Genomic DNA, 279,595 nt, shown 5'->3' on the forward strand with positions numbered 1-279,595 from the left:
ATTTCTCGCGGATTGTGCAAAAAAACCCGTCTGAACTCTTGATATTAAGCTACTAAATTGTTCTATCTATATTTTTTCTGATTTTTAAATAAATGAGAACTCATTGAATTATACATTTAGAATATTATTAATTATCCATTATTTCAAATAATAATTTTTATTCATGAATTGATTGTTTGGAAAATTATTTAGAAATTAAGATTCACTCAAAATTATTCATTTTTTCAAATTAATTATATTGATTCAATTCTTAATTTGAAAAAATTATCGTTTATTAACTTTCAATTGGATTATCAAGTTAAAAATAAATTAAAGTTGTTATTAATAACAAAATTATACAGACAAACATTTGATGAATTTCAACCATCATTTTATGCGTAATCAACCACTTCTCATATTCAATGGTAACTGCTGGAAAAATTTAATGTGAAATACTTGCGCAAAGTTCCTCTGCTGCACTCAAGAAACCATTCCGCCCTCGCCTACGGTTCGTGCGTAAACATTTCTTTCGGTGCAGCAAACTGTCACTTTGCGCACTAGTCGCACAAATAAATATTCTCATACATTTTCAAATATATAACAATATTCAAGGTTTACAAAATGAAACCTCACTATATAATATATGTGTCGAGTTTAGGAGGATTATCATGTCATGTCAACAAATCAGATTATGTTGATCAAATCGATTAAATGTTCTAGCTAGATAAAATTTCTCGCTGATTGATTATGATTACACAGCTTTAAAATGATTGGGGAAGTACTAACAGGCACAGCCCAAAACTGTTTCTTTCCCGAATTTTTGATTTATACACTATAAATAGTCCAGAAAGTAGGTTTTGTTCCATACACTTGAATTCAGATTTAATTTTCTGTTCAAACATTTGAAAACAAAAAATGTATAATTTAGATTATATACAAACCAAATTGAATAACAAAATAACACTCACTAATCACTATCAACTTTGAAAATTATGATATACTCTAGTTCAGGAGGATTATCATGTCATGTCAACAAATCATATTATGTTGATCAAATCGATTAAATTGTCTAGCTAGATAAAATTTCTCGCTGATTGATTATGATTACACAGCTGGAGATAATTCTGTCTCTCTCCCACACAGGCAAACGCATCTTCTGTTATCGAGAGACGACGAAATTGTCAGCTGTTTCAACCAAGGATGAATTATCCTTTTAATGTCGTTCAGCGAGTTTTCCCAAGGATGAGACCTAGTGCAATCGAATTTTTATATCATAAACCTACTATGTTCCAAATTTCGTAAAAATCGTTAGAGCCGTTTTCGAGATCCGTTGAACATAGATAAATAACCATAAATATAAATAACTAAATATAAGAGAATAAATATAAATAACCAAATATAAAAATATAAACAGATATTGCTCGCTTAATATAATAGGATAGAAGAGTCAACATGTGCAAGTGAAACTGAAAAGTGATCCTGAGTGTCGGTTGCACAAAAGCCGGTTAAATTTTAATCGTGATCAATTTCACTAGAACCAATCAGAGAAGCTTTCTTTTTGAAAAAAACCTTCTCTTATTGGGTCTCGTGAAATTAATAACGTTTAAAATTTAACCAGCTGTTGTGTAATCGGGCCTGAGAGTAACAGTGCATGGGTATTGCTCAATTACAGCTGTGAAGGAGTGGTAAACCCTTCCAGTGTGAACTTCAACCTATTAATTTAAGCTAGTATTGAACTATTCATTTACTTAAGGGTTAGATTGCAGTCAAATCACATTGTAAAAATATATTGTCAACATCAAAAACTATTACATTTTCACTTCATACACTCTTTCATTCAAATCAATAACTATTAAAAAAAACAGCTGTTATAAAAAATACTTGGTTTCCCCTCCCCATGTTAAAAGTAATACCTCACGGACTATAGGTGTGTATTTTTCAAAGACAAAATAAAGTTTCATTTTCATTATTTCTAGATGAGATAAAAAGCGTGATCAACGTCCCTTATCAAGAAACTTCATTGAGTAAGAAAGACAATGTACCAAGGAAGCGAAATGATAATTGAGGCGGATCCAATTTAGAGAGGAAGTGTTTTTGTAGGAGAAACACCCTGTAGCAAAAACGAGTCACAGTGAGAAGCAATTACCCAGAAGACATTTCAACAATATCTGCCGCTTTGTTATTGGACATTGTGAGTTGGTCAACTGAGCCAATCATAGAACAGGATTGGAAGGACATAGAGAAAGGGTTACTTGAGTGGAAAAGAAGTGAGATGAAGGAGAGGAGGATGGAGAAGTGGATGATATCAGCTGATCCAATCATAGATTAAGACTAGAAGGAGAAATGTGTACTGAATTGAAATGGAAAAGAGATAAAGGACAGGATTATAGGGAAGTGGATGTTATCAGCTAAGAATCAATCATAGATTACGACTAAAAGGAGATTAGAATAGAAGTGGAAGAAGGAGAGGATGATATCAGCTGATCCAGTCATAGAATGAAATTAAAATGAGATAGAGAAATGGATAATGAATTGGAATAGAAAAGGGATAAAGGAGAGGATTATAGAAAAGTGGATGTTATCAGTTGATCCAATCATAGAACAGTATTGAAAGGAGATGAAGTGAGGGATACTGAAGTAGAACAGAAGTGGGAAAAGGATAGGAGAATAGAGAAGTGGATAAAAGAGGGGATATTAGAAAAATGTGGGAGGGAGAAATATGGAACGGGATGCTTGAATTTGAAAGAGACATAGAAGGAAACTGAAGTACATATGAGAGGGAAGAAGATAAGGATAGTATTAGAATACACTGATGGTGACAAATTAGTAATGGAATACCAGTAGTATTGAGGATACATGGGAAAATTAGATATAGAAATTTCTATCTGGAGTTTATTCTCCAAGTATTCGCACATTCTTTACACAGCTTATCATTAATATCGGGGTACCGAGCTTTGCTCGTTAGTTATTTATTGATAAACAGAACACAATTCTTCAAAATTATTGGGGAAGGACTAACAGACACAGCCCGAAACTGTTTTTTCCTCGAATTTTGATTTATACACTATAAATAGTCCAAAAAGTAGGTTATGTACCATTCACTTGAATTCAGGTCGAATTTTCAGTCCAAACATTCGAAAACAGAAAAGTTCTAATTTAGATTGTTTACAAACCAAATTGAATAACAAAATAACACTCACTAATCACTTAAAACTATAAAATAATGATTAAATTTGAAAATTGTTATATACTCCAATTCAGAATTATATACCATGTCATGTCAACAAATCATATTATTTTGATCAAGTCGATTAAAATAATTTCTAGATAATATTTCTCGTGAGATAAGCAGATTGATTACAGAGCTGAACATAATTCTGTCTCTCTCCCACACAGGTACACGCATCTTCTGTTATCGACACACGACAAAATTATCATCTGTTTTTCCAAGGATGAATAATTATTATCCTTTGCATGTCCTTCAGCGAGTTTTCCTAGGGATGAGACCTAGTGCAATCGAATTTTTATATCATAACCCTACTATGTCCAAAATTTCGTTAGAGGCGTTTTCGAGATCTGTTGGACTAAAATAACCAAATATAAAAATATGTACAGAAATTGCTTGCTCAATTTAATAGGATTGATCATTATCATTTATCATTATAATCAAATTTTCAAAGCTTTACTGATTTCTTCCGATTTGGTTGAAAGGTTAATATGGAGTACATCATTCTTGTTCTCCAGTAATGTTGAGCTGAATGATGAAGGAAGAGGGAAACTCATAGAATATAAACCAAACAGAATCGAGTGAACTTAAATATAAAGTTGTTTCATCAACTCTGACCTTCCATACTATTGGGAAATATAGAAGTAGCTATCTCAAGAGCTGGGCTACTTTCTCTTCTGTGATTGGTCGATTGGTTCACTTCAGCCGCCATTTTAAGAAAGGAGGAGCCTATAGAAACTGTACTTCGCTATTCGTTTGCGGTTGGTCGAGAATCAAGTCATCATAGAGTAAAGAAAACTGAATTATTTCTCAATAACAAGATTATTCCTTTCATCTTTGATGTCATTCATCATCTTCGAACTAAGATAAGGCAACAGATACATTTTTTGCTTCACTGTCGTTGTTGGAAATTTGTGTAATTGTGTAAATTTCCTCTTCTATGATTCAATTCTATTATCTAATTTAATACAATTTAATCATGGAAAGTATAATTCATTTATTCATTTTTTGTATAAAATACTATAATCATAATACAATTATGACATTGGAGGAAAAACTAGGCTGAGCCTGTACTATTTCTCTCCAAAAATTTTGATAAAATGTTAATGTTGTCCAAAAGATAAGGTTATGTAATCACACACTGCTTCGTCACTTGATTTTCGGTCCAGAATGATGCCAATTATGTTTTGACAGTGTAGAAATATAATTAATTAATGCAGAGAATCGGCATCGCTATTCTTCTATCTTTATCCACTGTCATTATAACGTGGACCTCACTATAGGCTACCATGTCATTCGTTCTGAGCTAAGTTTCTATACAAGACTCGTTCATAAGAAAAAATTGAAGCCCTAAACGTCAACAATAAATTCCTTGTGATTCAGAGATGATAAATGGTGAAAGATATTGACTTTTTGTTGATAAGGTAATTTGGCATTTGTTATCAACTGTATCAAGATTTTGATGACGGTTAACTGGCAAATCTTCCCTGTTCACAATATAGACAACTAGCTTACCCGGCGAACTTTGTACCGCCAAAAAGTCAGTATATCTCATGTCACTCTTGACTTTATTTGGTGAATCATGAAATTTATCTGACAATCAATATTTTCATTCACATCTCAATACGGACTTCCTATGTGCTTACAACTACCGTTTTAATACCAGTAAACAATTTTATCACAGAGTGACGTGTTTATTACAACTGGTAAGTTTAGATGCTAAATCATATTATCACATGATCTTTAATCATGATGATCTTCCCGTTCTACGTTAGCCACTCGGCCGACAATTTCAAAAACATAGGTATGTAAAATGGATCAATATAAATTATCATTAGCCCCCCTATTGAAATTCTGGTCAGAATCCATCCCCAATATTTACACAATATATTCCCAAAGTTTCATTCCGTTCCGTCAAGTAGTTTTCGAGTCTATAGAGAACAAACGAACTAACACACAAACAGACATTCATTTCTATATAATTATAGAGATGATGGCAACTGAGAAATTGGTAGCTGTCAGATACAATTTCGCTGTTGGATACAGAATAGACAATAGATGAACTCAAATAGAGTTTTGTGTTTTTAATCTATTAATTCAAATTAAAAACATTTCAAAATAAGGGTTTTATACTGCTATTTTATAAATAAAATAGGTAGCCCTGGGTAAGTACATTTTAAGAACTCTGATAGATGGATAGTTGAATGAACTTCCACTTTCTTACTGGCCTCTTCTTCACTTCTTCTGAATTCGCTTCTAAATCCAGGACAGAATCGATCAAGTCTGGAAAACATTCAAACTCAGTTTTCGCGCCTACCCTTGAACTCTCCTAGAACTAAAAAAATTAGCGTTCTAGTTCTTCAGGAGTAAGATTCACTTCGAATTGTCAGTACTTCTTATGAATAAAACTAGCCGTCAGGCTCGCTTCGCTCGCCATATCCATCTAGCCAGGGGGCTCCGCCCCCTGGACCCCCGACTGCATCGTCCTAAAATGAGATCAGCAGGCTCACTTCGCTCGCCTGCATTTTTCATTTGAGCATTTTTATCATATGTTAGAACAATCCAGTCGGGCGTCCAGACTAAACGTCTGGCTAAACGGATATGGCGAACGAAGCGAGCCTGACGGCTAGTAATATAGTATTCCCAGGATTGAAGTAGCAGTGCCCAATCAATTTTTCCGCGATAAATGCATTCAAATCTTCAACTTGGTGCCAACCTAACAAAGTCAACTCAACTTAATGCCAACCTGACAAAATTATTAATTTAGTTGCCAGTTAACAACTGTTTCGAAGAGGTGCTCTATCTAGATTATAGTTCTATAGTAACATATGATATGGAAATTTCAATTATAATCAAGAGATTGGGAGAAGAAGAATATATATCCTAAAAGACGAATTTTAAACCCTTAGAGTTAAAATATTGCCAAAAGATTTCTTAGTGCGCCTCTAGAGGGCCAACTGAACATACCTACCAAATTTGAACGTTTTTGGTCTGGTAGATTTTTAGTTCTGCGAGTGAGTGAGTGAGTGAGTGAGTGAGTGAGTGAGTGAGTCAGTCAGTCAGTGAGTGAGTGCCATTTCGCTTTTATATATATAGATAACAACGCTTCTCATTGAATCAATGCTGAGAGTTCTATGAGAATTCCACTATAAAAAGCATGAAAATCGAGAGTGAACCAAAATATAGATTGAGCTGTCAGCACTTATTATTCATCATAACAACGGTTCCCATCTAATCAATGCCGACAGTTCTATGAGAATTTCACTATAGAAAAAGGCATGAAAATCGAAAGTGAACCAGAATCAATACTAAAAGTTTAAAGAGAATCTCATATTGAAGGAAAAGGCAACACAAAAATCGAGAGTGAAACAGAAATAAACTCGGGAAAAGTGCTGGTATTTATCTCGGACTGAACCTGACTTCTATATAACAGTGTCAGTAGGTCTGACTTTGCGTGTTACAGCAGCGTAACAATTGGTGAGGTCAAGATCGGTCATTGTATTTAGTAGTGAGTGATTGAGTGGGAAGAAGAAGAAGAAGAAGACGAGATGAGGGATGAGAAGCAGGAAAGGGACGACGAGGTGAATGTGAAGGAGGGGTATGGGAAGGAGGACGAGGAGGAGGAGGAATAGGAGGAGGAGGAGAAGGATGAGGAGAAGTAGGAGAATGAGGCGGAGGAGAAGGAGGAAGAGGTGTAGGGTAAAGGAGGAGAGGAAGTGAAGGAAGAGGAGGAGAAGGAATAGACGTGGGAGAAGAAGGATGTGTTGGACGGATACGAGATGATGAATGAGAACCGTAATGATGAAGAAGAAGAAAAAGAAATAAGACTCAGGAGCTGAAGAAAGAAGGTAGAATAAAATATCAAAGAAAGAGATATGCAAAGAAATAAGATTAAAGAGCTGATGACAAGAAAGAGAGCAAGAAGAGAGACAAAGAATAGAGACAATTCCAATCAGAAGAAGGTTGAGTGGTGGAGATGGAAAGAGAGAATAAGGAGAATGTGGAGATGGAAAAGGAGAAAGAACTGGTGTGCGAAGAGGAACAGATATACCGTACGTGAGAGAGACGCATAGAATGGAAAAAATAATGAAATAGAGGAAGAGATTTCAAACCCCAGCACCCATATCCCCAAAAAATAGATAACCAAATGACACATACAAAGAGACCCCTAAAATTTGCGGTAGCGATTCCTCCCAAAATCCTATTAGCGTACAGGGTTTAATGAAAAAACCCACCAAAAATTGGATCAAACGTGAAAAACCCACGCCAGAAAAACCATTGAGTTTCCCGAGTGACGTAAGAAGTTTTCGTCCCACAGCTGGGTTGACAGCGTAAATAATGTATAAGGATTTTCCACCCGCGGAAAATACTTCTCGCTAAAGAAAAGCTCTACGACATTTTTCAAATTGTATATAGTAGGTGAGGATTGTGCCGAAAAAAGAAAATGATTGCAGAGAGGAAAGTTTTCCCATGATTTCCCTGTTATCCTTGAACGGCAAGTTTGTTTTTGCTGGAAAACTTTACTTGTGAATAAAGATGCAATTTTCCGAAAGGTTTTTACTCCAGTGGTTTTAGGTTTTCATACTTTCAACCTATAATCACAACTTTGAACTTAGTAATGCGATGAACTCTGTTTCATAGAATAATATAAATATTATTCCAGGTGATAAAAAGATTAATGTATTCATTCAACAAGTTTTGATTAATTGCAAATATAGCGAACGCATTTATGTGATTCAATCATGATTCCCAAGTCAACTTTCTTCTGTGACCCTGAGAGCTGGCTCTATTTTATCCGAGAGTTGATAATATTTTCTAAGATTAGAGATGGCTTTAGTGAAGGTATGTACTGGCCATATAGCATATAGGACTGCTTTATAAGCAAAAGTGATCTGAGATTTAGTTAGCCAAGGGGAAATTTGTTACTTGTGTGCCAGTATAAATATCATTCGACATAGCCAGTGGTACTATCCTTTTCTAGGTCCACAACGATGCCAATTATGTTTTTGACAGTGTAGAAATATAATTAATTAATGCAGAGAATCGGCATCGCTATTCTTCTATCTTTATCCACTGTCATTATAACGTGGACCTCACTATAGGCTACCATGTCATTCGTTCTGAGCTAAGTTTCTATACAAGACTCGTTCATAAGAAAAAATTGAAGCCCTAAACGTCAACAATAAATTCCTTGTGATTCAGAGATGATAAATGGTGAAAGATATTGACTTTTTGTTGATAAGGTAATTTGGCATTTGTTATCAACTGTATCAAGATTTTGATGACGGTTAACTGGCAAATCTTCCCTGTTCACAATATAGACAACTAGCTTACCCGGCGAACTTTGTACCGCCAAAAAGTCAGTATATCTCATGTCACACTCGACTTTATTTGGTGAATCATGAAATTTATCTGACAATCAATATTTTCATTCACATCTCAATACGGACTTCCTATGTGCTTACAACTACCGTTTTAATACCAGTAAACAATTTTATCACAGAGTGACGTGTTTATTACAACTGGTAAGTTTAGATGCTAAATCATATTATCACATGATCTTTAATCATGATGATCTTCCCGTTCTACGTTAGCCACTCGGCCGACAATTTCAAAAACATAGGTATGTAAAATGGATCAATATATAATTATCATTAGCCCCCCTATTGAAATTTCTGGTCAGAATCCATCCCCAATATTTACACAATATATTCCCAAAGTTTCATTCCGTTCCGTCAAGTAGTTTTCGAGTCTATAGAGAACAAACGAACTAACACACAAACAGACATTCATTTCTATATAATTATAGAGATGATGACAACTGAGAAATTGGTAGCTGTCAGATACAATTTCGCTGTTGGATACAAAATATACAATAGATGAACTCAAATAGAGTTTTGTGTTTTTAATCTATTAATTCAAATTAAAAACTTTTCAAAATAAGGGTTTTATACTGCTATTTTATAAATAAAATAGGTAGCCCTGGGTAAGTACATTTTAAGAACTCTGATAGATGCATAGTTGAATGAACTTCCACTTTCTTACTGGCCTCTTCTTCACTTCTTCTGAATTCGCTTCTAAATCCAGGACAGAATCGATCAAGTCTGGAAAACATTCAAACTCAGTTTTCGCGCCTACCCTTGAACTCTCCTAGAACTAAAAAAATTAGCGTTCTAGTTCTTCAGGAGTAAGATTCACTTCGAATTGTCAGTACTTCTTATGAATAAAACTAGCCGTCAGGCTCGCTTCGCTCGCCATATCCGTCTAGCCAGGGGGCTCCGCCCCCTGGACCCCCGACTGCATCGTCCAAAAATGAGATCAGCAGGCTCGCTTCGCTCGCCTGCATTTTTCATTTGAGCATTTTTATCATATGTTAGAACAATCCAGTCGGGCGTCCAGACTAAACGTCTGGCTAAACGGATATGGCGAACGAAGCGAGCCTGACGGCTAGTAATATAGTATTCCCAGGATTGAAGTAGCAGTGCCCAATCAATTTTTCCGCGATAAATGCATTCAAATCTTCAACTTGGTGCCAACCTAACAAAGTCAACTCAACTTAATGCCAACCTGACAAAATTATTAATTTAGTTGCCAGTTAACAACTGTTTCGAAGAGGTGCTCTATCTAGATTATAGTTCTATAGTAACATATGATATGGAAATTTCAATTATAATCAAGAGATTGGGAGAAGAAGAATATATATCCTAAAAGACGAACTTTAAACCCTTAAAAACAACCCTTAGAGTTAAAATATTGCCAAAAGATTTCTTAGTGCGCCTCTAAAGGGCCAACTGAACATACCTACCAAATTTGAACGTTTTTGGTCTGGTAGATTTTTAGTTCTGCGAGTGAGTGAGTGAGTGAGTGAGTGAGTGAGTGAGTGAGTCAGTCAGTCAGTGAGTGAGTGCCATTTCGCTTTTATATATATAGATAACAACGCTTCTCATTGAATCAATGCTGAGAGTTCTATGAGAATTCCACTATAAAAAGCATGAAAATCGAGAGTGAACCAAAATATAGATTGAGCTGTCAGCACTTATTATTCATCATAACAACGGTTCCCATCTAATCAATGCCGACAGTTCTATGAGAATTTCACTATAGAAAAAGGCATGAAAATCGAAAGTGAACCAGAATCAATACTAAAAGTTTAAAGAGAATCTCATATTGAAGGAAAAGGCAACACAAAAATCGAGAGTGAAACAGAAATAAACTCGGGAAAAGTCCTGGTATTTATCTCGGACTGAACCTGACTTCTATATAACAGTGTCAGTAGGTCTGACTTTGCGTGTTACAGCAGCGTAACAATTGGTGAGGTCAAGATCGGTCATTGTATTTAGTAGTGAGTGATTGAGTGGGGAGAAGAAGAAGAAGAAGAAGAAGAAGAAGAAGAAGAAGAAGAAGAAGAAGAAGAAGAAGAAGAAGAAAAGTGGAGCCACGAGCTGAATTGGAGCACCATATGCATGCCAGTAATTGGTTATCCGATAGAGGAACAGAGGACACAATATATCGATTGTTAAATATATGTATGCTAGTTCCTAAGACCTCTTCATAAGAGACCTGAGACCTGATTACATATACGGAAAGAGGGATGATTTAAAAACCGCACAATTTGAAATGTGCATGCAAATGCAATTTTAACCGTGATTAATTCCACGAGAACCAATCAGAAAAGCCGTCTTTTCAACAACGCCATCTCTGATTGGTTCTCGTGAAATCAACCAGGCTTAAAATTTAACCGGCTGTTGGGCAACCGGGCCTAAATCTTTAATCTGTAGTTGATAGGCATTTTTACAAACTAGAATATAATCGATAAATTAAACATTACCAAAAAACAAAAGAATTTAATTCACGAGAAAAGGAATAAAACGACAAAAATGAATAGAGCAGAACAGAAAAATTAGGATTAAATCGATAACCAAGCTCTCTAACAGAAAAATTCTGATAAATCAGCAGAAAAATTCCAGAACAAAAACAAAACATTCCAACAACATTATTTTCATGAAGTCGCATTCCCAAATATCAGTAGGCCTATTAGTAGAGTACTGTATTTAGTAGAGTAAGTAACATACTGTACTTCAATAATAAATATTGAGGCACCGAGCTTCGCTCGATCTATTTATTGATGAAAGAACACAATTCTTCGAAATGATTGGGGAAGGACTAACAGGCACAGCCTAAAACTGTCTTCCCGAATTTTAATTTATAAACTATAAATAGTCCAAAAAGTAGGTTATGTTCCATACACTTGAATTCAGGTCCAATTTTCAGTCCAAACATTTGAAAAACAGAAAAGTTCAAATTTAGATTGTTTACCAATCAAATTGAATGACAAAATAACACTCACTAATCACTTACTGTAAAATAATGATTCACTTTGTAAATTATGATATACTCTGATTCAGAATGATATACCATGTCATGTCAACAAATCACATTATTTTGATCAAGTCGATTAAAATTTCTGGATAATATTTCTGGTGAAATAAGCTGATTGATTACACAGCTGAACATAATTCTGTCTTTCTCCCACACAGGCACACGCATCGTCTGTTATCGACATACGACGAAATTATCATCTGTTTTTCAAGGATGAATAATTATTATCTTTTCATGTCCTTCAGCAAGTTTTCCCAGGGATGAGACCTAGTGCAATCGAATTTTTATATCATAAACCTGCTATGTTCCAAATTTCGTGAAAATCGTTAGAGCCGTTTTCGAGATCCGTTGGACATAAATAACCAAATATAAAAATGTATGAAGACATTGGTCGCTTAATATAATAGGATGAATGTGCTTTATACACATGGAATATTATCCCAATAAGTTCTATTGGGGATTATCCATAACCACAGCTTGGTTGGCCGGGATGAGTGAGAACGGTCCAATCAGAACTCATGGGGATTATATTTTGTCTGTGCCGGTCACTTCCACTGATATGTGAGAATCCAGCGAACAAATTCTGGAACAAAATCAAAAATAACTTACACCCACTAGGCACTTGTATTAAACCCTAGTAAATCCAATCCAATTTCGCAACGAACCGTTCCCTTATTGTGCGAAACTGGCTTTCCCTCGCTGTTAAATTGCCATTTCACAGAGCAGAATCCTCCCAGTTTGTAAAGAGACGGAAAATCTCCGCCTCTGTGTGAATGCTCCCGGCCACATCAATGCTTTTAATTTCCGCGAGCGACATTTTTTGCCGCATTTTTTCTCCCAGCAACCGTCAGTTAGCGACTAATCCAGACACAGGATATTAAGAGTTATCCGTGCAATTTCACCGCCATTTAAAATCTGAAATCTGTCTCTCGCACACTCTGTGGTGTGGGAGGGATACTTTTGTCATGTTTTCCTCTTGTTTTACCTCTCTCTTAGTCGTATTACTTCTCTCACACTCGTATTACTTCTCTCTAAATAGTTTCACACTCCAATCATTCATCTGTCTGGATAGTTTAGTCTCTAAATAAAGTCACTACCAAAGTCTAGAGTATTACTTCTCTCTAAATAGTTTCGGACTCCAATTATTTATCTGTCTGAATAGTTTGGTCTCTGAATAAGGTCGCATTACTTCTCTCTTAATAGTTTCCTCCTCAGATATTGACCCATATGAATAAAACCAGAGCAAATGCTCATGAGCAAGAGCATGGAGCATAAGGTTTTGCTCATGAGCAAAAGGTAGCAAAAGCATGTGCTCATTTTCATAAGAATAAGATTAAACCTTATACTCTTACCTTAAGCTCCTGAACTTAATCAGGTAATCAGCTGTGCTGAATAGTGGGTTGTGCTTTTTCTGGCTCTAAATTTTGTAAAATAACTCCAATTTTCCAATTAATGATGATTTGAGTGTGATATTTTTGTTTTTTCTGTTTTCAACCGTCAAAATTTAAAAATCTTAGTTTTCGTTGTTTTTGAGTGAAAATGGACTAAATTTTAGTAAAGTGAAATCATAAACCTATTTTGGACTTTAAGAGTGTTATCTAAATTTGGAAAAGAAATAGTACAAGGAGTATCCTTAGTTTTTCTTTCCCAATCAGTGGCTTCTTTGTAAAAAATATAAATAAATAAATGAAATAAAATAAATGAACTCTGGAGCAAATGCTCACATATTTTAAATATTTTTGTATCAGCTGATTCGCTTTTGTAGCCTTACTCTGTTTTTATAGCTCACGGAAGCGCTAAATATGCAAGTAGGTGGCACCGCTTGTGTTTGCATCGTCTGCTCTGTTTTCTATTTATGAATGGTTTTAGGTTAGTTGAGTTTAGAATTTTGAAATAATAGCGTGAAAAAATGCCATCTCTATAATAATCTTCAGCATACTCTTATAATATTAATAGCCTTCTTATAATCGTCTACACTCTCATCTTCTTAAATGCCTATTTCCTATTTTGTGATGGCTATCATTATAACAGGTTCTTTACCTATCTTTTGTGTTTATTATTTTGTAGGAATAATAGTGATATATATCATGGTATATATATAACAGGATCTTTACCTATCTTTTGTGTTTATTATTTTGTAGGAATAATAGTGATATATATCATGGTTGAATCTGAAAAGAGTTTTATAGTTCTCAACTATTGGTTGTGATCGTATCTGGTATAGTTTCCTCTTCCTCATAAGAATTGGTTGAGCCATTTTACTATGAGCAAAAGGTGATAAGCTGCTCTAGACTAGACTCACCTTTTTTGAAGCATTTGCTTCAAACGTTGAGCAAATGCTCTAGTTTATTCATACAATTTTGAGTATAACTATTTTTTTATGAGCATGAGCAAAAGGTTTTGCTCACATTTATTCATAGAAAATGAAGCAAATGCTCCATATTTTAGAACTGTAAGCAAATGCTCAACTTTATTCATATGACCCATTATTCTGTCTAAGAGTAAGTGGAGCTCTGAATAGATGTGTCTGTGAAAAAAGAGCTGTCTCAATAGAGCTGCCTTGTATGTGCTGCCTTCTACCGGCTGAATTTGGAAATAGATTCTCAACCAATCACTATGTAGGAGTCTAGGAAGTAGGAGGAGCTCTGAACCGTATAGAATCACTACTACCTCCGTAAACAAAGCCGTAGTGCATTCTGGTGACGTCAGCACAGGTAGGGCTCCTACACCAATGGAAATTCGTTGATTTCAGCTGATCTATATCAGCTATAGTGAGGTCCACGTTATAATGACAGTGAAGAAAGATAGGAGAAAAACGTTGCCAAGTCTCTCCATTTTGCCACTGTGTGTACACAGCTGTTACTCAATTCATCCCATTAAATTTGATCTAATAATAATTATCATTTCCTCGATAAAATGATCAATTTGATGTCAAATTAATCAAGAAAATATATTTTTTCATAATTTGATTAGAAAATTTGCTTTCATAACTGAGGTGAGATTTTTATTTTTATACAAACCTGAAATGGCGGCTAATTTAAAAATCTGTGATACAACAATCTGAATTTCAAAACAACAGAAATTAAGTTACTTGATAGATATTCTATTCCAATTTCTTTTTAAAATAATAGAAAAATAGAAATCCTATTCAAAAAATAAGTAATTTAAATGGAAATAATTCTGAAATAGCCTTTCAATGATTATTATTTATAGGTACGAGTAGGTCTAACCTATACGTGTAGGCTAACTGAAGCATGGATGAAGTCTAGGATGGTTAGTTACCAACTTTTAAAATGTCATTTCAGGTATTTTAATTTGTGTTTCTCATACCGTAATGTCTAAAATTTATTTCACTGTTTCAAAAATACATTTTAAATCAATTATACGACTTGTGTACTCAAATATTTTGATAGAATGGAGGAAAAAATGGCGGCTGATAATTGTTTGTTTACTTTTGTACAGTCACTATCAAAAGTAAAAATATAAAATATTCTGGCAAACTGACCACATTGCAAAGCGAGAGAGAGAGAGATAGCGCTATCTGTTTTGTTGTATGATAGAAAAGGACAGCAACAGTATTGTCAATCGTACACTGCCATTATAACGTGGACCTCACTATAGTGTTTTTATTGGTGTAGGAGGCCTCCTACCTGTACTGACGTCACACGAATGCACTATGGCTTTGTTTACGGAGGTAGTGATAGAATCAACATCCAGTAGCTACTGATAACATAAAGCATATTAGCTATGTTTAGCTATCTTATCCTATATTTTTTCTATGCTGCTACCTATTTGTAGATTACAAAAAGTTGGCTACAGATACAGTAGTTAGGAAGTGGAATAAATAAGAATTATGAAAATAATTTTATAGAATTTTTTGTTTTGTTCATTATGAAAGATTATTTTTATTACCTACCCATTCGTTGAATCTTACTCAAATTTCTCCTCACCCTTTTCCTTCTTCCTTCCTAACAATCCTTTCTTCATTTTCTCTCTCAGCTACAATGCAAGTAAGAACTTTAATATTGAATTGGAAACCAGGCAGACGTTTATAAATAGGCCGATATTACAAAATTTCAATCTCAGATATGAAAATCTTTCTCCTCCAGAGCTTCCTTCTTCACCGATAGGCAAAAATATAAATTGATTCTCATCTCTAGAATATATTATTCTCATGTCCATGACAATCTTCTGCAGTAGTTATTATTAAAACAGTTCTGTATAGAAGTTAATACTAGCTGACGTAGTTTATTATTAATTCTGACTACTGCAGTAGTTAATCAATACTGACTAATGCGATCCATCCAGTAATGGCCTGGAATCGAGAGATTGGATATTGAAAAATTTGAAGAACAATAATGTGAAGTTCAATTGTCCTAAAAAAGATTAAGACTTTAGTGTGATATCAAACTTTTCAGATAGGCTTTCTTGGAAAACAAATGAGAAAATACTGCTGTAAACTATATCGATGTAAAAACCACAACATCCTATGATTAATTTTCATCCATTGTTGAGAACAAACTTCAAATAATGAATCTATTGTTCCGTTACAAACTATCAAAGATTGGGGCGGCTCAGAAAATAAGAGTATGCAATTCCTTGATATAGAACTTTCAAATAATCTCTTCAAAATGAAGATAGCTTCAGTGGATACTTGATGCTCAACTTAATGAGAACTTCTAGATTTAGGAAGTTCATTTGACTACCTCAGGCTGCTAGATTGGATGAATCTGAATTAATAATAATTATATCTTTATTTGTACAAATAGACAAGTAGGACACATCTAATTAATTTGGTATTACCAAGGAATAATAGAAGAATTTCCTAAATTTGGAATCACTACAGGAAATAAGAGATATGTTCAAAATATGTTCGAGATACTTTCACTACGCCAAATATGTTCAAACGTTCTGGGTTTATGAATGATAACCATAGAGTTCGAATTCTCAAAAGGAATTCAGAAGAGGTAAAAACAATTTAATAGAAATACAAACTATAAAAATCATCAAGTGTTCAAAAATAGATTTGAGGATAATCAAATAAAATCAAGTTCTATTTGTCACATCGGTGAATACACATTAAATAAACATAGTAGGCTACATTGAAAAGCAGCAAAGTACAAAATCAAAATATTCCAGAAAAATGTATAACATACTTAAATTTAGTATAGTTATTATTCAACAGCAATGAACTAACAGTAGTTATTAATCTACAATAAAACTTAAATACAATGGGCCATAAGAATAAAGTTGAGCATTTGCTTATACTTCTAAAATATGGAGCATTTGCTTCATTTTCTATGAATAAACGTGAGCAAAACCTTTTGCTCATGCTCATCGAGAAAATAGTTTGAGCTTTTGCTCAAAAGTAAAAGCTTTTGCTCAAAATTGTATGAATAAACTAGAACATTTGCTCAACGTTTGAAGCAAATGCTTCAAAAAAGGGGAGTCTACTCTAGAGCAGCTTATCACCTTCTGCTCATAGTAAAATGGCTCAACTAATTCGTATGAGGAAGAGGAAACTATACCAGATACGATCACAACCAATAGTTGAGAACTATAAAACTCTTCTTAGATTTAACCATGAAATAATTATATCACCATTATCCCTACAAAATAATAAATACAAAAGATAGCAAAAGAAAGAATAATTATATCACCATTATCCCTACAAAATAATAAATACAAAAGATAGCTACCTGTTATAACGATAGCCAACACAAAATAGGAAATAGGCATTCAAGAAGATGAGAGTGTAGACGATTATATGGAGGCTATTGATATTATAAGAATATGCTGAAGATTATTATAGAGATGACATGCTATTATTTCAAAATTCTAAACTCAACTAACCTAAAACTCTATTCATAATCATAAATAGAAAACAGAACAGACGACGCAAACACAAGCGGTGCACCCTACTTGCATATTATTTAGCGCTTCTGTAAGCTATAAAAACAAATTAAGGCTACAAAAGCGAATCAGCTGATGAAAAACCTTTAAAATACGTGAACATTTGCTCCAGAGTTCAGGAGCATAAGGTAAGAGTATAAGGTAAAGCTTATTCATATGAAAATGAGCAAATGCTTTTGCTTCTACCTTTTGCTCATGAGCAAAACCTTATGCTCCATGCTCTTGCTCATTAGCATTTGCTCTGGTTCTATTCATATGGGCCAATATTTACTGAAATATGAAGAAGAAATAAAACTTTTCAAAATAATGTTACTTGACCTCAAAACCTGTTACAACTGCATAAATGTCCTTTTTAGATAATTTAATACAGTGCAAATTAAGTTCAACGAACTTTAGCTCCAGTGAAATAGACATCAAGTGTAAGCATTGCTTATGAATAGCATCAACCTAACCAAAGCTGACAATTTATAGTGAATTTCACTACAGAAGTTCTCCAGGTGGTCTCGTATTGCATAAATTAAGCATCATGCAATTGCATTACTATTGCTACTACCTTTGAAAGCAGCAGTGGATTCAGGCCAAAGTTGTGATTACAAGTTGCCTTAAACGGTTGGTAGTCGATCACAGAGCTAATCATTCTACTTTATATTCCAAGCACAACATGCACGCCAGTCCAAATAACAGAATAACGACGGGTGACGTTTTTGAAACGCATACTAATGAGTTGTGCCTCTTCCTCGCTTCAATTTGCGTGGGATCTGAGTTAGGATTTTGAAACGTATAGCAATGAATTGGGTCTTTTCTTCGCTTCAACTTTAGCAGGATCTGAGTTTGCTAGGGTGACGTTCTTGAAATACACATGCTGCTGAATTAAAGGACATACACAACTAGCGCCCAGTGGCCAAATGGGAGTGATACATGGCTCCTATACACACGTACACTGTTTACGTCATGACGTCATCACTGCCAGTCACATTATTTGTCTGTCTCTCTCTCACGCACTTTCTCTGGAAGTGATAACGGTATATGAACTTTCCGACAACCATCTGCCTTATAACGACCATTCCTTCCTATTCGACTCCAAAAGTGTTCCATTGATTTATCTCGACTTGTGACGAATTTTGAAATCATTAATACATCGAATTTCCAGCTGTTACAGTATGTTGAAGAGGTTGACGACCGGGAATCCCCCTGGTTTGTCAAAACCACACCACCCCATCAACTTTTCGATAATTAGCACATATTGATTCTTTCAGGCTGTCACCATAAGTGAGAAAATGAACAGTGTTGATATGTTTGCTACGCTGCATGACGGAGGTTCAAAGTTTTTAGGTAGTGTTTGAAGGTTTTAAGTATTCACAAAATATAATTATCTTCACCTATCACCTATTTTGGTAGAGAGTTAGTGGGGAGGATATTTTTAATATTCTTTCCGAAGAATGGACATTGATATGTCCAAAGCTCCGCCAATTTATGTAGATGCATAACAATATAATTGTTATCTATAGTTATTATATTACAAATTGCTTTTTCATATCATATACGGTTCAATAATTATTTTCTTAGTCTCTATTATGTAAATTCATCTATAATGTTGCTGTATTGTAAGCTATTGTATATAAGTGTATAAGCCAGTATATATTGTAATCTACATAAATAAAGTACTCAATCAATCAACCAATCAAACATTGTCTTTCTCATTAAAACAAAATTCAGAAATGAGAAGTCAAAACATTAGAATGAATGATTGAGACGATGTGTTTGCTAGAACCAATTTGACAGAGATTATTCATTCAATACGACTGTATCTTAATGAATAGCCCAATCTTTCAATATTAATTGGAATGGAATTATAGGATAGAAATCTGTATCTCATTAACTTGGCTAATATGTTGTCATAATACAGTAGTGTTTTGCTTGAAGCTTCCTTAGGAAACTGTAGTGAATTTGAATTTCGCTCCTTCAGTCGGGGAACGTAATGTCGGCTACTAGTAAAATGGAGCGAAATGGCATCACTCGTGATGACGTCACGGACGTTCACTTACGTTCAATCTGTGAGTGGCCAAACACATTTTGACCGCTGGGCGCAAGTTGCAGATTCCCGAATTAAACCTTATCCTCCCTAAGTGAGAGGTCACCTCTTCCTATATCTTATCCTTTTGAAATATTGGTAGAGAGTTAGTGGGAAGGATATTTTGAATATTCTTTCCGAAGAATGGACATTGATATGTCCAAAGATTCCCCAATTTATGTAGATGCATAACAATATAATTATTATCTATAGTTATTATATTACAAATTGCTTTATCATATCATATACAGTTCAATAATTATTTTCTTAGTCTATATTATGTAAATTCATCTATAATTTTGCTGTATTGTAAGCTATTTTATATAAGTGTATAGGCAAGTATATATTGTAATCTACATAAATAAAGTACTCAATCAATCAATCAATCAATCAATCAATCAATCAATCAATTCTTAACGCGAGTCATCGCCAGGGCGCGGAATCGGGAACATTGTAGAGATATTAATTTTATAAAGTTCTTCGCATTCTATCTCTATATTCATTATATATATTGCAATGCCCACTATTTCTGAAAGCGAGTCCGGAGAAAATGGAGTTGAGAAATGTAATTCATTCTTATAATACAAGATCCAATCAGACGCTCAATGTAACACGAAGCAGACTGCATAAGACTGATCAAAGTCCCTCAAATGTTGCAATTAAATTGATGAATAGGCTTCCTATTGAGGTGAGGCAACTTAATCACACGAGGTTCTAACAGATTTTAGAAATATTTTTCTTGGAAAACCCCTTTCACTAAGTTAAAGAGTTTATCGACATGAGCACACATCAATGAGTTGTATTTCGTCCCTGCTTCAATTTGCGCTAGATCTTAGTTAGCTCGGTTGACTTAAGAATCATATACTAATAAATTTCACCTCATCCTCGCTACTATTTGCGCAGGATCCCAGTTAAGGCGTGACGTCATCACTAAAAGGTCACATGACCTCCAGCAGTGACAGGTAGTATAAAAGGATAGTAATCCTCGTTTTATCTGTCCGAACTTTATTGTCTTCTTTCCTTCTTCTCCTATCTCATTTGTCACTCACTCTCGATTTATTTTTCTATAACTTTCTCTATTTATTTCTATTCGACTCTCTTTATTTCTTACTGTCTAATATCTTTCTCTCTTGGGTTGAGTGGGGGAGAGGAGGTTCCTATTGCCTCAACTATGCCCACAAAACTTGTAATAAGTAATAATATCGAGTGACCTGGCTGGCTCAGGTCTGGTTTCAGAGTTTTCAGGTCGCAACTGATCAATTTCAGGGCCTCTGACATGACCTAACGACTGCTTTTTAGGCAGCCGGGACCGACGGCTATTAAACCTATGATATTAAAACTTGTAATATTTCAAAGTATGACAAATAAAGGCAATTATCTATCTAAATATCCTGCGTTCTCATTCCTATCTTATTTTACTAAGTTACTTCCTTTGTTTAATTCTTACTTTCCCTCTTCATTTATTTCTCACTTTCTCCATTCATCTCTTCTTTTCTATCACTATCATACTTCATTTCCTATTCGAATCTGGTTAAGTAGCCAAATTTATTCATTATTATGGAAAATAACCTTGAAACGTTGACATCTTATGAATTATGTATGCCTTCAAATTATGTAAAATTATGAGTTATCCAAGACTGAACAATTAAAAATTGAACGAAAGTATATAATAATAGAAACGCTGAACAGGAAACAGTAGAGAAAAAACGTGGAAAAATACTGGAAATGAAAAAAACGTTTGACCGATGACATCTTGCGAATTATGTATGCGTTTTAATCATGTATGCTTTTGTAAAACCATAGATAAACAATAGCATAAGTAGCTATTAGCTTATTGACCGAGCGAAGTGAGATCTAAGATTCAAGTCGACGGTTTGGAATTTTTCTTAATGTTTAAATTTTTATATGTTGCGGATTTACGGCGAAACGCAGTAATAGATTTTCATGAAATTTGACAGGTATGTTCCTTTTTTAATTGCGCGTCGACGTATATACAAGGTTTTTTTTGGAAATTTTGCATTTCAAGGATAATATAAAATAAAAGGAAAAAGGAGCCTCCTTCATACGCCAATATCAGAGTAAAAATCAGACTATAAAATTATTCATCATAAATGAGCTGACAAGTGATTACACAGATGTGTGGAGAAGCCAGTCTATTGCTGTATTTCCATAAGGTCTATAGTTTGAATCAGGTACTTGCGGATGAGAGTACTGCGTGAGGTCTACTGTTCACAGAACTACTAGCTAACATAGATTTATGCTATTGTTTCTCTATTGTACAACTAAGGGCCGTTTTCCGAACTCAGGAATTAGGTAAGTTCTATACTAGTTCTAGACAGCTGGAGTCAGAAAATTGGCTTTCCAAAACGGGGCGTAGTCGCAGTAAATAGTTGCTGCAAAATAAATCTTTATTTTCTCATTTCTATAATTGGAAAAGTTTTTCCTTCACGAAATGAAACATTTCTAAATAATTCAAAATAGCTGAAACTTTACACTATTTTCTATTTATTTTATTTTGTGTTCAATTTTCTAGTTTTTCGAAATTTAATTTAAACGTGACTTTGACTATGACTGCGACTACGCCCCGTTTGGAAAGCCAGTTTTCTGACTCCAGCTGTTTAAAGTCTAGAGCTTAGCTAAATCCCAGGCTCGGAAACTGGCCCTATGAGTTATTCAAGACTGACTAATGAAAAGGCAACGAAAATAGACAATAATAGAAATGCCAATTATAAAACAGAAGAGAGGAGACGTGAGGAAAATATTGGAAATAAATAATAAATACTTTACTCACATCAAATTTTATTCAGAGATACAAGTAGCAACCACTGCTAGTCCTGAATTGAGCAGAACTCAATTTATGCAACTCATTCAATGCTCTTCACCCTCTCACTCTCTCTCTCCTCTCTCTCTCTCTCTCACTCTCTCCTCTCTCTCTCTCTCTCTCTCTCTCTCTCTCTCTCACTCTCTCTCTCTCATTCACTTTAACTTTTCCTCTCTTTCGTTCTCTCCGTCTCTCGTTTTCCCTCTCTCTGTTCCTCACTCACTCACTCTTCATCTCTCTCTCCCTCTTCCACTCATTTTCTCTCGCTATATTCTCACTCTCTCTCACTCTCTTTTCATCTCTCTCCCTCATTGACTCATTCTCTATTGCTATCTCTCCCTCATTGACTCATTCTCTCTTGCTATCTCACTTGTTACTTGTCCAAGCAACCTACTTGTCATTTATGTGGGCTGACAGTTCTCTTAACTCGAGAATCAAGATAAAAAGCGAATAAGAAGCACACATTTCAGAAGAAGAATTATTACGAAACTAGATCACAAAGCAAAAGAATAAATTAATGAACTTACAATGACAAAGAGGGCTGACATCCTCCAGGCTGACTCTTTTCAATGTGGACTTTCTCCTCGCACTTTATTCCTGATACAATATTCAATTAAAGCGATGCACTGTTATTTATAGTCACTGATACACAATGATCACCATTTGATACGCAGGAACAAATGTATCTTCCCTATTGTAACATACAAAGAAAATTAACTAATTCTAATATCGTAAATAATATCTAGACAATAATTGATTGAATTTATTTGAGAAAATACTTAATGTAATTTAGTTTTTCGAATATAAATCAACTTATTTTAGTATCTGAAGTGATAATCAGTGCCGGTTGCACAAAGGCCGGTTAATATTTAATCGTGAATTATTCCACAAGAACCAATCAGAGAAGCTGTCTTTTCAAAAACACCTTCTCTGATTGGTTCTTGTTAAGTAATCATGGTTAAAATATAAACGGCTTTTATGCAACCGGGCCTTAGACATTAAATATTGTTTGAAATAGTTTGAGATAATAGTGGAAGGGATTTAGTTTTTCAAATCTAAATCAAATTGTAAAGAAGTTAGATTGTCATTAAAAAAGTAAACTGTAGTTTGTGTCAAGTTTGGTGGATTGATTAATTATAATTATCATGAAAATTATTCATAATTGATTATAAAATTTGATTCTAGTTTTCATAAAGATTACTTCGAATTAGGTTGAGTAGGTGGAGAACAGGTATTGTACGTTATTCTTCCATGACATGGTCTAATGTACTGCATGTATTTTTTGTCTGAAATAAAATCATTGAATAATCATTTCACTCCAGTGAATTGTGCTGAATGATAAACTACTACTGAATTAATAAAGTGGACGAATAAATTGAAAACTAAACAGAATCAACTAAACTCAAATACAGAGATGATCTATATCTGTGAGCTGCCACGCTATTGGCCAATGGGATGAGAGGGCGGGGCTAAGCTTCACTTCTGTGATTGGTCGACAGCTTTCTCCTCAGCCGCTTTTGACGAAGAAGGTGAGAGCCTATAAAGGCTGTACTTCGTTAGACGTCTACGATTGGTCGGGAACTGATTTGGTCGACAGCTTTCACCTCAGCCTTAATAATTTATTATTATTATTATTATATTATTATTATTATAGCCGCCATGTTGTGAAGTGAAGAGCCTATAGATGATGTACCTCGTTAGTCATCTACGATTGGTTGAGAATTGATACGTCATTCGCCATTTTCAAAAGTGGAGAAGCCAGCAAATAAAATTTTCAAATTCCAAAACAAGATACTACAGAGTTTCAAAGTTACTGTGTTCTATTATTTTCTGGCTATAGTGAGGTCCACGTTACAATGGCAGAGAAGAAAGATATGAGAAAAACGTTGCCAATCCTCTGTCTTGTCAATGCCTCCTATAGACGGTAGCTGCTACAGGTTTATTGATGTAATACTAACTGTTCATTCTAGTTTAAAAAATTATATTTTATTAAGCTAGAAATAACATTTTTCAATAATTATATAATGAACTTTCATGTTTAAGATGAAATATTTTGTTAATTAATTATAAATTCTACATTGTTAAAAGACGATCTGGCAAAAGAGCAAAGTAAGAAAGAGATAGCACTATCCGTTTTGTTGAATGATAGCATAGCGACCTCTAATACAAGGCCCCGGCCTACGATATTGCAACGTCGCAGTGTAGGCCTAGAATCGAATACATGGTTGGTGAAAAAGATCAGCTGGTATTTTTTAAAATCTTTTCACCAATCATGTATTCGATTCTATTCGATTCTGGTGAAAAGATTTTAAAAATACCAGCTGATCTTTTTCACCAATCATGTATTCGATTCTAGGCCTACACTGCGACTAGGCCTACACTGCGACGTTGCAATATCTTAGGCCGCGGCCTTGTATTAGAGGTGGCAATGATGATAGGCAAGGATATATCAATACCATAGCTAAACAAACACTGCCATTATAACGTGGACCTCATATATACATATGTTTAAACATTCATTTGTAACCAGCTTAGCAACATAGCTTAACGATTTTTGGGTGCAAATTTCAAACAGAAACTATATATTTGGATTGTTTTTATGTGATAAATTACAATTTGAAGCAATTTTGGACATTTGTAATAGTGAAGATGATTTCGAAAAAAAAATCTGTTAAAATCGAGTTTCAACCTTCTTTAACCTCAAAATTTTCCAGCAGATTTCCAACTCAAATATGTGTAATGCTAGTTAGTCTCCATGGTGCACATTGGGTAACGCTAAATGGACTAGCAAATAATGGCGGTCAGACAAACTTATGTTCATCTCTTTTCTGTATAGGGCTACTTTTGAAAATAGCATCAATGTCCGAATCATGTTGTGATTAAATTTTTCAAAAAGGGTACTAAGATTTTTATTTTTCTTTCTAAACTTATGTTTCCCTGACCAAAAACTACACAACATCTCAAAGAAATTGAAAATATATAGTGTATATTATGTAGATATTTGAGACTCATGAGCTTTATATGTGTTGAGTATCTGCCATACACTAAACAAATAGATATTTGTAAATTTGTTGATAGTTAAATACATCTTTGTAATGTTTTCACTAAAGAAAAGAACCTATCAAAGAAACAAAAAACGATTGCACAATATCAAATCCGTCCAAATTAATTAATCTAATGAGGTATCGTGAGTGGGAGTGTGTGATTTGAGCTAGATTAGCCCGGCTTGAATTAGTGTTGGGGTGGGGCTGAAGGGGTGGAAACCCCAAAGTTAATTAATACTCTAACTTCTCTCCCCCCCCCGCCGCACTACAACCATCACACATTGCAACCTATTAATTTAGAAAGCTTAAGCCCCATTGGTTGGGGAGTGGGAAGTGGAAGAGAGTATTTCACTGAGGTTTCAATCTTCTCGGCAGCCATTTCAGAAACGATCCTGGCAACCAATTAAAAGTTACGGATTTGAAATGGAATCCGGCTGAGATTGATAATGACGGATTGTAAATGATTTATTTCGCATAGAATTTAACCAACATTTAATTGAATCAAATGTATTGAAATAATGGGAGAAGATTGAAGAAAACGAGTTGAAATTAACAGGGTGCTTAAGTAAAATATAGTTACAGTTATATAGTTTTCTATAAAGTGAGAAGTTTTTAGCTCAAAAATTCCTAGTTTCATTCAAAATTTAGACTTTTTGAATAATTATTTAGTTACAGTTCTAGATTTTTTTAATTTCAGACTCTAATAGTATCTATTTGATTCAAAATTTGCTCGTTTATCTGAGTATTGGAGAGTGTAAATTGTATTTTGAAAAGTGAAAGTGACATAACCAACATTTTGATTTGGACAGTATTGTATAAATTGGAAATGGGATAGTTTTGGGCATGAGCCTGTTGTGCCTTTCCTCATGTTAAGTATTTGTACACAATGTAAATAAATAAATAAATAAATAAATAATGTAAGAATGAAAAAAAGAATCTAAGGGAACCTACTTATAATAAAATTTATTAGAACATATTGATGGATTATTGTGGAGTAATTGAGAGATGAAGAGTAGGTTAAAGTTGCAGATGTAAAGATGAGAGTTGAGAGAAAATTTTCTTGGTTAAAGAAATAGAATTTTATTTTATTTTAGAATCCATGAATTTACATTATGGATTGTTTATTATTTGTAAAGCAAAATTCTAATCTTTTCAATTTGAAGGGAAGCATTCTTGAGCATAACACTCGGTCAGGTAGTCAGATTGATCTGGGCCGTGCTAGGCTTGCCAAAACACAAAAAATGTACTGCTATTTAGGAGTGGATATTTTCAACAGGTTATCACTGGAAGTACGGAATTATGATCTTGATAGTTTTAAGAGAGCAATAAAAGGATGGTTGAAGAATAAAGCATTTTATTCAATCGAGGAACTGCTGGTCTGTAATTGTTATCCATAGATAAAATATTCAAGTAGCCTATTTGTATTTTAATTTTTAATAGTATAATATAAATATAACCTGTACTTGTATACAAATTATCAATGTTATGAAGTGATTTCTGTCAATGCAACAATTTTGTTTGTGACAATAAAACATTTTTGATTCTTGATTCTGTTCCTTCCGGTTATTTCAATTGAATCGAGCCCCAATCCATGAAATCGGTGATATCGATATCCATGATAACGATGAATCAGCCTTGGATTAAATAAGTGCAGTCAAATAAAATCAATCAAATAGTTAAGAGTTTGATGGATGAGAAACGAGCTAATTTCCAACTAAGCAACTCAAACATCTTCAACTACTGGACTGTTTGGGAGAATATGAATACAAAAACTGTTCGTAGGTTTAAGCGAGTATATCAATTTTAAAACCTACATACAAGAACTTTATTGATAATTTCAAGAGATTGCTACTAGAAGAATTTGTAGCTGTGGCAAAGCATAATGAAATCTCGTAATTTCTCTTCTCATTTTAATGTTAATTGAAAAGTTCAATCAATGTTTAGAGCTCTTTGATATCATGAAATTGGATTACCAAGAAAGTATTTATCAATTCCAATGATGAATCACCAAAGTTTCAAGCCTTGAATATTATACTATGGTATTCATTCTGCTTATCATCTTGAATTATTTGTGGTTTATTATACTATAATATTCATTCCGTATAATTATCATCTTGAATTATTTGTGGTTATAATAATACTGAACTGCTACTCTCTTGGTAAATTCTACAAAGATCAAACTTCAGATAAGTGAATAAATAAATTAGTGATTTATCAAATTGCATTTATGTATAATATACATATTATGAATATTCGTCAGCTAATCCATTCAACTTGAGATGTTGAATCTTAATGATTCCATTATTCTTATTATCAATGAATGAGTTGTCTATAATGTAGTTCATTACAATTTCGGTTGAGTCAGTTCAGGGTAGAAGAATCACTGATTAAATAATTCAAAAAGGGTACTGTGATTTTTATTTTTCTTTCTATTTCTATAAAAAGTAGCCCTATACAGAAAAGAGATAGAAGAATCCTATACTAACAGGTCCTAGTTTACAAGATACATCAACCCAGTTTAATCAATACTCGATGTAACATATGGAACACATTTTTAAGCCCATGTAAACAGAAAAGAAGGAGTAAACAAGTGAAACTGCTCACACAAGCTTGAATCATTCCTTTGAATGTCTTCTAAATAACATCTAACTTTAGCACTTTTTAAATGACTAGTAACTTTTCCATTGTAGCTGTTGAATTGTGATGTTTTTCAATGTGTTTTTGTGTGTTGTAATGCATTTATTGAACAGTAGCTTCCTAAAGCTGCGTTTAAACCAAAGCTATTAACAATATGTGATTAACTTGATTTTTATAGATTCTATTTGATTGAACGGAACTTGACAAACACATATGTTCATCATGTGTATGATAAGTTATGTTCAATCTAATAGGATCTATAAGGATATAGAAATAAACATTTTGTTAATAACTTAATCCTTATAGATTCTATTCACGAACGGAGAAATAAACATTTTGTCAATTGACCGAGCGAAGTGAGGTCTAAGATTCAAGTCGACGGTTCGGCATTTCTCTTAATGTTTAAATGTTTGAATGTTTAAATGTTTATATGTTGCGCATTTATGGCGAAACGCGGTAATAGATTTTCATGAAATTTAACAGGTATGTTCCTTTTTAAATTGCGCGTCGACGTATATACAAGGTTTTTGGAAATTTCGCATTTCAAGGATAATATAAAAGGAAAAAGGAGCCTCCTTCATACGTTATTAGAGTAAAAATCAGACTATAGAATTATTCATCATAAATCAGCTGTCGAGTTGATTATAAATTGCATGCCATGACGCATGCAATTCAATATCTCAATGTAACTTGGTAAAACATTAACAGCTGTGTAGACTATAAATCGCAAGCCTCATTGAATGCAATTTTTATGCACTATTAAATAGGATGCAAAGAACTTATAACACCTTGTCTGGGCGCCTAGATGTCTTCTCGCGCTAAATTCCGGAAATAGGAATAAAAGCGTTATATGATAATTAAATCTTGTGTAAGCATGATCTGACAAATAAATAGTTAGTGTATCAGTGTGGATGTGCTTATGGTTTGGGACATCGTTATAACTGCGCGAGGTCTACTGTTCACAGAACTACTAGTAACTTTAGTGTAAACGCAGCTCAAGAGACGGTTTCTATGCCAATCAGAGAATACAATTTTAACAAATGAATGGTGAATTCTTCTCAAATCTTCAAATTATCAAAAACAATGTTCACTGGATGTATCTTCACATTTCTCTGTACCTCAAACTCTACAAATCCCATCTAAAAACTCTACTAAAAAGGAATGGAACCTTATTTCAAGCTGTTAATTATTTCATACAGTTTCTTCAGAAAAAACTAATCGTGTTTGATGGATTTCCTGTCATATTACCTAAACAACAAACTCATAAACTCCATCCAGATATTCACAAAAAATGATTTTTTTTAAATCTTACTTATAAGAAATTCTTGGGAACAATATTTCTATGTCGAGCATATTCCTCTCTTTTGAAATCATTCAAATTTTGTGAGTTAGACTTTTCTAATTTCAAGATGAGAATCAATAAAAATAGAACCTTAGGAAGAAAGATAGAAATCTTAGTACCCTTTTTGAAATATTTAATCACAACATGTTTCGGACTTTGATGCCATTTTCAAGTGATCAAAAATTTTATTTAGTATTTCAAAAAGATTTTGAAATATTTACTACGATTTTTATTTTTCTTTCTATTTCTATAAAAGTAGCCCTATACAAAAAATAAATAAATAGAACCTTTATTGAAACAAATGGCTAAGTTCATATTTCTAAAGAAAAATCATCTGTCACCGCTTCTACAAAGTATGAGAAACTGACTTCATTTCTATGAAAAAGACTGAAATCTCAAAAACTATCAAAATTAACTATCTCAAACTATCAAAACTATCAATTGTCATTTAAAAATGAATTATTTTTCCAAACCAATATCAATCCATTAAATTCTTCCAGCGTTTAATTAACTTTTAAGAGCTATGAATTTTCTGGTAAGAATCCCTCAAACATTTTACCAAATTTAATTTTCCAATCTGCCTCCTTTACCCTACATATTTATAAATTTCTTCTTTTGTCTTCATCCTACTTGAACTGTTGATATATTAATATCTTGTAAATAATTAATTAAACTAATCTTGCATTTTTACAACAGCACTCACGGTTTTCTTGACTCACGTGAAGTCACTGTTGTGATTTTGACTCACGACAAACAAGAATACCGTGAGTATTGTTGTAAAAGAGTAAAGAATTTACTTTTTACCGTGAGTATTGTTGTAAAAAAGCAAGATTAATAATATTAATTATTCTGAATGAAAAAGACCAAGAAATTGTCAAAAAACCACTAATTTATTGATAATTAGAAAGACCGGTTTCGGTTATTACACCATTGTCAATCTCTGATAAACTCAGATTACTCAATTTATCAGAGATTGACAATGGTGTAATAACCGAAACCGGTCTTTCTAATTATCAATAAATCAGTGATTTTTTGACAATTTCTTAGTCTTTTCCATTCAATATGAATAATTACCACAATATCAACTTCTCAACTACACAAAAATTAATTATTTTGATTAATTACTACAAGATATTTATAAACAGAAAATATTTTTACAAAATATAGAGTTATTCATCATAATTGTATTGTTATTTTATTGATATGAAAAAATAATGTTTTTATTTACTTTTCTAATTGGTTACCCACTTCACACGCTATGATAACCGCAACACTTTATTTGAAAAAAATATTCAACACACTTTTGTGATAAGCCTAAAAATTCCGTGATAAGACCGATTCTACACTCAAGTGCTTGGCAAACAGACTTGCATGCTTCACTGGCAAAACTTCACTAAGCTCAGTTTCAAGTTCTAAGCACACCACGAGCGACAACGGTACTTGAAACTTATTCAAGTTTACGCCACGACACGGCAAAGCTGACTGAGCCGGGGAGCATTCCTTCCCGCTAGGCAACTTTCGGGAGACTGGCGCGCTTACAGACAGGAAGCACTTCATATGCGCAATGGTATTGGGATTTAGACGCTGGAATTTCAAGATAAGATGCGTATATTTTGAATCTTGAATGAAATTCATGCATCATAACAAAACAATGGTAAGTAGGGTGAGTCAAAGTTTATTGTTTGTCATGGAAACTTGAAGGGATTTTTAGGAGAGTGTCTTTCTGTCTTTATAAATTGCTTATTAGTTCAAACTTTATCAAGTTTACTGCATAGAAAAACTATAGCGAGGTCAACTATATAAAAGCAGTATTTGATTAGCATGGATGTTGTTATCCTTGTCTATTATTTGACAAAGCAAATAACGCTATCTCCTTCTCGCTTTGCTCTGTTGACGGATCGTCTTCTAAGAAATGTAGAATTAATAATTAATTAACAAAATATTTAACTTAATTATGAAAATTCACTATGAAATTATTGAAAAATATAATTTTTGCTTAATAAAATATAATTGTTCATTTTAAACGAGAATGAACAGTTAATATTACATCAATAAACCTGTATCAGCTACCGTCTATAGAAGGCATTGACAAGATTGATTGATTGATTGATTGAGTACTTTATTTATGTAGATTACAATATATACTGGCTTATAAACTTATATACAATAGCTTACAATACAGCTAAATTATAGATGAATTTACATAATATAGACTAAGAAAATAATTATTGAACTGTATATGATATGAAAAAGTAATTTGTAATATAATAACTATAGATATTATATTGTTATGCATCTATATAAATTGGCGGAGCTTTGGACATATCAATGTCCATTCTTCGGAAAAATATTAAAATATCCTCCCCACTAACTCTCTACCAAAAGACAGAGAGGATCGGCAACGTTTTTCTCCTATCTTTCTCAACTGCCGTTATAACGTGGACCTCACTACCAGTATATTTCATCTCAACTATTAAAATTGATTATTGAATTTAAAAAAAATTAGGATTTATTTTCTTGAAAATAATAAAAACAATACAAAAACTTGTAGTACCCTTTATTAAAAACTTTAAAATATTCTAACAACTTTTAATATTTTAAAGTTTTTAATAAAGGGTGCTACAAGTTTTAATATTGTTTTTATTAATTTGAACAAAAGTAGCCCATATAAGTGAAGTGATTTTATTACTTGAATATATACTATATACATTATATACTATATTAGAGATATAATTAATTATATAGATCCTGATTGACAGACAAGAATCAACAATATTAATATTGAATCAGATATACAGAGATGGAATTACAGCTGTCTACTGAAGAAGTGAGTGGAAAAAGGAAAGTGGAATCATGCCGTTCTATCATTAACACTGACTTTATAAAGTGAATCTGACTAGAGTTCGATTCCTGGCCTGATCTGGCATTCTCTCAACCAATCCACCTACAACCCACAGCTGTAATCAAAGAAAATCCACCAGGGAAATTTCACGTGAAACCGTATGAATAAATAAAAATAATAAATAGAGAAAGTTGGAGCGTGGAAATTCGATAAAGAAACGGAAAAGCGAGAAACAGTCGTAGAGTGGAAGTTGGGCTATAAATATTCCCTTCTCGCCTTTTCGAACGCCAGAGACGATTTTCTCCAGATTTTCCGACTTTTCCGGGACGAAACTCAATCTCGGAGATCACCTCCAGTCTTGTCTACCACATTCTGGATATTATTGCTTTCTAGAGACCGAATGAGGAGTTGTAGAGGTGGTAGAGAAGGAGAGGGATAGAAGAGGAGAAGGACCTGAAGTGAAAGAAGAAGAGAGGAAAATTAGGAGGAGGACGATGAAGATATGAGGGTAGAGAATGAGGAGGGTAGGAAAAAGGTAGAGATGGAGAAGGGAATTAGAAGGTGGAGAAGGAGAAGAAGGAAGTAAAGGAGGAGAAGAAGGAAAAGGAGTAAAAGAAGGATTAAAGAGAAAAGGGGAAGAAAAAGGTGAAGGAGGCGATGGGAAAAAGAAAACAGTGGAGGAGAAGCAGAAGAAGTGAGGAGGAGGAGAACGAGAAAAAGGTTAAGGAGGAGAAGGAGGAGTCGAAGGAAAACGGAGGAGGAAGGACGATGGAGGATGAAGGAGGAGGGAAGGAAGGAGGGAAAGGGAAAAACAAAAAGGAGGAAGACGCGGAGGAGGAGAAGGAGGCGGAGGAGGAGAAGGAGTCGAAGGAGGAGGAGGAGGAGTAGGAGAAAGACAAGGAGGAGAAGGAGGACAAGGGAATGAAGGAGGAGGAGGATAAAGTTGTTACGAAGGAGATTGAGGAATAGTTGGAACATGAATAGCAGAATAAGGTGGAAGGAAGAGAAGTAAAAAGTATTGGAGAAAAAGCGTAGGCTTGGAAAAAGGAGAAGAACAGGATAATGATAAGAAAAAAATATGTGTCGCATAGAGAAAGTTCATGAGAATGAGGAGTAGGAGAATAATAAGAAAGAGGAAGAGAAATAAAAAGTAAAAGAAGATTTATATGTAGGAGAAGGAGAAAAAGGAATGGGAAGAAGGTGGAAGAGGAATGAAAGAAAAGAACGAGAGGGATGATGAAAAATGTATGAGAACCAAGATGTGTGAGAGAAGTATGAGTAGTGAAAAATGTTTTAGGCGAATGAGAAGGGGGAGAGGAAAAAGTTGAAAATGAATGATAGAGGAGAATACGGAGAAGAAGAAGAAGAAGAAGACGAAGAAGAGATGGAAGTAAAACTTTTCAGACACTGTATTATTATTACCTTCCTTATCCTTGACTTGGAAGCTATATTGGCAAGCGGAGAATGTCTATGAGAAATATTTCAACCAGTATTTCAAAACATGAAAGGCTATCCAATCACTTTCCACCTTACTATCCTTATTTATCCTTATAGTTTTCTGTATCTTCATCCTCATCCTCTGGTAGATGTCTGAACCAGACGTCTTCTGGTTCACCCCCTCCAAATTCCTTAAGATCTCATATACAGTAATTTTATTATGTAGCATGTGATCTATCTTTTTGTGATTGGTGTTCTAATTTTATACAATTTCTATTATTATTAATTCAATTATCATTTCCTTTCACTCTTGGTTTTACACATACATTCTTTCTCTTTTCATTCTTTCTTCTTTTTTTCTCTTCATTTTTATCTATATATTATTATTATTATTATTATTATTATTATTATTATCATTTCATTCATCACATGACAAGTGAGTGTTTATTGCAGTCAAAGTCGGCCTTTGGCAAGACTTTGGTGCATTACTAAACTGAAATGTTCAAAAATGATCCCACAACGGATGCTGTGCTGAGAACAACTGCTTTTTCCATGGCATATTTTGCACTTTTCGATATTCCCATCTAACAAAGATTTGCTGACACTTTTCTAGTTACAACTCTAACTGTGGAGATAATGACAGGAACAATTGTGACCTTTTCTTGCATAAAGACATCCTTGACTCAGCAACCAAGGGAAGGTACTTGGAGACCTTTCCATTATAATACTGGTCCAAATTGTGGCAGCATGGTATGCCAACATCTATTAGTGTTGTTTCCTTGGCTACCTTATCCATGAGGATGATATCTGGCCTATTATGAGCAACTGTTCTGTCTGTCAGCACCGACCGATCCCAATATAACTTATGTGTCTCATTCTCCAAGACTGGGGATGGCTTGTACAAGTAGTAGGGCAGCTTCTGATTGATGATTTGGTACTTCAGAGCAAGGTCCTGATGCAAGATTCCAGCTACTGCATTGTGGCGCTCTAAATAGTCAGTAGCTGCCAGTGATTGACATGCAGACATGATGTGCTGAATAGTCTCAGGTGCCAAGCCTGAGGTGTCTGCATGAATCATTATTTATAGGCAGCTTCATTATATGCCTTTGATAGTTTTTTGTTGCAATTACTTGATCCTGTATGGCAATCAAAAATCCTTCAGTTTCAATAAACAGGTCCCTGTACAAAGCCATGAATTGGAAGGAAATTCAATAATTTGAAATTCAAAAATGTTTAGGGATCAGAGAACATTCCGTTGTTTATTATGAACTAGCCGTCAGGCTCGCTTCGCTCGCTGTATCCGTCTAGCCAGGGGGTTCCGCCCCCTGGACCCCCGACTGAATCGTCCAAAAATGAAATTCCCCCTCATCAACTCCAGGCTGAGATAAGGCAAACGCATGCCTTCCGCCCTCCATGAATATTATTATTATTATTATCATTATTATTATTATTACATATAAAATACGATATGGTATAACTGTGTTTGGACATGCACCCAATTATATATTGAACCCAGTAAGTCAGCTAATCAACAGAATCAAAAGAATATTTTTCCAAGGAGTGGATACAAACACTTTAAAACTGCTCTCATTCAGAAACCTGTACAATTATATAATACTGCTCACATACTATTTTGAAAATGCTTATCGACGTACCAATGAAAACAGATACAACACCAGACACACACAATATAGAACACCAGAATACTTCACTGAAATAGGAAAAGCTGTACCAGAATATTTTGTACCATCCATTCTCAATAGTCTACCAAATCATCTACAACATCTAGACACTTATAGACAAGTGAAAATAGAAATTAAAAATTACTACTCCACAATTCAATAGATAAAAATATCACTCTTACATTATTACCACGAAATAAACACATCTACAAATTTGTATTTCCTAAAACATTTACATCCATAAATTCAAATCTTTGAAAAATATCTCTGAGTATGTACAATGCCTCAATATAAGCTAAAATTAGCTTCATGGGCAGCCACAAAAATATAATAAGAAAATTTTAATAGATTCTCACTTCATGTATGATAGATATAAGATGATATATGTATAATGATTAATTCAATTTGTGAAACTTATCATTCATGTAATGTGAGAGAAATCTGAATAAAAAAAATTATTATTATTATTATTGATTCTATTTTGTTTAATAATTATTCTTATAATCAATTATTATTTGTATTCTTTCATATCATTAATTGTATATTTATTCCATTTTTTATCTTCTTGTATCTCAAACTGAATAATGTGTTGAAAATATTGTATTGTGTGAAGGAGGCAAAATGGGTACATCCTGTTGTCTCCATTAAATAAAAATAACGGGGCACCGAGCTTCGCACGTTTTTTTTATTCATTGTATTATTGATAAACAGAACACAATTCTCACAAATAGTCGTGTTCATATTTTACAGCTGGCTTATACGTCAGATTATGCATTTCGGGGATGCGATATTTTGATTTTCCACAGAATCACTCGCTCACTTTTTACCAAAGACCTTAAAGATGCATAGACTCACATGCAGCGCTAGTGTCGTACTTGGAATTGAAATCGGCCATTGAGGGGGCAACCTATAAGATTAATAAATACCAATGTCTTTGTAATCTATAGTATAACAGATATATAGATATAATATCTCGTGCTAAAATACCCAAATGGCGGCCTTCAATTTCGAGTGAGAGCTTGAAATTGGGAAGGCATAGGCATTGTGGGTCTATATCTCTTCAAGGTCTTTGCTTTTTACTATCCACAGACTGTTTCAGCCAAGGATGAATTATCCTTTTAATGTCGTTCAGCGAGTTTTCCCAAGGATGAGACCTAGTGCAATCTAATTCTTATATCATGAACCTACTATGTTCCAAATTTCGTGAAAATCGTTAGAGCCGTTTTCGAGATCTGTTGAACATAAAAAACAAGATATAAAACTATAAACAGATATACAGAAATTGCTCGCTTAATATAATAGGATTATTATTATTAGTATTATTACTATCCTATCTTCTCTATTATAAATTCAATTAGGCCAGTACCAACTTGACAACCACATTGGTTAGAAGGCAGTGGCAAGGCACTGAATCGGCAACGCAGTCTCCCATCTTTCTCCACTTCCATTATAACGTGGACCTCACTATATAACCTTCTCATGAATTCCGTTATTACATTCAAAGCATTTGTTTGGTTTACTTGCAGCGCTCGTTGAAAATATACAACATGTTGAATTATAAATAAACGCGTCTTGTTGTGACCAGTAGCACAAAAGTCAACCAAGTTATTTGACATAAAATTAACGGCGTACATAACCTAGAAATCCAGGAATAGATCATGACAGAGTAAACGGGCGTGCGTCCAGAGCTGGTCATTTATTTCTGCCGGTTCATTCATAGTTAACGATTAGCATGTCAGGTTTTCATTCGTGAAATATTTGAAGTTTACACTTTAATATGATGTTTAGTACTAGAATCATGACTATATGATTCAATAGCCAGAGTTTTCCCTATTGAACAAAATATATGAACATAAAAGATATTTATCAATAAAACAAAATAAATCTTATAGTACCCTTTATTTTTTAAAAAACTTTAAAATAGTTGAACAACTAGTTTCGGTTTAAACTAGTTGTTCAACTATTTTAAAGATGTTTTTGAAAAATAAAGGGTACTATAAGATTTATTTTGTTTTATTAATTTAAAAGTAGCCCATGTCAATAAGTGTTTTATAAGATATTTATCATATATTAGACATAACACAATGCACATGAATTGAAATTCTTATTGAATTATGTAGCCTACATATATATATATATATATATATATATATATATACTATATATATTTAGACATACATACATACATATAGGGATACATACTATATATATTTTATTTATTTATAATTTTTACCAAGTAGCACTGATTGGGAGAGAAAAACTAAGGATACTCCTTGTACCATTTTTCTCCCAAATTTAGATAACATTTTAAAAGTCCGAGATTGGGTTATGGTTTCACTTTTCTAAAATTTAGTCTATTTTCACTAAAAAAACAACGAAAACTAAGAAGTTGAAATTTTGATGGTTAAAAACAGAATAAAAAACAAAAATATCACACTCAAATCACATTAATTGGAACATTTTGCGTAATATATATATATATATATATATATATATATATATATGTGTGTGTGTGTGTGTGTGTGTGTGTGTGTGTAATATATGTAATATATATATATATATTACTATAGTATACATATATATGAATATTATTTTATGATGGATGTTTTCTCTACAAGGTGATTTGCGACATTCTTTATTCTTTATTCATTCATACAATAAGTACATCATCTGAATGATGGGGAGAGGGGAAATAAGGTAACCATGCGACCATGCGCTATTCCTCTCCCAAATTTAGATACTACATAGTACGAAATAGGTTAAGTCTTGTAGTTCTTCAATTCACAAAATCGTCAGCCCTCAAGTATTTTCACAAAGTGGATTCTCAAATTTAGATGCTTCAAAACAAAACATAGAAAAATATTTCTATGGAAAGTTATGGCCTTCGACACGGAAGGCCTATACGATATTTCTCACGTTTTCCATGTAATTTATTCGGTAACATGATTTTTCTATATTATGAGTACAGACAGTTAGTAAAAAAATTAAGTAATACATTTTGAAAATTAGATTTAAACAAATGACATAATTTCTACGAGCAATTTCTGTTTATATGTTTTTATTTATATTATCTGTATGTGACCGGATCTCGAAAACGGCTCTAACGATTCTCACGTAATATGGAACAAAATAGGTGTATGATAAGAAAATTCGATTGCACTAGGTCTCAACCCTGGGATAGCTCGCTGAAGTACATTAGAAGGATAAATACGTCTTTGGAAAAACAGCTGGAAATTTTGTCGTCTGTCGATACCGTAATGGAAGTGAGTGAGCGAGTGCATGTGTGGGTTATTCCTCAGCTGATCTCACAAGAGGAATAATTCAGCAAGAAAAACTTATTTTTGTTATTTCTATTTTATTTAGAAAACATGTTTACTTCAGAAAGTCCAAAATAGTGACTGGATGATGTTAGTGTAGAAAAGTACAAAGTATATTAACAAATATTGTAGCAAACAAAGTATATCATTCTAAATCGAATTAATACTATATCCATTTGTAATCATAGAGAAACAATAGCATAAGTAGATATCCCATGGTATAGGGAATTTATGTCGCAACTTTTACTGTTATCTCGAGCCGAATACTGTCGATTATTGTCAATTTTTACTGTTTTGTTGGGGTGATAGTGTATGAACGGCACAATTTGAGAGACTACCAGCGTCACACAGCTGCATAGGAAAGAAATACGTGAACTATCGGCTTGGGATAACAGTAAAAGTTGCGACATAAACGCCCTATACCATGGAATATCTACTCATGCTATCGTTTCTCTATGTTGTAATTGATGATGATTGTGTTTGTTTTTAGAAGTGTGAATAATTTGTTATTTTGATGAGTGATAGAAGCTTAACCTAGATTTTGATTTGGACTGTAGTATGAATTTGAAGAGGGAGAGTTTTGGGCATAAGCCTGTTGTGCCTCCTCATATAACTGTAAAAATAATTGTACGACTGAGAAAATGTCTAAATAAATAAATAAAAATTATAAATTCAATCTTTTGTTAAAAATTTCCCATGCTTTTACACTCGGGGACTAGAGCGAAGCTCGGCCCCCTGATTTTAGATATAGATTACTAGCACTCTTCTAAAGAAATTAAACCTGTCTAAAAGAAAATATAAACTGTATTAGTTAATTCTAAATAGAATAAAATAAAACATTTAATGATTGAACCAATCAAGGTTGTAATATGTAGACTACAAGAATTGCTAGACAATTTTAATTACCTGTATGATTCCTGCCTGGCATATGGGTTGATGTGTGTGTGAGAGGTAGTGGTGTTGGTGTGCTCCACATGCTCTATGATCTCCGGCTCCGGTCCACAGTGAGCAGTGATCTTGATCACAGGAACCTGCTGAGATGACGTCATATTGCCGAAACGCATCCTGAAATCACACCAAAAACCACAAATAATTATTCACAAGTCAATCAAAATCGAAATTTATTTATCTGATGTTACACTTAAGCTGCGTACAAATATTCGCGCTTCAAACCAGCACCGAGCACGCTCCTCCCTCGTACCGCCCTCGTACCACCATCGAACCACAGTCGCACCGCCCACGCACCCATCATGAACGTTATGGAAGATGTTAGATCTTCTCGCGTTCCCCGGTCGAACCACTGTTGCTCCCCGGTCTGAGCAGAGCGAAAGTCTGTACGCACCTTAGTAGTTTTATGAACAGTAGACCTCGCGCTCAGTAAGTTACATTGTCCTGTTGTTAAGTTTTCTCAAAAATTAATAAATAGTTTATCAATTTAAAATGTCTAGAAGAAATCCTCAATAAACATAGAGCTTTCTGTCCTATCGTACCGTGACGTGTCGTCCCGGAATGTGAGTGTGAGCGCTGTTATCAGGTCTGGCTGCCGTCGATACGCCAATCCAATCAACCCATCAGAGAACATAGTCATTCTGTGTTGGCGAAAAATCGGTGTGTTGAAATGAACAAAATAAACTACCATAATGCTGATTTCCTACAAACTTCATTTCTCACTTTTCATAATTTTAGAAATCAATTACTTTTCAATAATATCTGTTCCAATTTTAATCATCAGATTAAAACAGAAAAATGTAGAAAATGTTTTCTATCAATAACTCCAAACTCCAAACTAGAATAATGGCCTCAGCTTATGGAAAGACAAATTTAGTAGACAACTGTCTACTAACGTTGATGGAAAGATACATTTTCAAGATGTTCGATGTTTTTGAACAGGTAGTATTATAGTCCACTAGACAGCTGATTTATGAAGTCTGATTTTTACGGTAATATTGGCGTTCAAAGGAGACTCCTTTTCCTTTTGTATTATCCTTAAAATGCAAAATTTCAAAAACCCGTATGTATACGTCGATGCGAAATTCAAAAAGGAACATACCTGTCAAATTTCATGAAAATCTATTGCTGCGTTTCGTTGTACATGCGGAACATAGATATAAACAGAGATATAAACATATGAACATATAAACAAAAATATAAACATATAAACATGAAGAGAAATGCAAAACCGTAGACATGAATCTTAGACCTCACTTCGCTCGGTCAATTACAAAATTATCAATCTTTATAGTGAGGTCCATGTTATAATGGCAGTGTTTGTTTAGCAATGGTATTGCTATCATTGTCTATCATTCAACAAATCAGATAGCGCTATCCTTTCTCGCTTTGCTCTGTTACCAGATCATCTGTTAACAATATATAGATTTAATAATTAATTAACATAATATACAATCTTATAACAAAGTATCCAATCTCAATTATGGAATTCTTCTTCTTCTTCTTCTTCTTCTTCTTCTTCTTCTCCTTCTTCTTCATCACTGTCCTCTTCCAACTCTCCCACTCAGCATTTCAAACACTTGACTTCTTCAGCTAACGACTTGACTTCAACCCAAATCAACTTTCCTTCATTACACTTCAAATCTTGAAAGGCGCTTCAGCAATCAAATTAATGGACCTTTCCACTTGAAAAACAGAAGATCTCTCTCTCAATCTTTCAACAATCGCTGCCAGTTGAAAGTGTGAATGTAATCAGTAATTTGAAGTCGTTTCAGACTATAAAAGCGAGTGAATTTGATAGAGTGGAGAAGACGATTTTCAGCGTTTGTAACTGGAAGGTGATTTGAGGCGAGACCATAGAATAAAAGAATTTTATAAGTTTTCTCTGGTAAGATTTTCCTATACAGTGATAGTGATAAAGTCATGGAGTCACTTTTGAAGAATGACATAATATGTGAGGTCTAACTCCTGGAGTTTCTATCAAATGTAAGAGTTTTCCCTCATTACTGTGATTATGAAGTCATACAGTCAGTTTTGAAGAATTACGGTACATGTTAAATATGTTCGATTCATTTCATAGTATTTTCATCTTCTTGGACTCATTGAGTGAATTCTTGTACTTAAAGTTCTACATCGGAGTCTAACAACTGGAAATCTTATTATTCAGATTGAGATTCCTTTATTCAAGTGTTTAACAGAACAAAATTCAACTTACGTTCTAGCGTTAAAAATAGTTACCAGTGAAAGTAAAATACTATGATGGCTTTTATCGACCTACAGACTGAAAAGTTTTACAAGGATGTGAGGAAAAGAAATATGATGAAATATCTGAGAGTTGAGGTATAATTGTAATGTTTTCACAAATCATTATTCGAGAGTAACGAAGTTGTAGAGTAATTCAAATAAGTTTTCATAATCTTGTGAAATTTGGGACAAAAAATCAATATGATTATCATGAATTGACTGTTTGTAAGACTAAACAAACATGATTAAAGAATCTTTGCAGAAACAGTCAAACTGAAGAAGTACAGTAGAAGATCAAACAAACATTACAAGATTGAATAAAACTTGCAGTAATAGTCAAGTAAACTCAGTAATAAAATCAAGGAACAGAAAAAAACAATTTTTACTGTCAAAATGGGACCGTTCCACGGTAACATTACAAGATTGAATAAAACTTGCAGTAATAGTCAAGTAAACTCAGGAACAAAATCAAGGAACAAAAAAAACATAATTTTTAATGTTAAAATGGGACCGTTCCACGGTAAAATATACTCAATATTCTATCTCTTCATTCTGACACTATTATCACAAATGATCCTCACTCATCAACAACTAACTATCACCCCAGAACGTCCCCTAAAGTATTGTGTGGAAACTTTTACCATCCCTTTGCAAAATACTCTACAAAGCAACAGCAAAACCCTCCTTGTATCCCTCACAAACAGTCACAACATCAACGAAGATGTCGTAGAAGCTCTCATGAAACTTTCAACACGAGCTGTGAAAATCTTCAAACGAGATTCCAATGAAGAGAGAATTTTTCTCAACTTCAACAGTTTCAGCAGATCGTACCTGTTTGTGGTTTCCAGTTTCGACGAGATCAAGAGAACAATGAACCTGTTCAAGGATAGACCCTATTGGGTGCGAACTGCACAGGTATACATACTTTTTGTGCAAAAATACAAGATTAACTGGTTCGAAAATGATACTGAGGTGAAGATGTTCGAAAGGAAGAGTCTTTTGGAGATTTTTAAATGGTTATTTGATGATGTAAAAATTTACAACACTATGATACAAATGGTGAGCTTGGACGATTGTCAGATTGATGCCTCGATTGATAGTTTCACAAAATTGTACGCCTATGAGCCATTCACAACAGCTGATGAGGTTTTTGTGGATGGTCTGCGTGAAGTCCCATTCCCTGACACAGAGCAAGCAAAGTTGAGCGCATTTTCCCATTGGAAGAGGATGCAAGGTCATCTAAGAATCCCAATAAACCTCAAAGGATTGCAATTGAACGTCTCATACTTCCAAGAGCTGCACATGGACAAATTTCCCAACAGTACTAAATTGGAAGATTATGATCAACACTTGGTGGAAATCCAGATACTTCAAGTGATGAAGGATTCTCTAAATGCAACCATTGTTATCTTCCAACCAGCAGATGGTGGGGATTACGGGTCTTGTTTGGAGGACATCTGCACAGGTTCCTTGAAAGATGTGGTGGACATGAAGGTGGACATGTCAATGAATCTGCGATTCGTCAAACAGTACAATACTACAGAAATCGAATTCTCAATGCCCATCATACAAGACAAACTATGCATCATAGTACCTGATGTGGGGTACGTCAATGGAATCTACCTGATCCTCTCCCTGTTCACCTTCGAGGTATGGTTGTTGTTTCTTGTATCAGCATCCACGTCAATGGTGTTCCACAAGGTGATGTCACACTTTGCCTACAAATTGTACAGAAATGGTCAAAATCTGCAGAGAAAATTGTCCAGGAATGGACGAAATCTGCAGAAAAAATTGTCCAGAAATGGTCAAAATCTGCAGAAAAATGTCAGTTTCCTACCACCATTGCAAGCTCTTGTCGGAATCCCCTTTAGGATCACCCAAATCTTCTCCCTGAGACTGCAGATCATCTCCTGCATGTTTGTCAGCATCATCTACATCAGTCTTTGGCAAGGCGCTATGTTCCACATGGCACGCTATGGACAAAAGGGCAGAAACATCGATACCCTGAATGACTTGTGCGAGTCGAAGAGAGTGGTCTACACCAGCTTCAGTGATCTGTTGGACACTTTTGATGGCTTCGAGAAACCTTTGAACCAGTTGAAGGATCGGTTGACATTGAGAGCAAACGTTGAACAAGAGATTACCAAAACATTGAAGGAAACATACAGTGGCATATTGATTCGAGAAACTCAGACCAATTCGGATAGGACCCTCAATCCACACAAGTGAGTACTAAAAATCACAGATCCTGGAATAAAATTGTAATTTTTACATTTTTTTTTATCACTATGAGACTTGAAAAATTCTGAGACATTCAAATTATGATTTCTCTTGTAGAAAGAAAGGGGGGACTTGAATACTACCTGATCTGAAATTTGTATGTATAAATTAGTTCCCTTGAAGAGAAACTGTCTCTTCATTGAATTTCCTGTACATTTTAGCCTATTTCTGGAAACGAGTGTTTCTGAAATGTTTCCGGAAACGAGCCCATAACTGGGCATACCCTGTTATGTTATTCCTTTCTCAATCATCTATGATCCTATATAATGAGTGTATTATTGAATTTCTTCATTCAATAATACACTAATCATATAGAATCATACATTATTGAGAAAGGAATGACAGGGAATGCTCTGAAACACTCGTTTCCGGAATTATGTCAAAAATAGGCTAAAATGTACAGGAATATTATATGGGAAGATAAGAACATGTATATTATGTTTCTGTATTACATTTCCCCTTGTCTAGTTTCTATTTTATGTTTTTCATAACTACTGTACTTCTCAATCACTCTTCTTCTTTTAATCACTCTTCTTCTTCATAACTGTTCTTATCAACACTGTTATTCTCTATCACTGTTTTCCTTTATATCACAGTTTTCCTCTGTCACTGTTTTCCTATATCACTGCTTTTCTTTATCACAGTTCTTCTCAATCACTGTTCTATAAACTGTAACACATATCTTCAAATTCGAAATAGTTTGAAAACTCATCACCTACAATGCAGCTATTCTATTGTTTCAAGCAATTATCTTGTTTCTCATCTATTCACAAAGTTCATGGATGAAACAACAAACTTGAATAAAATGGAAGCAAAATACATCATTTTACTTTAAAATATTATCTCATTGTACTTTGAAATGAAATATTATTCGATCAATTCATGAACTTTCAGAAGTGTATTTCAATTTACAATTAAACAAACAGCAAACTTTCAAGAAGTAGAGCAAACCCCAGCCCAATATTACTGGAGTTTTGTACTAAGTATTAAAGTTTTGTATAATTAATTCTATATTGCATTTCTAGACCGATTCTCGGAGAATTCGAATTCAAGAATAACTAAAGATCAAACAAGAACATTATGTATACTCGATATTATGAACAGATGTATACTCGATATCCTTCTACTATTAGAATATATTTTCGAACGATTGTCTTTCTGATGTTTGAATACTATTTATCAATGTATTAATAAATAAATAATACCAAAGTAGAATTACTATGGTGAGATTCACTTTAGAGAGTCAGCACCTAATCAGCATTGGTTCCCTATGTCATTTGACACAGCAGATAGCTCCAGTAGTCTTTTATCTACAATTATTATTCATTCATTTATTCATCTGTACAATAAGTACATTATCAAAATGATAGGGAGAGGAAGAATAAGGTAACCTTGTGCTATTCCTCTCCCAAATTTGGATAACACATAGTCCGAAGTCTTGTAGTTCTTCAATTTACAAAATTTTCAGTCCTCAAGTATTTTTCAAAGTAGATTTTCAAATTTAGATGCTTCAAAACTGGGAAATATTTCACATTATTGTAGCTAAAATAGGAAATATTCACATATTAAATATATAATTTTGAAGAATTACCGAAAAACAAATTTAATTGTTAATTGTTTACAATATAAAAAAGAGAAAACTCCTGTATCTTGGACATATAATGAGAAGCCACAAATATATAACTTTACAGACTATAGTTCAAGGAAAAATCAGCGGAAAAAGGAGTGTTGGAAGGCAACAAGAACAAGTTTCCTGTCTTGAAAATTTGAGGGATTGGTTTGACTGCAGCAGCAAAGACTTGTTTCGAGCGGCAGTGAATAAGATCCGGATTGTTGTACTGATAGTGAACCTCCGATAGGAGACGCACTAGAAGAAGAAGAAACTTAATTCTTATTCAATAACTACAATCTTTTCTACCTCCAAATTGTTGCCAAATCGATCAGTGAGGAGTAGCTCCATATCAAGTGACGAAGCAGTGTGAGATTACATAACCTTATCTTTTGGACAACATAAACATTTTATCAAAATTTTTGGAGAGAAATAGTACAGGCTCAGCCTAGTTTTTCCTCCAATGTCATAATTGTATTATGATTATAGTATTTTATACAATAAATGGGATGAAATATTGGATTGCTCGTAACTGATGAATGAATCATGGCAGTCATATGAAAATTCTACAGCACTACCACTAAAACTGGAAGAAAGTTTCCTAAAAGTTTCAGCCTTTTCCTGTCATGTACAGAGCTATAAAGGAATGGTGAAACTTACTTGACTCTGGAAAAATCCTCGTACACTGAGATAGAATTGTTTATTAATGGAAATAAACCATTTCAAATATACTAGGATAACTTTAATCACTGTTAACCTATTCACTATACCCTCGACCAGAGAAATTGATATTTTTTATTACTGGCAGGTAACCCTTGCACCGCAAGGATCCATTTTAAAACTTGACAAACTGAAAACTTGACCGAGAAGAATCTTGAAGAGTTTGAAATAGGCCTAGAACCATCCTTGGTTAGGTTAATAGGTTATTTAGGTTATTTAGGTTAATTATAAATTAGGTTAATAAGTTTCACCAATTAAGAATCTATATGCAAAACTTCAAATTAATCAGTTGAGTAGTTCAGACGTGATGATGCGTCCAACATAATTTTCCTTCCTTGTACGTGTATAAGCCAGTTCTTTCCTTGATTATAGTATAGATTATTATGATAGAAGGCGGTGGTAACAGAGAATTGACAACTCTACAGTCCTATCATTTTCACTGATTTCAAGCCGTGGCTCTAGCTAAAACTTCATGTTTAGTGTGAAAATTCATGTGAAACTTCATGTTTAGTGTCATATTTTACAGGAAAACTTCTCAATTTCCTTCTCAGGTACGGCAGCATCGGACTACACATGATGAAGGAATGCATCCGAACCTACCAGCTGGCCTACATCGCTCCCAGAGGCGGTCCGGCCGTCAAACTCTTCAAATTATTCATGAATCGACTTCGTGAAACCGGCATCGTCGAACATATGGCAAATGTATACGTCAGGAAAGAACTTTTGAAAAGAAAGGAGAGGCAGAAAAATAGAGAGAGAATCTTGCGAGAACACGAAGAAGAAGAAGAAGCAGGAGGTGATAAAGAAAGATGGAACAGAGGAGCTCACGAAGAAGAAGGAGAAGGAGGTGAAGGAGGAGTAGGTGTTGAAAGAGGAGGAGCAAGGAGAGGAGAAGGACGAAAAAAAGGTGTTGGAGGAGGAGGAGGAGGAGGAGAAGAAGAGAAAGTAGGAGAAGGAGAACCAACTTCCTTGTCTCTCCAAAGCTTGTCGCTTCCTTTCATATTATTGCAAGTGGGTTACATGATAAGTATTGTGGTATTTGTTATTGAAATTCTTGTGAGCAGATATTATCATACCCCAGTGACATCGACTGAATAGGGATCTATTTCCTGAATAGGATATGAATCTATGTGGGGTCTAGATTCTAGGGAGATTGAATAAAGCTATCTATAAATCATGGTTCAAAAAGAGGCATTTAGCAGCTCGGTTGCTTGTGAGTTTGTTAAATTTAACCGCGGTCAAGTAATGTCATCACACTGTCATTCGCACGTTGCATTGATTGTGTTAGATAACATCACTAAATCACAGTAAAATTTGATCAAACATTTTGTAAAAAAGATGGTTTAGAAGGAGACATTTAAAAGCCAGGTTGCTTTCAAATCTGTAGAATTGAACCGCGGTTAAGTGACGTCATCGCACTGTCATTGGGCACGTTGCATTTATTGTGTTAGATGACATCACTAAATCACAGTAAAATTTGATAGATGAAACTTTTTGTAAAGGATATGGTTCAGAAGGAGACATTTAAAAGCCAGGTTGCTTTCAAGTCTGTAGAATTTAACCGCGGTTAAGTGACGTCATCGCACTGTCGTTGGGCATGTGGCATTGATTGTGTTAGATGACATCACTTGATTACGGTTGAATTTGATAGACTACGCTATCTGTAGAAGGTTCCATAGAGTAACATTTGGCAGCTCGGATACTTGTCTGTTAAATTTAATCATGGTTAAGTGAAAACTCGCACTGTTGTCCGGTTCGTTCATTGGTACTCGTTACATTGTTTTACTTAGATGACATGGAACTTTAATCACTGTTAAATGTAATAGACATACGTACTACTAGGAGTTAGTCTTAGAACTTCAAGATAAATATTTTATTATGTGGATGGATTATATCATACCAGAGATGAAAGAAATAATCTTAGTATTCACCCATCTAGATACAATTAAATAGATATTCCAATAAAAGATATTCTCATTCAGAGATGAAAGAATATAGTTTTCTTTACTCTATGATCATACATAGAATCGATATAATTAATACTAGTAATAATATTGACTAATTTAATTTCACGAAAGAGAGCAACAACACTAGAACAAGATTAGAGTAAACTTGTTGATGCTCTTCAAGATCTATGAAAGTGGATGTTATAATAATTCATCCAGTGGTTTGAAAACCACCTACAATGAACTCCCCTTTATAAGGTTGGATTCCCACATATTTGTTTGTGGAGTAAGCTAAGACCTGAGAGATGTTTATTTGGAAAGTTTGAAAGATGTTTTGGAAAGCCAATTTTCTGATTCCAGCTGTTTAAAGTCTAGAACTTACTCAAATCTCGAAGTCGGAAACCGGCTCTATATGAACTATTTTCATGTAACCGAATAAAAATCATGAAATACTATACAGTGGTATGTAAAATTATTATAAGTAGGTACGGTACTTATTGACCGAGCGAAGTGAGGTCTAAGATTCAAGTCGACGGTTTGGCATTTCTCTTAATGTTTAAATGTTTGAATGTTTAAATGTTTATATGTTGCGCATTTACGGCGAAACGCGGTAATAGATTTTCATGCATTTTGACAGGTATGTTGCTTTTTTAATTGCGCGTCGACGTATATACAAGGTTTTTGGAAATTTTGAATTTCGAGGATAATATAAAAGGAAAAAGGAGCCTCCTTCATACGCCAATCAGACTATAGAATCACTCAGAGTAAAAATCAGACTATAGAATCATTCATAATAAATCAGCTGACAAGTGATTACACAGGTGTGTGGAGAAGCCAGTCTATTGCTGTATTTCCATAAGGTCTATAGTTTCAATCAGGTACTTGACTACTTGTGAAAGAGAATACTGCGTGAGGTCTACTGTTCACAGAACTACTAGTAGTATGATAGTTTTACAAGTTGAAAAACACAACTGAATATTTTGAGTTCTAGAATCTGCTACAACCATAGAATAGAGTTAAATAGAATATACCTATTTTTTGAGCAGGGGTTAAAGTGTAGAACAATTAAAAAATAAAGGACAAAAACTGAGGTAATAAGGTGAATTAAAACAGGGTTTATGGCAAAGAATTAATGCAAACTACTCCATGAGGATGATAAGAAATTGTGATAAGCAAGAAGCTGCCACAGAATTTTATCAATCTGCATTGTAATGCTATCTAGTGGTGGATAAGAGAAGCTTTCAAGTCAAGTAGAAGCTCCACGCTACAAGCAGCGAAATAATTCAGGTTCACAATCATCAGTGAATTTTAAGAAAGATTCAAATAATTCCTGTTCACTTGTTATATTAATTTTAAAATATGATTATTCCTTCCAGTTACTGCTCTTCCAATTACTTTTCCCAATTCTATTCTATCTATTCCTCATATTTATTTGATATTTTTCCACTTCCCTCTAACTTCTGCCAATTCAAGTCATTTTATCACTTTGTCTAATAGGTAGGTCTATGCGTTATTATTTTCATATTATCGATCATTCCTTCCAATTACTTCTCTTTCAATTACTTTTTTAATTCTATTCTATCCATTTCTCATATTTATTTGATATTTTTCCACTTCCCTCTCACTTCTGTCAATTCAAGTCATTTTATCACTTTGTCTAATAGGTAGGTCTATGCGTTATTATTTTCATATTATCGATCATTCCTCCCAATTACTACCTTTTCAATTACTCTTTTTCAATTCTATTCTATCTATTTCTCATATTCATTTGATATTTTAACACTTCCCTCTCACTTCTGTTGATTGAAATCATTGTATCCTTTATTAAATATCCTCCTCCATTATTTGTATATCGGTTCCTTACTTAGCAATAATGTACTTAGAATTGTATTTAATTTATTATTAGCATTGAAGTGCTATTATTCTCTTACTTGTCATAATTTAGTATTGGCCATAGTTCTTCTCAGACCTGGCAATGTGAAATTTATCAAATGAATATAAAATATATTAAAATTCTACCCTTCTCTTTCTTCCTTATTGTTATCTCAACACACCAATTTCCTATTCATACTCTCTCTCTCACACTCTCTCTCTCTCTCTCTCTCTCTCTCGCTCTCTCTCTCTCTCTTTCTCTCTCACTCTCCCTCATATATCCTTCTTAGAGAATCGACAATTATTTGTTGAAACACCGCCGATTTATGAAGTTACATCACATTACTGTATTATCGTTTATTATTCCAATTGCATTCAATCTTTATTCTCATTGATTAATTGTTTATACTTTGTAAAATTCGTTGAATAATTAGCATTACCGTCATTTAATGTAAATTAGTGTATAAGCCAGTAAATATTGTAACATACATAAAAAGAAATCTAATCTAATCTCTCTTTTGGTAGAGAGTTACTGGGAAGGATATTTTTAATATTCTTTCCAATGAATGGACATTGATATGTCCAAAGCTCCGCCAATTTATGTAGATGATACATTACAATATTATCGTGTATAGTTATTACAAATTTTTTTTTCCATATCATTGTACAGTTGAATAGTTATTTTCTTAGTTTATGTTATGTAAATTCGTCTAAAATTTTGCCGTATTGTAAGCTATTGTGTATAAGCCAGTATTTATATTGTAATCTACATAAATAAAGTACTCAATCAATCGATCAATCAATCTCTCACTCTCAAATTTATAATTCCAATTCTGTTTGTAGCGTGAATATTGATGCTGTGGAACTTTTTCATAATTTCCTGTGAAATATTAATTTTTATTAAAATAAAGCGAATTTTTGACAACATTTCAAGTCTCTTCAATTCTAATTTTATTCCTCTTTCAGTTCTTCATCTGCAATATTACTCTTCTATTCTTTTACATCCCCAATTTTTACAACGCATCAATTCCTCTCAATATCTCCTTCTCTTATTCAAATTCATTTATTGGGTGAAAGCATTACAGTATTGAAAAAAGATACACTAGCCAAAATATTCTTATCTCCTCTTCTACCTATTACTCTTCTCCTTCCACCTCCTACACCTCCTCCACCTCCTCTATCCTTATTCTATTCTAATTGTATTTTTGGCATCAACATTTTATGAAATAATTTGCTTAATTTAATATGCAGTGATAATTAAGTGGTATATTTAAATATAATTTGATGTTTTAATTCTTCTAAACTCAAATTTTTTAGCTTATATATATTTTTGGACGAAAATTGATCTTGAACTTTTTACAGTAGAAACATAACCTATTTTTTGGACATGTTATTAATTTATCAAAATTTGGGAATAGAATGGTTTTGGTTCAAGCCTGTTGTTCCTTCCTAATCATATTTCTATGATTTGTAATATTGTATCCACGAATAAATGAGTGAATGAATAAATGAATAAATGAATGAATATACAAAAATTCTCATCTCTTATCTCCTCTTCTACCTATCACTCTTCCTCTTCCACCTCTTACTCCTCCTCTTCCACCTCTCACTCCTCCTATTCCTCCTTCTCACAACCCCTCCTAATTACCAACCCCCCCCCCCCGACAACATTCCATCCCTTCTCAATTTAATGAGGGATACCAGCCAAAGCGCAACTCATTTCAAACTGTCACCCTCTCTCACAGTAAACCACAATCTCCTCCCATTCACTCAATGCTGCCATATTAACATGAATTCCACTGTAGCTCACGATACAAATCGCTTGACAGCATTCCTTATATGGATTGTATTAACACTTCCCATTGAACATATTCTGACAGTTTGAAGTGAAACTCACCTTAGCTTACTCTTGTTTACAAGAGACTGTCTGGTCAGTCGATAAACCGACAATATTCTACTGGAGAATTCTTGCAGGGTTCTATCTATACTGAGATTCATTTTAAACTGTCAGCATTACTATATATATGAACAACATCAATGCTTCTGATTCAATTAATGCCCTCCGTTTAAAGTGAGGTCCACGTTATAATGGCAGTGTTTGAATAGCAATGGTATTGCTATCCTTGTCTATCAGTCAACAAAGCGGATAGCGCTATCTCTTTCTCATTTTGCTCAGTTGCCAGATCGTATTTTAAACCTGTAGAATTGATAATTAATTAACAAAATATTCAATCTTATCTATGAAAATTATTGAAAAATATGATTTCTTGCTTTATAAAATATAATTTATTATTTTAAACGAGAATGAACAGTTAATATTACATCAATAAACATGTGTCAGCTACAGTCTATAGAAGGCATTGACAAGATTATGAGGTTATTGAAAAATATAATTACTTGCTTAATAAAATATAATTGATTATTTTAAACGAGAATGAACAGTTAATATTACATCAATAAACATGTATCAGCTACCGTTTATAGAAGGCATTGACAAGACAGAGGTTCGGCAACGTTGTTCGCCTATCTTTCTCCACTGCCATTATAACGTGGACCTCACTATAGCAAGTATTCCATAAATTCCTGTTATCCAATGCATACCTGATTAAGGTTTAGTTATCAAGTTGACCGCAGGTTCGCTCAAATATTGCAGGAATTTCGAAGATATTTCAAGGATGCTAACGAAATTGTTGTTGTTTACCTGTAGTTATAGTATTGAGTATCACCTAAGACATAGCATAGCATGAAGGTTTATCGACTCAACAAATGCCAACTTGAAAATTGTGAGTGGACTTTCAAATTTCAAGTTCTCTTACAAGTAAGTTACCTCCCAAGTTTTCTACTAAACTATGTGTGAATTAGTTGATAATTTACTTAATAGGCATCCATAATGATGCAGACCTAATACCAAAAAAATTATTCATTCCATGAGATTAACTAAAGGAAAATAAAATGAAATATCGTTGTCTAAAAACAATGAGAAACATTAGTTATTATAAAAGATTAATTAACTAGATAGTTATTGCTCCTATGGTGAGGTCCACATTATAATGACAGTGAAGATAGATAAGAGAACATCGTTGCCGATTCTCTGCCTTGCCACTGCCTTCTATAGAGGATGGCTGATACCGGTATATTTGAAGTAATATTGACGGTTCATTCTTGTTTGAGAGATTTTATCAATAATATTTCATTCACTTGAAAATATGTTTCTCAATGATTAAATACTGAATTTTGATAGTAATTGAGGTTAAATGTTTGGTTAATCTAAATTGGTTAATTGGTTAATATTGTCAAAACCTTATACCGCGATACAAAGATAATTATAAATACAGGTAAGAATAGACTAAGAGAAATTAATGTTAATCAAGGAGTTAGACAAGGGTGTAGTTTATCGCCTACTTTATTCAACATTTACATTGACGACATTTTCAGAGAATGGAAATACAGAGTAGATTTAGGTATTAAATTAGGTGAAGACGTTTACCTGAACGCACTATTGTTCGCGGATGACCTTTGGATAATACAAGAAAATGAGATAGCCTCCAAAAGTCAGTCCATGTACTAAATGAAATATGCAAGGGTTATAATTTCAGGATTTCTCAAAGTAAGACAAAAATTATGGCATTCACTGGCAAGTATCCCACACGATCAAAGATAGTTATTGATAACAAAGTATTAGAGCAAGTGTCACAATACTGCTATCTTGGTTGTGATATCAGTTTCAAAGATGATTTAGATGTTGAAAGGAAAATCGGAAAATTCCAATCGATATGTGGTAACATCAGCAGAACTTTAGGGAAGAAAGCGAGGAAAGAAACTATATTTAGTAACAGAGTCATCACAGAGTGATGACTGCCCCTGTTCTCCTGTATGGAAGTGAATCATGGATCACCACGAAATCACAGGAGAGCAGGCTGCAGGCAGCAGAAATGAGATTTCTATGCAGAACGAAGGGCTGTGATAGACGAGACCACATAAGAAATGAAGAAATAAGAAGAGAATTGGGTGCCTTCAACATGAATGAAAAAGTTGTATGTCATCGAAACGAGTGGAGGGAACATATTATAAGAATGCCAACGGAAAGAATTCCTTTAAAAATTTTAAATTACCATCCGATAGGAAAAAGAGACATTGGTAGACCTCGGAAAAGATGGCAATAGAGGAAATCAAATAAGAATATAGGGAAAGCTGATAAAGAAATTCAAAATTAATAAGATTTTATAATCCATGAAGGCAAGAAGAAGAAAAAGATGTTTGGTTAATTAATTATGTTTCGTTAATTAATTATGTTTCATATAAAATGTATAAAATATGTTACATATTGTTATAAAACGATCTGGAAACGTTGCGGAACTAGAAAAGGATAGTGCTATCTGCTTTGACGAATCATAGACAAGGATAGCAACACCAATGTTGATCAAATATTACTATTATAACGTGGACCTCACTATTTAATCATCCCTATAAAATCTTTGCATACCATAGTCATGAGTTCTTCCTTGTCTGTAGGAATTGGTACAAAACTATTCATAGTATTACGAATATTAATTGATAGATGAATAAATATTCTCAATGCTGCATTTCATATTTTCACAAGAATGGAAATCCATGTGAATTTCCCTTATTACAAATGAATTTGCCCAAGAAATTTTAAAATAACAGAATAACTTTTAAATGATCCAGGACATGAAAAATAGCAATACTGTATACTCTCTCTGCCTCTCTTAAATTGCATCCACACTCTCCATACACCAATAAAATGTTCAAGTACTCAATCAAGATTGATGAATTTCATGATAATGAACGTGAACACTTCTCTACTAGACAAAGTTAATACATATTATGCCTATTAACTGGAAAGCACACTGAAAACTATACTGAAAATAGGCTGAAACACTGAAATATATACTGAAACACTGAAAATAGGCTGAAACATACACTTATTGTTATTTTTTCAGGATTCATGGTAAAGAAATAATGCAAATTATTGAAAAAGTCATATCATTGTAGAATGTTGAAATGTTGATTGAATTTTGTGAATATTGTCAGAGAGAAATCAGGTGATTTCACCCTTAGGATCACCATTTGGTGCATGCTGTTTGTGAATTTCCTCATTTTGAAGGTGTTCATTCCAGATATCAGCAGTTTTGAACACTTTATCATGTAACCTACTTTTTCAAATTTATACTCATTCGAAAGCTTATGAAATAAAGAGGTTTTTGAAATATTAAAACTACTATTATTACCCGGAGAAAATTCGAGAAAAAACTGTTTGAAATTTGACTTTGAATTAAAAGAATAGCATTTTTTCAAGTTTAAGCCCTAATAAAAAATCTAACAACAAATGAAATTAGATTAATCTTGTTAGAAATGTTTTTCTCTTTCCAACAATACCCTTGAAATTGAAATTCGACCAGTAGTTATCAAGTTATTGAGTATTTAATGACCGGAAGTAGGCATATTCTGGAAATATAGAAAATTCGATATATCTCGAAAACTAAGATCGATAGAAAAAAGTTTTTTGAACATTTTTTGTCAGAAATGTCAAGTAGAATCTATGGTCAACGGCTGTTAAACCTTGGTGGTACACCCTGTATAAGAATTTTAAAGTGACACATAACCCAGCTACATTAGGACTGTTGTATAAATTAGAATTGGAACCGTTTTGGGCTTATAAGCCTATGGTACTTATCTGTAAGTTGTGTGATTCTGAATAATTGAATAAATAAGTAAATAAATATATATTATGTGTAATATAGAACGTAAATATGATATCATTGTTAAACTCTTTAAAACTATATTGTGTTATGATATAGATATACAATGTACTATTATAAGAATTTAGTATGATATCATCATACTCCGTATAACTATATAGGTGAGATACAAAGCTTTTGCAGGATATTATTTTACTAGACTAGACCTTGAACTGGTTTGAAAACCGCAAAGCATGTCGGTAGATATTACCGGTCTATGAATATTTCACAAAATGATGAAATAATAGCAATATAACAAAAGTAGAATGAAACGAAGGCTATCATTTTATAGCCAAATAAAATCTACATGTTTTTTACATGAGGATTGTATCCGCACGCAATACTGTAGTATTACAACGGGGATACACTTCAAACTGTCAGCGTTAATTAAATGGGAAGCATTGATGTAATTGCCAAGGATTGCTGACAGTTGAAATTGAATGGCAACACACTGAGATTCTGTTATAATTGTCAGTATTAATTAAATGGTTAGCATTGAAAATATTTCCAAAAAAATCTGACAGTTTAATATGAATTAGCACCAAAGTGAGATTGGGTTCAAACTGTCAGTATTAATTGAATGGAAATCATTGATGCTATTTTCATAGAATGCTGACAGTTTAAAGTGAATCTCACTATAGAGCGAGTTTAATGACAAATATTACGAGGGATTGATTCAAAAATCTATTCATTCCAAATCATTGTTGATGCTCGATTTACAGCTATTCATTATTTATTCAAAGGCACTGTTAGTGGATAATGAGGTTGAAACGATGATATTATGATGAAATAGATCAATATTGAAATAAAATCAAGGTCTATAGAAAGAGGTCTGGACATGCGGCCATATTGCTGCTTTTTGGAAGGTTTGTTTACTTGATCCTTATCTGATGTATAGCTAACATGTTATTAGTATGAAGAATACAGTCTAGTATAATATTTTTGTACAATATTATTGTAAAATTCTAGTATTTTAGTATATACATCTAACATGTTATTAATATAACGAATATAGTCTATAGTGAGGTCCACGTTATAATGGTGGTGTTTGATTAGCAATGGTAATGCTATCCTTGTCTATCATTCAACAAAGCGGATAGCGCTATCTCTTTCTCGCTTAGCTCAGTTGCCAGGTCGGCTTTTAACAATGTAGAATTTATAATTAGTTAAATTAATATTTCAACTTAATTATGAAAACTCATCATGTAATTATTGAAAAATGTAATTTCATGCTTAATAAAATATAATTAATTATTATAAACGGGAATGAAAAATTGATATTACATCAATAAACCTGTATCATAGAAGGCATTGACAAGACAGAGGATCGGCAACGTTGTTCTCTTAGCTTACTCCACTGCAATTATAGCGTGGACCTCACTAAAGTATAATATTTTAGTACATTATGGAATGTACTCACTCCAAAATAATAGTGATGTTAATAATAAAAATACTAAAATGAATACAATCATAAATTCAATATCTATAATGTAATAAAGGGAAAAATTGGCTTAGACACGTACTGGATAGGAAATTTATTTTTTATTTATTCGTGGACAGAATCACAAATCATATAAATATGATTAGGAAGGAACAACAGGCTTGGCCCAAATCTATTCCATTCCCAAATTTTGATAAATTAATAAAATGTCCAAAAAATAGATAATGTTTCTACTGTAAAACGTTCAAGTTCAATTTTCGTCCAAAAATATATATAAGCTAAACATTTTGGATTTAGAGAAATTAAAACATTAAGCTATATTAGTATTTACACTAATTCACGAATGATGCAACATCACGGCTGAACTATAGGACTGATTAACTTTAAATTTTGCATATAGATTCTCAATTTATGAAGGATGGTTATAGGCTTTTAGCGATTTTATCTTTTATAGGATATAGCGATTTTTAATTATTCAACACCTCAGTTGGTCAAGTTTTCCATTAGACCCTTGCGGAGCACGGGTTACTTGCTAGTTTAATAATAAGTTGAATCCAAATAAATTTGAGTTTTCAAAAATCAGGTAAGCCAGGCTTTCAAGTTTCCACAACCACCAACCAACCCCTACAAAAACGTGGCTTTCATCTATTTTAAACTATAGTCAGGTGGCAAAATAAATAATTCTTTCATTCTTAAATTATAACCGGCCAATCTGATAAGCCAAAGGTCAGTTATATCGTGAGCTAACTACTAAAATGTTTCATTTTTTCACCACGTGATGGCAGCACTGTGCTTCTACAAACAGTCCCATCATTGAGAGAATTGCATTGACAGTCCCTGCACGCTATAGCCACCACCGTACATGCGTTTAAATTAATTAAAAAATTGATTCTTTCCAACTGGACTAGCTACACAACCTCCATTCTGTCAATCGGGTCCCTTGTTCTTCAATTTTCCATTCATTCTGGCCTTCCATTCTTCTTTTTTCTCTGCTACTTCTTCTTCTTCTTCTTCTTCAAAATCATTGATCATCTTCATCTTTCATTGTTCATGCCTCCTCTTGTTTTCTGTTTTTTCGGCTTGTTAAATTTCTTCTTCCTCCTCTTCTTCTTCTTCTTCCTCTTCTTCTTCCTCTCCTCATTCCTCTTCCTCTTCTATTTCTTCCTCTTCATCTTCTTCTTCTTCTTACTCCTCTACTTCTTCCTCCTCTTCTTCCTCCTCTTCTTCCTCTTCCTCTTCTTCTTACTCCTCTACTTCTTCCTCCTCTTCTTAGTCTCCTTTTTCTTCTTCTTCTTCTCTTCGTCAAAAACATCAATATTCTAATCCATTATTTATTGTTTTGCTTGTACATTATTCAATTCATCCATCATTACCTTTCAACACATGGGGAATGAATTTCATATAATTTATATAGTTTTTAATTTCAAATGACTTCCACAGATTTACTAGATTCGAGCCAAAAACTTCAATACTTGTTGATTATAATGTCATCTTGATTTTCTGTTCTCAAACTTTATTCTATTCCATCAGTATTTTCAGCCTCGTTAATTCAATTCTGTGTAATATATTTTAGTATTGAAATGAATGATTCCCTCCAATATATAGTAAACCATGATTCAACTCACACAATATGACTCAACAAGTTAATTAGTTAGTATTATCATAGAGAAACGATAGCATAAGTAGATATCCCATGGTATAGGGCGTTTATGTCGCAACTTTTACTGTTACCCCAAGCCGATAGTTCACATAGTTCTTTCCTATGCAGCTGTGTGACGCTGGTAGTCTCTCAAATTGTGCCGTTCTTATAATAAGTTACCGCTACACCTCCAACAAACACCCCTAAACTGTTCAAATTGAAGGTGCACGATTGGCTGGCAAAAAATCCTTTTTATAAATTAAGTGAATTTTACGAGAGCAGAATCAGCATACCTTAATTCTTATTGTTAGCATGTATGAACTAGCTGCTTAATTACTTAATTTTGTAATATTGTCTTTGTTATTATTGTAATATTTGGAAATGTAATCTAAATAGCAAAATGTAATAGTAACAATGTGTCTCTTAATGTGTGACTGTCTATTTCATGTTCTATTTGTGTGACTTTGTCTTGTGCTTTTTTGGCTGGCTGACAATAAAATTGAATTTATTTATTTATTGTTCATACACTATCACCCCGACAAAACAGTGAAAATTGACAATAATCGACAGTAATCGGCTTGAGATAACAGTAAAAGTTGCGACATAAATTCCCTATACCATAGGATATCTACTCACGCTATTGTTTCTCTATGGTATTATCATAGACTAACTAAACCAAACTAAGTTAAATTAGTCTAAACTAAGGCCAGGCACACACCAGTTAGTCAAGACAAGACAAGACACGTTTAGTCACAATACTTCACATAGTTGCTTATGAAGACATGTCTAATTGCAATGACTAATCGGTGTGAGTTGCTTCATAAGCAGCAATGTGAAGTATTGTGACTAATCGTGACTAGTCTTGTCTTGACTAACTGGTGTGTGCCTAGCCTAAGTTAGATCTGTGTTATTGACCGAGCGAAGTGAGGTCTAAGATTCAAGTCGCCGGTTTGGCATTTCTCTTAATGTTTACATGTTTATTTGTTGCGCATTTTCGGCAAAACGCGGTAATAGATCTCCATGAAATTTGACAGGTATATTCCTTTTTTAATTGCGCGTCGACGTATATACAAGGTTTTTGGAAATTTTGCATTTCAATGATAATATAAAAGGAAAAAGGAGCCTCCATCATACGCCAATATTACCGTAAAAATCAGACTATAGAATTATTCATCATAAATCAGCTGACAAGTGATTACACAGATGTGTGGAGAAGCCAGTCTATTGCTGTATTTCCATAAGGTCTATAGGCCTAGATTCAATCAGGTACTTGTGGATGAGAATACTGCGTGAGGTCTACTGTTCACAGAACTACTAGTTATTATCAATCGAATGGGCTGAGTTGATCTGAGGGAGTGAGAAGGCAGATGCATGTATGAGGGGTTACATGTTTCCTCAGAGCATAATACATGTATCAGAACAAGCGTATAAGGTAACACATGTCTCAGAGCACAATACATAGACTACACTATGTCTATAGTGAGGTCTGCATTGTAATGGCAGTGGAGAACGATAGGAGAACAACAATGCCGATTCTCTGCCATGCCACTGTCTTCTATATAGGATAGCTGATACCGGTATATCTGATTTAATATTATTAACTGTTCATTCTTGTTTAAAATATTCAATCACATTTTATTCACCACGAGAACATATTTCTCAATTATAAAATAACACACTTTTTTCTATGTATTTCATTGAAAGATTTTGATTATTTACTTAAATATTTGACTGCATATCGTGTGAAAAACATAGAAAAAAGTGTATTAATACATCGCAGCTCGGATTGGATCAAGAAACCATCAAGTATAAAATAATACATTTTTATAATCGAGATTAAATATTCTGTTAATCTATATATATGAAAGCGAAATGGCACTTACTCACTGACTGACTGATTGACTGACTCACTCACTCACTCACTCGCAGAACTAAAAATCTACCGGACCAGAAACTTTCAAATTTGGTAGGTATTGTAGTGCTCTTCCTGGGGGAGTCACTCTCACCTCCAAGGATAGGACAATACACGTAGGGTGATGTAATGCTGTATTTAAATGCCTCACGTTGGGCCGGCAAATCATGTGGTGCGTTTTTTAACGGCTTCACACATGTAGAGTGAATCTTGTACTGAGTCAATGGTGTAGCGGCTATAAATTTTGTAATTGCGTGTGTGGACGCTGAGTGTACACCAGACTGATTGATTCACTACAAGATTCAATACAATTGTCGGAATCGCGGGAGGCCTAAACGCTCGCTCACCCTTGATTCTTCTAATGACAAATTGTATTGTGATGAAATTTTTATAAGTAGTGTAGCGATCGCTAAACACTGAATACGGATACCTTAAAATTATTACCTGTGAAGAATGAGCATACAAAATCATACAGGTCGAGCAAAAATCCCGATGTAGATAATTTACGGGACTGTGTCTCTAATAAGTTCTGAAGGATTAAAATACGGTATTTGGACCAAATATCGTTCAGAATATATTTCGAGAACAGAGTCTTGTCGGATTTTAAGCTCTATTGTAGGAATTTATATGATCTATGGCTGCCACTGCTGTACAATTGATGCGTTCGCTCCAAAGTCGAGGTAGGTAACAGATAAAAGCTGATATATGAGTAGGTAAGGACAAAGAATAAATATCTCGATCTGACCCCACTCGCTACATCCACTTAGACCTGTTCCAATATCCAGCTCAATTCAATTATTCCAACGATCGTATTCGATGGTTCTTGATGATATAGAACGTATCAGACACAATAATTGACAGGCTTAAGAAATAATCGAACTCAGAAAGCGAATTAACAAAACTGAAATATATTACAATAAAATATGCAATCATACAGTGCAGATTCAGAATTTGATTTACAGGTTGATAATAATTTAGCATTAACAGAAGGAGTTAAAAATGTTCTTGTGCTTGCATGATACCATGCGTGATTCAACAGAATTTTACAATTGATAAAATTGAACAGTTTTGAAAAAAATAGTGAAAAAATGAATTATAAAATATTTTAAAATTGCTCGGGGTCGTGGTTCAGGCAGCGGAGGATAGTTAATCAACTACAAATTCTTATAAATTCAATATGAATAAATTCTAGACTCTTAAATGCTAAAGCGCTTGTCGGCGTGGCCAATAATTTAACGAAGAAAAATTTATGTTTTTCTGCACTGAAATATTTTCGAAGCGTAGATTGGGGCCCCTTATGACTTATAACTCACGTGAAATTCCTTGGTAGTCGTGGTTTTCTTCTTAGATCAAAAATCGTTTGATCGGCGGCAATCCAGGCTTCGGTTTCAGCACGTGGGGAATTTTAATTTAAATATCTCCTTCACCGAATTAATTAAGGGATAATTTACTTTAAGCTTTTAAATTTATCGATTGATGAACAGAAATTTACGAATAACAAATAAATTGGCCTAAAATATCGGCTCACAAATAGAACATTTAAAATCGAACAAGAAATTTTCACAAATAGGTCTTTGGTAACTATAAAAAAGAGATCTACATGGTAAGGATTTCAAAAGGGAAGTGCTGCTCTTTTCTCTAAGCTTTTAGGCTAGACCTTGCTTCTCAGAATCTCAATGTAATAATTTGCATAAAAATTTGCCATTGGTAGAACGCTTGTGACGTAAACATGACGTCAGTGGCAAGTAGTAGAATACAATTCCTTTAATTACAATAATGATTCAATTTAGGTAATCCTTAAAACTGCTTAATCTTATAGACATAGTTTCTCTCATACAATGTACATGTGCTAGTGTAAATGATAAGGCAGGGTTGGTGTCTGATAATAGATTAACATGTGTTGCTTTCAAACGATCACCGTCTTGGTGCTATTTCTATGCACTGTGATTGGCTTAGGCTGGCCAAAGAGATTTAATTACCATGTGGTTCAGTTGAATTAAATTATTAATAAATTAATATTCTTGTACAATTTTTATTAGGTTTGAGATTATTATAATTAATTTCTGCCATTTTATCAATAATATAATTTCATGCTATGACCTATTTAGTTACAATAAGACCTGACGTATAATATAATTTCTTAAATAATAAATAATTTCAACAATAATACATACATTTTATTTTTTATTTTGAAATTCTTGATCCTTTATTGATAGTTTTATAATTTTTAGGAATGATATTTTACCTTGCATGAAAACCGGCATGACATTTGACAATGCTTTGAATCAGTCAGCTGCGTTCGAACTGTTTTAAAAACATCTGATCGATAGTAAACAAAGTGTAACCTCAAAATCGGTGAGCGATTCATAAATAATTTGTGCTTTATTCGCAAAATAATTATAATTTTATTGAATAATTTTCCTAGAAAAATATTCAGTACAGAACGGTACTCTTATCTAATATACAGTTATTGATAAGTAAGCTTTATCGCTCGGTCGCTAACTATTCCTTTAGCAAGTTCCTTCATTTTAAAAGGTAATCACAATTTTTCTCTCTTTTCATGAGATCTATTTGAAAAATTCATCACAGTATGTTCAGTTGGCCCTTTAGAGGCGCACTAAGAGATCTTTTGGCGATATTTCAACTCTAAGGGTAGTTTTTAAGGGTTCAAAGTTCTTTCAGCATGTATATTCTTCTTATTCCAATATCTTAAAATTATAATTGAAATGTCGATACCATATGTTAATATAGAACTATAATCTAGAGAGAGTACCTCTTCGAAACAGTTGTTCTGGTAACTAAATTAAAAATTTTGTCGGGTTGGCATTAAGTTGAGTTGACTTTGTTAGGTTGGCACCAAGTTGAAGATTGAAATGCATTCATCCAGGACCTCCTAAATACCAATTTATCCAGTACCTCCTAAATACCTATTTAGGAGGTACTGATTTATCGCGGAAAAATTGATTGGGTACTGCAACTTCAATCAGAGCTATTCCTGGGAATATTATATTACTAGCCGTCAGGCTCGCTTCGCTCGCCATATCCGTTTAGCCAGACGTTTAGTCTGGCGGAGCCCCCTGGCTAGACGGATATGGCGAGCGAAGCGAGCCTGACGGCTAGTTAATTATAACTCTACATTGTTAAAAAACGATCAGGCAACATTGCAGAGCTAGAAAAGGATAGCGCTATCTGCTTTGTTGAATGATAGACAAGGATAGCAACATCAATGTTAATTAATTGCTGCCATTATAACGTGAACCTAACTTCATCTACTGTGTCAAATGACAGACAAGAATAACAAACCAATGTTGAATAGGTGATGACTTTTTAATGTAAATCTCGCTATAGTTCTAGCATAGAGGAACAATAGCGTAAGTAAATATTCCATGGTATAGGGCGTTTATGTTACAACTTTTACTGTTATCTCAAGCCGATTATTGTCGATTTTTACTGTTTTGTTGGGGTGAGAGTGTGTGAAAGGCACAATATGAGAGACTACCAGCGTCACACAGCTTCTCGGGAAAGAACTACGTGGACTATCGGCTTGAGGTAACAGTAAAAGTTGCGACAACGTCCTATACCATGGGATATCTACTTATGCTATTGTTTCTCTATGGTTCTAGTTACCTTGGCACGAACCGTTACTTTCTGTCACGGATATGATGTGCATGAGATCATCTCTATCATCTTCACTATGACGTCACTATTTCTAGTCACTATAGTTATGATCACTATAGTGATGTCCAAGTTATAATGGCAGTGTTTGATTAGCAATGGTATTGCTATCCTTGTCTATCATTCAACAAAGCAGATAGTGCTATCTCTTTCTCGCTTTGCTCTGTTGCCAGATCGTCTTTTAACAATTTAGAATTAATAAATAATGAGCAAATTATTTCATCTTAATTATGTAAATTTATTGAAAAATAATAATTTATTGCTTAATAAAATATAATTGATTATTTTAAACAAGAATGAACAGTTAATATTACATCAATAAACTTGTACCTGCTACCGTCCATAGAGGGCATTGACAAGACAGTGGATCGGCAACGTTGTTCTCCTATCTTTCTCCACTGCCATTATAACGTGAGCTTGACTATATTCACTGAGTGATTATCAAGTTATAAAATAAATGATTTTATTTCAAGTTAGGCCACCATAACTGTTCAGCAAGATATTGTGCTCCTGATAAGGCTATAAAAGTGATTTATTATTAAAATTAATTTGTCCAAATTTATTGCTTTATTCATTCACACATTTATCGATTAATCTATTGTTATATTCATCAAATTTATTCTCTGTATTGTTGTGAAGTTATTGATTCATTTTTCTCATTCAAAGTTTATTTTATTTATTTATTCATCATTTTTACAAGAAAGCACTGACCAGAAAAGAAAAAGTGAGGATACTCCTTGTACTATTTCTATTTCTCTTCTATCTAATATTTATATTGAGGTTAATTTTCATTCAATTGGATGAAAAGGACTTGAAATTATCAAAACCAGTGACTTATTAAAACAATTTGAGATAATAGTGTCGGTTGTTACACCATTATCAATCTCTAGTTAACTGAAAGCTTAAACATTGAGTAGCTGAGTGGGAGAAGCCCTACGATTGGCCTTTAGCTGTCTCGACCAATAGAGGCTGAGCTCTACTGCCATTGGCTGAGGCTGGACACGCTGTCATTGGCCGAGACGAGACACTACTATAATAGTTTCCAAATATGGTAATATTTAATATGGTAATATAATATGGAACCGTTCAACAATGAATGAGGAAGTACTTAGTGACTAACAAAACAAGAAGGATAATATGAGTAAGAAAATATCCAATTTTACACTAATAAAGTATTTTAATAAGGCTACTTGAATGTCCTTCAATTATAGGATCTTATCATCAAATTACGAATCTTGGTTTTGAAACTTTGAAAATGACATAAGTACTCGAAACTAGTCACCTTTAATTATAGGATAAAGATATTATATATATATATATATATATATAATATATATATATATATAATATATATATATAATTATATTATATATATATATAATTATATTATATATATAATGAAATTATTGATTTCTAGTAAACTGATAGCTTGGCCATTATAACGTGGACCTCACTATAGGAGTTTTTACAAGTAAGAATGTTTAATTATAGAAAATTACTAATGTAGTACCCTTTTGTTTTATTTCTATATATAAATAAAAATATTCATATATTTAAATAGATAAATAATATATTTCTATATTATATTTCTTTATATTTATTTATATATATATATATATATATATATATATATATATATATATATAGAAATAAATATAAAGAAATATAATATAGAAATATATTATTTATCTATTTAAATATAGAAATATTTATATATGAATATTTTTATTTATATATAGAAATAAAACAAAAGGGTACTACATTAGTAATTTTCTATAATTAAACATTCTTACTTGTAAAAACTCCTATAGTGAGGTCCACGTTATAATGGCCAAGCTATCAGTTTACTAGAAATCAATAATTTCAAATTGTTTAAATAAATCAGTGATTCGTAGGGCCAATCGTAGTACTTCCCTTACACTATTATTATATTCTGCTACTCAATGTTTAAGCTTTCAGTTTACTAGAAATAAATAATGGTGTAACAAACGAGACTAGTATCTTAAATTGTTGTAATAGATCAGTGATTTTGAAAATATCCAGTAGCTATTATTTAGTCTGGTTATTCACCACATAACCTTCCCAACAATATAACCAATTAATGATTTGATGAAGAAATTAATTAATTTCATTCATAATTAACATTTCATTCATTTCATTTATAACACTTATCTCACAAAAATCAATAACTACTCATCATCAAGTACCACGCGGTACTTTCAACTATAGCCTACTATACTGGCTCGGAGGCACTTCAATGTTTTGAAAGAATAATTATTAGATACCCGTTAATTATTACAGTAACTGAAGCTCTGTTAGCATGTTAAGTCACAGTTTGCATAACAATTAGGCGGCGAGAAAAAAGAGTTTAAGTTATTGATTCAGTTACACTTTCACTTACAATTATGTTAATACTGTTTATGATCATTTGTAGCATCAGGGATCATTTATATTACTAATGGCTTATTATAGTATTTTTTCTCTATGGTTGCATGGACATAGATAATGAGATGAATTAATGAAGATAATGAAACTGGTAGAATACAGATACTGAATAATGATACAGGTAAAATAAGATAAGACAACGATAAGAAGATAAGAAATGATAAACAAAAACAACTGACAAGAACTATCATATCATTTATTATCATCATGCCTCTTGAATTTCGAAGACTTCACTCACTGATATTGAGAGGTAGAGAAGACTTTGAAGTCTAAGACCCTTGCGGGCGGAGCACGGGTTACCTGCTAGTAATTATTAAAATTGAGGTAGAAGTAATAGGCAATCATTAATAGCATCTCACTAATAATTTTTGCAACCAGTCGTATTTTATCAAAGAAAATGAATATTGAAATTTAACAAATAGAATTTATTCGAATACTTTTCTTATTACTGATTTATCTGACTTATTTTGTTTACTAATTAGGCTACTTATTCCTAACTAGCTGGCCCGGCGAACTTCGTACCGCCAAATAGTTAATGCATCTCATGACAAAATTTAGCTGGATGCAAACCTGAGGAGGCGCGATGCGGCATTTTGCATCCAGGTGCTTCTTGCTTATTGGCTTGAATGGAAGAACTCATTCACACTCAATCGGGCATGGTGTGGAACTGTGTGATAAGGCAATCTCCATAAGATCAACACTTTGTATCACCAAGCCGCGCCTCCTCAGGTGTGCTAAGCCTAAGCATAATCTGATGCACTATATTTTTATGAAAATTATCCAAAAAAATTAGTATTGAAATTTATATCACAATATGGACTTCTTATGTGCTTAGTTAGTTGTGCAGCAATTTGTATTTTCCAGATATAGTTGAATGCAACTTGCTGGGAAATTGAAAGGTATATCTCCTTGCTGCTGATTTTCCCGTGCATATTCTAAATTTACACCATTTCGAGTTCTACGACCCATGTTTGTACGTCGTTCGTACCGCGGCATTAATAAGAATTAAAATTTTGTGAATCAGTAGAAAGCGAATAGAAAAACAGATCTACCGACGGCTGTTGGATGACGCAATGATTACAGCACCTAATTTTTATTTCTGTGTGTGGCCAGCTCACAAATCTTCACCCATAAGGATTAAATGTAAACTTTGAAGGACCGTAGGAAAAAGACCTTAAGTCGTATCATAAATGTGATAGGCCATAAACCTGCTCCTGAACATAACAAACACAACTAAAAAAATCATCAAATTCTGCGCACACTAAAAAATGTTATTGAATGTCAAAATTTGAGACTCGACTTTTATTTATATAGATTACAATACTTAGTGCCGGTTGCACAACAGCCGGTTAAATTTCAACCGTGTTTAATTTCACGAGAACCAATCAGAAAAGGCGTTTTTGAAAAGACGGCTTCTCTGATTGGTTCTCGTAAAATTAATCATGGTGAAAATTTAACCGCCACCAACTCAGCCTATTAAAGAGTAGCCTATTTTCATTCTCATTTAATGTTTCATAGGCTGAAATTTATTCAATGAAAAATGAACATTTAAATAGAGTACAAAATTTTGTTTACTAAGTTCACTTGCATCTGAGATTAAATATTACTTCTTTTGTATGTTCTTGCATACAACTTCTTTATTGAAAATACAAAATTACAAAATGAGGAACAAATATTTTTACTATATCTCATTTTTCATGTACTATTACGATCAATAATCATTCAGACTTCCTTGAGACACTTCTTCTTCTTTTCAAGTACTGTACTGTATACAAAAGTTTAAGAACATATATTTCACTAAGTGCTACGAACAACAATAATTCAGACTCCTTTTAAACTGTCTTTTTTCTTTAGGGCTACTATCATAGCCACCTCTAATACATACAAGGCCCCGGCCTACGATATTGCAACGTCGCAGTGTAGGCCTAGAATGTAATACATGATTGGTGAAAAAGATCAGCTGGTATTTATTAAAATCTTTTTCACCAATCATGAATTAGATTCTAGGCCTACACTGCGACGTTGCAATATCGTAGGCCGGGGCCTTGTATTAGAGGTAGCTATGCTACTATTGAATATAAATAATAAAAATATAAATCTGAGAACTCTTTTTAAAATTACCGTATATTGTCACGACATGTTTCGGCTATATAATGCCATTCAGATTATATTCCTTTTAAACTGTATACAAAAGTTTCAAGTTAGAACACATATTTTACTATGTACTATTATGATCAATAAATAATCATTCAAACATATTCTTGCTTCTATTTTTGTTCTACATACATAAATATTCAACAATTTCAAATAAACGGAATAGATATATAAAACATGCTAATAATACAGTAGACAGACTCGGCAGTTTTTGGTTAGAGTTTGAGTAATGCGTGTTTTTATTATTAGTAGAGGCCAGGAATGTTTTCAAATGTAGTCTCCTCTCTCCTCCTCGATCCTTCTCTTTCTTACTCTCTCCTCTTCCCTCCTCACACCTCCATTCTCTTTTCTTTCTTCTCCTCTCTCATTTCATCTCTTCTTTTCTCTCTTCCTTACTCCTTCTCACACCTCCTCCGTCTTTTCCTCTCTACTCCTCTCTCCTCACACCTCCATTCTCTTTTGTCACTTCTCCTCTCTCATCTTATCTCTTCTTTTCTCTCTTCTCCTCTCTCATCTTTTCTTTTCTCTCTTCCTTACTCCTTCTCAAACCATCTTTCTATTTTCCTATCTCCTTCCCTCTCCTTCTCTTTCTTGCTCTCTCCTTTTCTCTACTCAAACCTCCATTTTTCCTCTCTTCTACTCTCTTTTACTCTCTCCCCCTCCTCTCTCTTCTCACTCTCTCTCTCTCTTCCACTCCCACTCTCTTTCTTACCTCTTCCTCACATCCTCTCTCACTCTCTCTTCCTCATTGCTCCTCAGTACCCCTCACTACTCCTCAAAACGTTATTTGCTGTCTCTTGAAATTCACCAACCGAGCTACACAGTGTGATTCACTACAATCTGTCAGAATTGGTTGAATGAGAAGCATTTATGTTATTTATATACTATGGAATGCTAACAGTTTGTCAGTGAATAGCCGAGTGTCGTCTGCCTCTAGTTTTTGTCATCATATTGCTCCAAAAATAGATAGTTTGCTCATTTCTCTTTTGCTCAAACTATTCGTCTCTCTTCTTCTTCATTTTCGTTTCCTCCTTCTTCTTATTCTTCCCAATTTTCATGTCCGTCTAATTAACTTCTAGTTGTAAACTGTAAAGAAATCTAGCAAAAATAGTTCTGTATTTCTAACTATCAACTTAAATGAAAGTTTAGATTTGAGATTATTTGCTCTCTTAAAACCTTCTATGAGCTTGTATTATACAGAAATAGTATATTTCGCACCTAGAGCAGAAAATGAGATTTTTCCAGCTCGAAATCGGTTTTCAAGTCCGAGGCCGTAGGCCGAGGACTAGAAAAGATTGAGAGCTGGAAAAACATTTTTGCCCGTGGTGTGAACGATATTTTTCGCCACACTACTGGTATTGCTGACAAATAAATAAAGAATACAAAATGAGAATACTCGTTAAGCTATCGTACCTATCTATCTCTTGATTTTAGTGGTAGAAGATTTGCAGTCAGGATTTCAGATTCTTTTAAAATTTCACTTGGAATACCACAGTCATCTTCAAGCATTTTTGAAAATACAGAATGCACTAATCAACAATAAATAATTGAATAAAACTGGTTGCGAAGCGAATTAGTTTGATTCGAAACTGGAACTGAAATCATGGTGACTTCAACTGATGATGAAAGTGGACACTCGCCCGATCTAGCGGATGACTTATTAACTACTTCCATGAGCGGCTGGAAAGAGACAACTTTCTGGCCTAGACCGGAAAAGAAACCCTTTTCTGACTTCGTCTGCAAACAAGGTCTTTCAGATCTACGTAGGGACTGGAAAACAGCTGCTTTCTGTGCAGTGTGGCGAAAAATGATTATTTATTGTATTTGTAATACAGTATTGCATAATCATAAACAGCCTAATAGAGCCTACTTTCTTATTGAAGGTAAAAAGTCATATTTTTATTAAATGGAAAAGATTCAATGTTTTTTTATGTGTAGTTGAGAAGTTGATATTGTGGTAATTATTCATATTCAATAAAAATACTAAGAAATTGTCAAAAACCACAGATTTATTAATACTTAGAAAGACCGGTTTCGATTGTTACACCATTGTTAATCTCTGATAAACTTAATCAGAATTTATCAGAGATTGACAATGGTGTAACAACCGAAACCGGTCTTTCTAACTATCAATAAATCTGTAGTTTTTGACAATTTCTAAGTCTTCTTATTTAAGAATTGATGTTGAAAGTTTACTAGAGATTGATAATGCTGTAACAATCGAAACAAGTACCTCAAATTGTTCTAATGAATTTGTAATTTTGACAATATCAAGTCGTTTTTATTTAAATTGATTATCTACCAACATCACTCACCTTCACAACATTATGGGAACTAATATTTCTCTATTTAAAACATTGTTTTAAATTGGAGTTCAGAATCGAGACTATTTCTACACAATAGTTTGTGATTTGTTTCGGCTTAAAATTTTCCTATTTATTTTAATATTTTCCAAGTTTGTAACTGTCAAGTGCTTTTTTGTTGTTATTTTGTGTCTAATCCATCTAAATTCGAAATTTTTGTGCCGTAGACCTATATAATATATCTTTAAACTGGAAATTTCCGCAAAGAATAGTGGAAGATACATAACCTAATTTTGGATTATTTATCAAAATCGGTAGAGAAGCAGTTTAGGGCTAAGCCTGTTGCTTCTCACCCAAATAATTCTGTTATGATTTATGTACCATTAAATAAATAAATAAATAAACTATGAGCTAGAGGATATGGAGTCCATTGATTATTCTCTGCTACGTACATTATCAACTATTAATACATTTTTTTCCTTTTTTGATAATTAATAATTTCTCTGATTGCCAATGAATTGCAACCAGAGGAGTTTATTGACAAAACCTATACATGATTGTTATATTATACATACAAAATTGCTAATACTAAACTTAGTTCTAATTATGATACCCCACTATAATAATATGTGTCGGGGTGATCATAATATTCTTTTCTAAAACATAGAATTTTGTTTAAAAATTGAAAAAGGATAAAAAATTTAATTAGTAATTTTAGTTATAAAGGTTTGTTAGTTATTAAAGGTAGAATAAAAATAAGACAGTAGTTCATTCTATATCCTTTTTACAATGAGCTCCTCGGTCTGGTAAATGCCAGTATCATAAAACCAATTCTGTACTGCTCTTTTAAATCTATTTATATTTATTTTGTCCGTGCGATCTGCGGGATTTTATAGTAAATTCTAGGACCTAAATATTGTACAGATCTCTGACCAAAAGCTGTGTTAATTCTATCAATTTTTAGACAATTTTTGACAATTTCTTAGTCTTTTTCATTCATTTCTATCAATCCTCCATTAATCTATTTTCCAATTAAAATTTTCTAGATTCATAGAAGTAAGGCTTGATTTTCAGAAGTATTTCAACTAATTTATTATAGAATAATTAACAAATATATTAACAAATAAATTAGTTGTCAATAAATATATATTTAATTATAATTAAACTATAAATTATAATTGATCATCTTTAACAAGAATCAACAGTTAATATTTCACCAGATATACCAGTATCACCTATATTCTATGGAATTCACTGGCAAGGCCGAGAATAAACAACACTGTTCTCCCATCTTTCTCCACTGTCATTATAACGTGGACCTGACTATAGGGGAAAAAGAGTTGGCTTTCACAACTCACCCACAAAATTGAAACCTCAAAAACTATTTCAAAAAATCTTTCATCTACAAAATCCATCCTAACCGGCCTCACCTTTGGTATACAGAACGCTTTCGACATGTTTTGGCACTCGATTCAAAATTTTGAGCTCCAACTAACTTCTGAAACTAACACACTCTAACACCGAACTCACACACTCTCATACCAAAACTAACACACTCTCAAACTAAACTAAAACACTCTTACATCAAAACTAATACACTCTCACACCGAAACTCACACACTCTTACACCAAAACTAATACACTCTCACACCGAAACTCACACAGTCTCACGCCAAAACACACACACTCTTACACCAAAACACTCTCAAACTAAACACACACACGCACATACACCAGCATGCACGCGACCACTAAACTGAGATTTACTTTAATCTGTCAGTATTCCTTATGGCAGCACACCAACACTTTCCGTTCAACCTATACTGACAGCATCAAGTGGATCTCACAATAGTGTACTATTGAAATCGGTTGGCAGCATAGCGTATAGATAGTGTCAATGCTTCTTAATTAAACTAATGCTGTCATTTTGAAGTGAATCCAACCATATTATATATTGTAGTTAGCAGTGTTGTGTGTGCGAAGCTTGCCAAAAGTTGTGAAATAACACAAATAAAATGGTCGCGGTTTCGCTTTGCTATGCTAGCAGCTTGTCTCTGTCTGTGATTGAGGGTTAAAGCACTCTGGTCTGCCGAATTAGCGGCTACATTTGAAAATAAACCGACGGTTAAATTGAGGTGTAATCGAGGTTTGAATAAATCGATAACCTTGCTACGTTGAGAGATAGTCCGAGGGTTAAATTGAGGTGTGATCGAGGTTTGAATAAATCAATAACCTTGCTACGGTTGGAAATAAGACGACGGATAAATTAGGGTGTAATCGTGGTTTGAATAAATCGATAACCTTGCTAAGTTTGAAAATAAACCGACGGTTAAATTAGGGTGTAATCGTGGTTTGAATAAATCAATAACCTAGCTAAGTTTGAGAGATAGTCCGACGGTTAAATTGAGGTTTGAATAAATCGATAACCTTGTTACATTTGAGAGATAGTCCGACGGTAGATAGATTGAAGTGATCGGGGAGATGATTGATTGATTGAGTAGTTTATTTATGTAGATTACAATATTATACTGGCTTTTACACTTATATACAACAGTTTACAATGCAGCAAAATTATAGATGAATTTACATAATGTAGATTAAGAAAATGATTTTTGAACTGCATATTATGATATGAAAAAAGCAATTGGTGATAGCTATAGATAATATAGTTATGCATCTACATGAATGAGTCAATAAGCTGATTGATTGATTGAGTACTTTATTTATGTAGATTACAATATATACTGGCTTATACACTTATATACCAATAGCTTACAATACAGCAAAATTATAGATAAATTTACATAATATAGACTAAGAAAATAATTATTGAACTGTATATGATATGAAAAAGTAATTTGTAATATAAGCTGGGGATATTTGAGGAATAAACCGACGTTTAAATTGAGGTGGATAAATCAATAACCTAGCTACATTCAAGAAATTAACTGATAATCAAATTGAAGTTTAATTGTGGTTTGAATAAATCAATAACCTTGCTACGTTTGAGAGATAGTCCGACGGTTAAATTAAGGTGTGATCGGAGAGATGAGTCGTCAATAAGCTGGGGATATTTGAGGAATAAACCGACGTTTAAATTGTGGTTTGAATAAATCAATAATCTAGTTACAGTGCATTTGAGAAGTGAACCGACAGTTAGAATGAGGTTTTTAATCGCGGTTAAATAAATCAATAATCTAGCCACAATTACATTTGAAAAATAAATCGTCGTTCATAAACCTATGGTTAAATTGAAGTTTACTCGAGGAGTTGAGTGAATCAGTAAGCTAGCTCTAGTCAAATCAAATAAAAAATAATGTCAAATCAAATTAAATTACATTCGATTACATTACAGTACCGATGATTAAATTGAGGTTAAATCGATAGGTTTGAATGAACCAATAAATTTGATACAGTTAAGAAATAGACTAAACTAAAACTACAAGTAAAGAACAACAGTATTTATACTGTCGGTCGAGCATCGATCACTGCTATTGGTGGATAGCCTTGACCTATCAAGGTGAACGATCGCGGTTGGTCGAGACAAGCCCCTCCCCAATTAGTCAATCACAACGCTTGTGATTGACTAATTGGGGAGGGGCTTGTCTCGACCAACCGCGAGCGTTCACCTTGATAGGTCATGACTTCCTCCGATGGCAGTGTTCGACCATTAATAGCACTGCTCTTCACTTATAGTTTTAGTTTACCATAGATTGATAATGGTGTAACAACCGAAACCGGTATCTTGATTTTTAAAAAATCTATGGTTGGACAATATCTAGCCTTTTTATTCAGTATGGATAACTTCCACAATAACACTTTCAAAAAATACTCAGAAAGGTTAAATTGCAGTTTAACCGAGAAGTAGAGTTAATCAATAAACAAGGCTAGCTATAGAAAGAAAAATAAAAATCTCAGTACCCTTTTTGAAATATTTAATCACAACATGTTTTGGACATTGATGCCATTTTCAAGTGATATGAAGTAAATAAATAAATACTGCTAGAAGATTCTCATTTTGATCATATGTTAGTGTATTCATATGATTTTATGAACTAAAACTATAAATTGTGGATTTAAATTCGCATGATTCTATCAAAAATGGGGTTATTGGTGTCTAATTGGATTAAGTTTATTATTTTATCTCTGTTTAATTTTGCCGTTTTATAAATATGAAATTCTTCTTTAACATTCAGTTTACCACTTTTATTACCATAATTTAGTATTTTCATATTGGAATTTATATCTGTAAAATAATGGCCTGAATCTATCAAGTGTTCAGCAAATGCCGACGTTTGTGTATAATTTTTAGATTTTAGTGCTTGGATATGTTCTCTAAACCTGATATGGATAGGCTAGCTTTATTTGATAAGAAAACTGATGATTAAAATCGAGAAGTTCAATAAATCAGAAACCTTAGTTGAATTTGATAAATGAACCGATTGTTGAAATTAATAAAGAAATTGAATAAATCAATAACCCAGCTATATTATTTGAAAAATAAACCACCGGTTAAATTAACGTTTTATCGAGGAGTTGAGTGAATCGTACAAATGCGTTATTTTGTGACTATACTTCTATATTTTGAACTCAAAATTGGACAAAACTTATAAAGTGATAAACATAACCTATTTTGGACAATTTCTATCCAAATTTGGGAAAGGAACAGTTTTGGGCTTTAAGCCTGTTGTTACTTTTCCAATCATTCATAGTTGAGAATGATATTGTATCTATCAATGAATAAACAAATAAATATTTCGAGCTTCTAGCTTCTTTAATTCTGTGAAAACATACACTCCTTTAACAAATTACAGTCGGAAGCAATGATAAAACACGTTCTCTAATTTTGAACAAATTATCAATAACCAGTTCCCACTACTATAGTGTAAAGACAGGAGTCTATCACCTGTTATCAATATTTTACGAGGCAAATTAATGGTAATCACTTGTTATCAGCAGACACTACACTACAGTGAGATCAACTCTAAACTGTCAGCTTTCCCTATGAATAAAACCAATACCTCCCATTCAAACAACACTGACAGACGACGAATCTCGCAAAATTGCACTATCACTAATAGCAGACATAACATAGAGAGAGAGAGAGAAGGAGAGAGAGAGAGAGAGAGGAGAGAGAGAGAGAGAGAGAGAGAGAGAGAGAGAGAGAGAGAGAGAGAGAGAGAGAGAGAGAGAGAGAGAGAGAGAGAGAGAGAGAGAGAGAGAGAGAGAGAGAGAGAGAGAGAGAGATAGAGAGAGAGAGAGAGAGAGAGAGAGAGAGAGAGAGAGAGAGATAGAGAGAGAGAGAGAGAGAGAGAGAGAGAGAGAGAGAGAGAGAGAGAGAGAGATAATATATATGTATCTTTTGTGTCTTTTCTTTTCTAATAGTAAACTCAATACAGTAATAGTAAACGATTGTCATTCATGTCTGGTCTGTTGTTTTTTCAATCCACGACCTTCTTGATAAGAGCGACTATTAGATTAGTAATCGAGGGGCGTTGGTGAATGATGAGTAATTACATAGGAATTGTGTAGACGGGCCTTAAATAGTGCAATGAACCCCACATCGATTAATAATTTTGCCTGTCTGGTGGGTTTCAGGCTTGAGTGGACGGCTAAACGACGAAATTGGGCTTTGTTCGTTGTATGCAAATTTACATACCTGTATATGAATAGAATATACCTGTGTACTTGGACATGCATAGTATGAACTATGTACTAAAAAGTAGATCGAAGAAAGTGTTCAAGTCATCGCAAGGTAGCTTCCACAACTCTGATAAAGTAATTGTATTAAATTATTGGCCCTAATAAAGTAGATCGAAGAAAGTGTTCAAGTCATCACAAGGTAGCTTCCACAACTCTAATAAAGTAATTGTTTTCAATTATTGACCCAATTGATTTGAATTTTTATCGAAGAAAATTAAATAAAAAGAAACATATATTGTTAATTCTACAGTTTAATTTGGTACAGGAAACCATGGTTTCGTGACCACCACACAGGTCACATTTTCAATACAGGGGCGCCATTTAGGGGGGCAGGGTGGGGCCTTGGCCCCCCCAAAGATCAGATGAATAATGAAAATGCGGGTCTATCTACACGAATCCTTAGAATCTCATACAAATTTAATACTTTTTTTAAACTGCAGAAGTATAATTCCTTCTACAGTATCAACAATGTAGCAAAATTGCCTTGAAAGTATGGGTACGGAGTAATAAAGAATATATTTTTCTCTGTGGTATAGTTGAAGCTTAAAATAGAATGGGTAAAATTATTGATGAGGGCACAATAAGTGAGTGATTGCATAAATTTCAACGTGAGAATTAACAAGTTGCAAGATGTAACAGTGAAAGCAAAAGAAAGGGCACAATCTGACAATCAATAATGTATGTACAGAGTTAGTGAGAATTATGGGAACAACTCAATGTTTCTTAAGCTTTCTAACTGAAAGTTATTTTCCAATTAGAATATGATCTCCAATGAAATTGTTGAAATTGTCATTGTAAAAGAAAAATTTATCTTTTTCCATGATTTTTAAGAAATTAATCTGTTTCAGTGTATCCTACTTTAGGGCCTCTCTGTAGGCCTATATTTCTAATAAATACTTCATGATTAACTAATAATGTAGGCCTATATGCTTGTATTGATACTTCAACCACATTTGTATAAAACTGGAGGAAACGAAGCATATAATAACATCTTCTAATGTAACATTTATGGGAAAACCCAAGACCTCTATCCTTTGGGCGTATTCCTTCCTCCCCCCTCTCATACCTCTTGGTTTTTGCCACCTCCCTAGCAGTTTGGTGAAATAGCGCCACTGTTTTCAAATCATGGTCCTGTACCAAATAAAACTGTAGAATTTGACAATAAATGTCTGTTTTTATTTCATTTTCTTCGATCAAAATTCAATTCAATTGGGCCAAAAATTGAATACAATTATGGTTTGGAATTGTGACCTATGTGACTGGTGTGACCGTGAAAATGTGACCTGTGTGGTCACGAAACCATGGTCCTGTACCAAATAAAACTGTGTAGGATTTGACAATATATGTGTGTTTTTATTTCATTATGGAATGGTTCTACAACATTGACAGTGACTAGTCGAATTTTGATGGAAGAAAGTGTTAAAGTCATCGCAAAGTAGCTTTCAAATCTCTGATACAATAATAAGTTGTTTTCAACTATTGTTCTAATTGAATTGAATTTTGTATAGAATGCTGAGTGCATCTAAATAATGACCTGGTTTTGAATAAATAATGTAGGCCTACCTAATCTGATAGAGAGAATATCTAATATCACTGAAAAATTAGGTGACCCAGTCAAAAAAAGGCGTGCTATGTACTATCGTCCATAGACTGGACGGCACAGGCTTGGTTCGAATCCCGAAAAGTTCATGGATTTGGAAAATGTTATTAACCACGTCAAATATCACATCTCATTAAACATGCACAGTAGATAATTGTGAGGTTATCATCATAGAAAGACAGCACAGTCTTGGGTTCGAATCCCGCCAAGTTCATGGATTTTTAAAGATCTCATTAGTCATGTCAAACCTCACATCTCATCAACCATGTACAAGTGTGAAGTTATCATCATAGAAAGAGTAGACTAATAATATAGCAGTATAGGTAACTTTATTTTCTATGTGCATTGCTGTTATATTCATAACTGTTTACTGTCACTCATTGATAAGTATATCAGTATACATGTTATCTCTATGGCGTCATCCTGCTAAAATAATATGACATGTAATTTTTTCAAGTGATTCTAGAAGACAAATATTTTTTTTACATAAAACATACAGAACTAGAAGTTATACTACGGATAATATGAAAATAACTACTAGAAATATCTTTGTAACTATAATATATTTTAGTATTTGTTTTCTACAGAACTAAAACTACAAAATCCTTTTCTAGTAAGAGTGACTATAACTATGTTAGTTACTACAATCTATTTTATAGTACTAGTCTCTTAGTAAACTTCTCAACTTTTCTACTACAGAATATCACCAAATTTATGATCTTGCTGAATAAAGACTATAATATTTTTTTCCAACAATATATTTTACTACTATAGAATATCAATATTTATAGTCTCTCTAAATTTATGCTACCTACTACACTAGTTTTCTCAACAAAATCAGATATTTGACTCACGAGAAAAATCTTATTCAACTGAATCTGGTAACTCACCTGCAACAAAAAATGAGAAAGACATTGATGAATTGAATAAAAACATTGATTATCAAAAAGAAACATTGAAGAATGACAGAGACATTGCTGATTGAAGAGGTACAAGTATTATAAAATTACAATAATAACAATTGTTATAAAACGAACTAGAAAGTATGAATGAATAAGAATCGTTGTTCAAAATTATTAATAAATGAAATATAGATTATTTTATTCAATGTTATCAATTACTCAAATAAATACTGACGAAGATTTAACGATATTGTACTGTACTGACGTGATACTGGAATTAATTTGCCCCATTTGTTGGCTTACCAACACAGTGATTCAGAGCTCAAACCAAGAGTAAGAGAGACTAGTTAAGTAGATGATTGTTTAGAGACAGAGTGAGATGAAATTAGTGAGACAAGAAAACCTATAGGATGAGAAGAGAGAAGAATGATTGAGACAAGCACAAAGAGAGAGAAAGAATGAAGATAGAACCAGTGTGAGAGAGACAGTGGGTGAAGAGTCAGCATGATCACTCTACCGTGGAATTACATCCTGCCATTCAACAAGATGACATAATTATTATTTTCATATTCATGATTGCAATCTATGGAAGCAAGGTAATCTATCTGATAAAGCCAGTAAGCCAGAATAAATTCCCTGTAATTTTTGTTGATACTGGAGTATACCTAGTTGATTGTACTAGTTGTTTATTTGAGTATTTTCTAGTAGAAAGTAGCAGTAACAGGTGCTCCGCAAGGGTCAATCTGAAAACTTGACCTACTGAAATCTTGGAGAATTTAAATATGCCTATAACCATCCTCGGTAAATTAAGAATCTGTATGCAAAATTTCAAGTTAATCAGTTCAGTAGTTCAGACGTGATGATGCGTCATTCGTGAATTTCTTATCCCGTACGTGTATAAGCCAATTCTTTCCTTTATTATATTATAGATAGATGATTCTCGATTATTTAGGAAAGATTCGAAAAAACTAACCATATGTTAGTTAAACTAAACTATCTATAACTATATTGTATTATCAATAGAATAGTGACCCCTTGGGTTGAAGGACTCGCTCAAGAACTGTTTAGTTGTATTGTAAGCTTTGAAACCTGCAACTTTTAATTATACAGAGTTGATGAAAATTATGAAAACAGCTAAATATTTCTCTTACAAGAATCATTGGACAATAGGTTTCATTGGGGATCTTATTTGAATTGAAATTACTCTTCAAATTCTGTCGTTTCACATCTAATATTAACCAGCTGGAATCATGACTGTGTCAGCGCGTGTGAATAATAGCTCCCAAATAGCCTCAGCTGATGTTATGAATGAATGGATAAACTGTAGTATTCTACAGTTCTATTCTTCAGTTCTATTCTATCAGCTATTCTTCAGCTGACTGAATCATAACATTTTTTTCTTATGCTCTTTCAATGTTATTCTCATATCCTAAAAAAGGACGAAGGAGTAAGTCAATTTTGTTGTCCAACGAACTTGACCTGTGAAAAGGTTCGAAGAATACATGTTCAAAATTTGAAGCTGATTGATCAATTCTTGCTAAAGTTATTGTAGAACATACACACAGACGGACAATGACTTTGGCCTTCAGGAAGTCAAAATTGAGAACTCGCTAACGCTCGTTCAATAAAACATAGTGCTGAACTACTTCGAAAGCAAGATTGATAAAGATTTTGAGAGAATACTGGAGAAATCAGAAGATTCAATTAAATTGTAAGACGGAAGTTTCAACAAAAGCAATCCTTCAAAAATCGTCGGCCTGAATTCGATCTCCAAGCAGACGAGACTTGATCTCTTATCAAACTTTATCTTCAATCAGATTTCATCTCCAGTTACACTTTATCTCCAATCAGATTTGTTCGGAAATTAAGTACTATCAATCAAATTTCATCTCCAGTCACACTTTATCTCCAATCAGATTTGATTGGAAATTAAGTACAATTAAATCGAAAAGTATGATTAATATTCAGGCAGACATAACGTGAGTCACAAATTATAATAACGGTTAAAATACTGGTAACCGGTAGTCAATCACTGGTACCGTAACAGGTAACGCCTACAATCTTCTAAATTAGTACGGAAGTATACTACAGTAAGTACCAAGGTTATCAAAGCATCAATTATTTTGATTTAGAAAATTTCTGTGCACGAAATCTACATGCTCAATTAGACACAAGGCTAAATGTATGCAAAACTGGGTAGCTCATTTCAAATGATAGAAAACTCCCGAATAATCAAGAACGTTGCTCCATTGAATCACAAAACATTAATTATTGCCGTTTGCACAAAAGTTTTCTCAACAATATTAAAATATTTAATAGAAGTCATTTTTCCGGAGAGAATTTCAATTTCTCTTTTTTATTTATGTAAATTAATTTTAATTTTTAAAAGTAAATTGTAAATCTAATTCTCTTGTCGTAACAAGAGTACCAACAAAACAAAGACCGGTTGCACAAAAGCTGGTCAAGTTTTAATCGTGATTAATTTCACGAGAACCAATCAGAGAAGGCGTTTTTGAAAAGACGAAGGAGAATAAAAATGTAAAATTTATCAACATATAGAATAATATTCACGAATGTTCATTATAACTGACACTGATTTTACCCATTCATTTACTTTACTGATTATTATCACTTATTGCTCACTATAATACTTACTAGCAGGTAACCCGTGCTCCGAAAGGTTCTATTTAAGGCTGTGCAAAGGCTAAAAATAAACTTTCTACTGGTGATATTTTTATAGTTTTTTGATTTGTATATCATCAAGCTAACAAAATGAGAACGTTTTCTTAGGAAACATTCTTTTTCCGATCATTACTTTTTGAGATATGAGCGCCTAAAGTTCAAATTTTTGGGACAGAACATTTAAAATTTGGTAAGAGATAAATCCATGAGATTTAGTGGATAAATTCATCATGTTATTAGTGATTGAATAAAACAAAAATTACCTGAAAATATCAATTTTTGATAAAGTTATTCAATTTACCAAAAATAACTTTTTTGGGTTATTTTTGGTAATTTTTAGTAAATTGAATAACTTTTTCAAAAATTGATATTTTCAAAGCATTATCGTTTTATTAAATTAACAATACCATGAAGAATTTATCCTCTCAATCTCATGGAATTATCTTCTATCGAATTTGGATTGTTCTGTCCCAAACATTTGAACTTTAGGCGCTCATATCTCAAAAAGTAATGCTCGAAAAAAAATGTTTTCCTGAGAAAACTTTTTTATTTTGATAGCTTGATGATATACAAATCGAAAAACTTTGAAAAATATCACCAGTGGAAAGTTTATTTTTAGCCTTTGCACAGTCTTAAAAACTTGACGTATTGAAATCTTGAAGAATTGAATACAGGCCTATAACCATCCTCGGTTAATCAAGAATCTGTATGCAAAATTTCAAGTTTATCAGTCCAGTAGTTCAGACGTGATGATGCGTCAAACATAGCTTCCTATGCCGTACGTGTATAAGCCAGTTCTTTCCTTTATTATAGTATAGATTACTGTATTGCAGTCAACTTTGGAATTTATTTGAGATACAAAACCTATTTTAGAAGTTAATTCAGTGAGGATTTCAGAACTTCAAATGACAGAGCTAAGATAATCGCTGCCTTACAACTTCATATTGTAGACCAGCCCTGAAAGTAACTTTTTAGAACAGTTTTAATTGTCACTACACTTGATACTAGAGTGGTTCACCTTCATTACGTAAATGCTTTTCTTGTTTCTATCCAATTCAAGAATAAAGAAACAACTCAAAGTAACAGCCTACCTATTCTTCTAAACTTAAGCCTGTGGCTATTCCATTGTCCTCAACAATACTTGGAAACCCGACCAGAATCTTGATAAATCTGTCATAATCTGATAAGAAACAGAACTAATTGTAATGCTAGTCACAGATTTCAAACACAATGACCGACAAAAACTCGGGAAAAGATGGAGTTTTTATAGCTGAATCTGGGAAGTGATATTATGGAACAAAATGGTTGAAACCAGTGAGTATGGAATATCCTTTTATATTAAGCGAGCAATTTCTGTATTCATATATCTGGTTATTTATGTTTAACGGATCCCGAAAACTGCTCTAACGATTTTCACGAAATTTGGAACATAGTAGGTTTATGATATAAAGATTCGATTGCACTAGGTCTCATCCATGAGAAAACTCGCTGAACGACATTAAAAGGATAATTCATCCTTGGCTGAAAAAGCTGTGGATAGTAAAAAAGTGATTATGTGAAAAATCGAAATATAGCATCCCCGAAATTCATAAGATGACGTATAGCCAGCTGTGAAATATAAACACGATCATTTTAGAGAATTGTGTTCTGTTTATCAATAAATAAAAATAACAAGCGAAGCTCGGTATTAAATTTTAGATTTAGAATATAAATTTTGCAACAAATTTTACATTCTATACTCACCAGTTGAAACTCAACACTGATATCTGTCAGTTTTGCTTTGTTATTCCTTATTAATATTATATTTAACGCAATAATTAATTAATTTACTATATTTTACGATATAATTATAAAATTTAACGCAACTATATTGATATTCATTCAAACAATCCGCATTAATGGAATGGGAAGCTGAAATTTAGCTAAAAATTTAAATGAGAAGTTAAAATTTAAATAAAATTTTATTTGATTTAAAACGATTACTCGAAGTACGAAGATAATCTCAGAATAGATGGATGGAATTGGATGGAAAATATTGATATCTTTGATAAAAAATGCCCGTTCACTTGATTACTTGAATATAATGCAAGATTTTTACTTTCCTTGCCCTATTACCATAGGTAAGGAAAGTATTCCAAAAAAAATTAAGGTACCCAAATTTCTATACGTTTCAAGGTCCCTGAGTCCAAAAAAGTGGTTTTTGTGTATTGGTCTGTGTGTGTTTGTGTGTGTGTGTGTGTACACGATATCTCATCTCCCAATTAACGGAATGACTTGAAATTTGGAACTTAAGGTCCTTACACTATAAGGATCCGACACGAACAATTTCGATCAAATGCAATTCAAGATGGCGGCTAAAATGGCGAAAATGTTGCCAAAAAAGGGTTTCTCGCGATTTTCTCGAAAGCAGCTCCAACGATTTTGATTAAAGTTATACCTAAAATAGTCATCGATAAGCTCTATCAACTGCCACAAGTCCCATATCTGTAAAAATTTCAGGAGCTCCGCCCCATCTATGCAAAGTTTGATTTTAGATTCTCAATTATCAGGCTTCAGATACAATTTAAACAAAAAAAATTGAGTGGAAAAGATTGAGCATGAGAATCTCTACAATTAATGTTCAGTAACATTTTCACCTAAAATTGAAAATAAGCTCGAAATTCGAGAAAATGTGATTATCCAATTGCAAACTGTTGGCTGTTGATTCTATCAAATGATTCACTATGAAGAGATAGCAGACCTCTTGTGTCTCCAGCGTTATTGTTCTGTCATCAGCTGGCTCAAATAGTATAGTATAGACTCGAGATGCGCGAGAACACTGGCGTCAGGTGATCAATTTTCATAACGGCAAGGAAAGTTGTGTGAGTGCGCCACACCAGATTTTTCTGTCATTCTTCCCCATGTCTCCTCCCTCCACCTTATATTATTTGACGTTATTACTTTCTCTTCGAGCTTTTCTTCACTTAATATTCATAACTCACTTTTAAATTTATTGTGTTTGTTTCCACTATAAATATCTTAATTAGTTTCTTCCACCCAATTTACTTCTTTTACACATTTTATCTTGTAAACTTTGTTTATTACGCGTTTTTCACGTTTGTATTTACTCTATTGCATTCCTTTTCCTCATTATTATTCTCTTTTTCCACCTCGTAAAATAATCGTGATCAACTCTATGTGTACGGAAGATAGTGAATTGTGTCAAGGTAGCTTAATATTTGTAAATCAAACTTATCAAATTTCATCTGCAATAGATTCTAGATGCCTACATTGAGAGGAAAGAGGCGAAAAAGAAGAACAACAACAAGAAACGAGGGAGAAAGAATAAGAAGAAGATGAAGATGAAGAAGAAGATGAAGATGAAGAAGTAGAAGAAGATGAAGATGAAGATGAAGATGAAGATGAAGAAGAAGAAGAAGAAGAAGAAGAAGAAGGAGAAGAAGAAGAAGAAGAAGAAGAAGAATTAGAAAATTATAGAACGAGTGTGAATAACACTCAACTACGAATACTTTATCAGTTTACTAGCCATATAAGGCTAATTACGGGTAAGTTGGAAAATATTTCAAGATTTCTGTAGATTTTTTCAACTGTTTTATCAGGCGCAGCATAAGGATGTGGTCTCTCATAGAGTTAACAAAACTCTAATTACGATCAAATTTGATAAGACGTTACCAGACAGTACATTTAATTGCGGTCAAATTTGATTGGAAGAACGGAATCAACAGTTGATTTCGCTTTCACAGCAGTCAAGGTTAACCAGTTCGCCTGGTGACTTTGACTTCAAATTTAGTGGCATAGGTCATCCAATGTTTTCAATCTCTCATACACAGCTATAGTGGAGATTCACTTCAAATTGTCAGCATTGTTTGAATATGAAACTCCCTTGTTATTTATGAGAAAAGCTGACAGAGGAGGATCTCAGTGTAGACTACAACATCTCTATTTTTAGTCAAACTTCTTTTAGTTCTTATTTATTATTATCTGTTTATTCTTCATCTTTCCATTTACTATTTCACCAGTTCTTGTACCTCCTTTTATTCGCCTTTTCAAACTTGCCTTCTCACAATTTCCCTCTATTATAATCTTCTCATTCCCTAATTCATAATATATTATCATTAATTTTCTATCACTCTTCATCGATAACATTCTTCTTCTTCATCACCTTCTTCTTCTTTTTCTCCTCCATCTGTCTGCTTCTTCTTCTTTGTCTTCTTCTTCTTCATCTACTTCTCCTGTCTTCTTCATCTTCTTCTTCTTCTCCTTCTTCTTCTTCTTCTTCTTCTTCTTCTTCTTCTCTCCTCCTCCTGTCTTCTTCTTCTTTGTCTTCTTCATTACTTACTCCTCTGACTCAGTTCATATGAGCATATCCTCTACTTTCTTTCATTACTCAATTATTATTATTTTCACTATCCATTCTTTCTTTGTCACTCCATCTTCAGCTTTCATCGTCTCCTTTCATCTGCAGCATTCATCGTTTTCTTCTCCTTTTTCCGTCACTTCTCCACTATTTTCCTCTAATTATACTTATTCTAATATTATCATCTTCATTTCTACTTTTTCTAAAACTTGTTTCTCCTTCAGGAAGAAAAACGTCTTCTCCTTCAGGTCTCCTAACTTTAGTTTGATAAACGTTTCCAAAACAATCACATATTATAGTAATTATTTACATATTTATCACATAGGCTATTATAGTAATTATTTACATATTTATCACATATTATGGTAATTAAAAAACAAAATTAATACTTTTAATTAATAATCCTATATATGGTCTATAATAATCCAGTTCATACGATGTAAATTCAATGAAAAGCTCGTTCTATTGTCAGTTATTATATTCTTTATTATAGTGAGGTCCAGGTTATAATGGCAGTACTGTATTTGATAAAAATTGGTGTTGCTATCCTTGTCTATCGTTCGACAAAGCAGATAACGCTATCCTATTCTAACATCAATTAAAATTGCCATGATGGTAGCCAACCTCCGTAATGGAGAAGGTAGCTGAAGAATAAGATTCTAACACCGTAACGTTGCCTGATCGTTTTCTAACGATGAATATATATAATTAATTAACAAAATATTCAATCTCAATTATGATTTTTTTTATTTAATCATTGAAAAATATTTCTTTGAAGAATTAAATATGATTGATTATTTCAAACAAGAATGAACAGTTAATATTACATAAGATGTACTGGTATCAGGCATCCTCTATAGAAGGAAGTGGTGAGGCAGAGAATCGGCAACACTTTTCTTCAATATTACTCCACTGCCATTATAGCGTTGACCTCACCAATAGTGCATAGGCCTGTATAATAATCTATACTCTATTACATTCTATACTCTCTGATAATAATACTGTATTGTAATCTGCATAGAACAAAATACAATCTTATCCAATCTCCTACTCCCTCTACTCCTCCTCCTCATCTTCCTTCTCTTTCTCCTCATAATCATCTTCCTTCTCCTCCTACTACTTCCGATTCTCCTTGATCTTTCTCCTTCACTCACCATCTTCATCTATTCTCTCCCCAGAAGGACTGACATGCTCAGAACAGGTTCTGCCCAATGTCTGGAATCTGCCAATGAATCCAAGTATCTAATTCAAATATTGAACTTGAGCTAAATTGGGAGACAGCACTCAGAAGATTTAGGCTTTTCTGATTGTGCCAAGGAAAGTAAGTTGTCACAAAAATAAAATGTTCTCTTGCTAATTATTATTCCGATTGGAATTGATGAGGTGTAAATTTCCTCGAAGGTGGACGTGTTTCTGTATAGCCTATTGGGTTCTTGTGAACGAATTTTTATTGCATTTAATTTGTAAATTATACGAATATAATTTATATTTGATTCAATTTATTCTGGTATGATTTGCTAAGAACTAAATAGGTTAATGATTGCGTAAGAAGGGAATTCCAGTGCTATAGTGTCTTGAAAAGCATTCAGCATACTACTACTACTAATTTATTAAAAACATGATAGTAACTTTCCATTTAAAACACTTTAAACTTAAAAACATGTTTTAAATAAAAGGGTACTTCATGTTTTAATAATTTTAATAAAGTAGCACATACAAATAAAGTGATTCTATTACTTACTAGCCGTAAGGCTCGCTTCGCTCGCCATGTCCGTCTAGCCAGGGGGCTCCGTCCCCTGGACCCCCGACTGGATCGTCCAAGAATGAGATCAGCAGGCTCGCTTCGCTCGCCTGCATTTTTCATTTGAGCATTTTTATCATATGTTAGGACGATCCAGTCTAAACGGATATGGCGAGCGAAGCGAGCCTGACGGCTAGTAATATAATATTCCCAGGAATAGCACTGATTGGAGTAGCAGTGCCCAATCAATTTTCCCGCGATAAATTTAATGCATTTCAATCTTTAACTTGGTGCCAACCTAACAAAGTCAACTCAACTTAATGCCAACCTGACAAAATTATTAATTTAGTTACCAGTTAACAACTGTTTCGAAGAGGTACTCTCTCTAGATTAAAGTTCTATATTAACATATGGTATGGACATTTTTCAATTATAATTAAGAGATTGGAATAAGAAGAATATACATGTTAAAATACTAACTTTAAACCCTTAAAAACCACCCTTAGAGTTAAAATATTGCAAAAAGATTTCTTAGTGCGCCTCTAAAGGGCCAACTGAACATACCTACCAAATTTGAACGTTTTTGGTCCGGTACATTTTTAGTTCTGCGAGTGAGTCAGTCAGTCAGTCAGTGAGTGAGTGCCATTTCGCTTTTATATAATATAGATTTATTATATTTGATTCGATTTATTCTGGCATGATTTTTTGAAAACTAAATAGGTCCTAGTCCAAAAAGTGATCTCCAGTGCTAGGCTATATAGTGTCTCCTCAAAACGTATACTACTACCCCAGTGAGTCCAATTTATTTCATTTTAATTATAACTATAATATTGATCATAATAATTATTCATGGATTAACAAGTAGGTCAGCCTAATAAAATTACTAAGGCCCAGTTGCACAAAAGCCGGTTAAATCTTAACCGTGATTAATTTCACGAGAACCTATCAGAGAAGGCCTTTTTGATAAGACGGATTCTCTGATTGGTTCTCGTGGGATTAATAAAAATTTAACCGGCTTTTGTGCAACCGGCACTAGAAGTACTTGTAAAAGCAGAAAAGTTGATCTGAAGATTATTCAATCATTTAAGTATGACATTTATTAGAGGGGTTCCATTTTACAGGAGTTTCATCTCGCCTTATTGATATACTTTCAAACTGTCAATAAGTCTCAGGACTGTTATATTTCAGTCGGGGAACGTCAGTTCATTCATATTTAATGAAGGATTTAATGGATACGTTTCAGTAACATACGGCACATATTTTCATTCTTTTTCTATGGCAAGTCAAGTTCTGTTTCATTTCAATAATTAATGTATTCATACTTTGCAAATGCGTGCTAGTTGATTTCGACTACACATAATATAACTGTTTAGATACATAGTGCCGGTTAAATTTTAATCCTGATTAATTCCACGAGAACCAATCAGAGAAGCCGTCTTCTGGGCCTTCTCTGATTGGTTCTCTTGAAATTAATCACGGTTAAAATTTAACCAGATTTTGTGCAGCCGGAACATGATGTTTTAATAATGAATAAAATGTCAAGAAATGATTGGGAATTTATTGACTCAGCAATCATATCCATATCTAATCTCTCTTATTGGATAAGCGACGTGTTCTCGGTACTACAGTTGGAAGGGTGGCGCTTGAGACCAGCTCCACTATATGGTTGCAGTAGATAGCTTCAAAGTCACGTCTTGGTGGTTGGGAACCCACATAAAAATGAAGAACCATTTATCATAATTGTTGATCAATAAAACCTATTCTATTCTATTATCTATACTACAATAAAGGGAAAGAACTGGCTTATACACGTACGGGATAGGAAAATAATGGTTGACGTATCATCACGTCTGAACTACTGAACTGATTAACTTGAAGTTTTACATATAGATTGTTAATTAAGCGAGTATGGTTATAGGCCTATTTTCAATTCTTTAAGATTCCATTACGTCAAGTTTTCAGTTTGTCAAGTTTTAAAATGGTCCCTTGCGGAGCACGGGTTACCTACTAGTCTTACATATATGATCTTCCATAAAGGTGCGTACAGATATACGCGCCGCGAACATGAGCAATTCACTTTTAATCAGCTGACTATATCTGTATTTTTACAGAAACGGTAAGATACAGGTATAAAAAGCTTGACATCAGCTGATTAAAAGTGAATTGCTCATGTTCGCGGCGCGTATATCTGTACGCACCTTTAGTCTAGCCTAGGGATTCATAAGACCCCAGTTTATGTACTAAAGTACTTATTCTGGTTCTAAAACTAGTAAGATACCAATCAGAAAAACATGCATCCAGAATTGGAAATGAATAATATTGATAAATAAAAAATAAAAGTCCACCTACCGAGTTGGAGCAAGTAAACAATCCATTGTAAAATGCATAACTTTAACATTCACCATTAGAATACTACACAACACAAGTTTATTCAATTACAACACAAAGCAAAACTCTCAACACAGAATACACAAATAACTACACACAAAGAGCATTCGAAGAAATACACATAAATTGTAAATTAAACCACTAAATTTCAAATAAATAATCTACTGCAGATAACCTACTACGTCAGCACAGAATTTGCCACTTTCAAAAAAAATTAAATACTTGAAATTATTGAAAGGAGTAAACGAATCAATCTTGAAACTAATTAATTATAAACTTGATGCAAATTTTCGAAAATAATGTTTTGATCAATCAATAACTTTAAAACCGTAACACGAAGCCGCGTGGTTTCAAACACTTTTATATAATACAGAAAATAAATTTCAAATAAGATTATACTGCAGGTAGACTACTATATATGAGCACAGAATTTGCAAATTTCAAAGAAAAATTTGAATACAATTTATTGAATAAAAGTGATAGAATGAAGCTTGAAACTAATAAAACTTGATGCAAATTTTCGAAAAATTATGTTTTGATCAATCAATAACTTTAAAACCGTAATACGAAGCCGAGGTATAAAACACTTTCAAATAAAATAGAAAATCTCTGAATTATTTAATTTTTCACAACCACCGTTTTCCACTAAACTGCTTTACACAATCACAAACTAAGAAACTTTGAAAAACTGTAATTCTATATCGAAACAGAGATGACAGAAATAATCTTTATATGTATATAAATATTTCTTTGCATTATGATCGAACTGACAAGAACTTAAACTTTTAAAACACTATTATAGATGGAGCTGCACAGAAACTTAGACACAACTTTACATATTATTATAAAACTGTTCCATAAGCTTTAAACACGATACACTATCAACCACAAACTATAAAAAATTGAAGAACAAATCAAAATTTAGAAGTGCACTGACGCAAAAAAGACCGATAAATATTTATAAATAAGACGGAGAAACGCTATAAAACAAGTGAAAAGGAAGGATGCAGTTAAGAAATTCACACGAGCCAAGCCACATCCAACGAGATACTAAAGGTAAACACAATATCAATGTGACTTGAAACTGCTTTAAGTTGCTATGTAGGTCTATCTACCTGATACTAAGTCAATGTAGTACGACGTATCAAAGACATCACATAAGTTTTCCTTGGAAACTTCTTCTTCTTCATCTTTTTATGCTTCTTCTACGTCCTCTCCTTGTCATTTTTCTGCTTGTTGTTGTTCTTCTTCTTCCCGTTTTATGCTTCTTCTACGTCATCTCCTTGTCGCTCTTCTTCTTTTCTTCTCCCACTTCTTCTCACTCTTCTCTACACCTTTTAATATTATTATCACTCTTCTCATCACGTCATCTCTCTCTTTCCCTCTCTCCACCTTCTCATCCTCTTTCCTTCTCTTCTATAATTATTATTCCTCATTTTATTCCCCTCTACATCTTATCTTTATTCTTACTCTTCTCCTCTCTACCTTCTCATTCTCTTCCCTTCTCTTCTATATTATCATTATTCTTCCACCTCTTCTCCTCTACATTTCAGCATTGTTCCCACTCTTCTCCTATCGTCACCTCTCTCTTTCCCTTTCTACTATATCATCCTCTCTCCTCCTCTTCTACAATTATTATTTATTCTTCCTCCTCTTCTCCTCTACATCTTATCATTATTCTCAATCATCTCCTCTCACTCTTTTTCTCTCCACCTTTCATCCCCTTTCCTTTTCTACTACAATTATTATTATTCTTCCTCCTCTTCACCTCTACATCTTATCATTATTCTCTATCATCTCCTCTCACTCTTTTCCTCTCCACCTTATCATCCTCTTTCCTTCTCTTCTACAATTATTATTCTTCCTTCTCTTCTCCACTACATCTTATCATTGTTCCCACTCTTCTCCTATCGTTATCTCACTCTTTCCTTTCCACCTTATCATCCTCTTTCCTTCTCTACTACAATTATTATTATTCATCCTCTTCTCCACTACATCTTATCATTGTTCCCACTCTTCTCCTATCGTTATCTCTCTCTTTCCCTTTCTACTGTATCATCCTCTTTCCTTTTCTTCTACAATTATTATTATTCTTTTTCCTCTTCATTGTTCCCACTCTTCTCCTACCGTCATCTCACTCTTTTCCTCTCCACCTTATTATCATCTTTCCTTCTCTTCTACAATTATTATTATTTATTCTTCCTCCCCTTCTCCACTACATCTTATCATTGTTCCCACTCTTCTCCTATCGTAGGATTTTGGTAGAGAGTTAGTGGGGAGGATATTTTTAATATTCTTTCCGAAGAATGGACATTGATATGTCCAAAGCTCCGCCAATTTATGTAGATGCATAGCATAACAATATAATTATCTATAGTTATTATATTACAAATTACTTTTTCATATCATATACAGTTCAATAATTATTTTCCTAGTCTATATTATGTAAATTCATCTATAATTTTGCTGTATTGTAAGCTATTGTATATAAGTGTATAAGCCAGTATATATTGTAATCTACATAAATAAAGTACTCAATCAATCAATCAATCGTCATCTCACTCTTACCCTCTCCACCTTATCATCCTCTTTCCTTCTCATCTACCATTATTATTCTTCCTCCTCATTTCCTCTACATCTTATTCTCACTAGTCCCCTCTCACTCTTTTCCTCTCTACCTTATCATTCTCTTTCCTTCTCTTCTATAATTTTTATTCCTCATATTCTCCTCTACATCTTATCATTGTTCCCACTCTTCTCCTATTGTCATCTCACTCTTTTTCTCTCCACCTTTTACTCCTCTATCCTTCTCTTCTACAATCATTATTATTGTTCCTCCTCTTCTCTTCTACATCTTATCACTATACCCACTCATTTCCTCTCACTCTTTTCCGCTCCACCTTATCATCCTCTCTCCTTCTCTTCTTCACGTACATTCTCACGATTATGTCACCGTATTAGTGTGTAACTTTCATGATGAGTTCCACTTCAGATTGACAGCATTGTATGAGTTGAAAGCATTGACGTTTAATGCAATAAATGATGACAGTTTTTGTAGACTCTCACCTACGCACGAACTCGCGTGAGAAAATGATTTTTTTATAACCTTGACTACAATCCCATGATATGAAACAATGTCATCTATTATTATATATTACTACAAGTTCTTGTAAAATTGAGGACGAGCTAATTATCATCACCTTGTTTCAACAGAAACACTAGTATATTTTGTAGGCTACATTTTTAATAGTATATTACTACTAGTAGTATGTTATTTAATACTACTGTAAAACAGTAGAAGTGTATACTGTTTATTATAAACAGTAACAACCTTCTACTCCACCTTCTTCTCCTCAATAATGATAATTAAGAATACTACTAATCAAGTGAGGAGTGAATAACTATATCTATTACATTACTATAGAGTAAATAACGTAATTATTAACCATTAAAAAATGTTCCTTGTTTTTGATCAGAGGTATTATGCCTTTAGAGTCCTGTAGGAACCACTTTAAAGAATTAGGCATACTTACCGTTCCCTCTATTTATATCTATGAGGTGATTATGCATGTTAGAAGTCAGACAATGACTAGAAATGCTGATTCGCATGGATACAATACTAGAAATAGAGGAGACTATGCTTCACTGTATCACAGAACAGCTCTTTTTGAGAAAAAACCTACATATATGGGCCTTAAATTTATTAGAAAGCTTCCTACTCACTTGAAAAATTGTGAAGATGTCAATGTTTTTGAGAAGGAATTAAAAAGTTTTTTGATGCTTGGAGTATTCTATACCACAGAAGAGTTTGTGTGTAGAGAGGGTTCCTTTGAGTGATTTTTTTCTTCTTTTTTTGTAATACTGTATGTATTATAAATTTTTGACAATTCCTATACTCTGATTAGAGTCTCTGGGAAGCTTTAAAAACAAACAAGTATTTTTGAGAATTGACCTCGCACTTATTTAATTCGAGGGTGCTGAATCCGAATCTGAAATCGCGAATTCTCTATCTTCATTTTGAAGCGATTTAGGTTTTGATTGATAGGATGATCATAATCGTTTCCTAGAAAAATCGCTGCAAACCTGACTGAGATTGATCAAAAAAGCACAAATCTTCAAACCTGAGAAATTTGTAACTATCTCCCGTCTACACGACGCAAACTTGGCGCAAACCTGATTTGCGCAAATATCGTTGTCGTGTGGACCGGGCATAAGGAGGATTCGTTGAAAATAATCGTCATTGTAACTAGTTAACTAGTATATTATAACTAGTAATTCACTAGTATATTTCGTACATTTTTAATAGTATATTACTATCCTACTAGTAGGCTAAGTTATGTGGTAGTATGTTATTTCATACCACTTTAATACAGTATATTAGAAGGAAGAGACGTCAAGAATAATATTCATTGTAATAGTATAGAAGGAGAAGGAAGATACTATTGCATACATACTATAAACATTACTCGGAACCATAATATGCTATTTACTAATAGGAAGAACATAGTCTACTATGTATTGCTTACTATATAAACTAAGTCACGCAATGTTTTTAATTGTATTCTTTGTTTGTTGTTTAGAAAAATAATTGTTGTTTTTAATGGAAAATTGTTGTGATTGTCTAGAGTAAGTAGGTTGTTTGTCAAGTGTCTTGGAATTTTTTTCTGTTTAGTATATGAGAGAAAGAGGTGGCTGAAATAAAGGAATAGGAGGAGGAGGAGGAGGAGGAGGAGGAAGAGGAGGAGGAGGAGGAAGAAGAAGAGGAAGACGAGGAGGAGGAGCAGGAAGAGGAGGAGCAGGAAGAGGAGGAGGAGGCGGCAGAGGAAGTTGAGGAGTAGGAGGAGGAAGAGAAGAAGGAGGAGGACGAAGAGGTGGAGGACAAGGAGAAGGCCGAGGAGGAAGAGGAGAAAGAGGAGGAGGGAGCAGAGGAAGAAGGAGGAAGAGAGGGAGAAGGTGGAGGAGGAAGAAGAAGAAGAGAAGAAAAAGTACACTATGAAGAAGAGAGGATGGAGAAAATTGTGAGGAAAAATAAGCATGAGAAGACAAAGAATAGTGTGGTATGACTGGACCTGGAAGACATGCAAATAAAATTTGAAAGAAATACATTACCTTTTCACAAGCATTTGGAAGAAAACCTTTCAGACGAAAGTAAATAAGAAGAAATAATAAGATATTATTGGTGGATTAAGAAAAGAGAATTAAATGGTTCATTCATTGAATTTGGCTTCAGAGAAAATTGTCTGCAAAGGCTAAAAATAAACTTTCCACTCGTGATATTTTCAAAGTTTTTCGATTTGTATATCATCAAGCTATCAAAATGAAAAAGTTTTCTCAGGAAAACATTTTTTCCCGATCATTACTTTTTGAGATATGAGCGCCTCAAGTTTGAATTTTTGGGACAGAACATTTCAAATTCAGTGAGAGATAAATCCATGAGATTTAGAGGATGGATTCTTCATGGTATTGTTGATCTAGTGAAACAAAAATTTTCTGAAAATATCAATTTTTGAAAAAATTATTCAATTTACCAAAAATAACTCAACTAAAAGTTATTTTTAGTGAATTAAATAACTATCTTAAAAATTGATATTTTCAGAACATTTTTGTTTAACTAGATCAAAAATACCATGAAGAATCTATCCTATAAATCTCATGGATTTATCTCTTACCGAATTTGAAATGTTGTCCCAAAAATGTAAACTTCAGGCGCTCATATCTCAAAAAGTAATGATCGAAAAAAAAATGTTTTCCTGAGAAAAGATTTTAATTTTGATAGCTTGATGATATACAAATCGAAAAACTTTGAAAAATATCACGAGTAGAAAGTTTATTTTTAGCCGTTGCACAGCCTCTATGCAGGAGAGGGGAATAAATTTTCCAAGTATGATTGCAAAAAGAGCTCAACAATTCTATAATAAAATAATTATTAGCCTATTGTAAGATATTTATTCTCTACAATAAGTTCGGGAATAAAATCAGTCATTTTTGAAAAAAATCTTATGAATTCCATTGTCAGTGGTCTAGATCTAGAAAACCATTAATTATATTTTTTGCAAGAAAACATAATCTACTATTAAAAATCACAGAACTTCATAATAAATGTTTCAGTCAACTGGACAAAAATTCACCATCAAATTGAATCAACATAACTAAAAATCATAAACTTTAATTACTGAAAACCGATGCACGAATGAATAAATCTCAGTCTTGCAACAAACCTTCAATTTACAAACCGTAATTTGCAAACGATACCTACTTTAGAGCATTCTTAGTCAAGCATGCTCTAATTGCCTAGAAAACGATCAGAGCAATTCAAGTACTGTAGCTGGAAAATTTTGTCCGAAAAGCCAAATAGCAGAAGGAAATTTGTCGAATGAAACTGTCCAAAAAACTTTTTCCATCAATAAAAATTTATTGTATTTTATTGAAGATTTGAAGATAAAATACTTAATAGAAGAGTGAGATAAAAATGTTACAGATGAAATATGTAAATACTCATTGTTTAATAGGAGAGGCAGAATTTCAGATGCTGTTGTTGGTGAGATGTAGTGATATCCTATACTATTAAACGGGCAATTTCTGTTTATATGTTTATATATCTGTATGTGACCGGATCTCGAAAACGGCTTTAACGATTCACACGAAATTTGGAACAAAATAGGTTTATGATATGAAAATTCTATTGCAATAAGTCTCAACCCTGGGATAACTCGCTGAATGACATTAAAAGGATAAATACGTCCTTGGAAAAACAGCTGGGAATTTTGTCGTCTGTCGATACCGTAATGGAAGTAAGTGAGCGAATGCATGTGTGGGTTATTCCTCAGCTGTTCTCACGAGAATAATAATCCAGCAAGAAAAACTTATTTTTGTTTTTTTATATTTTTTTAGAAAACATGTTTACTTCAGAAAATAGTAACTAGATGCTGTTAGTGTAGAATAGTACATAGTACATAGGCTATTAACAAATATTGTAGCAAACATAGTATATCATTCTAAATCGAATTCACAGTATATGTATTTGTAATTGATGATGTGTTTGTTTTTTGAAGTGTGAATAAATTGTTATTTTGATTTGGACTGTAGTGAAAAATATGAAAAGGGGCAGTTTTGGGCATAAGGCTTTTGTGCCTCCTCCTATAACTGTAAAAATAATTGTACGACTGGAAAAATGATTAAATAAATATAAACTATAAATTCAATCTTTCTTTACAAATTTTCTATCAGAGCGAAGCTCGGTTCCCCGATATTTTATCCATAATTAAACACTGGAATGTTATCTAAACATATCACAAATTTATTGAAAAATTATAAACATATTTCAACATATTTTGTGAGATGATCTTCACACTGGAGATTACACTATTGGTGTTAAAACATGAATGTAATTTTCCAATAAATTCAAGTTATTTCTAGACAAAATCTCATTGTTTCATTTCAGGAGGGAAAGAATTTGAACACTACATTAATTAAACTTCGTCTATCCCAAATTCAGCAATCAAAATGACAGACTGGCAAATAGAACAACACCACAATTTGCCTAATAGAAAGGCTGAAGTCAACAATCGCCTATTTAATTAACACTGTCTGTCGTATTGTCACAGCTACTAATGAGAACAAATGCAGCCATCAACCAATTTCAATTGCAAGCTAGTTAAATTCATCTAAAACTGTCAGCATAAGTTGAATGCATTGATATAATGTTCACGAAATACTGCCAAACAATTTCAATAGCAAGCTGGTTAAATTCATCTCAAATTTTCAGCATCAGTTAAATTAGAAGCACTGTTATAATATTCAAGAAATACTGTCAACCAATGTGAATCAAGAGCTATATAGTGAGGTCCACGTTATAATGACAATGTTTGATTAGTAATTGCTATCCTTGTCTATCATTCAACAAAGCGGATAGCGCTATCTCTTTCTCGCTTTGCTCTGTTACCAGATCGTCTTTAACAATGTAGAATTAATAATTAATTAACAAAGATATTTCATATTAATTATGAAAATTCAAAATGAAATTATTGAAAAATATAATTGCTTGCTTAATAAAATATAATGGATTATTTTAAACAAGAATGAACAGTTAATATTACATCAATAAACCTAATAAAAACAATATAAAAACTTGTAGTACCCTTAATTAAAAACTTTAAAATATTTCAAGTACTGTATTTATATGAAAACTAGTTGTTAAAATATTTTAAAGTTTGTAATAAAGGGTACTACAAGTTTTTAAATTGTTTTTATTAATTTAAACAGAAGTAGCCCATATAAGTGAAACAATTTTATCAATAAACCTATATCAACTACCATCTATAGAAGGCATTGACAAGACAGAGAGGATCGACAACGTTTTTCTCCCATCTTTCTCCACTGCCATTATAACGTTCCAATGATTAAATAATACATTCTTATAATTGAGATTAACGATTTTGTTAATTATATTTCTACATTGTTAAAAAACGACCTGGCAACGTTCCTGAGCTAGAAAAGGATAGCCTTTCTGCTTTCTTGAATGTTAGACAAGGATAGCAACACCAATGTGTATCAAATACTGCTATTAAAACGTAGACCTCACCATAGTTAAATTCATCTCAAATTGTCAGCATCAGTTAAATTAGAAGTATTGATATTATCTTCAAGAAATACTGCCAACGAATTTTAATCAAAAGCTACAGTTAGATTCACTTTAAACTGTCAGCATTAGTTGAATTAGAAGAGATGGTGTTTAATCTATAATGATGCTGACAGTTTGAAGTGAATTTAACTACAGTAGTTTGTCAAACAGCTGTGGCTGACAAATGAAAAAATCAGGTTATGTTACAACACAAGAGCTAGTTTGTATGCTGTGTATATTAATTACTACTTAATTGTCATTTCCTAGTTATTGTCTCTATTTACTGAGCATATCAAGATAAATAGATATGGAGGAAGAATAGGATCATACTATTAATAAGTGGCATAATATCTGGGCTGTATAGCGGCATAAAACCGGAGTGTATAGAACGTAATTACAGAGTATAAATGTAATTGTGGAGTCATTTTAATGTAATGTAAATGTAATTATTATAATTCAATCTATACTTTCCGGGAATAAACTTCCACCATTTTATCGTCTCTTTTCTGTATAGGGCTACTTGTAATTTATAAATAGAAATAAAAATTTCAGCCCACTTTTTTGAATTATTTTATCACAACATGTTTCAATATTGATCACATGAAAAAATGGTATGAATGTTGAAATATGTTGTGATAAAATAATTCAAAAAAGGGTAGCCTACTGAGTTTTTTATTTCACATATCAGGATCAGTGGACGTATTCGGTACAGTGAAAATTTAATTATCATGATTTATAACGGTAGTATTCCCACTCAACAAGGCCGAGCGTGTATGAATAGTCCCATAAGAAGTTATGGGAATAATATTCTCACTGAACCGAACACGTTCACTGATAGCCTACTGATACGTGAGAATTCAGCTTCAATGATGGAAGATCATGACATCCGATTGGCAGGTCATTTTTTAAATGGACACCATTCCATTATGGAAGGCTATAGAAGAGAAATTATAAGGCTATAGAAGAGAAATTATAAGGCTATAGAAGAGCCATTAGAAGGCTATAGAAGAGCCATTAGATAGCTAAAGAAGAACCATTAGAAGGCAATAGAAGAGCCATTAGAGGCCTATAGAAGAGCCATAAGGCTATAGAAGAGCCATTAGAAGGCTATAGAAGAGCCATTAGAAGGCTATAGAAGAGCTATTAGAAAGCTAAAGAAGAGCTATTAGAAGGCTATAGAAGAGCCAAGGAAGACACTCTGTAATCTCCAATGAATTTCTGCTCTGTTTCATTCATTTATTTCGTTTACACAATCACAATCAACAATCTGCTTTGTTGAGCAGTAAAAGAACACCATTATCTCTTATGGGAGTATTCACACACATTCATTCCACCAATATGTGAACACTCTTATAAGAAACAACGGTATTCTTTTATTGTCTATCAGAGCAGACATTCTCATCGTGAAGCAGGACTCTATTGAATGGAAGGGTTCCATTCTAGAGCACGTTTCTATTACAGTAGCCTACAACAAATCCAAGTTGTAATAATAAGTTAATTATTAAATAAGAAAGCAATTTGAATAGTTATTATTGCCAGTTCCTAGTTACTGTATTGTCTTCATTAGGAATTATTCATGTCAACTTATTTATTTCAATAACTAGCATATTTCCTAGATAGTAATTGTATTATCTTTCAATTGATATTACTCTGTTGTCGTTAATTTGAAATTATTCATCTCAACTCTATTATTTCATATTGAATGAAAAAGATTAAGAAATTGTCAAAAAAGTCTATTATTATTTCAATCGCATTATAAATTAATTACTGTATAAATTAAAAGGCTTTTGCAAAATACTGATGTAAACGTTAAAATATTGTAAATCGTGCCAAATTATGATAATTATTCAAATAGGTGAAATTGGTAATCAATCAAGATGTCTTTCAATCCATCAGAAAAGTGGTTGCAATAGAACAGATAATCTGGGAATTTTATTCATAATTTACATCGAATTTTCAAATACAAACACAAGAAAAATCCTACAAATATTTTCATACACTCATACACATTTCAGAACGGTGTAGACTGACAGAATAGTAATACAAACACAATTCATACTCATAAGATTCAATGTTTTATTAGAGTCAATATCATTGTGAGAGAAATAGCCACAGTGCAAATAGTATACAGTGAGAAAGAATCATTACAGAAGACATTGGTTATTAGTAAATAAGCTGGAGATAATGCCATGCCAAGTAATATAGTAAATTATTAGCACATTGAACAAGAAAATTTCAAATGTTAGGTGAGTTTACTCCCTACACGAAAATTATACAAAATAATAACTTGACAGATGAAAAACAGAATACATTTATTTTTATTCTTTCAGGAATTAGAGAAATTATTGAACTTTGAAGAAAATAAAATTACTGCTCTACTTCACAGATCACACAAGAGAAATACTTTAAGCTTCAATACAAAAAGTTATATACTGTACTCTACTGTACTTTAAAATTACAAAAAAAATCTAATGCCACATACTAAGTACATTTAAAAAAATGATACAACTAAAGAAAACATAAAAAACAGTGGTAAATTATTAATTTACTCTTACAAATTCTTTATAAAATTTTTGAATCACCAACTGTAGTATTTTTATAGTAAAAACGTTTTTACAATCAGAGGTTGAGACCTCATTTACCTGTACATGTACAGAAACATTGAATGTTTTTCACACGAATTTTACCTAAATAGGTCATCAACCGCAAATATATATGATAAGGCAAGAGGTTACAAATCTCTTCCTGGCACAGCTTGCCAGATAAGTTATTTATAAAACTTAAAACAGTGGGTACTTTTTTAATCTTCTATACTAGGTTCAACACAGAACTTTCCTAGGATCTATTAAACCATAGTTTTGCCAATTTAAAAGTTAAAGATAAAATTGATATGTAAGTTAATTTAGTTTAAACTGTGACTGTGCTTAATACTTTGAAAGTTGTGTTGATTAAAATGTCTACTTTATAAAACGTCTAGAATAGAGTTCATTAGTACCTTCACCCAAAACTTGAAGAAAAAGAATAACTATGTTTAATTTGAAAGTAGGCCTATTTCAGATTAGTTTCAATAGCGTTCTAAGCTAGTAAGTAGTTTGTTCAGCTACAAGCAAAATTCACTACTCAAATTGTTCAAACACCTGAAAATTAAATTTCAAACTCACCATAAGCAATATTTATCAATTCTGAATTTGTTCAAGAGCACTTCTAACACATTTCACTTGTAGACACTGCAACTTATAAACACTTGACTGAACACTGAACATAATTTCACTACTTTTATTCACTGTGATAAATACTTCTAGTTGAAGTAAATTATTATTTTATTCTATACTAGTATAGAAATATACGAAATTAAATTATAACTGGGTTGGAAGTTGTATAGATTAAGCAGAGCTAGGCTACAAAGACACTTTGTAAACTAAAAACTTTTTGAGGTTATACAACAACCGGTTGATCATAAGCAACTAAAGGCTAATAAAAAGCAGAACCCCGGCTTTAAATCGCAATTTATTGTACAAAAACGTAAATTTACAACCATGAGCCACTAAGCTCAATGCAATAAAACGTTAAAAATTGAGTTAAATTTGTTTTCAACTGCCTTGAAACAACTGATAACGCAAAGTGTACGCGAACTATCCACTGTCACGACGTCGAAAGAAAATAATACCGAACGGAACAAGGCATGGGTGTGAATTTCATTAGACGGAATTTGAATTTCAAGATTTCACGATAAATAGAGCACACCGAACATTATGCAAATAGGGCATCCTGTTTGAAATTATTGAACAACACAACTACACGTTCGCGAACAAGAACTGACATGTGGAGTGTTGTGAGTTGTGAGTTCAGACGACTCAAGGAAGAAGCAGGTCATTGGCTGAAATTTGACAACAGGCATTGTCATGCCATCTGTTGAGAGTTCTGAGAACTATCAAGCTATGAGCGGTTATATTCAAACAGGTGGTATCCGTATTTATTTCACTTGATGAAAGTCTTTTTTCATTTATATTTCTGCAATTCTTGTGGTTTTTCATTTGAATGAAGGGACAACAATAATTATCAACAAATATGTTGTTGGAAACTACGAAACTAATATTATGGATAAGAGAAACAGTTACGGTACTTATCTAAATAGTTTCCAACACTTTATTTTAATCAGGGGCGCCATTTAGGAGTGGCAGGGGGGGACTAGCCCCCCCCACAAGGATCAGATAAATAATGAAAAATCGTGTCTATTTACACGAATCCTTAGAATATCATACTGATTTAATACTTTTTTCAAACAGTAGTAGTATAATTCCTTCTACAGTATCAACAATGTAGCAAAATTGCCTTGAAAGTATGGCTACGGATACGGAGTAATAAAGAATATATTATTTTTCTCTGTGGTATAGTTGAAGCTTAAAAATATAAAATGGGTAAAATTATTGATCAGGGCACAATAAGTGAGTTATTGCATAAATTTCAACGTGAGAATTAACAAGTTGCAAGATGTCACAGTGAAAGCAAAAAAAAAGGGGCACAATCAAAAATGTATGAAGGCTACAGAGTTGGTGAGAATTATGGGAACAGCTTAATGTTTCTTTAGCTTTCTAGTTGAAATTGTCATTGTAGAAGAAAAATTTATGTTTCCATGATTTTTAAGAAATCTGTTTTAGTGTTTTCCTACTTCAGGGTCTATCTGTAGGCCTGTATTTCTAATAATTATACGGTATTTCATGATTTAATAATGAATAATATATTTCATGATTTAAACTAATAATGTAGCCTATATGTTTGTGTTGATACTTCAACCACATTTGTATAAAACTGGAAAAATGACTGGAAGAATTTAATAACATCTTCGAATGTAACATTTATGGGGAAAAACCCAGGACCCTCTATCCTTTGGGGTATTACTTCCCTCCCTCTTACCGCTTGGATTTTGCCCACCCCCCCCCCCCCTTGCACAACCGTTAAACTTCAAAATTTTCGTACAGCAGCTTCAAAATTCATGAGTTTAGTTTTTAATATTATTGCATGAATAGAAACGTGAAATAACAATGTCCCACATATTATCATTGTGAGTTAATCTTAATACAATATCATAACAAAAAATTTGAGACCTTCCAAAACCTGTTTTAAAAGTAATAGATTACGGTACGGCACAGTATTTTTTGAAGAATAGGTCTTCATACTCAATAGACTGGTTGAATATTGAATTAAATTATGAAATTGGAATTGTTGAGAAAATAATCTAAAAAAACCGTTGTTCAGAAGAGAATGTTGGAATCGATGAAAAAATCTTGTGTAGGCTAGTCTACACACATATCTCAGTTCTTTGGAAATGGATGAAGAAATCATCATGATTGTTCTCTTGAATTAAATGGTGTAACATCTTCAAGTCTCTTTATGAGACTTTATAGTCTCTCCATCTACAATTTATGAGAATTTATCTCTTCATCTACAATCATATCAATAATAAATATTTATTTTTAGAGTTAATGAAGCTACCGTATCCCACCCAACCAATGTACATCCAAAGCCAGTTATTAAAGCATAAACAAAGTTAGTTATGACTGATAATGCATCAACAAAGACTGACCAAATATCACAGTCAGTTATGATTGATGCATCAACAAAGTCCCATTTATGGCTGACCACATATACTTCTTAACAGCCAATATACTACATAGCCATATAAAGACTTCAAAATGCAACATATAGATTGATGATGAAACCACTAATATTGAACTACACTAGTTTAGGATTCACTCTGTGTGAGTTATTATTCTTTCCTTTACTATATCTTGTTGAACTGTAACTCTCATTTCTGTATGTAACATTCTGGGAAATAAATTTATTTGATTTGTGACGAAAGAAGTACAGTATTTCAACCGTTCATACACATCTAACCCAAAGTCACTTATGAATAATTTATTTATTTATTCACCTTTCAGTTGAAGTGTTTATTGAAAATTTTCAGTTTATCGTGAGATATAGTTTGATTTCTTGTGAAATCGCGGATTTCCATGTGTTAGAAGATTTATATTATATATTGTCAATTCCACTTTTTGCTTTCATGTTGAAACTACTCTGCAGTATACTGTGTGTTAGTTTTGTCATGGATGATGAGTTGAAAGTACTCAATATAATACCGGGTGACCCAGAATAACGGAAACATTTGAAAACGCCATAAAACATTAGTGGGAAGGGCAAAAATTATTTTTATTGAAACTAATGTAAAGTTCAAGACTTGCCATTTGAGAATTATTAATAACATCTACCACTTCTTGACAATTACATCATTAAGATGGTTCCTCCTGCACGAATACACTCTTGAAATCTGTGTTGAGATTCCTGCAACATTTCAGCTGGGATATTGTTAATTTCATTTTGAATTGTCTGTTAAAATTCAATCACAGTTATTGGTCAAGTTGTGGAAACGTTTGATTTGTGATAGCTCCACAAACAGAAAATCGCAAGTGGACAGATCATGGGACCAGGAAACGCAACCTAATCGTGAGATTATACGGTTACTAAACAATAGCACAAGTGGATATCCCATGGTATAGGGCGTTTGTCACAACTTTTACTGTTATCTCAAGCCGATAGTCCACGTAGTTCTTTCCCGTGAAGCTGTATGACGCTGGTAGTCTCTCAAATTGTGCCGTTCATACACTCTTACCCCCAAAAAACAGTAAACATCGACAATAATCGGCTTGAGATAACAGTAAAAGTTGCGATATAAACGCCCTATACCATGGGATATCTACTTACGCTATTGTTTCTCTATGGCAATACTCACTTGCACAGTTGCCATTGAATACCGTGCAGAGTGGATTTCGATCACAATTTCATCAATAATTTTGAATTAATTAAAAATTAAAACATAATTCAAAATGAAATCCGCAATATCCCAGATGAGATGTTGCAGTGATCAATGAGGAATCGTCAACACAGATTTCAAGAGTGTATTTGTGCAGGAGGAAGCCATCTTAAAGAAGTAATAATCGTCCAAAAAGTGATAGATGTTATTAATAATTATTCTCAAATGGCAAGTCTTGAACTTTAAATTAGTTTGAATAAGATCATTTTTGCTCTTCCCACTAATGCTTTATGGCGTTTTTAAAAGTTCCCGTTATTCTGTGTTACTCTGTAATGCATATGCATTCATAAGCCAATAAAAAAATTAAAAACATCCAAAGAGTCCCAATAACTCTTCTTTGACCTATGAAGCCGGGAGACATTTCTCAATAAAGTGGTATATTGACAATTTAATCAATTTTTGAAATTACCTAAAGGTTCCACAATAAAATGAATGTGTTCTACATTTTTTCAAAACTACTAAAATATTTAAAAATAACTACTTGGTACTTGATAAAACTATCAAAGTAACTCAAATCCACTAAGTTTACTGTGTGTTAAGAAAAGAATTCAAACAGTTCATACTTTTTCAAACTACTCATAGATACTCCATTCGCAACTTACCTTTATTTCTTACTGTCTGGTTCATAAGATATCCAAGTAGATATTTGACCGCGATCTGGTAACTCACTAATTATTATACATCTTTCGAACTATTAGTTGATCTTGGTGAATTATTGATAAAATAAGTGTTGACTCTTTCACTCTTCACAAATCAATGGTCTGGTTGATTGTAAGCAAAACAATTTTGCACAGTTCATAACTAAGAGTAGGTACAAATTAATTGATAATTACAAAGTACACAGAAGTTCTGAAGTTTTACAGAACAATGGCGATACCGTTAATAGCATACGGTAGCGAGGCATGGGTTTTAAACAGACAAGCTGAATCTCGTATACAAGCTGCTGAAATGAGATTATTAGGAGCGGTCAAAGGTTGTAGTAGACTGGATAGAATAAGGAATGACAACATAAGAGCTGAATTGAATGTAAGACCGCTATTGGATATTCTGAAGAAATATCGGGAATATTGGTCTACTCATTTATACAGAATGACATCCAATATGCTCCCAATATTAGCATGGGAGTACAAACCCGAAGGAAAGCGAGGCATAGGAAAACCAAGAAAGAAATGGATGCCGGTACAGGCCAGTAGAGCCTAATCCTTGTAAGAGGATGATGATGATGATGATGATGATGATGACAAAGTACACCTTTTTTCATTCAATTGGGAAGAGAATACGGTACAGTCATTTTTTAATAAAAAAGAACGAAGCTTCTTTTATTTGCGTTCACAACAAATTTGTACATTTGAATAGCTGTAACTGCCAAATAATTCATATTCAGCTCAGAATTTGCCTTTCTGTCAAACTGTTTGGTGATACTTCAAGAACTTCTATTCCGACGCCGAATATACAGACTGTGTAGACATCTCTGGAACAGAAGAACATTATAAACATCACAAATAATATTTGAAAGGATGAGATATAATTTCAGTATTAGAAATATCACATAATATGGTAGTAACTAGTAGACTAATGTATCATGCATGTAATTAATTCTCTTTGTGTAATTTGTAATAATATAATGCAAACATGATAAATTGAGGATAGAGTCATACAAAATATTGTATGTTTTGTAAATATATTGTAGTAATAAATTGAAGTCAGAAATAATGATCTTTACGAATATTAAAAAATTATTACAGTACTGTATAATCTGTGCAATATTGAATGAATAGAACTGAATGCACATACATAATGCTATACTCACTTTCTTCTTATAATGCTGAGACCATGTACATCGGGCACATAACTACAGTATTGGTGAAGATGAACTATTTGAAAGTCATTATTAGTCATACTCCACTTTAGAATGTTGAGACGTTGGTCAACTCCCACAGTGAATAGTAGATCATCTTCTAGTTTGACACCTGTTCAATGAGAATACAGAAATAAATAGAATTGAAAGTATAGAAATTATTCAATATCGAGCTTTGAAACCCTTGAGAAATAAATTATTATTTCTATGCTACCGGGTGTTTTAAAAAGAATAACCTAATTTCTAACATATATTATGTCACTTTTTTTCTATGTGTTTAAACACGACATGTAGTCAAATATTAAGTAAATAATTAAAAACTTTTACTTACTGACTGAATTACTTTCGATTGACTGTTGTAAATGATCGCTAGACGATCGAAAGTAATTCAGTCAGTAAGTAAAAGTTTTTAATTATTTACTTAATATTCGACTACATGTCGTGTTTAAATACATAGAAAAAAGTGTATTAATACATAGCAGCTCGGAATGGATCAAGAAACCATCACCATATTATATATTTATTTTAAAAAATGTTACACACAAACCAATTTAAATTAAAATTACTCACACGTATTTATTTTATTTATTTGATCATTCAGAATTACACAACTTACAGAAAAGTAGCACAGGCTTATAAGCCCAAAACGGTTCCAATTCTAATTTATACAACAGTCCAAATGTAGCTAGGTTATGTGTCACTCAACATTCATCAATTATTTAGTTTGGAAGTATCGTAGTTGAGATTTCAAAGTAAACTACGTTCATTGGAGGCCATCAACCATATTGATATGTATCAAGTTTATGATGATGTATTATAAGTGTTCTATGTGCCCTCCTTTTGATGGCACAAGGATGTATGTACACCATTTCCTCAACACCAACTTGCCTCAACGTTGGATTGGGCGCACAGGACCGCAAGACTTGGCTGTGCATTCCTGGCCTCCACGGTCCCCTGACATGACACCGTATGATTTTTTCCTGTGGGATACGTTAAAGATTGTGTTTATGTTCCTCCCTTAGCACTTGATATTGAGGAGCTAAGAACCAGGGTGACTGATGCAGTAGCTACAGTCCGAAAAGACAGACATCTTGCGAACAGTCTGGAATGAATTTGGCTACCGTCTAGATGTCGTTCGAGCCTCAAAAGGAGGGCACATAGAACAATTATAATACATCATCATAAACTTGATACTTCTGTGAGTAATTTCATGTAAGATTGGTTTGTGAGCACTATTTTTTCAAATAAATATAACTGTTTAAAATTGGGTCATTCTTTTTGAAACACCCGGTGTTTACACTTGCTCGGTGTTTACGGAGTGGCCGTAGTCGAGTGGATCAGATGCTGGCTTTATGATTCAGAGGCCCGGGTTCAAATCCCGGCCCGGGCAAGATATTTATCTCGGGCCACTCCCGTGTTTCGGATGGACACGTTAAGCCGTCGGTCCCGGCTGCCTAAAAAGCAGTCGTTAGGTCATGTCAGAGGCCCTGAAATTAATCAGCTGCGACCTGAAAACTCTGACACCAGACCTGAGCCAGCCAGGCCACTCGATATTATTATTATTATTATTACCCGGTATATTTTTGTAATTAATTCTTATGAATTTTCAATTTTATTATATTTCTATATTATTAAATGAATACTTATAATTTAACAAATTATTATTAAATTGACTTAGTTGATGGGGCAGATAACTAACGCTTAGATAAGTTAAGATTCATGCACCTGATTCTCTCGTTGTAAGGGAGACCACTTCAAGAGTCGACTTCTCTAAGTATCATTTATGAGTTTAACAACCGATTCCCAGTGGTTCGGAACCCACCTTAAGCTGTGTAGGTCCATTCATCTCTCATTATTATCTGTCTCATAACCCACACACTTGCTCATGTTGGCAATACCTCAAAAATATACCAGAAATAATTGTAATATCTCAAAGACAATTCAATAGAAAATTTACCTTAAACTCTATAGTGAGGTCCACATTATAATGGCAGTGAAGAAAGATAAGAGAACAACGTTGCCAATCTTCTGTCTTGTCAATGCCTTCTATGGATGGTAGCTGATACAAAGTTATTGATGTGATATTAACGGTTGATTCTCGTTTAAAAGAACCATTAGACATTTATGTTTAGATGCTTATATGTTTATATTTCACCGAATCTCGAAAACGGCTCTAACGATTCTCACGAAATTCAGAACATAGTAGGTTTATAATATGAAGATTCGATTGCACTAGGTCTCATCCCTGGGAAAACTCGCTGAAGGTCATTGAAAGGATCATTCATCCTTGGAAAAAGAGCTGATAATAATTATTTCGTCGTCTGTTGATGATGGTAGTCAGTGAGCGAGTTCATGTGTGTGGGACTGTGTCAAAATTATGACTCAGCTGTTGAACTTTTGTAATCATTCAATCAGGTACTTAGTGCCGGTTGCAAAGAAGCCGGATTATTTAATTATTTTCAATCCTGATTAATTCCAGTAAATCCATCTTTTTGAAATGGTCTTCTCTGATTTGGTTTACGTGAATTTCAGGATTGAAATTTAACCGGATTTTGTGCAACCTGGCCTTTGTGAGGGAAATTTTTGCATTCCTCTGGGAATTAATCTCAATTTACTGTGATTGGATAGAACATTTCTGTATGAACTATGAATATTATTAAAATTTCTTCATTCGTAATAAATGTTTTATGCTTTTGTACTCCAGAGCAAAACTCGGTCCCTGATATTATTTTATTAAGCAAGAAATTATATTTTTCAATAATATTATAATGGATTTAAATGATTAAGATAAAATATTTTGTTAATTAATTATTAATTCTACATTGTTAGAAGACGATCTGGCAACAGAGCAAAGCAAGAAAGAGATAGCACTATCCGCTTTGTTGAATGATAGACAAGTATAGCAATACCATAGCTAATCAAACACTGCCATTATAACGTGGACCTCACTATATATAGCTTTTGACTCATATAAGTTGGCCGAATTTCTTGAAGATTTTATCAGTGTTTCTAATTTAACTGATGCTGATAATTTGAGATGAATTTAACTAGCTTGCTGTTGAAATTGTTTGGCAGTATTTCGTGAACATTATATCAATGCATTCAACTTATGTTGACAGTTTCAGATGAATTTAGCTAGCTTGCGATTGAAATTTGTTGATGACTGCATTTGTTCTCATTAGTAGCTGTGACAATACGACAGACAGTGTTAATTAAATAGACGATTGTTGACTTCAGCCTTTCTATTAGGCAAATTGTGTTAGCAATACCATTGCTAATCAAACACTGCCATTATAACGTGGACATCACTATGGTATATTACATGAAATAATAAGAATAATTTACCTGATACTTGTGAGAAATGCAGGTGACTACTCTTCCATAACCCAACAACCTTCAAGTGTTTCAAATCAATCAGATCAACCGCAACTTTACAATTATCACCTCCCGATGCTATCAAATACTCGCCCTCCGCCATTTTGAATTTATCACAGCTATTTACACCGGACTCAAACACTCGATGGTTGATTATTTGTTCATTATTAACAGAGTCCCACACACAAACAAGTCCATTGGTGGTTGTCATCAGTATTAGAAGTTTGTTTTCAAAATCCAAAATTCCAGTTTTCAAAAGGCATCGTTGGAGAGAAATGGAAGTAGATAGTGTGAACTGGGTTTGTTGTAGAGAGAAATCAAACACCCTGGAAAAAAATGTATTATTAGAGAGAATGAAAAAATGTAGGAAAATTGATGAGATTACTGGAAAATTGGGAGATTATTAGAAATATAATAGAATGAATTTTATTGATCAACAAATAAATAACATATAGGATCTTGTGAAGTAGGTCAGGTACAAAGAAAAGCGATAGACATTTAAGAAATGAAATAACGCAGAAACAACATGAAGCAATGTCATACAACATAACAACACAAAACACAGCAGATAACAGGGAAGAATATTTATTAAATTATAAATTTATTAATATTAAATCTTCAATAATTTACCTGACAATGTAAGATCTTGCCAATCGTACCTCTTGTACAGTAGATTGATCAGAGAGTAGCTATTCGGTCTTCTTCCGGAGGCGGTCGAAGCTATGTTTTTTGTTGTTCAGTGAGAGATCACATTTCTCAAATTCTAAAAGTTTTTTTAATTACTATTTTTTCTGTTGTTAGCTTTCATCTTATTCTTTATTTGTTGTATGACTTTTATTTTTGTTTCTCAATGCCTTGTTTTTCATTTCCTAGTCATAATTACTGGATACAATTATGTAAGGAATTCGATAAACAAATTAATTTTTTTTACTATAAGAGAGTTTCTAGGGTCTGCAGCAACTCCTCCATGCGTACAGGGAAGCTTCCCTTGCATGAGAGTATTTATTGTCAAGAGAATTGAATGTATATAATATTCATAATAATTGTATTATTTATTATTATTAGTATGTTCTAGATGATTGACTATCATTTTGTATGCATTGTTTTTGGCAATAAAGTTTATTATTATCATTATTATATTGGCAAATCAAGACTTGATTATAAATTGACTCATTATGTTCACTCAAATTCTCTGTTAAGGTAAAATTACTAACTCAATGTTTCATGTTTACTAACTCATGTTTTAGAAAAGAATATTATGATCACCCCGACACATATTATTGTAGTGCGGTATCATAATTAGAACTAAGTTTAGTATTAGCAACTTTTGTATGTATAATATAATAATTATGTACATGTTTTGTCAATGAACTCCTCTGGTTACAATTCCTCTAAGGTATAGACCACTCTAGTTTTCAATAGCTCCTTCACTTTTTCTTGAACTTTTTTTTGGAAGGTTTCTAATTATTGAGGGGAATTTATTGAATAATACGAACTGTTGATAGTTATGGCTTTTGTAGGATTTGTGCAGTCAAAATTGACAGATAAGATCAGATTCCGTTATTTTGCTTCACATCAGGTCAAAATTCAACCTTAAACCAAAAGGTTTCAGTCAAAAAATACTGATTGGAGAAGAAGAAGAAGAAGAAGAAGAAGAAGAAGAAGAAGAGGAGGAAAAGAGGAAGATAAAAGAGGAATCATATAGAAAGGAGAACAGCTGGAAGGCCCAAAACTAGATGGTGGGACCAGGTCCGGGAAGATATGAGGAGGATGGGCCTAAAAGAGGAGGACGCGGGTGACCAAAACTTTTGGAGAGGCTTAGTTGATGAGGCTAAGTACCGACTGGGGTACGAGTGGCCACCGCAGTAAGTAAGTAAGTAAAATGAACAGGGTAAAAGAGTAGAAGATTAGAGCAATAGATAAAGAGGAAAAAGATCAAAGAAAAATGAAAACTACATAAAATTGGAATCTTACCTCAGGTAACCATCAGAGCAAGCTGTATACACAGAGTAATGTCCTTCTTTTCCAATGTTTTCACGCACTGAAATATCCATGTACCTCGTTTCTGGGTCTAAGCGTGGTAATGTATTTTTCTGATTTTTCCTCAATTCAATTTCATCATTGATCATGTGAGAAGCTAGTTCCACAGATTTCAACACAACTGGTTCATCTAGAATGAATTAAAAACGATATCAAATTGTTATTTTTCAAGCGAGTTCTATAGATTTCAACAGATAGACTTTATTCTTCAATTATTGTTACGAGGCTTGTCGCCTATGGTAACATGGTTACAATAATTTTTAGAATTTCACAAATAATCTTTTTAAATGTTACATGACATGATTTTATTAAATTCTCATAATAACATGATTTAATGATAATGTTTGACTCATCTAGAATGAATTGAAAATGGATATGAAGCTGTTCAACTTTATTTGAATAAAAAAACTTGTCTGAATTGGACACTGTAATCAGAGATGCTACACCCACTGTAGAATTTTTCATGATAAAATAAAATATTATATAAAATTGTAAAAGGGACGGTTTCCAAGCTCGGGATTTAGTCAAGCTCTAGACTTTGAACAGCTGAAGTCAAAAAATTGGCATTCTGAAACGGGGCGTAATCGCAGTCCACGTTTAAATTAAATTTCGAAAAACTAGAAAATTGAACACAAAATGCAATAAAGAGAAAATAGTGTAAGTTTCAGCTTTTTGAATTATTTAGGAATGTTTCATTTTGTAAAGGGAAAACGTTTCCAATTATATAAATGAGAAAATAAATATTACATAAAAACAACGACCACGCTCCGTTTCAGAGAGCCAATTTTCTGAATACAGCTATTTAAAGTCTAGAACTTAGCTAAATCCCGAGCTCGGAAACCGGCCTTTAGTGATCTTGCTCTCCCAGAAAATAATTCGCATCAAAATATAGATTAATGATTTAAACTATCACAAACCATAGAGAAACAATAGCGTAAGTAGATATCCCATGGTATGTCGCAACTTTTACTGTTATCTCAAGCCGATTACTGTCGGTTATTGTAGATTTTTACTGTTTTGACCGGGTAAGAGTGTATGAACGGCACAATATGAGAGACTACCAGCGTCATAAAGCTTCACAGGAAAGAACTACGAGGACTATCAGCTTGAGATAACAGTAAAAGTCGCGACATAAACGCCCTATACTATGGGATATCTACTTATGCTATTGTTTCTCTATGCACAAACACGTCATAGAACCAGGCCACATGAAGCGTGTGTGAGAGAATTCATTGTTAAATTACATTACGATTATTTGCCATTACGATTATTTCACAATCCGAGATACCCCATTGTAAAATTCAAAAGTGTCGACGACGGTAAAAATTCAAGACAAGTAAAATTGGACTGGAAAATATAGATGCCTAGGCAGTATAATTCCTCAATTATTAACTGATATCATAAAACATTATTGAATATTTTCAAATTATTATTCATAATTCAATAAATACCAATTATTAGTCATCCAGGCTCACATCTCACCAACCCAACAAATTAATAGCTTAATTAAAATAAAAATTTCATCAGCCCCTTCACACATTCCTTTACTTACTACTCAGACGCTCTGAATAATATGAATGAATATTCTATTTACTAGTTTAAAAATCTGGTGTGGCGCACTCACACAACTTTCCTTGCTGTTATGAAAATTGATCACCTGACACTAGTGTTCCTGCGCATCTCAAGTCTACTATTCAAAGATCTGAGCCAGCTGGTGACAGGCCAATAACGCTGGAGGCACACGAGGTCTACTATCTCTTCATAGTGAATGATTTAATAGAATCAACAATAATTTGCAATTAAATAATAACATTTTCTCGAATTTAGAGCTTATTTTCAATTTTAGGTGAAAATGTTACTAAACATTAATTGTAGAGATTATCATGCTCAATCTTTTCCATTTGAAATTTTTCGTTTAAATTGTATCTGAAGCCTGATAATTGGAAATCTAAAATCAAACTTTGCATAGATGGTGCAGTGCTCCTTAAATTTTTACAGATATGGGACTTGTGGCAGTTGATAGAGCTAATCAATGACTATATTAGGTATAAATTTGATCAAAATCGTTGAAGCCTTTTTGAGGAAATCACGAAAAACCCTGTTTTTGACAACATTTTCGCCATTTTAGCCACCATCTTGAATAGCATTTGATCGAAATTGTTCGTGTCGGATCCTTATAGTGTAAGGACCTCAAGTTCCAAATTTCAAGTCATTCCGTTAATTGGGAGATGAGATATCGTGTACACAGACGCACATACACTCATACACACAAACACACACACACACACACACACACACCACACACACACACACACACACACACCAATACCCAAAAACCATTTTTTGGACTTAGTGGACCTTGAAACGTATAGAAATTTGGAAATTGGGGTACCTTAATTTTTTCGGAAAGCAATACTTTCCTTACTATGGTAATAGGGCAAGGAAAGTAAAAATGACTTTCTATCATACCTTCATTGCTAATATCATATTGCAACTCCCAGGCTTTTATCTGAGCTCGACCTCCGGCACTAAAAAGTAGAATTCTACTTTTCTCTTGTGTTGGCATCACTGCCAAAGTTCTAACACTTGATAAATGTCCAGTCAGCACAACTTTAGAATCTAAACTTCGTCCAGATTTCAGAAAACTGATTCTCAATGTATTATCTTCTCCGCCAGACACCAGAAGCGAGATAGAATCTGATAATTGTAGCATTTTCAAAGTGTTTATTTCCCTCGTATGAAAGCCTTCCTGTGAAAATGGGAGGCAAGATTATTTTGAAATCAAGTTTATTTATATGTAGCAAGTGTAATATGTATATTTTAATTTTTTTTTTTTTTTTTTAAGATTACGTCCTAAAGACTCCAGTCATGGAGTATAAGACAAGTCATGTTATTACATAATAATTCTAACACTAAGTAGTTCAACCTAGTTTAGGTTTGAAAGGAATTCTTGTACACTATAAAAAGCTCTATCAACTAAATATTTTTTAATTTGTTTTTTGAAAATCTTCAAATCATCATTACTTTTCAAGATTTCAGGTAGCTTGTTATAAAATTTCCTACCAATATAATCTGGTTTTTGTTCAAATAACCTACTATTGTGGCCCATTATATGATAATCTGCTCTGTTTCGCGTATTATACTCATGAACATCTGAATTCTGGATCACACCACTCGTTTTCACATGCATTACAACTTCATATGCATACAAAGATGGCACAGTTAATAGACCAAGCTTTTTAAATAAAGGCCTACAAGAGTCTAACCTATTCACTTTCTCTATACATCTGAGTGCCTTCTTTTGAATCTTAAACACCCTGTCCATATTTTGTTGAGATGAATTACCCCATACTAAAATAGCATACCTAATATGAGATAGTATAAGTCCATGGTAAGCAGTTAACAGTAGTTTTTTATCATTCAGCCTAGCAAGCTGCCGCAGGACAAATACCCCAGATGATATCTTATTACATATCCTCTCAATGTAAGGATGCCATGTTAATTTCCTGTCCAATAAAATTCCAAGAATGCTACTTTCTCTTCTTGGTCTAATTCATTTTCCTCTACAAACACATTTATTTCTCTATCCTCTACTGAATTATATTTACTTTTGAATTGTAGGAATTGACATTTCTTACTATTTATTGTTAATTGCCTTTGCTTCAAGAATTGGACAATTGACTGTACTCCAGTAAAAGCATTTATTTCTAGACTATCTAATAAATAATTGTTAAAGATAAGCGATGTGTCATCAGCAAACAACAGAGCTCTGTGATCTTTTAACTCTTTTGGTAATTGGTTCACATACAACAGAAACAGTAAGGGACCCAGAATTGAGCCTTGAGGTACTCCAGCCTGTACCTCCAGTTTTTGAGATTTAATTTTTACTATTTCATTCCCATCCACCTTGGTAAGCTCAACACACTGGTTTCTACCTATGAGATATGATTCAAACCATTTTAGTTCTATACCATTCACACCTACAGTTTTTAGTATTTCCAATAATATTCTATGGTTCACACAATCAAAAGCTTTGGATAAATCAAGAAATATTGCGGCTGCCTTCTCACCTGAATCTATTATATCTATTAGTCTTTCAACAAGGGATACTATTGCAGTCTTAGTAGATTTCCCTTTCTGGAACCCATGCTGTTCATCACATATGAAATTAATTTCTTTCAGGTGCATCAATAGCCTATTTAAAACTACTCTTTCAAAAATTTTACTTATTACATTTAGAATACTAATGGGTCTATAATTTTCAACTCTTTCAGAATCACCGCTCTTGAAAATTGGCAAAATTTTTCCTTGTTTCAGATCATCAGGGAAAATACCCTGCTCTAGTGAAGTATTAAGGAGATGCAATAAAGGGTCCAGTAATTCATTTTCACATTCTTTTAAAATTTTGCTTGAGACCCCATCCAATCCTACTGTTTTTTTGTTATTCAAATTTTTTATTATTCTTGACAACTCATCTCTTGATAATGGATGAAATTTAAATACCTTTTCAATTGGCTCAGCATTTAATGTAGTTGTATTATAAGTATTAGTGTTCAGTGACTTTTGGAGATTATATGCAACCTGTTGATAATACTTATTGAAAAAGTTACAAATGTCTGTACTATCATCCATATAATTTCCATGTTCATCGATTATCCTAGGGACATTAGTAACTGTATCTTTTTGAGCTGCTCTCCTATTTCTATTAATTACCTCCCAAACAGCAGAGTTAAAATTGGTACTAGTTGTTAATATTTCAGCTGTTTTCTTACACTTAGCTTTCCTCACTTCTTTTGCATAGTTTTTCTTTAGACATTTGTATTTGACTTCACTCGGAACATCCCTCACTAATTTAAATTCCTCATAAGCTTCCCTAACAATATTTCTTTGAGTAAGAATATCTTCAGTTATCCATTCATCTACTTTGTTTAATTTACTTTTTACTTTGACTTTTTTATTGGACAGCATACACTAATGTGAAATCTTAGAGTATCAATGAATTGCTTATATTTGTAATTTAGGTTACAACTGTTATAAACACTACTCCAATTTTCTTGAAGCAGTTCCTGCTTCAAACAATTTATATTTCCTAGCTCATATTGCTGAATTTCTTTCACAAAAGTTTTTTTTCTGCTTGGATTCTGGCCCTGCAACTTAACATCTAAAATTGATAGTTATGATCTGATAGATCTGAGCTACCTAACCTGACATTACAACCTTCTATATTTGTGAGGATATTATCAATAATTGTCTGTGAAGTTCGAGTTACTCTTGTATATTCGTGGACCTTAATTTCTAAATTATTCATATTAATAATATCTAATATCCTCTGTCATTTTATCCTGCCTGGCAAAATCGGTATTGAAATCTCCTACTACTATAACATTTGTGAAACGAGCGGTTGTAATTTCCAAAAGTTTATGGAGCAGCTCACAAAATTTTTGCCAGTCTCCATTTGGTGACCTATAGATACCTAACACTGCTACCTCAAATCGATCATCAATTTTTAACCTTAGTCCCGTCACCTCTAAATCCATCTCAACAGAAAATCTCTTAACAAAATCCAGTTCATAAGTTTGGGTATGTTTAGCATTGCTAGTGAATATACATACACCACCACTTCTATGAGCTATTCTACAAAATTCTGATCTCAGTGAATAGCCTGGAATCCTAACTTGATTTATTTCCTTTATTTTTAAGCCATGCTCTGTGAAAATAACAATGTCAGGATCCTCCTGTTTAAGAAATACTTCTAATCTGTCAATTTTTTTGCGAAGATACTGAATATTTTGATGATAAATACTAAAAACCTTACCATCTTGTGCTACTCTATCTCTAGCATTTGTAGCTATTTCCCTTTCCCTGTTTTGAGCCAATTTACTAAAAAATCGTTATTTGTTTTTTTGACTGTTTTTAAACCAGAGGATTGCAAACGGCTTTCAATCAGCTCTGCCAATCTATTACAAAAGATTACTTTGCCAGATCGATTTAGATGCAACCCATGTTTAGTGAAGTTATGTCTTTCCAGCCTTTCATTTAGAAAACAAATCCCCAGTTGTTTAGAATTCTTATTTTTTAGGCTGTTGATTGTATTATGGATTGATTTGTTTGTCGAATTGATTGCTTCATTTAATTCTGGCCTATCAAACCTATTAGGAATAGTACTTATTATTAAGTTTGTTTTTTTGCTGAGTGGCACAATTTCCTTGATTTTTTCTGTTACTTGAGGAAGATGATTCAAGTTAGGTTCATTTATATATTTGAGCCACCCAGTACAATTAGATAGTCATTTTCATCAAAGTCTTTCGTTTGCTCCCTAGCTGACTCTACAACTGCATTAATTGATGCACTTGGCTTGAAAAAACATTGGACATCTAATTTATTTTTCAATCTTTTATCAAGGAGATCACTGCAATCACGTCCATGACTGGACGTCAGTAGCAGAACTCTCCCTTTCCTATCTTTATTCCCCTCAGCTATATTTTTGGTTGCTGTCTTCAAAACCTCACTGTACGTTTTATTTCGACCATTTTCAGAGCATTTCCCATCATTTAGGTTAGATTCTATTTTTTTGCATTTGGACGGAGGTTCTATCATACAATTAGTATTATCAAATTTAGATTTTAGTTTCTTTATTTCCTCCGACATTAGACTACATTGATTTTTTAGATTTAGTATTTCTTTTTTATGGTCTTCATCTTGTAATTTTATAATCAGTTCCAAAGATTTAATTTCTTCTACCATCCCTAACCTTTCTTCCTCAGACGTTTTTAGAGTTACTTCTAATTGGTTTTTTAAATTAGTGTGGCTACTTTGTAGTTGAGCAACTTTTTCGGCTAAAGTAGTTTGAGGAACTGGGGTTTTTGGTTTTGGCGTTTTTGAATTTTGGTTTTGGGAACGCGTAAGTACTCCCGCGTTTCTATTAATAACCTTCGGTGTTCTATTTGAGCTCATCTTCCTATCTAAGGAATTATATTACTTGCAATAATAATAATTGATTTATAAATGATATAATTTTAATTTGGTTATAATTTTAGTCAAGTAAACTATCTATGTTTATTTTTAAATCTCGAAAACCTAACCTCAAAATAACCTCTAAACAATGTTTGGCTTATAAAATAGAATTAAGAATTAAAATCTAAAACAAAATGATAAAACGTGATCAAGAAACAATTAATAATGAAATTAATACAAAATTTGTACTTATCCGTGACTATTTATAACACAAAATCTTCCAAAACCCAGGAGCGAAATTATGTATGACTTCATTCACAACCTCAAGGTCAAGTTCCTCAAAACACAAATGATACCCAAAACACAATTCATTGAAATAAATAAACTTCCCTTAGCATTCAAAAAAAAAATTTTTTTCTCTTCCTCTTATCAAATTTGTTAATTTTTTTCCTTTGTAATGTACGATTCTATAATTTATTATGTATACTTATATAGGCACCTACTGATAAACCTTCGGGTTTAGTGGGACCTTCAATGTAAATATTTTGTTCAATAAAACTTGATTGATTGATTGTTTGGGGAAATACTCACAGGCACAGCCCAAAACTGTTCCTTCCCCAAATTTCGTTTCATACACTAGACAAAAAAGTTGGTTATGTTTTTTTTTCAAATTTGTCCAATTTTCAGTGAAAACACTTGAAAAAAAGAAATGTCATTAGTTGATTATTCGTATATCAGTACTTATAAGTATAGGCTACCCGCTACATATTCTCAAATTTTGATGAATAAGTTAAAAATAGGGCCAAGTTTTCAACAATTTCAAAATTAAAATACGATAACCCATAAAGTTAAAAAGTTGAGTTGAGAATTCATTCAATGTGTATTTAGTTTTTTCATCAATCGCTTTTATTTTTTGAGGTGTTAAATTTATATGTGGTTGCATTATGACAGTGAAGTCTGTAGTTAAATATAATATAGGACACAACCCTATTGATATGTATTAGATTAAAATAATGAAAATAAAATGTGATATTCAATGTGGTATTGCTATAAGCTGATGACTTTGTTATGACATTTTTATGTTTGTGACAATAAATTATTCATTTTTTTATAATGTCTCTGGTCGAGGGTACAACACGACCAGAGGAGTTAATTCAAATTATAGACATGATTAAAAAAAGCATATAAGGTACAATTATTTACAAAGTATTAATACAATTGGTTGATTATTTGCTGATTTGAGAAAAATGTGGCCCCCACTATATATGAATATGTGTCGGGATGCCACTAATTTTGCTATTGTTTAAGATTTTATGCCAAAAGTTAAAAATTCTAATAAAGATACATTTTGCGAGTCATTAGAAGTTCATAAAAACCATATTTCTATACACAAATTTAAAAAAGAAAATTGATAACCTAAGATGTAGATGTAGATTTATTTACTTATTACTGATTGCACAAATCCTTCAGATGCTAATTGATAATTTTAGTTTAGTTCTACTCTTTTAGCCAGTGCACTTTGCTCCAAATTTCTTGTATTCTGTTGTAGTTTGTAAATAAGAGTTTCTTTTCGAAAACTTATTGTGTTTACCAATGAATTCATTTTTGTCAATTATTGTGTATTAATTAATGAATTTTCAAATGAAATGACTCACCAATAGCGGAGGAGCAGCAATCTGTTCCAATGGTTTCTTGATCAGATGGATCGTTTTGTCTTTGATGAAATAAAAATGTAACAAATTATTGTTGACAAAGCACTTCCATTCTCTGTGGCCTCCACAACAATTGAGGCTCCATATTATCACACGTGATCTCTGACTCCAGACCACTACATCTTTCTAGAATTACAAAAGAATATGAAACAAATTATTGAATTGAAACAAATATTTAATTTAATGATAATCTATCTAAGCCCTGCTTCTCAATAAATGTATGCGCTAGTAAGCAGAGAATGAATAACATTGGCTCTTATGAGAGTGTTCACATATTTTCAGTAGATAATGTGTGAATACTCTCATAAGAACTAATATTTAATTTAATGATAATCTATCTACGCCCTGCTTTCCAATAAATATGTATGCGCTAGTAAGCACAGAGAATGAATAACATTGGCTCTTATGAGAGTGTTCACACATTTTCAGTAGATAATGTGTGAATACTCTCATAAGAACTAATGATATCGTCTTTCTGTTCATCAGTGCAAAACTTTATTGAAAAGCAGGAGTCAAAGCATAGCATGACATCAAACTCAGTAAAACATTATCACTTGAAATAATCACAGTAAAGAAATATACATTCTGAACTATAGTGAGGTTCACGTTATAAAGTCACCACCAGATCAAAATAGGTTTTCTATCCTTGTCTTTCATTAGACGAAGCAAATAGCTCTATCCTTTTTAGGCCATGGACATTCTGAACTATAGTGAAATTCACGTTATAAAGTCACCACCTGATCAAAATAGGTTTTCTATCCTTGTCTTTCATTGGACAAAGCAGATAGATCTATCTTCTTCTACCTCCGCTCTGTGGCCAAATCGTTTGTTGACTATGGAAATAACCATAACAAATTACCAAAATACTTAACCTCAATTATGAATATTTATTACTAAATTATGAGAAAATGATATTTTCCTGATAAATAGAATATAATTGAGACGGAGTTGATCATTATACAAGAATCAGCAATAAATTAATAGTACATCAGATAGGCCTAAACCGGAATCACAGCTAATATAGAAGGCGGTGATAATAGAGAATCGGCAACTCTGTAGTCCTATCATGTCCACTGATTTCTTAAAGCGAATCTCTCTTTATTATACAGAATACATTAATTTTAAACAATCAATTTATTGGTAACGGAAATACTTTATAACTATATGTCTACTTTGTTATTTAAAGTATTTATTTTTTGATACAATTACAAATCATATGAATATGATCGGGATAGAACAACAGGCATAGCCCAAAACTATTCTGTTCCCAAATTTTGATAAATAATAAAATGTCCGAAAAAATAGGTTATGTTCTTACTGAGGAAAGTTAAAGTTCAAAGTTCTGTCCAAAATTATATATGAGCTGAAATTTTTGAATTTAGAATGATTAAAATACCAAATTATAGTCGAATATTGCACTTAATATCACCGCACTCTGAATAAATTAAGTTATTTCAGAAAATTTTGAAGCCAAAAATATATAAATGAAAATGAGAAATCATACCACCATTTTAATATTTATTTTAGCACAACATGTGAGAATTTCACACTTGAAAATGACTCCAAAGAGATCATGTTGTGTTGAAATAAATATTAAGAGGATGCTTGATTTTGAATTTTTATTGTGGATAAATATAACTCAATAAAACTGAATACTCACCTCATGAAAACCAACCACAAGAGTGCCCGCAATTTCTGTCTGAATAATTTTGGCAACCCAAGCAAAAGGCAGTCTATCAACAGAAATTTGGTCAATTTTATTTGACCTCTCATCCATAAGGAACCTTCGCATTGATCCATCCCTACCGGTTGACCATAAGGAGTTTCCATTAGTTATCAGACTGGTCACACCTAGCCTGCCATGAATTTTATGGATAGACTGCACTGGATCCTGAAATAATTATGAAATGGAAATCTTATTGTTAAGATTATTTTTCTGTTGTTATTAACAACAGCTATGGAAATCTGTTTCAATGTAATATTATGTAAATTATCATTCCCCAAACCCAGACTGTGTCTTTGTAGGGAATATTCACAATATTTTAATTGTATCTGCAGATGTATTTTATTTTGTAATAAAGTATTTTAATAAGGATACTTGATTGTCCAATTATAAAAAATAACCGGTAAGTTACTCTTGTAATATTTATTTTAAATAGAGTATACTTTAAAATAAATATTCAAATCAAATCGTTTATTGTCACACAACATTAAAATGTTACAACAACGTCATTAATAACACAGAAAAATCAGTTTAAAAATCGATTACAAAGAAAATCTTCAACTTTCTATAAACATTCATTGACTAGTACTTTTTTTTAAATATTTACAGTAACTATTAAAGCTCATTCTTTTGATATTATCAGGCAAAGCGTTATAAAAATTTATTGACATTTATTGCCAGTTTTTTGAGAACTTGTAAATTGAGAATACTTGACTCTTATAATACAAGGGTACTAGTTATTTTCTAGAATATGTTTTGTGAGTAACGATTTATTTGATTTGTTTCGATTATTTATGGTAATAATCTAGTAGTCAATTAACTAGTAGTTATTTTCTAGATTGTATTTTGTGAAAAACGATTTATTTGATTTGATAATTGATGATAATAACCGAGTAGTCAATTAATAATAAATGATGACAAATATAATAAATAATGACTGAAAGACTGCAGCGGATTTTGTAAATGAATTAAATGGAACTTTTGTATACCTTACACTTTAATAAATTTGGATATTCCTAAGGAAGCATCAGAAGCTAAGAATAACACATCCAGTCAAACACAGGAAACGTTTTGTGTTTTACTATTATGTGGTTTTTGAAAGATAAATGAAAATCAGTTACAAAGGATCCAGTAGAATCTTTAATGCCAAGAGTTGCGTCATCATATAGAAGGACAAAAGATAGACCATACGAATAAATATGGCATACAGTAATACAGACGTAGCTTATAGATTGAATTAAGACATACATATAATTTAATACATATACCAAGAGTTTCGTCATAATATAGAATGACAAAAGATAGACCATGCGAATAAATATGGCATAGAGTAATACAGACGTACCTTATAGATTGAGTAATACCTAGATAAGATAGATGATTAGATTAAATGTAAAGTTTGAGAAATATAACTGTTTTACCTGTAAATTATCTGGGCCCATTTGATACACATGTATACTCCCGTTACGAGTTCCACAAATTAGAAAAGGATAATGTAAGACTGCACAAGTAACCCATCTTTCTCTACAGTGTGGTAGAATGAAATGTTCCCTTGGTTTCAAACTTAGTTCTTCACCTAAAAATTTAGGAGTATATTAGGTTATGTAGGAGGAAATTTAGGTTATTTTAGGAGGAAAATAATCGAATCTGAGTTACTACCGGTACTTCTAGAGAAGAAATTAGAATGATGATCTATTTGTAAAAAAATCGTTGAAAAAGGTTGAAAAGTGATTAGAATAATATCTTAAATCATGAAGTTTGAAGTAACGTTGAGGAGACGTTACTAAAGTAGTTGGAGTTATAACGTTGAGGAAAATTCAAACGGTTAGTCAACCGTAACAACCAAATTTCAACGTTGAAAAACGTTTTATGCTACCTGGACAACGATAAGTGGCTTATCAAAAATGTACAAATGATTTATTCTGTTATTCTTTATTGATTCATACAATAAGTACACCATTAAATAAGGAGAGAAAAATAAGGTAACCTTGTGCTATTCCTCTCCCAAATTTAGATAAGGCTACACATAGTCCGAAATAGGTCAAGTCTTGTTGTTGTTCACTTCACAACATTTTCAGTCCTTAATCACTTTCACAAAGTCGATTTTTTAATTTATATGCTTCAAAGCCAAACATAAAAGAAATATTATCACTAAAATAGGAAATATTCACATATTAAATGAAGAGAACCGTCGACTTGAATCTTAGACCTCACTTCGCTTGGTCAATAAATTGTGTGCAATGACGCATGCAATTCAATATCTCAATGTAACTTGGTGAAAAAACAGCTGTTGTGAGGACTATTAATTGCATGCAGTGAGGCATGCAATTGATAACTTGAAGTAGCATAGTATTTTCTCCCGACTTTCTCTGCTTTCAATTCGGTAAGCTTTTGATGATAGATAGCATAGCGGTTTAAATCAAATTATTAGCATGGTCGAAACAACAACCCAAAGAGCCATTAGTCGTTTAAACACCGATATCTCGCCGACAGGACAGGACAGAATTTACTCTGATGGACAGTATTAGAGGAGACTGTGGTTTATAACTGCGCGAAGTCTAGTGTTCCCAGAACTACTAGTAGTATATAATTAAATTATCAAATCGAGATTTAATTGTATCATCCTAATTTACAAATACGTACAAATTACTTGAAACGGAATAAACTATTTCTAATAATAATCTAAGATTAATAAAATAAGTTGAATTTTAAATTACCAATTTGATCTAGCTCGCATACAGCCATATCTCCTTCAGAGCCACAACACAGGATACGGTTTGAATCCAGCCATTGTATAGAGAACACTTTACCTTTAAAGATCTTCCTCTCAGCCACTAAACTCAGTGTACCATCTGTTCCAATTCTATCTGTAAAAAGTAAAGCAATTTTTAGAACTGAAATGTATGTCAACCAATTATTTCTAAAGGTCTTAATAGCATTATTATTAAACGAAAATCCAAATTAAATATTGTAATTCACTCCGAAGACTTCTGCAACAGCACTACTCGAAAAATTTGAATAGTAGCGCTCATCGAATTTCCATCTAGCTGTTTATCATGTTGTCAATATTTGCTGTAGCAAAAGTCTTCGGGGTGAATTACAGCATTTAATTTGGATTTTCGTTCAATAATAATAATTACAACCAATTACAATAAAACTTGACAACCAAGAAGATGGCGGAACTGCCGAGAGAACTCGTTGTCACAGTGAGTGATTAATTCATTTATTGTAAAATATCTGCTAGTCGTTTTTTCTAAAAGCAAAAAGTGATTTGATAATAATTAATTCATTAGCATTTGAATAATTGCAATATCTCAGTAATTTCCATCTGTAGTCTTAATAGCACATACGACAAATTTATTCGCGATTAAATAATGTCAACTAATCAAACCGCGAAAACTTTCTTAATCAGATGTTAATCACGGTTAAATCTGACAGACGCAAGGGCAACCAAGACTGAAATTTTGTTCAAATGAATCCGAATTAACATTTTTACATGTTTTATATTTTTTCCAAATGGAACCAATAATTCAAATATCAAAATGAAGAGTGACATCCAATTTATCCAGTAGTTGACCAAGAATCAGCCCGTGTAGACAACTTCAGTACATCAAGTTTTCAGTTCGTAAAGTTACTGTCACTGTCTGAAAGTCCAGTAGATACAGTACCATATATTCAATTCTAAAATTATCAAGGAATTCTGAATAATACTGGCATAATGTTATTTGAAAACCAAAAACTAACCCCTAAACTTTCTTCCTAAACCTAACTTAGTCTTTAATCTTCAACTAAATTCTCACTAATACCTGACTTGTGTACAACGGTCTAGCTGCCTGTGTAGCTGCAACGGAAACTTGGCAGACTGAATGACTCAACATCCCATTTGTTTCAGTATCTCTAAAATTGTCAAAATATGTAATTCATGAACTGACAACCTGACGAACTGAATTGCTCAACTCCCCATTTTTTACAGTTTCTCAAGAATTGGTAAAAATAAGTACTTGATGATCTGAGAACTTGAGGAACTGAATGACTTTACTTCCCATCTGCTTGAGTATCCCAAAAAAAGTCAAAATAGGTACTTGATGAACTGATAAATTGACGAACTGAATAGCTCAACTTCTCATTTGCTTCAGTATCTCAAGAAATGATAAAAATAGGTACTGTACTTACTAAAAATAGGAAATTTACGTTCTGAATGGCTCAACTTCTCTGTTCCAATATCTCAAGGAATGGTCAAAATAGGTACTGAGCGTACTTGATGAACTGAAAATTTGAGGAACTGAATAACTCAACTCTCCATGTTTGACAGTTTCTCAAGAAATGATAAAAATAGGTAGTTGATGAATTGAGAAATTTACGTTCTGAATGGCTCAACTTCTCTGTTCCAGTATCTCAAGGAATGGTCAAAATAGGTACCGCACTTAATGAACTGAAAATTTGAGTAACTGAATGCCTCGACTTCCCATTTGTTTCAATATCTTAAAAAATTGTCAAATAGGTACTTCATAAACTGACAACTTGACTAACTGAATAACTAACTCAACTACCCATGTTCACAGTTTCTCAAGAAATGGTTAAAATATGTACTTGATGAACTGAGAACTTAGCGAACTGAGACCCTCCAAAAGCATAAAAAATCATTACAATATGAACCTAATTTCTAAAACAATTAGTTTAGGCTTATGCCTAGGTGTGCCCATCTTAATTTCGCTTTATGTTTTTTGTCCTCTAAAGCAAAACAATAATAATGTTAAAATAAGTTGTTTTTCAAAGTGCATATTTAATGTGGATAAGTATTTTTTATTTTATATTTTTAGCCGGTACAATGTTTTTTAATAATATTATGTTGTTCAAAATAAATTATTTTTTGAATTGAATTACTTTATCAAGGGTTATTTACTTGATCAGATAATAGTCTTGTGAGCGTCAAGTTCTTTTATACAATTGATAATTTTATTCTTGTGAATATTATGTGAATGTATGTATGAATTTGTACAAGGAAAAATCAATTTGAATTTGATAATTTTAATTGTGTTTTAATGGTCAGTAGCCCTAAAAATAACGTAGTCAATAAAGTTGTGGATAAAGTAGTAAAGAAAATCAACAGATGGAAATTACTGAGATATTGCATTTATTCAAATGCTAATGAATTAATAATTATTATTAAACGAAAATCCAAATTAAATGCTGTAAATCACCCCGAAGACTTCTGCTACTGTAAATATTGACAACAGGGTAAACAGCTAGATGGAAATTCGATGAGCGCTACTATTCGAAAATTATTCCCGGACTGACAAATAATTTTTGTTTAGTAGCGCTCATCGAATTTCCATCTAGCTGTTTACCCTGTTGTCAATATTCACAGTAACAGAAGTCTTAGAGGTGATTTACAGCATTTAATTTGGATTTTCGTTTAATAATAATTATTAAGAAAGAAAGTAGTACCTTCTAGTATGAGGATATCTCCCTGAATAGACCCCAGCGCAACATATCTGCCACAAATCGATGTCTCCGACAAACAGTAGTTGACAAATCTAGTATCCTGGAAAACAGGACAGGATTTGTGGCATTCCACCAGACGACCGGTTCGGTACACCACGACAATCGAACCCGACGCCAGCACTAGAAGACGAGCCGGTTCCTGGTCGGGCAAATCTGTCTTGATGACGTCATTCAACCCAGAATTAAGACACCATTGGTTTATACCACCGTCTGCACCTGGAAGTAATTTAATTACAGAAATTATAATAGTATAATTTTTTTGTGATGAGTGCAAGTGCACTTAGCTATACAGTCTTAGTATAAAATCACTTCACTTATATGGACTACTTTATTCAAATTAATAAAAACAATATAAACACTTGTAGTAGCCATTTATTAAAACATATTAAAAACTTTAAAAAATTTCAACGACTAGATTCAACCTTAGGCCATTTTCAAGTTAAAATGTAAAAATATGAGTATCAACTTGTTTATTTTTACATTTTAACTTGAAAATGGCCAATGGTCGAAACTAGTAGTTAAAATGTTTTAAAGTTTTTAAAATGTTTTAATAAAAGGGTACTACAAGTTTTTGCTAGTATTACCTACAGTGGCACCTATGTAGATATAGCACCTAAACTTTAGACTGCATCTAGACCTAGTTGTAGGTAGCACCATAGAGAAACAATAGCATAAGTAGATATCCCATGGTATAGGGCGTTTATGTCGCAACTCTTACTGTTATCTCAAGCCCATAGTTCATGTAATTTTTTCCCGTGAAGCTGTGTGACACTGGTAGTCTCATATTGTGCCCTTCATACACTCTCTCCCCAACAAAACAGTAAAATTCGACAATAATCAACAGAAATCGGCTTGAGATAACAGTAAAAGTTGCGACATAAACGCCCTATACCATGGGATATCTACTTATGCTATTGTTTCTCTATGGTAGCACCTAGTAGCACCTATGTCTTTTTTCTTTAGGGCTACATACGAATGAAAATATAAATCTGTTTTATATTTTCATTTACACCTATGTATAATATTCGTAATGCATACAAATAGTATGTATAGAACACCTATAATGTAAGAATATTAATAATTTCATATAATTTCCCCATTTTCGAACAATTTTACCTTCAAATTATTGAGTTAAGATCTAGTAGAGTACATGAGTAAAGGTTACCCCCTGTGATAGCAATACCACGTTGCTTATCAATGTCAAGACAGCATAATCTCCCTCCCTGGTGGGTTTCTTGTTTCAGTAAATTCTTCCCATCTTCGTCCCAAATACAGAGGAGAGAGTCCTGAAAAATGAAGAAAAAAATCAATTTTTCTGTAATTGGAGTGAACTGATACAGTAGAACTCCAATTATCCGAATTCATGGGGACCGGAACCCATTCGGATAATCGAAGTTTTTTTTAAAAATTGCCATTGGAGAGAAAAAAGCTACGTTTTGATATTGCACTATTTTTTTATTTAATTAAATGAAAGAAACATGATATTTACACATGTTTTAAATATAAATAAAATGTACTTATGTACAAGTTTAGAAATAAAAATCATTGTTTTTCAAACGGAACTGGAGTTCAACTCATACCACGTGTTGTGCCTACACTGACTTCGCGGAGGGAAGGACAATAGTGAGCGAACGCGCAAACACTGGCTTCGCGGGGGGAAGCATAATAGCGCACTTGGAATTTTTTTCTGAAAGTGATTCGGATAATCGGCGATTCGGATAGTCAGAGTTTGGATAATTGGAGTTCTACTGTATTAAATAACATAAATGCGTCCTAGAGTTTGAATTACACTCACTATAAAAGAATATTACTAATAGTATACTTACATGTCATATTAATATAAATGCAATTATATACTTGTAATAATTAATATTGTCCTCTATAATGAATACTGAATTTAGAATGAAACACAATATAGAGGGAGAAGATTATTGATAAGTGTACTTTTAATTCTATAATTAACCACAGTCACATTTGTGCAACATATTCCATTTTATTGTTGACTGTAACATCACAGAAATGATTATTCAATACTTTAAAATAATACAATATGATAACAATTCAAAATTTTTTTATTGACAATCCTACAAAAAAACATAAAAATTTAATGATTTTTGTTACAACCATGTCCTTTAGGTTGTCTGCCAAAAGTAGAATAAAATAGATTAGAATAGAAGGATAACAAAATATAAATAGAAATACAGATCTCAGTACCCTTTTTGAACTATTTAATCACAACATGTTTCGGACATTCATTTCAGTGATTCACTTGAAAATGGCATGAATGTCCAAAACATGTTGTGATTAAATAGTTCAAAAAGGGTACTGAGATTTGTATTTCCATTTATACTAGTAGTTCTGTGAACAGTAGACCTCACGCAGTATTCTCATCCACAAGTACCTGATGTCACTTGTTTTAAATATTAACAAACTCAGTTCACGTTTGAATTTGTATTCCATTTCATATAATGCATCCAGTTCCGTGATAATCTTTCTATCTGATAAAAATTTTGTTTTACAATCAAAAATATTATAATTTCTCCAGCATTATTTAGTTCATTTGTTTTTTTTTGATCACCTATTAATTTAGTTTTTTCGAATGTGAGAATATTGATACCGTACTAATGGGCACGCATAATAATACCATGACTGCAAAACAAAATATTGAATCCAAAGACCTTAAAGCTGTGATTGGACCAAAGTTATTAAAAAGTGTTAATAATCAATCCTTATAGATTTAATTAACTCAATCCTTATAGATTATATTCGATTGAACATAACTTATCATACAAAAGATAAGATGTGTGTTTGTCAACTTCCGTTCAATCTAATAGAATCTATAAGGATTAAGTTATTAACATTTTGTTAAAGATGCATACCTCTTTGACCTTATAGACTACAAATACAGTAATAGACTGACTTCTCCACACATCTGTGTAATCACTTGTCAGCTGATTTATGATGGATAATTCTATTGTCTGATTTTTATTCTAATATTGGCTTATGAAGAAGGCTCCTTTTTTCTTTTATATTATCCTTGAAATGCAAAATTTCCAAAAAACCTTGTATATACGTCGACGCGCAATTTAAAAAGGAACATACCTGTCAAATTTCATGAAAATCTATTACCGCGTTTCGCCGTAAATGCGCAACATAAAATTATAAACATACAAACATTTAAACATTAAAAGATATGCCAAACCGTCGACTTGAATCTTAGACCTCACTTCGCTCGGTCAATTACAAGTAGCCCTAAACAGAAAAGAGACAAGGATAACAAAATGTATGAGTGAATTACGGATTTATAGAATCACACCCACCTCTCCAATGCTGACAACCTTCCCATTATCCAGCATGGCTCCTCTCCATACTCTAGCCGTGTGCCCAAATATGGAGACGTGGCCTTCTATGGAGGAATGGATCCATTGCTCTAGATTCAATCTATCACATTGTTCAGGATGTAAAACGTTCCATATCCTCACTGTACGGTCGTCTGAAGTCGAGCATATCGTTCTGGTGACATGGTTGTAGGTTACTGAAAAAATTACTCCCTGGAGAGAAAATTTTATGAGGAATCGGAAAAATTCATAAGGAATCGAAATCGGAATTTCATAAAAAATCGTAACTCATAAGCAATTGAGAATGTATTATAAGAAATCATAACTCATGAGCAGTCAAGGATGTATCATAAGAAATCAAGAATATCATAATAAATCGAGAATATATCATAGGGAAATGAGAATAATTCATGAGTAATCGAGAATATATCGTAAGGGATTGGCAATATATTATAAAACATAGATAATACCTCAAGATAAATCTGAAATTTATCTTTTTATTTAAAAGAGAATCGGATATACAAAGGGTACAACACGAGGTCTAAGAATGCTCTAAGACTAGATGCTCATAGAACGTCTTTTTCCAAGGTTGTCCTGATCACATGAGCAGGAAAATCAGATTATCCCAGTCATAGCCTATCAGATGTGCTGAATAACTGAAGTCAGTATTAAGGTATAATATATCACAGTGACAATTGATGCAGGTTGAAATTTCATAAACATTTTATGTTATCAGTAAAGCTTTGATGTTAAATAAATTGGAAACATAAAATTTTTGGGCACAAGTCTGTTGTTCTCTTCCGCAATTGTTTTTATTTTTTAACGTGTCCTTGTGGTTTTTGTGATCACATTATGGACCCAAAATACTAAATAATATATACTCCATGTAATAGATTAATAGTTGACCGAGCGAAGTGAGGTCTAAGATTCAAGTAGACGGTTTGGCATTTCTCTTAATTTTAAATGTTTATATGTTTTTATGTTGCGCATTTACGGCGAAACGCGGTAATAGATTTTTATGAAATTTGACAGGCATGTTCCTTTTTAAAATTGCGCGTCGACGAATATACAAGGTTTTTGGAAACTTTGCATTCAAAGGATAATATAAAAGGAAAAAGGAGCCTCCTTCATACGCCAATATTACCGTAAAAATCAGACTATAGAATTATTCATCATAAATCAGCTGTCTAGTGGACTATAATACTAGCCGTTCAAAAACATCGAACATTTTGAAAATGTATCTTTCGATTAACGATAGTAGACAGTTGACTATAATACTACCCGTTCAAAAACATCGAACATCTTGAAAATTGTATCTTTCCATCAACGTTGTAGACAGTTGCAGCCAGACCTGATAACAGCGCTCACACTCACATTCCGGGACGACACGTCACGGTACGATATAGGACAGAAAGCTCTATGTTTATTTAGGATTTTTTTCTAGTCATTTTAATTGATAAATTATTTATTAATTTTTGAGGAAACATAACAACAGGTCAATGTAACTCACTGAGCGCGAGGTCTACTGTTCACAGAACTACTAGTTAGAATCAAATCTGAAAATTTTGTGAAGTGAAGAACTACAAGATTTAACCTATTTCGGACTATGTGTAACCTTATCTAAATTTGGGAGAGGAATAGCACAAGGTTACCTTATTTTTTTCTCTCCCTATCATTTTTATTATGCACTTATTGTATGAATCAATAAATAATAAAGAATGGAACAATAATATATGCAAGAGAACATGCTACCAGAAAGAAGAGATAACATATAATTATTTATGTTTATTCCTTTTTAAATTATCTCTAATCAGCACATGGAGTCTCTAAGTAAGAAACTATCTAAAGGCCTTTATTTGTTAAGAAGATTTCGTGGAGCTGTTGATGTTAATGTTTTGTTAAATGTTTATTATTCTCACATATTCTCATTATTGTCTTATGGTATCATTGTATGGAGTAATTGCAGTAGATCCATTGAGATTTTCAGGCTTCAGAAAAGGGCAGTTAGAATAATGATGAATGAAAACCAAAGATCTCATTGTAGGCCTCTCTTCAAAAAGCTTAACCTGTTGACTCTGCCATCCGTATATGTGATGAGCCTACTTCTCTATATACATAACTATAAAGGGGAGTTGGCTACTGGCACTAAAGTCAATAATCATAACAGGAGCACAGAAATAACATAAGAACTGAATACCTCAAGTATAGCTGGATGTTTACAGGAGTAAAATTGTACAATTTCATGCCATTATCTATTGGAAGCCTTTCTTCTATGAGTTTCAAAAAACTGTTAAATTTATCCTGCAGTAAGAATGCATTTAGGCTGATGAGACAAAGACCAAGAATGATGACTCACGAATTCAGGCATCAGAGATGAGGATTCTGCGCAGCATTCAGGGATACTCAAGACGAGACCACAAAAGTAATGAAACAATTCGAAGTGAGTGCAATTTGCAACCATTTACAGGAATCATTAAAAAATACAGATTGAAGTGTACAAATCACCTGCGTCATATGCCACCAACTCGTCTTCCACTAAAGCTTCGAAGTTGCAGTTAGATGGGAAAAGAGACGTCGGAAGACCGAGGAAACGGTGAACACCGGAACAGGCTTTACAAGTCTAGTCCATGATGGATGATGATGACAGATTGACAGTAGATGATTTTTATAAAATTGATTTTTGTATGTATGAATTGTGATAATGGTTTTGTAAATTACTTTATATGTAGAATTGTATTGTTTTTATGCTTGAAATTTTGTATAATATAGTTGACCATATATTTGTTAAATGTCTTATAATTATGTCAATGATTAAATTTATATTTCTGATGTTACATATTGAACAATTATATACCCTATTTAGATAAAAAGGATACATAATACACTTTTCTTCGCAGACAGCCGTTTTTATTACACTTTTTGTAGTCCAATTCAACAGATCTACCTCGTTCAGTCCAGTAACTACAGCTAAAGACTCGCCATCCAACCACTGAATGCAAAGAATCCATTGCTTTGCTTCCCAAATTTCAGTTCTGGTCCATCTAAGGAAAATTACAACATAATCAATACCTATTGGAAAGAACTTGTAATGAAATAGTTAATAATTATTATTAAACGAAAATACCAATTAAATGCTGTATGTAATTCACCCCGAAGACTCCTGCTACAGCAAATATTGACAACAGGGTAAACAGCTTGATGGAATTTCGATGAGCGTGAAATTCTCCGGGGTGATTTACAGCATTTAATTGGTATTTTCGTATAATAATAATTATTCATTAATTAGCATTTGAACAAATGCAATTTCCATCTGTAGAAAAAATGATTATGAACATTTAACAATTCATCCGCTAAGACTGTTCCGTCTCTATGGACAACTAACTTACTTATAGTCGAATTGGAAAAGCTTCCGACTTGAATATGTGGAGCAGAAAAAAGTAGAGATAGAGTGGCGGCGATGTTGCCGTGCTAGAACGGACATCGCTCTGTAGTCTTCAGTGAGTGTTCAACACCTCATGATACCTAGTTTCCTCACTGGAAGCACTGCAGCGACTGAGCCTATTCGTAAACTTGGCAACCACACTTCTATCAATTAAGCCTGGTTTTTAAAAATTCGACTAAGTCATTGTCAATATTGTAGAACCGTTCCATAATTGAATAAAAACACAAATATGTTGTCAAATTCTACACTGTTTTATTTAGTACACGACCAAGGTTTCGTGACCACACCGGTCACATTTTCAAGTTGACTAAAGCTAAAAAGCTTTTCAAGTTTTATCTGAAAGGTTTTACCACCTAATATCTGAGTGTCCACAACACTCCTATCATGGAGGGCTGTCGGCCCTCCATGATGCTGGAGAAGATGCGTGTCAGTCGCTCCAGAACGTTCTAAATTCTATTGGTATTTGAAATATTAAGTGTAAAATTATGTTTTTTTCTAATTTTGGCCTATGTATGCATATATATATATAAGTTTTAAAGCATTTAGTTAAAGTTAAAAACATTTTCAAGTTGACTAAAGCTAAAAAGCTTTGAAAATGTGACCGGTGTGGTCACGAAACCTTGGTCGTGTACTAAATAAAACAGTGTAGAATTTGACAACAGATTTGTGTTTTTATTCAAGCCTGGTTTTCATTAGTAGAGTTAGTGGTAGAGTTCCCTGGGCAAGTACTAACTATCTTGTGAACTCTCCCTATGAAAACGTTCATGTTGAGTCAAGGTAGAGTACCTAGTTTTTAGTAGAGTAGAGTGGGATAGTACTCTACCACTTGCCTTCCCCCACCACCGCTCCTCACTCTACTATACTAATGATAACAGTCTGATAATGAAATAGTAGAGTAGAGTCATGCCGTAGGCTATCAAGTTTAAGAAGTATTGTTATTTATTAAAAATTATTCATTTATTAAAAAGTGTTAATAAGTGTTAATTTATTAAAAAGTATTGACATTTTTAGGTTAGTTCTGTTCACTAAACAACACACTTTAGTGAGGTCCTACTATAGTGAGGTCCACGTTATAATGGCAGTGGAGTAGGATAGGAGATCAACGTTGCCGATCCTCGCCTTGTCAATCCCTTCTATAGACGATAGCTGATACAGGTTTATTGATGTAATATCAACAACTGTTCATTTACATTTAAAATAATATTAAGATATAATATTTTTCAATAATTTCATAATGAATCTTCATAATTAAGATAAACTATTTTGTTAATTACTTATAAATTCTACATTCTTGAAAGACGAACTGACAGCAGAGCAAAGTGGAAAATAGATAGCGCTTTATGCTTTGTTGAATGATATACAAGGATAGCACTACCATTGCCAATTAAACACTGCCATTATAACGTGGACTTCACTATAGGCCTATTCTCAATTGTAGTTAAAACAGTTACTCAACCAAGTAAGTAGAGTAGAGTTAGTATGTTAGTTAAGCTACCACTAACTCTACTAGTGAAAACCAGGTTTCACTCTAGTTGGCTGATCTGGTTTTCCATCTCCCTCCATGGTAGAGAGTTAGTGGGAAGGATACTTCGAATATTCTGTCCGAAGAATGGACATTGATATGTCCAAAGCTCCGCCAATTTATGTAGATGCATAACAATATTATCTATTTTATCTATAGTTATTACAATTTGCTTTCTTTCATATCATATACAGATCAATAATTATTTTCTTAATTTATTTTTTTGTAAATTCATCTATAATTTTGCTGTATTGTAAGCTATTGTATAAGTGTATAAGCCAGTATATATATTGTAATCTACTTAATTAAAGTACTCAATCAATCAATCAATCACTCTGCTCTGCATATCCCTTTAAGTCGGAGGTTGTTTTGATTCTTCTAGGTAAGGCCGTTTGATGTACTTGAAAATATTGAATGAGAATGTAAAAATATAGAAAATGTAAACTTACTTGCATGGGAAGCAAGGGATAACTGTCAGCTTTTTATTTCCATAGATTGCAATATTTTTACTTTCCTTATCAGGCAGTATTCCATAGATATTATTTGGCAGAACATTCTTTATTTGCTCACGCAACTTGTATGATTGATTCTCAGCCTCGAAAATTAATAGGTTGCCTCCAACACCTGGAAAAAACACAAGAATACAAATTTAGTTGTAGGCTTAAAGTAGAACTTGATTTTTTTTTAAACAGAATTAACGTGAAATGATATCGGTAATTCACAAGCAAATACTAGAGTTGTAATTAACTATGAAAATTTGATGGAATTCCTTTCACATTCCAGAATCATAATATCAAATTAATGATTGGGAGAGAATCAACAGGATAAACCCAAAATTGTTTCTCTCCCTAATTTTGATAAGAATGTGTGGTAAATCACGATGTTATAAACACATTGATAAGAATACAGCGTTTATCCTAAGGTACCGGTACAATCTCAATGGATTGGCAAATGTAGTAAAGAAATCAAAAATCAAGTGAAGAAGCAGTGTGTGATATCATAACCTCAAACTTTAGACAACATTAACTTTTTATCAAAATTTTTGGAGAGAAATAGTACAGGCTCAGCCTATTTTTTCCTCCAATTTCATAATTAGGCTATATTATGATTGTAGTATTTTGCACAAAAAAAAAGAAAATGAAAAATTAGTAGAAAACAAATTGATTGTAATCGAGATATGAAGTTTTGAGTAGACTGCTATCTTTATTTACTGTAAGGTGAATATTGTACATGGCTAACAAATTTACCAGATGAAAAATTGAAGATGAAAAATATTAATTTGATTGAAATTAAAGTCCCAATATTAAATATTGATTTTTTCATTATTATCATAATATCAATTCAATTATTACTTGTAATTTTATTAGTTTTTCAAAATATCAACTATCGTATATAGAAGGTTAGGATCCGTAGTCCAGTGGTTAGAGGGATTGCGTAGCAGTCTAGAGATCCCGGTTCAAAAGGCTTAAAAATAATTATAGCCTATATTCAGGCGAGGTGAGACCTTCCCGTAAGAGACTCTCCACCAACAAAAAGCCATATATTTTTAAAAGGTTAGTTCATTATAAAATATCAGACGATGCAACTTCAAGATAAAGTAAATCAAATTTGTATGGTTTAAGAATTGAGATTACTAATTCATTCTATTACTAAAGGCCATTCCATTCCATTCGTAGCTTGCTTGGTGGAAGCTACGTAGCGTCAGACGTAGCGTAGCTTGAATACGTCTTTTGAAAGACGTAGCGGAGGTATCTCCTAATCCTAGTTTTAACCAATCTATCAATTCCGAACAGGCTGCGCCGGTAAATTTATATCTCCTTGATAATAACCATATGACTAGCTTACCTGCATAAAGGAAGTTGCCAACGCATTTTACACAGGTTACTTTGAACTTCAAAAGACAAGAATCGATTGATATTTCTCCCATTTCAACTCCATTGAGTTTCTTTCTATTCTGGAAAAAGTAAAAAAATCTCTCATTATAACTTTATGGAATAGGTACCGAGAGGTGTTTACCACTAACACCCATTTATTTTCTTAAAACGTTAGCTAATGTTGACTTAATGTCGACAGCTAACAACGAGCTAATGTTGTAGGCCTAAACAACATAAGTTCTGTTCAATACAAATGTAAATGAGGTTTTGGCCCTTAATAAATTGAAAAATGATTGAATAACTTACTTGGTGTTAGGCTGTAGTAGTTATAAATTAGTGCATACAAAACTCAACGTTTTCTAAAGCCATAGCTTTGAAACTGATAATTTATTGCTTGAAAGATTGAGTCTGATATAAATACTGAGGGAATAGGTACCTGATTATAATAAACATAACAGGAATTATTTAATAGCTTACTTAGTCCTTAGTAGTTTATTTAAACTGTTCCACACATAAAAGTAGAAATAAAATATAACCATAACCTCAAACAGAAACGTGATACTCATCTTTCAGAATCAGAGTAAGCCTCTCAGATTCCAATGAAAGATTATTATAAATTAATACACAATGAACTAAAATATAACCATAACCTCAAACAGAAACGTGATACTCATCTTTCAGAATCAGAGTAAGCCTCTCAGATTCCAATGAAAGATTATTATAAATTAATACACAATGAATAATTAATAAAATTGAATGTACTTACTATTAATTGAGAAGAATAAAAGGCACTTTTGTATTAAAATAGACGGCAAAAACGTAGTTGTTTAGATGTTACAAACATAACCTCTTGAAGCAGACAGCTCACTCAACAGCTGATCGTGAACGACTTGGAAGAACTAAATCTGAATTACTTTTCGAACCCATCACTTGAACTGGCATTACTAAAATGAACGATAGTTCTATTCTTTACCAAGTCAGCACTTTTATTGATCCTATCAGACTGTCCTGAACTCCTAATCACCTATACAATAATTTAGATCAATAAAGTTTTGAATGTAACTAATTATATAGGAAAAAATTGATAATTTTATAAATAATTTGAATTTGATTATTATAAATTGTCATAATCCAGGCACATTGAATAATAATAATATTTATCACTCTTTTAGAGTTTTTCGTCTATTTCTTTATAGATACAAAAATAATTTCATAGATTCATATACTACCTATGTAGTACTTCTTTTCTAAAAGCGAATCCAGAATGGTCTGTGAGAACACCATGAAGATTCCAAAAAAGTTCAGAGCTTGGGAGAAAAAAGTTATTATTTTTCCATCCGGCGAAAACTCTTTTTTTCCTTCTTTATTTTTTCACCTACCGTTTTCAGTTGTATTATTTTTTCAAAGTAGAACTTTCAATAATTTTGTAGTTCACTCTAGAGAGTACAAATTTAAAGTGTTGCTCTTTTAATTATATTCACTAACATTATACAATAGGGTGGACACGTTAAGCCGTCGGTCCCGGCTGCCTAAAAAGCTGTCGTTAGGTCATGTCAGAGGCCCTGAAATTGATCAGTTGCGACCTGAAAACTCTGACACCAGCTAGACCTGAGCCAGCCAGGTCACTCGATATTATTATTATTTTATTTATACAATAGGGTTTGATAAGGATTTAAATACAAAACCCAACAATTTATTCATTTTTTTTATTAAATTTCCTATCTTTCAACTGGTTTAAAATATACAATGCATACAATTTATGTTTCATTAAAATCTAACTAAGTTTGCATCATCATTCTTCTCTTCATATGTACAATGTAATTTTTTCTTTTTCAATTTTTTTTAATAATAATGTCTATACAAAAGGTTAATAAAATACATCAAGTCTCATTTTAAGAATAAAATATCACGGAGAATAACTCCATAATGTTTCGAACTTTTGGACTGGTGATTACCGTTAAGAGAAGCACATATTTTTCAATAATTTTATATTATTTTCTCAATGGTTATTATGCTTTTTTCTTTTGAAGACGTTTACAATCATCTAAGAAACTACACAAAGAAAAAACCAAATTATTTTAAAAGTCATCGACTATTTTATAGATAAAAAGTTGTTTTTTCCATTGAAAAAGATCACCAAAAACAATATAGTATTAGATAATATTATTGAGACGTGTGTAACAATTGAAGTTGAGAAATTAAAATAGAAAAAACTTGGATTGCACAGGAACTAAACTATTTTAAAAACTATTTATACATCATTTTACAATTAATAATATAACTTTACATATATATCTCAGATAGGACCTTAGTGTTTAAGTATTGCTTTTAAATAGTAAGTTAGTATTACATTCACAGAGTCAACATGGTTTTAAAAATATCTCACTATAAAAAACAGTAGTTGTAATAATGTACACAATGACTGGATACAGACTTATTTATATCAATAAATGAGATTTTTTCTCCTGACTTATTAACATATTTATTTAGGATAATAAACTCTCTCACACACATTCTTTGCCACATACACACAACAAGTAGGTATCAGAAAACATTTAAAAATTAAGGATTATAAATGAAGTTCAAGATTCAAAAACGCACAAAATAATTTTGAAACTTTATAAAGTTGTAAATTCACTCATTAAATTCAATGCTAACTGTTTTCAAACAAAAAAGAAAGATACAAATAATAGATGACTAGCTTTTCACCTTCCACTGACTTGAGTATTTCAGTTGATTTTTCAGTATCAATATCTGTGATGTCTTACTTTTGTATTCAGATCTGAACAAAAAATGTCATTTCTGAACACAAGTTTGTGATGTAAATTATCCGCCTTCTATTTCTTATGTTCCACCTCATTAACCAATCATTTCTTCTCTTACTTCTATTTCTCCTTCTTCAGAGCTCCAATTACAGGCAACAGTAACACAAGAGAAATATGTCTTCACAAGGGAGAAATAGAGAAAGTTGAAACTGATAATCTCATTTTTTGGAATGATTACAAAAGTTATTGTAGTAAATAAATAATCAATCTTCCTATATAGCACCTTCATTGTGATATCATAACATGTTAAGCTCAATCTGTGATATTTGATTCTGTTATTTTATGGAGCCTGATCAATCCTAGAAACCACTCTAGACTGTAAAATTTCAAAAGTAGAATTTATCTGATCATATTTTATTTAGGTTCAGGTAGTATCTCCTGTCATGAGTGGACAATATACTTTTCTGTGGATAATGGAACCAAGTTGAAATGAAGCTACCTGTATATTTGAATTAATGGTTTTTAGAAACGATTTGATAGCACAAATAAAGTTTATCCAAAGTCCACATATACATAAAAACCTCTCAAGAATTTCAAAGAAACCCTGGATATTCAGCTCCAAATTAGAAACTTGATTTAAAAATGAATTAAAGTTCCCAATATTTTCGTATAGGCCGCTCTTATAGACAAAACCCCTATTACAACTATACCTATATCTGTTCGTTTCTCTACCACATTCAACTATCGTTTATTACGTAACATTTCCCTATATATACAACACATTTCCGAGCAATAAAAAACACACACATACATACACACATATCTCGATTGTCAACTGAAGAGCTCTAACACAATCTCCAAGTTTTATTAATAGTAATTTAATGTTATTTACACACCAATTTTAACGCCGAGAAGTTTATGGATAATTTCTAACTGTTTATCTACAATATTACACACCATAATCTAAAAGCTCTTTGGTTATACACGATACACCACACAAGCATGTCCAGAAGATACGATGTTCTACAACTTTTCTCACATTTTCGTTGTTTTATCCAACTTTAGATCGGTTAACCCTGGTTGCATCTACATCAAAACCATTGTCAAACTGGAATATTGAGATTCAAAAATATAATAAAAACTCGTAAACACCTAATCGAATTCGTTGAAACTGTCTTCCAAAAAATTCCCAACATTCAAGACATTAGTTCTTATTCTTGAACTTATTCCCCGATCTATGACAGTAACCACAAGTTTTTAGAGAAAAATTTTCCAGTATCTTCTTTTGAGCGTGTACTTCTTCTGTCATATTTTATATGGTATTTAAGTACTAATATGTAGTAAGAATTATCAATAATATATGTATTACAAGCATATTAAAGTCTTACCCGGTAGTATTTACATGTACAAGATCAGTCAAGGACAAGCTTAACTAGTGAATATTACTTGTTACATTCTAAAAAGGAACAAAATATGAGAATTGATTCTGTTCCAAACAAAATTTGTTGAATTTTCAAGTGGTGATTTTCAAATTAACCTTGAAAATCCTTGTTGAATACATGTTATACGAGAAAAATGACGTATATTTCTGGAGAGAAAAATTCAAATTATCAAAATTGGACATGGAAATTTGAGAAAGAAACATATTTATTGAATTTTCAAGTAGCGATTTTCAAATTAACTTTGAAATCCTTGTTGAATACATTTTATACGAGAAAAATAACGTATATTTTTGGGGAGAAAAAATTCAAATTATCAAAATTGGACATGAAACTTTCTGAAAGCAACATATCAGGAATTGTCCGAATGGTGGATGATCGATCTCGGGTATTAATTGAATATTGTAAAAAATGGTTTACAATTTTCAAATAATTGAGTTACCACAAAATAATTTAATTTGTATCAATATAGCACCAAATTAACACCACTGAGAACAAGGTATGAGTATACAAAATTTTCATAAAAAAATGGTAAAATATGATTAATAAAATTAGGAAAAACATTGATAACTATTGTAGATTTAGTTAGTGAAGATATTATACCATTAATAAGAGAATCTTTGATAACTCTCATAGTTTTCCACGAGAAAAACTCTTGTTTCTACAACAAACTAAATACCATCAAATAAAATATATCAAAGATTTGAGAGAATTTCAATTTTATTGAAAACTTTGAAAACAAGAATGGGGAACCTACCTAAAAGGTATCAAAGAGTTTTAATAATTTCATTGGAAATTTTGAAAACAAAAAAATTAAATCTATAAATATATATTTTATGAACTAATAATTTAATGTGATGTTTTTCTCACAACTTGATAAATCAGTGAAATTGAATTGCTTTGAATTCAGAATTATCTTCTTCAATTTTTTTAGAATGTAAAAAGAACATTCAACATTGTTACATGCAAGAGACTCATCTAACTGTAGTCAATTTGTGAATTATATAAAAAATGAGAATAAGACAATTAAATAGCACAATTATTAATTAATAATAATAGTTCAGCACCAAATAAATTTCACATATATAATACCAGTATCCAGTTACATATAGTTTCATTCCAGTCCAGTTATTCACACAATTTTAGTGATTGAAAAATCGAAAAAAGCGATACAATGAGAGAAAAATTATTATTAATTGACTTAAAGTCACCCCATCTCGTCAATAATCAACAATATAACAACAATACATGAAAATTCTTCAACATTATTGAGGATAAATGTTTTTTTCACTCAACATACCCAAGTAACGTTAAAGGTGTACAGTCTAATAATTGCTCATTGATGATAATATACCTGCATAAAGCATAATATATAAGGTAATCGAATAGTTACAATTTAATGATCATAAAATAATTTTGGGAAATTATTGTATAATCATTACAATAAGGGTAGAAAGTCAAGCTGTTGATTAGGCACTTGATAAAACTTATTTTGGTACAAGCCAGTGGAAACCTTTACTGAATTAAAAATTAAGATTTCATAGTAATAATAATTAAAAGTGAAACACAGAGCTTAGGATTCATAGATCTATGAAGACCTGACTATATATGAAGACTAGAATAATATGTGCATATTATTTTAAGAGTTAGAAATTTGTGCGTTTAAAAGATGGTTTGACAAAAAGGTGTACCGGTACTTCAAACCAGGTATCAGTTGATAAAAATATCTATTGAGGTGCGTACAAATATACGCGTCGCGAACATGATCAATTCACTTTCAATCAGCTGATGCCAAGCTTTTTATATCTGTATCTTACCGTTTCTGTAGAAATACAGATATAGTCAGCTGATTAAAAGTGAATTGCTCATGTTCGCGGCGCGTGTACGCACCTTTAGGTACTCAAGCTTCCTTCCTACTTAGAAGAACAATATTGTTATTGAATAATAAATCTATTTCATGAGTTAAAACATTACTTGTTCACAGGCCACAAATCCAAATTTCCAACTAAATTGTTGATTGTAGGCTACAAAACTTGAAGCTTTGCTATTCTTCAATGAGTTTTATCGAGTATAAATCAACTTGGACTAATTACCCTTATTCTAAAATAATCAAGGTAAATACAGTGCCGAATTTTGATGAATTTGAATTTTGAATTTCTTCACAAGTTGGAGAGTATTGTTTGAAACACACCAAAATCATTGCTGATTTTTCAAGAATGGATCTTTTAAAATATTTTAAAACTCAGATTTCAGAACCGCTCAAAATTCAGCACTCGTATTAACCCATAAACATCACTAATCCACAAATCACACTATCCTAAAGTCATTAATATCCAACAAGTTCTTCACAAAACGTAAAAAATTCGTAACCAATACACTATCACTCCAATAAATAATAATATACAATGATAATAATTAGAAGAAGAAGAGTAGCTAATAAGAGAATTATCACATTGTTTGTTTCAGTGTTATAGGTTAGATTCTGCAGCGGAGCAACGGATTTACTGTTTTTGTTGTAAACTTATGTTGCAACGTTCATGTTGCATGCAAGACTCAGAACTCGATTGTGGCAACAGTTTTGTTGCAAATAGGATGTAATAACGTTGCAATAAAGATACATTTCTAGTTACATACATTGCTACACTTGTATGGTGAACAAGTTTGGTTACAAATTCATCAGTCAATATATGTTGCCAGTTCAATACAACATACATATCAATGATTCAAAGTAGAATTCATGACTAAAGATGTATGCAACACTTTCAAATCTTCAAGTTCCTTAAGTAACATTACATTTTGAATGTTATTTTATGCAACAATAACCTTATACGCAACAGTTTTAAACCTGCATCATACTGCAAGTTATATGCAACAGTGTTATCAAAGTTCACTCTACATCAAAACTTGAAGCAACAGAATCTCAACACTCGTTGCATGTTCACATTTTTATGCAACACAGTTCTATCACGTTACACATTCATAAGTTACAATGCAACACAGTTGACGAGAAAGTTATTTTAAGTTGATGAAACACAGTTCTATCACGTTACAAGTTATACAATGCAACATAGTTGTTGAGGACGTTATTTAATGTTGCAAACAACAGTATAGTTGCAGGTTCTATTCAATGCAGTTGACACATTTTATGTCATGTTGCAATCAACACTTGTTGCAGGTTTTATGCAACACTGTTGACGAAGGATCAGTTCTTAAATGTTGCAGTCACATCATGGAACACAAATCACTGGTAGTTGCAGGTCAACTATGCAAGAAAAATTCCCTGTTGCAGATGAACTATGCAACATAAAACACATGTTGCAGGTGAAGTTCTCAAATGTTGCAATCACATCATATTATGGAACACAAATCACTTGTGGTTGCAGATGACTATGCAACAGAAATCTCTCGTTGCAGATGAACAATGCAACAGATATCACTAGTTATGCAACTCCACAGTTCTGTTGCAATCATGACCACATGTTGCAGATGAATTTAATAACAGAAATCACACGTTGCAGATGAACAATGCAACAGATATTACTAGTTATGCAACTTCACAGTTCTGTTGCAACCATGATCACATGTTGCAGATGAATTTAATAACAGAAATCACACGTTGCAGGTGAACTATGCAACACAAATCACTAGTTATGCAACACCACAGTTCCGTTGCAACCTTGCGCCACTACTCCGTTGCAGGCAGTTTGCAACACACCACCTCACGTTGCCTCCTCGTGTCGGTGAGTCCTCCTCTTGCGTTTCTTGCGAGCATCCTTTCTGAAAGCGACATTTCCGGGATCGTCGGCCAGCTGAGGATACCTCTGTACACTGTGAATGTCGGATCCTTCATAGCCATCAACTCTTCCGCGTAAAATCAGTTCTTCACGTTCTTCTTCAGTCCATTCTCCACGACCTACAAGTAGAATAAATACAAATAATGATAACATTCTAATGATGAAAGATGTACACTTTGTAAACTTCACATAAAGTTACAAATGATAACCGTTTTGAGGTGTGGGTTGCGCTACTTTTCAATCACTCTGTATATAACAGGGCTTTTGATAAATTAATAAAAGTCACTAGACTCTCGACTCTCATGTCAGTAATCTCGACAGTCACCGTCATCAATCGAACATAATCCAATTCAGGATTCTAACTATCTTAGGAGAAATAGTAAACTCTGGTAACAGATAATATTTTCTTGATACCAATGAAACCCATTCACCTCACAGCTCAGAAGAAGAATCACTGGAACAGTTTCTAGTGAATTGTTCAGTGTAAACAGTGTTTGATGACTTCTGGAATGTGCATTCCAATATTTCGGGAGCATTGGAGTATGAAATATCATTAATGCTGGAGATAAGATTAGTAGTTTTTTACTTGGAAGATAAACAATTTAAAAATGTACTTAAAGAGATAAACTCCTCAAACTTCCACTCTATTCCTTGAGTGAAGAGGAGATCACTCATTTATTTGTCTATTTGACATGCCATATCGATAGTTAGTGTAAATTTTATGAACGTTTGTGTTTTTAATTTCTTATGACGAAATCTATTCAGTGTGAAGACTGGTCATGGATGGACAATTGAATTGAATTGAATACTTTTGAACTTGAGAATCTTTGAACTGTCTCTCAGACTTGTTGAATAGGAGAGTAATTTCTCTTGTTCGCCATTTATATTTGAGTTATTTTGTCTAATATGGATTATTTTCAAGAATGGAATAAAATTCTAGTAACATTGATAATCTGAAAAGTCAAGTCAAATCAACAATACCTTTAAGAATTTATCTCGAAATTTCACAAATTCACTTGCTACCAATTTTGAAATGGATCACCCCAGAGATTTGAAACTTTGTAGCTCATATCTCAAAAAATTGATCAATTCTTGTAAATTGATAGTATAAAAATTGAAAAGCGTTGAAAAAATGTCACCAGTAAGAAGTTTCCAAAACCGTGGTGCACTAGTTAGAATTAAGCTGGAATTTTATTAAGAGATTGGAAAATTGTATTTCTATTTGTTCACAATTATTAGGCTTTTTCAGGACAGAATAAATCTCATTTTTCCACTCACCTGACAACCCCGACGCTACCAACGCCTTTTCAATCTCCCAGGCCCTCTCCACGGCCCGCTTGTGCGCATGCTTCAGCAACCGATGTCGGTCCTGCATCGGATCGGCGCCGTATCGCAGCGACACGACAGCGTCGGACGACTGCAGTCGCAGCTCTCGGCCGTCGGTCGTCTCGTGTGTTGACACGTTGAACATGCCGCCCAGTCGCCTCAACTCTTCAAGGTCGTCGCGTAGTTTCAGTGCGTTGTCCTAAAAAATAGAAATTGAAAGGAACTTAACGTATAGTATTTAAGTTCTTGGTCAACTGAAAACTTTGTGTAAATAATGTCATTCAACCTGTTGTGTAACCTCACATTTGCGGTACCGATAACGTTTTCCTAGTTGGTTTTTCTCTCCCGATCTGTGCTTTTTTTACTTTCCTTGCCCTATTACCATAGATAAGGAAAGCATAGATTTCCGAAAAAATTAAGGTACCCCAATCTCTAAATTTCTATACGTTTCAATGTACCCTGAAACCAAAAACGTGATGTCTGTGTACACGATATTTCATATCCCAATTAACGCAATGACTCGAAATTTGGAACTTAAGGTCCTTCTCCTAAAAGGATCCGCCAAGAACAATTTCGAACGAATACAATACAAAGATGGTGGCTGAAATGTTATCAAAAACAGGGTACTTTGCGATTTTCTCGAAAACGGCTCCAACGATTTTCATCAAATATATATCTAAAATAGTCATTGATAAGTTCTATCAACTGCCATGAGTCCCATATCTGTAAAAATTTCAGGAGCTCCGCCCCATCAATGCAAAGTTTGATTTTAGATTCCCAATTATCAGGCTTCAGATAAAATTTAAACAAACAATTTCAAATGGAAAATATCCAGCATGAAAATCTCTACAATTAATGTTCAGTAACATTTCCACTTAAAATTGAAAATAAGCTCGAAATTCCAGAAAATGTGATTATCCAATTGCAAACTGTTGGCAACTGTTGATTCTATTAAATGATTTACTATGAAGAGATAGCACACCTCGTGTGTCTCCAGCGTTATTGTGCTGTCACCAGCTGGCTCAGATCTTTGAATAGTAGACTTGAGATGCGCGTGAACACTAGCATCAGGTGATCAATTTTCATAACGGCAAGGAAAGTTGTGTGAGTGCGCCACACCAGATTTTTTTAAATAAAAAATAGAATAAATGAATAAAATGAAGCAAATAGATACCTGGTACAGTGAGAATATTATTTCCATGAGTTCAAATAGGACTATTCATATTGTCATCCAATAGAAAAGTCATTCTATATTTGTGATGAACTGACCTTGACAAAGTAGAAGAGATCCTGATCGTGTTGCGTGAAATGTAGATCGAGGAAGTGCGAATTGTTGAAGACGGACGTGACCACATCCTGGACGACGCTGTTGACCCCTTCAACGACGGACACGAGGGCGCGACCCGCCGACCGCGAGATCAGCAGACCTTCGCCGAACACGGCGCGCCGATACGCGACTCGCGGCAACAGGTTGCGGGTTCGAGCCTCCATCTTCAGTAGAGGTTCGGCCACGAAACCAAGCGAACCGAAGTTGCCCGTTACCTGCATAGAAAACAAATTGAAAATTGATGAGTCTTCGATATAAATAATCAGTATAATTATATCGATATAGTAACGTGAAAACTTCTTAGTTTTAAAGTTGCTTTCCATGACGAAACACTATATAACTTTGTTGTATGTGTAGAATGTGTAGGATTTCGATATCTGTAGGCCTATGTATGTTTTTGTGATTTCACAATTCTTCAAAAAAGCCAGAGACTCAACACACTAGAACAATACGAAATTTTCAAACACCTCCACTATGACAAATCCAACTTATTAAATGATCAACTTAACTTCAAATCAAATGTAATATTTTCCCACATTTTGGCCACACAGTCCAACCCATAAGAGCAAGCGCCCCTGGTATCAGGCTGATGAAGCTCCTCTTCAGGAGTGAAATACATTCCTCAAGACTCCAAACAAAAGTAAGTGTTTTTTCCAAATATTTACTAGTAACACAGTGTCAGAACTTCAACAAAGTTCTTAGTTTTGCTCATGAAATGTTCATTCAAGTGATGTTTAGTTTAGTTCATTTCATCCTGTGACCTCCTGTGAAAAAGATATAAGGATTCGTCAATTTTTCACTGAAATTAAGTTTCCTAATTTATCGAATTAACGAATCGTTAGAGTTGAAGTCGATTCTCTGGCGCCGGCAAAGTGATCGTAGAATTCAGAAATGGAATAGAAGCAATGCTTTACCAGTTCCCTCTTCAATTCCATTTTGAATCTTTTCGACTCCAGTCCCTTCATGTTATCAGGTAAGGCATTACAAAGATTAATACAATCAAGATTGTAAAGATGATTAAACATGGACAGTAAGAGCGAAACCATATTAGGCGTTTTTCAGGAGTTTTTTCAGGTGCCAGCTAAATCAGCCAATCGGAGAGCTCTGTCCTGCCGATTCTGAGAACACCTGAAGAAACACCTGATAATGGTCACGCCCTTGGGGTGAGGCCACACGAGCGTTTTTTCAGACGTTTTTCAGACGAGTCAGCAGGGTAGGAGCTCTCTGATTGGCTGATTATCAGCTGACTCCCAAACGCCAACTCAATCAGCCAATCGGAGACCTACCTGCCCTGTCTACTCGTCTGAAAAATGCTTGGAAAAACGCTCGTCTGACCTCGCCAAAAGTGTTGAATTTATGAAATTAAAAGTATCATAAATGCATAGAAATGATTAGAGTAACATCAATGACTTATGAATCATTAAGTCATTTCCATTCAAATCATGACCCTGAAACCCTTTGAACACTAAAACATTAATAAAACAAATTAAATTTTACAAAATTCTCAAATCATGACCCTAAAACTCTTAACACTAGGCCTACACATTAAATAAAATGAATAAATTCCACAACATATTCTTTTATAAATTTCAACACGATCTTCTCAACTCACCTTACTAACAATACACTGCAAGCCACTCATGACGCCGAAATCAGGCGCCAGTTGCGGCGAGCTAATCTTGGCGCTCGGCTGATAGACAATCGATCTCGTGTAGAGCGAGCCGAGCATGTTGTTCAGATTGTAACCATAGAGCTGCAGCCAGCTTTGGAGGTCAGTCATGTAGTTGACAGTCTGCGCGCGCACCGGATTGATGGGGTCGTTGTTCTGGAATCGGTAGATGAACACATCGGTAGGAGCTGTCAGCTGATTGGCCAATCGCTCCCAGTCGGGGGTCATCCATTGGCCCACTGATGGGTCGTACCTGCCAAGAAAACAAACCAATCAAATCAAATTTTATTACCAGAAAATACATAAGACTCGGTTGCACAGAATTGTGTTAAATTTTAACGACGATTAAATGCCACGAAAACCAATTAAAGCCTTCTTATTGAAGAAAACTTCTCCAAAATTAATCACGATTTAACATTTAACCGGCTTTTGTATTTATTTGTAGAATCTGTAATGGTCTTGTGGAAATTCATAGAGAATCAACACATTTATTTAATGAATCATATATTTACTAGTGACCCTCTGAGCTGAAGAACTCACTCATGAACTACTTTACTGTTTTAGAAATCTGCAACTTGAAATTATATAGATCCATAGAACTTCACGGTTTACTACGTATGTGTAAATGAATCAGAATCAAAATTCAAGAGAGATGAAATTACTGAATAAACAGATATTACGTCTCAGCGCCTAAACGACGGGCAGTCTGTGTGATAACTCCCAAAAACACAAACCAAAACTCAGCTACATGATAAGACATTAATACACATCTTTTCTCATGCACTTTCATTGTTATTCTGTTATATCCTCAAAGTTATGTAACACCAATGGGTCATTATGTAACACCAATGGGTCACACGACAGAGAAAAATAAATAAAATATCCTCAAAAAGGACGAATGAGTCGGTCTTTTTTTCGGCCAAAGAACTCTGTATGTATATAGGACACGTTAAGTCGTCGGTCCCGGCTGCCTAAAAAGCAGTCGTAAGGTCATGTCAGAGGCCCTGAAATTGATCAGTTGCGACCTGAAAACTCCAGACCTGAGCCTGGGTCACTCGATATTATTATTATTAACTGTATGTATATCGGTTCAAATAAAAAGTTGCCTGATAAAAGCAATCGAAAGTAATCTTTGAACAAACCCTTTTGTCTAATGACTTTCGTCTATGGCTATGCAATCAATGTTTGTTTATGACAATAATAGAATTTTTATTTGAACCGAAAAACTGACAACTCGAGCCTCTGGTCTTCAGTGAGAGCTCACTATGCTCGTTCAATTGTTGTTCCACTTTTCATTTGATTAGCAAACAAAATTGAATTCTAAAAAGGTTATAATCGTTGAACGAACTTATTAAAAGGTACAAGTATTCCTTTGCTGGTGAGAGAGAGTGAGAGAGTGCTTAAGTGAGTGAGAGAGTGCTCCTTGTGAGTGAGAGAGTGCTTAAGAGAGAAGAGACAGAGAGAGGGTGAGAAACTAATTGAGAGGGTGAGAAACTAATTGAGAGAGAAGAGGCATAGTGAGAGAGTGAGGAAAATTTAGAGAGAGTGCTTAAAAGAGGAGAGACAGATAGAGGAAGAGAGACTAATATCAATGATCAATCCAAACTTTGGTGGAAAAAGGTGATGAATAAGGAGAAGAGAATGAAGTAAAGAGAATAGAGAGAAAGATAGAACAACTGAATATTTCAACCAAAACCACGACATCAGTAGTACAAGAAATAAATTTAAACCATGGTCCTGTACCAAATAAAAATGTAGATTTTGACGATATATGTGTGTTCTTATTTCATCATAAATTCGAACCACTGAATACTCACCATCTCTTATTGAGATAGAGCAACCCAGTAAGAGGATCGGGAATTCCACCCTGGTAGTCGACCGGAAGCAGGAAGTCAGGGTTTGAATCGCGGATGATGCGACCGAAAGGAGTTCTCTTGATCTCCTTTATGATGTTTCCATTCGTGTCGAACAGAGACAGAGGAGAACCGTTCTGGTCGGAAGCCACGTAGAATCTAACAGAAAAGAGAATAATGAGAGTTAGATTCCTTGTAAATTATTAAGTAGCTTCTAGTATATATGAATCGATTTGTATATCCAAGTCCAGTTAGTTAAACCTCAACTAAACCGAAATAGCAAACAAACTGATACTTTGAACCAGTGCGATATAATTAGATCTCATAATAACGATCAGATTGCATTGTTTGTACTATTAGGAGTTTTATCATCATATGAGACAATAAACTAGTTTCTTTGAAACAGTATCCTTGTTCTTGTTTGACAGGTATGATGGGATAAGCCCGTCCATCCAATTAGCTGTCCCATGTACTTTCAATGTAATCCTGTTATATCCTCAAAAAGGAGGAAGCAGTGAGTCAATTTCGTTGGCCAACGAACTCGATCTGTTTAATAGTTCAAAAATACCGGTATGTGTTGAAATTTCAAGTTGATTGAGGAAAGCAATCGAAAGTAATCGTCGAACAAACCCAGAAAACCACAACGATTCTAGGCTCTAGTCATCAGTAAGAACTCATTACACTCGTTTAATAATAACTTAATTTCAAGTGTGCACTAGAGGAATATTGAACGATTAAAGATAACATACAATTTAAATTATGAGAAGATTATTTATGTAGTGTAGAATATAATGTTAATAGATAAATCAAGAGCCCGGTCTCAAGGACATTCAAATCTATAGGTTTTATAGTCCGTTAAATAAATTCAAAAAGCGTCCTAGAAACCTAAAATAATTCGAGTCATAAACAAATTCGAGTCCTAGAAACCGGGTGCTAATCAAATCCAACTTAAAAATTCAACCAACCTCTGTTCGGATGTCTCGACGGCTACCAGCCAGCCCTTCTCGCCGTAGAGATAGCGGAAGGTGCGGCCTGTCTTGGGGTAGTGCAGATGGGTCACGTGGTCGGGGTTGTGTGGATCCGCATACAACAGCTGTGTCGTGTTGCCCTGTGCGTCCTGCATCGCCAACAACCGTCCTCGGTCGTCGTAACGGTACCACGCTAAACAACCAGAATAGAATACAACATTAGATCACTTCAGATTGAGATAATCATAGATTGAATTCAATGGAATACAATTGAATTAATGAGACAACAATACACGATTATTTAAGTTCAAGTTTTAATCTAGCAGTTTTACTAGCAGCCATTCTCTGTCTTAATCTGTATCAACCTGTAAAATTTACTGATTTAATCAGTCTCATGAGTAATTAAAAGTTTGAGAAGTACACCTACCTGTGAATCGGTCTCGCTCGGTAGCATGACTCAGTTGACCACGCTCGTTGTATCTGAGCTTGGTTTCCCCGCGTCGCACCACGAATCCTCTCGCGTCATACCCGTTCAACTCCACATCTCCCACCTGTCAAAAGTCATGCCACATTTCAATTATTAACTGATAATAGATAATACATTTTACTATGAAGAAAGATTGAACAATATATCTCTATAAATTTAGGGACAGAAAGCATGTTGCGAACATCACGGAACAAAAGTGATTCTTCTCTCGGGGAAATTGTTCACCATTGCCTTCGCCGCGGGCTCCATACGTTTCCCCCTCCGGAAGAAGAAGTCTCACTTTTCTTCCCTAATGTGAGTTTACAATAGAGTTTCATGACACAACATGTTTGGTTACGCTATTTCCACGTATGAGTATGATTGTTTCTGCACAAAATGTAGTTGAGTTACAGTCCGGGTCCTCCTGTAGCTTTGCCTATCAGCAGGGGGACACTAGACTACAATAATACCAGTTCAAAAACATCGAACATTTTATGTATCTTTCCATAAGCAACAAATGCTCTTTGGTATATTTCCAAAAGCAACGTGTTGCATCCGAAAAGATACACAAGTAGCTTTTCGGTGATACGTTCTTTTAGCACAACCACAGAATATACAATCTAGTATAGAAGTTTTCTTTGGCACAACACAGCCTATCAGCTGACATACGTTGAAGATGCTCTTTCCATTGTTGGTGATACGTTTCAACTCCTTCATTTATGTGTTTACATTACTCCTTCATTGGAACCGTTTTGGGCGTAAGCCTGTGGCACTTTTCTGTAAGTTGTGTCATTCTGAATGATTAAATAAATAAATAAATCCCATGAAAGCCATGTGTGTAGGGAGCTTACTTCAAGAACCTCTGTAGGGAGCTTCCTCCATCTAGGAATCCAAGGTCTCTGAAGCCTGAGGTTTTTGAAAAGCCGTGAATAATACCCCGCAAACCATACCTTGCCAATAAGCCGTTTCAAAGTGGCCATTGCTGCACTGATTACAGAACGCAAAGAATCACTTTTTCCGCTCTAGTGCGGGAAAAATTTTTCTGCACTCCAGATTTGCAACATGGCAACGCAAAATACTTAGTAGGCTATATGGAGCAACAGTGCAGCAAATCAAAATGAAGTTGGTAACAGTGACTGCTGTGGCTGCTATAGTGAGCAGAGGTGCAACGAAGCACAACGCGCTAATTATTACTATTATATTTATATCGAGGACAGCAACAGCACAGTGCCACCACAGCACACACCACACAGCTGCCCCCGCCATTCAAACACTACTAAGTTATTTGATGGATTTCAGGCAATTTTACCCATAATTACCCACTTTCATATTCAATGGTAACTGTAGGAAAAACTTAATGTGAAATACGTGCGCAAAGTTCCTCTGCTGCACTCAAGAAACCATTCCGCCCTCGCCTACGGCTCGGGCGTAAACGTTTCTTTCGGTGCAGCAAACTGTCACTTTGCGCACTAGTTGCACAAATAACTATTGAACTGCTTATGATATGAAAAAAGCAATTGGTAATAGCTATAGATAATATTGTTATGCATCTAAATAAATTGGCGGAGCTTTGGACATATCAATGTCCATTCTTTGGAAAGAATATTCAATATTATCCTTCCCACTAACTCTCTACCAAAACGTTAATTTCATTAATTTAACTGAGGATTAATTTGTAAATGAAAATATTGTAAAAGTTTTTAATTAATATGAAGATTTGAGAGAAAAAACTGAAAATTGATAAAGTAAAATAATTATACAGGTAAATAAGATCAAATCATTGATTAATGAAATGGAGTAGGCTGAAAGTAGATCAGGGTAATCAACTTTCAATAATATACAGCAGTATCATAGAGAAACGATAGCGTGAGTAGATATCCCATGGTATAGGGCGTTTATGTCGCAACTTTTACTGTTATCCCAAGCCGATAGTTCACGTAGTTCTTTCCCATGCAGCTGTGTGACGCTGGTAGTCTCTCAAATTGTGCCGTTCCTACACTCTCACCCCAACAAAACAGTAAAAATTGACAATAATCGACAGTAATCGGCTTGAGATAACAGTAAAAGTTGCGACATAAATTCCCTATACCATGGGATATATACTTACGCTATTGTTTATCTATGGCAGTATGCAGTGGATAATTAAAATCACATGAGTTAATATAATGTACAATATATATACAACTTATTCTATAAATTCTATAACAGAATTTATTCTATAACGATTGGAGATGAAATACAATTTAAATTACGATAAGATTATTCAGAGTAAGTAAGATAATACAGAGGAGAAAAAGAGAGAATTCAGGTAGAAACTAGAGAGCAAAATCCATAGAATATGAGGGATAGTGACTGTTTTATGTAGTTTGGAATAAACTGTAGATAGAGAAAACAAGACCTCGTATCAAGGACACTCAAATCTATCTATATTAAATCTATAGGTTTTAGTAGATCCTATTAGGTCCTTTAGATTCAAGAATCGTCCTAGAAACCTAAACTAATTAGAAGAATCAAACAAATTCGAGTCCTAGAAACCTAAACTAATTAGAATCATAAACTAATTCGAGTCCTAGAAACCTACACTAATTAGAGTCCCAAACTAATTCGAGTCCTAGAAACCTACACTAATAAGAGTCCCAAACTAATTCGAGTCCTAGAAACCTACACTAATAAGAGTCCCAAACTAATTCGAGTCCTAGAAACCTAAACCAATATGAGTCCCAAACTAATTCGAGTCCTAGAAACCGGGTGCTAATTGAATAATCTAACTTCTAAATTCAACCAACCTCTGTTCGGATGTCTCGACGGCTACCAGCCATCCCTTCTCGCCGTAGAGGTAGCGGAAGGTGCGGCCCGTCTTGGGGTAGTGCAGATGGGTCACGTGGTCGGGGTTGTGTGGATCCGCATACAACAGCTGTGTCGTGTTGCCCTGTGCGTCCTGCATCGCCAACAACCGTCCTCTGTCGTCATAGCGGTACCACGCTAAACAACCATAATAGAATACAACATTAGATCAGTTCAAATTGAGATCATCATAGATTGAATTAAATGGAAGACATTTCAAATAATGATACAGAAATAAAATATAAGATAAGTTTAAATTGATTTATGTTAATTGAGTTTAAGTTGAACATTCTTTTGTAATGGAACTAACGAACCTAAATTCCCACGGCAAGTAGATATACATAATTACAACACAAGAAATAAAAATAATTTTACAATAAAGAAACACATTAAGGAAAAATATAAACAAAGTCCAACGTACATGGAAATAAAATTTATTGATTGTCTCCCAGGTTGCAGAAGACATGAACGTGATAGATAAAAATTCAAAGAATTGTTGAGAGCATATTTGATAGATTTAGCTACCATAGGAACGAATTTACTGTCAAAAAATGAATTTTAAACTGTCACTTTTTCTCTTTAGCTTTGAGTTAGTTTATAGTTTTTGACTTTTTTATGTACCGTATGTATGTTTTGTAAAAATAAATGATTGATTGAAGACTACGCTGTACAATACATCAGTACAACATTGGATGAGTTCAAATTGTTTATCATAAATTCAGTTCATCGGAAGGCATTTGTAATGATCATAATTTAGTTAAAATTTATTATTAAAATAAACTCTCTTATTATTCTTTCAAATTTTTTAATATTCATAGTTTGTAATTTATTTTATTATTGCTAGTGTTTGCCCTCTGTCTGATAATTTGCGACTCCTCCCTGCACACGGACAAATCATCCAGGCAGGGAGAATTTATTCATGTAATTTATAACACTTTTATATTTTGTGAATATGTAATATTTTATGAATAAAACAATTTGAGTCATAAACAAATTCGAGTCCTAGAAACCGGGTGCTAATCAAATCCAACTTAAAAATTCAACCAACCTCTGTTCGGATGTCTCGACGGCTACCAGCCAGCCCTTCTCGCCGTAGAGATAGCGGAAGGTGCGGCCCGTCTTGGGGTAGTGCAGATGAGTCACGTGGTCGGGGTTGTGTGGATCCGCATACAACAGCTGTGTCGTGTTGCCCTGTGCGTCCTGCATCGCCAACAACCGTCCTCGGTCGTCGTAACGGTACCACGCTAAACAACCAGAATAGAATACAATTGAATTAATGAGACAACAATACACGATTATTTAAGTTCAAGTTTTAATCTAGCAGTTTTACTAGCAGCCATTCTCTGTCTTAATCTGTATCAACCTGTAAAATTTACTGATTTAATCAGTCTCATGAGTAATTAAAAGTTTGAGAAGTACACCTACCTGTGAATCGGTCTCGCTCGGTAGCATGACTCAGTTGACCACGCTCGTTGTATCTGAGCTTGGTTTCCCCGCGTCGCACCACGAATCCTCTCGCGTCATACCCGTTCAACTCCACATCTCCCACCTGTCAAAAGTCATGCCACATTTCAATTATTAACTGATAATAGATAATACATTTTACTATGAAGAAAGATTGAACAATATATCTCTATAAATTTAGGGACAGAAAGCATGTTGCGAACATCACGGAACAAAAGTGATTCTTCTCTCGGGGAAATTGTTCACCATTGCCTTCGCCGCGGGCTCCATACGTTTCCCCCTCCGGAAGAAGAAGTCTCACTTTTCTTCCCTAATGTGAGTTTACAATAGAGTTTCATGACACAACATGTTTGGTTACGCTATTTCCACGTATGAGTATGATTGTTTCTGCACAAAATGTAGTTGAGTTACAGTCCGGGTCCTCCTGTAGCTTTGCCTATCAGCAGGGGGACACTAGACTACAATAATACCAGTTCAAAAACATCGAACATTTTATGTATCTTTCCATAAGCAACAAATGCTCTTTGGTATATTTCCAAAAGCAACGTGTTGCATCCGAAAAGATACACAAGTAGCTTTTCGGTGATACGTTCTTTTAGCACAACCACAGAATATACAATCTAGTATAGAAGTTTTCTTTGGCACAACACAGCCTATCAGCTGACATACGTTGAAGATGCTCTTTCCATTGTTGGTGATACGTTTCAACTCCTTCATTTATGTGTTTACATTACTCCTTCATTGGAACCGTTTTGGGCGTAAGCCTGTGGCACTTTTCTGTAAGTTGTGTCATTCTGAATGATTAAATAAATAAATAAATCCCATGAAAGCCATGTGTGTAGGGAGCTTACTTCAAGGAACCTCTGTAGGGAGCTTCCTCCATCTAGGAATCCAAGGTCTCTGAAGCCTGAGGTTTTTGAAAAGCCGTGAATAATACCCCGCAAACCATACCTTGCCAATAAGCCGTTTCAAAGTCACGGAGACAAAGCTACGGGACGCGTACTATACAGTATACTGTAATAAGATTTTATGTTTATTTCTTCTACAATAAGCTGTTTTCCGGCATGATTCCATGCATGGAAAACAGTTGAAATTGAATGACTATGTCAAAAAATCTGGTGTGGCGCACTCACACAACTTTCCTTGCCGTTATAAAAAATGATCACCTGACACTAGTGTTCACGCGCATCTCAAGTCTACTATTTAAAGATCTGAGCCACCTGGTGACAGGACAATACGCTGGAGACACACGAGGTCTGCTATCTCTTCATAGTTGATGATTTAATAGAATAAACAGTTGCAAACAATTTGCAATTTAATAATCACATTATCTCGAATTTCAAGCTTATTTTCAATTTTAGGTGAAAATGATACAAGACATTAATTGTAGAGATTTTCATGCTCAATATTTTCCACTTGAAATTTTTTGTTTGAATTGTATCTGAAGCCTAATAATTGAGAATCTAAAATCGAACTTTGCATAGATGGGGCGGAGCTCCTGAAATTTTTACAGATATGGGACTTGTGGCAGTTGATAGAGCTTATCAATGACTATATTAGGTGTGAATTTGATCAAAATCGTTGGAGCCATTTTCGAGAAAATCGCGAAAAACCCTGTTTTTGACAACATTTTCACCATTTAAGCCGCCATCTTGAATTGCATTTCATCGAAATTGTTCGTGTAGGATCCTTATATTGTAAGGACCTTAATTTCCAAAATTCAAGTCATTCCGTTAATTGGGAGATGAGATATCGTGTACACAGACGCACATACACTCATACATACCAATACCCAAAAACCACTTTTTTGGACTCAGGGGACCTTGAAACGTATAGAAATTTAGAAATTGGGGTACCTTAATTTTTTTCCGGAAAGAAATACTTTCCTTACCTATGGTAATAGGACAAGGAAAGTAAGAAACTTTGATACGAACCTGAACGACCCTATCACCAGCATCGTAGCCGAGCGTGAGTTTCTGTCCTTGTTCGGTGACCGAGATAGCGTTTCCGTTCTCGTCGTAGGTGTACTTCCACTCGTTGGTGCCCGTCACCTCCAGGATGTGCCCGTCGGCGCTGTAGGCCATCTTCTGTTGGCTGGAGGTGCGACCAATCACCAGCTTAGTGGCGCTGATACGGCCGCGCGTGTTGTATTCCAGGTCCATCCTATGAATCACAAACATAAGAGACATTGAACACTACTGGGTCCATCTCGTGTGCATAAGGAGAAATGTATTATAAATTGGACTGGTTCATCGTGAAAAAGAGGAAATCAATTATATTCACGAGAATTACTAGGTCCATCTCGAGTACATAAGAAAATAAACATTATAAATTGGATATTTCAAAAGACTCGTACACAATGTCAATAAGTTGAAATCAATTCTATAGTGAGATTCATGTTATAGGTACAGTCAGTTGGAATTGGCTTGTTGTTATCAGGTTCACAAGTAGTTTATACAGCTTTCTTGCTGCGAAGGCCTACTACAGAGTTAGCACAGATATTGGCACTTATAATTTGTATATTAGCACCTACAAATTATTGTATAAATACAAGTATAAGCGCGTTGTATTAATTATATCTCTATGACGATGTTCAACTGTTTATTGTATTACATATGATTAACTGTGTTGAATAGATTTATATCTTATCTAGGTCTTAATGAAAGACAGGTAGAAGCACACAGTTATCTTCTCTCTTCTCTCTATAGGGGAGAGGAGAAGCAGGTGGAATAAGAGAAGGAGGTGTAGGAGAAGTGCAAGTGAGAAGAGGTGAAAAAGTAGGTTTTCGTAGGACAGAAGGAGTGGGAGAAGTGTAAATAAGAGAAGGAGGAGGAAGAGAATGATGATTAAGTAGTGAAATACATAGTACAGATGTTGAAGAAGAGTAGGAGGAGGAGGAGGAGGAGGAGGAAGAGAAAAGAGATGGAAGAATGAGTAGAGGGGAAAAGGTTGACGATGGAGTATGAGGAGAACGAGGAGGAATAAGAGTAGGAGAGTGAGTGAGAGAAGATGGGGGGAAGAGAAAGAGGTGGATGAGAAGGAGGGTCTAGATGAGGAAGAAGGGGGAGGAAGTGGTAGTGAAGAAAACGTAGAAGGGAAGGAAGGAGGATGGTTGTAGAGGAACAGGGTGAGAAGGAGAAGGTTGAGGTAAAGAATGAGGAGGGATAAAAGTAGAAGGAGGGTGTGTGAGAGAAGAAGAGGGAAGGAGAAAGATGAGGATGAGAAGGAGGGCCTGGAGGAGGAAGTTGTGGTAAAGAAAACGCAGAAGGAGTGGAAGGAGGTGGTAGAGGAGAAGAAGGAGGAGACAGAGAGGTGGTAGAGATACAGAAATAGGATTAGATTAGGTTAGATAAGAGTTCTTTATGTATTTTACAATATTTACTGGCTTATAGCCAGGAGTATAGGAGGAAGAGGAGGTAAAGGAAAAACAGAAGGAGGAGGAAGTGAAGCAACAGAAGCCGAAGTAGGTTGAGTAGGATGGAGAGACTGAGGAGGAGAATGAAGGAGAAAGAATAAGAAGAGCTGGAGGAGAAGAAGGAAGAAATTAGATACGATTGACATGACAAAATACAACAATAAAAGTCATTGATAAAAAGAGAAGGAGTAGGAGGAGGTGGAGGTGGAGGAGTTGGAAGGGAAACAGAAGGTGTACGAAGAGAAAGAGAATTCTATCACATATATTATCTCTCACACCAAGAAAATCACTTCAACAACCATACTGAATGTAAATTTTTGTTATTTGAAGTATTGAATGATGACTGTAGGATTTCGAACAAAAAATTCTGAGGATATTTTTAGCTTAAATTTCAAGAGATTTTTTTTCTTTTCCATGTATTATTATCCCATATTATCACACATAATTATATCACACCAAGAGAATCACTTCAACAACTATACCTGAACACGTCGAACGATTTGATATTGATAAGCACAGCCTTGACTCGCGCATGCTGGTCATAGTCGGTGATGGTGAAGTACTCGTTGCCGGCGTCCTGCATCACGGAGCGGTTGAACGTGTTTCGGTACACCCGCAGGTCGCTCATCCCCTCCAGCATGCCCAGGTTCTGGCTGTACTTGACACGCAGCTGCGGCAGTTGCTTGCCGTCTATGTCCACGTCGATGCCCGATATGCGCGCGTTGCCGTCAAACTGGTATCTGCAAAAACGCCGAAGGCAAACAAGGAATTAGTGGCAGAAATACGAAAAAGCAATACAAAATTGTTATAATTAGACTAGGAAACGGAAAAGTGGAGTGGCAAGAATGAAGGATGAATTATTGTTGAAATGATAGAAAAATGAAAATCGATCCATGAAATCAACGCTTGAGAGAAAGAGAATGGAGAAGGAAAAATTGTAGTTTCGCAGAAAAATGATAGATCCTAAAATAGGTATATGAATTGACAGTAGAATATATTGAATAGTTCAAGTAATTACAAGAGGAATGATGAAGCGTTCAACTGGTGACCTAAATTAACAGGGAAATGATGGTGGATAAGTAAAAGTTTAATCTGGCATGTTTGAGATTACATAAAAGATCAGGAGATTTTACAGCTCCCAGTAACCAACAGCTTCATTTCGACGTACGATTATGAAACGTCGACGAATTCAATACTTCTCAAGAGATGTAGAATGTTGAAAACACACAAAGTTTTCTATAACACTATTGATTTATTGATTTTAGTCTTGCTCATGTTTGAAAATGATAAAGATTTTTCATCGTCGGCTGAAGCTCTACATGTCTCACTCAATGCTAGAAGAATTGAAGCTCTAGTTATTGACTCAGGGTATTGTCTATTCTCAAAATTACAGTATTTATTTCTAATAATTTCTGAAGGTCGGATATCTTTGAAAAGAATCATATTGAGAAAAATCAGAAGAAAAAAAAATAGCTAAATGTTGTAATTCAATCTTGTTGGATAAATCATGATGAGGAAAACCGGATGGACGAATAGATTTGTAGCTCGATTACTGATACTTGTAGATCCCCGAACTCCCATTGTCTTGGAATTCAGCTAATAATGCATATTGGAGGAAAATATTTCTAATAACTGAGATATTCACTATCCGTTTCTCAAGTTGCAGCCCAATTATTTGGAATACATTCCAAGTCGACTGTACCGGTAACTACTTTCTGGACTAGCATATATATACAAATTTGGTGAAGAAACAGTTTCGGCTGTGCCGGTTGGTCCTCCCTCAATTATTTAAATGAATAATTGTGTATCTTGAATCAATAAATAATGAATGATGAATTATCTCCCATAAAATTCATTCTCAATCTTTGAAGTCATGAGCAACGTTATTAATATATTTATTTTTTCAACTGCGAATCTTCAAAGGCCTATTCACTTCATATACTTCAAACAACACACTATAAATTACTACAAACATCAAACTACAAACTATCATAATAAATAATGTTGATGCTATTTTGATCTCATGCTCACCTGTAATGAGTATTATGCAGCCCGCTCTTGCTTCCAAACTTGAGCTTCTCATCCTTGAGCAGGCCGACATGGTATTTGAACTCGTGCTTGAGCTCGAAGCTCGGATCAATGATGTCGATGTTCTTGACCAGACTGGTGCTCTCCTGGTAGGTGTAGTGAATCGAAGACAGACCTGCCAACACTGTGTCCAGTTTGCCTGATTGGTCGTACACGTAGGCCACGCGACCTGAATAGAACACAATAAATTCCATTAGAATAATTATATCAGCCCAGAAAACAGGATGTCACAATTTCACATATAGACCAGTCAACAAAATAGAATAAAAACAATAGGCCTATAAATTAAAAACAACACCCAGTTAATACAACCAGAGATGAAGTAAATAATAACTCAAGTTAGTTTTTCTATGATACAACACATTACAGAGACACAGCATACAATGTATTTAAATTATACTGAGAAAATTTTCATGAAACAATAATTCACTTGATTATGCGAATTTCAATTCATCATGTTTTCAGTTTAAGGTTTTCAAGTTCTATTTTGTCAAGTTTTCAGTTTCTCAAAGGTCAAATTTCATCAAGTTTTTTGTATGTTAAGTTCAGTCTAAAAGCTCTCATTTTGAAAATATAATCAAGAATTCAGTTTGGCAAGATCTCATTTCGTCAACCTCTCAATTAGTTAGAAGTTCAGTTCATCAAGTTTTCAGTTCAATAAATTTTTAGTTGATCAAGTTCTCAGTACATCATGTTTTCTGTGCCTCATTTTTTCAGTTAGCCAAAGACTCATTGCGTCAAGTTTTCAATTCGTCAAGGTGTAATTTCATCAAGTTTCCAATAAGTCAAATTTTTAATTCTTCAAGATCTCTTGTAGTCAAGTTTCCAGTTCATAAAGTTCTAATTACCTCGAACTTTATGCGCCTATCAATGAAACAATAATTACATCAAGTTCTAACCCTATTCACAAAACAGTAATTGACAAGTTTTGTCACACCATATCCAATACAAGCCTATATTAATCCTGTTCACTGACCTGACTGGTGGGGATAGAGTTTAGCCAAAATCTGTCCATCATCGTTGTAGCGCAGTTCGAAAGGATGTCTGCTGATGGGCGAGTAGTACTGGTACTTGAAGAAGCCGAGCGACGTCTGTAGACAGAATGCGTGGATGTGACCTCGTGGCGTCGTTAGCGACTGCAGAGCGCCGGCGTCGTCATACTGAAGAAGGTAGTCACTGCCACGAGGGGTCGTCACTTTTAGGGGCTATTAGAACAGATAAAAATTGATTAAACGATTACAATGAAAAAGTTTCTACATTTATTATCAATGAAATTATTATAAACAGTTCAATTTAAATTTAAATTTTTACTTCTTCAAGTAGAATTTCGCTAATTGATAGTTTAAGGCCCGGCTGCAAAAAGCCTGTTGATTTTTAATTATGATTAATGACACGAGAACCAACAAGAGGAGAATTTTTCAAATAAGACTTCTTGAATTTGTTCTTGTCGAGGCAGATAGATAGGGTTCATGTGACATTTGATTACAGTTAAAATTTTGCTGATCTTTTCGAAATTAATGCTGTAAGTTTTTTCCTCATTTTCATGACTAGAAACTGGCGATTGAATTCAGAGCTGGTTTCATAGACATTATATACATGTAGGCCTGCAAGGAATTATATACATTCCAAGTTTTTTCATTATATTCAATGATAAAAAAACAATAGCTTTCTTGTCATACTTGAATAGCTTCATTAGTATGAACATATACCAAATTATTAAGCTCATTCTTCAGCCGATTGAATTAGGAGCTTTCATATTTCAATAGAACAATACTGTAGGTTTTATTGTCCTTATAATAAACAGTTTTATATGTGAATCAGTTGGTTCTTTCAAGTCTGAGTCTCAAGTTCACAGATAAGTTTCACAAATTTGTTGATCAAAAGAGTATCAGATTTGAAACTACTTATTCTTTCAGTTAGCCAAAGACTCATTGCGTCAAGTTTTCAATTTGTCAAGGTGTAATTTCATCAAGTTTCCAATAAGTCAAATTTTAATTCTTCAAGATCTCTTGTAGTCAAGTTTCCAGTTCATAAAGTTCTAATTACCTTGAACTTTATGCGCCTATCAATGAAACAATAATTACATCAAGTTCTAACCCTATTCACAAAACAGTAATTGACAAGTTTTGTCACACCATATCCAATACAAGCCTATATTAATCCTGTTCACTGACCTGACTGGTGGGGATAGAGTTTAGCCAAAATCTGTCCATCATCGTTGTAGCGCAGTTCGAAAGGATGTCTGCTGATGGGGGAGTAGTACTGGTACTTGAAGAAGCCGAGCGACGTCTGTAGACAGAATGCGTGGATGTGACCTCGTGGCGTCGTTAGCGACTGCAGAGCGCCGGCGTCGTCATACTGAAGAAGGTAGTCACTGCCACGAGGGGTCGTCACTTTCAGGGGCTATTAGAACAAATAAAAATTGATTAAACGATTACAATGAAAAAGTTTCTACATTTATTATCAATGAAATTATTATAAACAGTTCAATTTAAATTTAAATTTTTACTTCTTCAAGTAGAATTTCGCTAATTGATAGTTTAAGGCCCGGCTGCAAAAAGCCTGTTGATTTTTAATTATGATTAAATGACACGAGAACCAACAAGAGGAGAATTTTTCAAATAAGACTTCTTGAATTTGTTCTTGTCGAGGCAGATAGATAGGGTTCATGTGACATTTGATTACAGTTAAAATTTTGCTGATCTTTTCGAAATTAATGCTGTAAGTTTTTTCCTCATTTTCATGACTAGAAACTGGCGATTGAATTCAGAGCTGGTTTCATAGACATTATATACATGTAGGCCTGCAAGGAATTATATACATTCCAAGTTTTTTCATTATATTCAATGATAAAAAAAACAATAGCTTTCTTGTCATACTTGAATAGCTTCATTAGTATGAACATATACCAAATTATTAAGCTCATTCTTCAGCCGATTGAATTAGGAGCTTTCATATTTCAATAGAACAATACTGTAGGTTTTATTGTCCTTATAATAAACAGTTTTATATGTGAATCAGTTGGTTCTTTCAAGTCTGAGTCTCAAGTTCACAGATAAGTTTCACAAATTTGTTGATCAAAAGAGTATCAGATTTGAAACTACTTATTCTTTCGAATCAGTGTCCCTGAAAAGTTTTATAATTGAATTCCAATAAAGAATTTCCAATTAAATTATTTTCAGATTCTAATTCTAAAGAACATGAACATTTTCTTGAAATTAAAAGCGAATAACACTCACCAAAGTACTGAAGAGATCCTTGAAAGTGTACAATGTCGATGTGCCGTCAGCATACCATATCTCAGCCAGACGTCCAGACCTGTCATAGCCATAGCTCTCAGTCAAATCGCCCCATCTCCATTTACTCAGGCGACTGAACCTGTCGTATTCCAACTCAACACCGGCGAATATTCCGTTCCTGCAAAATAAATAAAATAAATAATCCGTTCCAGCTCCCACTGGCGAACAAGAGTCATCTTATGCCAGTGGTTTTTTCACTTACCGTTTATTATTATTACACTTTGGTTGGATTGTATTGTCATGTTGAGCTTTGTTTGATTCATGTACGTATATGTAGTTATGAGTGTGGAATAAATAAATTTGAATTTGAATTTGAAATACATTAAAAAACCAAGAAAGCTTGGAGTTAATAGGCTATAGGAATTTTCCAACACAATTTGTTATAATTTATCTAACAATATGCTATTGTTTTATGATAACTTGGAGATAATATAGGAATTTTCCAACAAAATTCATTATAATTTATCTAACAATATGATATTGTTTTATGATAACTTGGAGATAATATAGGAATTTTCCAACAAAATTCATTATAATTTATCTAACAATATGATATTGTTTTATGATAACTTGGAGATAATATAGGAATTTTCCAACAAAATTCATTATAATTTATCTAACAATATGATATTGTTTTATGATAACTTGGAGATAATATAGGAATTTTCCAACACAATTTATTATAACTTATCTAACAAAATGGTATTGTGTTATGATGATAACTTGGAAATAATATGGGAATTTTAAAAAAACAATTTTAACACAATTATATATGGTCACGGTAATCCTGAAATTACACCTTGTAAATTATAAACTGATATATTGTTTGAATAAGAGGTAACGTTGATCAAAAAACAAACAGTAAGGTAATAATGAATATGTTAAGTGAACATTATAATTGGAAGAAGCTAAATAAATGAATGAATTGACTGAAAAGATACAAGAAGAATGCAATGAGAGAGGAATAGATAAGATACAGTAATGTACAAGAGGAAGGGGTAGGAAAAAACAGAGAGAGAATTGGTCATGCAAGGGAAAATAACTAGAAGGAGAATGCAAGGAGGAGAGTAGATGATGTTGTGGCAATGTAGAAAAAAGATTGGGTAGTAGCAGGAAAATAGAAAGAGAATGAATGCAAGAAAGACGAGCTAAAACTGGAATAAATAGAGATGGAAAGCGATGATGAAGGGAATACGAGGAAAGATAATATTGATAGAGAAAGGCAAAGATATACAGAATCAAGAGAATAATTATTGGCAATTACCTTGGTCCCCATTTGACAGGCCGCGCCGTCCTATCGTAGGTGACATTCAACAGTTCGACTCTGTCATCCATGAAAACGGCCACTGTTCCAGTCTCACGGTCATACTCCAGCGTCAGCAGATTTTCACCATTCACTCTCAGTTTCCTGCCTACTTGTACCACGCCACCAGCTGGAAGAAGACAAACATGTTAGTAATATTGATACTTGTAATTAGCAGTAATTGAAAAATATTCGACAGTGAATATAAAATTGAATTTAAAGCTAGAACATTTTTCAGTTTAATAAGGATCGAGTAAGGAATGGTGAAGGAGGAGGAGCTGAACTGGAGCTGTTTTATTATGTGAATACTTTTATTATTGCATTGTATATTGTACAGGTTATTGATTGATTCTATTGTGATTTATGTGATTTATAAGGAATGAATGGATGAAATAAATAAATTAGAATAATACTTACGCTGCGGCCGGAACTTGGCTTGGCCGTTGGGCTTGCGCATAAAGTATCGCCACTCGAAACGGTTGGCCGGCTCTCCGCCAATTTCCACCCTCTGCTTGGCGGGCACCGGGTAGCTCTCACCCAGAATCGGGTCCACGTCCGACAGGATCGAGTATGGAATGGTGTCCGTGCTTACCACGTGACCCCACGGTGACGTCGTCGACACACTTCCGTCTGTCCCGATCATTGTACTTTGTTGTGATTCGCCTGCAAAAAAAAACAACATTAATTCAATTAAATGTGTAATAAATGAAACCAAGTTTACAGTTTACACACAACATAGATTTCCCAAATCTATTTCCCGGTTGCACAGAAGGCTATTAAATTTTAACCGTGATTGAATGTCACAAAAACCAATAAAAGAAGCCTTCTTTCAAAAGCAGCTGTCTCTAATTGGTGTTGAAGACATTTAACTTAATCATGATAAAAATTTACCAATATATATATAAGAGGTCTTTATATAGAGGTCTTTTAGACCTGGGTTGTCTACCTCTTATAAGAGGTATTCACGATCTTAAACATTAAAGTTCATATTCTAAATCACTTTTTGTTATTAGAAAAAACGACTAGCAGTAAGATATTTTACAATAAATGAATTAATCACTCACTGTGAAACGAGATCTTTTGGCAGGTCCGCCATCTTCTTGGTTGTCAAAAAACCAAGAAGATGGCGGACGTGCCGAAAGATCTCGTTGTCACAGTGAGTGATTAATTCATTTATTGTAAAATATCTTACTGCTAGTCGTTTTTTCTAATAACAAAAAGTGATTTAATAATAAGCAGTTCGTGATGGAAAAAAACATTGAAGAATTCATATTCTACTTCATTTCAATGCTCTGAGATAAAATTTCAAGATTAAAGATTAAATATTAGAAAGATTGAAAGATTAAAGTATGATATTGCACTTCATTTCAATTTTCTCAGAGAAAAATTCATTGATATGTTGAAAAGAGCTGTACAATACTGACTACTATGTCAATACTGACTACATTCTACACAACAGTAATTCCGTTTTGTTTTCAATTTAAAATATTGTATTTGTCAATTAATTGAGCGTAAATTATGTTTTGATAAGTTATATTCATTTTATTGGACAACATTTAGGTACAGAAGAAGTTTTGGGTCAGTGCCCGTTTTTTTATACCGATATTGTAATTTTTCATCAAATGCGGATAAATGCATTTTGAAACATTGAATATTGTATTACTATCGTTTATTACTTTCCTTGCCCTATTACCATAGGTAAGGAAAGTATTGCTTTCCGAAAAAAATTAAGGTACCCCAATTTACAAATTTCTATTCGTTTCAAGGTCCCCTGAGTCAAAAAAGTGGTTTTTGGGTATTGTTCTATATGCGTGTGTGTGTATGAGTGTATGTGCATCTGTATACACGATATCTCATCTCCCAATTAACGGAATGACTTGAAATTTGGAACTTAAGGTCCTTCCACTTTAAGGATCCGACAATTTCGATCAAATTCAATACAAGATGGCGGCTAAAATGTTGTCATAAACAGGGGTTTTCGCGATTTTCTCAAAAACGGCTCCAACGATTTTGATCAAATTTATACCTAATATAGTCATTGATAAGCTCTATTAACTGCCTTAAGTCCCATATCTGTGCAAATTTCAGGAGCTACGCCCCATCTATGCTGCAAAGTTTGATTTTAGATAACCAATTATCAGGCTTCAGATACAATTTAAACAAAAAAAAAAAAAAAATCAAGTGGAAAAGATTGAGCATGGAAATCTCTTCAATTATTGTTCAGTAACATTTTCACCTAAAATTGAAAATAAGATCCAAATTCTATAAAATGTGATTATTTAATTGAAAACTGTTGGCAACTGTTGATTCTATTGAATCATTCACTATGAAGAGATAGCAGATCACGTGTGTCTCCAACGTTATTGACCTGTCACCAACTGACTCAGATCTTTGTATAGTAGACTTGAGATGTGCGTGAACACTAGCGTCAGGTGATCAATTTTCATAACGGCAAAGAAAGTGTTGAGTGAGTGCGCCACACCAGATTTTTTTTGTGAGTTATGTGATACATTCTAAAGAATTTTGTAAACTGTTTTTTGAAGAGAATAAAATTTGAATTTGGATTTGAAAACAGATGTAACCACTCACCAGACTTGGTAACGACGGTCGACCCCTTGATGAGCATAGAAATAGGCTGCCTGTCGTCCAAGGTCACCTTGACCATGGCTCCCTTCACACTCAGGTCGAATGCCAACCTGACCACTTTGCCGGTGGGCGTCACTGCACTCGTCAAGCGTCCAAACTCGTCGTAATTGTACACGTACGAGCGACCTGTCGAGTCCAGTTTGCTGCAAATCACACGAAAAACCAACATTGATAGATTTGATGCATATTCATACTTTTCACTATTAATTTCAACCTTGAATTTTAAAAAACTTATGAAGTGAAGAATACACTTACTATTAGCAGTGATGATCATTTCGACCTGGTGTATGTCATCATCAGACTTAATAAGGAACTCATATAACGATAAAAACAGTAAGATTGTACAAGACAAATAAACAGTTAAGATAAAATAAAATAATAAACAGTTATAGATAAGATAAACAAAAATCTATCAATTTGTATTTTTCTTTCTATTTCTATAAAAGTAGCCCTATACAGAAAAGAGATAAATAATAAACAGTTAAAAATAAGATAAACAAAATAAGACAATAATACAAGATAAAAAACAGTGAGATTGATGTTCTAAAGTGAGTGGAAATGATAGGATACAGTGAAGTCCACATCAAAATGGAATTATTCTATTAACAATGGTGTTGCTATCCTTGTTTATCATTCGACAAAACAGGTGGCGCTATCTTTTACTAGCTCAGTATTAATAAGAAAGTACAGTTAATATTGCATCAGATACACAACATCAGCTATCCACTATTGAAGGCAGAGAGTCGGCAACGCTGATCTCCTATCTTTCTCCACTGCTATTATAACGTGGGCCTAACTATAGATGAAAAACACATTTTCCTTTAGTAAGATTCAAGTTATAAAGTAAGTTGAAATGATAGGAAGGGATAGTTGAGCTATAGCTAATTTTACACCGTAAAAGGATAGCTATGATTCAAGCTATCCTGGAAATAAAATCTGATATTAAGGGCCAAGCCACACGTAGCGTTTTTCAGGCTTTTTTTCAGACGAGTCGGCAGGGCAGGATTGGGTTGAAGTTCGTGAATCAGCTGATAATCAGCCAATTGGATAGCTTCCTTCCCTGCCGACTCGTCTGGAACTGCCTGAAAAAACGCTTTGTGCGACTTGGCCTTAATTGGCATCTATTAGTAGAGATTGAATAGTTATTTCAATTTTTGTCTAATTTATTTTAGAAAATTTGATTCTGAAATTACCTGCGAAGTAATCCAGTGGGTCCATAGTAGTCCAGGGTGACATTGTAATTGTCCGGTGTGCTGAGTTCGCTCAAAAGTTTCATTCTCGACATCCTTATCAAACACTTCTGGCCCTTGGTGTTCTCGATCGAATTTACCTGAAATCAAACATAAAAATACGTTAACAATTATTGATAAATAGGAAAAATGGAAAAATAATTCATTTACCTCAAACCCTGAATAAAGCGTTTAATGATACTTGAACAATTTGAACGCAGCTTTACAGATTTGATACGTTTTTACGACCAGCTTTTCTATGAATTGCTGAAGAAATAAGTGAATTATATTAATTTTTACTAAACAGGTAATCTGTGCTCCACAAGGGTCTAATAAAAAACTTCACAAGCTGAAAACTTGACGTAATGAAGTCTTGTAATGTTGTCTTGTAATCTTGTCAAACGATTTATGCTCATCCAATAAAGATGCATACTTTTATTTCATACAAGTTTTCATATTTATTTCATTCCCATGTAAGTTATAACAAACTGTTTTTCTTATTGAATCTGATTATAAATATTGTGAGTTTGAATAAATAAAATTTGAATTAAAGAAAATGAAATTTGTAGAATTCAAAATAGGCATATAACCATCTTGGGTGAATAAAGAATCTATATGCAAAATGTCAAGTTAATCAGTTGAGTAGTTCAGACGTGATTAAGCGTCAGTCGTGAATTTCCTATGAATGCTTCACAACCAAATGCAGCTTCTAATTCAACAGAAAGTTAATTTTAAAATACATTGATAGAATTGGAAAATACATAATAAATTATTTTTGTTACCTGAGATGCATAATCACGACGTAGGAAGACCTTATTTCCGGAGGCATCAGTGACTGTACTAAGTTTTCCGTTACTTGTATTCACGTTGTATGTAAACAGGTAGCTGGTTTCACCTGAGAAATACAAGAATTAGAACGATTACAAATGAACGCGATTGGGTTTTGAAATCGAATCTTACAAATCAGAATTCTCTAGAGCCAAACAGTAAAATTTTTTGTAACACATATAGTGAATTTTGAATTCTTAAAGTGCGTACAGACTTTCGCTCTGCTCCGCAACCGAACTTCACTCCGGCAGAGCGATTGATGATCGACCGGGGAGCAAGAGTGGTCGACCGGGGAACGCGAGAAGATCTAACATCTTCCGTAACGTTCATGATGGGTGCGTGGGCGGCGCGACTGTGGTTCGATGGAGGAACGAGGGCGGTACAAGGGCGGTACGAGGGAGGAGCGTTCTCGGTGCGGGTTGGAAGAGCGTATATGTGTACGCAGCTTAAGTATGAATGAATGAATGCTGAAGATATAAGATTATATATAATGAATGCATTATGAATGAATTTTAGAGCTTCATATTGAACCAATGCTGACAAAATAATTCTCACTAGTGTCTCATATAATAAATTACATCCGATCCAAGGCTATTTGGTAATTGGTTAAAACTACTTGAAATCTTATTATTATAGAACTCAACTAAACAAAACCAGCTTGACAATTAAGCAAGTTGACCAGGAAACTTGAAATTTATAAAATAATAATAATAATAATAATTTGCTTTTATTGTACTGAACAGATACATAAATAAATTGAAAATAAATACAAATGCAAGCTAATAACCCTTGGTCATTGACCGTCAGGGTGAGTTGAGTTCATTGTCTTTCAATAAATTAATCAGAAATAATATTTATATATTTACAAATCTCAAAGTGTATAACAGAGTGTTTACCAAAAGTCTTTCAGAGGCTGCAGACTGAGTACTAGTAATTGAATTCTGTTATCAAAAAATGTCTATATTTCCATGCCTCTGCACAGTACTCACTCACTTTGCACCAGTTTACTCCATTCAAAAGGATTTTCACTTCCTGCCACCTAAGATGAGATTTGCCTAGATGCTTTTTCCTGCAGCTGCTAAGAATTGGGCACCGACCAATGAAATGAGCAATATCCTCGTCCTCTTTCAAATTGCACAATGAACAAAGTTTTTTTTTTTGATAAAATAATAGCTCCACTTTGAATCGAATTGCAGTGGTGTTAGCAAGAATATGACTCCAAATTTCTTGAGATTTTGATCAAGTTAGAAAATGTGCAACTGGTAATGCTTTTCAACATCCATGCTGAGAGTGAAATAACCAAGGTTCAAAAAAGTAGATTAGTACTGACAAATTACCTGTCAAATTGTTTATTTGAATAAATTATTTTATTTAAATTAGTTATTTATTTGGGAATTATTCCCAAAATTGATGTAATGAAATGATTACTGATAAATAAATTCAGTTGTTATTGAAACGTTTGTTTTAGAGAGAACTAAAGACTGTTTCAACACGCCGTTCAACAGAGATATTCCCAATTTTTGAAGAAGTTAGTATCACAAACTGTTTATAGTCTCGACAATTAAAATTTAAAAATTCTCATTAAAATTATCAAAAATGACTAACAAAAGTTCTTCCAAACGAAGATTATCAATCAGTTATTTCATCAGACAACAAACATACCTGTGAGTATATTCCTGGTGGATATATGCTGTCCAAACCGATTGAATACATACACCTCCTGTGTATCGGGCGAATACACTTCATACTCTCTCTGATATGCTTCCGCCGGTGTATTTCTCGCTTCCGGTATGCTAGCCACCACAGACCTACAATAAAAAAATATATAGCTATTTATTCACAGATTATTAACGAAAATTGATAATAATGAAATTACTAGTAAACTTTTTTCTATTTTCCATCGAGACAGTACAAGCTTTGGGAATTTAACAAAGAAAGGGTATTTGCAGTATTCAATGTAATAAAGCTTTGAAGTAGATAATTAAATGAATCAATCAATAAAGAATATTTAGCTGAAAATTTATCATGATTTTGTCATGTATTTTTAGAGCTAATCAATACTCAATCTTATTTTACCAATAGACATAAGAAATGAATTCTAGTAGCACACAAAACAAACTCGAAATAATTGTTTGTTCAGTATTTTCAATTTATTTTCAAAAGTAACAGTTAAGTTATTCTCTACCTCTATTTCAACTAGTTGAAACAATCAATCAAACTCATGCTTTTTTCTTCTTTTTCTTCATTCTTCTTCTTTTTATAGTTTTTAAATTAAATAATACCATTCTTTCTGATTATTACATTTGACACAGCTAATATAATTAAAAGAGAAATTCATTCCTCAGCCATTGGCTGGAGTGCATAAGCTGTGTACTGACATAAACCAAAAATATAGCATATGTCGTTTATGTTTCAAATTTCAAGCCTATTTCTGTTAACTCAAGCCGATGACTGTCAACTACTGTCTATTATTACTGTGTTGTTGGGGTGTAAGAACGGCACAGTATGAGAGACTACCAGCGTCACATAACTTCACGTAAAATAACTACTAGGACTATCGGCTTGAGTTAACATAGAAAATTGGAACATAAACGCCCTATACCATGGTATATCTACTTATGCTATCTTTTCTCTATGGCACTGATTATTGAAAAGTAAATCTACTCATTCAGATAAGTAGGTAAATAGTTAGAAAGTTGACTTTGGTACTGGAAAAGTAAAGAAACTTTTATTTTACTTTATGGAGACTGAAGATTGAATTGTTTGAATGCATACCTGATCCTGTAATTAGCCTGGTCAGCAATATGCAGAATGCCGTCTGGTGACACAGCCACAGAAGAGATGGTGTTGAACTTGGAGGTGAAAGCAAGGAAGTGATCCTGTTCAAAGCAGTCACAGCCACGATCTAAACAGTTGCACTTGGATTCCGCGCCTGCGTAGTGGCTGATTTTGCCGTCGGTTCCTAATAGAAAACATAACAAATATTATATTAATTCAATAAGAAATAAATGATTGGTGACAAATTATCACATGGAATTGATGTAGTCTATATCGATAACATAATCCATTGCATTAATTCATATTCTTTATTCTTTCATACAATATGTACATCATTGAAATGATAGGAAGAGAAAACATAAGGTAACCTTGTGCTATTCCTCTTCCAAATTTAGATAAGGTTACACAATAATAGTCCGATATAGGTCGTCTTGTAGTTGTCCAATTCACAAAATTTTCAGTTATTAAATACTTCTTCAAATGTAGATGCTTCAAAACCAAACATAGAAGACATATTAATTTCATATCATCATAGCTAAAAATTATTCGATAATTATTATTAACACTGAGAAAAGATAGCATATCGTAAGCTATCTTTTCAAATAAAATAAAATCAAATCAATTCAATTTATTCCCATTTTTACAATATATACAGAGCATGAAATTACCATAGTCACTGAAACAATTACCATATAACTAAAAAATCACAATCATACCCTGTAGAACATTACAAAAAATCAAATATACATGAAAAATAATCCCAAAGGTTACAAAAACCTGTTTGGGCAGAAAAAAACTACTTAGAATAAAAAAGAAGTGTTACAGTTTATGAAGCAAATTGAGAAAGAGTAAAAAGAAAACTAAAAACACAAGAAAAAAGGAAAAAGAACTTCAGTATCAGTTTAACATTATTAGAATACTAACAATATTACACTATAAACAATAACATTACAAACGAAAAAAAATGTCGCGCTTACCAGTGTTGTAAAAAAAGTGTACTACTGTGCAGGCCTGCAGTTCAAACAATATTTTCATAATAACCGGAAACATCTTCATGTATCAGATGGCTATGTAGAGGCGGTGCGTACAGACTTTCGCTATGCTCCGCAACAGAACGTCACTCCAGCAGAGCGATTGATGATCGACCGGGGAGCAACAGTGGTTCGACCGGGGAACGCGAGAAGATCTAACATCTTCCGTAACGTTCATGATGGGTGCGTGGGCGGTGCGACTGTGGTTCGATGGTGGTACGAGGGCGGTACGAGGGAGGAGCGTGCTCGGTGCTGGTTGGAAGCGCGAATATGTGTACGCAGCTTAATAATCTGCAGAAAGTTGTCTTCTGCCTACACCTTTTTATGTCCACAGGAAGTCTATTAAAAAACTTTGGTGCTAGAAAATTGAAGAATTTTTTAAAAATTGTAAGATTGGACTTAGGGACTTGCACATTTTGTTGATTCCTCCCAACCCTGCGCATATTAATCAGCTGCATTTCACCACTCCTATCGTATTTTCTCTATGGCTCTATCTTTTATTCTATTATAATTTACTATCAAATCTCATAAATAAATTAGTAATGATTAAGGATGGAATAGTGATTAATGATTACTTACCAATGACGCGCACGCGATTGATTCGCTGCGAATCGCTTTCGGCGACGAACAGATCGCCGGTCGGAGCGAACGCAATGCTCTGCGGCATGACGAGAGTCGCGCGTGTGGCCAGCTCACTGTCATGGCCGCGTGACGGGCAGTGCAACGGTCTACCTGCTACCACCTGTAACAGACCATCAGAACTTTCATTTCATTGTTTTCTCTGTTTTGTTTGATTATTTATTGTATAATCGAGTGGAGCTGTTCGCTTAAATCTGTTTCATATTTTTATTATTGCTGTCACTGTTCATTTGTCATTTGTACTGTACTCCTTTTCACAGAAATAAAGACAAATTTATTATTATTGAAATCAAATCAACAAATTTCCAATGAAAATTAAGAGGTTTTCTGAGCCCAAACCTTTTCAAATCAAAATCTGGGCTGTTTATCTCGAAAATCAGGCCGGGTTTCTATGACACTTATTAATTCCATAACACCATAGACCACTAAACATATACGGTAGATGTTTTCTCAGTTTATAGATAGTTGAATGAATGTTACGGTAATTTTTTTTGGTAACACAGATTACAAAAAACATTCCCAGTTTATTTAATTGTTTGTGTTAAGTGTTTGTGTTTTGTTCAAAAAGTTCATAATTGTTCATAAAGAGTTTTGTGTATTGTGGAAAATTAGTTTCAATGTGGAAATTAGTGAAGAATTGGAAAGTCACACATAACCTTTATTTGGACAATTTATTCTATGAAATTGGGATGAAAAGAAGTTTTGGACTGTAGTCTGTTTCTTTGTCCTTGAGTTGATTGTAAATGATAAATAAATATATCTAATATAATGAAACTTTTTGTGTTCCATTAGAGTTAAAAGTATCCTAGAAACCGTCAAGTTGAATCGTTTCACATCCAATGTTTACTGAAGCCTGCTTCTTGATCCATATGACATTTGAATTAGTAAATTTCATTTATTGAATCTTATCTAATAATCCATTTGAGTACTCTATTTACTGTCACTACTTGAGTGAAATTAGAAAGGTGACAACCAACATTACTATTTACATATGATCATCTATTTATGATATGTAATTGTATGCCCAGAAAATAAACTTTTCCTACAGTTACGTTGAAAAGTGGCCATTGCTGCACTGATTACAGAACGCAAAGAATCACTTTTCCGCTCTAGTGCGGGAAAAATTTTTCCTGCACTCCACATTTGCAACATGGCAACGCAAAATAGTTAGTAGGTTATATGGAGCACCAGTGCAGCAATATCAAAATTAAGTTGGTAACTGTGACTGGTGCACGTTATAAGAATCTTAATGGGGTGGAGTGTGGTGGATGACAGCAGTTGACAGCACACAGCCGCCCCACCATTCAAACACACATACTACATTCTATTTTATTTATTAATAATAAAATTACACAGATTTACATTTGATGCATTTCAGGCAATTTTACCCATAATTACCCACTTTTCATATTCAATGATAACTGTAGGAAAAACTTAAATGTGAAATACGTGCGCAAAGTTCCTCTGCTGCACTCAAGAAACCATTCCGCCCTCGCCTACGGCTCGTGCGTAAACGTTTCTTTCGGTGCAGCAAACTGTCACTTTGCGCACTAGTTGCACAAATAACTATTGTTGTAGTTCGGACACTGTGTTTCTTGTATAAATACAAGTAACAAGTTCTCCTATAAACACAGAGTCTGAACACAACAAAGTTATATAGTGTCTCGTCATGGAAAGCAACATCAGAAAATAAACATCATTAGGAAAATAAAATGAAATTTGGAAGTGTGCAAGATTGATCTCCGAAACTTTAGATTCCTCCAACACTGTATATGACTGTTTATTAGGTTTTCACCTCAAATACCAATACACACAGCAATGGACAGACGTATGCAGAGAGAATAGAATAGACAAATACATGAGCAATAACTCACCTTAACACGTCCGTCGGGCGTAAGCTGCAGAATCATGTGATCGTCGACAATATGCAGTGAGTTATCTAGTGGATTAATGGCGAGATCTGTGGGCCAACGGAGGTGCACCTCCTCGATGTTGAGTGTTCCCTCGCAGGGAATCGGCAGCCAATGAGACTTGTGCATATGGTTGCCAATCACCGTTGTCACAATGCCATCTCGATCCACCATACGGATGTTGGTGCCGTCAGCGAAGTATAGTACGTTGTCACCCGAGACTGCCACTCCTGAAAATTTTATGAAAGAAACGTTGAGATTTGTTACAAGATATTGCAAAAGATATGTACTTTCAGTCCTCATTATTAGGTAGGACATGACTGAGATTAATTTATGGAAAAAAAGTTGAGACTTGAAAGATTTTTCAAGAAGAAGAAGAAGAAGAAGAAAAAGAAGAAGAAGATTACAACGACGACGAAGAAGAAGAAGAAGAAGAAGGAGAACAACAACCACAACAAGAGGAAGTAAAGAAAAGAAGTAGGAGAAGAAGATGACGACGAAGAAGAACTAAAAAAAAGAAGAAAAAAATGACAACGAAGAAGATGAAGGAGAGAAAGAAGGGGAAGAAAATGAAAACGAGTAGTGGAAGAAGGAGAAGAAGAGAACGAAGTAGTAGTAGTAGTAGGGGAATTGGAGAAGGAGAATAAAAAAGAAGAAGTAGAGGAAGAAGGGGAGGAAGAAGAAGACAGAGAAGAGGATGAAGGGGGAGAGAAATAAGATGAAAACGACGTATTAGTACAAGAAGAAAAAACAAAGTAGTAGTAAAGAAGAGAAAAAAGAAATAAGAACAAGTAGTAGTAGAAGGAGAAGATGGAGAATTGGAAGAGGAAAAGAAATAAGAAGATGAAGAATTGGAAGAGGAAAAGGAATAAGAAGACGAAGAAGAAAAAGCAGGTGGTGGATGAGGAGGAAGAGGAGAAGGAGACGGTGGCACAGAATAGGTACAGAATGGAAACTTGTAATCAAACGCCAATCTAACCAATGCTTTTTACATGACGCAAATTATACTAGACACGTCACGTGACCTCAGGAAGTTCCAATCTTGGTCTTCTGATTGGCTCGTGGCAGTGAACGAGATCGATTGATCCGGATCATTAAAGTGATCCGAACCTAATGTCAATACTATTACAATGCGGCGCTTCCTACCAAGGGTACCCTTGGGTACTAGCCAAGTTTCCATACTGTATGTATACTGTGACGGTGGGTGAAGAGGATTAACAGGAGGAGGAAGAGGATGAAGAGGAGGAGGAGGAGGAGGAGGAGAAGAAGAAGGAGAAGGAGGAGTAAGAGTAGTAGTAGTACGATGAAGAGTAGGGGGACTGAGAGGAAAGGAGGTGGAGAAGAATGATAAGTAGGAGAAGAAAAAGAGGTAGTAGTGGTGGTCGTTGTAGTAATTAATTGACTAATAATCAATTTGGATTAAAATCTGAACCTTTAGGATAAGCGAGCTTTGCATCCCTAGCTAGTGCTCCATCGCCGCAGTGCGCCTCATCGCCGGGCAGACAGCGCTCTCCGGATCCGACGGCCGACTCCCAGTTGTGCTCTGGATCCGAGAAATCGTTCGCATTGCGCACGCGTAGGATCTGGTGCGACTCCGGATCCGAGATGTACAGGGTGCCGTCCAGAGGTGATAGGGCTATGTGGTAGCGGTAGGCCACTCGTGTTACACTAGAAACAAAAATCACAAAATATAAAATGAAATGAAAAACATAAATAACTTTCAAAAATCAAATCAATTTTCAATACATTCATTCGGAACCGTTTTGAGTTTAGCCTGTGGTACTTTTCTGACAGCTGTGTAATACTGATGAATAACACAAAATATAAGCCAAGAAACTAAAAAATCACAAGAACAAATATAGACATAATAAAGGCGGATTACCACGTATCAGTTATCAGTTCAGTATCAGCATATAGAAAATGTAGCAAACTATGATATCCCATGGTCGTCTATGTTCCAAATTTCAAGCCGATATATATTTTTTTATTTTATTTATTTATTTACCAATTCACTAGAAATTTACAAAATAACACTTATCAACTAATATACATTGGTGTGGCTGGAAAAAGAAGCCTTGAGCTCCAGCCACGAGTTCGAAAATATTCTTTAAATTATTGGTACATTTGCCGTGATAATATTCTAAAATACAAACCAAAAGATAGTAAACCAAAAACCAAGAATATGTATAAATAAACACACAAAATCAATTCTTGAATCAATCAAAAATCAACAAGCCCAATAATAGAAATAGGTAATATAGAAATTATAATAATAATAAAAAAAAATTTCTTTTAGGTAATCAAAAAAACCAAGTTTAAACTGAGCGTGTTAAAAACAAGTCATAATTATAATAATTTAGTTTTCGATTTTAAAAAATCAATTCTCTTTTACCCAGGATCTTATTTTATTTAATTTATTACTTTTAATTTTATCCCTAATGAAATCGTCTGGTATCCTATTTATTAGCTTATCACTCTGGAACTTGAACTGATGATTGCTGGTTGTCAATGCAGTGAAATTTATACTGTAAGCACTTACACTTGCTGGTACTAAATTGTAAGTGACATTGCGTTGAGTAAATAGATGTGTATTTTCATTTATGAATATAATTAAATTTGTTAAACGTTTGGCGAAGCGTTGGTAAGTTTATCTCATCAAATATTAGTCTGCTAGGATAGCGTCTTGGTCTTCCTAGCGCAGCCCTGATGATATGCTTTTGAATAGTAAAAAGTTTATTGAAATGGGCGTCAAAGGCTGCTCCCCATACTTCTATATTGTAGTGGAAGATTGAGTGAGCATATGCATTGTAAATTGTTCTGAGAATGTTCAAGTCTTTCAATTGATTAATTTTGTAAAATATTGTAATCAAGTATTTTAATTTATAACAAAGATTTTGGATGTGAATGTCCCATTTAAAATGCTGATCAATCGTAATTCCTAAATATTTCATTGACTTAACTCTTTCTATAGTTGAACAAGTACAGTTGGGAGTGTCGCAGTTATGATTATGTATTATTAGTTTTAAATGTTCTGAAGGTTGACCGCTTCTATTAGGTGAAAAAGTTATATATTTAGTTTTTATTGTATTTAATGTTAGAATATGACTTTTTAACCACGACTTGACCACTGAAAGACCGCGATTTGCACAGTTGAATGTTTCATTCCAAGTTGAGCCAGAAAAGATTAAAGCAGTGTCATCGGCAAAAGATAGAGCAATACCATTCGGAATGCGTAGTTTCAATAAATCATTCACATAAATCAAAAACATAAGAGGCGATAGCACAGTGCCTTGTGGCAGACCATAATCTTTAATAATCTGGATATCAGTTTCCAAAATTTGGGTTCGATCCTTCAAATAGCTTGCGAATAGTTTTTTTGCTATCCCCCTTATTCCACTATTTTCCAACTTGTTTAATAAGATAGAATGTGGTATTGTATTCGAACGCTTTCGCTAAGTCACAGAATACAGCAAGTGTTTTTTTATAACTATTGGAATTTCTGTTGATTATACTTGTCAAATGTAACACAGCATCCTTGGTAGATTTACCTTTTTGGAATCCATACTGGTTGCCCTCAATAAATTCATTTTTTTTCAAGAAAATTCAACAGTCTGGCTTTTATAATTTTTTCCATGATTTTAGACAAGTTGCTGAGTAGACTAATATGTCTATAATTTTGTGGATCATCAAGTTTATTGGATTTAGGAATCGGTTTTATTAAGGCTACTTTAAATTTTCTGGGAAAATATCCTAGTAGAAAGCATCTATTAAACTATAAATTCAAGAGGACAAACAATATACTTTGAAATTTTCTTTAGACATATGCCACTTATGCCATCCGCACCTGGAGAAGAGTTTGGTTTTAGCTCATGAATGTATTTATTTATTTCTGTAACATTGGTTGGGCTTAGAAAAAAGCTATGTAAGGTTCTAGGTGAGATTTGTTTCGGGAATTTCAATTATATTATTTTGAATTAGGTTTTTAGCATATTTCTGGCCTACTGTTGCAAAATGTTTATTTAGTACGACAGCTTCAATTCTAGCTTATTTTGTTAACTCAAGCCGATCACTGCAGATTATTACTGTTTTATTTGGGGTGAGAGTATGAGAACGGCACAGTTTGAGAGGCTACCAGCTTCACAGAAAAAGAACTACGTGGACTATTAGCTTGAGTTAATAATGAAATTTGAAGCATAAACGCCTTATACCATGGGATATCTTCTTATGCTACCTCTTCCTTATGCTATCACTTAGTGATTTTCTCCACTCATCTAAATATTTAGATGGAGATATAATCATATTATTAGTATCAGTAAACAAGCCCGTCACAGTGAAGCTTCCCACCTATGGGAACTATTCCCACCCAGCCCAGTCGAAAGAGAATAAATATACCCATTAGAATCCAGCAAAATAATATTTCCGCTATCCCGGGCACGTACACTAGTAATAATATGTGAGAATCAAGCTTGAAGTGGTTGATACAATCAGTTCAACTCACTTAAGCGTGACAACCTTCCCAACCGAGTAATGATAATTTGAAATTATCCCTCAATTCTGATAATCAACATCTTCTGGATTGTTAGTTTCTTGTGTGACATTTTTACACGTTTTCCAAATTGAGATGAATATTGGAGGTTGAAATACTTGTGTTGAGCTCTCTTATTACCTACTTGTTTTAATCAAACTATCGAGATTCAAAATAATTATAATCATGAAGTTCGTATCAGTCATTAAGTCTAAAAGTGGACATTTTTGATGTGATGCTAAACATAACCATACTTTGGAGTAGCCTAAGACTAAATTGAGGAACAGAAGAAGTTTTACATAATTCTTTTTTGATTTTGTTTACCATTTCTAATAAATATTGCATGTTATTGAAACGGAAAGCATAACAATATTCTAGCGTTTCTAAATTTATATTCAATAGGAAGGAATAAAACAATAACTTTAAGAATTGACCTATTCTGGACTATGTGTAACCTTATCTATATTTGGGAGAGGTATAGCACAAGGGAGTCCGGTCTCAAAAGGTGTCAAATGTATCACTTGATATTAGCATAATAATAAGTATATAAACCATAACGCTAAAAACAAACATTATTCTTTTTTCTCCCTATTATTTTTAATGATGTACTTATTGTACATAATTTTTATTATTAAAAAAATTAAATGAATAAATAAATTAATAAATGAACTAATCTGTTTGTTTGAACTCACTTGAGCGTAACAACCGTCCTAACAGTGCCATCAACCATGATACGTCTGACCAGATTGAAGTCGCCCACATAGAGACTGCCGTCCGGGGCGGCAGCGAGCGCTACGGGCGCCAACAGCCGGCCACCCTTTGCCCCGGCCCCCTGGGGGGCACCAACGGCCCCCTTTGAGGCTTCGCCGCCCCCCTGGCACTCGCTGCCGCAGTCCAGCGGTCGCTGATGGCCGTCGCCCAGGGTGGTCTTGATGATGCGAGGCTTCTGTTTCAGGTAGAGGTTGGAGCCGTCGCCTTTCTGTAGGATACCTGCAAATTCACAAATAGACATAAAAAGGATTACAAAAAGTTATAACAATGGAGTAGAATAAATAATTACAAACATTAGAAACAAATGATTTTAAATAATACAGAGTTGGGCAATGAGGTACAGATACACACTCATTTTTCTACGTAACACAAAATTTTTCTCCAGTAGTGTGATTCTCAAATGTTGCAATTTTGCAGAGAAACAAACTGTAGTAGAATTGATTATTTACGAAAAATAACATCTGTAAAAAATGGGATTGAGTAGAGTAAAATAATACAGGGTTAGGCAATGGAGTATGGATAGTTTAAAATAACAGTTACACACTCATTTTTAAACGAAACTAAAAGTTTTTCTCCACTAGTGTGTACTATTATTTAATTAATAATCGTGTGTTATTATTTTAATAATCAGAAAGGAAAAATTGTAGTAGAATTGATTATTTACGGAAAATAACATCTGTAAAAAATGGAATTAAGTAAAATAATACAGGGTTGGGCAATGGAGTATGGATATTTTGAAATAACAGTTACACACTCATTTTTAAACAAAACTAAAAGTTTTTCTCCACTAGTGTGTACTATTATTTAATTAATAATCGTGTGTTATTATTTTAATAATCAGAAAGGAAAAATTGTAGTAGAATTGATTATTTACGAAAAATAACATCTGTAAAAAATGGAATTGAGTAAAATAATACAGGGTTGGGCAATGGAGTATGGATATTTTGAAATAACAGTTACACACTCATTTTTAAACAAAACTAAAAGTTTTTCTCCAGTAGTGTGTACCTCGAATGTTGCCAGTTTAATAATCAGAGGAAAAATCTTTAGTATAATTGATTATCTACGAAAAATAGCAGCTGTAAAAAATGGAGTCCGTTTCTATTCAAACACTGAAATTGAAATTGATTTATTCCTTTTTCTTTTACAAAATACAATATAAATACACAATATTAAATGTGAAGAAGGCTCCTTATGTGGGCAAATGCCTGTGAGTGAGGAGCGAGTTCCAAATACAATAAATACACTCCCGTAGACATTGTAAGAATATTATGATTGATTGAATGATTGAGTCAATTTATGTAGATTACAATACATACTGGCTTATACACTTCTATACAATAGCTTACAATACAGCAAAGTTTCAGATGAATTTTCATAATATAAACTAAAATAGTAATTATTGAACTGTACATAAATTGGCTTATAGAAGTGTATAAGACAGTATATATTGTAATCTACATAGACTCAATAATTCAATCGATCATTAAATTCTCACAATGATATGAAAAAAATTGGAATAACTATAGATAATATTGTTATACATCAACATAAATTGGCGGAGCTTTGGACATATCAATGTCCATTCTTTGTAAAGAATATTCAAAATATCCTTCCCAGTAGTTCTTCATAATGAAATTACCTTCATGAAAGTTGTATCGATGATGGATGTCCAAATTCCATCCTCCGACTTCCGAGATGCTCATATCGTGACCCGACAGTTTGGTGGTCTGAACGTCATAAATGATATCCTTGCAATCGGTGTACTCAAAGCCAACCTTCACTAGAGCCGTCGTGATTCCGTACACTCTTTGCCTGTAAAAATCGAGAAACAATGTTCAAATAAATTCAAATGAATGAATATAAAATAAACTACAATTAACACTAGTATTGGCATAATAAATAAATCTATTTACAACAATTTTTTACCTCATATGAGAGGTCATTGTTTTATCTGGACTGCCAATAAGGTGTATTTATTTATTTATTATTATTGTTTAGGTTTGTAAATTAGCATTGAATTAAATGAATACGATAATAATGATTATTAACATCATTTACTATCAACAAATTGAAAATTAAACAAATGAGAAAATTGTTGGATATTGGTGTTTGATTTAAAAATTGTAGGGAATGCAACAATTGCACAGAAATAATTTTCAGAAATGCCATAGAGTTCAGTAAGATCGGAATAGTTCAGTAGAGTTCACAAAATTATTGACCGAGCGAAGTGAGGTCTAAGATTCAAGTCGACGGTTTGGCATTTCTCTTAATGTTTTTATGTTGCGCATTTACGGCGAAACGCGGTAATAGATTTTCATGAAATTTGACAGGTATGTTCCTTTTTCAATTTCGCGTCAACGTATATACAAGGTTTTTGGAAATTCTGCATTTCAAGGATAATATAAGAGGAAAGAGGAGCCTCCTTCATACGTCAATATTAGAGTAAAAATCAGACTATAGAATTATTATTCATCATAAATAAGATGACAAGTGATTACACAGATGTGTGGAGAAGCCAGTCTATTGCTGTATTTCCATAAGGTCTATAGTTTCAATCAGGTACTTGTGGACGAGAATACTGCGTGAGGTCTACTGTACACAGAACTACTGGATGAATAATTCTATAGTCTGATTTCTACTCTAATATTGGCGTATGAAGGAGGCTTCTTTTTCCTTTTATATTATCCTTGAAATGCAAAATTTTCAAAAACCTTGTATATACGTCGTCGCGCAATTGAAAAAAGGAACATACCTGTCAAATTTCATGAAAATATATTACCGCGTTTCGCCGTAAATGCGCAACATAAAAGCATTTAAACATTCAAACATTAAAACATTAAGAGAAATGCCAAACCGTCGACTTGAATCTTGGACCTCACTTCGCTCGGTCAATAAAATTATTATTCCAATATGTGGAATGAAACTGGATAGAATATCATGTGTAAATCGACATAAAATTTTAAGGGCTACACCAAGAAAGTGAATATAATTATTATATGATAAGAGTGAATTCGAATGAGATAAACTATGTGGAATAAAACCAATATATCAAATCAAATAATTTATCCACTCGAAATATACAAAACATCCACAAAATTATACAAGAATCGACAAACAGAAAAAATGAATTTAAAATTTATAAAAATAAGGCACCTGTAAACGTTGAGACGATTCCAAGAGTAGGTGAACTTGATACCGGGATCAGCTTCGAAAATCTTATCGAAGAGGATGCCCTCAATTGTGATGGTGAGGTGGATGAGTTTCAAAGTTGGCGGAATCGTCTCGGGAGTGAGTTGCAGTTGAATGGTTGACAGGTAGCCGGTGGCTCGCGAACTGTGGTAGACCAGGTTGAGGCCGGTGCCTGGGATTTGGAAGCTCTCTTGCACCACCTGCAAGCAGAATAATTGAGGGTAAAATTGGTTAGAATAGAGAATTAGATAGATAAATTCAAAAGATTTTCAAGATGGATTATAAATTTCCAGCTTCAATATTATCATCAAAAATTTATATTTGCTTGCTTTTCAAATATGAATTTGTGTTTAGGAATAAGTTTTCTAAATTTTAAACTTTTGTGAAATGGGTAGTATTTGATTACTTATTTATTGATTGATTTTTTCGTTTTTTAGATTTAAGATTATGCAGGAAAAAGACTCTGATATTATAATAATAATTTCCGTAATTGGACTTTAGTGAGAAAATATATAATTTAGTGAGTGAGTTGTATTTTTGCAGCGACAATAAGATTCTGCTAACTTATGTCTAAACGACTCTGAGAACCAGCAAATTCAGGGATATTTGCTAGTTCTCACGGATGAGGCGGCTCCACGAGGCAAGGACACGGCGGGTGTTTGGTAGCCTGTAGATATTTTCACAGAGGAATACTGCAGACCTGGCAAGTACCCGCTTGCCGAATCTCGTGAGAACCGACTCTTCCACTAGCAGCAGTTAGGCCTTCTGGCACACTGACGTGGAGAGGCGGAAGTTTTCCGGAGGGAAAACTTCCAGTCGTTAAACAACCGAGGTACCAAGCGGATCAAAATCCATACCGTATTGCAAAAAGTTAAGTTGTTTTTCCGGCATTATGATATACGTGAGTGTCCTGTGGTTTGGGATTACGGTGGGAGTGATAGCTGTGGGTAAGTGCCAAAATTTCTAGCTCCTTATAAAACATTTTCACCCGGCCGAGACCCTAATTAGTAAAATTCTTGTTGTAGTAAAATTTCTAGTTAGCAGAATCTTATTAGCAGGTAGTTTTTGTAGGAATAATATTTTGATAAAATCTACTGCATATTTCGATCTTTATATTTCAAGTAATTGAAATAATAAATGAGAAATTCTTTAGGTAATACAATGTTGTTGTCTATCCAGTTCCCATGACTCCCTTGAAGTAGTAATAAGATATCTTCAACCCCCATCAAGGGCGGTTACACTTTATAAAATAAAAACTCAGGAACTGAAAGTGCAAATTTTTAGTGAGAAAACATGAAGAACCCAATACATAACCTATAAAATTCAGTGTTGATAGGAAATGAGATTGGGTAATACGACGGCAAAGCAGAACATCCTAAAGGATCTCTCTGCCGATAAAAGCTATATGAATAAATAGATAAATTTCTCTTTATTTTCACTTTATAACATTGAAATGAAGAGAGAATTCAACTGATAATACTAGAAAATCATGAGGGAGGTCGTGTGTAGAAACATTTGTAATAAGAGTTTCAACTGAGAAAATGGTTACATTTTATTATTTTAATTTACACTCCCAAGCCCGGTTGCACAGCAGTCTGTTAACTTTTAATCCCGATTAAATGCCATGGAAACCAATCAGACAAGCCTCCTTTTCAAGATAAAACACCTTCTCTAATTGGTTCTCATTTTATCATAATTAAAATTCAACAATTTTTTGTGCAACCGGGCCCTAGTTTGATGAAGTTTCGTTAAAAATTTCAATCCTAAGGTTAACATTCACCTCATCAAGTTTTCAGTTGATGAAGAAAACCAGCCAGGCAACATCAGTATATCGCTAGTTTTTAGTAGGTACGTCAAATTCCTCTTGCTTTCAGAAAGTTCAGTGGATAAAACAGCTAACGTGTTATTAGTATAACGAATATAGTCTAGTATTAGAAAGAATAATAAAAATCTCAGTACCCTTTATGAATTATTTAATCACAACATGTTTCGGACATTGATGCCATTTTCAAGTGATCACTTGAATTCACTTGATCACTTGATTCAAGTGATCACTTGAAAATGGCATCAATGTCCGAAACATGTTGTGATTAAATAATTCATAAAAGGTACTGAGATTTTTACTATTCTTTCTATTTCTATAAAAAGAAGCCCTATACAGAAAAGAGATAGTCTAGTATTATATTATATATTGAATAGTGTAGTATATATATATATATATTTTTTTTCAAATCAAATCGAATTTATTCACCAATTAACAGTGTTACAACAGAATAAATAAATCATTTTTTGTCAAATAATTCGCGTGGCTAGAAAAAAAATTTTGTGCTCTAGCCACGAGTTTAAACATTCCTCACTATATTCAACATGATTTTAGAATTAATAATTTCTTCATATTTTGATACATGACATGTTATGGCATAGCCATAAATTGAGTTTCGCTCCAAAATTTACATTGGTGTCATAATATATAGACCTTGCTTCATAGCCAATACTCCTTGATTACTTCTAATCACAATAATATTCATGGATAGTAATGAACTGTGAACTCACCTGAGACTCGGCGAGGATGGCACTCTTGTCGGGACACGAACCCTGGAACCCGTGCTTCCATGTGGCCAACACGACCGGCTTCATCAGGTCATAGTCGTGCGCGCGACATGCATGTGGCCCCACTGAAGCTGGCTTGTCGTCGTTCAGGTACATCTCAACTGTGTCGATTATCACAACCTTCAAACAAAAATGTAAATATCATGTAAAGATCACTCCGCCGGGAATGGAGAGTTACCAGGTTCGATTCCCGGTCTGGGCATAATTTTTGGACAGTTTCATTCTTAAACTTTTCTTCTGATATTCAGTTCTTTGGTCAATATTTGCAGTAGCAGAAGTCATTAGCTCTTTTTATATAACTTCCATAGGATATTTAACAATTATTATACAATGAAAATACCGGCTTAATACCACTGCAATCACCCACAGGCGAAGTCCACAATTTAAATTAGAATACCAGACAGCTATTCTAATGTGTCTGTCAAATGTCTCAGACTCTAGATCTTGTGAAACAATTACAAATGTATTACAAAATAGAAGCCTTCAAGTTCATTTACTGGAACCCTTTTTTAAAAATTATCAATAAAATACTAGACCTGTGTCTGTCAAATGTCTCAAAATCTAGCGTCCGATTGCACAAAAACCTGTTGAATTTTAATCCCGATTAAATGCCACGAGAACCAATCAGAAGAAGCTTTTCAAGAAGTATTTTCTAATTTGTTATCGCGGCATTTAATCGGAATTAAAAGTTTACAAACCTCTGTGCAACCAAGTGTAGATCTTGTAGAACAATGCAAACTTGATACAAAATACAGGCCTCTATGTTTATGTAGGCTACTGGAACCCTTGTTAATAAATTATCAATAAGACACTCAACCTGCTGTGTCTGTCAAATGTCTCAAACTCTAGGGCCCTGTGGCACAAAAACCTGTTGAATTTAAATTCTAAGAGAAACAATCCGAGGTTTTTAAAAAAAAAAAAGGTTTTTCAGATCGGTTTACCTGGCATTTAATTGGGATTAAAAGTTAACAAACTTTTGTGCAACCAAGTGTAGAACAATTGCTGATGTAAAGGTTTAACAAAATACAAGTATAAGGCCTGATTGGACAGGAGACGGATAAATTTTATTCGTGATTTATTTTACGACAACCAATCAGAGAAAGCCTTTTTTGGAAAGAAGGCTTCTCTGATCTGTTCTTGTGAAATTAATCACGATTAAAATTTAACCGGCTTTTGTGGAACCGAGCTTTCAAATTTCATTTATTGTCCAAGACACATTATATAGAATGGGTAGCCTATTGTACAGGCACTGTCAATCTAGCCTACATAAAAATCACACAACTTAACACTAAACATTAACAATTATCACATCATTTTATGCTGTCCAACCCAATACTAAAATACTGTTTCAAACTATAAAAACATTTCTTTAATAGGAACTTTTCAATTTTCTGTTTGTTTTCATGTACTTAGTGTTAGTGTTCATGTATTGAAACCCTAGTAAATAAATTATCAATAAGACACTCAACCTGTGTCTGTCAAATATCTCAACCTCTAGATAGATTTTGTGAAACAATTAAATACAAAATACAAGCCATTAGTGAGACCCTTGTCGATAACCCACCTCATTCCAGGGCACATTGACGATATAGTTCTGCGGTCGGTAGGGCGTTCGACCAAATTGCAGTGTAACTGCGCCGCCCCCGTTGACCAACAGGTCGAACCAGCCATCCTCTCGTGTCAGTGTGAACCCCTCCTGTACGATGCTGGTGCTCACACGCACACCCACCAGACCCATGCCCATTGACGTCACCACGCGGCCTCGCACCACTGCTGAGCGGCTGCAAAAGGAGAGGTTAGGTTAGTTCGCCATAAACAGGTTAGGTTAGGTTAGTATGCTATAAACAGGTTAGGTTAAGTTAGGTTCAACCTAGCTAGGTTGACCTCCATCGTTATTAGTCCTGTTAGGGTCTCTTCACACTTAGCTATGCTATGCTCTAATTGAAATACATCCTATCTCCCAATGTTAAATCCACTAGCGTAGCATAGCTCTCAATTTGTTTTTTGGTAATTCTTCAAAATTATATTTTTAATATGTGAATATTTCCTATTTTAGTTACAATAATGAGAAATACTTCTTCTATGTTTAGTTTTGAAGCAACTACATTTGAAAATCCACTTTGTGAAAATACTTGAGGACTGAAAACTACAAGACTTCAACTATTTCAGACTATGTGTTATCCAAATTTGGGAGAGGAATAGCACAAGGTTACCTACTTTATTTTTTCTCTCCCTATCATTTTGATAATGTACTTATTGTATGAATGAATAACGAATAAAAATAATATTGAGAGTTGGGACAGAAATAAGTTTCGAGAGCGTAGGTATACTTCAGCATAGCATAGTTAATGTGGAGAGACCCTTGTGCTGGCACTAACCTAATGCTTTATCACTTTTTGCTATTAGAAAAAACGACTAGCAGTTAAATATTCTACAATAAATGAGTTAATCACTCACTGTGACAATGGGATCTTTCGGCAAGTCCGTCATCTTCTTGGTTGTCAACCAAGATCTCGTTGTCACAGTGAGTGATTAACTCGTTTATTGTAAAATAACTGCTAGTCGTTTTTTCTAATAGCAAAAGTGATTCAATAATAAGCGTTGCAAGCGTTGTAAGCATTGAAGAATTCTAATGTTTTACATGTCTTATACATCTGTACAGTGGAAAACCTGAGCTTTGGGACCAAGCCACATGAAACGGTTTTCAGACAAGTCAGCTAGGCAGGAAGATTGGGTAGGCATTCGGGAATCAGCTGATAACCAGCCGATCTGAGAGATTCCTGCCCTGCCAAATCGTCTGAAAAATGTGCATCGTGTGGCTTGGCCCTTAGTGTCTGAGGCTTCCACTTGGATCTGCAGGCGAAAAGCTGCTGTCTATGCCTACAAGTTTGATTTGAAATTAGGTTTATATGTACACAACTCTTCGTTGTTCAGGCTCCAATTTCTTATTATTTGAATAAAAATATGTTTCTGAAGCTCATTTCTTCTAACACACACTAATAATAAAGAATCATGAATAACAAACATATGAATTCAGCTCAAATTCAAAAGCAGCCTCAGTAAAAACTAGAGAATGAAAATGCTTTGAATAAAAATTTATAAAATTATTTCAATTCAATATCAAAATTTTTTAATTCACTTGAATGCAGATGTATGTATATCATATTGTTAATTATATTTTTCAGAATACGTAGGCTGTTATTTATAATAGAATACTTTATGAGTGAAACTCAATTAAAAAATTAGGTACATATCTGATCTAATACAGAATCTATATACTTACAATTATCAACAAATCACAAGCTTCATTGATAAATATAAATATACTTCTACTCTAAACAATATTCTCAACTAAATCTCAATTACCGTACTTTAAATTACAAAATATTCTAAACAATTCACAATGTATTACAACAATTACCTTACAACCATTATTTCAATTACCAACACTCTCAAAATCTATAAAATAGTAGTAGATTACTTGATAGAAGAAATTGTACACAAGTTGGGTTGAAATAATAATAGAAAATAAAATATAGTAAAATACTTTAAGCGAACAAGACACGTGACAATTCACGGGGATGGGTGTTGGGGTGTGGGGCGTGGTTTGAGGGAGAGGGGTATATGCCACAAAGCATGCAACAACAAAGACAAATGTAATGAGACAAAACACACACACAAACATGAAATTACAAAAAGACAATACACACAAACACAAACACAACGACACTGATACAACATGAAAACTATATTACAAAAGATTTTTTACCAATGATAGAAACGTCTTACTCAAATGTGCGGTGAAAAATTAAAAAAAAAAAGTTGAAAATATCAGTTTGATTACTTCTGAATACTTGCTAGCCAAAATTCGTACTTAATGAAGCGCCAAAAAACTCTGTATACTCTCAAAATTTGACTAGGAACATCAAATTTATGAAAGGACTATTCAGTATCTGTAACTTATTTTCGAAACAAAATCTATATGATATTTAGAGCCTAATAGTGTTGAAAAATCAAGAGTATCTTTGAAATCAATGTACATGCTGTTGAAACAACTAATTAGGATCTTCCTATGAAACAAAAGAAATGACCTGATTCCCTAAAAAAAATCCACAAAAATTTGTTCTAAACCTTACGAATGAAAAAAATTTCAAGAGTCAGACAACTTCTGACTTCCACGGTATAGGCATGATTTCCTGTTCCGGTCTTTAAAATAGCCTTGGAAATTTAAATTTATCAAAAATATAATTGAAATTTAACTTTAAAATTGTGTCTAGTTTTAAGACCGCCTTTTCCTTGGTCTTCCAACGTCTCTCTTACCTGCTGGGTAAAGATCCATCCCAAACTTGATGCTAGTATTATCATTTTTCAAATTATAAATACATTTCATTTGCAGCTTTAATACGTGGATTTCCATGATATGCCTACATAAATTTTATACGAAAACGAAACATTACAAGTTAAAACCTTCGATTTTTCTCGGCAAAGACAAAAATTTTACTTTGTCACTATCATATTTGTGCAAGTTAAACGGAAGTAACAACATTAAAGAATGTTCAGGTAAAATGTCATCATTAAAAAAATCTACTCAATGATGTTCCAAATTTATTTGTTCTTCCATTCAGGACTTGTTGAAAACCAAACTTTGAACTATTGTGACATGAAAATTGAAAATTCGTAAAATGGGTTATAAAAAGATTTTATCACTATTAAATTTGTGCAAGTCAGTTAAAGGGAAGTAACAACATCAAAGAAGATTCAGGTAAAAAGTCATCATTAAAAAAATCTACTCAATGATGTTCCAAATTTATTTGTTTTTCCATTCAAGACTTGTCGAAAACCAATCTTTAAACTATTGTGACATGAAAATTGAAGATTCGTAAAATGGGTTATAAATTTTTATAATTATCTTTTATGATAAATCACAATTATTTGTAAGTAGTTCATACAATAGGATGCTATTGATTCTAATTGGGAGCTTGGACTAGTGATTACATTGTAACCTTTTATTGATCATATTGAAAATTTTTAGTTAAAACAAAAATAAACAGTGGGAAAAATATTTCAATAATGAGAGTGATGGATACAAATATATCTACAAATTATCTACTAATATCTGCCTACACTTCCTATACAGTGAGGGGATGGATTAATAATCTACACAATTAATCGAAAAACAGAAGATCTAATTAGTTGTTAAAACAAATTCTCAAATAACTTGAAAGAAAAGAATATTCGTGAAAATGTCGACTGTCAACTTTTTACGTGCAGATTTTTTTCGCATTTTTTTGTTGCCTTACCTTGAATTGAAGTGGTTCCAAAAGACACTGTGTTAGCAGCATTGGGGAAAATTGTTATGGTCAGCAAAATTCTACAGAAACAGTCTTTCCTGTTCTTTTTTCTAAATTATCATTGACCAAAATTATGAAGTTTGGCTATATTTTTTGGCTTATTATAAACTTATTTAATTCTTAACTGAACTACTCTGATTAAGATAACCTCACAAAACTAAAATCAAACAAAACTTAGAGAAATCATAATAGAACACGAACACAATACTCTTGCATTGAAATAATGCCAAGAGAAGATTTTTAATCTCTTGGTGGGTAGAAGTAGTTGAAATAAATGATAAAACACAAATAAACATCTCACCACAGGTGAATACATAAACTAACACAACTTACTGATTTCTCAATGAGTTGCTACACAATTAATTGTGTAAGTTGAACAGAGAGGAATCAACACCAAACAAAGACAAACATCAGTGTCATTTGAACACATAGACAATTACGCGGCAGTTTGACAAACTCTTTGATATATCATGATTTACCACATTATTTAGTAGCATACTTGCTTTAATTTTTTTAATTCATTTATATGATAAACAAATCAAAGGAATGACCAGGAAAAGAGCAACTAGTGAAGCCCAAAACTTTTCCTTCTCTAATAATTTATTAGATTATAAGTACTTCAACTATTTTCATTTATTAATTAATTTAATGATAAACAAATCAGAGAAATGATCAGGAAAAGAACAACAGGTGAAGCCCAAAACTGTATCTTCTACGAATTTTGATAGTTATAATTTTCCAAGGACTATGTTACAGTATTTTAATTTTTCAATTTTGTTCACTTAGTTATGGAATTGGATGTTGAATTATCTTTCCCATCAAATATTTTTTTTATCGAACAATCAAAGGAATTATTAAAGAAGGAACAACAGGTGCAGCCCAAAACTGTTTTATCTTCAAATGTTTTAAAAGTTATAATGTTCCAAAAATTATGCTATTTCACTTTATTATGGAATTGGATGGAGGAGTTCTCTACATTAAAGTATTGAATGATAAAAAATTCTTATATCATAAGATTTATGATATGATCATGAAGAAAAATGATACATTTAACTAGAAATACTGAATGTGCAGTTTCTAAAGCATTGATATCTTTAATCTATTTTGAATTTCAATTGAATCATAATTACTGTTACTTTTACAAAAATCCATATGATGCCATCAAGTAAACAAAAACTAAAAGAGGATTTGTGGAAGTACAGACGTTATCAAAAAGATAGAAGAGTATTAAAGATTGGTTTATTATATGTATTACAAATAAGACCACTGAGTTACCCAATAGAATCATGACGATTGATACACTTCCACAAAAATCTTATCAAGGCTTACTTTCAATTATGTTGGAGATAACATTTTATTACTTGCATACTGAATTTTGTGGATATTGAATTATTATTTGTATACTTCAATCACCATAACACAAATTTCAATGCACTTTCTGCAATTACTCACTTCCAAAAATGATAATTTGATAATTTGGATTTTCAAATTGTTCAAAATTCTCAAGAGTTTGCCAAACCAACCGCTATGACGTCACACAAGAGGCGTTTGATTGAAGGATGAGTTGAGATGATGATGATGATGATTATCACACGGGGCACAACAAAGCAGCAAGATCATAATAATATAGAAAAAGGTTGTAGAGATAATAATAATTGATAACAATAATTATTTGGAAAACACCGAGTCAACACTTAGAGTCGGTTGACGCTAAAACAATAGAGGACAGAAGAATACACAGAATATCAACACACTCGCTCTCACTCTCTCTTTCATTCAGAACCTCGTCAACAGATTTGTAAAAATTATATATTTTGAAGTAAAGCCTACTCTGAATAGAACAAGTTGAGACCTAGTGTTTCAGATGACAAAATATCCGCATTGCCAGATAATACGGAGTTGTGATAGAAATAAATTGTGATTGTAAAGATGCGTACAGATATACGCGCCGCGAACATGAGCAATTCACTTTTAATCAGCTGACTATATCTGTATTTTTACAGAAACGGTAAGATACAGATATAAAAAGCTTGGCATCAGCTGATTAAAAGTGAATTGCTCATGTTCGCGACGCGTAAATCTGTACGCACCTTAAGAAATTGCAATCTTTCCATTCAAGCTTATACGGTTGAACACATCATTTAATTTGACAACACAAACTATTGTTTGTAATGTAAAGGATATCATTTCGTTATTATATCTAATTAAATAAATGTATGTATCTTGGTTTAAGTGCATTAGCATATAATTATATTTATTTTTTTGGAAAGCTTTTTTGTATTTTGTTTTTGGCAAATAAAAAATAAATAAATAAACACAGGCGATACAGGGTTGTCAAATTGAACATAATTATCTAGTCATATGAACTTGCTTGCGAGCAATTTCAAACAATCTGGCAACGCGGACATTTTCAGTCACCTCGAAGACAAGGTCTAAACTTGTTTCGTAATTCATAGCATAGAAGTTGCATGAAAGAAACAGTTGTTAGCTATTTCCAGTTGTGGTTTGAAGATGGCATTGTGAGGGAGTTCTTTCATTCGAATGGGTGTTCTACTGAAGTAGTGTAGTTGAGAAGTTGATATTGTGGTAATTATTCATATTAAATGAAAAAGACTAAGACATTGTCAAAAAACCACAGATTCATTGATACTTAGAAAGACCGGTTGCGGTTATTACACCATTGTTTAACAATGTTTATCAGAGATTGACAATGGTGTAATAACCGAAACCGGTCTTTCTAAGTGTCAATAAATCTGTGGTTTTTTGACAATTTCTCAGTCTTTTTCATTTTATTACTAAAGTAGGCCTCATAGAAATAAGGTACAAAAATTGATAAAGTATAGAGAAAAGATAAATTATGTAAAATCTCGCGGAAGTGCATTACTCAATTTTTATGAAATTGAATGTCAGTTTTTTGGAATACTGTGTTCGTTTACTCTGATTTCCAAATTTATTTCTTTGATTCCCCCAAATTTATGTGAATTGATTGGTCATAATGCTCGTATATGAGTTTTGATAAGAGGAGTCTAGATCGTTAGAAGTAAACATCCAATCAACATTTATTTTAACACCATGTTTGTGAATATGACAATATTATTGTAATTTACTATTGAACATTCTAATATACGAGTAAACACTTATATTATCATTATATTATACTGAGATTTATGAGCATTAAAAATATCAATGTTATATTTGATAGATAAAGATTTTTGCAGTTGCGAAGCATTTGAAACATTTAAGGCTGTGCAAAGGCTGAAAATAAACTTTCTACTGATGATGTTTTTCATAGTTTTTCGATTTGTATATCATCAAGCTATCAAAAAGAAAAAGTTTTCTCAGGAAACATTTTTTTCCGATCATTACTTTTTGAGATATGAGCGCCTAAAGTTCAAATTTTTGAGACAGAACATGTAAAATTCGGTAAGAGATAAATCCATGAGATCTAGTGGATAAATTCTTCATGGTATTGATGATTGAATAAAACAAATATTTCCTAAAAATATAAATTTTTGATAAAGTTATTCAATTTACCAAAAATTACCAATAACTTTTTTTGAGTTATTTTTGGTCATTTTTAGTAAATTTAATAACTTTCTCAAAAAATAATATTTTCAAAACATTTTGGTTTTATTAAATCAACAATATCATGAAGAATTTATTATCTGACTCTCTTGGATTTATCTCTTACCGAATTTGAATTGTTCTGTCCCAAAAATTTGAACTTTAGGCGCTCATATCTCAAAAAGTAATGATCGGAAAAAAATGTTTTCCTGAGAAAACTTATTCATTTTGATAGCTTGATGATATACAAATCGAAGAGCTTTGAAAAATATCACCAGTAGAAAGTTTATTTTCAGCCTTTGCACAGCCTTATTACAGCTTCATTTACAAAAGGAATAAGCTGATCTCAAATTTTGGACGTATCAACTGATTTATTGATATTTGAATTTTAGCCTGTTGGAATCTTAGACGTGGATTCTTTTATTCCAAACCACAACTCATTAAAATCCATAAGAGCATCTCCAATATGAAAATTATTCATTCAGTTTTCTATTGTGGCAATAAACCATATTTCTGAAAACGTGTTTATTTATTTTTTTTTATCCAACTTCCAACGGTACAACACCAATTTTACATAAAAATAATAAAGAAAAACAGATACCAGCAAAAATATAAATAAATAATATGCAATATTAGAAAAATGCAGAAAAATAACATAGAAAAAGAGATGAAATTGGTCTAGGAATTCTCCTGTAATGAGCAATCCACCTTCAAAAAGAACTCCCTCACTATCCACCAACAGCACCTCCTCTCTCACTCACTCTCACACACATCTCTACACGTCTACACACCTAGGACACCAAACAACACATAGGATGCCTCCACACAACACCTTACCTTTCGTTGAAGTTCTCCTGGCGCGCATAGTTCTGCAACGAGCCTTCCTCGATGAGGAACTTCATGCGTTCGAAGAAAGATGCTGTGATAGCCGGCGGCTGTTTGCGTAGCAGGATGTCGATGGGTTTCGGTGACGTCACACACAGCTGACTGCTTCGGCACAAGTGGTTGGAACAGCATTCGGGGTCTTCACAGTCCACTAGGCCGTCTACAAAGTGATTTCAATTAATTAATATATTAATATCTAAATAATACCCTTTTTAATCTAATAACCTAGTCTAAAATAGTTAATAAAAATAACTACTTTTTCAAACTGTTTTACATAAACACTACTACGTCCAGCTTTCAACCCCCATTTTCAAGTGTCCTTTCTTCAAAACAAATACATTAATTACTGTTTGATACAAACAGACTCGACTAGGCTGTCTAAAACGTGATTTAAATTCATTTAAAATATTCATTCAACTATACACAAAACACAATACACAAAAATAATTGACCGAGCGAAGTGAGGTCTAAGATTCAAGTCGACGGTTTTGAATTTCTCTTTATATGTTTATATTTATGTTGTTATGTTCCGCATTTACAGCGAAACGCAGCAATAGATATTCATGAAATTTGACAGGTATGTTCCTTTTTGAATTTAGTGTCGACGTATACATACGGTTTTTGATATTTTGCATTTTAAGGACAATACAGAAGGAAAATGAGTCTCCTTTGAACGCTAATATTACCGTAAAAATCAGACTTTAGGATTATTCATTATAAATCAGCTGTCTAGTGGACTATGATACTAACCGTTCAAAAACATCGAACATCTTGAAAATGTATCTTTCCATCAATTCAAGTGGATAGCATAGCCTATAATTTTTATTCATTCATAACTCTACCTTCATTGTATTATCATTCATCCCATCATCATCACCTAGGCTTAAAATACTTCTAGAAAGTCGCCTTTGTAAAATAATAAACGTTGTAAACAGTTGCAGCCAGACCTGATAACAGCGCTCACACTCACATTCCGGGACGACACATCACGGTACGATAGGACAAAAAGCTCTATGTTTATTTAGGATTTTTTCTAGACATTTTAAATTGATAAATTATTGATCAATTTCTGAGAAAATATAACAACAGGTCAATGTAGCTTACTGAGCGAGAGGTCTATTGTTCACAGAGCTACTAGTACATCAGGCCTACTTATAGGTCATATATTCCTATACATAACAATCACGAGTGAGGGTATCGCTGTTGGCATACTCTAGGTTAGTCTTAACCCAATTATTTTTCCTCTTTCCGACTGATTATTGATGCTTCCATGTCTACTGCAACTGCATCCATCCTACCTTTGTCATTATTTGTCGTTAAAATGAATGTTGTTTGTATGGCTACCTTTGTCGTTGTCGCGTCCATCAGAGCAGCTAGCCTCTAGCAGCACACTGCAGTCACGGCCGTCCCATCCATCAGAGCAGCGACACTCCCACAGCGAGTCCAGGTTGACGCGGCACTGGCCGTGACCCGAGCAGCCGGCCGGACATCCTTCCAGCGTGCAGTGCTTGCCGTTCCACCCGGTCACACACAGGCACGTGCCGTTCTTGCACTGGCCGTGCTCGTTGCATCTACACCAAATAGAAATATTGATTAATTAATGGATCTAGAGATATACACATAAGTTAGTGAATGCATATCTTGCAATGACCGTGATGGTTGACTCTAAAGCAAATAGAGTAATGAATTGATATTTCAATAGCGTTGTTTCACATTGGCCTCATTTTGTATTGTCTGCCATCTTACCCGGTCGTGTGTTCATGGGAAGGATATCATTTTATATCCTTCTTAAAGAATCGACAATTATTTGTTGAAACACCGCCAATTTATGAAGTTACATTACAATTTTATATTATCGTTATTCTAATTGGATTTAATCTGTATTCTCATTGATTAATTATCTACACTTTGTAAAATTCGTTTAATAATTAGCATTACCGTCATTCAATGTAAATTAGTGTATACGCCAGTAAATATTGTAACATACATAAATAAAGAAATCTAATCTAATCTAATCATTTTTGGGGGGAATTGAAATAGTTTTCTTTGTTTTCCCATATGGCCTGTGCCGTTCTTGTACCGATCATGATTGTTGCATCTGATGGAAATAAGGATATAAACATTTTTATAAATAGATGTATTTCAAAGCATGTGCCGTTATTACATTGATATTTGCATCCAGAAAATGATAATATGGATACATTAATTAATGGATTTATTCATTTTCAGTTGTCCAACACAGCCTCCACGCAGGGACTTCAGTACCGTAGCATCGTAAGCTACGGGAACGTGGAATTGGAAATGTATTGTACATTTAAGTTTCGGACATTTTCAATTCCGCTATCCCGTAGTAGCTAGTAGGTAATTTCCCTACTTGCAGCATATAGTTATTAAACATTTATATCTAAAATTCCATCTAAAATTCACTATAATTGTTGAAACGATTAAGTGATTATGTGTTATAATAATCATGTATAAATCATAGAGCCCCTCAGTGTGAGTCATCGATTGAAATTATAATTACTTATGAGATCATTTAAAACGTGTGGCTATGATTTTAAACCATTATTTGAAAGTTATAGTAAATTTAAAATGATGTAAAATAAAGTCATAATTTATGTGTACCCTACTCAATCGTTCTAAATTGCTACGATATAAAATAACTACCTAATCATAATTAACATAGCATTAAAATAATAGCATTTTTATAGCAGTACCGTACTCGATCGTTCTAAATAGCTACGAAACAAAATAACTAACTATTCGTAATTATTATAGCATTATTCAGCTTCATAAAAGCCGTATGGAGCTGGATTCCCACACTACAGTGACAGTGAAGAGTGAAAATATAATATTCCTGTAAGTTCTAATAAGATTATCTTATTCATAATCGCTCGGCTGAGCTAAGTGGGAATAGTTCAATGAGAATTAATGGGAATTATTATTTTAACTGTCTACTGTCACTGTTGTATGCGAATTCAGCTTAAATCGATGAATCAAAACTTATCTTACCTATATTAATGTATGAAAAATCACGAGCGATAATTAAAATTAGTCAAAATGATGTCTACCTTATCAAGAAACAAAATTGACAACAATTAATTTGCAGCAATAGAAGATCAGTTACAGATTTTTTATTTTTGAGATCAGTAAGTCTTTCGTCCCCACCTATCTCTGGGTGCACTTCGCACCTTGATAAAGAGTAAACATCAATGTTTATTAGAAAAATGAAAGCAAGAAGCATTTAAAAAATGTGGAAGTTAGTGATTTTACCTGGCATCGCAGAGTTTGAGGTTGCAGTACTCTCCGCCCCACCCCTCGTTGCAAACACAAGAGTCGGCCACACAATGTCCGTGAGGTCCACAGTCCAAATCGCACAGCTCTGACAATCGCAAACAAGTCATCACAATTAATCACAAACAACAATTTAAATCAATTGCAACTACAAAAAAAAAATAAAAAAAGTTTATAACATTCTACAATGCAATTAATTGGAGCTCAATTGAGAAGTGGAAGTCTCTATTTGTTCAACTATACGGCTACCTCAAATTAATTTTACTTCAATTAAACATGAAATATTAAATATTTCTACTTGAAATTAATTGCACTTCAATTCATATTCATACTTCTACTTCATTATTCCTATATTGATACTTCAATATCTCAATTCAAAAAAACTGTTGAATACATGATATTGTGGAACTCCTCCATAGTTCAAAAACACTCTCCTGGAAACATTCATTTTTTTGATAATAGATTAATTGAACTGTTGGACAGTAGATTTAAAATGTTCGTAAACCTCAAGCTTGATCAATTGAATTCGTTTCAGTAAGTTGCATTATAGCGAAGGTTAAATGATTACGATTTTATATTTTTACTAGTATTCAGGGCCAAAACAAATCGAATCTAATTGTCGTATTCTCCAAGACTTATCAAAGATATTATAAATTTCTCAAATATTATATTTATATTTCAAAAATATATTTATCTATTTGAAGCCTTCACATGCAGCATGCTAGAGAAAGAGCTGAAAGAAAACATTCTGCAAGTAGCCTGGTTAAGTCATTTTAATGAATTTTCTTTTTTCGAGAAAATACGAAAATGATCAATAATTTTTATCAATACTTATTCAGTTATTGAGTTCTAACTCCTTGGAAATAGTTGATAACATACGATCATGATTTATTATATTTATAATAATTTAAAAATTCGTTCCCTTATAGATTATTTTCAACTTCTTAAAAAATTATCCAAACAATAATCTAGAGTTAGAGAAGACGATATTTTGAAGTGTTGATATTTAGAAAATTTGAGTTGGATATAAGAATTTATTTGAAATTAGAGTTTCGATTGGTTAGTTGGGATAGTTGATGAATTTTGAATACATGGGGTGGTTTTCATATTAGATAAAGAAAAGACTGATTATTTGTTGATGCATTCTCTAAATAAAAAAAATATTAAATATTTGAAAAATAAGCTATGTTTGAGTGGTTATGATTGATCAATTTGTTAATGATAAAAAGCAATTAAACAAAGACAAGTGAGCAAATGTAACAAAATATTAGACAACACAAATACAGTACATAGACGACACATACACAAATACAGTACATAGACATACACACACATTTTACATGAAACACAAGCACAAAATTGATGATGAAATATTATTAGTATGGAATTAAACTTGAAGCTTTATTTTATTACAAGTTTCAGACTAAAATGCTAGCCAGAAAACTTGAAAGCTTCCGATTATCAACTTGAATTATATGATGATACACAAAAGACACAACACAAAAATTAAATAGTACAATCACAAGAAAATAACACACGGAAATCAATAGTGAATGAGTTAGATTGAGAAATACGGTCTTTCATGCAAATTGTATTGTGGTTCTCTAGATCGTCGTCGGCTACTAATTTCTGGGATTGATTTGGGAGAGCTATTCTGTTGAATTTCAAAGCCCCCTCATTTCAACTACTGTATTTAATATCCAGTGTTGTTTTTATAGAAATTTCCATGGTCTTTTCTGTAAACTGAGAGACGATTTGAGAGTGAGTGTGGATCAGCAAGACTGATTCACACTTCAGAGAGTAAGGGCCAGATCATATTAAGCGTTTTTTTAGGCGACAACTCAATCATCCAATCGGAGAGCTTCTTGCCCTGCCGACTCTAAAAACGCCTGAAAAACCCGCTTAATGTGGTCTGGCCCTGATGGTAACTTTTCCAATGAATTAAAAATCTAGTTTAAATCATCAGCTGGCCCAATTGGACCACAATGAATGCGATTATAGCTTGAATTATCAATTGTAGATTATAATTATTATTTAACGAAAATCCTAAATAGATGCTGCAAATCACCCCCAAGTGATGATTTGCAGCATTTATTTAGGATTTTCGTTAAATAATAATTATATATTAATTAAAATTTGAATAAATGCATTCTCTATTTAATTCCATCTGTAAATTGTAGATTAATTTGGAAAAAACTAGGTTTTTTGAGCATACAGGGGCTCCAATGTGAGTGTTTAAGCCGATAAATAGTGTAACCTAAGTGTATAATGCCAACTAAATGGCAGTTTGAAACAATACTATGGATATTTGGAGGATCGTCTAAACTTCGCCTATCGCTGCTAAATGGCGCAGAGGCAGCGGCCATCTTGCAACCATTTTTCCTCCCACCCGCTTCAGTCAACCCAGCCTAACCTAACCTATCATTGTTTTTACCTAACTTAACAGTGGATTAAATGCTGGTTTTATAATTCAGAGGCAAGGGGTCAAATCACGACCCGGGCAGGATATTTCCCTCAAGCCTCTCCTGTGTATCGGATAGACACGTTGAACCGTTGGTCCTGGCTGCGTAAAAACAGTCGTTGGGTCATGTCAGATGCCTTGAAATTGATCAGATACGAACTGAAAACTCTGACACCAGACCTGAGACAGCCAGGACTCACTATTATTATAATAATTACTTAACCGATCTGAAGATTGTGCATGAATTTCGTTTCCACGACCAACCACAATTTTGTACCCTCCCTACCTTTTCGACATCGGCCATCTTGCAATCAGTTTTCCTCCGGCCCCCAGCTTCAGCCGACCTAACCTACCTATGCAGTGTTTGCGTCTCTCACCTCGGGAGCAGTCGTCACCCGACCACAGCGGCTCACACTGGCACGTTTGCGACTCTAGATCAAACACACCGTGGCCCGAACAGTCCGGCAAACATTGCAGTGCGTCTTGGTCGGTTTCGGCGCAGTCTGCTCCACGCCAGCCCTTCTTGCAGATGCATACGCCGCCGTCTGCGCACACGCCGTGCCCCGTGCATGTAGGGTGCGGGCAGTCGACTGTCAAGGAAAAACGCAGGAAAGTTGGGTTAGGTTAGGTTAGTCTGCAAAATACTGAATCAGCAAAACACTGTGAAATGTGTCATTTCATAAATATAACAAAACCAATGAGCTACTCCCATTTACAGCCTACAGGTTTCGCTGTAAGTTCTTATTATTTGTAAAGAAAATGTATAAGTAAATTTAATTTCATGAATGAATATTTTTTGTACTACTCCTATTAACTGTATTTTCTTCTTTTTAAATGATAATCTCCTAATTTCATGAATGAATATTTTTTGTGCTACGTACCTATTCCTATTAACTGTATTTTCTACTTTTTGAATGGTAATCTCCTAATTTCATGAATGAATATTTTTTGTACTATTCCTATTAACTGTAGCCTATTTTTTTTCAAGGATAAACTCATTATCATATTATGATATGGGCTATATGGATTATCATACATATAATTTTTTCCATTAGACTAGACCTGTGTGGAGGAATGATCTCAATATTTGTTTTTGTTTGATAAAAACAATATAAAAATCTTGAAGTACCCTTTATTTTTAAAAACTTTAAAATAGTTCAACAACTAGTTTCGACCCTAACTTAGGTCATTTTCAAGTTGAAATGTCATGTTTATTCAAAGACCTTAAAGATGCATAGACTCACATGCAGCGCTAGTGTCGTACTTGGAATTGAAATTGGCCATGGAGGGGGCAACCTATAAGATTATTACATACCAATGCCTTTGTAATCTATAGTATTATTAATATATAGATATAATATCTCGTGCTAAAATACCCCAATGGCGGCCTTCAATTTCAAGTAAGAGCTATCATTGGGAAGGCATAGGCATTGTGCTCTTTAGGGTCTTTGTGTTTATTTCAACTTGAAAATGACCTAAGTTAGGGTCGAAACTAGTTGTTGAACTATTTTAAAGTTTTTAAAAATAAAGGGTACTTCAAGATTTTTATATTGTTTTTATTAATTTGTTGAAAAGTAGCCCATGTGAGTGGAGTGTTTGTTTTTGTTTGTATTATAAATCTTTACTAATTTCAATATAAAAAAACTTCAATCCTATGGTATATTACTGAATGAAGTTCGTAAATAGTAACTATAACATGCAACAAGCAACTAATAACTTATACCCCAACACATATAATTTATAGTGGGGTGTATATTTATTCATTGAATTATCTATGCTTATTAGAAATTATTCAATGCAAGAAACTTCATTGTTTTAATTGTATTATATATCTTAGTATTCCAATTTGTATTGTAATTGTTTTTGATGAATAAACTTTAATTTGATTTGAACTTTTTAATTTTCGTTACATATTACTTGATGACGTCCTCTTTAAACTTCAATTAACACAGTGCACATTTTATTCAATTCAATTCGTTCATTTCAACTTGGCATACATGTACATAATTAAAAAACACTTATTGACATGGGCTACTTTTAAATTAATGAAACAAAATAAATCTTATAGCACCCTTTATTTAAAAAAAAAGTAAAATAGTTGAACAACTAGTTTCGGTTTACACCATCTTCATAACCTGATAATCAGTTTTATTTTATAACCTGAAGATGGTGTAAAACGAAACTAGTTGTTCAACTATTTTAAAGTTTTTTTAAAAATAAAGGGTGCTTAAGATTTATTTTGTTTCATTTATGTACATGATTATATTTGATATTCAACAAAATAAGAATTGCATTTTCACAAAAACAGTACAAAGAACATATTGATTGAGTGGAATTCCCCCAGTGCGTCTGAGATTGGGGGACAGTCCCAGCAAGCATTATGCCATAGCCACCTCTAATACAAGGCCGCGGCCTACGATATTGCAACGTTGCAGTGTAGGCCTAGAATCTAATACATGATTGGTGAAAAAGATCAGCTGGTATTTTAAAAAATCTTTTCCACTAATCATGTATTAGATTCTAGGCCTACACTGCGACATTGCAATATCGTAGCCCGCGGCCTTGTATTAGAGATGGCTATGATTATGCTCATTGAACCAATTCAATAATATAAAACATTTGCCTGAAATGTCAAGATAATTATTAAAGTTTATCAATCATCTCAATTAATCGCTCTCATAAAATGACCTCGGATAACAAATCATCTGTGAAAACATTTTTCTCTATAGCCTACTGTTGACAACCATGCATGTGTTACAAGCCCACATACCTCCTCAAGCCCTGCACACACACATTGGTTTTTATTCGTACGATATTTAGCCGTCCTTATGAATTCTATCAGATTAAACGGAGCTTGACAAACATCATCTGGTTAATCTAACATAATTTATATGTATGACATAAATATCGTATGAACAAAAATCGATATACGTGTGTAGCTAGCCTAATACACCTAAACGAGCTGGTATATTATTTATATAGCACATGGTTCACGTTCCAAGATACATATATAGCGACAGAGATATATTGTTAAAACGATCTTGGTTAATCAACATGCGGTTAATGAATGTTACTCCTACTGTTTAGACATTGATTTGCATTGCATAAATAAATTGACTTGTTACCTTGAAATATTACTGATACCTGATACATTTTTGAATTGGGAAAGAAATGAAATAGCACCTCAATAATAAAGATGCTTTTAAATGCAGTTCAGTTGTTATTTCCTATGGAGAAAACTATTCAAAGTTATAGGAGAAATATTCTTTGTAAAAAAACCAAGAACTTTTAAAAAATAGAACCTTTAAGTACCGTAAATAAATTTTTCAAAGTTATAGGAGGAATATTCTTTGTAAAAAGCCAAGAACTTTTAAAAAATAGAACCTTCAAGCTTTTAGATTTCTAACAGTCACTAGTAGGCATATCAAACTAGTCTACATTTTTTTGCAGATCAAATCTTTGATTTTATAATTTTCATTCAGTGAACACAGTTTTGACTCTTGGTAGACTACCTTATACACAGGTTAGTCAAGACATGATCAGACACGTTTAGTCACAATACTTCACAGGTAGTTGTTTAAGAAGACATGTCTAATTGCAATGACTAATCAGTGTGAGTTGCGTCACAAGCAGCTATGTGAAGTAATGTGACTAAACGTGTCTGATCATGTCTTGTCTTGACTAACTGGTGTGCGCCTAGCCTTAAGTTGTCTCAAAACATGAATATCGAGTTTTCTTCCAATCAGGGCTCGCTTCTTGGACATTTTGTCAAATTTTGTTGAACGGAAACTGATAACTATGGTAGCTGTGTGACAAAACACACAGATAAAAGTTAAGCTCTACTCCTGTCAAGTCCATTGCTTGTAAATTGTTGTACATCTCTCATCATGATTTATGAAGTTACAACACAATATTATATTTTCCCTAATCTAATTGCATTCAATATTTATTCTCATTGATTTATTTTTTATACTTTGTAAAATTAGTTGAATGATTAGCAATATACCATCATTTAATGTAAATTAGTGTTCGACTGAGTCATTGTCAATATTGTAGAACCGTTCCATAATTGAATAAAAACACACATAATTATGTTGTCAAATTCTACACAGTTTTATTCGGTACACGACCATGGTTTCGTGACCACACCTGTCACATTTTCAAGTTGACTGAAGTCAACCACTGAACCTGAGTTGATTTCAGTCAACTTGAAAATGTGACCGGTGTGGTCACGAAACCATGGTCGTGTACCAAATAAAACTGTGTAGAATTTGACAACATAATTATGTGTGTTTTTATTCAATTGTAAATTAGTGTATAAGCATAGAGAAACAATAGCGTAAGTAGATATCCCAAGGTATAGGGCGTTTATGTCGCAACTTTTACTGTTATCCCAAGCCGATTACTGTCGATTATTGTTGATTTTTACTGTTTCGACCGGGTAAGAGTGTATGAACGGCACAATATGAGAGACTACCAGCGTCATAAAGCTTCACGGGAAAGAACTACGTGGGCTATCGGCTTGAGATAACAGTAAAAGTTGCGACATAAACGCCCTATGCCATGGGATATCTACTTATGCTATTGTTTCTCTATGGTATAAGCCAGTAAATATTGTAATATACCGTACATAAATAAAGAACTCTATATAATCTAATCATTATTCATCTCATTACACACGCACAAGCCTAGAACTGAGGGCATCATCGTCAGCAAAGAATAATTATTATACTATTCAAGAATATTTAATAATGTTTGCTCTCTGCATTTACAGTGGTTATAATTCAGTAGTGTCCAACCAGGTGAAACAAATCAACAAATGGGAAGTATTATTATTATTCGTCCAATTTACTACCCACGGAAGGGGTATTTGGATATGCCAATAATTTAGTCAAATCAAGTCCTATTTAAATTATTTTTGAAAGCTAAATACATAAAATCTATACATAATAATACTGAGCAACTTAACTCATCTCGTAGTGTGATTCAAATTCATCAATTGAGTATGCACAAATGCTTAAGAGTTGCTCTTTCATCAATACTCTAAATTTACGTCCTGTGTTTTCTCTTACGGTAGGCCTAGCTGGTAATTTATTGTACCCAACAATTCATTGTATTTTTATTAAATTTGTATAGTATTTTAAATTAATTTATTGTATAGTCGACTCCCAGTACTCTTCACTCCTCTCTCATTTCTACTCAAATCAAATATCAATTGCAAACATTCTATTAATCTGGTAGATGATTCAGTGGTGTCGAACCACCAGGAAGTCTTACGCCAAATCAACACTTGGAAAGTCAACACTCTACTTGAATGAAATATCAATTGCAGACATTTCAATCAAATTGAGTTAAGGTTTTGTTTTATTTCCATAAATAATTGAGTTCGAATTAATAATGTATAATTTTTTAATTCTGATTTTTTTGTTGTATTTTTTCGAGGAAATAAATTTGATATGATTTAAATCATTTGGTGAAATATTCAGTTTGAGGTGTGTCAAGTGTGCCAACCCACCTTCCTCGCAGAATTTTCCCTTGTACCCCCTGGCGCAGGCACACTTGCCGTTGGCACAATGGCCGTGCCCATTGCAGTCCGGCACCTCACACTCGTCATGCCGCATGCTGCACTCCTTGCCCTTCCAGCCCGGGTTACAGTGACATTCGCCGTTTATGTATTCGCCCTTTTGCGAGCATAGCACTGGGCACACGCCTGAAACAAGTCAGAAACAAGTTGAGTTAATAATAATAATATTCGTATTGCTTTTATTGGTGGAGAGCTCGTGACGGATATTTATTTTTATTTTTTTTATTCAAGTAAGTCACAATACATTCTGGTCTATACACGAATCCATAATAAATTACAGTACGAATGCTAATTATGCAACAAATTTCACATATTATGAAAACTTATTAATTACAATGAAGATTGAATGGAACATTAGAATATTGATAATATAGTATTGTAATTTAACTACATAAATCAGCGGTTTTTCAACAATGAATAAATGATAACTTCAATGAATAAATATACACCCCACTATAAATTATATGTGTTGGGGTATAAGTAATTAGTTGCTTATTGCGTGTTATAATTACTATTTACAAACTTCATTCACTGATATAGGATTAAAGTTTTTAACGGAAGTTCCATTTCACCTGAATATATCATTTGAGTTGTCAATGGGCCTTACGACTGTCATACTTCAGCCGGGACCGACAATTTAACGTGCCCATCCAATAACACGGTTGAGTAAATAAATTAAATGGAACAAGGCAGCGGCGCCGACTTTATTCAAATATTGAGGGGAGGCAAAGTCCACCATAAGATCTATAGGGGGGTGTCATCCGAAGATGAGTGGAGGGGGTTGTGAAAATACGCAACCAGTATGACTATGCATTTGATTCTCGTAGTTTTATGGTTTGTAGATATAGTGGAAGTAGCCTTTAAAACAATGCAGTAGGTCTATTATAGCAGTTCACACTGGAATAGTCCAGTTTCCAGGACAAACCTGAATGTTCCCCGCCGTCGACTGTCTAAGGTCAGGGATTGTTTTCCGGTACTGGCAATCAAGATTTTTAACTGCCTGCCACATTCAGTGAAGGGGCGCTCACCTGCCGCGTTCAAGAACACCCTATCAGGGTGGCTCATTGGGAGGGGCTTCTATTCTTTGGAGGATTTTTTCAATGTTGACTATGCTAGTCTGTGACGCCGCCATCTATGTGTAAAGCCGGGTCCAGACTTATTTTTCAATTATTATTTTTTCAAAATTATTTTTCAACAAAATTTGGAATAAGAGACGTTTTGGACGTTGGTCTGTGTTTCTATCCAATTAAGTGAATTGTAATATCTAGAATAAATAAATAAATAAATAAATAAATAATAACATCAGACGCTCAAGTTTACCATAAGTCTTTTGCTCAAGCAAAAGACGGATCGTTTAGTTCAAGCAAAAGACGGATGTAAAATTGCGTCCACACGCATCCGTCTTATGTCGTCCGTTTTGTCTTTCCTATTTTTGTGCTATGAAAATAGCACATATATACCCGATTGAACTTGGGCTTGATATGGTTCATTGAGTCTGAATTGTATACGGTTGACATAATTATATCCGGTAGATGATTAATAATTATATCGTATTTTATCGCTGATTCAACTGGATAAGCTACCAATTTAACAACATAATGACAAAAATATTACTGTTAATCGCTAAATGGCTTTGTTTACATGTCATATCTCGAGACACAGTGATTGTAAATGGATTGAAATTTTGTAGATAGTATTCTTATCAACAATATAGTACATCTTAATGTATCATGATAGTAAATTATAATATCAACATCAAATTCTGAGAGTATCATGAGAATCAAGAAAGAGAAAAAAGGGTTAATATGGCGTTATATACAATTGATAAAAAAATTTGCTTATTTCCAAGTACTCGCGAAGCATTCTATTAATTTGAGGGCGCTGAATCCGAATCTGAAATCACAATATTTCTCTATTTCCATTTTTACGCGATTTAGGTTTTGGTGGATAGGCAAAAGACGGACGGTTTGATGGAAAAAGATGCCCGGCCGATACATTTCAAGTTTGACGACTTAAGCTTGAAGACCCATCCGTTTTACCGTCCAGACGCAACGACTTACATGCTCCGACTTTTGCTTGAGCAAAAGACTGAAGGTAAACTTGAGCGTCTAGACCGGGCTTGAAATACAGTTTTAATTTTTGACACGATCTATCCGGGGAAGCCTGGTCATCGATCACAATATTGGATATTAGGATTAATTATTATTGTAAATCAGTTTTTGACACTTACTCTCACTACAGTCCTCGCCGCCAAACCCAGCGTTGCACTGACAGTGTCCCATGAGACAGGAACCCTTTCCGCTGCAGCCGCTGGGACAATTCTGGGTCATGTCCTCCGAGACAGCCGCAACAAACGTGATCTCCTGCGGGTCTCCGTCGTCGTTGTACAACGACAAAAACCAGTGGCCCGGCTCCAGGTAGTGGGTCACTTCCTTCTTTACGCTCGACTGCACAACAAAAAAAGACCAAAATATGAGTAAAATGTCACAAATTTGACAAACAAGGTTAGAAATTGGTGTTGAAGGTATAACAAAGATTATTGTCCCTTCTTGTCTACTGGTTTCTTAAGCAACCAAAACATGGGTAAAATATCACAAATTTGACAAACAAAGTTAGAAATCGGTGTTGAAGGTATAACAAAGATTATCGCCACTTCATGTCTACTGGTTTCTATCATTGAAACAGAAGTCACCAGCAGAAAAGTGACAAAACAAAACAAAGTTGAAAGTTGCTGGATGAAAATACAGTATAAAGTTATAGAAAAAAGGTAAGTAAAGTTGAATTCATACTATTTAGGCCTACCCATCATGCAGGCTATTAAGTGTACACTAACAATATAGCCTACAACGATACTGTATTGCAAGTGACTGACTTGCAAAAAGCCTGTTAAATTTTAGTTATGATTAAATACCACAAGAATCAATCACAAACGGATTTCCTCCAAAGAAGGCTTCTCTGATTGGTTCTAGTAGCATTTAATCATAATTAAAAGTTAACAGACTTATTGAACCAGGTGAATGACTGTGAGTGAAGTCAAGTCAGTGAAGTGCCTTAATTTTGAGGTTAAAAATAAAGAGAGAAAAGTTTTAGGTTAGGACATGGATGATCAAGTCATCAAGTTGTTTGTTTATGGTCTGTGGATGGCAGTGGAATTCAGCGGGTTTTTTTGAAATACCGTATGATTAATAAGGATGGAATATTAACTGTAAACTGGATGAAAGTTGAATTTAGATTTGAAATAGATGGATTGATAAATAAACAAACAACATAAACGAATGAACAACTTGGGAAAATTGAAATGAAACTATGGGAAATTCCACTTTTTATACGGTACTAATAAAGTTGAAGATGTCTCTGATTGAATTGAAGGATTCTCGGATTGATTCTTGTGGAATTTTGCATCTTCATTGATTTAGGGTACCTAAAGTTTGATCACATTGGATGCATGTATGTGCAAGTGCACGCTAGACCATGCATGACCAAGCGCGCAGATGAGAAACAAAACCTGGAAAAGGCAATAGGAACACTTACACTGAGTGCGTACAATATTACTATAGTAAAGTCCACGTTATAATGACAGTATTTGATCAACTTTGGTGCTGCTATCCTTGTCTATTATTCGACAAAGCAGGTAGTGCTATCCTTTTCTTGTTCCACAACGATGCCAAATCTGTTTTTGACAATGTAGAAAGATAATTAATCAAGGCAGAGAATCGGCAACGCTGTTCTCCCATCTCAATCCACTGTCATTATAACGTGGATCTCACTATAGTGGCGTTCAGTGTGAGCAGCTACAGGCATGTCACAATGTGTTTCAATACGGTATGACTCTTCCCAGATTTTGTTCCTCATCTGTGCGCTTATACTCCGTACAAAATAACTTTTAACTTGGAGGAATATGCGGCGCAGAGAAATGGAGGGAGATCAGCCAATTATACTGTGATGAATAGAGTCATAGGTAGAAGCGCAGTTGCCAATATTATCTATTAGACTCAGTCGACTCAATAGACTTTCAGAGAGGAAACTCAAATTTCAACATGAGCGCTTGAATATTCATCAGAAGCTGGCCGGTTCACAACGGAAATATCACCGCTGTTGTATCCCTACCTCTGTATGCCTTCTCTGCTGCGCATGTCCCTAACAAGTCAGAAGTAATTTTGTACAGAGTACAGTATAATCATGTATGGTCTAGCGTGACCTTGCACATCCATTGTGATAATACCCTATCATATATTCTACATGAATTTTGCAACAAAAAATGTACAATAAAATATAAACTTCTTATAAGCGTTCAAAATGTTTGAAATTTGACTTTCAACTCGACAAATGTACTTTTCAAAAACTTTGAACACTCATAATAATAAGTCCAAAAACGTCAAACATAGGAACAAATTATAATAGTCTTATTGGAAATGTCTTCCTCTTTCCAATCATATCCTTACAATAAGGCTCAACTCACACTTACGCAACTCAAGTCGAGAAAAGACTGTGATTCTAGTCTCTTCTCGACGCAGCATGTGTTTCCAAATGGTAACATTCAGAATGTGAAAACACATGCAGCGTCGAGAAGAGACTGGGGTCGCAGTCTCTTCTCGACCTGAGTCGCGTGAGTGTGAGTTGAGCCTTAGATTTCGACTGATAGTTTTCTAGTTATTGATGTTTTTCAAAAATATAGAAAAATCGATAATCTCGAGAAGCAAGGTCGAAATAATACAATTTTACTGAACATTATCTATTATTTTTGTTGCAAATTTCATGTATAATCTATGGCCTACAGCTGTTACTCTTTTTGTGTGACACTCTAGGGCCAGTTGCACACAAGCCTGTTAAATTTTAATCATAATTAAACGCCACGAGAACCAATAAGAGAAGACTTTTTTTGGAATGGGAGCTTCTCTGAAGTTCTGGTTCTCCTGTCATTCAATCACAGTTGAAATTTGACATGCTTTTGTGCAACTGGACCTAAATTTTAGATTGAATAATATTATATTAATACAGAAATATACTCACATGTGAAGCCCTCGCAGTCCTAGCCTTGAATCCGCTCAACACCTCGAGTATGTGATACTGCGTATGAGTGGGCAGGGCATTACGCCTACCGTAGACAGCGATGCTAGCGCCCCTAGGTATGTTGTAGTCGAACTTCACGTAGGCGGCCTCTGATTGGTAGAACTGCATGTTCCAGTAGCCGTACGGCGCAATCTCATTGGTCAGCTTCTGGCCCAAAACTATTTGCGAGAAAGTGGTACCGTCAGGGGGAAACGAGCGTGCCGGAAACGTTTTTGCACCTGAAGAAAATGAAATTCACAGTTTTGTAACAGAGAATACACTCATCATTGAATCAATCAATGTATTGTGTTCTATTGTTTTAATTTATCTACTGATTAATAGATTATTATCGATTTATCTATTAATTTAAGATAAGGGGCAAGCCGGGAACGTTTTTGCACCTGTCGAGAATCAAATCACAACTTGCAGATTTCAAATTGAATGATTTTTATAACCTGAAAATAATATATTCAGACAAGATTATTAAGGTCAACTTCACTTTTGAATAATTGAGTTTCTCAGTTCTCTCAAAAATATTCGTTTTCAACACCAAAATATCTTGTTTTCACTATTATTATTACTATCGTATTAAATAAAACTTCGGAGTGAAAAAACTCTCACATTCTTTGATGTGACGACGTCCGTTTCGTGCTGGTATTGCACATTTTCAAGCCAAACAGAGACTCATGTCTGTGACTCTGAGTCTCTTTTTGGCTCAAAAATATGCAATACCAGCACGAAACGGACGTTGCCAATCAAAGAATGTGAGTGTTTTTTCACTACTTAAAAGTTTTATTAAATACGATAGTAATAACCAAAATATTATTTCAAAAACTTTGATTGGAAAAGTTTGCAAATTTGTAGAGATCATAATTGGATGTTTAGACAAATTCAAAACTATTTGAAAATTAATAAATATTCTTTTCCTATTCTGGAAAATAACTCTCAAGTTATCTCATTATTGTAAACAATTACAGCAATTTTCAACATTAATTGGTGATTTTTAAAACGCTAGAATAAGAGTGACTTTGATTTGTGAAAAGCGAAAACGTGATTATCAAGATTAGAAGCTATAAGCAAGAAACAACACTCAAATTGGCAATTATTCTAGAAGCATTGAACACTGAGTAAAACAAAAAATGTAACATTCATCAATGATAGCTTCTACCATAGCCACCTCTAATACAGATAATATCTAAAATGTATCAGAGGTGGCTATGCTTCTACAATTGAATTGATAATGATAAGAGATAATGTGAGAACAATCAAATTACGAGCAGGTGTAATTTTGAAAAGCTATTGGAATATAATTCAATAAAATATGTGAAAATTATATATGAGTTTAAAATTTTGAAGCAGAGTAGACATTTTGAATAGTAGAATGCGTATTATTCCAAAACCTTCTACATTGAATAACTCCTACATGCCAACTATCTAGGAAACTAAACATAGGAAAACAAACAGAAAACATCAAACACCAAGCTATTAAAATTTCCAAAAATATTGAAATTATTCGAAACCGATTACAACTACGGTTGACAGCTTTCAAACCATGCAGACAATTAGAGCTTGATTGGACATTACACCATGATTTATTAAGCCTCACACCAAAAACCCGTTAAGTGTAGCTTGTGAAGCTAGGTCATGGATAATTATCCAGATATAATCCAGTCAGGGTTTCCAAAGTTCCTGGAAAATTTGTTAATAGGCTGTGGAAATAAAATTGTAGATTTTGTTTCAAATAAGAAGGAAAATGATAATATTATTCTTGTTGAAACTATAAAAAAATCATAATTGAGAACAATGAATAAATAAATGTGAAAATATAAGCGTTAACACAAGGGTTACTTGAAGCTGTTTTCAAAATGTTCATTCAGTTGAAAATGTGAGACAAATTGGAAGTTTTTTTGTATATCAGATACAAGTTGAAATCGGATGTGACTTATCTAATGAACTAATAGATGGCACATCATCCTAGATCCTAGAGAGAGTTTTATAGATTATTTCAGAAATATTGGAATAGATAATAATAGGTATCGTACCTGTATTGGTACTGTATATATGTAGCAGAATCTACTTTTGTAGTCGGATGAAATAAATGATAACTTTTTTGTAGTTTGTTATCTCTACAAAGACACACAGTGTACTACAGCAAAGTTACTTTACAGAGTTTCGTCATGGAAAACAACATAAATTTCAAAATAAATAATGTGTAGTAATCCTTTTAATATATTTGTAAATTCTTTTATATTATTAAAACTTTGAATTGATTATCATTGATCCTCCAACAAATTATAAAAAAAATTGTGTATCATTGGATGAATAAAAGAATTTTGTCAGAATTCATCAATTTTTCTTATTGAGCCAAATAATAACTTTATAAATCCATCACAGAGTTTTTCACTCTTATGGAAAAGAATCCTCTTGAATTTGAATCTTTTTTACTCATAACCTGTTTATAATAAAACGCTATAAAACTGTAATGGAACTTATCATGTACACAGGTTGTATGTGTAGTCAAAACTCTACTTATTAAATGAACATTTCACTAAACAGTTAAATACACTCCAAAATTAAACAAAAATAAACCAAAACAAATAAAAATCTCACCTTCCAAAATAAGAACCGGTGGAGGGGGTGCAGGTGAACTGGTGGTAACAACAGGACAACCGGTTGGAACCGGTTCAGGAACTGTTACTTCAACAGGAACCTCCAAATCCTCATCCTGTTCCACAGCAGTAGTAGTTTCTGCCATTTCGAATTCTGTAGTCGAGTCAACAAAATCTGTTCCATCCTGATCAGGAACTGATGTTGAAGTAGTCACATTGATGCCACCTTCTTCAAAACTACCATCAAAATCAACGTTGGGAACAGTAGTTGTGGATGGTAAATCTGTTAAGGTTATTAGATCTGCTACAGTTATTGGATCTGTTACAACACCTAGGTTATAATCCACCAACAAATCATCATCACTAGTAGTAGAGTCACTGCTATTTACACTATACATTGTAGTTGTGTTCGAGGTGGTATCCTCATCGAAATCTGTAGAATTACTAGCAGTTTCTGTGCTGTTTTCAACCGGCGAATAAACCAGCTGCAGATACTGGGTTCCTTCAGCATCCTGATAGTACTCGTTACTATTGGACGATGTATCTTCAGTTTCCTCAGTGGAATTACCTGTAAACGAGTCAGCATCATTTTGGATAGCACTTGACAAATTACCAACCAAATCATCACCACTTCTGAGAGAATCTTCATTTGTCTCCTGTAGACAGGGACATGAGCATTGACATTCACTGCCCCATAACCTGAACCCTGGTACCATTGGGGTTACAGTTGTTGTCTCATCACCAACTTTTGAAAACTTCTTGGTGCTCGTTGATGTCAAATTAACATCAGTTACAGATGTTCTGGTAACCCCTGATGGAGGACTAGATTTTCTCTCATCAAGTGTAGCTTCAATTGCACCATTCTTGGCATTTACCTCGTTGGAAAACGATGGTACAGCAATAGATAACACATATAGTGGCTGTTGTTTACCATCATTACCATTACTATTCTCACTACCTATGGTAACATTAACAAACACACGTTTTGCCGAATGGTTGGTGTCTTCAGGTAGGGTTAGTTGGATAATGTTGCCATTATTGTTTTTGTTATTTTGTGTTGTTGGCACACCTGGGTTTCTAATATCACTCACATGCTTGTTGTCATTGCTATGTGGTAGTGAGTTTTCATTAGTATTCAAAACTGGAAAACTGGTAGTATTAGTGAAAACTTGTTCATGCACAAAAATATCCTCAGTTCCTGCCTCTAACTCTCGACCTTCTGTACTTGTTGAAAACTCCTCAACCCCTTCAGTAGTTCCCTTTGTTTTTGAAGTTGAAGTTGTCACATCATTGATAAAACCTCGTTCCACCTGGCTCTGTTGATTCATATAACTCATAAACCGTTTCAAATTCTCTGGGGTGTAATCCAAATTCGTCTCCCTAAATCCCGGCGCCTTGTCATCCTTCAGTTTGATCTCAACTCTATCATCTCCTTCAGATATCTCAGACTCATCTCCCACACTTCCATAGGAATAAAAAGCCGGATTCTTCTGCTTTTGCCATTCAAACCTATTATCCTCTTCGGATTGGTGGGGTTCTTCAACTTTCACCACCAACCCTGCTGCTTGTGGTGATTGTACTATTTCAGAAACTTTTTCAAATCTACTTCCCCTAAAAGCCATTGGATGAGCGTAACGGTCCATTCTTCTCACACCATGGAAGTCTCTTGGTCTACGCACAACTTTCCCGCCTCCATTCATATCGATTTCATTCATGGGATCCCCATCAACTCCAAAAGTTGACGATTCAGCACTAAATTCATCCTCTATATGTGGCAATACATCACTAGCCTCCTGATCAGTATTAGTAGAAACAATAGACTGCTTCCTAGATGCAGCATGGTTCTCATTCCTAGCTTGATACAAATTTCCAGATTTGTGTTCCACAGAATTCAAAGCTTCTGTATCTATTTCACTAGAGATTTGAGAATCTGTATCAAATGACCCTGATGTTCCCAGAGTTTGTATGTTATCTTTGAGTAGTGATGTATGTGAGTAGGCTGTTAGTGTGTTATCATTGTTAGATGGGTTAACATCCAAAGCAGGTGTAAAATTATTGTTCATTGATAGTGCATCATTCTTTGCATCCAAAGTGTGCAATAATTGATCAGAGTAGATTGCTGGAGTTGCGACAGTCAAGGGTTCAAAACTGGGCATCAAAGGAATGCTACTGTACTCTGTAGTCCCATTAGTACCAGCAACACTCACTGGTAATTGGAATGATAGTGAAGGTAAAGAATCTGGTGCCAAAGAAACATTGTAACTGAATTCATCACGAAGGGCTACAGATGAAGGCTTCAAATGTACAACACTACTTGACTCAATTACAGGGATGGTGTTTGAAGGTACAACACTGCTGGTTTTATTGTCCAAGGCAGAAGATACAGGTTGTAAAGGAATACCATTTGAAGATTCATAATCTAGGACAGCAGGTTCCAAAGGCAAAAAACTGTCAGATTCAACATCTAGGACTGCAGATGAAGGGTTTAAAGGTGCAATACTATTAGATCCAGCTTTTGAGATTGAATTTGATGATTCTAGAGGTGTCATACTACTGGATCCAACATTTGAGACTGCTTTTGGAGGTTCTACATGTTTTTCACTACTGGTTTCATCATCTAGGTCTGTCAATAAAGGTTCTGAAGGTTCAACACCTGTAGATTCATTTTCTGTTGCTACATTTGAAGGTTCTAAAGGTTTAACACTTGCTGTTTCAACATCTAGTGCTACATTAGAAAGTTTCAAAGGCTCAACACCTGTTGAATCAACTGTTGCTACTACATTTGAAGGTTTTAAAGGCTCAACATCTGCTGCTACATTTAAAGGTTCTAGAGGTGCAGCACCAGTGGATCCAACACCTAGCGCTACATTTAAAGGCTTCAAAGGTTCAGCACCTGAGGATCCAACATCTACTGCTACATTTGTAGGTTCTAAAGGTTCAACACCTGTTGATTCATCTGATTCTACTACATTTGAAGGCTCTAAAGATTCAACACTTGTGGATCCAACATCTACTGCTACATTTAAAGGTTCTAAAGGTACAGCACTACCAAGTTTAGCATCTAGGACTTGATTTGATGGTTCTAAAGGCACAGCTTCACCATTTCTGGCAGAGTTCAAAGGTGCATCATGCATAGACAACACAACATCTACTACAGAGTCTACATGCAATTCACTAGGGGCATCCCTCTCCTCCACTACTTGGTCATGCCCATCCACACTTCTACGTCTTCTACCTCCTCCTCCGCTGCCTCCACCTCCTCCTCCGCCTCCTCCGGGTGTGACTGATGCCAGTGAGGAGGAAGGCCTGAGACGGGCGGATGTGTTTCGGTTGCTGCCCATGGCTGAGGTCTCCAGTAGTGGCTTCACTAGAGTTTCCGAGGTCTCTTCTTCAACTAGAACGCTGCATGGCATCTTGTTGTAGGACCAGTGCAGGATGTTGGCAACTGGAAAGAGAAAAAATCTTAGGTAAATTTGTTGTTATTATTAAATTAAAGCGATTGATTGATAGCAATGGAAATGAGCCCATATTCATAGTCGGTGAATTCAGAATCTTTTTATAGAATTTCATGATAACCAGTTCAGTAGTTCAGACGTGATGATGCCTCTCGCTGTTGACATAACATGCATGATGAACATGTTCACTTAATATAATTGTATTACTTAGTATATTCACTTACTTTAGTATCCAATACTGAAAAAAATCATTGCTTACTTGATATATAGGTGAGTGCAGCAGTGAGCACCAGCGATAGGATGATGAAAACAATGGCGGTGCACTTCCAGGTGCATCTGGACGCAAAGCTCTTCTGGAACTGGAAGCGGGGTGGGGGGAAGTGGTGTGTGGATCCGGGGCGATTTCGCAGGTTGTTGCGAACTGGCAGAACCGGAACCGGCGGACCGAAGCCCAGTGAACACCTGAAATAAAACGGGGAAAATTGGTTAGAAATAGTCAAAACTAATAAAAATTTTAGTAGTAATTTTAAGCCGGGTCCACACTTAACAAATGTTCGACAAACATGTCACCGGCACTCAAACTGTGGTTTTGCTGGTTTCGCCGAATTAGTATATTATTATGTTAAAAAGTATACTTCTTATTCTAAAATATTACTTTTTGTAATCTGTGTTCATTTGTGGATATTTTTTGTAAGGCAATAAAATTTGATTTGAATTGAAACAGTTTGGGCAAATTTTATTGTGTTTGACAAACAATGTTTGCCAGTGTGGACGCGTCACCAAACAAAATATTTGTTTGTAAGCACTGAAGCTTTTTATGTTTTACAGCAAACACAGAAAATGTTTGGAAAAACAGTAATTTTTTGTTTAACAAACAACGATTGACCAAACTTTTTAAAATATTTGCCGCCGAGCCCATCAAAGAAACATTTTTTCCGAACATGTATGTCGAACATTATTGTTCAGTGTGGAACCTGTTTAAGTAGTAATCTACAAAACTTGTGAAGAAAATAGCAAAAGCTTGAATTAGTTTGAATGAATATCATCATCTCGTGAAGAAGATAGCGAATTCTTGAATTGATCTGAATAAAATATCATTATGTTGTGAAGGGAATAACAGTCTTGAATAAATTTGAATGAAACTTCATTTTTCAAAATTAATCATTGAATTAATTTAATTTAATAGAAGATTGGAATTAATTAGAATAAAATTAAGATTTATTATTATTATTATTAGCGTATTGGCTTTGATTGGTGGGGAGACCCAAGTGTAGTTCCACCTTGCCGTATATAGTCCAAAGTTCCCTAATGGGAAACCGCACACTAAGGTTATAGTGAGAACAATACTTTAAATTTACACTTTTCACTTCGGAATAAAGTTCATTTTGATGTTAAAAAGTCCAAACATATACAAAACCGAAACAAAACACAAAACCACTAGGCCAAATTTAGAAAATTATTGATATAATGTGGAGAAATTAATGAAAAGTGGAGAGGAAACGGGATATGATAGCAATCTGAATGAATTGTGGAGGAAATTGTAAAAATTTGAACATATCTGCAGTAAAAGGAGCTGAAAATTGGATAAATTATTGGTTAAAATAATTTTGGTGAATTGTGTGAAATGATTTGCAGCGTTGAATTAGTAGTACTGTAGTAGTAATTTTGAGTACTGTACTCAATACTTTTGACGTGTCATATACTACCAAGCTTTGCTTGATTCTGTAGTGTTATATGACGAAAATTAAACTAAAATAAACTAAACTGAACTAGTAGATTAATAAATACATTATTTATACATTAATAATCATGAATGTAGAAGAATATTAGATTTATCATAAGATAGATAAATCATTATTATTATTATTATTCCTAACAATCATTATTACTCTTAATAATTCTTCTTCATAATGAATCACTATTATTTGATAAATCATAAATAATGTAGTGGTATATTAGATTTATCAGTAATTTGGATAAATAATGATGAGGGTAATATTTTATTCAAAAAGGCACATGCTATAAAAAGTGGGTAAAAAGTTCACCAATTTGACATCATATGAAAATCAATCATGAGTGTCCAAAAAGTACACTTGTTACTACTAGTCATTATTTCATATTATCATAGAGAAACGATAGCATAAGTAGATATCCCATGGTATAGGGCGTTTATGTCGCAACTTTTACTGTTATCCCAAGCCGATAGTTCACATAGTTCTTTCCTATGCAGCTATGTGACGCTGGTAGTCTCTCAAATTGTTTCGTTCATACACTATCACTCCAACAAAACAGTGAAAATTGACAATAATCGACAGTAATCGGCTTGAGATAACAGTAAAAGTTGCGAAATAAATTCCCTATACCATGGGATATCTACTTTCGCTATTGTTTCTCTATGAAATTATTCTCTGGTCCATTAACTATTTGGGTTGAGTGGAAGAGGAAGCTCATTTACATCTGTGATATTTTGAAGTGTGATGAATAAAGGTAATTATCTATAACTAATTTGCATATTCATCTACCTTTCATGGTTTTTCTGTATATCCATTTTCGACGGACTGCTACACGATGAATTCGATTTATAGTCGAGTGTTCCCTTTGGTATATCTGAAACAACAGAGAAATATCCAATTAGATTTTTCCAATAGAATAAGTGCTTTTGTTGTGGCGCAACAAACCCAATAGACACCAATAGACACCAACAGCACACTAAAAATTGCCATCCTATCCTTCTACTTGTCTATGAGTACAACCAAGAAGATGGTAAACCAGCCAAAAGATCTCGTTGTCCAGTGAGTGATTAATTCATTTATTGTAAAATATCTGACTGCTAGTCGTTTTTTCTAATAGCAGAAAGTGATTTAATAATAAGTAGATCGTGATGGAAAACAACATTGAAGAAGAATAAGTGCATTAAGACATCTTGAACGTACTACAGAGGAATTTGAACAAATAATATACTAATAAGAAACACTAGTAATTCATAAAACGAAGTCTTGCTGAGTAATTTCAATGGGAACAAAATGCTCACAATCCGATAAAGTATAATATTATTATCGATATTATTATATTATCGATAAGTATAATAATATTCTCTGTGGAACGATAACTTCCTGGATAACTACTAGAATAACTACTAGAATTAACTACTAGAATAAGATTAGAGGAAATTTGTTCGTTCATGCACAAATCCCTTTTAGATCTATGTGATGCATGTTCTGGAACAATATTTGATGGATCTTCAAAGCATACTACCATAGAGAAACGATAGCATAGTAGATATCCCATGGTATAGGGCGTTTATGTCGCAACTTTTACTGTTATCCCAAGCTGATAGTTAACATAGTTCTTTCCTATGCAGCTGTGTGACGCTGGTAGTCTCTCAAATTGTGCCGTTCATACACTATCACCCCAACAAAACAGTAAAAATTGACAATAATCGACAGTAATCGGTTTGAGATAACAGTAAAAGTTGCGACATAAATTCCCTATACCATGGTATATCTACTTACGCTATTGTTTCTCAATGATACTACTCTCCAAGTGATCTTCCTTCATTACAGAGAAAAGTGAATCTGTTTTTCAAGTTTCAGGTATGTTTCCTCCAATGAGGCACAACGGAATCTTTTAATGTTTCAAGTATCCACCTCTCAAAAACCCACACCAATATCTTCATCAATCGATAATCATTCCAATTTATAGCATGTTTGGAGTACACAAAGTTGGTTACTTTCATCACGTTTGTTAGTTACGGTTATTAGTAGTTCGATTGATTGATTGATTGAGTACTTTATTTATGTAGATTACAATATATACTGGCTTATACACTTATATACAATAGCTTACAATACAGCAAAATTATGGATGAATTTACATAATATGGACTAAGAAAATAATTATTGAACTGTATATGATATGAAAAAGCAATTTGTAATATAATAACTATAGATAATAATCATATTGTTATGCATCTACATAAATTGGCGGAGCTTTGGACATATCAATGTCCATTCTTCGGAAAGAATATTAAAAATATCCTCCCCACTAACTCTCTACCAAAGTTCTGTAAACAGTAGACCTCACGCAGTATTCTCATCCACAATTACCTGATTGAAACTGTAGACCTTATGGAAATACAGCAATAGACTGGCTTCTCCACACATCTGTGTAATCACTTGTCAGCTGATTTATGATGAATAATTCTATAGTCTGATTTTTACTTTCCTTGCCCTATTATCATAGGTAAGGAAAGTATTGCTTTCCGAAAAAAATTAAGGTACCCAAATTTCTAAATTTCTATACGTTTCGAGGTCCCCTGAGTCCAAAAAAGTGGTTTTTGGGTATTGGTCTGTATGTGGTGTGTGTGTATGAGTGTATGTGCGTCTGTGTACAGGATATCTCATCTCCCAATTAACGGAATGACTTGAAATTTTGAACTAAAGGTCCTTTCACAATAAGGATGCGACACGAACAATTTCGATCAAATGCAATTCAAGATGGCGGCTAAAATGGCAAAAGTGTTGTCAAAAACAGGGTTTTTCGCGATTGTCTCAAAAACGGCTCCAACGTTTTTGATCAAATTTATACCTGAAATGGTCATCGATAAGCTCTATCAACTGCCACAAGTCCCATATCTGTAAAAATTCCAGGAGCTCCGCCCCATCTATGCAAAGTTTGATTTTAGATTCCCAATTATCAGGCTTCAGATACAATTTAAACAGAAAAATGGAGTGAAAAATATTGAGCATAAAAATCTCTACAATTAATGTTCAGTAACATTTTAACCTAAAATTGGAAATAAGCTCGAAATTCGAGAAAATGTGATTATCCAATTGCAAACTGTTGATGCTATTGAATCATTCACTATGAAGAGATAGCAGACCTCGTAAATGTCTCCAGCGTTATAGGCCAGTCACCAGCTGGCTCAGATCTTAGAATAGTAGACTTGAGATGGGCGGGAACACTAGCGTCAGGTGATCAATTTTCATAACGGCAAGGAAAGTTGTGTGAGTGCGCCACACCAGATTTATGGAAATACAGCAATAGACTGGCTTCTCCACACATCTGTGTAATCACTTGTCAGCTGATTTATGATGAATAATTCTATAGTCTGATTTTTTACTCTAATATTGGCGTATGGAGGAGGCTCTTTTTTCCTTTTATATTATCCTTGGAATGCAAAATTTCCAAAAACCGTGTATATAAGTCGACGCGCAATTAAAAAAGAAACATACCTGTCAAATTTCATGAAAATCTATTACCGCGTTTCGCCGTAAATGGGCAACATATAAACATTAAGAGAAATGCCAAACCGTCGACTTAAATCTTAGACTTTACTTCGCTCGGTCAATAAAGTAAGCCATGGTTCTACCAGAGACAAGAATAATATAGTATTTACTTACTTATCCTTCATCTATGGTTCTACCTTATCATCAGCATTAATTTAGCGGAAAGCGAACCTATATTCTGTTCTCACTTCGCTCGGTCAACTAACCGAGTTTGTTACTTTCAGTACGTTTGTTATCCACTGTTGTATCTCTGATAGGACATCTCTACAGCCTTTTGTGTAGAATATGTTATTGTACTAATTATATGTTATTTATTCCGAATGTTTGTCAATTTCCAGTACCTGAAGGTATATATACATTGCCGGAAGGGGTCCTCACAACACAGGATGGCTCAAACTCGGCGTCACCCAATCCGCCGCCATGCCTGTCCAGTGTGTGGTGACTGTGCATGTGCGTGCGTGAGCCACCGTTCAGCATACGTGTGCCCCCTCCTCCACCTCCACTCGGCATCATGGTGACCGGGGGGTTGCGGGGGGGAACATCGGGTGCACTAGAGTCTAGCAGACACCCTGCGAACAGAAGAGGAGGGTGCAGGTTAGAAGAAGATAGATATAGAAGTAGTGGGTGATAAAGCAGTGGAGAGAGAGAGAGAGAAAAGGGAAAGAAAGTTGGTGGAGAAGATGGGATGGTTGGAAAAAGAATAAGTGGAAAAATAGATGATGTGAAGGGAAGAAGAGGAAGAGGAGAAGAAAAAGAAGAAGAAGAAGAAGAAGAAGAAGAAGAAGAAGAAGAAGAAGAAGAAGAAGGAGAAGAAGAGAAAGGGAGAATGGTGCTGAGGAAAGGTCGTAATAGAAGATAACGTGAAGGGAAGGAGAGGAAGAGAAGAAGAATGAAGAGTAGAATGAGGAGGAGAAGGAGGAGGAAGAGGAGGATGATAAAAAGAAGAAAAAGGGAGAATGATGCTGAGAAAAGGTTGTAGTAGATGATAATGCGAAGGGAAGGAGGGGAAGAAGAAGAAGAAGAAGAAGAAGGTAGAGGATTAGATTAGATCTCTTTATTTATGTATGTTACAATAGTAACAGTATGTTATAGTAGTTACAGAAGGAGAAGGTGGAGGAAGAGAAAAAGGAGTAGGATGAGAAGGAGGACGATAGAAAGAAGAGAAAGGGAGAATTTTGCTGAGAAAAGATCGTAGTAGATGATAATGTGAAGGGAAGGAGAGGAAGAGAAGAAGAAGGTAGTGAAGAAGAAGGTAAAGGAGGAAGATGAAGAGGAGGAGGAGGAGGAGGAGAAGGAGGAGATGAAGCAGAAAAAGAGAAAGAGGCTAAGGAAGAGGTAGTGATGGAAGGGGTGGTTAGAAGAGGAAAAATTATGTAGTAGTAAAGGATAATGTGGAGAGAAAAACAAGATAGTCTGGAAGAAGTAGGAGAAGAGATTAGAGAAGTTGGAGATGGATAGATTACTGAAAAAGAAGAAGAAAAAGGAGAAGAAGAGGGAGAAGAAGAAGAAGAAGGTGGAGAAGAAGATGAAGAAGAAGAGATTAGATAGGTTAGATTAGTTCGAGAGGGATAGAGACAGAAAGGGTTGTTAGGGAAAGTAAAAGTAGTAGAAAAAAATGTCAAGTTTTGAGGTAGGAAAAATAATTAAGAGATGATAATCAGTCAAGAGATAGGGGTGATTCGGTTGAGTGCGGGAAAATTGAAAACAAATGGAATGAACCAAGGTTCAAGAGATTTAGGAGCCCAGGAAAAAGATTCAAAAGATAAAGTAAAAGACGGTAGTAAGCAAGAGGTGAGATGGCTAAGAACTGAAGAAATTGAAATGATCAAGATGAGGATGTCTGCTAAGACTCTATTGGGATTCTAATCTATGAACTTACTATGATTGTCTATCGACTGATATTTATCATGCAACTACAATAATAGCATATTATTGGTATTGTATATTCTAATTATACAATCATGAATGTTTGCATTGATTCGTCAAATCAAACGTTCACTACATAAACTTTATATATTTCCCTGTATTAATACGCTTGATTTCCAATAATTCCTTTATTCCCTACCAATATATACTTATCCAATACATTTATAATATTACTGATTATTTTTGTTTCGATTTTTTATTTTACTATTGATCAGGAAATTATTAAAAATGTTTGGAAGTTTGGAATTGAAATCATTTTTCTCATTCATGAGCTTCATTCAATGAGTAATCGTTTAGAACTTTCAATATTCAATTCTTATTTTGTTATCAACAATTCTAATGACTAGTAGTTCTGTGAACAGTAGACCTCGCGCCCAGTAAGTTACATTGACCTGTTGTTATGTTTCCTCAAAAATTAATAAATAATTCATCAATTTAAAATGTCTAGAAAAGAGCCTAAATAGACATAGCTTTCTGTCCTATATCGTACCGTGACGTGTCGTCCCGGAATGTGAGTGTGAGCGCAGTTATCAGGTCTGGCTGCAACTGTCTACAACGTTGATGGGAAGATACATTTTCAAGATGTTCGATTTTTCGGGTAGTATTATAGTCAACTGTCTACTAACATTGATGGAAAGGTACATTTTCAAGATGTTCGATGTTTTTGAACGGGTACTATTATAGTCCACTAGACAGCTGATTTATGATGAATAATTCTATAGTCTGATTTTTACGGTAATATTGGCGTATGAAGGAGGCTCCTTTTTCCTTTCATATTATCCTTGAAATGCAAAATTTCCAAAAAAAACCTTGTATATACGTCGACGCGCAATTTAAAAAGGAACATACCAGTCGAATTTCATGAAAATTTATTACCGCGTTTCACCGTTAATGCGCAACATATACACATTTATACATTAAGAGAAATGCCAAACCGTCGACTTGAATCTTAGACCTCACTTCGCTCGGTCAATTAACATTAAACCTTCTTGAAATCAAGCTGTTTCTCTTGATTTTGCCTGTGTTATGTCCATACCATTTGTCATTCTCACCATATTCGCATTCCTTTGCACCCCTCATTCGTCTCTCTACATCCCTCCAAGCTCATTTGAAACCCTAGAAAATCACTCCAGCATGCAATCCATCAAAAGTTGAATAAAAAGTACGTCAAACTAAAATGTTGCATGACATAACCAAATACTTTTACATTCAGCATTTTTTCCCGGTCTTATCGCTATCAAACGATCTTTCCTGCCCGATCTAAAATGACAAATTTATTCCATATCATTCCCCCAATTTCCTACCTTCTTTTTCTATAGTCATTCACCCTCATTCTTTTAACTCATCTCAATTTTTCTTCTCATATCCCATCCCTCTCTTTCTCTCTTCATCGTTCACTTACATAATTCCTACTTCTTTTTCCCATTCACTTCTACTGTTCATGAAATGAATACTTCATTGTATTTTCTCAACCTTTCTTTGAGGGTTGAGTGTAAGAGAGGGCCGACTGCGCCCTAACTTCGCCCTCCTAGGTCAAAATAAAGGCAGTCATTCAATTCAATTCAATTCATCTTCTCTTGCTATTGTTTTTCTCTTATACAATCTTTTATACTCATCATCCTCTGTTTTTGATATCCAATCCCCCACCTAACACTCCATCTTTTGTTCAAATTCAAATGAAACTAGTTTTTTCTTGTTTATATTTTGTTTTTCCAATTTGACAATGAAGTATATTAAATAAGTACAGTAGATAGAAAAAATATATTCAAAACGCATACTCTCTATTTAGTTTCTTCTCAACTCATTCCACCTTTTCATACTATCAATTTTCTCACTTTCCCTTTCCCTCTTCATCCGTTCTATTTTTGACGAACTTCATCTCTCTCTACACCATCAATTTTTCCCCCCTTTCATTCCTCTTCCTCATCTCCTCCCCTTTCTTTTTCCCCATTTCTACCACATTCACCTCTTTCACCTAACAATTTTCCTTCTCTTCCTCTTTCCCATTTCCCCCCTCTCTCTTTCTCACCAACCATTCTACTTTTCCGTTTAGACTTCTTCATTTTTCCCCCATCAATCGTCTCTCTTTTCCTTTTCCCCCTTTCTCTGTCTCTCCCCATCCGTTCTTTTTTCCCCATTTCGACTACCACCATTCATTCCTCCATCAAGTCTCTCTTTACTACTTATCTCCTCTCTCAACATTCCCCCTCACACACTCTCTCTCTCACACAGACACACACTCCTTCTCTTTCTCTCTTTGTCCATCCGTTCCACTTTCCCGTCCGTTATTCGTTTATTTCTGACATACGTCATTCCACTTCTGACGTATTGCATCTGCGTAGCTGTGGCGGCAGCAGGAATGAATACATTATTTGCACAAGAGCACAAGACCACCCCTAGTACTTTATTAGCATAAAAATTCAATTTTTCAACAGAATTGTGACACACGAACAGCAGTCTGCCACCATGATGACATGACCTCAGCCCGTCATTAGCCTGCACAAATAATTACCAATACAGAAAGTCGCCGGATGAAAAGCTTTTTTATTTGCTTGCCAGACTCGTTCATGAATCATTCATGAAATCACTCATGAATTAATCGATGTCTACAAAAAATAAATATAGATACACTCACCATACTTGTACACTTTTTATACAACTCACTAACATTAATAGAAACATCTATTCCGTAAGCACAACACAAAAATATACAGTTAAATGTGATATAGCTAACTACAGCCGGACAGATTGATTTCGATATAGTCATTAAATATGCACCTGTTCATTTATTCATTTTTGTTTGCAGTGTGTACATATCGGTCTATAGTGAGTTTCACGATGAACTGTCAGCTTGTCGTTGAATGAAAAGTAATGGTGCCACCTATAAAGGTGCGTACAGATTTACGCGCCGCGAACATGAGCAATTCACTTTTAATCAGCTGACTATATCTGTATTTTTAGAGAGACGGTAAGATACAGATATAAAAAGCTTGGCATCAGCTGATCAAAAGTGAATTGCTCATGTTCGCGGCGCGTATATCTATACGCACCTTAAGAAATTCTGAAAAATCTGGTGTGGCGCAATCACACAACTTTCCTTGCTGTTATGAAAATTTCGGCAAAAACCGCCTCGTGTGTCTCCGGCGTAAGAGTCGAGCTTTCGAAATTTGAAATTCATCGGCTGATGTGATCAATTCTGCTATCCTAAACTATTAAACGAGCAACTTCTGTTTATATGTTTAGATGTTTGGATGTTTAGATGTTTAGATGTTTGGATGTTTAGATGTTTAGATATTTAGATGTTTGATGTTTAGATGTTAAGATGTTTGGATGTTTAGATGTTCATATGTTTTTGTATTTCATCGGATCTCGAAAACGGCTCTAACGATTCTCACTAAATTCAGAACATAGTAGGTTTATAATATAATGATTCGATTGCACTAGGTCTCATCCCTGGGAAAACTCACTGAAGGACATGAAAAGGATAATTATTATTCGTCCTCGGAAAAACAGCTGATAATAATTATTTCGTCGTCTGTTGGTGATGGAAGTGAGTGAGCGAGTTCATGTGTGTGGGCCTGTGTCAAAATTATGACTCAGCTGTTGAACTTTTGTAATCATTCAATCAGGTACTTAGTGCCAGTTGCAAAAAAGCAGGGCTATTTTCAATCCTGATTAATTCCAGTAGTTACATATTTTTGAAATGGTCTTCTCTGATTTGGTTCACGTGAAGTTAATCAGGATTAAAATTCAACCGGCTTTTGTGCAACTGGGCCTTTGTGAGGGAAATTTTTGCATTCCTCTGGGTATTTATCCCAATTTACTGTGATTAGATAGAACATTTCTGTATGAATGTTATTATAATTTCTTCTTTCGTAATAATTTTTTATGCTTTTGTACTCCAGAGCGGAGCTCGGTCCCCGATAATTATTCTCTTTTAGTAAATGATTCAATAGAATCAACAGTTACCTCTCTCATTAAGTTTCCAATTGAATAATCATCACATTTTCTCAAATTTCGAGCTTTTTATTGATTTTAGGTGAAAATGTTACTGGACATTAATTGTAGAGATTTTCAAGCTCAATCTTTTCCATCTAACATTTGTCGTTTAAATAGTTTCTGGAGCTTGATAATAAGGTGAATACCTTTTCTCTCTGTATAGTGTTGTTGAGTTGGGATAGAGTTCCTGTACAACAGAATGGTTGCATTAATGTTTGAAAAATTAAGGTACCCCAATTTCTAAATTTCTATACGTTTCAAGGTCCCCTGAGTCCAAAAACATGATTTTTGGGTGTTGGTCTGTGTGTGTGGATGTGTGTGTGTGTCTGTGAACACGATAACTCCATTCCTAATTAACCGATTGACTTGAAATTTTAAACTTAAGGTCCTTATACCATGAGGATGCGACAGCAAGAAATTCAATAGAAATAAATTCAAGATGGCGGACAAATTGGCGGATAATGACTAAAAAACCATGTTTTTCACGGTTTTCTCGAAAACGGCTCCAACGATTTTCTTCAAATTTATACCCTGAATAGCTATTTATCAGCCCTATCAACTGACATGTATCTCATTTCTGGGAAAATTGCAGGAGCTCCGGAATATTCTTGAGAAAAATGGCGGACAGTGACTAAAGAACCATGTTTTTCACGGTTTTCTCGAAAACGGCTCCGATGATTTTCTCCAAATTTATACATGAGCTCTATGAACTGACATGAATCTTATTTCTGGGAAAATCTCGTAATATTCTTGAAAAAAAAAATGGCAGATAATGACCAAAAAACCATGCTTTTCACGGTTTTCTCGAAAACGGCTCCGATGATTTTCTCCAAATTTATACATGAGCCCTATGAACTGACATAATTCTTATTTATGGGAAAATTTCGTAATATTCTTGAAAAAATGGCAGATAATGACTAAAAACCATGTTTTTAACGGTTTTCTCAAAAATGACTTGACCGATTTTTTTTGAAATTCATACCCTGTATAGGGTATTAGCCCTATATCAACTCTATTTAGCAGCTCCATCAACTGGCATGAGAAACTAATCTAAACTAATCTAAACTAGAAACTATTTATCCTGGAAAACTAATGGGGGGTCCACCCCATCCTTGAGAAATGGACTTTGTAACCTCATTCTCGTGCATGAAGTAGGTAGGTAGAGCAGTTTATAAAAGAACACATAGACCAGATATTTCATTTGTAGAGCAGCTGTTTTGACGACTTTTAAAAAATCAACTCAAAGGAAAAAATACTCTGAAAACAATTATATATACACATATACATTAGTCTGACCATAGTTTCAAATATGTTGCCACCAATATTTTTCTCATGTTTCTATTAGTTTTCAACTCCTTTTCAGTCTTTGATCTTCTTCTTTCTCTTCCTTCCCTTCTCCTTCTCCTCCTCCTCCTCCTCCTCCTCTTCTTCTTCTCTTCTTCTTCTTCTTCTTCTTCTTCTTCTTCTTATTTTTCTTCTTCTTCTTCTTCTTCCAATTCTTCTTCTCCTCAATCTTCTTCATATTTTCCTTCTATTTCATCTTCTACATTCGCTCAAACTCCTTACCACATTATTATTATCATCAACATGGCAGACACAACACAATATCTCCTTCTTCTTCTTCTTCTACCTCCCATATTCCCTTATTAATTTTGGTTGTACACGACTCCCTTCAATAGGATTTGCCATCCCTTGCCGAACAATTAGGGCCTAATTCGACAAGTTTTCCTTCGCGTTTAAAGTTTGCAAACCTCCAACTTTCCCTGTATGGCAGTGCAGTGTATTCTTGTACCTCCTATGTTTTGTCTCTCTAATCGTACAACAACCAACTCACAGTCTGTCTTCATTCTTCATTCTTCTTTCTTCTTCTTCTCCTCATTCTTCTTCTGCTTCTTCTACTTCTCCTTCTTCTCCTTCTTCTTCTTCTTCTTCTTCTTCTTCTTCTTCTTCCTCCTCCTACCTCCAGCCCTTCCTCATCATCATTACCACTTTCTCTTTTCCTGCTTCTTCCCCTTCTCCTCTTCGTCACACGTCTCCTTCTCCTCTTTCCCGCACTTCTCTTTCTTTTCCTCCTGCTCCCTTCTTGCTCCCTCTTCTTTCACATCTTCTTCTCCACCATTCTTCTCATTATTTTTGATTATTGTGCTTTCCAGTACACAATCTACTGTAATATTATGATCCCTGGTGAAATTCCAATGTTGGAAGACTGATGCTATATTGTGGAAGCTGTGCTTACTTAAAGCTGCGCTATAATTGAGAACTTATATGAAGAATTGCGGCAGCTTAAATTGTTTAATATCATCCAATTTTGTGTGTTTCGTGTTTTCCTATTGGGAATGTGACATGTTGTGTATCATATTGGTTTGATACTGTATCATATTGGTTTGATAATGAATCATGTTGTGGTTGTTCTTGTTCTACAGTTAGGTCCACGTTATAATGGCAGTATTCGATTAACATTGGTGTTGCTATCATTGTCTATCATCCTTGTATCATCTTTGTGTTTGTATCATCTTCGTATCTTCTTCGTATCATCCTTGTATCATCTTTGTATATTCTTCGCATCATCTTCATATCATCTTCATATCATCTTCCTACAGTCAGGTCCACGTTATGATGGCAGTATTTGATTGACATTGGTGTTGCTATCATTGTCTATCATCCTTGTATCATCTTTGTGTTTGTATCATCTTCGTATCTTCTTCGTATCATCCTTGTATCATCTTTGTATATTCTTCGCATCATCTTCATATCATCTTCATATCATCTTTCTACAGTCAGGTCCACGTTATGATGGCAGTATTTGATTGACATTGGTGTTGCTATCCTTGTCTCTCATCCTTGTATCATTTTCCTATCATCTTCGTATCATCTTGTACCATCTTCGTATCATGTTTGTATTATATGCGTATCATCTTTGTATCATCTTCCTACAGTCAGGTTCACGTTATGATGGCAGTATTCGATTAACATTGGTGTTGCTATCCTTGTCTACCATTCGACAACGCAAATAGATGTAAATCAGATGCAGAAAGAAATTAGTTAATTATTATTAGTTACATGCAAGGTTCGGTTTACAACAAAATAGATGCTGTAAGAAAGTTTCCAAGTATAACTGTTATCTGTAGCTCTTTACTTTTCAATGAACACGTTCTTTCTCTTTTTCTCGTTTGAATTTTCCTCCAGACTTATCATCTATCCATCTCGAAACTATCAAAATTCATCTTTAAAAATAGAAATATTTTTCTCCTTCCACCCTCTTCACAATTCTTCTTTTTTTGAGACAACCTAACATTTCCTCTAATCAACAAAAACATCTACTCTATCATCCTCAACCTACACTCCTTGCAATCCTCACTCTATATCTTAGAATCGACCCCTTCTTCTTCCTCTTCTTTCTTCTATTCATTTTCTTCCTCCATCCCCTTCCAATTTCTTCCACCCCAGCGCAAGTAAAGTTGAAAGTACACGAATTTTTCACAATGAGATTCTCGGACTTATATTGGCAATCAAAACTTCCACGGTTCAATTCGCCCTTGTAATTTCACTGTACAACGAGCTACTGGGTCCTTCCAATTTCAACCCTGTTTCATCAGCCTTCTCCTACTCCACCGCCTCCAACTCCTCCTCCTCATCCTCCTCCCCTTCCCCTTCCTCCTCCTCCTTCTTCTCCTCAACCACCCCCTCCTCAACAATCAACCAACCCTCCTCGTCCCATTACTTTCTAATTTTAATCTTCTTCTTATCCCATGCCATCTTCACCTTCTTGTTTCTTTTCTTTTTCCATTCCTTATATATTTCTTGATATTCAATACAAACTACATCTTATTCTTCTCCATAGTTGTCTTCTTAGTGTTGTCCTTTCACTATCTCAACACTTTTTCCCATTTTTCTGTCCTTATCTGATTAAAACATCGCATTCCATGCATTGTTCCATTTGTTGTTTCTCCATCATGAATCTCATGTCTCTGCTAGCCAATCAGAAAGAAGGTGGTTCTCAAAAAAATGGGAGTCAAGTAACGAAACATATATTATCCAACCACGAGTTTAGGTAATGTCCAATGAGAGCAGAGATTCATAGTTCAAATTCAACCAATTAGAACTGTGGGACAGAAATCAACCAATCATGAGTTAACGAATATGGACCAAGCCACACGAAGCATTTCCAGGAGTTTTCAAACGAATCGGAAGGGCAGGAAACGGATTCCCGAACGCCAACCTAATCAGCCGATCGGAGAGCTTCTTGTCCTGCCAACCAGTCTGAAAACGCCTGAAAAACGCTTCTTGTGGCTTGGTTCTCAAAGATTCCTGAGATAAGATATATTTATCTGAGATGGCTCTATCCTTTTCTAGCCACACACCGTTGCTGAATCTTTTATAGGATATAAAGGAATATAATCAACTATCAGTTTATCATTCAATTTCAATGACGAAAAATCACTATTAAAACAGGAGAATATATGATTTTTGTTGGTGATTATATACATATTTGAGTTATTATAAATATAAAGATATAAAGGAAGATAATAAGATATAAAGGAATATAATGAACTATCAGACTATCATTCAATCTCAATGACCGAAATTCACTACTAAAAATGGAGAATATATTATTTTTGTTGGTAATTATGAACATATTTGAGTTATTATTGAACGAGCGTTAGCGAAGTTCTCACTTTTGACTTACTACAGCCCAAAGTCGTTTTCTGTTTGTATTTTCGACAAGAACTTTAGAAAGAATTAAACAATCAGCTTCAAATTTTAAACATGAATTCTTCGAACCTTTTTACAGGTCAAGTTTGTTGGACATCAATATTGACTCACTCCTTCGTCCTTTTATATAAAAATAACATTGAAAGTGCATAAGAAAAAAATTGTTTTGATTTATCATTTATCAGTCAGCTGGATTATTTGCATGCTATTTCTGTAATTTTTTTATTCATTTAGAAAAGCTGATGCTATCATTTGGCAGTTGTACACAGACTGTCAGACAGACATGCGCCGACACATGATTTTAGCTGAATAATACACGAACACTAAAAACCCCCAATCTAGTTTTTCAAACCAAGCCCCTATTTAAAATGTTTAATATACAGTATTTTCGCTTAAAAAACTTCCTACAAGAATCAAGAATCAATATAAGATCGGGAATAAACCAGGATTACATGAATTACAGCTACAGAAAATATGAAATAGAGGGCGATGAAAAAAGAAAACTTGGCAACAATGTTATCCTTCCAACTTTATATAACGTTTAATCATTATTTAACGAAAATCCTAAATAAATGCTGTAAATCACCCCGAAGACTTCTGCTACTGCAGATATTGACAACAGGGTTAACAGCTAGATGGAAATTCGATGAGAACTACTATCCAAAAATTAGTTGCCAGCCCGGGAATCGAACCCGGTACCTCCCAATTGCTAGTCAGGAATGCTTACCCTTACACCAAACTGACAATCTCTGGATAGCAGCGCTCATTTTATACGAAGCCATAGCGGCCAACCAGTTACAGATGGAATTAAATAGAGAATGCATTTATCTAACGTTAATCTCACTATTAGAATGAGATAAAAGTTTCTAGTACCTTTTCTCATGTTCTGTCAATTCACTACAACATGTTTCGGCTATTTAAAGCAGCCTCACTATAAACGACCTTACATCACATGATGTAATCATATCGCATCCTCACATTCCACAATATATTATCTTCGCAATTGAAAAGTGAATCACACGCACACACACACTCACACAGACAGACGACCGTCCTGCACTTCCGCACTCGTGATCACCGCTCTCACTTCCGGTTCCGGTCTCTGGGATGCTGGGTTGCTGATTCGTGATTCGGGTCCCCAGCCTTCGTGATCGTGATTTCCGGCCTCGCTCAATTGTCACCAATCATCTCTGTCTTCACCTTCACTTCTCTCTTCAATCGCATCATTTTCCTGTATCTCTCCATCTTTCCCTTCTACCCCTTATTCCTCTCCAACAATTTGGTCTATTCCTTTTGTCCATAGCCTACCTCTTCTTCTTTTACGTAGGCATTTCTACTATAGTGAGGTCCACGTTATAATGGCAGTGGATAAAGATAGAAGAATAGCAATGCCGATTCTCTGCATTGATTAATTATATTTCTACACTGTCAAAAACATAATTAGCATCGTGTTGGACCTAGAAAAGGATAGTACCACCGACTTTGTCGAATGATAGACAAGGATAGCAAAGCCAAAGTTGATCAAATACTGTCATTATAACGTGGACCTCACTATAGATTGACACCAATCAGCGCTGTCTTCACCTTAACTTCTCTTTTCAATTCCATAATTTTCCTCTCTCTCCATTCTTTCTTGCTCGCCTTCGTCCCCTTATTCCACTCCTTCCTCACCACCAATTCGGCCTCATTTCTTCTCTGTCCCTCCATCATCTTTTTATTCTGTTTCTCCATCGTTCCCTCTTGTTCTATTTCACTTCTCACGTTTACTTTTGGTGTATTTCACTTCTCCTCATTCAACAATCTAGTCCTGTTCTCACTATCATCTCCTCCATCTCCTTCCATTTTCCTCTTTTCCACTTTCTATATCTTCGTCTTCCCTTTCTTCTTTCACCTTTTTCTTCACCAAATCAATCGTATTCCCACTGCCCTTTGTCTTATCCTCCTCTCGAAATTTCTTTCTTTAAATCATCTCTCTTCAACATCTTCTACTCAGCTGACTTAAACGTTTCATTCTTCAAACCTGCAGATTATTCAAACATCTATCTTCTTTCAAAATAAATGTTCATTTCCTCAAAAAAACTAAAACTACAACATCAATTACATAAAATATTAGATAAATTGCAATTAAATACAATAGTTAGTTACAAAAAATTCTTATAATGTGTCCTCTACTTGTTTAGTTTTGTCTGTGTGGATATTGACCCCCCCCCACCCCAATTTTTAAATTTTTTTTTTTTCCACACAGACAAAACTAAACAAGTAGAGGACACATTATAAGAATTTTTTGTAACTAACTATTGTATTTAATTGTAATTTATCTAATATTTTATGTAATTGATGTTGTAGTTTTAGTTTTTTTGAGGAAATGAACATTTATTTTGAAAGAAGATAGATGTTTGAATAATCTGCAGGTTTGAAGAATGAAACGTTTAAGTCAGCTGAGTAGAAGATGTTGAAGAGAGATGATTTAAAGAAAGAAATTTCGAGAGGAGGATAAGACAAAGGGCAGTGGGAATACGATTGATTTGGTGAAGAAAAAGGTGAAAGAAGAAAGGGAAGACGAAGATATAGAAAGTGGAAAAGAGGAAAATGGAAGGAGATGGAGGAGATGATAGTGAGAACAGGACTAGATTGTTGAATGAGGAGAAGTGAAATACACCAAAAGTAAACGTGAGAAGTGAAATAGAACAAGAGGGAACGATGGAGAAACAGAATAAAAAGATGATGGAGGGACAGAGAAGAATGAGGCCGAATTGGTGGTGAGGAAGGAGTGGAATAAGGGACGAAGGCGAGCAAGAAAGAATGGAGAGAGAGGAAAATTATGGAATTGAAAGAGAAGTTAAGGTGAAGACAGCGCTGATTAGTCATTGCAATTAGACATGTCTTCATAAGCAACTATGTGAAGTATTGCTACTGAACGTGTCTGATCATGTCTTGTTGAAATGTAATTTATGTGTGATTGATCACTTTTCATGAAATTAATTATTGGTGTTTTGATCTTCTAATTTTCTGAGTGTACTTTACAACGTAGTAGGCTAGGTATTGTGGAGGTAGTAGCATAGAGAAACAATAGCGTAAGTAGATATCCCATTCTATAGGGCGTTTATGTCGTAACTTTTACTGTTATCTCAAGCCGATTACTGTCGATTATTTTCAATTTTTACTGTTTTGTTGGGGTGAGAGTGTATGAACGGCACAATTTGAGAGACTACCAGCGTCACACAGCTGCATGGGAAAGAACTACGTGGACTATCGGCTTGAGATAACAGTAAAAGTTGCGACATAAATACCCTATACCATGGGATATCTACTTACGCTATTTTTTCTCTATGGTATAACTATTTGAAAGTGTGTGTTAGTTTAATGTTGTAGTACATGTAATGGTAGACATGAGTTCTGATGTTTTGAATGTCCTTTATATTGGATTGAGTGATGTAAGGGTAATAGATATCGAAAAGTATTCTATAAAGTTCAATATTTGTGGAATATCATAAATTCATACAACTGTACCACACCACAGTGATTTGTGAAGGTGTTTCAAGGGTCGCATTTTAATCTATCCATGTTCACAAACATCTTCAAGGGTTAAGCTCGAAAAGTATATACTACATAGTCAAATATTTGTGGTACATTAATTAACACAAATGCACTCAGTCACTCTGGATTGTAATAGTGTTTTGAAAGGGTGATTTTATGGGGGTACTCATATTCAAAGAGATCTAGTAGGGGAGAACACTAAGCTGTGGTTCAATATTTGTAGTATATTAATAGATGTAGGCCTACTCAGTCACTCTGTGTTTTAATTCTCAATATTTGTGGTATATTAATTGATACAAATGTACTCTGTCACTCTGTGTTTTAAGGGTGGTTTTTGTATGTTCATATTGGAGGGGATATTAAGGGCTGTAGATCTAGTAGGGAGGGTTTACAACACTAGTTCAAGAAAGTGTTTGAAGGGCGGGGTGAAGATTTCTTAGGGGGTTGTAGAGGTGAACTATAGTTCAAGGAATACTTGTAGGGGTGGAAAGTGTTTACAAGGGTTATGTTTAGCTTCTTGGCATGAACTGTGGCCTGATAAAAGGGTGATTTAGGGTTGAGAGGGAAGGAAGGAGTGAGAAGGAGAAGGGAAGGAGGAGTAGGAGAAGGAAAACACATAAAGACAAGAACGAGAAAGTGAAGTATGAGGAAGAGAAGGGGAGAGAGGAAGAGGAGTACGAGGAGGAGGGTGAAGATGAATAGCCGAATAAGAATGATGAGAAGGAGAAGGAATATGAAGAGAAGGAGAAGGACAGGGAAGAAGAGGAGGAGGAAGAAGAGTTGGTAAAGAAAGAGTGGGAGAAGAAGGAGGTGGGAGAGAAGGAGAATTAGTAAAAGGATGATTTAGAAAAAAGGGATGGATAGCAGTGAAGGTTGAAGAGAAGGACAAGGACAGAAGAAGGACGAGAAAGTGAAGGAAGACGAACAGGAGAAAAAGAAGTAAGAGGGAAGTCGAAGGAAGAGATGAAGAAGAAGAAGAAGTAGAAGGAAGAGAGAAGTCGAAAGAAGAGTTGAGATAGAAGAAGAACGAGGAGATAAGTCGAAAGAAGAGATGAATAAGAAGGAAGAGAGAGGTCGAAAGAAGAGTTGAAGAAGAAAGAGGAGGAGAGAAGTCAAAGAAGGAGGCGTATAAGAAGAAGTATGGTTGATTGATTAATTGATTGATTAGCTGCCTCTATTTAAAACCTAGGAGGGCAAAGTTGGGGCGCAGCCGGCCCTCTCTTATACTTAACCCCCCAAGAGAAGAGAGAGAGAGATAGATAGAGAGTAAAAGGATGAATAGAAGAAGGACAAGTACTAGAAGGTGTAGGAAGAGGAAGAGGAGAATGAGGAATAGTAGGAGAAAGAGGAGGAAAAGGGGGAAGAGAAGGCGAAGATAAAGAGAAGAAAGAGGGTGGTGATGGAGAAAGAGGAGGAGGAGGATGCAAAGAAAGAAGAGAAGGAAGAGGAGGAAGAAAAGGAAAACAAGGAGAAGAAGGATGATAAAACGAAGAAGAGAGGTAGATGAAGATGAATAGGAGAATAAGAAGGGTGAGAAGGAGTGGGGAGATAAATAGAAGAGAATGGAGAGTGGGGAGAAGGAAGAGGTGGAACAGAAGGATGAAGAGGAGGAGGAGGAGAACGAGAGAGAAAAGGATGAAGATTAATAGTGGAAAGACAGAGTGATTGATGGGGGGGAGTAGGTGGTGGAGTTGGAATTGATTGATTGATTGATTGATTGAGTACTTTATTTATGTAGATTACAATATATACTGGCTTATACACTTATATACAATAGCTTACAATACAGCAAAATTATAGATGGATTTACATACTATAGACTAAGAAAATAATTATTGAACTGTATATGATATGAAAAAGCAATTTGTAATAATATAATAACTATAGATAATAATCATATTGTTATGCATCTACATAAATTGGCGGAGCTTGGACATATCAATGTCCATTCTAAGGAAAGAATATTAAAAATATCCTCCCCACTAGCTCTCTACCAAAAGAAGAAATACAGCAAAATTATAGAGATTTACATAATATAGACTAAGAAAATAGAATATTATTGAACTGTATATGATTTGAAAAAGTAATTTGTAATATAATAACTATAGATAATTATATTGTTATGCATCTACATAATTGGCGGAGCTTTGGACATATCAATGTCCATTCTTTGGAAAGAATATTAAAAATATCCTCCCCACTAACTCTCTACCAAGAAGGTAATTTAATTAATTAAACTAAATTAAAACTTAAATTAAATTGGCGGAGCTTTGGACATATCATGGAATAGGAGAAGGACGAAGAAAAGAAATAGGGGGAGAAGGAGGAGGCGGCGAAGGAGGAGGAGGAGGAGGAGGAGGAGTAAGATGAGAAGGAGGAGGAGGAGGAGCAATCGAGGGATTTATCTATTTGTTTAAGATGTTGATGGAAGTGCCAGCTAGAAGGGAAAGTGAAGGAGACCTTTGCTGTGTAAATGGGTTGGCCTTATCCGGTGACTGCAGACTGTAGCCTGCAGACGGCCGTCTGTCTGTAGGGTTACTCACCACTTGAAAGTTGAAGGGTTACTTGTAAACAGTGATTGTGTGGCCTCTCTGGCACGGGGCATAGAGCACCGTAACTCCAGCTATATGGCCTTGATAGCACACGGACTAACCCTTACTCAAGGCTAGTTTGGTGATAGTGCAATATTGACTTGAGGAGGCGGTGGTGGAAGAGGAGGAGGAGGAGGAGGAGGATGAGAGGGAGGAGGAGGAGAAAGAGTTAATGTAAGAAGTGTACAATAGTTTTTGATCCTACAAGCATAGAAAAAAAGAAGAGCGAAAAAACTGAACAAAACAGGTGTAACCCATGTCTCGCTACTCTACTAATTTCAAAATTGAAGAGATTTATCGATTCCCGACACATATTATTGTAATAGTGGGTATCATAATTGGAACCAAGTTTAGTATTAGCAACCCTTGTATGTATAGTATAACAACTATGTGTATGTTTTGTCGATAAACTCCTCTGGTTGCAATTCATTGGCAATCAGAGAAATTATTAATTATTCTTCAATGTTTGATTCCATTACGAACTGCTTGTTAAATAATGACTTTGAACAATTAATTACGACATAGCAGTCAGGTATTTATATAGAAGCTAATAGCTTTTATTTATATAAATACCTGACTGCTATGTCGTAATTAATTGTTCAAAGTGATTATTAATTATTGTTATATAATATGTGAATTCCAAAAAATTTGAAATGTATTGGAATTGAGAATTGAAAAATAATCATGATTATACTTAGAGGGATTTTGTTCATTTTTGAGAAGTTATCTTCTCAAAATATGCATCAGACATCGAAATAGACATCAAAATATGCGTCAGAAGGAAGGATTATGTTGAACCTGTTAGATTAAATGTTGCCAAACAAACTTAAGATCTGTCAACATATGTTAATGAAAGTTCGACGTTTTAAATGCAGTATTAATGAATATAATATATCAGCGAAAAAGAGGTGAGAAGAAAATAAGGAGAAGGAAGAGGAATACAATGTTGATGAGAGTGGAATAATGGAATGGAGAAGGTAGATGGGAAAAATAAAGAGAAAAATTATTGTGAAGAGCAACGGAGTGAAGGAGGAAGAGAAGAAGAATGAATAAATGGAATATCAAGTTGGAAATCCTATAACGGACGGAGAATACCCCACAAACCCACTTTTTTGAAACACAGGGACTGAATATAGGAATAAGTGGGAAAATATGAAGATTTTGAAGATAAAGAAGAAGAATGTGGGTAGTTGAAGATGGAAAACGATGAATTAAAGGAGAATGAAATAGAGGAGGAGTATTTAAACTTCTACATTGACAATTCAATACTAAACATAAGAAAACACTGTAAAGAACAGGCATAGGAAAAGGAGAGAGAAGATCAATTATGCTTGAGAGAAGAAGAGGAAGAAGAAGAAGAAGAAGAAAAAGAAGAAGAAGAAAAAGAAGAAGAATAAGAAGGAGAAAAAGAAGTTCAGGGAGGAGATAAATATAACTTCGAGGAGAAAGAGTGGAGAGAGAAGAAGAATGAGAACAAAACAAATGAGAAGTGATGGAATTGATTTTTGGGTGTAGTGAAGATGTTTCAGTGAGGGGCTGAAGTTCCATTTCATTAAGATATCTGTGGTCCGTCTGCTATTGTTGGAGACCAAAAATGATAACAAATGAAATCAATGTTGCCAAGTATTTCAATTCCAGCGAAAAGCTGCTGCTTCCATCATCTCCGTCTTCTTCTTCTCTTCTTTCAATTTTTTTCTCCTCGTTCTTGTTCTCACTCCTCATCGCATTTCTTCGCAATAGAAAACTGTTGTTATCATCTTCTATCTCATTTTGGTCTCCTGATTCATCAAAGTCTGTTTGTATCTCAACTTATCTACTTCTCCCTCTTTCATGCTCTTTTTCATTTGCCTTTTCATGTTAGCTTTTGAATCATCTTATCCAGTCTTTGTCCTTCTACCTTCCTTTTCTAGTTTTTCACAAATTGCTCTCAATATTTCACAAATTGGTATTTTAATCGTTCTAAATTCAGAATTTCTAGCTAATATATATTCTTGGACAGAACTTTGAACTTTAAATTTCCTCAGTAAGAACATAACCTATTTTTTCGGACAATTTCATTATTATTTTATCAAAATTTGGGAACAGAATACTTTTGGGCTATGCCTGTTGTTCTATCCCGATCATATTTATATGATTTGTAATGATATCAACAAATAAATAAATAAATAAATACTAGTATCTTTCTAATCTAGTTTTGCAGTGCTTCGTATCCTCCTACTAGGTTTACCGTTTGATAATTACCTCATATTATATTTTTTGGGTAATATTATCCTCACTACTTCTTCTTCTTCTTCTTCTTCTTCTTCTTCTTCCTCCTCTTCTCCTATCTTCGTCTTCTTCTTCTTCTCCTACAACATCATTCTCTTCTTCTCATCATTATTATTATTATATTATCATCATCATCATCATCATCATCATCATCATCATCACATCATCATCATCATCATCATCATCATCATCATCATCATCCTCCCACTCCTCTTCATCCAATAATTTGAAAATATCTTCTAACATACTCACTTTCAATATTCATATTTTTCTTCCAATTTATTCCCTTTTCTCCCTTATCATCATCATCATCATCATCATCACCATCTTGTTTTTCAATGAAGACACAAGTTTCCTATCAACCATGAGTCTTTCTATCTCTCTCTCTCTTATTTCTCTCTCCTTCCCCAACTCATTGCAATACCACTCACAAATAATGGTTAACAAGAAAAGTTCCAAAACTCCCCCCACCCCACACTGTTTCTCCCCCCACTCTACCCGATAAGAACAATATAGACTGAAACGGAAAAGTCTTCATCATCCCCTCCTCCTTACCCTTACCTCACTCCTCCCCACCCAACACCAGAAAACAGAAAGTGAATTCGAAGTCTACTTATTGTAATTCAATTATTGAACTCCTTGCTTTCGTCTGGCAATGCGAAAATGAAATTGTACAATATTCTCCTTCTGATTGAAATCTTTGTGTAGATTTTCATCTCATTTGAGAATTTTGCAATCTTATTTTGGAGAAGTCGTTTAATATAGCTTTTTTCTATGACTTATTCATGTTTATTTTATAAAATAAGCATAGCATCAGCTGATGATAAGTGGAATGCGTATGTTCGTGGCGCTCAAGTCTGTACGCAAGCGTAGCATATTACGCGAGCAATTTCTGGTTATCTGGTTATTATATGGTTATATGGGTATATATTCATGTTCAACGGATCTCGAAAACAGCTCTAACGATTTTCACGAAATTTGGAACAAAGTAGGTTTATGATATGAGGATTCGATTGCACTAGGTCTCAACCCTTGCATAACTTGCTGAAGGACATTAAAAGGATAAAAACGTCCTTGAAAATGCAGCTGGAAATTTTGTCGTCTGTCGATACAGTAATGGAAGAGAGTGAACAAGTGCATGTGTGTGGGATCATCCAGCTGATCTCACAAGAAAAATTCAGCAAGAGAGACTTATTTTCGTTTATTTCTATTTTTTTTTTTAGAAAACATGTTCACTCCAGAAAGTCCAAAATAGTAACTAGACGCTCTTAGTGATACATAGTATATTAACAAATATTGTAGCAAACATATTATATCCTATTATATTAAGCGAGCAATTTCTGTATGTCTGTTTATATTTTTATATCTGGCTATTTATGTTCAATGGATCACGAAAACGGCTCTAACGATTTTCACAAAATTTGAAACATAGTAGGCTTATGATATGAAAATTCAATTGCACTATGTCTCATCCCTAAGAAAACTCGCTGGAGGACATTAAAAGGATAATTCATCCTTGGAAGAACAGATGTAACATAACAGAAGATGCGTGTGCCTGTGTGGGAGATTAGCTGTGTAATTATTCAATCAGCTTACCTTATCTCGCGAGAAATATTATTTAGAAATTTTATCAAAATAATCTGATTTGTTGACATGACATACAGTAGTAGTATGACATAGTAGTTCATCACTCTATATTAGAGTATATCATAATAATTTAAAGTTAATCATTCATTATTTTACAGTTTTAAGTGATTAGTGAGTGTTATTTTGTTATTCAATTTCGTTTGTAAAAGATCTAAATAAGAACTTTTCTGTTTTTAAATATTTTGACTGAAAATTGGACCTGGAATTCAAGTGTATGGAACATAGCCTACTTTTTGGACCATTTATAGTGTGTAAATCAAAATTCGGGGAAGAAACAGTTTTGGGCTGTGCCTGTTTGTCCTTCCTCAATCATTTTGAAGAATTGTGTTCTGTTTATCAATGAATAAATAACGAGTAAAGCTCGGTGCCCCGATATTGAACTATTAAACCTATAGATAAACAATAATATAGATTTAATTATCAATTATATTTGATAAGAGTGTCCTAGAAAGAATTTTATTCGATAAATGACATAGAAACCGGGGTTTGAAGCCGGTTCGATGACAGTTCTGAATTCTGAAATCTTCAATCAATAAACATCAAAGTCACCAGAAAGGTACAAGAGTAGAATATTCGGACAAAAACAGTTTTTAATTGTTAAAATACAAAATTTTCAAGCATTTTTTGTGGAATATTATTTGGGTGAATTCATTACAAGAGTAGAATGATAAAAAAGTTTTAATTGTTTAAATTGTTAAAAATTCCCAACAATTTTTCGTGAAATATTATTCAGGGGAAATTAATTTTCGGGATGGGAGAACAGCCAAAGAATGTTAGGATACACTTTATAATGAGTCCAAAATAGACTCAGGGTAATGATTACTTTATTCGTAATAATAATAATTATTTTATTAATTATATATATCATTATTATTATTTATTACTTTATTCGTGAAAAATATTATAAAGATTGAAGGAGTAAGCGAACTTATTCGCAGAAACATGGAAAAAGTTTGTTGAGACTTGGATAAATAGCAATCCTTTAGGATATACAAAGGATTCAAAACAGAGGAAAGTTTTATTTCTGAAAGAATTTAGCTGGAAAATACCTTGATTGTAGAAAAGTATAATATTGAGGTGAATTCAGAGTGTAACGGAGCTTGCAAGAGTAGCATTATTGGAGGAAAAGTGATATCATTGATAAAAATTGGCTGAATGACTGAGGCATATCGGAAAACTATGAAGCTCTTTCAGAACCATCCAAGCTAATAATAATAAAACGCTCGAGGGTCAATACTGTGGAAAAAGGCAGTTGTCATAATTAGAATATTGTTCAAAGGACGAGTCTTTTTGTTTGTTTGTTTGCTTCTGTCCCGGTATTTTTATTTCTCCTCCTTTTCAAAGTTTTTATTTTTCCTCCAGTCATGAAGAAGATCGATGTTTCTCGATTGATGCTGAGTTTGAATTTCACTGCTTTTACTACAACATCTTTCTTTCCTCATCTCCTCTCCACACCTCCTACACCTCCTCTCCTTCTCACCTACTTCTCCTCCCCCCTCCTCCTCCTGCTCCTCCACCCCCACCTCCTTCTCACCTCCTACTCCTCCTCCTCATCACTGTCCGCCAACTCCTCCTCACCTTCTGACACCTCCTCTTACTCACCCTCCTTCTCATCCTCCTCCTCCTCCTCACCGACCACCACCTCCTCCTCACCAACCGCCACCACCTCCTTCTCTTCCTCTTCTTCCTCCTTCACCTCCTTCTCCTCCTCCTTCTCCTCCTCCTCCTCATTCCTTTGACCTTTATTACCATCATACTTTCAATTTGTTTCATGAGATCCCGCTTAAATATATTCCTTTGAATTCCGAGAAGTGTTTGAGTCAGTGCTTGTTCCGAATCAATTCTTTTCTTGTTCCATTCCAATTCAATTCTTCTAAACAAATAATGATGGATACGAAATACAATTATTATTCTTCCACTGTGAAGTTTACTCTGGGCATTCACCTTTATTTTAATAGAGAGTTGGTTATTGCCACACAGAAAATATATCATAAGATAATATCTAATGTTGTTGGCAGAAAGTATAGAATGTAAATACTCTATATAAATGCCAATTAATCTGAATCCTTTACTCTGGGTATGGGTCGTTTATGTTCCAAATATCAAGCCGATTTATATGTTAACTCAAGTCGACTACTGTCTGTTATCACTCTTTTGTTGGGGTGAGAGTGTAAGAACGGCAGAGTATGAGAGACTAGCAGCGTCACATAGCTTCACGAAAAAGAACTACTAGGACTATCGGCTTGAGTGAAATTTGGAACATAAACGTCCTATACCATGGGATATCTTCTCATGCTATATTGCTATATTTCCTTTATAGTACGATTATTCTAGTGACTGAGAGTGCGGTGTTCCCACAATTTCCCATAAACGCTCTCTATCATGGGATATCTTCTTTTACTATCTTTCTTTATAATATTGCTTATTAATATTGATAATGTAGCGCAATGCCTCATCAATTTATTGAGGACTAATAAATAGAGCGACAAACGAAATTCTCAAATCAACAACCTAAACCATCAATAAAATCCAATCAGTATTCCAAAACAGGTCAAAAAATGAATGATCCTTCAGAGTTGATTGCAGCATATTGTGTTTGAAACGAAATTCAAACTCAAAAATAGAGGACCAAAACCAAAACTTTCAATCACTACACTATTTTTCCATAAAATCCAGACATTATTCCAAAACAGGTCAAAAATGAATGATCCTTCAGAGTTGATTGCAGAGCATTGTGTTTGAAGCGAAATTCAAACTCCAAAAATAGAGGACCAAAACCAAAACCTTTCTATCAACTAGACTATTTTCAATAAAATCTAGATTATTTCGTCACACTATCCAACAACCCCAATCCCAACCAAGGATAGTATATATAGCTACTAACTGTACTAATATCAGAGACAAACAAATATCCTTTTCTCTCTGTTAATTGAGAAGATGGGTTGAATGGAAGAGGGGGCTCTTATTGCCTCAATTTCGCCCACATCACTTTTGAAATTGTAAAGTGTAAATAAAAAACATTTATCTCTCTATCTATCTATCTATCTGTCTATCTATCTAATTCTTTTCTCTCTGCCAATAGTAGAAGAATAGTATATCGAATATAGCTATATACTATTCTTGCCAATAGTATACCTATATACGATTCTCTGCTGATATAGCTTTGCATCCCAATAACAGCTGCTATAAAAAACATCGACAATCCCTCACCATGTGACAATATTCTCCCAGGGGAAATTTCGGCACTCAAATTTGCGACAGTTGGCAACAGTGGATTTGGCAGAATGTTCTCATTAGGCATTCAATAGTCCATTCGGACCAACACCTGGCCCTACTCACTGCTGCCAACATGATTAAACGATAACTAAATTTTCAATTAATCACAGCCGCCCGACCATATTGTGCGCGAGGTGTTCTTATTTTCAATTAATCATCTTTTAAAGATAACCGACGAACGACCAAGCCTCGGTTAAAATAATTTATCACCTCCGCGGCGCAATTTAATTGATGGCGCGTCGTTTGTCTTTTGTACGTTGACGGCCGGTTAAAATTAACGCTGAATAATTATTGGAAGAGGCGTTCATGACATGGGCTTCGATCACGGTTTGATCGTGGATGGATGATTGGAATAATATTGATTATTGTAGCAAATGTGTGATATTTTAATTCACTTCAACCTGGGAAAAATTCTAAATTATCAATTGAGCTTCCTATGTTGTTGTGAAGATAATGTTATACCTAACCACATTGACTGAGACCGGTTTGATAACAATTCAAGATACTAGTTTTGGTTATAATTATACCGTTATCAATTTCTAGTAAATCTGCGTTTTGGTTTGTGCATAAATGCCGTCGACGACCACGACAGGAAGAGGATCTCAGATTGGGTGGATTTCAATTTGTCTAAATAACCTAAAATATTATGTTCAATTATGTTTTAATGAGGGAGGTTGAGTTTATACTTTTTTATACTTTTAAATGGCAATATGTTAATACTATTAAAAATATTTTGATTCTTGAATAATGAACAAAAATAATGAGAAGTTATTTGATCAGCTGTTTTAGCACACTTGAAATTTGGACAATATGAATGTCAACAATGCTTGTCGCCGTCAGGTGCGGAAGTTTACGCACAAACGAAATCCCAGTTCAAACTGGAAGCTCAAACATTTAGAAGCAGAATATACTATAGTGTAGGTAGAGCCCTACGATTGGCCAATAGCTGTTGACTAATAAAGGTTGAGCTCTACTGTTATTGGCTGAGACGGTCTCCTGACCATATTTGGAATACTTGGGCGTGTCTTGTCTCGACCAATGGCAATAGAGTTCAACCTTCATAGGCCAACAGCTGTTGGACAATCGTGGGGCTTCACCCACACCATATTTAAATATGATAAATATGGTTAAACTTCATATGATTTGTAATTGTATTAATAAATGAATAAATTTATTCCACTTTCTGCTGCTCAATATTTAAGCTTCCAGTTTGTTCACTAGAGAATAGAGGTAGATAATGATGGTGTAGCAACCGAATAGTATCTCCAATATTTTTTGAATAAATAAGTGGTTTTCAAAATACCAATTCGTTTCCATACAATATATACAACAAAATTTGAAGTGGGAAAAGTGAATTTTTTGTAGGATACTTCATAATATACATTCACTCTCCCAATCTTCAACACAATTTTATCATATCACTATCTCTCTCTCTCTCTCTCTCTCTCTCATTCTCATTGATTTATTTTAATGTTGTTGTTTTAGAAGTAGACTACTTCTATTGATGCTATGTAATTGTGTTGGCCTGGTTGGGTGGTAGAGGGAACCAAATGGTTTCAACCCTGCCAGGAGAAAAATAAAACAATCAATCTCTCTTTCGCTCTCACTCACACTCTCTTCACTTTTTCTTCCTCTATCACCTTTCTCACAATCTTTCTCTTTCACTCTCCCTCTTCACTTCCTCTCCCTCACTCAATCACTCTCATGCTCACTCTATATCTTTATTTCTCTCTCTCTCTCACCGCTCTCTCTCTCTTTGGGTAGGAGTTAGTGGAAGGATTATTTTCATTTCTTTCCGAAGAATGGCCATTGATATGTCCAAAGCTCCGCCAATTTATTCATGCTACAATATTATCTATAGTTTTCCAAATTGCTTTTTTCACATATACAGTTCATAATTATTTTCTATTCTATATTATGTTTTCATCTATAATTTTGCTGTATTGGGAGCTATTTTATATAAGGTGTATAAGCCAGTATATATTGTAATCTATACCTATATACCTATAGTTTATACCAAATTGCTTTTCTCACTCATCAGTTCAATAATTAAATTTTTATAGTCTATATTTTTATCTATAATTTTGCTGTATTGTAATCTATTTTATATAAGTGTATAAGCCAGTAAATATTGTAATCTACATAAATAAAGTACTCACATCAATCACTCACTCACTCTCTTGCTCCTTATATCTATTTATCTCTCTCCTCTCTCTCTCATTTTCTCTGAACCTGTAAACCAATTTATACATACTATCGATATAGCTATCGATTACCTCTCACTCTACATCTCTCTTTCTTCTTCAACCCAGCCTATTTTCCTATTATCAACCTCACGCCTAGAGAAATTGGCCGAGCATTCAGGCATTAAATCGTATTAATTGTGAAGCGACACTCCGTCTTGCATGAACTGGTTGGGAGACCTGACAAACAGGTGGCTTACTAAGTGAGTAGTAGCATCATCTACTATTCAATCATTTTCTACAATATTGTTATCTCTATGATCATACATTTTGCGATCGTATCTAGTCTTGTATCTATCCAGAATTCAAAATCGTGAGAATTTTTTATCAAGACATATTGGAAATCGTGCCTTTAGGAACAAAGCCTTATCTTATTTTCTCCCTTCTCTCCTCCTCATTATTCATCTTCTTCTTTTTGTTTCTTCTTTTCCTTTTTTTATCTTCATTTTGTCGATTTTCTACCTCTCCATCTTCTATTTCTTCTTCTTCTTCTTCTTCTACTCCTCCTCCTCCTTCTTCCCTCCTCCTCCTCCTCCTCCTCCTCCTCCTCCTCCTCTACTTCTTTTTCATCTTCATTTTGTCGATTTCCTACCTCTCCATCTTCCATTTCTTTTTCTTCTTCTTCTTCTTTTTCTTCTTCTTCATCATCTTCTTCTTCCTCATCATCTTCTTCTTCTTCCCCTCCTTCTTCTTCTTCCTACTGCTCCTCCCCCCTCTTTTTCTGCTCCTCCTCCTTCTTCTTCTGCTCCGCCTCCTCCTCCTCCTTCTCCTCTTTCTTCTTCTTCTTCTTCTTCTTCTGCTGCTCCTCCCCCCTCTTTTTCTGCTCCTCCTCCTTCTTCTTCTGCTCCTCCTCCTTCTTGTTCTCCTTCTTCTCCTCCTCCTTCTTCTTCTTCTTCTTCTTCTACCTCATCATCATCTTCTTTCACTCCTTCTTATTCTTTCTCTCTTTCCTTCCCCCTCTTCTTTTGCTACTTCACTCAAACCATCCTAGCATGTCTAGCCTACCCCCACATTTCATGTCTAGCCATGACATCTAGCCCCCTACAACTAGACTCAACCTAGACGGACAGCTGGGGGATCTCTAGTTGATCTACGGTTATATGTGAGGGAGGACTTTGACCGGAGATTTAACACGCCATCTACCGGAAGACTAGACAATTATTAGTTCAGCTGAACTGTGAGGATGGTTGGAAAGTTTTTCCACACATACCTTCTGAAGGGTTGAGAACCCTAGGTTCGTGACTACGGTATTGTCTATGAAACTGTCTAGGGGTTCAGTAACTGGTATGATCGGGGTTCTATAGATCAAACGGCTGAGGAGTTCAACGTGATCTCTAGCAGGGAAACAAAACTTGATAGAGAAAAAAGATGATGACTTTAGGGGCCGGTTTCCGAGCTCGAGATTTAGCTAAGTTCTGGACTTTAAACAGCTGGATTCGGAAAATTGGCTTTCCGAAACGGGGCGTAGTCGTAGTCATTGTCAAAGTCACGTGTTAATTGAATTTCGAAAAACTATAAAATAGAACACACAATAAAATAAAGAGAAAATAGTGTAAAATTTCAGCTATTTTGAATTATTTAGGAATGTTTCATTTCGTCAAGGAAAAACGTTTCCAATTATTGACCGAGCGAAGTGAGGTCTAAGATTTCAAGTCGACGGTTCGGCATTTCTCTTAATGTTTAAATGTTTGAATGTTTATATGTTGCGCATTTACGGCGAAACGCAGTAATAGATTTTCATGAAATTTGACAGGTATGTTCCTTTTTGCATTGCGCGTCGACGTATATACAAGGTTTTTGGAATTTTTGCATTTCAAGAATAATTAATATAAAAGGAAAAAGGAGCCTTCTTCATACGCCAATATAAGAGTAAAAATAAGACTATAGAATTTTTCATCATATAAATCAGCTGACAAATGATTACACAGATGTGTGGCGAAGCCAGTCTATTGCTGTATTTCCATAAGGTATATACTTTCAATCAGGTCCTTGTGGATGAGAATACTGCGTGAGGTCTACTGTTCACAGAACTACTAGTGGAAATGAGAAAATGAAGATTTATTTTGCTGCGACTACGCCCCGTTTTCGATAGCCAATTTTCTGACTCCAGCTGTTTAATTTACCTAAATTCCGAGCTCAGAAACCGGCGAAAAGTTTGCATAAATTTCAAAAAATTTAAACAATTGACTTTTTGTGGGACTATTCTCCTCCCCAATAACACTCAAATACATCTCAAGTGGTTGGCCAATAGTTTTGATTACAATAAAGGTCGATTCTAATCACTAGAGTTACATTTACAATTACAATATTTAATAGGGCAATTAAATACTCTAATGTAAAATCAGGATGAGAGCGAGACAAGAAGAAGAAGAAGAAAAAGAAGAGGAAGAAGAAGAAGAAGAAGAAGAAGAAGAAGAGACCGGGATAAAAATGTGAAGCAGAGAATGTTGTGTTCCCCCTTGGCCAGGAAAGGGAAGAAGAAATGGCAGACATAGGAAGGAAGCCACCATAAATTTGAAGGTAGATAATCCACGACTTCCATGCACTTCCCATTCTTCCTTCTTCCTCCTCCTTCTCTCTCCTTCCACCTCCTCCTACCACCTCCTCCTTTTCTACCATTCTACCTTTCCATTCCTTCCTATTCGAGTTTCTGACAGACGTCAGGTCGTTCAACCTGATAGGCTTGTTTTCATCTTCATCTCAACCTGAGGGCTGTTTTTATTCTTCTACTTCTTTCTCTTCTTCTCATCCTCCACACTCATCTTCTATACTCAATCCTCCGTGTTCCTCATTATCCACCATCTTATTGTCTTCACATGAGTTTCTATTCTTCTCTGCTTCTATAGTGAAGTCCACGTTGTAATGACAGTATTTGATCAACTTTGGTTTTGTTATCCTTGTCCATCATTCGACAAAGCCGTGGTACTATCCTTTTCTAGGTCCACAATGATGCCAATTATGTTTTTGTTAGTGTAGAAATATAATTAATTAATGCAGAGAATCGGCATCGCTATTCTTCTATCTTTATCCACTGCCATTATACCGTGGACCTCACTATATTCCAATATTCATGCATTTCACTGTATAATATCATAGAGTAAAGGCCATTCCACACAGCACGTGGCGTGCGTGGCACGTGGTGTGCGTGGCTGGACGCACGCCACGCCGGCCACGCTAGCCACATGCCAATTCACACCGCCACGTCTGTTGCGATGCTATACCGGCCACGTTTCCCGTTAGTATGCAGGAAGATGTCAACTCCGACGGTCCCGTGGTGTGATCTTGATTTTCTTGTGGCTTACCTTTGTTTGATGACTCCAACAGCAGCAGTAGTAATGATAATGAGCTGGTTTTATTGTATTCGGTGACAGCACGGGACCAGTGGTTACATCCATCATAAAAAAAGGAAGACCTATGGCAAATTCCATCATTTAATGCGCGACCTTGAGGCTGACAATGATAGTATACGTTCTATACGATAGTATACGTCTAGTATACGTTCTGCGCATGCTCGGACCTAAACGTGGCCGGACACGTTTGAAAAGATCGCTCAGAGAGCGAACGGTAGCCACGCGTTGCTAGTACAGCAAGCGGTGCCGCGTGGCCGTGGCTGCTATGTGAATTGCTTCATTTGATTAGCTGGGAAGCGATGCTTTGGAAAGTAGCTAGCGTGCGTCCAGCCACGCACGCCACGTGCTGTGTGGAATGGCCTTAAGGCTAGCTACACACACATCGATTATAGTTCGTACGATTTTCGCCGTTCTCATAAATTCTATCGGATTGAACAGATGATTTCAATTAGATGATATTTGTCAAGTTCCGTATCATTATTGTCTCTGATAATAATATTCTCACCCATAATTTTTTTGTTTCCCCTTTTACTGTCCACATATTAGTTTTTATTCTTCCCTGCTTCTATTCCAGTTTTAAAGTTTTTCATCGTAAAATATTTTCAATCTCTATAGTTCCAATATTCCACTCAACAGTTTCGATGTTTACTCAACCTTCTGCTGAGTTCGATGCTCACATATTATACAGGCTTGTGCGTGTTTAATGGAGATGATGATTATGGTGAAGATCTTACAGCATTTCGTGGGTATTATTTATATTTCAATATTTATTCTATTTCAATGAAAACATTGTTAAACATAAAAATACTCCTAACATCCAAAAGTTTTCGTTTAGATTTAAAATGAGAATTGAATTTTCAACTCTTTACTAATTTTGGCATTTCCATAGACTTCTTCCAGTATTTTGATCTTCCCTTCTCTTTACACTCATATCTATCCATAAAATCATTTCTCTATTCTTTCTTCTTCTTGACTCTTTTAATTTTTATGTACTTTTAGAATTCCGTGGTAGAGTAACAAGAGTCCAAACTCCACTCTTAATGAAGGGAATTATTCAGTTCAATTCATTTCAATGAATTACTAAATATCTAATTATTATCGTTTTCTTACTGTTAAATAAAAAAATCCAAGTACCCTTTTTTAAAATTGTTTATTTACAACATGTTCCCAGCCATGATGCCATTACAAGTTTATTGAAACAATTTAAAAAAGGGTACTTAAATTTTTATTTTTTATTTCTACTCATATCTCTTATTTATCTCTCTAATATTCACTCCAAATTCTCATCATTCTTCTCCTTCTTACAATAAATTACACTTCCAACTATATTCTTCTCCATCTAAACTGGCAACCTTGAATTAACCAACTTAACACGCAACTTTCGTAGTAAGGTTTTATAACTGTTTTGTATCGTACACCAGTCATACTATCACCATCATATCAAATAATGTTCTAGACAGAAGGGTGCTATATCATCACACCTTTCCTTTTACCATCTTGTTCTTGTTAATTTCCTCCTTGTTCTTGTTATCTTCCTCCTCCTTCATCTTCTCCTTTTTCTTTTTCATCATCATCATCATCATCATCTTCTTCTTCTTCATCATCATCTTTTCTTCTCATTTATAATTATTATAATTGATCTTCATCATATTATTTTCTGCTTCTTCTTCTTCATCTTCTCCTTCATCATCATCATCATCTTTTTCTTCTTTCTTCTTCTTCTTTTTTCTTTTCTTCTTCTTCTTCTTCTTCCTCTTTTTCTTCTTCATCATCATCATCTTTTCTTCTCCTTTATCTTCTTCTCCCTCATATTATTTTCTCCTTTTTGTATTTTTTCTTCTTCGTTCCGTCATTTTCTTCTCCTTTTCCCGTTTTTTCTCCTTCTTCTCCTGCTTTCTGTTATCAACTTGTCTTTACCATAATATAAAGTCTACTCAAACTAAAACTGAAACTATGGCGTTTGCGTAAATTAGATGCGTGTTACATCGTATTATAAGCGTGAGACGTCTTCCCTCTTGACGAGGGAATGGTGAGTAATAGCTATCCAATGGAACAGTTTGACTTGTTGAAGTTCATTTCCTCCTCCTCCTCCTCCTCCGCACCTCCTCCTACTCCTACTCCATCTCCTCCCACTCCTTCTCCTCCTTGTCCTCCTCTACTATCACCTTTTCCCCATTCTCTTCCCCTCCTTCTCATCCTCATACTCACCTCCTCTTCCTCATCATCCTCTTTCTCCTCCTCCTCCTTATCCACAATCATCCCCTCATTCTTCTCTTCCCCCTCATTCATAATCACCTCCACGTCCTCCTCCACTATCAGCTCCTCCTCCTCAGAAAACTGAATAAAACCATTCCATGACTGATGCCTTGGTAGAGGGTTCAAACAGTTTCATGTTTTCGTAGATTTATGAAAGTCATTTGATAGGTCTCCACCGATTATGATTGCGTTTCACCTGTTTGTCTCGTTGGTTATGTTTCAATTTGAGTTGTAATCAATACACAGGTGTTCATGACTTGTTTACTATTGATGATACAAACTGATAATGAAACACTTCCGAAAAAATCTGGTGTGGCGCACTCACACAACTTTCCTTGCCGTTAAGAAAATTGATCACCTGACGCTAGTGTTCCCGCGCATCTCAAGTCTACTACTATTCAAAGATCTGAGCCAGCTGGTGGCAGGACAATAACGCTGGAGACACACGAGGTCTGCTATCTCTTCATAGTGAATGATTAAATAGTTGTCAACAGTTGTCAACAGTTAGCAATTGAAATAATCACATTTTCTCGAATTTCGAGCTTATTTTCATTTTAGGTGAAATGTTACTGAACATTAATTGTAGAGATTTTTATGCTCAATCTTTTCCATTCAAAATTTTTGTTTAAATTGAATCTGAAGCCTGATAATTGGAATCTAAAATCAAACTTTGCATAGATGTGCGGAGCTCCTGAAATTTAAAGATATGGGACTTGAGGCAGTTGATAGAGCTTATAGATGACTTCTTTAGCTATGAATTTGATCAAAATCGTTGGAGCTGTTTTCGAGAAAATCGCGAAAACCCCTGTTTTTGACAGCATTTTCGCTATTTTAGCCGCTATCTTCATTGAATTTGATCGAAATTGTTCGTGTCGGATCCTCATATTGTAAGACCTTAAGTTCAAATTCAGTCATTCCGTTAATTGGGAGATGATATATCGTGTACACAGACGCACATACACTCATACAACACACACACACACACACACCCACCAACCACACCCCACACACACAAACCAATACCAAAAACCACTTTTTTGGACTCAGGGGAACTTGAAACGTATAGAAATTTACAAATTGGGGTACCTTAATTTTTTTCGGAAAGCAATACTTTCCTTACCTATGGTAATAGGGCAAGGAAAGTAAAAATCATTCATGATAAGTTATCATTATGATTGATAGTATCATTTCTACTATGTGCTTCGGAAATGATGTTAAGTTATGTTACAATTCAAGTATGATCGATACAGATTATAAATCTGAACAAGCGGAGCGAGTTCCTACTTTTCCAACTGGAAGCTCGAGTCGATGGCCGTTTATAGTTCTAGATAGATAATAGAGAAGTGCCTCTGTTTTCACACTTTTTATAATAAATAATAACAACTTTATTTTCGCATGAGAAAACACAAGCAATGAATTACAGAAAATGTAAAAATGAAATAATATGTTGGCTTAGAAACATTACAAGTGTTGTGGGCGGAGTAGAGTCAATAATTATCAATCTATCCAAATTTAGATGTTTTTGTTTTATTCTAATTTATAATTTCATATTGATGATTTGGTGTAGAAATTGGAGAAGTTTTGGGCAATAGCCTGTTTTTCCTTTCCTTTTTTAGTATTGTTTCAGCTGCTAATCTAATAAAAAAACCAAAAATAAAACAAATGACAAAAATAATATCAGAGGCATTTTGAGCGAGTTCTACCCCACTCCCGCTCCTCCTCCTCCTCCTCCTCCTCATCCTCCTTCTCCTCCTCACCTCACCAAACACAAATAACACTTAATCAGCTGTTAAAGTCGGAGTAAAGTAGTCACACAGAGCACTACAGTTACAGTAACAGATAACTAACTAGGCCCTGAAATATAGCTTCAAACTTTACTCAAACTATACCCAACACACATACATACTCATACACATATACACACACACATATCCCCCGACGACTTCTGGCAACTTTGAGCGGCGTCTCTCTCTCTGTGAGAGCAATAAATTGTCGTCGCGACGTGCAACCGCTCTACAGTTGCTCTAGAGTTGAATTAGAGTTGATCTAGAGTTGCTCCCTCAAGCACTGTAATATGCTAACTACACACGCAGCACAGTTGCCTGATAGTTGCTGAGTTAACGAGGGATTTAACTTGCTGTTAACTGCGTTTCAACAATGTGGGGTTACCAGTTATAATATAATCTGAACGAATTTTGAATTTTTTAAATTCGAAGGTGCGTGCAGACTTGTTAACTACGTTTTTGACAGATTGAAACAACGTTTCATCAATATGGGGCTGCCAGTAAGTTATAATATGATTTCGTACGAGTTTAGAGTTTTTCAAATCTAAAGGTGCGTACAGACTTAGGGAATGATCACATTCAGGACCGGTTTCCGAGCTCGGGAATCAGTTAATTTCTAAATTTTAAACAGCTGAAATCAGAAAATTGGCTTTCCGAAACGGGGCATAGTCGCAGTCCATGTTCAAATCAATTTCAAAAAAATAGAGAATTGAACACAAAATGAAATTAAGAGAGAATAGTGTGAAGATTCAGCTATTTTGAATCATTTAAGAATGTTTCATTCCGTGAAGGAAAAACGTTTCCAATCACAGAAATGAGAATATGAAGATTATCATAAAAACTGCGACTACGCGTCATTTCGGAAGCCAATTTTCTGACTCCAGCTTCTAAAAAGCTTTTTCTGAAGGCATTGTGGGTCTATATCTCTTTAAGGTATTTGGAGTTGACATCAAATTTAAAGGTTACAACTTTGTTTACATTACTGAACAGCTGTTTCGAATGCAGTCAAATATTAGCTGAATGACTCTTTGTACTACCTAATGACTTTACGTTTGAGATAAATTGAAACTATAATACTATCATTTCTAAAACTGAGAACTATTGTAAAAAGGATAACAATTTCAAGAAATATATCATTAGAAGTAAATAGTAGTACCTTTATTGAATGGTACAGTTTAATCAATGTTCAAAAGTAAAGGCTGATATATAGACCTCTAGTGGGAGGGTAGAGAAAAAATGATGAAATCACATCAGAAAAGCTCAATGAAAACATCATCATCCAATCCATAACTTCCGATCGACCATTACTCAAAAGTTGGGATTGATGTGAAAAGGGGAATCCAGACTCATTCATCAAAAATGCTGCAACATTTATACCTTTCTAATCCAATCACTACACAAGATGACATCATGTTGTTTGCACTGTCAAATTATGTTACATGTTACTTACAACACACATCTATTGTTGATAGTGGGGATGTACAGAGAGACAAGGGTGTTTTCGATATCATGAGTGAATGAGAGAAAGAGAAAGAAATGATAGGTCTAAAGATCGCTAAGGAGAAGTAGTGTGAGGAGAGAGAGAGAGAGAGAAAGAGAAATATATATAGTGAGGACAGTGACGGAGAAAGACAGAAATATAGAGGGAAAGAATGATTGATTGATTGAGTACTTTATTTATGTAGATTACAATATAGGTATACTGGCTTATACACTTATATACAATAGCTCACAATACAGCAAAATTATACATGATTTTACATAATATAGACTAAGGAAATAATTATTGAACTGTATATGATATGAAAGAGCAATTTGTAATATAATAACAACAACTATAGATAATTATATTGTTATGCATCTACATAAATTGGCGGAGCTTTGGACATATCAATGTCCATTCTTCGGAAAGAATATTAAAAATATCCTTCCCACTAACTCTCTACCAAAACAGTGACGGAGAACGTGAGAGATATGGAGTTGAAGAATGAAAAAGAAGAGAGAGAAGAGAGGGAAAGAATGATGAAGAAAGAGGGAGAAACAGTGTGAAAGAGTGACGAAGAAAGGGAGAGAAAGGGTTGGATACAAGAAGAGAGGTACTGAACAGAGGAAGAGAGTGAGAGTGGAAGTGGTGGATACAAAAAGAGAGATAGAGGGAAAGTGACTGAAAAACTGATAGATACACAGGAAAAGAGTGACGGAGAAAGAGGGAGATTTAAAGGAAAAGAGTGACGGAGAGAGACAAAGATACAGTGGGAAGTGAAGAAAAGAGTGACGGAGAAATACAGAGATACAGTAGGAAAGAGTGGAGAAGAAAGAGTGATGAAAGAAAGAAAAAGAGATGGGACAAGAAGAGAGGTAAAGAACAAAGAGGGAAGATAGAATAAAGGGAAGAAAGAGATGAAAAAAAGAGAAAAAAAGAGAAAGAGATGGAGAGAAGAAGAGAGAGAGACGGGAAAAGAGAGGGACTGACTGAGAGTTTGTAGGTTGAGGGATCAGGAAAGCGAATGGGAGAAATCTTGCTGCATCAGCTTTATTTTGGATTTAAGGCTCAGGAGGACCAAGAGCTGAAAAGTATCAATATAGGATGAATTGATGGGGAATTTTGGGTGAGTGAGATTCATAGGAGAAAAAAAGGTGGATGATGATCAACAGAAAGAGAAAAAGAGAAGAAGATAATGGAAAAAAGATAAGAAGATAATGGAAAAAAGATAACAAGAAGAAGAAAAAGGAAAGATGAAGATGAAGAAGAAGAAGACGAAGAAGAAGAAGGAGAAGTAGAGGAAGTGTTGGAGGAGAAGGTAAGAGAGTTGGGAACAGAAAAGAGAAATATCGAAGATAAAATAGGAAAAATAGGTACAGAGTAAAAAAGAAGCTGTGAAAAGAGATAAATGAGGAGCAGAAGGAGTGAGAGAGAGGACATGATGATGAGATAGTTTGGAAGATGAGGTGGAAGTAGGATGAACAGATTGAGAAGGAGAAAAGAAGAGAGAACTCGGAAGATCATGTGGGAAGATAACAGGTATTCAGGTAAGTTAGTTAGGGATTAGATATGATAAGAAAACAAAATAAGAAATAAATAAAGCAAGATAAAATCATGAAGCAAAATCAGGTATAACAAAATTAAAAATTGAATTGAATAATTCATTTGTTTTATTTATTATTGTTGTCTTTAATTGGCAAATAAATGTTTTTTTTCTTGATACTGAACATAAGAAGGAAAGAAAATGATGTAAGTAGGTTTGAAGATGGAGAGAGAGTGAGAATATTCAATTCATTTCACACAAAATATTGAGAGGTGAAGACAGCATTAAGGAAAAGAAAACTGGAGAGAAGAAGAAGAAGAAGGAGGATGAGAAGGAGGTGGAAGAGAAGAAATAGAAGAAGAGGAAGAAGAAGAAGAAAAAGGAGAACAAGAAGAAAAAGAAGAAGAAGAAGTAGAAGAAGAAAGAGAAGATGAAGAAGGAGAAGAACAACGGGAAGAAAAACAAGAAAAACAAGAAGAAGATGATGAAGAAGGATAAGAAGGGTGAGAGAAAGAAGAAAAGAAAAGGAGAAAAAGGAGAAGATGATGAAGAAGAAGAAAGAGAATTATGAGACCAGCAAAGGAAGGTCCCAAGAAGACGATAAAACAGAAACGTAGGCAAGAATCTACCCAGGAAACAGGGGTGCCTCATAATCTTGCCAATTTGAAGGACAACATTTCTACTTAGTAAGGTGGACCTCTCTCTCACTCTCTCTCCTTCTCTCTTCCCATGTCTACTACTTTCTTGCAGAGTTGCTGAATCCTAGAATCCATAAAACATAAGTTTGCTACTCCAACATCTAGGCCCGGGACCCTACCTATAGCACAGACTTAATAAGATTGGGTATGACTCCTCTAGCTTACCGACTTTTTTCTCTTCCTCACAACCTCTCTCTTTGTTACTCTCTTTCACTCTCTCCTTAGTTTGCTCTTTGTCATCAAATATTGTCTCCAACTTCCCCAATGCATTCAATCTCTGGAGAAAGTCTACAACTCAAAGCCGACATATTTGTTCCAATCCACTAAGAATAAAATTTTAATCAGACTGTCGTAATCTATAGACTTACTGATAGATTATAGAGACTATAGTAATATATAAGACTGACTGACTGCCTGACTGACTGACTCACTCACTCGCAGAACTAAAAATCTACCGGACCAAAAACGTTCAAACTTGGTAGGTATGTTCAGTTGGCCCTTTAGAGGCGCTCTAAGAAATCATTTGGCAATATTTTAACTCTAAGGGTGGTTTCTGAGGGTTTAAAGTTCGTCTTTTGGCATGTATATTCTTCTTCTTATTCTCTTAATTATAATTGAAAAATGTCCATACCATATGTTAATATAGAACTATAATCTAGAGAGAGTACCTCTTCGAAACAACAGCTGTTGACTGGTAACTAAATTAATAATTTTGTCAGGTTGGCATTAAGTTGAGTTGACTTTGTTAGGTTGGCACCAAATTGAAGACTGAAATGCATTTATCGCGGAAAAATTTATTGGGCACTGCTTCTTCAATCAGAGCTATTCCTGGGAATATTATATAACTTGCCGTCAGGATCGCTTCGCTCGCCATATCAGTTTAGCCAGACGTTTAGTCTGGACCCCCGACTGGATTGTCCTAACATATGATAAAAATGCGCTCGCTTGCTGATCTCATCCCCCTGGCTAGACGGATACGGCGAGCGAAGCGAGCCTGACGGCTAGTAGACTATATGATGCTACTATGGAGTTTATCTTCTGAAAGATATTCCATGATGAAAAGGAATAAAGATATATAAGCATGAATAAATATAAGTATTCCACTATAACTACTATAGAGATTATCTACTATTATCTTCTAGTACCGTATTAGTACAGTTATGGACAATATACTGATGAGTACTAACATGTACTATCATAAAAAATGTTCGACAAACATGTTTTTTAAAACAGTTTGGGCAAATTTTCACTTTCCTTGCCCTATTACCATAGGTAAGGAAAGTATTGCTGTCCAAAAAAATTTAAGGTGCCCTAATTTCATGTTTTCTATACGTTTCAAGGTCCCCTGAGTCCAAAAATATGATTTTTGGGTGTTGGTCTGTGTGTGTGGGTGTTGTGTGTCTGTGAAAGAGATAACTCCATTCCTAATTAACCGATTGACTTGAAAATTTGAACTTAAGGTCCTTATACCATGAGTATCCGACAATAAGAAATTCAATTCAAAATGGCGGAAAAAATGGTGGATAATGACTAAAAAAACCATGTTTTTCACGGTTTTCTCGAAAACGGCTTTAACGATTTTCTTCAAATTTATATCATGGATAGCTATTTATAAGCCCTATCAACTGACATGAGTCTCATTTCTAGGAAAATTGCAGGGGCTCCGTAATATTCTTGAGAAAAATGGCGAATAATTACTAAAAAACCATGTTTTCACGGTTTTCTCGAAAACGGCTCTAACGACTTTCTTCAAATTTATATCATGGATAGCTATTTATAAGCCCTATCAACTGACATGAGTCTCATTTCTGGGAAAATTGCAGGAGCTCCATCATATTCTTGAGAAAAATGGCGGATAATCACGTTTTTCACGATTTTCTCAAATATGACCTGACCGATTTTTTCATGTTTGCCCTTGGCCAGTGTGGACGCGTTACCAAACAAAATATTTGTAAGTGAGGAGAACAGGTTTTATGTTTTACAGCTGTCAACTCTGAAAATGTTTGGGAAAACAGTGATTTTTTGTTTGACAAACAATGATTGTCCAAATTTTTTGAAATGTTTGTCCCCTCAACAAACATGTTTGCCGAACATGTATGTCGAACATTTGTACAGTGTGTGCACGGCTTTGGGAACTTCTAGCTGGTAAATTCTATATCCATATTGTTCTAAAATCTATAGCTTTTACTCACCACTCTAAGGAATCTGTGATGATATTATCCAAGGAATATATTCTTACCTGAAAAGAAACAAACAATAATTATTAGTCATTAGTCAATATTCAGGATCAGAAGTACAATATCATGAAATCACTATAATAATTGACCGAGCGAAGTGAGGTCTAAGATTCAAGTCGATGTTTGGCATTTCTCTTAATGTTTAAATGCTTATATGTTTTTATGTTGCGCATTTACGACGAAACGCGGTAATAGATTTTCAAGAAATTTGACACGTATGTTCCTTTTTAAATTGCGCGTCGACGTATATACAAGGTTTTTGGAAATTTTGCATTTCAAGGATAATATAAAAGGAAAAAGGAGCCTCCTTCATACGCCAATATTAGCCTACAGTAAAAATCAGACTACAGAATATTATTCATCATAAATCAGCTGTCTAGTGGACTATAATACTACCCGTTCAAAAACATCGAACATCTTGAAAATGTATCATTCCATCAACGTTAGTAGACAGTTGACTATTTATAATACTACCCGTTTAAAAACATCGAACATATTGAAAATGTATCTTCCATCAACGTTGTAGACAGTTGCAGCCAGACCTGATAACAGCGTTCACACTCACATTCCGGGACGACACATCACGGTACGATAGGACAGAAAGCTCTATATTTATTCAGGATTTTCTCTAGACATTTAAATTGATAAATTATTCATTAATTTTTGAGAAAACATAACAACAGGTCAATGTAACTTACTGAGCGCGAGGTCTACTGTTCACAGAACAACTAGTAAAATGATGGTGATGATATAGTGCGGTCCACGTTATAATGGCGGTACTTGATCAACTTCGGTTTTGCTATCCTTGTCTATCATTCGACAAAGCCGGTGGTACTATCCTTTTCTAGGCCCACAACGATGACAATTATGTTTTTCACGGTGTAGAAATATAATTGATTAATGCAGAGAATTGGCATCGCTATTCTTCTATCTTTAACCACTGCCATTATAACGTGGACCACACTATAGTTCTAGATTGTACTTAATAAATAAAGCAAAATTATCACATCTCAGTTTAAATAACCACGGAAAAGTCGAAAATAGTTTATCAATTTGCATTTTTCTTTGCTACTACTACAATTAATTACTATAATTATTGCTTTAGTTTCAAACTAGAAACGTCAAAATTCCAGCAGTTGAACAATCAGGAAATTGTGTTTTCCACATACATGTGTGTGAATAGTTTGGGTGTACCAAAGAACAACAACAAAGAGCTTTTGCACTGCACAAAAGGAGAATGATTCTGGAGAAAGAAGCTGGATGAGATCTGGGGGAGAGAATAAGAAGGAGAAGGAGAAGACGACGAAGAAGAAGAAGAAGAAGAAGAAGAAGAAGAAGAGAAGAAGAAGAAGAGAAGAGGAAGAAGAAGAGAAGAAGAAGAAAAAGAAGAAGTAAAAGAAAAATAGAGTCCAGAATATTTGGCGTGTCTGAAATCTTTCAGCATACAAAAGAATTCTATGAGAAAAGTTGCTACATTGAGTCGACACAATCTGACCAGTGTCTCGGAACATAGATGGACATGTTGTTCTGATTTTCTTCACCTTCCTTCATCTTCTTCTTGCTCTTCTTCTTCATCCCCTTCTTCGTCTTGCTCTTCTCCTCGCTTTTCTTTGCAATAGGACAAGGAATTTGCTCGAAATCTTTACTAGTCTTCAACAGTTCATTGCTTGGTAGAATTGGAAAAGTTGGACACATCTTTCTACTCATTTCCCCTTTTTCCTCCTCCTCCTCTTCCTACTCCTCCTCCTCCTCTTCTTCTTCTTCTTCTTCTTCTACTACTACAGTTTTCTTCTCTCAGTATTTGTTTTTCTAACAATTATTGTCAAACATCTGTGCAAAGCCTGCATTGATTTTCCTTCATTTTCTATTCAGACAAGACGTTCATGATCATCTCAAAATTGAATCCTAATAAGTTCAATTTTAAATATAAAGAAACTAAAAATATCAGTACCCTTTTTTGAAATATTTTATAGTTACAAAATACTGAGATTTTAATTTTCTTTATATTTATATTACAAATAGCCATATACAGAAATTAGATAAAAAAGTTCAATTTTCAATGTTGTAGAACCGTTCCATAATGAAATAAAACCACGTACATATATTGTCAAATTCTACAGTTTTATTTGGAATTGAAGAAGAGTTCAATTTTCATCTCAATAGATAAATTTATCCAAATGAAAGAGTTGAATCAGGCTTTGTAATCAACTCCTTTGATGAGCCTATTTGGAATCAGTGATTCAAGATAAAGTTATGACATAGAGAAACAGTAGCATAAGCTATTCACGATTTTGTTTTCTATGGTAATGTGTTCTATTTCCACTTGAATATTAACTATATAGGAGTAAAAATAGTTATTTGTGCAACTAGTGCGCAAAGTGACAGTTTGCTGCGCTGCACCAAAAGAAACGTTTACGCACGAGCCGTAGGCGAATGCGGAATAATTGTTTCTTGAGTGCAGCAAACGAACATTGCGCACGTATTTCACATTAAATTTTTCCTACAGTTACCATTGAATATGAGAAGTGGGTAATTATGGGTGAAATTGCCTGAAATCCATCAAATGTTTTTCTGTGTAATTTTATCATTAATAAAAACCTTAATTTATTTAAAATTGAATATTAATAATTGAATTATAATGATAAGTTATTCAATTGAAAATTTATCTGACTTCTTGAAGGGGGTTTATGTTATGTAAGCATTGAAATGACTATAATCAAGGCACATAATGGCAAGGGAACGCTGTTCTCCACTGTCATTATAACGTGGGCCCCACTATGAGTATTACCAACCTAATATTGATTTTCCTCCACTGGTGCTCCATATAACCTACTAACTATTTTGCGTTGTCATGCTGCAAATCTGGAGTACGCAAAGTACTCACTTTGCGCACTAGTGCGGAAAAGTGATTCTTTGCAGCCTGCAATCAGTGCAGAAATGGTCACTTTTCAAGGTATCCCTAGGAAAAGATTCATTATCTCTTTATTGAACTATTAATGATCATAGATTTCACTCAAAGTAAATGAGTTGAGGAGTAAAGTGTGTGAGGTGATACTAGTGCTGTGAAGTTGCTAAAAGTGTGATACAAAACTGATAAATTAGATTTCATGCTATGAGATGGGAAAAAAGCAATATTTGAAATAATTAACAATCTTGTACAGAATTATCATTGATTGTACAATAAATTATCAATTATACAATATTCATGATTGTACAGAATTATTTATCATTTATTCGTGGACATAATCACAAATCATATAAATATGATTTGGAAGGAACAACAGGCTTGGCCCAAATCTATTCCATTCCCAGATTTTGATAAATTGATAAAATGTCCAAAAAATAGGTTATGTTTCTACTGTAAAAGATTCTAGTTCAATTTTCGTCCAAAAATGAATATAAGCTAAACATTTTGAATTTAGAGAAATTGAAACACCAAACTATATTTAAATATAACACTTAATTATCACTTCTTATTGAATTAATCAAGTTATTTTATAAAATTTGAACCCAAAATTTGACGGATTAAGTTATCTTTGACAGATTAAGTTATTCATTTAATAACTCCTACGTGTTAAAGTAATCTCCACGATATTCAATGCCTCCTCAATCAACTTCTATTACTGGGCAAATTTGGGTAAATAACACGGTTCTCCAATTGTTTTTTAACCTTGAAAAGCTCATAATTTCCAAAGCATAGGAAATATTAATACTCATTGAAATCAACTATATTCCAAGTCAATTTCTATTCTACTGCAGATCATGAAAGCTATAAATCATTTAACAGTAAAAGAGCAAGCGAATCACGTCCAGTGTCAGTAAAATTAAAGCCCCAATTCAGAAATCGTTGAAGCATTAAATAACAGATTCAATTCAACAGACGTAATAAATCCGCGGTTTGAACTGAATTGTGCTAATTTAGTACTGGAAAGAGAGGGTCTATGACTGTCTCTCTGCTCCAGTGGGATTAATTTCAAAGTGAGGATTTTGGTTGTATAAGTAGATTATTATGAGCACATTGTTTGTTATACATGGTAGGGTGTCGTTAAACTCAAATCGGTGTTCTTAATGTTTTAGAGAGCATTGAATCATAGAGAAAGCATATTCAAATGCATGTTTTAATACGATATTTCATGGCTTCGTGTTTTTTGGCTGGCTGACAATAAAATTTCATTTATATTTATCCATTTATGAATTATTCGACCTACAATATTATACTTCTATAATATCCACTCTTCTCTTAATGGCTACTGATTATCAAATACAACCAACAATTATCAAAAGTACCCTTTCTTCCCTTGCAACCCAATAAATAAGGGTACAATAAAATAATGTTTATTTATACATTAATAGATACAATCATTCTCAACTGTGAATGATTGGGGAAGGAACAACAGGCTCAAAGCCCAAAACTGTCAATTTCCCAAATTTAGATAGAAATTGTCCAAAAAACGTTATGTTCACACTTCATGATTTTTGTCCAATTTTGAGTCCAAAATATTTATAAACTAGGAATTTGTAAATGTAATGGATAATCAGGGTACAATGAAAAGTACACTGTATTTTAGTGCAACACTATTTTATTGTACCATTAAGGCTGTTCACTACACTTTTTTATTATTTAAATTTGATAATCTTCTTCAATATAGTTGTCATTATAAGAGTGAGAAAAAGTGACAACTGAAATTTTCAAGTGGTCTAATAAGCGAGTTATGGGTTGTTGAAGAGCTAACTTTTCAGATTCAGTTTTCTTCCAGATCATAAAAGGTTTCGAGTATATTATTAGAACATCTCTTAAAAATTCAAAAAATGTATCTTTCCAAACTAAAACATTTATCCCCCATACGTTCATAAATAAAAAAGTAACATTTTTTGTAAATTCAATAACTTGTTTATTTTGGCATTAATCACGGAAAAACGCATATTAGAACAAATCCTAAGTTCAGTTGCCACTTTTCCTCACTCTTATAATGATTTTAACAATTATATTGAAAAAGATTATCCAATTTAAATACAAATAAAAAGGTGTAACAAGCAGTCTTAATTATTGGTGTATTGCAATAAAATAATTGGTAGTTTTGATAATTTTTAGTGTATACTTTTATAATGTTTTCATTTACAAACATAATATTTTTTATTTTTATCCACAAACCTAAATTTACTCCATCACCTACCCCTACAACATCATATAACAAGCTAGAGTCGTCTTTTCTCTTTAGGGCTACTCTTTGATATGAATAAAAATATACTAATGAATGGCATCAGTAGCCGAAACATGTCGTGACGAAAATAATTTAAAAAGTGTACTCAGGTTTATATTTTAATTGATAACAAGGTATAATGTTTATTTATGAGGTACAACACGTCTCTGTGGTACAGATGTACATACTATTCTATCTACTAAAATTTTATAAAAATTGTTCACGTGAAATTCTAACCTTATCTTGGACTTTGTCACCTATAATTTGGGAAGAAAAATAGCACAAGGATTTCCTTTTTATTTCATCTGCCAATGTTATTACATTAGTGTCATTAGCATTGTAAATAAAATAAAAAAAAATACTTCCTAGATATCTTCATCCTCAATCTACTCCATTACCTAGCCCCACAACATCCTTTAACAAGGTGCTTCACTCCACTCTAATCCTCCCACGCCAAAATTAAAAATTGATAGCCTTCAAAAATCATGCCGAGTCGCCAGCTGGCATCAATGTCAAACAGTGCTCAGCTTCGCACAATTCCCCCCCCCTTAAATCCACCACCCCAACCATAGTACCCCCTTACCCTCTAAAGCACCCCCCTCTCTCCATAAAGCCCCCCTTTCCACAAGAGTCGACCGGAGCGAATTGATATTATTAATCCCCGCATCGGTATGGTACAATCCCTATCCTGCATTCAGTTGGGGATCGACCAATTTGTACAGTATGAACGAGGGGGGTGAAAAGCACCCCCTCACACTAAATCGCCTCTCCTACTCTCTCTTACTCCCTCTCACTTTCTCATATTCTCATCCTCTCTCTCCCTCTCCACTAACTCTCTCATTCTGTTTCACCCCTATTCACTCTCACTCTCTCACACCCTCGTTCTCTCACTCTCTCTTTTCCCACTCGGTCTCTCTTTCTCTCACTCCTTATCTCTCTCTCTCTCTCACTTACAACCCTCCAACCATGGTAATACCTCCAGCCCCCTCTCACCATACCCAATCACAAGTATATTGATCGTATCGTGCTCTGAATGCGTTTCACTGCATCACTCTAGCTCACACTCTCTCTTACTCTCCTTATCACTCCTACACTTCTACCCACTTATACCTGATTTTTCTTCTCTGTCTTTTTTGTCTATGATATTAGTCTTCTTTCTCTATTTTCTCTTACTCAGTTCTTTTTTCTCTATGTTCTCTTATCAGTTCTTCTTTCTCTATGTTCTCTTAACAGTTCTTCTTTCTCTATGTTCTCTTACTCAGTTCTTCTTTCTCTATGTTCTCTTATCAGTTCTTCTTTCTCTATGTTCTCTTAATAGTTCTTCTTTCTCTATGTTCTCTTACTCAGTTCTTCTTTCTCTATGTTCTCTTACGCAGTTCTTCTTTCTCTATGTTCTCTTACCAGTTCTTCTTTCTCTATGTTCTCTTATCAGTTCTTCTTTCTCTATGTTCTCATATCAGTTCTTCTTCCTCTATGTTCTCTTATCAGTTCTTCTTTCTCCATGTTATTTTATCAGTTCTTCTTTCTCTATGTTCTCTTACCTAGTTTATCTCATTGTCTCTTGAGATGAATTGGTCGAGATCCACATTCTATTGTGGCTTCTCTAGTTGGAAACTTGACATGATGAAATATTGAAGAATTGAAACAATACTCGGTAAATTGAGAATCTATTAGCATAATTTCAGGTAAATCAGTTGAGTAGTTCAAATGTGATGATATGTCATCCGTGGATTTCCTATCCTGTACATGTATAAGCCGATTCTTCCCTTTATCATATATATCTATATAGAAAAGCGAAATGGCACTCACTCACTCACTCACTGACTGACTGACTGACTGACTGACTCACTCACTCGCAGAACTGAAAATTTACCGGACCAAAAACGTTCAAAATTTGATAGGTATGTTCAGTTGGCCCTTTAGAGGCGCACTAAGAAATCTTTTGGCAATACTTTTACTCCAAGGGTGGTTTTTAAGGGTTTAAGGTTCGTCTTTTAGCATGTATATTCTTCTTATTCTAATCTCTTAATTATAATTGAAAAATGTCCATACCATATGTTAATATAGAACTATAATCTAGAGAGAGTACCTCTTCCAAACAGTTGTTAACTGGCAACTATAAATTATTTTCACTCTAAGGGTGGTTTTTAAGGGTTTAAAGTTCGTCTTTTTGCATGTATATTCTTCTTATTCCAATCTCTTAATTATAATTGAAAAATGTCCATACCATTATGTTAATATAGAACTATAATCTAGAGAGATCTAATCTCTTCGAAACAGAGTTGTTAACTGGTAACTAAATTAATTTGTCAGGTTGGCATTAAGTTGAGTTGACTTTGTTAGGTTGGCACCAAGTTGAAGATTGAAATGCATTTATCGCGGAAAAATTGATTGGGCACTGTTACTTCAATCAGAGCTATTACTGGGAATATTATATCGCCTGATATAATGCTGATCTAATTTTTTAGAGGGGTCCAGGGGGCGGAGCCCCCTGGCTAGACGGATATGGCGAGCGAAGCGAGCCTGACGGCTAGCCATACTATAAATCAAACATTCTGAACATACACCCACAAGTTTTTCATTATGAGTGTTCCATCGTCCCACCAGATCAAGAAAATTTAGTTGAACTATGATCAAAATATTGTGACTCTCATCCAGCTAAGAATATCATTGATGATCTAAAAATACACTCGAAAGTTTTCCATCAGAAAACTTTCTCCACCTGCATCGATTCCAAACTCATTGACCGGAGAACAAACACTTCAAAACCCACTCTCAATATTCAACTGGAAAACTCCTATCTATAATCATCAAGTGCACATCGAGCTCGTTAGAAAACCTGGAAAAAAATGAATCTAGAATAACAGACCGGGATGCTCGCCCTTTTATTTTCTTCCAGTGGAAAAGTTGGTACCAGCAGATCACCCACTATTCGATTTCATCTCATTAAAAATTTCTCCGCTGAAAGAAACCTCTTTCTTCTAGAAAGAAACGAACTTCCCATCGATTTCACATGATGATGAGTAGTCGTGAGGAAGATGGCTCATGTTTTCTCTCTTTTTTACTTCTCCTCTGTTGAAAGAAAATTGAAGTTCTGCCGGTTGAAAAGCCAGAGGTCAAATCAACAGAAATAATGAACGGTAAGGAGATGGTAGAGTCTGTGAAATAGAGCCTATCCAATTGGCGTTTCCTTCCCGCCAGTAATAGCATAAAGGTAGATATCTACGTAGATATCTAGAGATATCTCCTTTTACAGAAACTTGGTGGAATTGCTCGAGGGTATACGGAGTGAGAGCAATACATGGTGGTTTATTCTCCTCTATTTTCTTTTATTCATTTTGTTTTCTCTTACTATTTTCATGTTACTCTCTCTCAATATTTCTTTTCTCATGTTATCCTAGGTATCTCTTTCCTTGCATATCTTTCTCCCTCTCTTCATTTCTCTCCTCTCTCTTCAATTGTAACATTCATAAATAAAGAAATGTAATCTAATCTAATAAACAATATTTCTCCATTACTGTTTATCTTCTCCTCTTCATTTTCCTTATTGTCTCTCCATAAATTTACTAATTTAATTGAATTTTGATTAGAAATTAATTCAATGGAGAATGTACATCATATAACTGTTTCAAATGTGATGATTGATATTCCTATTTTGTATATTTGTCCTATTGAATAAATGAATTTTGATTTGATTTGTTAGCAACTGACTCAACAATCATTTACTGAGATAGTAATAAACATGGATTAGTAATACCATAGAGAAACAATAGCATAAGTAGATATCCCATGGTATAGGGCGTTTATGTCGCAGCTTTTACTGTTATCTCAAGCCGCTAGTTCATGTAATTCTTTCCTGTGAAGCTGTGTGACACTGGTAGTCTCTCATAATGTGCCGTTCATACACTCTCACCCCAACAAAACATTAAAATTCGACAATAATCGACAGTAATCGGCTTGAGAAAACAGTAAAAGTTGCGACATAAACGCCCTACACCATGGGATATCTACTTACACTATTGTTTCACTATGCTAATACTTATAAAATGTAGATAATGATTTTTGCATGGGTTCACGAACTGCATGACTCTTTTCTTTTTTTTTCATTCTAATTTTCCTATTTCGTTTTTGTAGTGATCTATATTAATTTCTACTGTGCTCATCTATTATACTTTTACTTTTACATTAATACTGACCGTATAGTTTATTCATGTACAGTGCTATTTTGTTTTGTACCACTATTGGTCTTGTTGACTCAGTGGAAATTGTCATATTTTATAAATAAATAAATAAATAAATAAATGAATTGATAAATAATGTAATCATCATTGTAAAAAATAAGCACAACTCGCACTCCGCGCTCAGATTTTTCTTTGCGGGTGCTATTTTTCCGTAAATTATTAGTTAATTTTTGTTTTGTAAAGTGTTTTTTTTTTATAAATAAATAAATGGATTGATACTGTATTAAAAAATAAAAAATTTATTATTAAAATGTATAAAATCTGTTAGGAAAGAAATATTATTCAAGAATGATATACTTATATTCTACTAGCATTTGACTTCTCTAACTGTTCAACTTCTCTAACCATTTCACTAAAAATCAACTTTCTTGTAAGCCTTTTTTCATAAATAGTGTTTTATTATTCCACAATGAAATGAATTTTACTGGATTCCCATATGCATCATTATACATGTACGGTACAGTGAGGATATTATTCCCATGAGTTGTAATGAGACTATTCCCACCCAGCTCGGCCGAGCAAGTATGAATAGTCCCCATTAGAAAACATGAGAATAATATTTTCACTGTACCGGACAAGTAAATTATTACTGATATATGTGAGAATCCATTTTAAAGAAACATAATTTGAGGAGGGTTCAACTCAAGGATGAATGAGGTCTAATCGAATAAGAAAATCGTTTACAAGACACGACATATCCCAAATTTGAAATAAGAAATCAATCCAAACGGGGTTCAACTTACAAATATATGAAGTCTAATCAAATATAAAATCATTCACAAGAAAAGATATATTCCAAATTCAAAATAAGAAATTAATCCAAACGGGGTTCAACTTACAAATATATGAAGTCTAATCAAATATAAAATCATTCACAAGAAACGATACATTCCAAATTGAAAATAAGATATCAATCCCGACCAGAAATGAAAATTCCACGCTACGAATATCAATCATGTATTGAAATCACATCTCCACCCCAAGTCTCAACCGTTTCTCAACCTCAAATTTCATGCCAATTGAAGCAGAATATTATCGAGAG

General features: G+C 34.1%; 2 protein-coding genes across 2 annotated transcripts; both read right to left on the reverse strand.

Moving 5' to 3' along the window:
• Nucleotides 1-107,788: 107,788 nt before the first annotated feature.
• Nucleotides 107,789-140,725, reverse strand: LOC111048595 (WD repeat-containing protein 6). The gene is made up of 18 exons (XM_039439455.1): nucleotides 140,608-140,725; nucleotides 139,813-139,921; nucleotides 138,417-138,591; nucleotides 135,880-136,044; nucleotides 133,606-133,659; nucleotides 133,463-133,485; nucleotides 132,986-133,290; nucleotides 130,831-130,951; nucleotides 129,609-129,881; nucleotides 126,878-127,027; nucleotides 125,582-125,736; nucleotides 124,098-124,328; nucleotides 122,381-122,563; nucleotides 116,241-116,520; nucleotides 113,706-113,901; nucleotides 111,702-112,057; nucleotides 108,309-108,468; nucleotides 107,789-107,969 (listed from the first exon to the last, which is right to left on the reverse strand). Exons 2-18 carry the CDS (start codon nucleotides 139,892-139,894, stop codon nucleotides 107,879-107,881), a joined length of 3,000 nt encoding a protein of 999 aa, XP_039295389.1. The 5' UTR covers nucleotides 139,895-139,921; nucleotides 140,608-140,725; the 3' UTR covers nucleotides 107,789-107,878.
• An 814-nt stretch (nucleotides 140,726-141,539) lies between these two features.
• Nucleotides 141,540-224,046, reverse strand: LOC111048596 (teneurin-m). The gene is made up of 35 exons (XM_039438900.1): nucleotides 220,819-224,046; nucleotides 218,170-218,447; nucleotides 215,390-215,606; nucleotides 213,091-213,285; nucleotides 207,953-208,165; nucleotides 205,094-205,202; nucleotides 203,165-203,391; nucleotides 201,773-201,980; nucleotides 193,585-193,801; nucleotides 191,964-192,140; nucleotides 189,375-189,610; nucleotides 187,861-188,033; nucleotides 186,140-186,437; nucleotides 182,355-182,590; nucleotides 180,887-181,152; nucleotides 178,953-179,115; nucleotides 177,340-177,526; nucleotides 176,227-176,372; nucleotides 174,519-174,631; nucleotides 173,701-173,837; nucleotides 172,451-172,650; nucleotides 170,279-170,524; nucleotides 169,823-169,991; nucleotides 168,499-168,676; nucleotides 167,434-167,662; nucleotides 165,203-165,428; nucleotides 163,654-163,911; nucleotides 161,691-161,919; nucleotides 159,718-159,841; nucleotides 159,341-159,536; nucleotides 153,979-154,173; nucleotides 152,105-152,414; nucleotides 150,435-150,707; nucleotides 149,118-149,364; nucleotides 141,540-147,958 (listed from the first exon to the last, which is right to left on the reverse strand). Exons 1-35 carry the CDS (start codon nucleotides 223,949-223,951, stop codon nucleotides 147,765-147,767), a joined length of 10,203 nt encoding a protein of 3,400 aa, XP_039294834.1. The 5' UTR covers nucleotides 223,952-224,046; the 3' UTR covers nucleotides 141,540-147,764.
• Nucleotides 224,047-279,595: the final 55,549 nt, after the last annotated feature.

The sequence above is a fragment of the Nilaparvata lugens genome, chromosome 12 (assembly GCF_014356525.2).
Source record: "Nilaparvata lugens isolate BPH chromosome 12, ASM1435652v1, whole genome shotgun sequence".
In the NCBI taxonomy this organism is placed as follows: domain Eukaryota; kingdom Metazoa; phylum Arthropoda; class Insecta; order Hemiptera; family Delphacidae; genus Nilaparvata; species Nilaparvata lugens.

What these genes read in the sequence shown, in the direction of transcription:
- LOC111048595 (XM_039439455.1), bottom strand. Translation starts at nt 139,894, where the DNA reads ATGGGAGAAATATCAATCGATTCTTGTCTTTTGAAGTTCAAAGTAACC. An exon ending in AATCTGATTTTCCTGCTCAT is followed by an intron (nt 133,486 to 133,605) that starts GTGATCAGGACA and finishes GATAAATTTCAG; the next exon opens with ATTTATCTTGAGGTATTATC. An exon ending in TTGCTGCTCCTCCGCTATTG is followed by an intron (nt 116,521 to 122,380) that starts GTGAGTCATTTC and finishes CCATTTTCACAG; the next exon opens with GAAGGCTTTCATACGAGGGA.
- LOC111048596 (XM_039438900.1), bottom strand. Translation starts at nt 223,951, where the DNA reads ATGCATGATGCACCTTTGAACTCTGCCAGAAATGGTGAAGCTGTGCCT. An exon ending in AGGACGGTTGTTACGCTCAA is followed by an intron (nt 182,591 to 186,139) that starts GTGAGTTCAAAC and finishes TTTTGTTTCTAG; the next exon opens with TGTAACACGAGTGGCCTACC. An exon ending in TGCAGTGTATTGTTAGTAAG is followed by an intron (nt 150,708 to 152,104) that starts GTGAGTTGAGAA and finishes TTTTCTATGCAG; the next exon opens with GTAACGGGCAACTTCGGTTC.